Source organism: Lagenorhynchus albirostris, chromosome 18, assembly GCF_949774975.1.
Source record: "Lagenorhynchus albirostris chromosome 18, mLagAlb1.1, whole genome shotgun sequence".
Lineage (NCBI taxonomy): Eukaryota > Metazoa > Chordata > Mammalia > Artiodactyla > Delphinidae > Lagenorhynchus > Lagenorhynchus albirostris.
The window spans coordinates 241,208-462,869 of record NC_083112.1 but is presented as its reverse complement, the minus strand read 5'-3'; the positions used below and the strand labels follow the sequence as shown (position 1 = coordinate 462,869).

Below are 221,662 nucleotides of genomic sequence, written 5' to 3'. Positions count from 1 at the left end.
AATCACAGAAGAAATGTTATTTTCAAGTAACATTTTATTAAAATATCTAAAAGATACAAATGGAACATCATTTTGAATGCTGGTGTTATTTTGCATTTGTATGACGTCGCAGGAAAAGTTTTTTGTTTTTCTTTCTAATGAAAAATAATGGAAATTCAACATAGTATAAATACTGGGTGTCAAAGTAGACTTGGTGTCTACTCTTAAAATACAAGAAACTGTTAATAACAGGGAGGAGTACCTTTATTTTTTAATGTCATATTAAGATTTTATACTGTTTACATTTTTATTATAAGCATGCATTTCTTTTACAATAAGCTAAAAATTAAACATTAAATATTAAATGTAAAAATTTTCTTGACTATTAAAAATCAACTCATATACTAAGGAATATTTATTCAGGATATGCACAATTTTTCAAACAACAAAAAAATTATCAAAGAGGAAAAATAATTAGAACAGAACTTTCAAACAGTTCTGTTCCTCCAAATAGAAATCAGACTCTTACTTTTGCCAAGGTGTTATATTTTGCAACTTCAAAATCTTGAGGAAAATGAGGAATTCCAACATTCTCTGTATAAAACCTGAAATTTGTATAATAAAATTTTAACATTAAAATGAACTTTTAAACAGAATTTCCATAAAATTCTTCTTGTAGATCTCCTAATTCTATACAAAATACATTATAAGTCCCTAATGCCTCCTTAGATATTCGAAAGATGGTTAAAAGGTCTTGTGGAATGAACTGGATTTCTCCTTCACATAATTCTAGAGCTCTGATTCTATAGCGAGGCTGCAGTGGATGGCAGCGGTGATGTGAAGCAGAAGCAGAGGCCCCTCACAGAGGCGGGAGGCCTGTGTTCACTCTGGGCTCTGACCCTTAGAAGCCGGTCACTCCAGACAGACCCACACCTCTCTGGACTACAGTCAGCTCCGCTTTAAAATAAATAAACGGGGCTTCCCTGGTGGCGCAGTGGTTGAGAGTCCGCCTGCCAATGCGGGGGACACGGGTTCGTGCCCCAGTCCGGGAAGATCCCATATGCCACGGAGCGGCTGGGCCCGTGAGCCATGGCCGCTGAGACTGCGCGTCCGGAGCCTGTGCTCCGCAACGGGAGAGGCCACAGCAGTGAGAGGCCTGCATACCGCAAATAAATAAATAAACGAATTAACTAATTAATTATTTAATTAAAGGTGTCAGACTTATAATTTGTACTTTTAATTTTGATATTTGTTCTCTCCTTTAACACGAAAATTAACAAAGTAAGATCAAATGTGATGTCTAATTGATATTGCAGTTTGGGGTACGTATGCTTTAAGAAGCCATGTAGAACTTTAGACTCATATACTGCATTTCTTTCGCATTAATATTTATTAACTTCATAGGTATTGATTGTCTTTTACACTCAAATTGATTCAAAATTATCAGTGTGTAGATGGGAATGATGATAGATACTGTGAAAGATATTAGACTATGCTATGTAGGTTAATCTAACTTGCTCTCAATGCCCAACAGTTAAAAAAAAAAAAAAAAAACTCTGTAATGAATCTTTCACCGTTTTCAGAACAGTCTGTGTCATGTGCCCGGCCTGTGCTGGACATGGCAGGCTGAAGCCAGCATGGCTGCTCAGACCCACCTCTGGATCTAGATTTGTCCTGGGTGAGTTCTTAAGTCCTCTGAACTGGTCTTTTTTTTTTACTTCTTTATTGGAGTATAATTGCTTTACCGTGGTGTGTTAGCTTCTGCTTCATAACAAAGCGAATCAGCTATACATATACATATGTCCCCATATCTCCTCCCTCTTGCATCTCCCTCCCACCCTCCCTATCCCACCCCTCTAGGTGGTCACAAAGCACCGAGCCGATCTCCCTGTGCTATGCGGCTGCTTCCCACTAGCTATCTATTTTACATTTGGTAGTGTATATACGTCCATGCCACTCTCTCACTTCGTCCCAGCTTACCCTTCCCCCTCCCCGTGTCCTCAAGTCCATTCTCTACGTCTGCATCTTTTCTTTTTTAGATTCCATATATATGTGTTAGCATATGGTATTTGTTTTTCTCTTTCTGACTTACTTCACTCTGTATGACAGTCTCTAGGTCCATCCACCTCACTGCAAATAACTCAATTTCGTTTTTTTTATGGATGAGTAATATTCCATTGTATATATATGCCACATCTTCTTTATCCATTCACCTGTTGATGGACACTTAAGTTGCTTCCATGTCCTGGCTATTGTAGAGCTGCAATGAACATTGTGGTACATGACTCTTTGAATTGTGCTTTTCTCAGGGTATATGCCCAGTAGTGGGAGTGCTGGGTCATATGGTAGTTCTATTTTTAGTTTTTTAAGGAACCTCCATACTGTTCTCTATAGTGACTGTATCAATTTACATTCCCACCAACAGTGCAAGAGGGTTCCCTTTTCTCCACACCCTCTCCAGCATTTATTGTTTGTAGATTTTTTGATGATGGCCATTCTGACTGGTGTGAGGTCATACCTCATTGTAGTTTTGATTTGCATTTCTGTAATGATTAGTGATGTTGAGCATCCTTTTATGTGTTTGTTGGCAATCTGTATATCTTCTTTGGAGAAATGTATAATTAGGTCTTCTGCCCATTTTTGGATTGGGTTGTTTGTTTTTTTTATATTGAGCTGCATGAGCTGCTTGTAAATTTTGGAGATTAATCCTTTGCCATTTGCTTCATTTGCAAATATTTTCTCCCATTCTGAGGGTTGTCTTTTCGTCTTGTTTATGGTTTCCTCTGCTGTGCAAAGCTTTTAAGTTTCACTAGGTCCCATTTGTTTTTTTTTGGTTTTATTTCCATTTCTCTAGGAGGTGGGTCAAAAAGGATCTTGCTGTGATTTATGTCATAGAGTGTTCTGCCTATGTTTTCCTCTAAGAGGTTTATAGTGTCTGGCCTTATATCTAGATCTTTAATCCATTTTGAGTTTATTTTTGTGTATGGTGTTAGGGAGTGTTCTAATTTTATTCTTTTACATGTAGCTGTCCAGTTTTCCCAGCACCACTTATTGAAGTGGCTGTCTTTTCTCCATTGTATATTCTTGCCTCCTTTATCAAAGATAAGGTGACCATATATGCGTGGATTTATCTCTGGGCTTTCTATCCTGTTCCATTGATCTATATTCCTGTTTCTGTGCCAGTACCATACTGCCTTGATTACTGTAGCTTTGTAGTATAGTCTGAAGTCTGGGAGCCTGATTCCTCCAGCTCTGTTTTTCTTTCTCAAGATTGCTTTGGTTATTTGGGGACTTTTGTGTTTCCATACAAATTGTGCAATTATTTTGTTCTAGTTCTGTGAAAAATGCCATTGGTAGTTTGATAGGGATTGCATTGAATCTGTAGATTGCTTTGGGTAGTATAGTCATTTTCACAATGTTGATTCTTCCAATCCAAGAACATGGTATAGCTCTCCATCTGTTTCTTTCATCAGTGTCTTACAGTTTTCTGCATATAGAAATTTTGTCTCCTTAGGTAGGTTTATTCCTAGGTATTTTATTCTTTTTGTTGCAGTGGTAAATGGGAGTGTTTCCTTAATTTCTCTTTCAGATTTTTCATTATTAGTGTATAAGAATGGAAGAGATTTCTGTGCATTAATTTTGTATCCTGCTACTTTACCAAATTCGTTGATAAGCTCTAGTAGTTTTTTGGTAGCATGTTTAGGATTCTCTATGTATAGTATCATGTCATCTGCAAACAGTGACAGCTTTACTTCTTTTCCGATTTCGATTCTTTTTATTTCTTTTTCTTCTCTGATCGCTGTGGCTAAAACTTCCAAAACTATGTTGAATAATAGTGGTGAGAGTGGACAACCTTGTCTTGCTCCTGCTCAGTGGCTCCCAGAAGCAGGCTTAAATTAAGCCCCTTTAGAATACTGTATGGCAGGCCATTGCAGGTGTGTGCCCAGGCAGGAGCATCTATAATGCTAAAGAGCTAGCAGTGGCCAATCACATTAAAACTTTGGGCGCTATACTATTCATGAGTTTACCTCCAACAGGTCTGTCCATCCAACCGAAGTAGATGGGAATTCCATTGGAGAAGGGGCAATCAATTTGTTTAATTTTGTCCAGAGAAATACAGGAATCTAGCATATGTACTGGGAAGTGGAACCAAAACCCCACGTTCAGTTACAAATTAGACAACAAGTTCTAAGTTTCATCGGGTTCAAACAGCTGTGGGTAAAAAGGACTGACTAAAGATTCTAAGGAATATTCATCACCTCCATTCAGCAGAATGGTATTAGCTTCTTTTCCACAAGATTGTGGAATGGACATTGACACTGGGGGACTGTAATAGGAAAGAACCTTCTGTATTCTATTACAAGTGAATCACTAAAGGGATGTTGCCTGTAAGTTTAAGTTATACACAACGGCCCATCTCTGGGAACCCTGCCTGCCAGGTGATGAGCATTAAGCTAAAATACCTTTGTTTAGCTCACAAACCTCCTGACCAGGCTCACCTGTGAATGACTGACTCCAGGGAGGAAGAAATTAACCCATCCCCTCCAGAGGCTCATGGGAACCAGGAGATGTTTGACTTTACTGCCCTTTGAGTATAAAAGGAGCCTGAATTCTAACTCAGGCAAGATGGTTCTTTAGGGGCACAAGCTCACCATCTTCTCTGTCTGCTGGCTTTCCGAATACAGTCGTTAGTCCTTGTCCCAAGTACTGCTCTCTCGGATTATTGGCCTCTCCTGCAGCGCAAGCAATACAAGCTTGGACTTGGTAACAGTAGTTCGTTTCTTACACTGTACCGGTTGTTGGAAATAGCACTTCATTTGATTTCTTTAAATATTTATTTAAACAGACACAAAGCCTGGGTGTGTACACAATGGTAACTTGCAGTGTCTGCATCTGCAGTGGCAATTAAGAAAACGGTTTTCGAGTTTTGCACTTTAGTGTTCAAAACAGAACTAGGTTTATTTTAATAAAAAATAAACAAAATAAAATTAGGCTTTATTACCTAATGGGCAAAGAGCCAACTACGCATTAGGCAGAAAAGACGAGCGATAGCTACTTTAGGAGTGACTTCATCACAAGGTTACTTTTGACTCATCAGAGAGTGTGGCCGCCTGTCCTTTTTTCGTTTACTTGGTCACTCGTGGCAAAGAAGACAAAAACAAAAAACAAAAGACACGCGGAACTACACAGACGCCCCCGCCCCAAGCGCGAGGGCGCCAGCCGAAGTTTTGAAAGGCAGGGGAGGGGCTCGGTCTGTCCCGGAAGTTCTCTCCGGGAGCTGTTTCCCCCCGCCTCTCCGCCCGCCACCACCACCCCTTGCCCCCCGCTCCCGGGCGGAAGACGCCGGGCCGTGAGCGCCTAGTAACGTGGAACGCCGGGTCGCCGGGAGTGGTAGTTTGGGTGAGTCCGGCTGCGTGCTCTCGCAAGCGCAGAGGGGCAGGTAGGAACTACATTTCCCAGGAGCCCTCGGGCCCGGGCGGAGCCGGGCTGGCCGCGGAGGCTGTGGCGGGTGGTTTGTAAGGGTAGCGGCGGCGGCGACGACGACGGCTCGGGCGCTGGCGTGAGTGGACTGAGAGGCCGGGGCCGAGGAGCGGGACTTCGTGGCGGGGGTGGGGTGGGGGTGGGGAGGACCGGAGGAGCTGGTGTGTTCGTCGCCGTGCGTCCACGAGGGACGGCGGGGCGCGCGGGGAGCGGCGCCGGGCGGCGAGGGGAGCTCTGGGTCAGTGTCGGGCCTGCTAGCGCTGTTCCGCGGCGGCTTCTCGCGGGCTCCCGCCGCTTGTGGTCTCGGCTGCACTCTGAGCTGCTGCGCGAGGAGCGCGTCGGTGCGTCACCTTCCTGCTGGTCTGGGCCGGTCTCCCTGCCGGCAGGTGCGGTCTTGCAAAGCTTCGGGTTTGAAAGCTTTGCTGTGGGTTGGTGGCTTTCAAGGACGTGTACTTTGGGAGACCGGTAAGTCACCTTTCTAAGCGACCAGTTACTTCTCAAGGCCTGAGGGAGGCTTTGAATTGTTTGCGTCTACCTTTTCCTCCTCGCGAGGTAGAGAATTTATCCCCCCCGGCCCGCTGCTTTAAATAATGTTTACGTGGTAGTCTTTGGAGGTTTCAAGGCTGTCCGTTCGTTTCAAACAGATTTTGGTATCAGGAAGATCTGAGTCCACCTCCTAATAATCCATTCTGGGCATTTTGCTGTATATGCTCCCTTTACCAAGGCCTTAGCATCAATACTAAGTAACAGGTTAAGGTGGAATTGTATTTCTGTGCGTCATGCCGACAGTAAATATACCTCTAGGATCATAGTGATGAAGCTGAAATGAAGCAGGGGAGGTTTCTTTTTTACGTGGGCGAGATATGTGTTACCGAAAGCGAGTTCCGGATGCTCCTGCGCAAAAGCCAGTGAAGAGGCAAGGCTGGTGGAAAGGAAAGTTTGCTTTCTTTTGGGTGCCGGGAGCGGGGAGGGCGACTCCTGTCCAAAGGCCGACTCCCCTCCCCTGCCCTCCGCGGCCACAGTCGACAGTCGTGGGTCAAGAGCTGTTATAGGCGGCGGGAGGAGCCCACATGGAAGCAACGCAGGCAGCTCGGACAGGCATCTTGAAGCTGGTCATGCGGTGCTCTGGCCAGCGTCATCTTGACTGTTTTAAGTAGTTAACCTTAGGTTCCAAAGTCGGTTTGTTCCCATTTTCTTGAGGCCAGTTTTTAGAATCGCGGCAGCTTATGTCATGGCTACAGTTAATGTAGTTCACTTCTCCCACCTGATGGGGGTTTCATTATCTACAAGACAGCCCACCGGAGAGGGCTCCCGATATTAGCTACAGCCCTTGAGAAGGAGCTAAAGTGCCTTGCCTTTGCTTAATGACTAAACTGTTATTGTTTTGTCCTGTTTGACTGCTTTTCTTTGCTTCTGCATTTTCTCACTTCTCTGGTTAAACTTATTCTTTGGTTTTTCCACAGACAAAAAGGCAGGCTGAGGACATGGGGGGCAGGGACCATAGGGTCCTGCTCTGTTTTACATGCAGACGTCTGAGTGCTGCATCACATCGGTGCTTGCGCTTGCCAGTCTAGTAGGGAACTTTGCTAGTTTTTTTTGTTTTAATTAGAGTATAGTTAATTTACAATGTTGTGTTTCAAGTGTATAGCAAAGTGATTCAATTATACATACATACATATTCTTTTTCAGGTTGTTTTCCTTTATAGGTTATTACAAGATATTGAGTAGAGTTCCCTGTGCTGTACAGCAGATCCTTGTTGTTTACCTGTTTTATGTTTAGTAGCGTGTGTCTGTTAATCCTAAACTTCTGATTTATGCCTCCCACCCCCACCCCCTGCCAATCTACTTTGGTAACCGTAAGTGTTTTCTGTGTCTGTTTCTGTTTTGTAAATGAGTTCATTTGTATCTTTTTTTTTTTTTAGATTCCACATATAAGTTATATCATATGATACGTGTCTTTCTCTGTCTGACTTCACTTAATGTGGTCATCTCTAGGTCCATCCATGTTGCCGCAAATGGCAATTTTCCATTATTTTTTATGGCTCCTACTCCATTGTATATATGTACCACATCTTCCTTATTCATCTGTCAGTGGACATTTAGGTTGCGTCCATGTCTTGGCTACTGTAAATTGTGCTGCTATGAACATTGGGGTGCATGTATCTTCTAGAATTAGGGTTTTCTGTGGATATATGACCAGGAGTGGGATTGCTGGATCATATGGTAGTTCTGTTAGTTTTTTAAGGAGCTTCCTTACTGTTCTACATAGTGGCTGCACTAACTTACATTCCCACCAACAGTGTAGGAGTGTTCCCTTTTCACACCTTCTTCAGCATTCATTATTTGTAGACTTTTTAGTGATGCCATTCTGACTGGTGTGAGGTGATACCTCATTGTGGTTTTGATTTGCATTTCCCTGATGATTACTGATGTTAAGCATCTTTTCATTTGCCTGTTGCCCATCTGTATGTCTTCTTTGGAGAAACGTCTATTTAGGTCTTCTGCTCATGTGTTGATTGGGTTGTTTGTTTTCTTGATGTTGAGCTGTATGATCTGCTTTTATATTTTGGAAATTAATATCTTGTTGGTCGCTTCGTTTGTAAATATTTTCTCCCATTCTGCAGGTTGTCTTTTTGTTTTGCTTATGGTTTCCTTTGCTGTGCAAAAGCTTTTAAGTTTTATTAGGTCCCATTTTGTTTTTTTGTTTTGATTTTATTTTCATTACTCAGGAGACGGATTGAAAAAATATTGCTACAATTTGTGTCAAAGAGTGTTCTGCCTGTGTTTTACTCTAGGAGTTTTGTAGTATCTTGTCTTACATTTAGGTCTTTAATCCATTTTGAATTTATTTTTGTATATGGCCTTACAGAATGTTCTAATCTCATTCTTTTACATGTAGCTGTCCAGTTTTCCCAGCGCCACTTATTGAAGAGACTGTCTTCTCTCTATTGTGTATTCTTGCCTCCTTTGTCATAGATTAATTGACCATAAGTGTGTGGGTTTATTTCTGGGCTTTCTGTCCTGTTCCATTGATCTGTATGTCTGTTTTTGTGCCAGTGCCATACTGTCTTGATTACTGTAGCTTTGTAATATAGTCTGAAATCAGGGAGTGTGATTTCTCCAGTTCTGTTGTTTTTTTCTCAATATTCTTTTGGCTATTCGGGGTTTTTTGTGCTTCCATACAAATTAAAATTTTTTGCTCTAGTTCTGTGAAAAATGCCATTGGTAATTTGATAGGGATTGCATCGAATCTGTAGATTGCCTTGGGTAGTATGGTCATTTTAACAATATTGATTCTTTCAATCCAAGAACACAGTATAGCTTTGCATCTTTTTGTGTTGTCTTCATTTTCTTTCATCAGTGTTTTATAGTTTTTGGAGTACAGGTCTTTTGCCTCCTTAGGTAGGTTTATTCATAAGTATTTCATTTTTTTATGTGATGGCAAGTGGGGTTGTTTCCTTAATTTCTCCTTCTGACATTTCATTGTAAGTGTATAGAAATGCAACAGATTTCTGTGTATTAATTTTGTGTTCAGCAAATTTACTGAATTCATTGATGAGCTCTAGTAGTTTTCTGGTAGTATCTTTACGATTTTCTGTGTATAGCATCATGTCATTTGCAAACAGTGACAGTTTTACTTCTTTTCCTATTTGGATTCCTTTTCTTTTTCTTCTCTGATTGCTGTGGTTATGACTTCCAAAACCATGTTGAATAAAAGTGGTGACAGTGGGCATCCTTTTCTTGTTCCTGATCTTAGAAAAAATGCTTTTCACTATTGAGTATGATGTTAGCTATGGATTTGTTATATATGGCCTTTGTTATGTTGAGGGATGTTCCCTTTATGCCCATTTCCTAAGAGTTTTTATCATAAATGAATGTTGAATTTTATCAAAAGTTTTTTTCCGCATCTACTGAGATGATCATAATGTTTTTATTCTTCAATTTGTTAATGTGTTGTATCACATTAATTGATTTGCAGATATTGAAAAATCCTTGCATCTCTGGGATAAATCCCACTTGATCATGGTGTATGATCCTTTTAATGTATTGTTGGAGTTGGTTTGCTAGAATTTTGTTGAGGATTTTTGCATCTGTGTTCATCAGTGATACTGACCTGTGATTTTCTTTTTTTTGTGATGTCTTTGTCTGGTTTTGGTATCCGGGTGATGGTGGCACATTTAAATAGAATGAGTTCAGACGTGTTCCTCCCTCTGCAATTTTTTGGAATAGTTTGAGAACAGTAGGCGTTAACTCTTCTCTCAGTGTTTGGTAGAATTAACCCGTAAAGTCATCTGGTTCTGGACTCTAGCTTGTTGGGAGTTTTTTAGTTACTCATTCAGTTTCAGTACTGGTAATTGGTCTGTTCATATTTTCTTTTTCTTTCTTTTTTTTTTTTTTTACATCTTTATTGGAGTATAATTGCTTTACAATGGTGTGCTAGTTTCTGCTTTATAACAAAGTGAATCAGTTATACATATACATATGTTCCCATATCTCTTCCCTCTTGCATCTCCCTCCCTCCCACCCTCTCTATCCCACCCCTCTAGGTGGTCACAAAGCACCGAGCTGATCTCCCTGTGCTATGCGGCTGCTTTCCACTAGCTGTTTTACGTTTCGTAGTGTACATATGTCCATGCCACTCTCTCGCTATGTCACAGCTTACCCTTTCCCCTCCCCGTATTCTCAAGTCCATTCTCTAGTAGGTCTGTGTCTTTATTCCTGTCTTACCCCTAAGTTGTTCATGACATTTTTTTTTTCTTAAATTCCATATATATGTGTTTATATTTTCTACTTCTTCCCGGCTCAGTCTTGGGAGATTATTGTACCTTTCTAAGAATCTGTCCATTTCTTCTAGGTTGTCCATTTTATTGGCATATAGTTGCTCATAATAGTCTCATATGATCTTTTGTATTTCTGTAGTGTTGGTTGTAACTTCTCTTTCATTTTTTTTCTTTTTAAGGAACGTAATGCAATCTTTTGAAATTTTTTAAAAATAAATTTATTTATTTATTTATTTTTGGCTGCATTGCGTCTCCACTGCTGTACCTGGGCTTTCTCTAGTTGTGGCAAGTGGGGGCTACTCTTAATTGTGCACGGGCTTCTCATTGCACTGGCTTCTCTTGTTGCGGAGCACGGGCTCTAGGTGCACAGGTTTCGATAGTTGTGGCACATGGGCTCAGTAGTTGTGGCTCGCAGTCCCAGTAGTTGTGGCGCACTGGCCTAGTTGCTCCGTGGCATGTGGGATCCTCCCGGACCAGGGCCTGAACCCGTGTCCCCTGCACTGGCAGTCAGACTCTTTACCCACTGCGCCACCAGGGAAGTCCCTCATTTCTGATTTTATCGATTTGGGCCCTCTCCCTCTTTTTCTTGATGAGTCTGGCCAGTGGTTTATCAATTTTGTTTATCCTTTCAGGGAACCAGCTTTTAGTTTCATTGATCTTTTCTGTTGTTTTTAAAAACCTTTTCTGGTTTTTGATGTTACAGAATGACCTTGTAGCTTGTCTTTGTTCTAAATTTGGATTTCATAAGTTTCCTGACGAGGTTGTTTAAATTCAATCAGGGTTACTTGGTTGATTCTGATGAAGAGTTTTGCCTTTTTACATAGGTTTCCAACTCAGAAATAGTTAGAATTAGTTTGCTTACCACAGTTTAAAAAAATTATTCAGGAGTAAGAGATATCCAGTAAAGTGCCTTAATCTTTTTTTTTTTTTGGCCACACCATGTGGCTTGCCAGATCTTAGTTCCCCAACCAGGGATCGAACCCTGGGCCCTTGGCAGCGAGAGTGCGGAGTCCTAACCACTGGACTGCCAGGGAATTCTCAGAGTGCCTTAATCTTAAGTGTACAGCCCAAACATATATACCAGTGTAGTCACCTCCCAGATACAGAACATCCCTAGCATCCTGAAGGCAGAAACCCCTTCCCAGGCGATACCAGCTTCCTAGACAGCCATGCTTCTGACTTCTGGACCTGGGAGTTTATTCTGCCTCTTCTCAAACTTCATACTAAGTGGAATCACACAGTATTCGTGTCAGACTTTTTTTTTTTTTTTCGGTACGCGGGCCTCTCACTGTTGTGGCCTCTCCCGTTGCAGAGCACAGGCTCTGGATGTGCAGGCTCAGCGGCCATGGCTCATGGGCCCAGCCTTTCCAAGGCATGTGGGCTCCTCCCGGACCGGGGCATGAACCCGCGTCCCCTGCATCGGCAGGCGGACTCTCAACCACTGCGCCACCAGGGAAGCCCTCGTGTCAGACTTTGATTCAACTTTTCTCATCCATGTCGTTGCCTATAGCAACTGCCTATAGCAGTAGGTTTTTTTTTTTTTAAATGCCGTAGTAGCTGTGGTTGTCAACGTGTGATATCAGTGAGAAAACAAATCACGCTACCATTTTTTTTGTTTTGTTTTGTTTTGTTTTATCCCCAGTTTTCTCCATTTCAGTTAATGGCAACTCTGTTCTTCGAGTTGTTTAGCCAGAGAATTTTCAGGAATGAAGGGGAGGATCCCAGGACACTCTGTAGGTTGTGGTAGACAATAAAGGAATAGTAGGTTATATAGTCTGATAATACGAGGTTCAAAATTGGGGATTTTGATGGTAGAGGAAGGGAGAATAATCCAGGTCTAAAAAAGAACAATAAAGAAGGTACGTATTCCAAGGGTATGGGCTCCATAGGAGGAGGTTTTCTCAGGAAGGTGAGAGAAGAGGTTAAGAATAATAGATTTTGCTTGTGACGCACAGTGAGTGTTTGGCATTGGGATGCTTGGGACACGGAGACAGGATAAGCACATGCGTGGAGATTAGCGTGGCACGGATGAAGGGCGCTGACATAAATAGATTCCCAAACATAAAGACGTGAACCCTGGAGGAGTCAAGGTGGATAGTGGTGATGGGCTGTAGGAACTGGTGGTTTTCGGGAGGAATGGGGCATTGGTGGGGGCTTCCTGCAAATGGGAGTTATGAAGTCTGGGTGACTGGGTCTTATTCTGCCCCTCATAGCTGCACCACATGCACTTCTTCCACCGGGTCCTTAGCTTTTCCTCTAAGTGAGGCCTTTCTGTGCACCCCGTCTAAACTTGCAGTCTCCTACCCCCACATGGCTTTTGTGTGTATTTTCCCCACTAGACTCTGAGTTATTAACTGCTGTCTACCCAGTGCCTACAGCAGTACTGGGCACAGAGTAAGAACACAGTAAATGTTAGTTGCTTATCTGTTGCACTAGTCACAGAGTTACACTAGGAATTTGGTTGTTTTAGAGTATGATTCATACAGCATAGCTGTCCCGTGCTATGAACCAATGAAATTTTTATTGTTGAACATTGAATGAACACAAACAATACTTTATAAAACTGAATTGTTTTCAACAATATAACCTTAGTTCTGATTTAATTTTAACTTACTTTTAGCAAACATTTATCAAGTTTCTTCTATCTCCCAGGGACGGATGGTGCTAGACAGTGGTGAATATACAGATACCTTCAAGGAACTCACAGCTTGGTAGATTATGAACACAGAAGCGAAATACCACTAATAATGAGATGACGCCAAAGCAGTGATGTCAGAGACCTCTAGGGATGCAGATGAGAGACTGCCTGCTGGGCAAGGGGTTATAAGAGAGAAGAGGAGGAACGGACAGCAGCAGACAGTGCCAGGTGAAGCCATGGGGTGGTGGTGACTTCTGTTCTGGGACTAGGGAGAACAGGGTTCCCCGTATTGGGCAAAGAAGCAGTACTGGACTAGGGCCAGACGCATGCACGTGGTTAAAGTGGATATTGATAGTGGCCTATTTTTCCTTTGGTAATCAAATAACTTAGAAGATGCTTTAGCTCCCTTAGTTTTTGGTCAACTGATTGAGCACTTGTGTAAATTCATCAGTAACTGATTAAATCAGAAGGGAACTTTGAGTTTTGATCCCCTCAATTTGGGTATTTTAAAGACGTTTTAAAAATATGTAACTTACTGCCCAATTGCTTTGCTAGTTAAAGTGTTTCCTGTAAGAAATATTCAGTAGGTTTTTGTGCTGGGTTAGGTTTGGGTTGAATAACTTTAACTAATAATTTTTGTTGGCTGTCTTGTTTCTACAGGTGTTGGAAATTAACAGCTCTTCTAGCTTTTACATTATTTAAATACAGTAGTGTCATTGGACTAAAATGTTCCTGATGTCAGCCTCTTCAGAGTTAAACAGTGGGCAGAACTTCTTAACCCAGTGGATGACCAGTCCTTCTCGGGCTGGGGTCATATTAAATCGTGGATTTCCTATTTTGGAAGCAGAGGAAGAGAAGCGAGTAAATGTGAACATTTCTACCAGCTTTCCTATTAACCCCACAGATTTTTCAAATAGCTTCAGCTTTATACGTGAAGAAGATTCACTTCATGAAGAACAGAAGTTGGAGCCCAACAGCCCTTACAAGTTACAATCAGATAAATCTGAAACACAGAGAGTCTTTCCTTCGACTAAAGAGGGAACACAAATAGTGGCATGTCAGCATGCTCCTGGACACTGGGAAGATAACAAAAATAACTTTATTTCAGATCCTGTGAGTGAATTCAAAGAAGTGGCTTATAAAGACCCACTTTTTAAAAAGCTTGAACAGGTAAAACGGGATTTGACTTAATATGTATCTGTGTTATTGCACAGTTATTGCAGGTACGACGAAAGGTCACCTGTTCCAGGTCTTTTTGTTTCTTCCCCTGTACTGTGAAAGCCTCATAACACCATATTTTGCCTTTTGTTTGATATGAAACATTAAAGCATATTTAATATGTAAGATATAAATATAGCACTTACGGTAACATCTTTAGGTTTCTCCCTCATTTTGTAAAAACTAAATTGGAAATGGTTGACCAAATATTAGGGAAGAAAAGTTGATTATAAATGTACTGATACCTATCCTGTTTTAAGAGTCAAAGGATTCATGTGACTTGTTCTGTTTCTTAGTTGAGAGTTTAGTTTTGGTGGCAGATTTAGTTACTTAGAGATCCCTCTTTTTTTTTTTTAATTTTTAGAACTTTAAAATTTTTATTTATTTATTTGGCTCTGCCAGGTCTTAGTTGCAGCATGCAGGGTCTTTAGTTGCAGCATGTGGGATCTAGTTCCCTGACCAGGGATTGAACCCGGGCCCCCTGCATTGGGAACACGGGGTCTTAACCACTGGACCACAAGGGATGTCCCTAGAGAGCCCTCTTTGAAACTCTTTATTAGAGAAGATATGAGAAGGGAGATGGGAGGGATTAAGATAAATGTAAGGGGCAAAGGTCCATAAAGAAATATTAAGTTAGTTTAATCAAGTTAATTTTATGTTTAAAAAGCTGAAAGAAGTACAACAGAAGAAGCAGGAACAACTGAAGAGGCAACAGTTAGAGCAACTGCAAAGACTCATGGCGGAACAGGAGAAGCTGCTCACCATGGTGTCTGGGCAGCATACACTCCCAGGTAGTATGTGCTTACGTAAGACCTTTGCTTAGTACAGCGATGGACAGTTACCTACACTTCCTGTCTTTCATTGTTTGACAGGTCATTTCTACCATTTCTCTATCATGTGTTGCAAACTCCAATTTCTTAAGAAGCCAAGCAGACAACTATGGAATGGTGGTGGTGTAATATAATTGGGATGAGGGATCTGTGCCATTCTGGAGCATGTGTGCCCTGCTTAAAGGCATTCATATTTATTTATAAAATAAAATTTTAAAAAGACCCAGCAGAATGAAAGATCCAGAGCTGAATTTGGCCTAGGGCTACTGGTTTACAAGCCCTGCCTGATGAATGAAAAACTGCTCAGGGTCGCAAAGATGCGGATGTGTAGAAGCCATGCTGCTCAGCTAAAGAGCCGCACCAGAAACATCTTCTGTGGTAGTAGAGGACAGTTTTTCTGTTGTATGCCAGGTCAATTAATAGAAAGCATGATGTGCTTATCAGTGGGGGGAAAGCAGTGGAAATGAGATCCGGAGCAGTAGCTTTGAAAGTTTTTTGACCGTGCCGCATAGTAACAAAACCATCTTAAATGATGACTCATAATTTCAAAGAAATTTCATGAATCAGTTCTTATTGGTGTGCCTGGCAGGTAACAAGGATATTTTGTTTATTCCATTGTATGTCATTAAAAAAAAATGCCATTCATGATCTGTTGTGTCTGCTGATAAAATGGATTATGTCCCACAGTTTGAAAAACAGCGGTCTGGAGCAGTGTGTTTGCTTCTTGGGCTACCTTTTAAGAGACATGCTTTACTGATTCAGTAAAATGCTTGTTCTCTTCAGAGGTTGCGCTGGACATTGAGAATACAAAGAAGAAAAGATTGGCAAATGAATGTGCAGAGTGTGGCTGGATGGTACTCGGGGAGTGGTGGTAGTGCTGGTGATGAGAACTGTAGCAGATGAAGAGTGGTTTAGGGCATTTGGATGTTTATCTTAGAGAACATAGGGAACGTGTTATGTATCTTGAAATAATTGAGTGCCTTTATGGAATACATAAAAATAATAATCAGAATCACTTACAATAGCCTGTGATAGTTCTTAAGGTAGAAATAGCACTATGGTAGAGCAATAGGGAAGCAGATGTCAAACTTATTAATATAAGAACTACCTCCATGGAGTTATGAAACAATTGCTTTAGGGCCATTTTCACATTTTTTGGTTTCAGGACCCTGTAACACTCTTAAATTATTGAGGACCCCAAAAAGCTTGTGTAATATGGGCTATAGCTATTGATATTTACTGTGTTAGAAATTAAAACTTAGAAATATAGAAACTAATTCATTTAAAATAATAACCAATTACATGCTATAAATAACTTTTTTTTTTTTTTTTTTGGCTGCGTTGGGTCTTTGTTGCTGTGTGCAGGCTTTCTCTAGTTGTGGCGAGCAGGGGCTACTCTTTGTTGTGGTGCGCAGGCTTCTCATTGCGGTGGCTTCTCTTGTTGCAGAGCATGGGCTCTAGGCTGAGCGGGCGTCACTAGTTGTGGTGCACAGACTTAGTTGCCCCACGGCACGTGGGGATCTTCCCGGACGAGGGCTCGAACCTGTGTCCCCTGCATTGGCGGGCAGATTCTTAACCACTGCACAACCAGAGAATAACATTTTTTAATGAAAAAAAATTTTCTAAAAAATTAGTGAGAAGAATTGCATTGTTTAATGTTTTTGAAAATCTCTTTAACTTCTGACTTAAAGAACTCAGCTGATTCTCGTATCTACTTTTGCCTCCCATCTCTTCAGTTATGTTGATTTGGTTGATGTATGTGAAAAAAAACCCAGCCTCACACGGACATGTAATTGGAAAAAGGGGAGAGAAGTATTTTAATAGGCTTTTCAAATAATTTTGGTTATTTCTTTGATACTGCACCAAACTCAACAAGTGGTCGTTTCTTAGCGGTTATTCACAACATGGAATCTGAAATCATATTAGTGAATTTTCATGCTCTATTACATTAAAATATATTAGAATGTCTTGCCATTTTTTTCTTTAAAAATAAAGATTATTAAAAATAATTACTGCATTCATTAAAATAGATCTCAGTTTCTTTTTTTATTTGGCTGCGTCGGATCTTACTTGCGGCACACAGGATCTTCGTTGAGGCATGCGGGATCTTTTTCTCTTCGTTGCAGCACTCGGGCTTCTCTCTAGTTGTGGTGTGCAGGTTTTTTTCTCTCTCTAGTTGTGGCGTATAGGCTCCTGGGCGTGAGGGCTCTCATTGAGGTGTGCGAGCTCAGTTGTTGTGGTATGTGGGCTTAGTTGCCCTGTGGCATGCAGGATGTTAGTTTCCCGACTAGGGATCGAACCCGCGTCCCCTGTATTGGTAGGTGGATTCTTTACCACTGGACCACCAGGGAAGTCCCTAGATCTCAGTTTCTAAAGTATCATAAAATTTTAGGAAGTTTCTGAAAGTCAGAATCATTCAAGGTCAGAATGATTTATTCTTGAAAGTAATTTTGAGTATGCCTGTAGATGTTTGTATAAGCATAAAAAAGGGTGTGAAATCGTACATGAATATTAATAATAGTTACTCCAAGGGATTGATATATTGTTTTTTTTGCTGTACGCAGGCCTCTCACTGTTGTGGCCTCTGCCGTTGCGGAGCACAGGCTCCGAACGCGCAGGCTCAGCGGCCATGGCTTACGGGCCCAGCCGCTCCGCGGCTTGTGGGATCTTCCCAGACCGGGGCATGAACCCGTGTCCCCTGCATCGGCAGGCGGACTCTCAACCACTGCGCCACCAGGGAAGTCCAGGGATTGATTTTATAAGAAGATGTGGACTTATGCAGATTAACTTTATACTTCGAACAATTTGAGTTGCCAAAATAAGCAAGAATTACTTCCACAATTTAAAACATCAAATTAAGTGAAATGAATAAATAAATAACAGTAATTACAAACCATACCACTCAATGGGATGTTATATTATACCTTTATGCATTCTATGAGTGATTGGAATAAACTGAGTGTACATTTCCTTCATACTCTGGGATCATACAGTTCTAAGTAGAATGACAATAATCTCTCTTTTATTTGCTGTACCCTACCTGTATTTAATTTCCACACCTGGAGTGAGGTTTGTTGTCCAGAGTCTGGGTCTCTACTGATATCTTACTCTCTCAGGTGCACATGGCATAAGAGAAAGGTCACATTAAAAGATAAAGTCATAGGCAGATCATCTAATTTCTCAGATAACACCAAGAGCAGGGATTCCAGAAGGAAGTCACAGAAACTCAGGAGTTAATCATCAAACTGTATTTGGCAAAGCACTGTGCATTTATCCTTCCATAAGGCAAAAAGAAACGAAACTTTTTTTTTAACATCTTTACTGGAGTATAATTGCTTTACAATGTTGTTTCTTTCTTTTTTTTTTAAACATCTTTATTGGAGTATAATTGCTTTACACTGGTGTGTCAGTTGCAGCTGTATAACAAAGTGCATCAGCTATACATATAAATATATCCCCACATCTCCTCCCTCTTGTGTCTCCCTCCCACCCTCCCTATCCCACCCCTCTAGGTGGTCACAAAGCACCGAGCTGATCTCCCTGTGCTATGCGGCTGCTTCCCACTAGCTATCTGTTTTACATTTGGTAGTGTGTATATGTCCATGCCACTCTCTCACTTAGTCCCAGCTTCTCTTTCCCACTCCCCGTGTCCTCAAGCCCATTCTCTATACAAGTAAAACTTTTAAGTGATGTTTTCTGGGAACAACATTTAAGTTAACTGCCAGTGATCAATAATTTTTTTTAATATAAAAAATACCTGAACTTAACACATACATTTTGAAAACTTACTGTGCCTTTCAAAACATTTTATATAAACCTGGTAGTAAATTATTATGATTATTTATTCTTTCATTAATTATCTTGGCATTTTGAATGGATTTTTCATCACCTTTGGTTTGGTAAAACCAAACCATGCATTTGGAAAATAATAATTCCCTGAGTTATGTAGGTTTTTAAAATATTGACATATTTCATTATAAAAATTTATATCCATTAATACTACCACAGATCTCATCATAACTGTATTATAAAGTTGTCAAGCTCATGGCGATGGACATGTTTTCCAACATTCTCATTTTTACTTGGAAGTTCAAATTTTATCATTGGCAACGAATATTGTCAGCTTCTTTGAAGTAACTGGCTCACTTGTTTCATCTTTGAGAAAATGCCTGCCAAGTACTGAGGTTTAAATCATTCATCGTTTGTCATTCATTCTTTCAAGTAAAAATGATGTTCCTGGGCTTCCCTGGTGGTGCAGTGGTTGAGGGTCCGCCTGCCGATGCAGGGGACGCGGGTTTGTGCCCCGGTCCGGGAGGATCCCACGTGCTGTGGAGCTGCTGGGCCCGTGAGCCATGGCCGCTGAGCCTGTGCGTCCGGAGCCTGTGCTCTGCAAGGGGAGAGACCACGGCAGTGAGAGGCCCGCGTACCGAAAAAAAAAAAAAAAATGATGTTCCCTGAAAGAAGTGTCTAGTTGAGCTTAGCAGATTTTTTTTGTCTGCGCCACGAGGCATGTGAGATGTTAGTTCCCCGCCAAGGGCACTCTACCCCCCTGCGTTGGAATCTTGGAGTCTTAACCACTGGCCTGCCAAGGAAGTTCCTCTAGTTGAGCTTATAGCTCAAAAATTTCACAGTCCATGTCTTGGTTTACGGCAGAAGTGATTTATGCGTACTTCTCATTTTGTCCTATAGAATGTTCATGTACTCAGGCTTAAAATTTAATTTAAAAATTTAATAATTTTTGTTGCTTTATCTAGAACATTCTTAAGTAAAACTTTTTTTTAAGGTTTTTTTAAAAAAATTATTTATTTTTGGCTGCGTTGGGCCTTTGTTGCTGTGCGTGGGCTTTCTCTAGTTGTGGTTACTCTTCTTTGCAGTGCACGGGCTTCTCATTGCGGTGGCTTCTCTTGTTGCAGAGCATGGGCTGCAGGCGTGCGGGCTTCGGTAGTTGTGGCTCATGGGCTCTGGAGTGCAGACTCAGTAGTTGTGGCGCACGGGCTTAGTTGCTCCGCGGCATGTGGAATCTTCCTGGACCAGGGCTCGAACCCATGTCCCCTGCATTGGCAGGTGGATTCTTAACCACTGCACCACCAGGGAAGCGCAGAACTGTTCTGTTTTGGTTTTAAACTGAGAGTACATGGCGGTGACGAACACAGTGACTGCTAGCGCAGTGGGTGCTGCTCTACTGCTTTTGAATGGAGTCTCCAGGAGGTTTCCATTTTGCCTTTGCAGCATCAGTACATATGTCAACACAGTGAAAAAGGCAAGTACTGTCTTAATATTTCTGAAAATAGCTTAGAGCTTGGTGGATGGCCTGAAAGAGTCTTGGAGACTCCAGGGGTTTACAGATCATGCTATGAGAGCTGCTGCTTTGGGTTGTTGCTCTTCTGTCAAAGATGTTGTTAGGCTGAAGTGGGTTGACCATTCGTTAAAAATATTTAGTGGGAGAGTATTGTTTTTAAGGAAGGGAGGTTGACTCTGATACTCAATGAGGGCCTACCTGATTTCCAGTTTTATTTGTGGGCTGGGGATGAGGCAGATGGTATAGGACATAAGTGGCATGCCTTTTTTATGAAACACTTCCCATTATGTCTTTTAATTCTGTTTAATTGAAACAATCTGGGAGAACAGAGGAAAGTAGCAGGATTTCAAGGGACTGGTACAGCAGGCAGGATGGCTAGTATTGCCATCTATTCTCTATGAATTATACCTTAGAGGTATATAGAAAGGGAATCCTCTCTCTGTTTATTGGGTGATTTCAAAAGTAGAGACTTAAGAAACAACACAGGTAAAAAGTAATACAGGAAATTTAGGAACTACAGAAAAGTACAAAACAGAAGTCACCCATAATTCCACCACCTGAGGTTACCAACATGTTAATGGTAATATAAAGGGAAAATGCGTTTGTGTGTTGTGACACAGCAGTTACTGATCATCAAGGAGCAATTCAGATTATTTGTAACTATCTGCATTGGTGCTCTCCATTTAACTGTATTCGTCACAGGGCTGTAGAGTTGACAGCTCCCAGCAGTGCTCATGGATGGAGCGTGATTGGTGCCTTCCAGAGTTAGGCGGTGCTGCAGCTCTGCCACGTACAAACTGCACATGAATCGTGGTATAAATATATTCAAAAATCAAAGGTCACTTTGGAGTCTTACAATTTCATGATTTTGTTAAACATAGTTTCCTATTAATGAGGAAAATATACTTTTATCACTTGGGAGAAAACTTTGTATTCAATAATAGGGGTAACAGGTAGTACAGAAAATGTTATAGAAAGTCATCAGTTTTTTTCATTTTCTTAATCGTAAGGTTTAACTCTAGTGCCTGATGACCAGAGCCAGAAGTACAGATCTCCAGGAAATTCAGCCACTGTAGAGAAACCCACGCCCTTCTTACCATCATATATCTACCAGAATCAAACCCAAGAAAAAAAACACACTTCCAACATTTTATCCGATGAACAAAACAACTTCCGTAGAACTACTCATCCAGATTTTGTCTTAACTTCAAAAAGTGGTGCTTCTCCCAATTTGTTTTATGAGGCTCAACATCAAGAAGCACTTGTGAAAAAAAATGATTTGAAGGAAGAAAACCATAACCATCCTAAAGGTGAGTTACTTCTTTTTCTCTCTTCTGTAGTTAACTGACAGTGTCACCTGGTTGTTCTAAGACAAGAAAAGTCCTTTCTGCATTTTTTCCTTGTCCCCTGCATCTTTTTTTTTTTTTTTTTTTTTGCGGTTATGCGGGCCTCTCACTGTTGTGGCCTCTCCCGTTGCGGAGCACAGGCTCCGGACGCGCAGGCTCAGCGGCCATGGCTCACGGGCCCAGCCGCTCCGCGGCATGTGGGATCTTCCCGGACCGGTGGGGCATGAACCCGCGTCCCCTGCATCGGCAGGCGGACTCTCAACCACTGCGCCACCAGGGAAGCCCTCCCCTGCATCTTTAATTGTGAGATCCTACCTGCTACACAGCCACTGAGCCTGGATAGGACACAGAACCAGACATAGAATTTGTGACTTTCCAGGAACAAATTGCAGGACAACTCATGCCAATTTCAAACCTTGCGTGGCAGCGTGGGTCTTCAAAAAGGGAGGCAGCGAGTTCTGCATGCACCGTTTTCCTTGAGACCTTAGAAAAGTTTAAAATTGAGTTAAAATGTGTGTGCTAGTGGTGGGGCACAGGATAGAAGATGTGAAGTGTGAGCAGTAGGTTGGTGGTGGGAGTTATTACTCACAAAAGGAATCCCCCTAACCCAGACACTCGTCGCCGGCCCTCTGTGTCCCCGGGACCCGGCGCGTGCCTGCCGGAGAACTGGCACTCAGTGTCTGATGGTCCAAACTCATGGAGCTCTCGAGGCATTTCTAGTGTATTTTCTTCTTGTCCTTTTTTTAAAAATTTTTTTAAGTCCTGTTGCTGTGCTCACTCCCTGGCCTTTTTTTCCCCCTCCACATTTTGTAATCATAAAATATTGTATAATAAATTGTGTTCTTTTCCCACTCAACATGGAAAATGCTATGGTACGTTCTGTAGCCTTCATAACCGTAATTTTAATGGTTGTCATCTTTATGCAGATCATCAAATAATATATCAGTATTTAATGTTCTTTGTGGTAGGACTGAGTCATTTCCATTATTTTTAATTTAGTTTTCAATTTTAATGGTGTTTTTATGTATATGTTCCTTAGAGTAAGTTATAGAAAAACACAAATGATATGGCAAAAGGTGTCTATACTTACAGTTTAGGATTGGGCAGTTTTGGGATAAAAACTTATTCCTAATTTCGAGTAATTCCTGGGTGTAAAGAGGTCGTGTCTCTTCCTTATTTTTTAAACAGTACTCTCCCTTAACCTTTTCAATTTTTTTTTTTTTTTTGGCCGCACTGTGCAGCATGCGGAACTTCCCCTACCAGGGATCAAACCCGCGCCCCTTGCAGTGGAAGTGCAAAGTCTTAACTATTGGACCACCAGGGAAGTCCCCTTAACCTTTTATTTTGGAAAATTTCAAACATCCAGAAAAGTTGAAAGACCACTGCTGTAATTACCAGTATACCTACCACCTACATGCAACAGTTGATATTTTTCCATATTTACTTTGTCTATCTGTATTTGTGTGTGTGTGTATATACCTGTATCTATACTTAAATTTATATCTGTATTTACATCTGTATATAGTTTGCTGAGTCATTTCATTGCAAATAATATGCAGACATTATATCATTTCAAATATCAAGTAAAAATTAGGACATTCTTCTATATAACCACAATACTGTTATTATACCTAGGGACCTTATCTATGCAAACACAATTCAGAATTCTCCCTATGATCCCAAAATTGCCTTTTAAAGGTGTTTTTTTAAAAATAGGATCCAGTCAAGGTTTATGTATTACATTCAGTTGTTACAACTCTTTATTTTTTTTGTTTTGTTTTGTTTTGTTTTTCCGGCCGCACAACGAGGCGTGCGGGATCTCAGTTTCCCGACCAGAGATAGAACCCATGCCCCCTGCATTGGGAGCATGGAGTCTTAACCACTGGACCACCAGGGAAGTCCTTTAGTCTTTTTTAACTTAGGAAAGCCCACACCTTTTTCTCCATAACATTAAACTTTTGAAGACTTGTGTTTTTTTCTTTTTTTTTAAACATCTTTATTGAAGTATAATTGCTTTACAGTGTTGGGTTAGTTTCTGCTGTATAACAAAGTGAATCAGCTGTACATATACATATATCCCCATATCCCCTCCCTCTTGAGCCTGCCTCCCACCCTCCCTATCCCACCCCTCTAGGTGGTCACAAAGCACCGAGCCGATCTCCCTGTGCTATGCGGCTGCTTCCCACTAGCTATCTATTTTACATTTGGTAGTGTACATATGTCCATGCCACTCTCTCACTTCGTCCCAGCTTACCCTTCCCCCTCCCTGTGTCCTCAAGTCCATTCTCTACATCTGTGCCTTTATTCCTGTCCTGGCCCTAGGTTCTTCAGAACCACTTTTTTTTTTTTTTTTAGATTCCGTATATATGTGTTAGCGTATGGTATTTGTTTTTCTCTTTCTGACTTGCTTCACTCTGTATGACAGTCTCTAGGTCCATCCACCTCACTGCAAATAACTCAATTTCGTTTCTTTTTATGGCTGAGTAATATTCCATTGTATATATATGCCACATCTTCTTTATCCATTCATCTGTCGATGGGCACTTAGGTTGCTTTCATGTCCTGGCTATTGTAAATAGAGCTGCAATAAACATTGTGGTACATGGCTCTTTGAATTGTGCTTTTCTCAGGGTATATGCCCAGTAGTGGGATTGCTGGGTCGTATGCCAGTTCTATTTTTAGTTTTTTAAGGAACCTCCATACTGTTCTCCATGGTGGCTGTATCAATTTACATTCCCACCAACAGTGCAAGAGGGTTCCCTTTTCTCCACACCTTCTCCAGCATTTATTGTTTGTAGATTTTTTGATGATGGCCATTCTGACTGGTGTGAGGTCATTGTACTATACCTCATTGTAGTTTTGATTTGCATTTCTCTAATGATTAATGATGTTGAGTAGTCTTTCCTGTGTTTGTTGGCAGTCTGTATGTCTTCTTTGGAGAAATGTCTATTTAGGTCTTCTGCCCATTTTTGGATTGGGTTGTTTGTTTTTTTTAATATTGAGCTGCATGAGCTGCTTGTAAATTTTGGAGATTAATCCTTTCTCAGTTGCTTCATTTGCAAATATTTTCTCCCATTCTGAGGGTTGTCTTTTCGTCTTGTTTATGGTTTCCTCTGCTGTGCAAAGCTTTTAAGTTTCACTAGGTCCTATTTGTTTATTTTTGTTTTTATTTCCATTTCTCTAGAAGGTGGGTCAGAAAGGATCTTGTTGCGATTTATGTCATAGAGTGTTCTGCCTGTGTTTTCCTCTAAGAGTTTTATAGTGTCTGGCCTTAACATCTAGGTCTTTAATCCATTTTGAGTTTATTTTTGTGTATGGTGTTAGGGAGTGTTCTAATTTCATTCTTTCACATGTAGCTGTCCAGTTTTCTCAGCACCACTTATTGAAGAGGTGGTTTTTTCTCCATCGTATGTTTTTGCCTCCTTTATCAAAGATAAGGTGACCATATGTGCCTGGGTTTATCTCTGGGCTTTCTATCCTGTTCCATTGATCTGTATTTCTGTTTTTGTGCCAGTACCATACTGTCTTGATTACTGTAGCTTTGTAGTATAGTCTGAAGTCTGGGAGCCTGATTCCTCCAACTCCATTTTTCTTTCTCAAGATTGCTTTGGTTATTTGGGGTCTTCTGTGTTTCCATACCAATTGTGAAAGTTTTTGTTCTAGTTCTGTGAAAAATGTCATTGGTAGTTGACAAGATGGGGATTGCCTTGAATCTGTAGACTGCTTTGGGTAGTATAGTCATTTTCACAATGTTGATTCTTCCAACCCAAGAACATGGTATATCTCTCCATCTGTTGGTATCATCTTTATTTTCTTTCATCAGTGTCTTATAGTTTTTTGAGTACAGGTCTTTTGTCTCCTTAGGTAGGTTTATTCGTAGGTATTATATTCTTTTTGTTGCAGTGGTAAATGGGAGTGTTTCCTTAATTTCTCTTTCAGAATTTTCATCATTAGTGTATAGGAATGCAAGAGATTTCTGTGCTTTAATTTTGTGTCCTTCCACTTTACCAAATTCATTGATTAGCTCTAGTAGTTTTCTGGTAGCATCTTTAGGATTCTCTATGTATAGTATCATGTCATCTGCAAACAGTGACAGTAAATAAAACAGTGACAGTTTTCTTTTTTTTCCTATTTGGATTCCTTTTATTTCTTTTTCTTCTCTGATTGCTGTGGCTAAAACTTCCAAAACTATGCTGAATAACAGTGGTGAGTGTGGGCAACCTTGTCTTGTTCCTGATCTTAGTGGAAGTGATTTCAGTTTTTCACCGTTGAGAACGATGCTGGCTGTGCGTTTGTCATATATGGCCTTTATTATGTTGAGGAAAGTTCCCTCTATGCCTCCTTTCTGGAGGGTTTTTTATCAAAAATCGGTGTTGAATTTTGTCGAAAGCTTTTTCTTCATCTATTGAGAATATCATATGGTTTTTATCCTTCAGTTTGTTAATATGTTGTATCCCATTGATTGATTTGTGTATATTGACGAATCCTTGCATTTCTGGGATAAACCCCACTTGATCATGGTGTATGATCCCTTTAATGTGCTGTTGGATTCTCTTGGCTAGTATTTTATTGAGGAGTTTTGCATCTGTGTTCATCCATGATATGGGCCTGTAGTTTTGTTTTTTTGTGACATCTTTGTCTGGTTTTGGTATCAGGGTGATGGTGGCCTCGTAGAATGAGTTTGAGAGTGTTCCTCTCTGCTGTATTTTGGAAGAGTTTGAGAAGGATAGATGCTAGTTCTTCTCTAAATGTTTGATAGAATTCACCTGTGAAGCCATCTGGTCCTGCACTTGTGTTTGATGGAAGATTTTTAATCACAGTTTCAATTTCAGTGCTTGTGATTTGTCTGTTTATATTTTCGATTTCTTCCTGGTTCAGTCTCGGAAGGATGTGCTTTTCGAAGAATTTGTCCATTTCTTCCAGGTTGTCCATTTTATTGGCATAGAGTTCTTGTAGTAATCTCTCATGATCCTTTGTATTTCTGCACTGTAAGTTGTAACTTCTTCTTTTTCATTTCTAATTCTGTTGATTTGAGTCTTCTCCCTTTTTTTTCTTGATGAGTCTGGCTAGTAGTTTATCAATTCTGTTTATCTTCGCAAAGAACCAGCTTTTAGTTTTATTGATTTTTGCTCGTTTCCTTCATTTCTTTTTCATTGATTTCTGATCTGATCTTTATTTCTTTTCTTCTGCTAACTTTGGGTTTTTTGTTTTTCTTTCTCTAATTGCTTTAGGTGTAAGTTTAGGTTGTTTTTTTGAGGTGTTCCTTGTTTCTTGAGGTAGGATTGTATTGCTATAAACTTCCCTCTTAGAACTGCTTTTGCTGCATCCCATAGGTTTTGGGTCGTTATGTTTTCATGTCATTTGTTTTTAGGTATTTTTTGATTTCCTCAGTGATCTCTTGGTTATTTAGTAGTGTATTGCTTAGCCTCCATGTGTTCGTGTTTTTTGCAGATTTTTTCTGTAATTGATATCTAGTCTCATAGTGTTGTGGTCGGAAAAGATACTTGGCACGATTTCAATTTTCTTAAATTTACCAAGGCTTGATTTGTGACCCAAGATATGATCTATCCTGGAGAATGTTCCATGAGCACTTGAGAAGAAAGTGTATTCTGTTGTTTTTGGATGGAATGTCCTAGAAATATCAATTAAGCCCATCTTGTTTACTGTATCATTTAAAGCTTGTGTTTATTTATTTTCATTTTGGATGATCTGTCTGTTGGTGAAAGTGGGGTGTTAAAGTCCCCTACTATGGTTGTGTTACTGTCGATTTCCCCTTTTATGACTGTTAGCATTCGCCTTATATATTGAGGTGTTCCTATGTTGGGTGCATAAATATTTACAATTTTTATATCTTCTTCTTGAATTGATCCCTTGATCATTATGTAGTGTCCTTCTTTGTTTCTTGTAATAGTCTTTAAAGTCTGTTTTGTCTGATATGAGAATTGCTACTCCAGCTTTCTTTTGATTTCCATTTGCATGGAATATTTGTTTCCATCCCCTCACTTTCTGTCTGTATGTGTCCCTAGGTCTGAAGTGGGTCTCTTGTAGACAGCATATATATGGGTCTTGTTTTTGTATCCATTCAGCCAGTCTATGTCTTTTGGTTGGAGCATTAAACCATTTACATTTAAGGTGCTTATCGATATGTATGTTCCTATTACCATTTTCTTAATTGTTTTGGGTTTGTTATTGTAGGTCTTTTCCTTCTCTTGTGTTTCCTGCCTAGAGAAGTTCCTTTAGCATTTGTTGTAAAGCTGGTTTGGTGGTGCTGAGTTCTCATAGCTTTTGTCTGTAAAGGTTTTAATTTCTCCATTGAAACTGAATGAGATCCTTGCTGGGTAGAGTAATGTTGGTTGTAGGTTTTTCCCTTTCATCACTTTAAATATGTCCTGCCACTCTCTTCTGGCTTGCAGAGTTTCTACTGAAAGATCAGCTGTTAACCTTATGGGGATTCCCTTGTATGTTATTTGTTGCTTTTCCCTTGCTGCTTTTAATATTTTTTCTTTGTATTTAATTTTTGATAGGTTGATTAATACGTGTCTTCGTGTGTTTCTCCTGTATGGGACTCTCTGTGCTTCCTGGACTTGATTGACTGTTTCCTTCCCATATTAGGGCAGTTTTCAGCTATAATCTCTTCAGATATTTGCTCAGTCCCTTTTTCTTTTTCTTCTGGGAGGCCTCTCTTTCGAATGTTGATGCATTTAGTGTTGTCCCAGAGGTCTCTGAGACTGTCCTCAATTCTTTTCACTCTTTTCTTTGTTGCGCTCTGTGGTAGTTATTTCCACTATTTTATCTTCCCAGTCACTTATCCGTTCTTTTGCCTCAGTTATTCTGCTATTGATTCCTTCTACAGAATTTATAATTTCATTTATTGTGTTGTTCATCATTGTTTGTTTGCTCTTTAGTTCTTCTAGGTCCTTGTTAAATGTTTCTTGTATTGTCTCCATTCTATTTCCAAGATTTTGAATCATCTTTACTATCATTACTGTGAATTCTTTTTCAGGTAGGCTGCCTATTTCCTCTTCCATTTTTTTGGTCTGGTGGGTTTTTACTTTGTTCCTTTATCTGCTGTGTGTTTCTCTGTCTTCTCATTTTGCTTAACTTACTGTGTTTGCCGTCTCCTTTTTGCAGGCTGCAGGTTCGTAGTTCCTGTTACTTTTGGTGTCTCCCCCCAGTGGGTAAGGTTGGTTCAGTGGGTTGTGTAGGCTTCCTGGTGGAGGGGACTGGTGCCTGTGTTCTGGTGGATGAGGCTGGATCTTGTCCTTCTGGTGGGCAGGACTGCGTCTGGTGGTGTGTTTTGGGGTGTCTGTGAACTTTTTATGATTTTAGGCAGCCTCTCTGCTAACGGTTGGGGTTGTGTTCCTGTCTTGCTAGTTGTTTGGCATAGGGTGTCCAGCACTGTAGATTGCTGGTTGTTGAGTGGAGCTGGGTCTTAGCGTTGAGATGGAGATCTCTGGGAGAGCTTTTGCTGTTTGATATTATGTGGGGCCAGGAGGTCTCTGGTGGATCAATGTCCTGAACTTGTCTCTCCCACCTCAGAGGCTCAGGCCTGACACCCGGCCAGAGCACCAAGACCCTGTCAGCCACTTGGCTGAGAAGAAAAGGGAGGAAAAAAAAAAGAAAGAAAAAAATAAAGTTATGAAAATAAAAAATATTATTGAAAATTTTTTTTTAAAAGTAATAGAGAAAGAAAGACGAGAGCAACCAAACCAAAAAGCAAATCCAGCAATGATAACGAGCGCTAAAAACTATAGTAAAAAAACAACAACAACAAAAAACAGAACTGTAGGACAAATGGTAAAAGCAAAGCTATGCAGACAAAATCACACAAAGAAGCATACACATGCACACTCACAAAAAGAGAAAAGGAAAAAAAACATGGAAGAGAGCAACCAAATCAATAAACAAATCTACCAATGATAATAAGCTCTAAATACTAACCTAAAATGAGCCTAAAACTAGAAACAAATTGATGCAGAAAGCAAATCCCAAGTTGCTCCCAAAGTCCACTGCCTCAATTTGGGATGATTCCTTGTCTATTCAGGTGTTCCACAGTTGCAGGTGCATCAAGTTGATTGTGGAGATTTAATCCGCTGCTCCTGAGGCTGCTGGGAGAGATTTCCCTTTCTCTTCTTTGTTCTTCACTCAGACAAGACAGGGTTAAATGAGCAGCTGATTCGGGGGCTCTGGCTCACTCAGGCTGGGGGAGGGCGGGGTACGGAATGCAGGGTGAGCCTGCGGAGGCAGAGGCTTGCGTTATGTTGCAACCGCCTGAGGCGTGCTCTGTGTTTTCCCAGGGAACTTTTCCCTGGATCACAGGACCTGGCTTGGCGGGCTGCACAGGTCCCCGGGGTGCATGCATGTGTGTGTGTGTGGATAGTGAGCTGTGCTCGCACACAGGCCTCTTGGTGGCGGCAGCAGCAGCCTTAGCGTCTCATGCCCGTCTCTGGGGTCTGCGCTGATAGCCGCAGCTCGCGCCCATCTCTGGAGCTCGTTTAGGTGGTGCTCTGAACTCCCCCTCCTCGCGCATCCCGAAACTGGTTTCTTGCATCTTAGGCAGGTCCTGACTTTCCCGGGCTCCCTCTCGGCTAGCTGTGGCATACTCCCTCTCGGCTAGCTGTGGCATACTCGGCTAGCTGTGGCATACCCCTTCAGGCTGTGTTCACGCAGCCAACCCCAGTCCTCTCCCTGGGATCCGACCTCTGAAGCCCGAGCCTCAGCTCCCAGCCCCCCGCCTGCCTCGGCGGGTGAGCAGACAAGCCTCTCAGGCTGGTGAGTGCTGGTCGGCACCGATCCTCTGTGCAGGAATCTCTCCGCTTTGCCCTCCGCACCCCTGTTGCTGCGCTGTCCTCTGTGGCTCCGAAGCAATCCCCCCTGCCACCCCCTGTCTCCGCCAGTGAAGGGGCTTCCTAGTGTGTGGAAACTTTTCCTCCTTCACAGCTCCCTCCCAGAGGTGCAGGTCCCGTCCCTATTCTTTTGTCTCTGTTTTTCCTTTTTTCTTTTGCCCTACCCAGGTATGTGGGGAGTTTCTTGCCTTTTGGGAAGTCTGAGGTCTTCTGCCAGCATTCAGCAGGTGTTCTGTAGGAGGTGTTCCACATGTAGATGTATTTCTGATGTATTTGTGGGGAGGAAGGTGATCTCCACGTCTTCTCCGCCGTCTTGAAGGTCCCCAAGTAAAGTTTTATTTTGTAGAATTACCTCTAAAACAGTGCCCTATGCTTCAGAGTACTTCGTCATTACAGCTCTGTTAGTTTCCTGCTGCTGCCCTGTCGAGAAACTGTGACCACGTGGTGTATAAATTCTTTACCAAGGCAGCTCGACACCTTCTTTCTCTGGGGCTGAATCCCCGCTGCTCACGTGCTCTTTACACACACAGATCTTTCATTGACTGCAGTGGGAATTCTCAGTGTGTAAAAGGAGAGGTTTTCCTGTCTGCAGACTTTCACTTGTCAACTTCACAGGATGGCTTCCGGATTATTTTGGGGGTCTCAGTCCTCAGTAGCTTGCCAGCGAAGTTGATCTGAATTGAGAACTCAACACCAGATACTTTGAATAAAGTCCAGTCCTAGCAAAGGACTTGCTTCAAAATTTAATCAGGTAACAGTGTGACCGAACAGAGGGCTCACTGTCAGGTCACAGAAGCCAGTACTATGGCACGGGTTTTTGAGAGGTCAGCTGGAAAGGAGAGCAGAATGTTGTGTTTTCATTAGCATTTTGTAGTTTTTCTTTATCATATTAAAGAATTCCTTGAGAGTTTTAAAATCTTTGGTATACATTAAGTTTAAATATTTTTTTAGTACAGTAACTTGTAAAATTCTCAAGTTTTAAGACTTTAATATGCTTTTTTTTGAACTAAATTGTTGCTCATTTTTATCCTAGGAGAAGGTATTTTACCATGTTCGGAGAAAATGACGGAACAGATTCAGGAAGGGAACAATACGAACTTAAAAAAAATTGGTGATTCCTCAGAAGTGGTTAATATCGAAGAAAGGTATCATCCTTGTTGGAAGGAATTTAGTATAATAGTCATTATTATTGGTACTTTCTCTGAAAGATCCATAGTTTTCTTGTTTTTGCCTGGGTATGCTTTTAAGTAAAGGGTTGAAGATCCAACGTATTCCATGTTGTCAGCAACAGAAGCAGGTTGGGGAGATACATCAGGTTGACAATGTCCTGGAAAAATGGAGCAAAGTTTTTTCACCTAAGGGAAATACCTGGATAAAACTAAGCTTCTCTCAAATAAGTAAATCCTGTTTTGGAGAAGAGAAAAAAGTCATATATTGGAGTCTTACACATGGTGTCACTTACAAATAATAATTGAGTGAGTGTGGTTACAGAATTTAAAAATTTTATGTCAGAGATAAAATATCAACTGTGAGGTTGTTTATTATTTTCTTAAGTATTTTAATATACATTATGGAATGGCAAATGACTTTTGATTGTTTTGTTTATATTATTAAGGATCTTAAAGAATGTATTTAATGAACTATTTTTGAAATATTTTTATTTATGTAATGAATATGTTACTTCAAAAGTTAATCTAAGGTCAGTAGGTGGACTTCAGAGGGGTTTTTCAAATCATGTGTAGAGTGACGTGTATTTCTGTGCTTTGGAGGATGGAGTGGGATTGTAGCTTTTAATAGATTCTCGGAGGGGATCTGAGACTTTGAAAAAGGTTAGTTCTCAGTCAGGCACACTAAGTGTAAAGTATTCACCACATGATTTGAATGTTAAATAACTTTACTTTCATGATTAGGCCTATTAAAGCTGCTATTAGAGAAAGGAAACAAACCTTTGAAGACTACTTAGAAGAACAGATTCGGTTGGAAGAACAAGAACTGAAACAAAAACAGCTAAGGGTTAGCATTTCCACTATTTTGATTAAATTATCTTAAGGCTTTAGAGATTTGTTTATAATTTGCTTTAAAAATAACTTTGAGATTACTTGGATATACCAGAATTAATTCAAATATTCTTTTATTTTAGGAAGCAGAAGGATCCTTGCTAATCAAAGCAAAACCAAAACAACCATTCTTAAAACGAGGAGAAGGTTTAGCTAGATTTACTAATGCTAAATCTAAGTTTCAGAAGGGGAGAGAAAATAAACTAGTCACTACTCAGAGCATTTCAGAGGACAAACCTGTGTTTAAATTAGATAAACAACAATTCCAGCGGAAAACTGCTCATATAAATAAAGAACTGTGTACAGAGAACCTTCCTGTCAAAAAGAACAGTAAAGCCAGAACAAAGAGTGGTTGTGTCACACTCAGTCAGAAGCCGAAAGTGCTTAAGGGTAACAATAGGAAAAGTCTCTCTCCAGCAGGGTTGAAGATACTGGCAGGGAAGAAATGTGATGGGCAATTTAGAGGTCAGATCAATTTAGAAAAAACGGTAGAATCTAATAATAAAGAAAATGTACCCGAGTGTACAAAGCCTTGTGACGTTGGTTGCAAAATCTGGAATAATACACAAGGTAAAGACAGACTTTCCCTTTTGACAGGGCTGGCCAGCTGCGTGGCTTCTAAGAGCCCAATAAGTGAGACTTCGAAAGAGTCAGAATCTTCTCTTGACATTTCTCTTCAGAAAAAGTTAGAGAATTGGGAACGAGAAAAGGAAAAGGAAAATTTGGAATTAGATGAATTTTTGTTTTTAGAACAAGCTGCTGATGAAATATCATTTTCTAGTAATTCCTCATTTGTACTGAAGATCTTAGAGAGGGACCAACAGATCTGCAGAGGTCACCGGCTGTCTTCTACTCCTGTCAAAGCTGTGCAGCAAGAGAAGACAGCAACACCGGATCCCATCAGTGAGCGTAACCAAAATGAGGATCCAGACCGTACCAAGTGTGAAAGTAAGGGTGAGTGTGAGGTTGCACCCAAACAACCTGATTCAGTATCCTCACCTGATGGATCGCAGGAACAGTCCTGTAAAGTCAATAGGAAAGTGTTCCAAATGAGCACTTGTGAAAGTCCAACTAGGTGGAATGCAAGCGATGACGAGGGTGGTACAGACAGTGATGATAGCACTGATTCTGAGGAACACCTTGATGTCACCATAAAACCATCAACTGAGGATAAAGAAAGGGGTTTCAGCAGCAGAGAAGATAGTCCCCAAGTCTGTGATGGGAGGGGACCTTTAAGGGACACCAGGACTCAAGAAGAAGATAAGAGGAGAGATGTTGATTTAGATTTGTCTGATAAAGATTACAGTAGTGATGAGTCTATCATAATAGCAGGCTTGAAAAATAAAGCTTCTGATTCCTCAAGAAGATACCCATCTATGAGTAAAATTGACTTTGATGATGAAAGAACTTGGACTGACCTTGAAGATGATTCATTTAAACATGATGTTATTCTTGGGAATGAAGCCATTTATGGGACTCCCCAGACAACCTACCCCAATAAGAGTGAAAAATGTGTACTGGACAAAACAATAAAAAGGAAGGTTGCAGCAGTCAAGAAGGGAGAAGACTTGAATAAATCCAGTAGGAGCACAAGTCCTCCTCCTACCTCGGATCTGATGATGAAATTCTTCCCTTCTTTGAAACCAAAATCAAAATCAGAGTCACGCTTGGGAAATGAACCCAAGTTAAACATAAATCAAGACCAGCCGCCTGGTAAGTCAGAGCATTGTAAACTATGTAATGGAATGTTACAAGTTTAACATTTATTTTATCAGTATGTTGTCAGAATGCTTATTAAAATCCCAACCTTTCTAGTTGCTCAGTGGAAATCTAGTAGGTGATTTGTTAAAGTTTAGTAGGTAATTTGTTAAAATTGGATTTGTTTTGTGAATCTAATGTAATAGTCACTAGTATAAGAGTTTTGGAAGAATTGTGATTTCAGATTTTTCAAATTTTAGCCTGTATCTTATTGCTAAGGCTTTAAAATTAATTATTATAAAGTGAGATAACATTTAAGTTTCTTTTATAACCAGGGAATACCCAATTTGTGGTTTGTGCTACTGTGCTACCTCTGTGTGTGTGTATTTTTTTTAATTAGTGTTTTTTTTTTTTTTTTTAACTACCTCATGCATTTACTTGCCAAATATGATGAGGAAGAAACACAGTAAAATTCAAGTTTCTTTTCTTCCCCAGACCTGGGCTCTTAGAGACATCAACTTTCCCATTTCATTTGTGTATTCTACAAAGATTCCATGCATATGAAAGCATATGTGTGAATGTGTATATAATCCTCCTTTCTGCACAGATGAAAACATATTTTTTATATACTGTTCTGCACCTTGCTTATAATAAATTTTGAAGATTGTTCTAATACACACACATCTGTCTCATTCCATTTAGTGGCTATATAGTATTTAGTTTATGTGATGGATTTTATTAACTTATATTGAAAACAGTTTTCCATTATGTCATGTTATAAACTCTGAATGTCTAGCAAAGCATAGGTGCTTTAAAATAGAAATTATAACTTAAGGTAATTTTTAAAAATACTCTGATTTTAAAAATATATTTAAAATATATATATATTTAAAAATAATATTTTTTGCAGGAATTTTGGAAGTTAAAAAGTGTAGAAGCAAAAATGTTTATAACTACCCTATCCTAAAGTAATTGTGATATCATTTTGGGATATTTCTTTCCATTCATTTTTCCTGTGTATTTTTCATATGGTAGAGACATATATTATAACTCGCCTCATCCTTTTTGACCAGGTGTATAATATGCTTTGGCCATATCATTAAAACTCTTTGTATACTTTAAAAATGGTTGCAGAGCATTATATGAATGTAGCATAATTTTATTTAGTAATTTCTTTAATGTTGGATACGAATTATTTTTCACTATTAGAAATAACACTTCAATGCATATTTTTGTGCAGGACGATTTGTATGATTTTATAAGTTCGTTCTTTAACTAGATTTTTAGAAGTGGGTCTAAGGGTAGATAATGTGTATTTTAGCCTTGTGTTACAAATCAGGGTTATTTTCCAGAAGGGTAGTTGAAGGACGAAAGCATTGGCTATTTTCTTAAGTAGCAAATTTGATACTGAAAAAGATCTTAATTTGTATTTCTTTGATCAGTGGGGGGTAAACTTTGATTTTGGTGTTCATTAGAGCTTTAAGTCTCTTGCAAATACTTATTCATGTTCTTAAGCTATTTATGTATATTGGTTTAAAAATTTATTTGATTTTTTAAATACATAACGTTCATTTGTCATCAGATTGATACTCTTGAGGTAGAATGATTTGATTCTTAAATTTAGGCTGTTCCATCTGGAAAGTTCGACTATAATAATTTTTTTCTTTGCTTTTAGAAGCATTGTTTCTAATGCATTTTAATAGTACAGGTGTTTACCATATTTTTGGCTCCTAGTGTAATAGCTAGCTAGTGTTTTGCTGTTGAAAGCTTTTTGTGAAGTTCAGTATTTGTGGCTTATCTTATAGGTGACAATGTTCGATCTCAAGTTTTGAGAGAGAAAGTTATTGAATTGGAAACAGAAATAGAAAAATTTAAAGCTGAGAACACATCTTTAGCTAAACTTCGCATTGAACGAGAAAGTGCCTTGGAAAAACTCAGGTAAGTTTGCATCTGTAAGTGGGGGAAAATGTATAGTGATTCAGCTTTATTTTTAAGATTATATCTGAACTATTTGAAACAATTCTTATTAATCCAACAATAAAAGTGAGAGAAGGAAGTGAAATAAATATCACATAAGAATTTTTAAATAAAATGACCCACTGTGGTCAAAGATGTCTTAAAAGGAGAATTGTCGTCGTGATGAGGTCATAAATTGAAATTTGAAAAGCAGTGTGGAGCTCTGAATTCAAGGGCCACCTTGGCCAGTGTATTAGTTTCCTAGGGCTGCTGTAACAAAATATACACAAACTGGATGGCTTGAAACAACAGAAATTTATTTTCTCATGGTTCTGGGGGCTAGAAGCCTGAAGTCAAGGTGTCAGCAGAGCCATGCTTTCTCTTGTATCTTCTGTTGGTTTCTGGTGATCCTTAGCCTTCCTTGGCTCACAGCTGGACATGTGGGTTGTGTCTATGTTTGGGTTATTGTGAATAATGCTGAGGAACCACCATACTGTTCTGCACAGTGGCTACACCAGTTTACATCATGTTAGTTGATTTGTGTGTGTTGAACCAACTTTGCATCCTGGGGATGAATCCCACTTGGTCATGGTATTTAATGCTTTTACTGTGCTGTTGAATTTGGTTTGCTAGTATTTTTTTGAGGATTTATACACTGTATTCATCAGGGACATTAGCCTATAGTTTTCCTTTCTTGTATCTTTGTCTGCCATTGGTATCAGAGTGATAACTAACCTCACAGAATGAGTTTGGAAGTATTCCTTCTTTTCTTGGAAGAGTTTAAAAAAGAATGGTGTTAATTTTTTCTTTGACTGGTGGAATTTACCTGTGAAGCCATCTGGTCCTGGACTTGCGTTTTTTGGGAGGTTTTTGATTACTGATTCAGTCTCCTTATTTGTTATTGGTCAGTTCAGACTTTCTGTTTCTTCTGGATTCAATTTTGGTAGGTTGTATGTTTCTAGGAATTTAACCATTCTAAGTTATCCAGTAGTTTCGAATATAATTATTCATATATGGTCCTTTTTATTTCTGAGGCATCTGTTATAATGCCTTGCCTTTCATTTATGACTTTATTTATTTGAGTCTTCTCTCTTTTTTCTTAGTCTAGCTAAAGGTTTGTTGATTTTTTTCCTCTTGGACTCCCATAATGCGTATATAGTTCATTCATACAGTAGTGTCCCATAAATCCTGCAGGCTTTCTTCACTCCTTTTCATTCTTTTCCCTTTTTTCCCCCTCTGACTGAATAACTTTGAATCACCAGTCTTCACAGTCACAGATTCTCTCCTCTGCTTGAGTCTGCTGTTGACATTTTCTGTTGCATTTATCACTTCATTCCTTGTATTCTTCAGCTCTAGAATTTCTTTTTGGTTCTTTTTTTATGATTTCTGGCTCTTCGTTGAACTTATTGTTTTGTTTCACGTATCGTTTCCCTGGTTTAATTGAGCTGTTTTTCTGTGTTTTCTTGTAGCTTGCTGGGCTTCCTTAAAGCAGTTGTTTTGTGCTCTGTGTCAGGTCATCTGTAGACCTCGATTTCTTTGGGATTGGTTACTGGAGCTTCATTAGTCCTTTGGTGGTGTCACGTTTGCCTGATTCTTGGTGATCTATGTGGACTTGTGTTGCTGTCTTTGCATTTGAAAGAAGAAACGCCTGCTTCTGTCTTTACAGACTGTTTTTGGCAGGTAAAGACCTTCTTCTGCTGGATCCCTGGACCGGTGGGTCTACTTTCAGGATCACAGTCAAGTGGGGTTGTAGCTGGGTCCACAGTTGGTAGGCCTGTTACCAGGGTTGCAGTCAGCTGTGGTTCCTGCTGGATCCCCAGTAGGACAGGACTACTTCTTGGACCACGGTCAGGCAGGGCTGGAGCTAGGTCATGGGGCTGCCTCGTGGTCCACTTTTGAGTCTGTAGACAGGAGGTGTGTTTCCAGGCGTGAGGATGGGTGGGGCTCCTGCCAGGTTTCTGAGCAGCTTCCTACCAGGTCCCTGGGTGGGCAGGACTGACTCCGTACCACATAGAACAGGGCTGGAGCTAGGTCACAGGGCTGTGTCAGGATCTGTAGGCAGGAGCAAGCTCTGTGGGTCTCTTTCCAGGGGCATGAATGGGCATGGCTCCTCCTGGGTCCTTTGGCAGTGGGGCTGTTTTCAGTGCGTCAGGACCACATTTGGTAAGCCTGGCACTGGGGCATGGGCCTGCCTTCTCTAAGTGGCTGTCCTTGATCTTAGGCTTCACCAGCGTTTCTCATTTCCTGCCTGAATCCTAGAGCTTCCACAAACGCACTTCTGTCTGTGGATGGCGTTTGTGTGGAAGGATGTGAGCCAGGGGCCTCTTGTTCCACAGTCTTGTGTCGTCACTCTCCCTGTGCTCTTTACACAGCATCCAGAAGGAGCCCGGGTCCTGACAGTTCCTCTGACCCGCGTGCTCCTAAGCTAAATACCAGGGTCTTCACAGTGATCCACAGACCCTAGTTAATCGCCCCGCCTCCCGCGCCCCCCACCCTTTTTTGCTGACGTTTTCTCCTACCGTTCTGTCTCTTTAGCCACACTGGCCTCCTGCCTGTTCTTTGAACACATCAGGCATGTTCCTATCTCAGGGCTTTTGCATGTGGTGTTCCCTCTGCCTGAACTGTTTTGTCCAGATACCTCCATGGTGGTTCTCTCACGTCCCTCAGGTTTTACCTCAAATACTGCCTCAGCAAGATGACTCTGTCCATAATTTCAGGCTCCTAACCTCCATATTTCCTAACCTCATTCCTTGGTTTATTCTTCTTAACATTTCCAGTGTTCCATATATTTTACTTGTTAATCTTATTTATTGTCATCTGTCGCTCCCACTAGAATGTAAGAAGCTTTATAGGAGTAAGGATATTTATTTTTCTCACTGTGGTTTCTCCAGTAGTGTAGTAGTGTAGTGTAGTGTACACGTAGTGTAGTACTTGAATCATAGTAGGTATGCAGTGAATGCTTGTTGAGTAGTGCTTTACTGAGTTAATTGACTGTTACTTCACTACTGTGGGCTGAAGATGGATTCACCAAAACTAGCAGCTCCTCAATTCCAGGTTGTCACTGGTGTTCCATTTTGGTACCACATGTGGATTACTGTACTGAGGTGGTCTCCTTAGATTATAACGTGGTTTGGTTGTTTTAGGAAAGAAATTGCTGACTTTGAACAACAGAAAGCAAAAGAATTGGCTCGAATAGAGGAGTTTAAAAAGGAGGAAATGAGGAAATTACAAAAGGAACGCAAAGTTTTTGAAAAGTATTCTACAGTTGCAAGAACTTTTCCGGATAAAAAAGAACGTGAAGAAATACAAGTATGTCAGTTCCTTACATTATACTCATATCAGTTAGTAAAGATGACAGTCTGGTAAGAATCTTAGAATTATTTGATGTGTCAAAGGGAAATTGGGTATCAGTTTATTAATCATCCATTGACTCAGCAAATAATCTGAGACATCAGGAACATCTTTTGTAGTCTTGACTTTCTTTTTTTTTCAATTTTTTTTGGCCATGCCATGTGGCATGTAGGATCTTAGTTCCCCGACCAGGGATTGGACCCGTGCCCCCTGCATTGGAAGCACGGAGTCTTAACCACTGGACCGCCAGGGAAGTCCTGTAGTCTCGGCTTTTAAAGAGTAAAATACATCAGTTCTTTTCTTACTGAAGGCTTCCCCAGAAAATGCTCCGATAATGACATGTATGTATTAACAAGCCAGGAGTTGGAGATTCACCAGTGGAATGTGTTAATTTGTTTGACCCACCACACATTGTTCTGTTCATTTATAATAATTTAAGGCTTGTATACTAACTAGGTGTTTAACTCTAAAACTTGTAAACTGATAAGCCACTTCATCAGTCCTATTCATTTCGAAGTTAGAAATGGACATGATCAGAGGAAAGTAGTAGTTAAAAAGAACTAATGCATTTCTAGCTAAAACTATAAACCTTCTAGGAAAAAATGTCGGTGAATATATTTGCGACAGTGGCATCTGCAGAGGTTTCCAAGAGAAGACACAAAGAACTAAGTATAAAAGAAAAAGTGGATATATTGAATTTCATCAAAAGTAAAACTTCAATTTACCAAAATAAAAATTTTAAATGGCTTTCTATTATTTATAGCATAAAATACAAACTCATCTTCCACTTTCATATTTTACATACTAGTTTTTTTGAGTCCCGGCCTTTGCTTCCTTCCTTTCATATATAGTGCACCATCCTTGATTAGTCTTAGTACACACCTGTAGCTTCAGTTACCACATGCAGTGTCTATTAGGGTCTTTAATTCTATTTATTTCTGTAGGCGGAAACGTGCCATTATGTTTTTGTTCATGCTTGGTTTATTATATCTAGTATGTTAGACTTTAACAATCTATTAAAGTTTTTATTTCAAAAGGTAATATATTCCTATTCAAAAGGTACAAAAAGGGCTTCCCTGGTGGCGCAGTGGTTGAGAGTCCGCCTGCCAATGCAGGGGACGCGGGTTTGTGCCCCGGTCCGGGAGGATCCCACATGCCGCGGAGCAGCTGGGCCCGTGAGCCATGGCTGCTGGGCCTGCGCGTCCGGAGCCTGTGCTCCGCAATGGGAGAGGCCACAACAGTGAGAGGCCCGCGTACCGTAAAAAAAAAAAAAAAAAAAAAAAAAAAGTACAAAAAGATGTGCTGTGAAACCTCTCCGTCTCACCCTTGCCCTGGCACCTGATTTACGTCTCTTTTGAGGTATCCGGTGTTACCAATCTTTTGTATCTTTTCAGAGAAATTCTAAGCAAATACATATGTATATTCCCAATTAAAAAAAACCAAAAAGCAAATTAATGGTAGTATACTAAAATCATTTTACGTCTTAACGTAAAGAGCGTTCTCCTTTACCATTGAAAATAGATGCATTATAACAGCTGCATTGTATGGAAGTGCCGTAATCTACCTAACCAAGCATTTACGTTATTTCTGCTTTTTCTGTATATAAGAAGTGCTCTCCTGAACAACCCTGTACATACCTCCCCTCTCGCAGTCATTCTGCATAGTCATTTAACATGTGGTTATTGAGTACAGCCTGTATAGCAGGCATGCACTAGGAATGAGGTAGTGAACAAAATAAATTCATCCTTACCTGTTTGTAGCTAATGTACACAAGCATATCTGTGGGATAAAGTCCTGCAAATGAAATTTCTAGGCTAAAGGGTATGTACTTAGTAGATATTGCCAGATTATCCCTCCATAAATATCACGACAATTTTTTTTTTCTTTTTGGCTGCATTGGGTCTTCGTTGCTGCACGCGGGCTTTCTCTAGTTGTGGCGAGTGGGGGCTACTCTTCGTTGTGGTGCGCAGGCTTCTCGTTGTGGTGGCTTCTCTTGCTGCAGAGCACGGGCTCTAGGCGCGTGGGCTTCAGTAGTTGCAGCACGTGGGCTCAGTAGTTGTGGCTCACGGGCTTAGTTGCTCCATGGCATGTGGGATCTTCCTGGACCAGGGCTCGACCTGTGTCCCCGGCATTGGCAGACGGATTCTTAACCGCTGCGCCACCTGGGAAGTCCCTGTCATGCCAATTTAAAATTCTACTAGCAATTTTAAGAGTGTTTTTTGCTCTTTGCCTGAAAGGTAAAAGATAAAAATTCGTGTTAAATTTAATTGAATTTCTTTTCTCTTTCCCTCTCTCCCACTCTCCCTAACCCTCTCCGTTGGGTCTTAGTTGTGACATGCAGCATCTTTTGTTGTGGCTCACAGCATCTACATTGTGGTGCGCGGGCTTCTCTCTAGTTGTGGCGTGTGGGCTCTAGAGTGTGTGGTTTTAGTTGCCCCACAACATGTGGGATCTTAGTTCCCTGACCAGGGATAGAACCCACATCCCCTGCATTGGAAGGCATATTCTTTTTTTTTTTTTTAATTTTAAAAATTTAAAAAAAAATTATTTATTTATTTTTGGCTGCTTTGGGTCTTCTTTGCTGCATGTGGGCTTTCTCTAGTTGTGGCGAGCGGGGGCTACTCTTCATTGCGGTGCGCAGGCTTCTCATTGCGGTGGCTTCTCTTGTTGCAGAGCATGGGCTCTAGGCATGTGGGTTTCAGTAGTTATGACATGTGGGCTCAGTAGTTGAGGTGCACAGGTTTAGTTGCTCCGCGGCATGTGAGATCTCCCCGGACCAAGGCTTGAACCTGTGTCCCCTGCATTGCCAGGCAGATTCTTAACCACTGTAACACCAGGGAAGCCCTGGAAGGCAGATTCTTTTTTCTAATTTTAATATTTGAATTTTATTTATTTTTTTATACCACAGGTTCTTATTAGTCATCAGTGTTATACACATCAGTGTATACATGTCAATCCCAATCGCCCAATTCAGCACACCACCATCCCCACCCCACCCCGTGGCTTTCCCCCCTTGGTGTCCATACATTTGTTCTCTACATCTGTGTCTCACCTTCTGCCCTGCAAACCGGTTGATCTGTACCATTTTTCCAGGTTCCACATACATGCGTTAATATACAATATTTGTTTTTCTCTTTCTGACTTATTTTACTCTGTATGACAGTCTCTAGATCCATCCACGTCTCAACAAATGACTCAATTTCGTTCCTTTTTATGGCTGAGTAATATTCCATTGTATATATGTACCACAAATTCTTTATCCATTCGTCTGTTGATGGGCATTTAGGTTGCTTCCATGACCTGGCTATTGTAAATAGTGCTGCAGTGAACATTGGGGTGCATGTGTCTTTTTGAATTGTGGTTTTCTCTGGGTATATGCCTGGTAGTGGGATTGCTGGATCATATGGTAATTCTATTTTTAGTTTTTTAAGGAACCTCCATACTGTTCTCCATAGTGGCTGTATCAGTTTACATTCCCACCAGCAGTGCAAGAGGGTTCCCTTTTCTCCACACCCTCTCCAGCATTTGTTTGTAGATTTTCTGATGATGCCCATTCTAACTGGTGAGAGGTGATACCTCATTGAAGTTTTGATTTGCATTTCTCTAATAATTAGTGATGTTGAGCAGCTTTTCATGTGCCTCTTGGCCATCTGTATGTCCTCTTTGGAGAAATGTCTATTTAGGTCTTCTGCCCATTTTTGGATTGGGTTGTTTGTTTCTTTAATATTGAGCTTCATGAGCTGTTTATGTATTTTGGAGATTAATCCTTTGTCCATTGATTCGTCTGCAAATATTTTCTCCCATTCTGAGGGTTGTCTTTTCATCTTGTCTGTGGTTTCCTTTGCTGTGCAAAAGCTTTGAAGTTTCATTAGGTCCCATTTGTTTTACTTTTGTTTTTATTTCCGTTACTCTAGGAGGTGGATCAAAAAAGATCTTGCTGTGATTTATGTCAAAGAGTGTTCTTCCTATGTTTTCCTCTAAGAGTTTTATAGTGTCTGGCCTTACATTTAGGAATTTAATCCATTTTGAGTTTATTTTTGTGTATGGTGTTAGGGAGTGTTCTAATTTCATTCTTTTACATGTAGTTGTCCAGTTTGCCCAGCACCACTTATCGAAGAGGCTGTCTTTTCTCCATTGTATATCCTTGCCTTCTTTGTCATAGATTAGTTGACCATAGGTGTGTGGGTTTATCTCTGGGCTTTCTATCTTGTTGCATTGATCTATGTGTCTGTTTCTGTGCCAGTACCATACTGTCTTGATTACTGTAGCTTTGTAGTATAGTCTGAAGTCAGGGAGTCTGATTCCTCCAGCTCTGTTTCTCCCCCTCAAGACTGCTTTGGCTATTCGGGGTCTTTTGTGTCTCCATACAAATTTTAAGATGTTTTGTTCTAGTTCCGTAAGAAATGCCACTGGTAATTTGATAGGGATTGCGTTGAATCTGTAGATTGCTTTGGGTAGTATAGTCATTTTCACAGTATTGATTCTTCCAATCCAAGAACATGGTATATCTCTTCATCTGTTGGTATCATCTTTAATTTCTTTCATCAGTGTCTTATAGTTTTCTGCATACAGGTCTTTTGTCTCCCTAGGTAGGTTTATTCCTAGGTATTTTATTCTTTTTGTTGCAGTGGTAAATGGGAGTGTTTCCTTAATTTCTCTTTCAGATTTTTCATCATTAGTGTATAGGAATTGAAGACATTTCTGTGCATTAATTTTGTATCCTGCAACTTTGCCAAATTCATTGATTAGCTCTAGTAGTTTTCTGGTGGCATCTTCAGGATTCTCTATGTATAGTATCATGTCATCTAAAAACAGTGACAGTTTTACTTCTTCTTTTCCAATTTGTATTCCTTTTATTTCTTTTTCTTCTCTGATTGCTGAGGCTAGGACTTCCAAAACTATGTTGAATAATAGCCGTGAGAGTGGACATCCTTGTCTTGTTCCTGATCTTAGAGGAAATGCTTTCAGTTTGTCACCATTGAGAATGATGTTTGCTGTGGGTTTGTCCTATGTGGCCTTTATGTTCAGGTAGGTTCCCTCTGTGCCAGCTTTCTGGAGAGTTTTTATCATAAATGGGTGTTGAATTTTGTCAAAAGCTTTTTCGGCATCTATTGAGATGATCATATGGTTTTTATTCTTCAGTTTGTTAGTATGGTGTATCACATTGATTGATTTGCGTATATTGAAGAATCCTTGCATCCCTGGGGTAAATCCCACTTGATCATGGTTTATGATCCTTTTAATGCGTTGTTGGATTCTGTTTTCTAGTATTTTGTTGAGGATTTTTGCATCTATATTCATCAGTGATACAGGTCTGTAATTTTCTTTTTTTGTGGTATCTTTGTCTGGTTTTGGTATCAGCGTGATGGTGGCCTCATAGAATGAGTCTGGGAGTGTTCCTTCCTCTGCAAGTTTTTGGAAGAGTTTGAGAAGGATGGGTGTTAGCTCTTCTTCCTTCAGTTAGTCATGGATTCCTGTTTCTGTTTTCTTCACCAGATAACCCCATCCATCTCTCTCTGTTTCACTTGCTGTCTTAGCTTAGACCTTTATCGCTGTGCGCAGTGTAACGCGCTGGCTGCCAAGTGGTGTCTGCCTCCTCTGTCTCCTCAGTTCTGGATGGCATGAGGTGAGACTCTAGCCTGAACCCCACTCCTTTTCCTGCGAAACCCAGTGTCATTGACATTCCTTTTTCTGCTGTCTGTGATAGGCTGGCAATTCTGTTTTGTTGATGTGTCTTGTCTCTTCTCTTGCATTGTTTCAGTTCTAGTAATGCTTTTCCCCCCTCCCCCCCCCCCCCGAGAGGCTTTGAAGCAGCAGGTAGCAGATTTACAGGAAGATTTGAAAAGAAAGGAAGGAAAATGGTCCAGTACACATGGCCGTCTTAGAAGCCAGATAGAAATGTTGGTCAAAGAGAACACAGACCTCCGGGAGGAAATGAAAGTGATGGAAAGATTCCGACTAGATGCCTGGAAGAAAGCCGAAGCCACCGAGAGCAGCTCCAGGATGGGTCAGTGCGCGACGGCCTCGAGAAGAGACGGGTCCAGGGTAGGTTTTGTCACGTTGGGGAGATGCTAAATATTTGAGCAGTCAGATTCGTAGAAACGGAGTAGCAGGGTGGGTGCCAGGGCTGGGGGGAGGGGAGAATGAGAAGCCGTTGTTTAGTGAGGGCAGTTTTGCAAGGTGAAGAGTTCTAGAGGTGATGGTGGTGATGGCTGCGCGGTGGTGTGAATGTACTTAACGCCAGTAACGTGTACATCTTAACGTGGTTAAGATGGTGATTTTGTGTTCTGTGTATTTTACCACAATTAAATACTTCTTTTGTGCATCGCTATACAGATAGTTTTCAAATTCATTTTTATAATTCTTATAAAGGAATTATAACACAGTAGGCGGGTAATCTCAGTTAAAACAGGGTAAAATTTTTGCAGAGATTTTTTTTTTTTTGCATATGATCCTTTTAAATCAAGTATTTGGTTTTTTATTCGTCTGTATTCACAACTGTGATGTGCCGGTCATGGCTTTGAGGCACTGGAGACCAAGCAATGAATAAAACAGACAAACTTCCTTGTCCTCTTGGAGCTCGGATTCCAGCCATGGGAGAAAGCTGAGTGAAGCATATGGTGTGGGACGTAGTGGCGAGAACTCGGGAGGGAAAGCAAGGAGGGGGATCACCGCTGGGCGGAGTGTGTTGCGGTTTATACAGGATGGCTGGGGAGGCCCTCCTGAGAAAGCGACGTTGGAATAGTGGCCCGAAGAGGGCGCAGCGAGCCGGGCTGAGACGTGGGCCAGGAGCCCCGAGGCTGGGAGGACCAGGGTCCGTGAGGGGCAGAGCAGCAGGTGGTACCAGAGACGGGCTCGAGGGTGGTGGTGCCGCTTTCGTTAGGCCTTAGTAACTACCTGTGAGCGTCGCCTTTTCCCTCTGAGTCAGACGGGGAGCCCTGGCAGGGCTTGGACGGAAGGGGTGGCCTCCGCCTCTGTGTTGGTGAGCCCACCCTCCCTGCTGTAGACATGCGAGTGGCCTGAAGTGGGCGTCTGGGCGCCATCAGGACACCAGTTGGGGGGTTGCTGCAGGTGGATGGGGTTTATTGATGAACTGGGGATGGGGTGTGACAGCAGGAGAGGGGCGGGAACGGCTTCCAAGTTGAGTGTGGTTTTTTTGGCCCTTTACCGTGAGTCCCCGCAAGAAGAGAGCACGCTTTTCCTGCGGGTGTGGGTGTTGGTTAGGAGCTCAGGTTAGATCAGGTGAGCTCGAAATGCCTACTAGACATCAGGTGGACATCAGGCGGGGCTGTGCGTGTCCAGAGAAGCTCAGGTTGGAGCGAGAAGTTTGGGGCCCTCGGAACGTGTGGGAGAGATCGCTCGGCTGAAGGCGTGGACGGGGAAGGGTCCTGGGTCCTGGCCAGGTTGTAAGAAGATGGCGGGGAGGAGAATGAACCCGAGTCTGAAGTAAAGGAGGCCAGTGTGGTGTCCTGAGGGCCAAGTAAAGCAGCAGAGAGGCCCGTGCCCCAGAGGCCGCTGCCGAGTAAGCGGGGGACTGCAGATGGGTCCTCGGATATGCCGGGTAAAAGCCTGACCGGCTAAGAGAGCGAGCGGTTTCAGGCAGAGTATAAAGCGCTGTGGAGAGGTTTTGCAGTAACAGTAAGGAAATGGGGCAGTAGCTGTAGGGGAAGTAGTTTTTTTTTTTTTTTTTTTAAGATGGGAAAGTCAACATGTGCTTATGTATTGGTAGGATTGATTCAGTAGGAAAATACGGATGCAGGAGAGAGTGGGCGGGTTGCCGAAGCTGCGAGCACAAAGGAGAGGAGACTGGGTTTGGGGGAGTGGAGGCGCCCGCCCGGTCGGGAGCTCGATGTCCGTGTCTGGTGACGGGGCCTCAGCCGTGGACCTGGGGCTGGACGTGTGGGGTCCGTTGGTGGGACGTTCCCCCCTAACCCTCTGGTTTCCCTCGGGGAATGGAGGCTCGGGCATCTGCTGAGACTGAGGATGGAGGCCACTCTGGGAGGCTGGAGGGGTGGATCGGGGTCCACGAGAGTGGAGAGCAAAGGGCGAAGTGTGGTCTGACTCCTGGGCTGCGCTAGGGGCCCATGTAGGTTAGCGATTGTATGTTTCAAGTGGGAATTGTTTGCGTTATTTTTCCTTATTCAGCTCTTTGGGTGTAGGGTGGTGGAGAGTAATTGATATTTTAGCAGAGGTGTGGTCATCCAGGTGAATCATACAGAGTGAGAGGGGCTGGAAGTTGGCAGTATGTAAGTACAACAGGAGTGCCCGCAGTGCACCATGAATTCAGGCTGCTCAAGGAGGGCATGGGTTTTGGGGGACACAGAAAACATGTGGATCAGTGAATTGTGGGACCGTGTGGGCTGTAAGCATTGTTGGAGTGAGGGTCTCAGAGGGATGAGCTGGAAGGACAGGACACGGTAGTTAGAAGATGGAATTCTGCCCCCCATTTTATTATGAAAGCTGCCCCGAATAGAGCAAGTTGAAAGAATAGTTTGATGAACACCTGAGTACCCACCTAGATCCAGCCATTGTTCACATTTTGCCGTACTGCTGTATAGGTATTTTGCTGAACCATTTGAAGGTAATTGCAGAAATTGTGGCAACTCACCCCTAAATACTTCGGCACTTTATTAAATGGCACTGGCTTTTTGGATAATTTTTATTTATGTCCCACATTCTGGATTCGAATGCTTTGAAATTGATACTTTTGCAGTTCTTAATCGCAGATACTGATAATGACTAGTTCTAGACTTTGTCCATTGGAGCGCATGGCCACGGTGGGAGAGAGCAGGTGTAGAGATGGCGGCTAAGGTATTGGGGTGGCTTCTTCTGGCACGCGGGGTCCACGGACGTGAGACTTGCTGGGGCAGGGGTGGCTAGGGAGGAGAGAAGGAGGGTCTGGTTGGAGGTGGTGGTGGGGAGCAAGGGGGACCTCTACCTTGACCTCTAAATCTGGGGGCTGCGGAAGGGGCAGTGGTGAGCAGTCTTCTGCTGTCTGACCGTGAGTTCATGTCCTCTCCTCTGGCCGCTCTGGTAACAGTCACAAAAACCTGTTTTGTTTTACATGGTCTGTTATGCCTTCACTTGAGGATTGCATGTATTTCCAGAGGCGGCGTGTGCGTGTGTGTGTAGCTCATTCCTAGTAGCAGCTTGTTCGCTCTGGCCTGTAGCAGTAAACGAAAACAGCATAAATGAACAAACTTAAAACATTCCCATTGCAAGCTGAGTTCTGTTAGTTTCATTCCTTGTACTAACGTGTAAACTAATACTAATTTTATATTCAAAATTTTCTCATACTATAGAAGTCATCAGTTCGATTTCAAAAGAGTCAAGTTTCTTCAGGAACCCAGGCAGAAAAGTACAAAAAAACCTATTTGCCAACACAAGGTAAGATAGTTGCATGATCTTCTTTTAAAATATTTCAGGAATTTAAAGAGTGGAGAATTTACACCCAACTTAAGAAATAAAACATTGTAAATATAATTGAAGCCCCTGTGTATCCTACTCCCAGTTAATGTGCACCCTGACAGCATTCCCTTTCTTATTTTTCATTCTTTTACTACATTGTGTCCGTAAATCAATATAGTGTTGTTTCATAGTTCATCCCTCTGCAGTTTGCTGCTTTCTCAGTATTTTAAGACGTAGCCTCATTAATACATATAAACTCTAGCTGTACAGATTCCATGTGTATTTGCCACAGTATATTTTCTTGTTGGCGGGCATTCAGGTTTTCCCCCAGTTTGTCACAGAATGAACAAGTCTCGGTCATGTGAGTTTCTGTCTGACACATGTCAGGAGTAGGATATTGGGTCACATCAGGTTTGTGCCACTTTAGGAGGCTTTCCCTTTGCAAAGCGGTTACCAGTTTCTTTTTTTACTGTCAGCAGAACATGCTCTTTGTGCTTGTCAACACTTGCTCTGCTCAGACTTTACAATTTTGGCTAGTCAGATGGGTGTGAAATGGTGGGTCAGTGTAATATGCATTTCCCAGGTTACTGATGAGGTAATGTGAGCATCTTTTCATATTTAGTGGACATTTGGGTCTCCTCTTTTGTGAATTGCCTGTTCATTTCTTTTGCCCATTTAAAACTCTGTGTGTTTGTGTATGTGTATGTTTTTCTGTATTGAAGTTAGTCATTCTGCATACTAATCCTTTGTCATTTGTAAGCACTGCCAATATCTTCTGCCAATCTGTATGTAGCTTTTTGGTTTGTGGGTTTTTTTTTTTTTTTTTTTTTTTTTTTGCGGTACACGGGCCTCTCACTGCTGTGGCCTCTCCCGTTGCGGAGCACAGGCTCAGTGGCCATGGCTCACGAGCCCAGCCGCTCTGCGGCATGTGGGATCCTCCTGGACCGGGGCACGAACCCGTGTCCCCTGCATCGGCAGGCGGACTCTCAACCACTGCGCTACCAGGGAAGCCTGGTTTGTGGGTTTTTTAAAAAAATAAAATTATTTATTTTTGGCTCTGTGGGGTCTTCGTTGCTGTGCGCGGGCTTTCTCTAGTTGCGGTGAGCGGAGGCTACTCTTTGTTGCGGTGCGTGGGCTTCTCATTGCGGTGGCTTCTCTTGTTGCGGAGCACGGGCTCTAGGCGCGCGGGCTTCAGTAGTTGTGGTGCATGGGCTTCAGTAGTTGTGGCACACGGGCTTAGTTGCTCCGCGGCATGTGGGATCTTCCCAGACCAGGGCTCGAACCTGTATCCCGTGCATTGGCAGGTGGATTCTTAATCACTGTGCCACCAGGGAAGTCCCTGGTTTGTGTTTTTTATATACATGTTTTTCCTTTTAATATTGAAGTTAATCAATTTTTTTAAAAAATGGTTTTTGCTTTTTGTGACAGATACCCTTCTCAATCGTCAGGTCACAAATATGCTATTTTCTCCCATGAACTTTTGTTTTCACAACTGGGTCTTTAAGATCTACCTGGCATTTTTAGAAATTATTTCTGTGAATTAAATTTATAAAAGTGGATATAACATATGCAGTTTGGCAGTTATAAAGGAAATACTTGGGTAACCACTGCCTAGATAAAGAAATAGATTAGCAGCATCCCAGAATTGACCCCTCCATGATTATACTACATTGCTTTTCCCTTTCATAGGTACAGCCCTAAAAAAATGTTTTACTTGTTTTTCAGCTTTCTGAATAGAGTTGTACTGTATGTATCGCATTGTCTTCTTTCACTACCTAGTTTTTTTTTTTTAATGCATCTTTATTGCAGTATAATTGCTTCACAATGCTGTTAGTTTCTGTTGTACAACAAAGTGATTCAGCCATATGCATACACACGTCCCCATATCCCCTCCCTCTTGAGCCTCCCTCCCACCCTCCCTATCCCACCTCTCTAGGTCATCGCAAAGCACGGAGCTGATCTCCCTGTGCTATGCTGCTGCTTCCCAACAGCCAACTATTTTACATTCGGTAGTGTATATATGTCGATGCTACTCTCACTTCGCCCCAGCTTCACCCTCCCACCCCATGTCCTCAAGTCCATTCTCTATGTCTACCTCTTTATTCCTGCCCTACAACTAGGTTCATCGGTACCGTTTTTTTTTTTTTAAGATTCCCTATCTATGCATTAGCATACAGTATTTGTTTTTCTCCTTCTGATTTAATTCACTCTGTATGACAGTCTCCAGGTCCATCCACCTCACTACAAATAACTCAATTATGTTTCTTTTTATGGCTGAGTAATATTCCATTGTATATATGTGCCACATCTTCTTTATCCATTCATCTGTCGATGGACACTTAGGTTGCTTCCATGTCCTAGCTATTGTAAATAGAGCTGCAGTGAACATTGTGGTACATGACTCTTTTGGAATTACGGTTTTCTCAGGGTATATGACCAGCAGTGGGATTGCTGGGTCGTATGGTAGTTCTATTTTTAGTTTTTTAAGGAACCTCCATATTGTTCTCCATAGTGGCTGTATCAATTTACATTCCCACCAACAGTGCAAGAGGGTTCCCTTTTCTCCACACCCTCTCCAGCATTTATTCTTTGTAGATTTTTTCATGGTGGCCATTCTGACTGGTGTGAGGTGATACCTCATGGTAGTTTTGATTTGCATTTCTCTAATGATTAATGATATTGAGCATTCTTTCATGTGTTTGTTGGCAATCTGTATATGTTCTTTGGAGAAATGTCTATTTAGGTCTTCTGCCCGTTTTTGGATTGGGTTGTTTGTTTTTTTTAATATTGAGCTGCATGAGCTGCTTGTAAATTTTGGAGATTAATCCTTTCTCAGTTGCTTCATTTGCAAATATTTTCTCCCGTTCTGAGGGTTGTCTTTTTGTCTTGTTTATGGTTTCCTTTGCTGTGCAAAAGCATTTGAGTTTCATTAGGTCCCATTTGTATATTTTTATTTCCGTTTCTCTAGGAGGTGGGTGAAAAAGGATCCTGCTGTGATTTATGTCATAGAGTGTTCTGCCTATATTTTCCTCTAAGAGGTTTATAGTGTCTGGCCTTACATTTAGGTCTTTAATCCATTTTGAGTTTATTTTTGTGTATGGTGTTAGGGAGTGTTCTAATTTCATTCCACTTACTGAAGAGGCTGTCTTTTCTCCATTGTATATTCTTGCCTCCTTTATCAAAGATAAGGTGACCATATGTGTGTGGGTTTATCTCTGGGCTTTCTATCCTGTTCCATTGATGTGTATTTCTGTTTTTGTGCCAATACCCTAACTGTCTTGATTACTGTAGCTTTGTGGTATGGTCTGAAGTCTGGGAGCCTGATTCCTCCATCTCCGTTTTTCTTTCTCAAGATCACTTTGGCTATTCGGGGTCTTTTGTGTCCATACAAATTGTAAAATTTTTTGTTCTAATTCTGTGAAGAATGCCATTGGTAGTTTGATAAGGATTGCATTGAATCTGTAGGTTGCTTTGGGTAGTATAGTCATTTTCACAATATTGATTCTTCCAATCCAAGAACATGGTATATTTCTCCATCTGTTTATGTCATCTTTGATTTCTTTCATCAGTATTTTATAGTTTTCTGAGTACAGGTCTTTTTCTCCTTAGGTAGATTTATTCCTAGGTATTTTATTCTTTTTGTTGCGATGGTAAATGGGATTGTTTCCTTAATTTCTCTGATTTTTTGTTGTTAGTGTATAGGAATGCAAGAGATTTCTGTGCATTAATTTTGTATCCTGCAACCTTACCAAATTCATTGATTAGTTGTAGTAGTTTTTTGGTGGCATCTTTAGGATTTTCTATGTATAGTATCATGTCATCTGCGAACAGTGACAGTTTTACTACTTCTTTTCCAATTTATATTCCTTTTATTTCTTTTTCTTCTCTGATTGCCGTGGCTAGGACTTCCAGAACTATGTTGAATAATAGTGGTGAGAGTGGACATCCTTGTCTTGTTCCTGATCTTAGTGGAAATGCTTTCAGTGTTTCACCTTTGAGTATGATGTTGGCTGTGGGTTTGTCATATATGGCCTTTATTATGTTGAGGTAGGTGCCCTCTATGCTCATTTTCTGGAGCGTTTTTATCATAAATGGGTGTTGAATTTTGTCAAACGCTTTTTCTGCATCTATTGAGATGATCATATGGTTTTTATTCCTTAATTTGTGTATATGGTGTATCACATTGATTGATTTGCCTATACTGAAGAGTCCTTGCATCCCTGGGATAAATCCCACTTGATCATGGTGTATGATCCTTTTAATGTGTTGTTGCATTCTATTTGCCAGTTTTTGTTCAGGATTTTTGCGTCTATATTCATCAGTGATATTGGTCTGTAATTTCCTTTTTTTGTGATATCTTTTTCTGGTTTTGGTATCAGGGTGATGGTGGCTTTGCAGATCGAATTTGGGAGTGTTCTTCCCTCTGCAGTTTTTTGGAAGAGTTTGAGAAGGATGGGTCTCATCCTTCTGTAAATGTTTGATGGAATTCTGTAAATGTTTGATGGAATTCGCCTGTGAAGCCATCTGGTCCTGGGCTTTTGTTGGTTGGAAGATTTTAAATTACAGTTTCAATTTCATTGCTTGTGATAGGTCTGTTTATATTTTCTAATTCTTCCTGGTTCGGTCTTGGAAAATTGTATCTTTCCAAGAATTTGTCCATTTCTTCGTGGTTGTCCATTTTATTGGCATATAGCTGTTTGTGGTAGTCTCTTATAATCCTTTGTATTTCTGTGGTGTCAGTTGTGATTTCTCCTTTTTCATTTCTAATTTTATTGATTTGCATCCTCTCCCTTTTTGACTTGATGAGTCTGGCTAAGGGAGAGGAAAGAGGAATGATTTAGCCGCCATGATGCTGACTTCACCTTTAAAAGTTCCCAGATTTCTTTCTTTAATGTAGTTGAATTTCACCTTTTTCCTTTATGGGTGGTGCTTCTTGCCTTAAGTCTTTACCTATCCTGAGGTCATAAACATATACTCCTAAAGTATCTAGCTGTTCCAGCATTAGTTATTAATTTTGACATGTCATTTTATAAGGTGCTCACAGTGGTGGACACCCATCCCCCTCTGTTCCTCCCAGTGAGAATGTGCTCAGAGGCTTGTTCATGACGTTCACAAACAGCTGAGAGAATTAAGCTTGATGAGCTCCAATACTGGTTCTGACTTGACTTTTATTAGTTGACAACCTTGGCAAGTTATTTAGCCTCTCAGCTTTGATTTCCTCACCTATAAAATGAGGCTATTAGTCTTTTCTACGAGGCTGGTTGTAAGATTTAGAGATGATGTAACACGGAGCTCAGACTGCACTGTGGTTCTTTGTGCCTCTGAGGTGGAGGAAGGTGTTCATTTAGCCAAATCTGTGTGCACTCCTTGATCCCTTTTTTCTTGTATCCTAACCCCCCACTCCCATCAATCCCTAAACTAATCCTGATGTTGGTATTTTCTGAATTAAGTAGGTTGAACCATATGACATTGCTAGCACTCGGCTGTTTGGGACCCACGGGTCAGTGATTTGACACAGTACAAACACTGCCGTCTCCACAGTCGCCCACCAGCCTCCTGACTGGACTCTGCCTCTGTTCTTCTTCTCTAGTCTATTCTCCCTGGAGCATCCAACATCCATTTTAGTGTTTAACACTTAAGTCAGATCCTGGCACTTGAGCTTGAAACCCTTCAAATTTGGGAGTGTTTATAATACCCATTGGCATATAAGAAGAAAATATTAGAACTTCAGTGTATTTTTAATATCACTTTGTTGTTGGTGGTGTCTGTGTGTATGCACATACATGCTTATTTTATAATGTATGAACGTGTACAGTACATGATTTGTGTGTTGGTCATGATCTAAAAAGTTTAGACCACAGCCATTAGGTCTAGATTATAATTAAATACCCAGTTATTTGTTTTCAAGCCAAATTCTATGTGTATTCCTGGATGCTTCTATTATCTGTACCCCATTCCTACCCTCTAACTAAAGTCCTGGTGATTGTCTCCAAAATACCTTTGGGTCCATCTGTTAGGTTAGTTGAGCACCTTTCTCCAGATTGTACACTTTCAAAAAACAGATACTTTGCGTTTCTTGGTCATCAGACTTAAGTATTTGAATAAGTATTTGAATTTATACAGTGAAGAACTCCTAGGAATTAATAACGAAAAGTACTAAGACTTCCTTAAATAATGGGTAAAGGACGGCAGTTCACAAAAGAGTGAACTAAGGAGATGTTTGACCATAGTATTGAGTAAACTTAAAACTTTCAATTAAATAATAAAACTAACTCTGGTAATTATATTCTAACAGGCAATCCATCTCGAAGATCCAAGTCTGTGTCTCGTGATTTAGGCAATTCGGATAAAGGACAAGTAAATCTCTTTATGTTTTTATATATTAAACATATTATTCAGGCTTAAAGTTGACTGGTTAACTGGCTTAAGTTTCTAAACCATTTATAAAGGAAGCTTTTTACTTAACATTGTAAATGTTTTCTATACAACACCAAATACTAGTCATACTAGAATCCTGTAATAGTGGAATCTGGCTTTTGGACTAAGTGTAAGTTTTAGCTGCTTGAGATTTTTATTACATGTAATGTAGGACAGACGGAGAGCCTCTTGTCCTTACAGACAGCCTTACCCAGGGAGCCACCTGAACCAGTGAACTCTCCAGATCCTGAATGTAAAGACGACGATGAAAAAGAAGAAAAAGAAGAAATTCAGGGAGAAATCAGCCATCCTGATGGAAAGGTTAAACTTCTTTCTTTAAACCAATGAATACTATAAAAAATGAACATGGGTTAAAATAGAGTTGAGGGGCTTCCCTGGTGGCGCAGTGGTTGAGAGTCCGCCTGCCGATGCAGGGGACACGGGTTCGTGCCCCGGTACGGGAGGATCCCACATGCCGCGGAGCGGCTGGGCCCGTGAGCCATGGCCGCTGAGGCTGCGCGTCCGGAGCCTGTGCTCTGCAACGGGAGAGGCCACAACAGTGAGAGGCCTGCGTACCACAAAAAAAAAAAAAAAAAAAAAGAGTTGAAACAGATTCTGAAATAATTGATCTTCAAGACTTGATGGGGCTGAGGACCTTGGCACATGACTCGGTTTGAACCTTGGGACCCTATGAAAATACTAAATGGACAGCATGCATTTAGCTGCCATTTCTAATTTAGAGATGATGCAACAAAAGGAGGAATACAATCCAGTTGCTTAAACTCTTGTTCTTTCTCCAGACATAGCTAAGAAGCCTTGGTAATCCTTGGTACTTTTCAAAACCTCAGTTCTCGGCCCTACCCTTCCTGCAGGCTTCCTTAAATATTTCCTGGATCAGCTGCTCTCCACCCCCAGCCTGACAATTTTATTCTTGTGCTTAGGAAAGGTTTTGAGTGGGAAAACGGCCTGGCTGGGTGTTCCAGCTAAAAAGTGAAAATGACAAGAGGAGGAACATAAACAGGGTTACTGAGGAGGTGATGAGGGAATTTTTCCTCGGGTTTATAGAACATGTACTTTTCCAAGTACTCTAATCTGATCCACTTTAATAGAAATCAGAAGGCCAAAGTTCACTGCAAATCTTGAGGAATGAGTGAAGGACAAGACCAACAGTCAGAAGTAAGTTGTTAGGCTCTTCCTGTACAAACTCTACTTCAGGATAACAAATTGTTGACGAGGGAAGGTTTTCTTTTTTAGAAGAAGAATCGCAGCTAATGAATGGAAGAGGAATGAGAAAATTAGAGAATCCCCAGTTTACAATTTCTGATGACACGAGGGTCTAGGTAGTCATCAGTGGCTCCTAAAACCTTAGACGAAAGGTTGACGGATCTCGTGATGCCACCCACTCAGTGCTGAGGTCAGGAGGCAGCGCATACCTACTGGATTTCTGGACGTGCTGCCATACAAGGCCCACTGCTGCACCTAAAAAGTACTCTTGTCAGAGTAATTCAGCTGGAATTTAATCAAGCCTCGAGAGCTAACTACTGGGTTTTTTAAGGAAAAAGTGATGTGGGAACATGTTTAATGACACTATAATGGAAAAGCAATCAGCCAAATCCAGAGTGTGGGAAATGTTACATATTCAGTGACCCAGTTCCTTCAACAGTTGTCATTAAAAAAGGGGGAAAGGAAGGGACCATTAGAAATTGAGGGGAGAGACACATCAAGTGTGTGTGGATCTTGTTTTGATCCTGATTCAAGTAAACTGTAAAAGGCCTTCTTTGTGTGCATTTATGGAAAATATGGTTATGAAGGAATTAATTACAGCTTATTAGGGATGATAACGGTTTGGTTATGTTAAAAGTACTTCCATTAGAGATACCTGTTGAAATGTTTACAGGAGAAGTGATGTCTGCAGTTTGCTTGAAAAAAAAGTTTGTTTTGGGGGAACAGGTGACCTAAGAACAGTGATGTGTAGATAGGTGAAGCTGATTATTATGAACTTATCAACTTTTCTCTCCCTCTGAGAAATGTTTTAATTTTTATTATGAAAAATGTCAAAGTAGGCAATTAAAAGTATTAGGGATATTTTTGTCGTGTGGTCTCAGGAAGTTTTACATATTGATAGTCCTGGTTTTTCTTTTTTTTGTAGATAGAAAAAGTTTATAAGAATGGGTGCCGTGTTATATTGTTTCCAAATGGAACCCGAAAAGAAGCGAGTGCAGATGGAAAGACGGTCACTGTCACTTTCTTCAACGGTGATGTCAAGCAGGTCATGCCGGATGGGAGAGTGGTAGGTTTCCACGGGCGTGTTTTGTCCGTAGCGTAAACACCTCTGAAGAGGAGGCAGTGCTGACTCTGTGTCTTTGCAGATCTACTACTACGCAGCCACACACACCACCCACACCACGTACCCAGAAGGACTGGAAGTCTTACATTTCTCAAGCGGACAGATAGGTGAAAACCTGCTGTGCCCTCTCAGTTATTACATTCTTCCTTTCTTTAAAAATAAAATATTTATGGTAACCCCTTTTTCTACAGAAAAACATTTCCCAGATGGAAGAAAAGAAATCACGTTTCCTGATCAGACTGTCAAAAACTTGTTTGCTGATGGACAAGAAGAAAGCATTTTCCCAGATGGTACAATCGTCAGAGGGCAACGGTACGTTACCTGTTTTGTTTCTAGATTTTCTAGTTTTCAACTTTTATTACCAGTTGAATTTTAAAAATCTTAAAACATTTGTGTAAGTCATTCAACATTTCACTGAGTTCAGAATTTGAGAGCAGGTGAGACATGTTTTCAGCATTCTGGAGTTTAGGATGAGGTTGAGATAAATGCATTGTAACGTCTAGGATAATCTTTAGCCTACAGACCTCTAAAGGGTGTCTGAACAGCACTTCACGAAAGGCAAATGGCAAGTATTTGTTTAGAAATCAATCTGGTGAAATTTGAAAACAGTGAGTGAGACACAAGGAAGGAAAGCTGCCCTGTCAATTTTTAACAATAACCAGACTCTGTATTTTGATTATCTGGGTCTCCCTGTCCCAGCGTAAGCACTTTACTCTCTGGCCACCCTAAGCCAATTCCTTAAAATCAACAATTATCTTTCTTTCTCCTTCTGAGTGTTAAATGTCTTGAAGTTAGAGTCAACTTCTTCAATCCACAGTGAAGAGCATCTTATAAGCACCATTTTAATTGAAACCTTGGTGGAGTTTTGTCAAATCGAGAGTCCTGTTTTTAGTTTCACCCTCCTCTCCTGGAGTGTAACAGTTTAAGTACCCATTAACTTGAATTCTGTGATATAAACTTGGCAATAATGTAGGAACTTTTCATGGTCATGATTGTGTTTTTCCCTTAATGTGGTCTGAAACTTTATCTGGTGCTCAACTAAAGATTTTCCTCAAACTTTATTTCTTCTGTGTACAGTACACTTTGATTTTAGAAACTTTTCAAAAAAATTGACTCAATTGAAATTTTCTGTAGTAGAAAGAAAATAATATGAAAAGGTCCCCATATCCGTCTGTCCATCTTCAAGTATTAACTCATGGCAAGTCTTTTTTCATCTACACTAAAGCACATCCCGTGTATTAATTCATTCAGGATTATCATGTTTTAATTGAGATATAACTGACATAACATTAGTTTCAGGTGTACAACAAAGATTTGATATTGGTATATATTGCAAGATGATCACAGAATTCTAGTTAACTTCCATCATTACACATACTTACACATTTTTCTTGTGATGAAGACTTTTATTCTCTTAGCAGCTTTCAAATATGCAATTCATTCAGGATTACTTTGCCGTTTTTCACTTATAGCAGTGGTTCTCGAATCAGCTGGAGGGGACTGTTCAAGAGCAGGTTGCTGGGCCCCAGCCAAATAATTTGCGTTTCTAATGAGCCCTTGGGTGATGCTGACACCCTAGGGCCACACTTGATAGGGCACTGGCTAACACTTGTATGTGGCACAGAGCCATTGTGTTCATATAAAATTTGAGAAATAACCAAAACAGAAAAAACCATTCTGTGCTGAGGAGTCCCAATTATACCTATATAAGGACCAGGGATGTTCTAGGAGAAGGAATAACTGCCAGAGTTCTCCTGCTGTATATACTCCGTATTTTTAAAGAAATTAAATTCTACTTTAAATTTACAGAGATGGCAACAAAATCATAGAGTTTAGTAATGGCCAACGAGAACTACACACGGCCCAGTTCAAGAGACGGGAGTATCCAGATGGCACTGTTAAAACTGTGTATGCAAACGGTCTTCAAGAAACCAAATATTCATCTGGTCGCGTAAGAGTTAAAGACAAGGATGGTAATGTTCTAATGGACACAAAGTTGTCATGATCCTTGTGTGTGGCTAATCATGAAATAACATTAACTTGATTTTCTTCTTTAAAAAATGTACATTTTTCTTGTGGATTCTGTGGTTTAATTTATATGTACTGTGTGTATATATAAATGGAAAAGATTGTTTGGAATTTTTTCATAATGTTTGAAATGCACAGGGACAGCTTTCATTTTTAGTTCACCTACCTTGTCTTTCTATGGTTCTAACCAGTATAGACTTTTAACAAGTGGATGCTTTCATTGGTTGGAGATGGTTATGAGAGCCAAGAAGTACAAGAAGCACAGTATCACAGATTTTCCCACCCCCTGCCAGGCCTATGAAGGGCTTGCTTAGAAAGTTTACTGAAGGAGTAAGAGGATTTCTCCAGTCAAAATATTACTGTGCTCAATTAGTACTAAAAGTAAAGCATTATGAAAGTTTACTGAAGGAGTAAGAGGATTTCTCCAGTCAAAATATTACTGTGCTCAATTAGTACTAAAAGTAAAGCATTATCTACCACAGAGGTCACAGAATTGGAAGTTAAAACAGTGACTGAGTACAAATAAACAGTAAAACAAACAGGCAGAAGAGTTCATTCTATGAGTGCAGATAAATCTCATGGGAGGAAAAAGCAGTTGTCACGAGGGTGACAGCTGAGAAAGGCGGGGCGTGAAAACTAACCAGCCAGTGTTAACTGATTGATTGATAGACCACAGGTGCCTTGACCTTATTACCTGTAAGGCGGGGCTGACAGAAGCAAGATGTCCTTGAAGGGGTGGGGGGCAAGTCACCTACAAGTAGATTTACATAGTAAGTTTGGCCTAGTCACTTAGTGCAGTCTGACAGTAGTGCTGGCAGTAACTCAGTATTTTTAAAAAAGCCACATGTATTAATTCCAGGTGATTTAAAACTGAGTAACAAAAAACTTTTCAAAGAAAATAAATAATTATATATATTACCTCAGGAATAGAGAAAGATTTTTAAATTTTATTTATTTTTTTAATTATTATTATTTTTGGCTGTGCCACACCTCTTGGGGGATCTCAGTTCCCAGACCAGGGACTGAACCCAGGCCACAGCAGTGAAAGTGCCTAACCCTAACCCCTAGACCCAGGGAGCTCCTGAGACAAAGATTTTTAAATGAGACACAGCACAAACCTTAAAAGGTTGATGAGTCAAAAGTTTGTTTGTCCAAAGATAACACAAAAGAGAGTAAAGTCACAGCCTAGGAAAAGAAACACGTATCTGACAAAGGATTAGTAACCAGAATATATAAAGAATCCCTATTAGTTAAAATAGGTAATTACAAACAAAGGATATTAATAAGCAATAAACTAAAACCAGTAAATGCATATTTCAACAATGAGGTACCTTTTTACGTTCGTGTCATAAACTGGCAAACAATGGTCTGGCCACACCACATGCTGGCAAGGAACTTGGACTACTGATGGTAGAATTAGCTGGTAAAATCCCTTTTTTGGAAAGCAGTTGCCTCATGACCTAGTACTAAATTCCACTAAAGTATATTTACTAGAAAACCCCTCACAGGTGCATAAGGGGTTGTACAGTAGAGTATCTGTAATTGAGAAAAAACTGGTAACGACCTAAATATCTTAACAGGATAAATTATATGCACAGATGGATGTAACAGTGAAAGTGAATAAAATAGAGCTATGCATACCAATATGCGTTATATAGTGGAAATAAAGTAGGGGAAAAAGGTAATTGTGTGATACTGCACACACTTAAAAATATACAGAGCTCTTGTTTATGGATGTGTGCATATACAATAAAATTATAAAGCGCTATATAAGAATGATAAACACCAAATTCACAGTATTCACCTCCTCTGTAAGAAACAGAATGAATGGGGAAGGGTAGAACAGGGGCCTACAACCATGCTGATGATGTCTTATTTCTTCAGCTGAATGTACATTAGTTATAAAATGAACTAAATATGTTTTTTCTAACGTGCCTGAAATATTTCATTTAAAAATTACAGTAAAATAAAATAAGTAAATACTTGAAAGCAAATATTTATTAACTTTTTTTGAACAATTCCTAACAGTTCAGCATGTAAAGAACAGAAAAAAAAAGCCCAGCACTATTGCAGAACAAGTCAAGAAAAATAAGCCTGAAACGGTCTACATATAACAGAAAACTTTCTTCTGGGCTGCTATAGATGCTCTGTACTGTAAACCTGAAAAACAAAAGGTGTGTTATTTTAAACCTTTGCTTAAGGTTCAAATACAGTTACTGAATCACATTACATTTATGTGAATGGATAAAGAGTGAGCTGTTTACCGAAGGACTTTAATAACCTTGTTATCAGGGCACTGATTGTCCAGTAGTGCTGCACGTGTAGCATAGAGTTCTGTGCTTAAATTATTCATAGTGCCTGCTTTCTGCTGCTCTCCTCCTTGCCCCCATAACCATCTGGCACCATGAATGGTCAGGACAGCCGTCCCAAGTGTCTTTATAGCTATGGAACCTCTCTGTTGCTGGTACTCAATAGGTAAGAAGGGCCTATGAAGGAGAGATCTACAAGAGAGACTCTGGTCGAGCTTTGTTGTCATTCCTTTGACAAGTCAAGGAAAGGCCAAAGGTGCTTTTCAGGGCAATTCAGTATGAATCTCTGCTACATCAGTCACTTGCCGTATGCTGACTATAAGGGTGAACAAGAAGTCGTGGTACTTACATCACTCATCTTGGTCTGCAAGCCCCATTTCTACTAATGACATATGAACTGGATACCGTTCATCTTCATATAATGTCACTATTTGTTCTGGTACCTGAGCCTAAAATTAAAAAGATACATGTCAAGAAAACACCATCATGTCTTTGCTGCCTGTTCCTCCTACAACTGGCAGGAGGGACAAGGCATTCTCTAAGTTTATTTATAATTTATACGCTGTTACTTTCAAAAGGTATCTTGATGGTTTCTTGCTAAGTCTCATTCTTTCCATCTTTTACTTTATTTAAAATGTAACTCTCCCCAAAGTTTTCCTAGATTGAGCCAGTGGGCTTTAATACTACCATCTCTGTTAAAATTCATTTACATTCTACACATAAAGCATACCTTTATGCATACAGTCAGCAAATTTTGAGTGTTACTCATAGAGGTGAATACACATGTATTTATAAGAACATCTGTTATTTTCACTGGCTTCTTGAGAGAAACCCTGCATAAGCTATTTACACCACTGCACACACGGGAACGTGGTATGTACAGAGGTTTTGAAAAAGCACTTTCTAGTAATAGCACTGCTCCATTAAGAGCTCATTCTTGTCACAGCCAGTATATCAGAAATCCCCCAGATCTCGGGTCCCCAAACCAGGGCGAGCTGGACTGAAACAGCAGTGGTGAGGACTAGGGTGAACCGAAGAGCATGCTCCCACCTAGAGGGACTGCTGTTGCCCCGCTGGTGCTAGCTGTCATTCCAGAAGATTTTGTAGTACTTAGAAATAAGACTTTTTGTATAATTTTCCAATTTTATAACAGCTGTGCACTAAATCAAACATGGTTACAAGCCAGATATGGCCTTTGCGCCACCCCTTTGTGACTAAGCCTCAAGTAGAAAGCATATTTATACCAAGCATGATCTGAATTTTCTTTTCTGGACCTTCTACTGCATTAAACAATTCAAAGTCAGTACAGTTATGAGCACCATTTGAACCTTTCTCTGACTCTGACCAGAATCCCCTTTCTGGTCTTTTCTACTTTTAGGATGCAGCTCAAATGTCACTTTCTCCCGGTCGTACTTAACTGAATAAGCACTCGAGTGCCTCCTAAGCAGGGGCTCAAACACCCTACCCTGATCTCTCCAGACAGAATTCATCGCTCCTGCTTCTCTCCCCACACCCACACCCCAAAGATACCTATACCTTTTTTATAGCATTTATTTCATTCTACCTTGTATTAGTAGTTTACATGTTTTCCTCATTATCAGTTCTTTGATTACAGGATACTAATCTTGATCATTTTTCATCTTAGTCATTACATCACTGATATTTTATATCATTGCAGGGCTAATCAAAAGGTTGTAAAATATAAACTAAGACATTTGAACAAGCCTTAAGATTAATCCTATAGTATTTACAACATCAAATGCTTTAAAGCGTTTTTGCATCTAGAGCTGCAGAGATAAAAAGCACTTTAGAAAGTTAACAGGGATCCTTGAAATAGCTTTGAAAGTATTTTGGCTAATTAAGACAGATATTTACCATGGAAGAAGCATAAAGTTGTTTTCCTTGAAGACAGTCTATCATAGCCCACAACGCTTCCATGCTCCACTTGGGACAGTACGGTATTCTTGCCTTTCCTACATCTCTTAAGGGAGGTTTAAACCCTGCCAAGAGAACCTTTATGGCTCGGGCTGGATACTGCATAAGATGAAGAGGAATTTGACGAAGTCTGTCACAAAAGAAATCCTTAAATTAAAATGTTAGGAATGTCACAATTAGAGGAAAAGTTAATGGTGTTGGATTTGGCAGTGATTCTTGGATATGACACCAAAAGCACAGGCAACAGAAGAAAAAATTTTGATAATATCAAAATTTAAAACTGTGCAAAGGGCACAATCAACAGAGTGAAAAGGCAACGTACAGAATGAGAGAAAATACACATTAAAAAAGACATTTCTCCAAGGAAGAGAGATATAAATGGCCAACAAGCAAATGAAAAGGTGCTCAACATCACTAATCATCAGGGAAATGCAAATTAAAGCCACAATGTGATTTCACCTCATACCCATTAGGATGGCTACTATTAAGCAAACAAACAAAAACGGAAGATAAGTGTTGGTGAGGATACAGAGAAAAACTGGAACCCTTGGACATTTGGTGGGAATGTAAAGTGCTACTGTGGGGAAGTTTGGTGGTTCCTCTAAATACTAAGAATAAGCATATTATCCAGCAACTCCACTTCTGAGTATATTTAAAGCAGGGTCATGAAGAGATTTTTGTACACCCATGTTCATAGCATCATTCACAATAGCCAAGTATCCACTGATGGGTGCATGGATAAATAAAATGTGTTATATACATATGATGGAATATTATTCAGCCTTAAAAATGAAGAAAATTCTAACATATGCTATGACATAGTTGAACCTTGACATCATGCTAAGTGAAATAAGCCAGTTACAAAAAGACGTATGAGATACCTACAATCAAAATTCATAGAGATGGGAAAGCGGAACAGTGGTTGACAGGCTGGATGAAGAGGGAATGAGGGATCGTTTAATAGGCAAAGGGTTAGTTTCAGTTTTCCAAAATGAAGAGAGTTCTGGAGATTGGTTGCACTAACAATGTAAAGAAAGTTAACACTACTTAACTGTACTTCTAAAAATGGTTAAGATGTTAGATTTTATGATATGTGTATTTTACTACTATTAAAAAAGTATCACAAACAATAATAAAAAAAGTTGGAAAATAACAGTGTCCGCAAGGATGTGGACAAAATGGAACTCCTGTGCGTTGCTGGTGGAAATATAAATAGTATAGCTACTACGGAAAAGTCTGGCATTTCCTGAAAAAGTTAAACACAGAATTATCATATGGTCCCGCAATTCCATTTTGAGGTGTATAATACCCCAAACAGCTAAAAGCAGGAACTCAAAACGGCTCTTTGTATGTCAGTGTTCATAGCATTATTCACAGACCAAGTGTCCATCAACAGATGAACAGATAAACAAAATGTGGTATATACGTAAAAACGGAATATTATTTAGTCATAAAAGTAATGAAATTCTGACACATGCTTCAATTGGATGAACTCTGAAAACATCATTCTAAGTAAAATAAATCAGACATAAAAGGACAAATACTTATGATTACACTTGATGAAGAACCTAAAATAAGCAAATTCATACAGGGAGTAGAAGAGGGGTTACCGAGAGCTGAAGGAAACGAAATGGAATGTTATTGAGGGGTACAGTTTCTATTTGGGGTTATGAAAAAGTCCTGAAAATGGACAGTAGCAATGGTCACACAACACTGAATACTTAATGCCAGTTAATTGTATACTTAAAAATGGCTAAAGTAAATTTTTTTCTCTAAGAATTTTTTAAAATTTATTTTTTAACATGGTAAATTTTATGTTATGTATATTTTATCACAATAAAAAATAACTTTTAGGTAGAAAATACTCCCAATATATAAGCAGCTTTAAAATAGATTTTTTCTTTTAAAAAAAGAGGCAAAATCTTTTCAATTATTAAAAAAAAAAAGAATAGAAAACTAAGAATCCTAATTCAACTAAGTTTACATTTTTGTTTTTTTAACCTGTTTATTGTCAGCTTTTCAGTTGATCCATAATCAACAAATTGTACCAGGACAGCCAGAGGATTAAATTCTTTAATGGAAACAATCTTTGCTCTGTACCATACGCCATCATCATATTCTGCAAGGCAAGGCATTTCTGAAAAGACAAAAAGGGGAAAATCACAGTGCCTTTTTTTTTTTTTGGTGGTACACGGGCCTCTCACTGTTGTGGCCTCTCCCGTTGCGGAGCACAGGCTCCGGACGCACAGCCTCAGCGGCCATGGCTCACAGGCCTAGCCACTCCGCGGCATGTGGGATCTTCCCGGACCGGGGCACGAACCCGTGTCCCCTGCATCGGCAGGCAGACTCTCAACCACTGCGCCACCAGGGAAGCCCCACATTGCCTTTTATTTTCTTAAAAACGTTTTTTAAAAAAAATACAGCAAAGTACAAAGAAAATATAATCACCAATTACCCATTCAGAATTAAACACTCAACAGCCACATGTTGGCTTATGCTCTTTTTTCTGTTTATACTTTATAAACCTTGTTTTTCTTAATTCCTAAGTTAGGAAAAGGCTGGAAGGAAGACACCTCTCCGTTCTCAGAGTCCTAGTTCTTCCACCACCCAAGGCTTAAACCATCCTTCCATTGTTCCCACTTCTTATATGCCCCCGATTTTTTTTCCTTTGGGCAGCTGTCTTCTGCAAATGATAGTAAAATGGTTTCTGTTATTCCTACTTTTAATTTCCTTCTCCTCCAATCCAATTCCATTGCTCTGTAGTTTAATTCAATGGCATCTTAACTGTCTGCAGTACCAAGTCCTTAGACTGCAATTTACAGGGTTCTTCACAATATACTCCCAACCCACTTCAACCACATATCCTCAATGTGTTACCTAAATAGATTCCTTATTCAACTCCTTCAATATAGATTCCGTACATATTTAATAAGCACTTGTCTATGAATCAATTTGTACATATGCATACTTAATTGAAGAACCACCATAGAAAAAATGCACACATGGGCTTCCCTGGTGGCGCAGTGGTTGAGAGTCCGCCTGCCAATGCAGGGGACACGAGTTCGTTCCCCGGTCCGGGAAGATCCCACGTGCCGCGGAGCGGCTGGGCCCGTGAGCCATGGCCGCTGAGCCTGCGTGGCCGGAGCCTGTGCTCCGCAATGGGAGAGGCCACAACGGTGAGAGGCCCACACACCGAAAAAAAAAAAAAAAAAAAAAACACATGTATGTATAGCTCCGTGAATTATCACATTACTCATGGACTGTTGGTGCAGCCTCCCTTGAGAGAAGAGCACAGTGAGGAAGGAATTGTTTCTTCCAGATTATAAATTAATTTACAAAAGAAAAGTGACAGTGAGTTTATTTTTTCACTCATTGAGCAAATACTTAAGAGCACCTATTTGTGCCAGGTGCCCTCCTTAAGTGCTGTGGCACAGAGTCCCTGCTGTGGTGCTGCCTTAAAGGCCGGGAGGGGGGGAGGAGGGGAGGAGGGGGTGGGGTGGGATGCATCAGGGAAGAGCTGCCATTCGGGGATAGCTGAGCAGAGACCCTGCTACACATCCCAGAACTTTCCAGGCAGAGGGAACAGCAAGTGGTGTTCATCAGCCAAACATGGGTCACAAGTGATTAAAATCTCATTAAGTAAAATCAGACAGGACGTCAGACCGATGTTTTCCTTTGCTAAATTATCCTCTGATAGGAACAAAATACCAAGGATGAATACATCCCTATACATCACATACTGATAAAATGTGTAGACACCACTCCTTGTATTCAGGCACCGTCATCACCAGTAACTAGATGCATTTTCCTCATAGGAGAATGCCATGTATTTAATAAAGATAGGGAAATAGAAAGGGAAAAAAGCAGGGTTTCACCCATGCTGGCAGGACTCAACACGATCTGAGTTCTGCTTACCCACACCACAATTAGCAGCTTAGGTGGCTTGTAATTAAAATAAGTGCCGTTCAGGTCCAAGTAACAACTCACAATCTGAGCTACTGGCGAAACTGCAAGCTCAGAAAAGCCATCTTCATGCAGTCAATGTTACAGTTCGACCTGAGCTTTGAAAAACAAAAGCGCCCCAAGGCAAGAGACCATGCATATCAAGTGAGGGTGATAAAAATACCAGTTAACCTTAGAAACAACCCAGTCTCGTCAGCACTGAAACAAAACAGGGGCTTCATTAGGAATCCCATTTTACTCTGAAAGTTTAGTACCTGTTCTGAAGTCCGTCAGAGGAGGGAATGTCTCCACATCCACATTGAACCTCCCTAGCGCTTCCTCAAGGCTCTCAGGCTCAGGTTCCCAGCTGACTCCACTGTCAACTGTGTCATCATGCTGCTTAACCAGATTACAGTTTTCTACAGAGTCAAGGCAAATATACACCTAAGTGGGGAGAAGGGAAGGGAAAAAGTTCAAATTCTGTAATTTTTAGTATTCATGATGTGGACAGAACGACTGCGCAGCCAGTCCCCAGCAACGGCCTCACAGTCCTCACAGAGTCAAGTCCCCACAGCAAACCAGACTTGCTCTTTGTGACTGTAAAGCACGACAGCGGCGGCGGTATGTGACCACCGAGCCCAGGTTGTCAAAGGCGTGGTCTCTGCCTTGGTGGCGCTCAGCCCACCAGGGGAGCGTGCAGACCCGCGCCAGCAGGCCCAGGAGAGGCCCGCGGGGCCGGGCCCAGCACTCAGGCTCTGGAAGTGGATCCTGCACACCCCCCAACACACACCCCGACTGCAACCCGAGATCCTGGATTCCCGACTTTCACGTGTGTTGTTTTATGCTGCTCAATTTGGGGTAATTTATGTGGCGACTAATAACTAATTAAAAATCATAAAAACCAACAATAGTTTGCACTACTATGTTCTCTGATGAAATTATGGAGCAAATTCTTCTTGTCTGTGAAAAGAATGGTTTACTGTGTAAAAATGGCTGAGGGACTGCCTGGCCACTTAATTTGTCATTTCTTTCTCTCTTGTTAGCCAAGCATATATAATTGAATTTTCTTTAGTGTACTTACTCATTCAGTCAATATTTACTGAGTGCCTGCTATATCAGGCAGTATTCTAGGTTCTAGGGATACACCTCTGACCAAAACAGACAAAAATCCCTGCCTTCATGGAATTACATTCTAGTGGGAAGAAGCAGACAAAGAAAATAAGGAAGTGGCACAGTGTGTTGTTACAAGGTGATAAGTGGTATGGAAAAACAGTGAATAAAGAGCACCTAAGTTCAATGTAGGAAGAGGACAGGGGAATGAGATGTTTAATAAGATTTCACAGGTGGAAATAAGTTCCAACTTAACAATCTAAATATTTTTTTTTTTGTTTTTTTTTTGTTTTTTTTTTTATGCGGTACGCGAGCCTCTCACTGCTGTGGCCTCTCCCGCCGCGGAGCACAGGCTCTGGACGCGCAGACCCAGCAGCCACGGCTCATGGGCCCAGCTGCTTCGCAGCATGTGGGATCTTCCCAGACCGGGGCACGAACCCATGTCCCCTGCATCGGCAGGCGGACTCTCAACCACTGCGCCACCAGGGAAGTCCCAATCTAAATATGTGATTGAAAAAGCTACACAATACTTGGAAAACCCAACAGTGATTAAGGAACACTTGCCTCATTAAGTACAAACAAGTGTCTGAAGAGGACATTATAGGGCAGGCAACCTAGCGGCCACCAGCTGTCAGCTATGAAAATCAGGAAGATGGAAATGTGGAGAATCAACCCTAGAGTTAAAGACCGAGACTGCCTGTCATGTTTTTAACCACCAGCATTACTGGAATCACATACTTCGCTGGGTGAGACAACGTGCTTAACTTGAACAGCGTAGAGCTCTCCAGGGGGAGGAAGAGGTGAAGACAAATATGGCGGTAAAACAGGAGTCTCTGTTTCAGGCAAGAGCAATTCCTAAAACACCAAAAATAAATTCCAATTTCAGAGTGACTATTACAGAAACCCATCACGTTATTAAAGCTTATTACAGTGTCAATTTACTTTCATTTAGCAAAAATCTAGCTGAGACACTGAAAATCACAAAATAATTTTGTTGTAGTGGGACCAAAATGTGATAAATAATCAAAAGATCTTTAGCAATCTTTTGTCCCCTGCCCCAAAAAAAGATTTTGTGTAAAAAAAAACCCCACAGGAATATTTACTTATATATAATATTTACATATAACACATAAAACTCTAGAAGAATGATTAACAAATTGCGGCTCCTTAGTGGGATGGACTGGGGTGTTCAAGATGTAGAATTGGGGCAACTTCTTTCTTTTCACATTTCTGTGATATTTCATTTATTTTTAGAGTATTTTATAATAAAAACTAATATATGAAATGACAAAGGAAGATTTAAGTTAAAAATCATGAAAAAAGTGTGCTCTCTCTTAAGCTCTATAAAAGCATGAGGAGTAATTAAAAGTTATATGATTCCAAAGAGGATCAAGGCAGTTAGCAGTTGTTAAAAGAAATATACATATAAAAATATAGGGGATTTTTCTTTTAGTAAGTTAAAAAAAACTTGAATATGGTGATTAATATGGTGATTAATACTAAAACAATCATATTCAAATTTGTAGACTCACTTATTACTATTTAACATTTCCAAACTGGTGGCAAAACAAAACATTTGAACCACTTAGATTTCAGCAAGAAGTGACTACCTACTGTTGAATTTTACTGATTTGTTACAAAACACTTTACAACAAGCATGTCATTTTTATAATTATAGGAATTAAATTCTACTTAAAATTTTAAATGATAAAATTTTACTTATGAAAACACTTCTTTCACCAAAAAGCAAAAGTGACAAAAGAAAAAATAAGATAAAAAGGATAAACTAGACTCCATCAAAATTTAAAACTCTGGTGTTTCAAAGGATACCATCAAGAAAGTGAAAAGACAACCCACAGCATGGGAGAAAATATTTGCAAATCATATCTGATAAGGGACTTGTATCTTCACACCTATCCTAAGGTGGCTAGGAAAAAAGATAAGTCTTGGTGAGGATATGGAAAAAGTGGAACCCTTGTACAATCCTAGTACCAAAGTAAAATGATGCCGCTGGTTTGGAAAACAGTTTCACAGTTCCTTAAAATGGTAAACATAGTCACCATATGACTTAGTAATGCCACTCCTAGGTCCATACTCAAGAGAACTGAAAACAGACATCCACTTAAAAATTTGTACACAAACGTTCATAGTTGCTTTAATTCACTATCTGTAAAGGTAAAAACAACGCAAGTATCCATCAACAGATGAATGGATAAACAAAATGTGGTGTATCTGTATAATGGAATATTATTCAGCAATAAAAAGGACACATACTACAACATGATTCAACCCTGCAAACATTATGCTGAATGAAAGAAGCCAGTAACAAAGGGCTGTGATTCCCTTTATATGAAAGGTCCAGAATAGACAAACCCACAGAAAGTTTCCAGGAAACTGGGGGAGGGGAAATGGAAAGTGACCGCTGCTGGTATGGAGCTTCTTTCTGAGACGGAATGTTGTGGAATCAGATCGTTGTGATGATTGCACAACTCTATGAATATATTAAAAACCACTGACCTGTACACTTTAAACAGTTGAACTTTATGGTATGTAAATTAATAAAGCTGTTATGCTTACCTACCTGATCTTGTATCAGATTATTTGTACTGATGAAGTGTCCAAATTTTCAAAATATTTGGATTGAAACTTACCTCAAACCTTATTTCCCATCTCTCTTCCTCACACTTTGTATTGTAATCTGTTGGTTTCTGAAATAATATAGTATTATTAATGAATAAAACTATCTTTAACTATGTAATATTGTTTTAAGGCACTTTCATATTTCATCCCACAAAAACTGCGTGCATGACCTTGTTGGCATTCATTTCAGCTTAACTATGGGAAAATTTAGTGTTCTGAGTGATCTTAATATTGCAACAAGAATCCTCAAAATTATGCTAAAAGCATGTCAACTGTCATTAGTTTATAATAAGAGTGGGAGCTCTTACCTTTCCTTTTAAATGTTCACACTGAAGAGTACACCTGGCAGAGAGACTAAGTAATCTTTATAAAACCTGTTTAACAGATGAAACACCCTTTACACAAACACGTGGGGGCACGCATGCGCGCGTGCGCGCGCACACACACACACACACACACACACACACCCTCTATGCTCAAAAGAAACAACTGGCTGTGAGCATTGCATGTACAAAGTTATGTCATAGTTTCCTATTTGAGAGAAGAAAGTAGTTTCCTATATTGAACTGAACATCCACTGTTTGGTTGTGTACTATCACTAAAATGAATTTCAGAAACCTAACAAGTGAACTGCAAGTCTAAAAATATCTTGCTATATAAAATGTTCACATTCTTATTTATGAGTACCCTGTTTCTATAAAGTATTTGTGGCAGCCTGCAATGTGAAATCGTATCTGTAACAGACTAATTATGTTTTTTAAAATATTAAAAACAGAAGCACCAGGCAACTGGGAACGGGCTATTTACTGAAGCTAAGCTTAAAATCTGGCTCTGAGTTCCCTGTAAGAAAGCAAACTGGGGGAAATGTTATAATACTGAATATAAGGCAAAACCATTTTATCTTGGGAGAGAGTCATTTCTGGCAGTGAATTCCATTATGATTTTATAATTTACATCTATATTCAAACAACGTTAGAGAACATATGAGCTTCTCATTAGGTTTGAAGATATAGAAAACTAAGTGACTCTTAATGCAACTGAAGTCTTTTTTAGGACTTTATAAAGCATGATATAGGGTATTGCTTTCTCAAAGAATTTACAAATCCTCTAGACCCTCTTAACATATCAGGCATGTAGAACTATATGGAAGGCTTGAGGCAAAAGACAAAATATGACATTTTAACCAGTTTCTTTTTCTATAGTTTAGAATTTTATAGAAAAATAGTTCACTTACTTCCTTCAGTATTTCCTCAGAATGTTCAAAAGTACAACACTTATGGTGTGCCATAAAATAAGAAAGTGACATTCCATCAAAATAGAGATGAATAGATAATTTCTCCCATGGATTTTCTGGTAATTCCTATTTAAGTTCAATAAAGGAGATTATTACTATAAAAATAAAGTCTGCTTGAAGATTAAAATTTTACAGTCAGCAAAAATGAAATTAGATTTCTGACAATCACAGTATTACTAGTTTGACTAGTGACTCGTTTTGTAAAATTTTCTTCCTGGTATTTTGGCAGATAACAAGGCAATAATGCTACTACTACTCTGGTTTTTATAAAATATATTTACATGTCCATAAGGTAGAGTTTTCTAGTTATGTAAAGAAAACAATTTGCTATACATCATCTTTAGATAATACTAATAATTTATACTAAGTAGAAGGAGAAAGAAAAAGTTATGCTCAGGGGTAAAGAAATGAAGTTTAGTTAAAAATCCAAAAATGGCAGGAATCAGAAGAAATTAACAACAGTCTAGGAGTCATATAGTGGCTTTCAAACCCGTGGGTCCATTTTCAAACATTAGGTACCAAAATGCACATGACTGATAAGCTGATCGTTCCTCACTGTTTCCACTCGGTACCACCTTAGTCCTAACTCAGAGTTAAGTGTAATCGCCTTCCAGCTGATCTCCTGCTTCTACCTTTTTCTACCGTCCAGTTTTCACCAGTGCAAAGTGAAAACAGTAGATTGTGAGGTCAGATCACATCCACCTCCGCGCAGCGACAACTGCACCTCTCACAGGTGGCCTCCCACCTCCGTCCGTCCGTCTGCTCCTTGGGCACTCCAGGCGTCTCCTGCCCTGCGGCTCTCTGCACTGATCTGGTAACGGCGTGGTGTGTCCTCTCACACTCGGAAGTCTCAATCAAATTTTATTTTTTAAGGGATGTCTTCTCTGACCACTGTATTTAAAATGTTATCTCCTCCCCCACCCACCTCTCCTTATCAGCCTTTCCGAATTCATTTTTCTAGCCAGCACTACTATTTAACATATCATATATATATATATATTTTTTTCATTTTACTTCCCATCACTAAAATGGAAGCTCAACGGAGGCAGGAGCTTCTATTCGGCTCTTGCTGCGCCTGCAGGCCCAGGACAGAGCCCAGCAGGTAAGAGGCACCGGGTCCGTGCCATGAGCACGTAAGGTAGGAGGAACACTTCTGGGGAAGGTCCGCTACGGCAGCAGGGCTGCAAGGGCAGGCACAGGCATGGTTTCTGAGAAATCCAGTACCTTGGTATACACCACACTGTTTTCCTAGGCTAATAAGCTAAGCAGTAAAGAAAGCCACCTGGATAACCTGAACAGTTCCCATCTCTGCAGGACTTCCGTGACTGTCCACAGAGGCTGTGAATAACCAGAGGCGGAGAGGCTTCTCCACTTTCTTATTTAAGTGCGTCTGTGGCTCTTTTTAGGTCTTTATTAGCCTGCCATCACACCTTTCATACAGAAACACTTCCTTAAAGTTTTTCTATCTTTCTGCCTGAACCCTCCAACACAGCTCCAGGAGAATCTTCTCACTGCCTCACTGCTCAAGAACCCCCAGCGGGGCCTCCTGCCTGACGTCTACTTCTCTTAAACCCTATTCGCACTGCTGCTCCTCCCAAAACTTCTACTGTTCTAGCAGATGCATTTCCCATTTCTGTCTCCGCACCTACCTGGTCAGGAGCACTTCATCAACTCCCATTTCTACATTCCTATTACACTCACTCTTTTTACCAGCTGCCTGGCTCTCAGCAAGTTGTGGTGTAAAGTCTTTAGGGTTTTGTCTTGTGTCTCACTGTTTCACTAACTAGACAGGGCCCTTGAGGACGGGAATTACCTGCACCTAACACAGTGCTACACACACAGCACCATCCTGAAAACTACCATGTGTTTATAAACATCTCTACTTCCTTAGTACTCTCCTTGTGTCAAAATAAGTTGTTAATAAGGAATCTTCCAAGTTACTTGCTTATGGAAGTTCTCAGGAACTTGCTCAAAATTAGGTTTATTTAAAATGAGCCTAGGAACCAAAGTGGTAACTTCTTTTATGTTAACGAGTAACTGATAATCACACAGGAACATAGTTCTTCATAAAAAAATCCCTCAAATTATATTACCTGTAACACTTTATGGCTAATTAACTAAATCAATGATATATGCTTTATTTTTAATTTTTTTTTCAAGTTGGTTGTTTTAAGATTTTTTGATGTGAACCATTTTTAAAGTCTTTATTGAATTTGTTACAATATTGCTTCTGTTTTTTGGTCCCTTGGCCGAGAGGCATGTGGGATCCTAGCTCCCCGACCAGGGATCAAACCCACAGCCCCTGCATCGGAAGGCAAAGTCTTAACGACTGGACTCCCAGGGAAGTCCCAATGATATATGCTTTAAATACAAATTACCATAATGTGAACTTCCACCTCTCTCTTTGAAAGCAGTTCCTGAAGGAGTTCTACTGCATCTGGTTGCCAGACATTCCCGACCTATTTGGGATTAATAAACTCAGATTCTTTCACAAAATAAAAGCAGGAAGTAAATGAAGATACACAAAAGTAGCCATAAACAGATAACACTAGAGAGAAGGACAAAATATATAGGCAATTTTCAGAGAATATCATGGGTATATGATAAAAATGATCTTAAGAAACTAATAATTTGTCTCAGCTTCTCCCCATGTTACTCTCTTAAAGCATTTTATGCTTTAAAAAGGTAAACCTGCACTAAAAACAAAGCATCATAAAACTTTTAAAAGAGGCCAATATGCCAAAGCAGTGCTTGTATACTGACTACAATGTGTATTTATTAAGGAGCAGTGACTATTACGTCTTATGTGTTAAGAGGTTCACTTGGCCAGGAAATTGGAGCCTCCTGCCAAAAGCCCACGAGGAGGCCCAGCTTCCTGCCAGCGCCCTGTACGTGAGCATATGGAAGCAGGTTCTTCAGCCCAGTCAGTCCTTTGGGTTATTGCATTTCTGGTGCACATCTTGGCTGCAGAGTCATCAGGGACCCTGAGCCAAAACACCCAGCTAAGCTGTTCCCAATGCCTGAGCCACAGAAACTGTATGAAATTTTTAAAAAGCTTATTGTCGATTTAGACCACTAAATTTTAAGCTTAATTTGTTATATAGCAAGAGATAATTAATATACCATTCCCTTCTCTGATCCAGCTTCAAATTTCTTGAAATTTTATTTGAACCGTAACTAAAAATTAACAATTCCAAACAAAATTCCCATCTATGAAGACATTATCTCTCTTAATTTATTCAGATATTTTTATATCCTTCAGTATAATTCTGTCATTTTCTTCCTAAAGGCCCTTTAGCTATCTTTGTAAGCTTATTTCTAAATATTATTTTTGTTGCACTGAAAGGGATTTCATCTTACATTCTAATTTCTAGAAAACTATTGTTAATAAAGACAGTATTTTAAAATTAATCATCCTATAAATCCCTGTTTACTCACAGGTATGGTATTATAGAGCTGACAAGGAATACAAAGTTGGGGTGTATCAGGATATAGCAAAATAGGGTAAAGATGACACTGTGGAATCTTCTCAGTGAATCCGTGATCTAAATATTGTACCTGAAACAGGACAAAGTTCATAATTAAAACATACTACTAAAAACTAGGGGACAGAAAGGACTCCCTGGTATTAAAGAGAATAAAAAAGAAAAGACATTCTAGAAGGAGATATAAATCTGGATTTAAAAAATCTCTAGAAAAAAAGTAACACTGTATTTCCTCATCCCATAGTGTATCAAACCTCACTGTCAAAAGGTTTTCTTACAAATGAACAAAAGCTTTTTCTTTTCTTGAGAATAATCAATTTTTTGGAGGAGGTTTAAAATTTTTCTTTTGTTTTTCCAAGTATTTTAGAAGTCCTGATTTCCATTTAATAAAAGAACATTTCTCAGTATTCCTCAGTTTCACAGTTTGGGAAACACTGCATGTAATGTTTCCTTCCTGGAGAATCACACTGCATAATAAAGGTTCTGAGAAGTCCTATGAGAAAGAAACTTGTTTTTAAGTCATCCAATGTTCCTCAAATTTTGTAAAATAACTTTCTAAAGACTTCATTTTTTAAAGAACTTTGGGTTCACAGCAAAATTTAGAGAAAGGTACAGAGATTTCCCTCACACCCCAGCCTCCCTCACTGTAACATCCTGCACCACAGTGGTAATTTGTTATAATCATGAACCTACATGGATACGTCAAAATCAAGGTCCATACAGATTACGTTAGGGTTCACTTGGTGATGTACACCCTGTGGGACTGACAAATGTATAAAGATGCTCTGTGAAAACAAAGGGTGTTTTCATTGCCCTAAAAATCCTCTGTCCTCCCTCCCCGCAACCCCTGGCAAACATCTTTTTACTATCTCCATATTTTGCATTTTCTAGAAGGTCATATAGTTGGAGTCATACAGTATATGTAGCCTTTTCAGACTTGCTTTCACTTAGTGATATACATTTAAGGTTCGTCCATGGCTTTTCATGGCTTGATAGCTCATTTCTTTTTAGCACTGAATAATATTGCATTGTATGAATGCACTACAAGCTTATTTATCCGTTCACCTACTGAGGGACATCTTGGGTGCCTCCAAGTTTGGCAATTATGAATAAAGCTCTTATAAACAGGTTTTTGTGTGGACATGTTTTCAACTCCTTTGGGTAAATACTGTAAAAATTTAATAAACAGAAACCTCACTTAAACAGAGTTGGGAGATCAGAAAGGGGGAGCTCCATGTCCTTTGATGATAGCAGAGCCCAACAGGAGGAATACAGACTCTTCTTCTTTCTTGGGAAGGACTCAGCCAATGAAAAGCCACAGACTCTTTGTTTACTAGAGCCATACCCACTTCCTTTTTTTCTCTATAAACGTGTTCTCCTTTCCTTGCTTTGCAGGAACTTGCACGTTCCTGCAGACCCTGAATTGTAATTCTCTGCTGATCCTGAATAAACCCAACTTTGCTGGAGAAGTATCTGGCAGTCTGTTTATTTCAGGTCAACAATACCAAGGAGTGCGACTGCTGGATCATATGTTAAGAGTAGATTTAGTTGTTGAGAAACCATCAAACTGTCTGCCAAAGTGGATGTACCACTGTGCACTCCCACCAGCAGTGGAGGGTTTCAGTTGCTCCATATCCTCACCAGCATTTGGTGTCGTCAGTGTTCCAAATTTTGGCCATTCTAGTATATGTGTAGTGCTATCTTGTATTAACTTGCATTTCCCTGGTGACATATGATGTGGAACTTCTTTTCATATCCTTATTTGCCATCTGTATGTCTCCTTTGGTGAGGTATCTGTTAAGGTCTGTGGTCCATTTTTTAAATTGGCTTGTTTTCTTACTGTTAAATTTTAAGAGTTCTTTGTATATTTTGGATAACAGTCCTTTATCAGATGTGTATTTTGCAAGTATTTTCTCCCAGTGTTTAGCTTGTTTTCTCATTATCCTGACATTGTCTTTTGCAGAGGAGAAGTTTTTAATTTTAATGAAGTCCAGCTTGTACCTTATTTCTTTCATGGGTCATGTCTTTGGTGCTGTATCTAAAAAGTCATTGCCATATTAAAGGTCATCTATGTTTCTATGTTGTCTTTCTAGGAGTCTTACAGTTTTATGTTTTACATTTAGGTCTGTAGTCCATTTCGAGATGATTTTTATGGAAGGTGTAAAATCTGTGTCTAGATTTTTTTGCATGTGGATGTTCCATTGTTCCAGCACCATTTGCTGAGGAGACTATCTTTGCTCAGTTGCATTGCCACTGCTCCTTTGTCAAAGATCATTGACCATATTTATGTGGGTTTATTTCTGTGTTCTCTAGTCTATTCCATTGATCTATTTGTATTTTGCTTTGCCAATACCACACTGTCTCGGTTAACTTTATACTAAGTCTTGAAGCCTAGCGTTGTCAGTCCTTTAACTTTGTTCTTCTCCTTCAATATTGTGTTGTCTATTCTGACTCTTTTGTCTCTCCATATAAACTTAAGAATAAAGTTTGCTGATATCCACAAAATAACTTGCTGGAATTTTGACTAGGATTGCACTGAATCCATAAATACAGTTGAAAAGACCTGACATCTTGACATCGAGTCTTCCTATCCAAGAACAGAGTGTTGCTCCATTAACTTTGTTCTTTGATTTTGTTCATCAGAGTTCTGCAGTTTTCCTCTTATATATCTTTGTATATATTTTGTTAGATTTACACCTAAGTATTTTGTTTTGGAGGTGCTAACGTAAAATGGTATTGTTTTTTATTCCCAATTCCATCTGTTCACTGCTAGTATATGAGAAAGAAATTGAGTTATGTATATTAACCTTATATTCTGCAATCTTCCTGTAATTGCTTACTAGTTCCAAGAGCTTTTTGATGAGTCTCTTGCTTTTTTTTTTTTTGCGGTACGTGGTCTAGTCCATCTAGGTTATCCAATGTGTGGGTATACTTGTTCACAGTATTCCTTTATCTTTCAGTGTTCATTAAATCTGTATTGATATCCCTTTTATTTCTGATATTAGTAATTTGTGTCGTTTTTCTTTTTTTTTTCTTGGCTAGCCAGGCCAGAGGGTTATCGATTTTATCAAACTTTTCAACGAACCAACTTTAAATCTCATTAATTTTTTTCCCTTAAATTCCTGTTTTCAGGGATTCACAGATTTCAGCTCTACCTGGTCAGGAGCTCTTACTATTTCTCTTCTTCTGCTTACTTTGGCTTTTTTTTTCTTTTTCTAATTTTCTAAGGTAGAAACATAGATAACTGATTTTAGACTTTCCTTCTTTTATTATATATGTGTGTGTGTGTGTGTGCGCGCGCGCGCGTGTGTGCATTCAATGCAATGAATTTCCCCCTCAGAACTGCTTTAGCTGCATCTCATAAATTTTGTAAGTTATTTTCATTTAGTTCAAAATATTTTAATATTTCTCTTGAGATTTCTTCTTTGACCCATGAGTTATTTAGAAGTTTGCTGTTAAATCTCCATGCATTTTGGGATTTTCCAGTTGTCTTTCTCTTACTGATTTCTAGTTTAACTCTATTGTGGTCTGACAGCAAACACTGATTCCTATTCTTTTAAATTTAAGGTGTGTTTTACAGCCCAGAATGTGGTCTATCTTGGTGAATATTCCATGTGAGCTTAACAATGTGTATCTTGCTGTTGTTGGAGGAATAATTCTATAGATGCTAATTATATGCAGTTGATGATGTTGTTGCTGAATTCAGTTATGTCCTTACTGATTTTCTGCCAGTTGGATCTGTCCATTTCTGATTTGGGGGGGGGGGTTGGAAGTCTCCAACTATGATAGTGGATACACCTATTTCTCCTTGCAGTTCTACTGGTTTTTGCCTCACGTAGTTTGACTCTCTGTTCTTAGGGCCATGTTAAGAATTTATTAAGACATTCAGAATTTTATGTCTTCTTGGAAAACTGACCCTTTTTCATTATGTAATGCCCTTTTTCCTTGATAACCTTCCTTGCTTTGAATCTGTTCTGAAATCATTATAGCTACTCTTTTTTTTTTTTGTCGTACACGGGCCTCTCACTGTTGTGGCCTCTCCCGTTGCGGAGCACAGGCTCTGGACGCGCAGGCTCAGCGGCCATGGCTCACGGACCCAGCCGCTCCGCAGCATGTGGGATCCTCCCGGACCGGGGCACGAACCCGTGTCCCCTGCATCGGCAGGTGGACTCTCAACCACTGCGCCACCAGGGAAGCCCTATAATCTATTTTGAGTTAATTTGTGTGTACTGTTTAAGACAGTGGTCTAGTTTCATTCTTTTGCATGTGGCTGTCCAGTTTTCCCAACACCATTTATTGAAGAGACTGTCCTATCCCCATTGTATATTCTTGGCTTTGTCATAAATTAATTGTTCACATGTGCATAGGTTTATTTCTAGGCTGTCTATTCTATTCCACTGATCTATGCATCTTTTTTTTATGCCAATATCATACTGTTTTGTAGTTTTTTCTTGATAGCCAGATATGTACTGTGTAAAAGGAACTGCTATAAATGGGCCTTCAGTAATGTGGTAGGAAGGTGTGGCGGGAGGGGAAATGTTCTATAGTCTTATGATTACGTCTCAGTCTTTCACTGAGACTATGCTTTCAGACTGTGAACTTCACAAGTGTTTCTCAGTTTTTTGCTCTACTCCCTAAAGTGGGAAAGGATTATATAGTGAGCTGGAGTTGGGTCTTTTTCCCATGTGGAAAGCTAGAGTTAACTGGAATTGGGTAATTTCCTTTCCCCCAGGTTGATTAGGCTCTGGTAATACCCCAGATGCTTAGGCCCTGCTTAACTACTGTCTCCTGAGTGCAGGCCTTATGAAGAAAAACAGAATGCTCTAGCATATTTCAAAATGGTTCCTTTTCTCCTTCCTCTGCTGGAAGCATCTCTGATATTTATGTGAGAACCTGGTCAAGCTCTTGGAGATAAATCTCACAGAACCGTGTGGAACCTTCTGATGACTGGGTTCCCTGGAGTTTTTGCCTCTCAGAGTTGTCCACACTAAATTCCAGCAATTCTTGGGAATTCCCTGGCAGTCCAATGGTTAAGACTCTAGGCTCTCACTGCCGAGGGCCCGGGTTCAACCCCAGTTGGGGAACTAAGATCCCATAAGCCATGTGGTGCAGCAAAAAAAAAAAAAAAAAAAAAAAAAAAAAATTCCAGCAATTCTTCCATTAGAGTTCTGGTCGTCAGTCTCTGCTCCCATAAGCTGTGACTCCCTATATTCACCTGACTCTCTAACTGTTGGGGCAGTGGTTTGCCCTTTGTACTCCCTCTCTTACAGATACAAGAAGAGTTACAGATTTTTCAGTTTGTTCAGCTTTTTATTTGCTGTTAGGATGGTGTGGCAACTTCAAAGCTTCTTAAATGTGGAACCAGAAACTAGAAGTCCTCAACAGTCCATTTTTAAAAATGCTTTATTTAATTTTGATTATTCAGTTTCTAAATTGTTTCAAGAATAAGGAATGTCAATAAGTTACTTCTGTTACCCCAACTTAATGAAATGAACATATCACTGTTTAATTGGGCTGTCTTGGCAGTCAGCATTAAAAAAATGAAATAGAATTGAATAAAAATTATCTGAGTACTTCACAGGTAGTTAGGGTACGTACAGTTACATGTAATGTCTATTTCTTAATGTGGATCACAGGATAACCTTGAAAGATATCAGGTTAAGGAATGAAAAATTTATTGTGTATACTTGAAATGCATAGGAAAATAATTAAAAATGATGATTAAAATATCAAAATACTCTCAAATTTAAAAAAGAGATATTAGAAAGTATGAAAAAAATATAGTTCACCACTATCTTATTTGGATCCTATATATGTAAAGATTATGAATTTAATAACTTAATGAGAATTGAATTTCAATTTACTTTTAGATTAAAAAAGTTATCTGAACAATTCAAATGTATGTGAAAATAGACTCATTTGCATATAAACACATGAATCTGTTGAGTATCCATATACCTAAATAGTAACCCAAAATTTGAAACCATCGTACTTCTATTAAAAACCTATGAAGGGGCTTCCCTGGTGGCGCAGTGGTTGAGAGTCCGCCTGCCGATGTCGGGGACACAGGTTCGTGCCCCAGTCCGGGAAGATCCCACATGCCATGGAGCGGCTGGGCCCATGAGCCATGGCCGCTGAGCTTGTGCGTCCGGAGCCTGTGCTCCGCAACAGGAGAGACCACGACGGTGAGAGGCCCGCGTACCGCAAAAAAAAAAAAATCTATGAAGGGCTTCCATGGTGGCGCAGTGGTTGAGAATCCACCTGCCGATGCAGGGGACATGGGTTCAGTCCCTGGTCTGGGAAGATCCCACATGCTGCAGAGCAACTAAGCCCCGTGCGCTACAACTACTGAGCCTGTGCTCTAGAGACCACGAGCCACAACTACTGAGCCTGCGTGCTGCAATTACCGAAGCCCACGCGCCTAGAGCCTGTGTTCTGCAACAAGAGAAGCCACCACAGTAAGAAGCCCGCACACCTCAACAAAGAGTAGTCCCCACTCGCGGCCAACTAGAGAAACCCCATGTGCAGCAACAAAGACCCGACACAGCCAAAAATAAATAAATTGAATAAATAAATTTTTTTTAAAAAACCTATGAAAATAAATAAATGTATATGTATAACTAAATCACTTTGCTGTATACCTGAAGCTAACACAACATTGTAAATCAACTATACTGCAATAAAAATTTTAAAAAATAAAAATAAAAGATACCTTCCAGGAAAAAAACCCACAAAACCCTGTAAAGTCTGTATTCCAGCACAAAAAGCACAAGGCTTAGATCAGAAATTTTGGAATCAGATGCTTAGATATGAATTCTAGTACCACCACCCACTGACATGTTGACCTCAGACACATCACTGAACATAAATTTCAATTTTCTTACTGGTAAAATGGGAATAGTAATCTACATCTATGATAGTTGGAAACGAATAAGAAAATACAAACATGCATATGTGAAAAAAGCTTAGAAACCTGAAGTGCTACGTTATTGTCAGGTATCATCATCAAATAGATAATAATCTCCTGTTCAAGTATTAACAAAAGACTTTTCTTCTTAATTTTCCCTCCCCTCCTAAAACCAAAATCTTCACAGGCTGAATGTCTCTTGATTTCATTGCTATACTTAAAGTACAATGTAAATGGAGGCATTTTCCATCTATATTTTTATATACACATATTTTCAAAGTACAGTTGACCCTTGAACAACACGGGTTTAAACTATGAGGGTCCACTTCCACATGGATTTTTTTCAGTAAAAACCTACTACAGCACTACATGATCGACAGCTGACTGAATCCGCGACACAGAACCGTGGACTTGGAAGAATGATATAAATTATACTCAGGTCAGCTACAGAGAGTGTCGTCTCCCCAGCCCTAGTGCTGTTCAAGGGTCAACTGTATGCAGCTCTTTCTGAAGATTTTAGATGAAACTCAAGTACTATTCTTAGTATTCCGGAAAGAGTAAATTAACCCTAATGTGAAAGGGTAAATTAGGGGGTCCCGTAAACAAATTTACTAAGGAGATATAGAATATACTGGAAAATAAGTTGTTTTATTTAGCACCATGCACACAAATAAGGCTGCCAATCACAAATAAGTGGTACCATTAAAGTTTCAGTGGTAAAAATCCGTATCTGGAAATATTCTTTTGTTATTCAGGTTAATAAATATACTTGAAAATAAAAAGAGGAATTCTTATTACAAATAAATATATAATGCATCTAAGTGATTCTCCTACATGAATGAACTCATTAAAGGATGTTTTAATCAAAATTTCATGTATCTGAACTTGAAAGACCTCTTAATGTTATAGCACTTAGCCTTAAAATAGTCACAAAAGAATTTCAGACTCACCCTGATAGTGCCGCCAATGACTTCCATTACTTTGCCTCGATACCACAAAGTATCTGACCCCCTTACTGCACAAGCTTCTCCCTTTCTCCAGAAATAAGGCTCCAAAAGACCAAGGCATTTTAAATTACTCTGAATTTCATTCATCATTTTTATTAGTTCAAATTCTGAAGAAATTATTAAAAATAGAAAACATTTAGGAAAAATTCCCTACCATTTTCCAATGAAGTCATCATCAAACTTTAGTAACTTCATCACTTAGATAACATTAAAAGGAATTAAAAATCACTCCCCACATAATAGAGCTTTAATAAAAATCTAATTTAGTCAATAGCTTCCATATGTTTCGAAACATACTACTGACTAACAACATGTAAATTATTATTCTGATCTATGGTTACAAACACAAGCATTATCTTGGAAGTGCAAGAATCATTAAAAGCTCTTTGTTATTTGATGCTTAGATACAGCATAGTGCTGCGGGTATAATATTAAAATTCTAATATTGCTACTTCCTGCTAACTGGCTCATTATTTCCACAGTAAATTTATATGCCCATAACTGATGCCAGAGAGGGCAAGCTCTGGTGTCAGTTCCTATAACAGTTCTACTACTTTAGTTGCAAGCTCCTGGGCATAAGCCTCAGTCTGTTCTTCTGTAAACTGGGTGTAATAGTGCTAGCCCACATTATCAGTATTGCAGGAGATTGGAAGTAAGGCATCTGGCAACCAGTTCTAGCTATGATTATTTACACACGTCAAGCAAAGTTTCTGGATTAAGTACTGTTGCTACAAGTCTGAAACACTACTCACTTCTAGAATAGCCAATTACGCAGATTTAGTCTGGTTTTCAAATTAAAAAACAGTATTTAGCAGATCAACACATGAGACAAAAATTTCAACAAATTCGTAGCCCCCATACCCCTATCCGTAGGTGGACTTACTATGAAGCTAATGGAGCTTAAGTCCCGTGAAAGCTAGAGCTGCTGTGAGTCATCAAGTGTCCTGGACACACTCAGGTTGTAGAAAGGAAGCGTTAGTACATAAGCTAAAGAGATCTCAGGAAGGACCTGAATCTCAAATGGCCCTGACTCTCCAGTCATTTGTTGTGACTTCTTTTCTCACTTTTAAATGAATATAAACATTTGTATTCTTTTTTCTTAGAGAGCCTCCAAACTTGTATAACTGGATAACCATGCTTATCTTAGGCCCAATGTTTATCCATTCCCAATGTCTCAATAAATGATTTTCATGTGCTAGGCATTGTGCAAAGCACTTTTCATGCATTACAAACCTCACAACAACTCAGTGAAAAAGAGGTTCAGAAAGGTTAAATATCTGCCCAAGGAATTTCAATCCATGTGTATTTTACTAGAGATATTCCCTTCCAATTAAAATTCTCTAGTAGTAAAAGCGACCACTTGTACAGAATACTGCATAATGTGAAAGATCTTACCTGATAATTTAGGTACCACAAATATAGTTCCATCATCACCAATGCAGCTGACTACTGCCTCAAATACTTTCTGGTTAGGAATAGCTGGTGGTTTATAGCATCCAGTGGTTCTTGGTTCTAGAATTTTCTCCTTAAATTCAGACACCTCGTGTTCACTGAGAATATCAGCAGCTTTTTTGTCAGGGTCAGAGTTAATTTTAATACACTTAGTAACCACTGACTCTCCTTGTACCAGTGGGATTTCCAGAGACTTCTGGGATAATGAATGGTTGTTATGTAATTTATTAGTTCTGTAACATGCAAAAAAGAATATATCTAACCATGAGCAAATAAAAAAATTCTGGGAAAACAATATAAAAAGAATCCTTCAAATATACTTGAAGGATCAGTCTAGTCTAATTAATCTAGGATATCCTAGTCTAATTTGTTACATAAAAATGAGCATACTTTAAGTTATAACGAAAATTATTTTAAATTATGCATGAGCTTGATGATAATAAAGCAATATAATTTCATTTAAATGCATTAAATTACTATCCCATATTTACACGCTATTCTCTCTTAAAATCTATTAAGTATATCCCAAGTATCATACAATTAACTAGGTGTTATTGGGAAATACAACAGCTTCAAGCTGATTCTAGTTTAGCCCAAAGACAGATCATACATGTGGCAAGTTATCAACATTCATAAAATAATACAAAGATAATGAGTCCCTTAAAAAATACAGTTTTTCCATACTATTCAGATATTAAGTGTTAGTGGTAACACATGCTATATTCATTCATAATTGCTTTACTTCCTGTTATTCCCTTCCAATTAAAAAAAATGCCTATAAAAAACCCTAGAAGGAAATATTAACATTTTTATCTTAGAAAAATGATGGCAGATTTTTGTTTCTTCCACTTTCCTGTATTTTCTTTCTTTCAAAAGGAAATGAGCACTGATAAGATAATAGCTGCATAATTCCTCAACTAACACCTGCTCCCTCATCACTCCCAGCCTTGAGGTAGTAGTTTTAGTGCCAGAAAAGTAGAAAAGAACATTAAATTAGTGGCAGATATTGTTAGTTAATATAAACTTGCCCAGCATTTTTCACTTTAACATTTCTTTCAGCGAGGAACTGTGTTAGCCTGAAGTCAGTGAATGCAGGACTAGATGCAGAGCCTGGCTAACTGCCAAGGCCCAGGCAGTGAAGTCAGCATCTACCACACCTGGCCAACTACCTCGGGTTCCGTATTATTTCTGATCTCTCATTCTCCTTCCATTTCATCAAGATTGGGGTCCTGATCCAAATAAGGTAAGGTATAATAATCTAAGATAAAAAAAAGAGATCTGGCCACGTATGGTAGAAGGTGACCACTTGGAACATGTATCTGCAATTCTAATATACCTCTACCTCTAGAAGGAAAAAGATAAAGAGGAAACTAGAGTTACAGTGATATCCTGATCCTTCTCCCCTTGGATCAAAGGTATTTAAACCCCAAATTTAGTATCTGAAAGGATCTTTACATGTAAATATTGTTCAATTACTTTTTTGGCTACCCATTTCTACTCATTTGCTACCTATATCACACAAATATATTTTGGTATATACCTACCAGAATTTCCAACATAAAGCTTAAACATTTCTGCTTAAGCAAATGAGGCCAAAGGGTTCAGATCTGGTACCCACTGTGTAATTCTCTTTTCCTTTAGTTTAAAATGTACTGATAAGTGCCAGAGCAAAGGGGGAAGTATAAAAGCAAAAATGTCTAGGGATTTAAACATTTAGCAATTCTGAATGAATTTACTTCTAAGCTGGCTCCTCAGGATTAGGTTATAAATCATTTTTAAGAGCAAACAAGAGGCAATTCATGTCTGAGCACACACAGATACGAACATTTACACAGACACATAAGAAGCCTCCATCACAAAATGCTGTTTTAAAAAAATAGTCTATACCTCGTTTCTCTCAAAGCCAAACCCCTTTTAATCAAATATTTGGAGACATCAACAAACCCTCCTTCTTTATCTCTGCAGAAAATTTTCACAGGTAATGGCCATGTTGTGTTGTTTTCCTGCAGTGATTTAAGAGCAGAGTAAATATGAGACACAAAAACGCAACTTCGTATAAACATTACACTTTTCACAGGTATTCCCTCCACATTTCTCCATGCCAGAAAGAAAAATTCCCAAACAAGTAATTTTGATATCGGAACATATCAGAGAGAAAACAGCATGGAAGACAGTCATCAGAGAAAGACAGTTGTTTTGTGAAGTCTATCAGGAAGACTTCACTGTCCAGGGGAAAAATACCAAGCGGAGGAGAAAAAAGGACGACTGAAAACTGTGTTTTCCATCCCAGATTGGGGAGGGAGGAAAACATCCTCAATTACAAGTTCTCTATTCTCCTGAATTCTTTGTAATTATAGAACTAAAATATATTTTCACAGGTGTGCCTTTCTTCTGCTGTGAAAAGCCAAAGAAAGAACTACAAAACATATATTCTGTTTTATATGTTATTATAAAAATGGGGGAAGTACACAAAGAAAAAATTAACATGGAAAGACTTACAAGAAAATTCTAATCATTAATGCAATAAAATGTATCAAATTAGAAAAAAGTTAAGGAGACAAGAAATATTTCTTAGTGTTCTGAAAGGACATGTCCTATATATGTATCCTCTTCTCAAATCGGCACTCATACAAACACCTTTTATGATGTACAGTTAATATGATTTCACTAGAAGCCTAACTACCAATTCGTAAAGAATATCAAAGGCTTCAGAACTGCACTCTAGCATACATACCTTCTGGTTTTTAATATGCAAATTATCAACTCAAGAATATTAGTTTAGAAATGTTTTGATTCACTCATATAATCATTTACAGTACGTATCTATTATGAAACAGGCTTTACAGTGTTTTTTATTGGCCAGGTCGTGTGGCTTGCAGGATCTTAGTTCCCCAACCAAGAACAGAACCTGGGCCCTTGGCAGTGAAAGCATGGAGTGCTAACCACTGGACTGCCAGCGAATTCCCAAACAGGCGTGATAACTTGAAGACCAAAAAAAATGATGCAAAAAAATATCCAAATAGGGAATTCCTTGACAGTTCAGTGGTTAGGACTCCACGCTTCCACTACAGGGGGCACAGGTTCGATCCCTGGTTGGGGAACTAAGATCCCACATGCCATGCAGCCAAAAAAAAAAATCCAAATAGCTTACTATTATTTTCTCAACAAAATAAATGCTTTTGTAGAAAATGTCAATGAAATAACCAGTACACATCTACTGTACCTGTTCACACACTTGTATGACGATGGTTGCTACGGCTCCAGTGAGGTAAAACGAGAGACAGTCACAGGCTGTTGCTGTCCATTTGTCACTCCCACCAGCTGGTCTAAAACAAAAAATGACAACTTGTTTTATAACAAATAGCATAGGATATAGAAACATAAAAGAACCATCATATAAAAATATATTTCAACCAACTACATATGTAGTGAGAAGTCAATTTAAACATGGCTTTGTATTATTCTCACAATTTTCTTCCCCATTTTCATAGCCTTTTATTCATCCCTCTATTCTAGCTACGGCCCAAATTACATGCTAAGTTATTTATGTACATCTGTTCTGAAGCTACACTGAGAACTCTTAAAAAAGTAGATGTGTTTTAAGTTTTTTAAAGCTAGTATATACATTTCATATATGCTAACTACACTATAAACTCAGAGAGCAGGGATGGTGTATTTTGTGTTATGTGTACACACATTTGATTCTTGAACGATGTGGGGGTTAGGGGTGCTGACCCCCCGTGCAGTCAGAAACCTGTGTGTAACTTCACAATTGGCCCTGCATATCTGTAGTTCTGCATCCAGATACAACCAACCACGGACATGTAGTGCCATAGTATGTATTTACCATTTATGTATAAGAGGACCCGTGCAGTTCAAACCTGAGTTAAGGGTCATCTGTATATTATGTGTTGTATGTGTTATGTCCATCATATCTCCAATGCCTAGCATAGTGCCCAGCTCACAGAAGGCACGCCAAAAATATTTAATGGAAATACAAACAGTCCCTTTGTAATGATGATTTCTCTGCCCAAATATTTTTGGAAGATTTTTTCTGGAATTTAAAGCTAATTTGTATTACTACCCATGAATATTAGCCTCAATTATTTTTAGAAAATTTATTTTTAATAATCATGGTAAAAAGTGTTCAATAAATATTTGACAAATCAATGAAGAGCAGAGTATCAACTTCATCATCTATTTTCGTTTGCAAAGTCGAAACTGAGTGACTTTAGATGTTTCTAACCATCAAATCCACCCCCAAAGAATAAAGAACTAGTACCACTAAAGAGATTACAAGTAAATACTGCAGGCTCTGAAGGCTCTCTAGAAAAGGCTTCTAGATGTGGAGTTTCATTAGCGCTGCCCCATCCTCTGAGTAAATAAGCAATGTGGCCAATCTTTTCACACTGAATGGTTTATGTGAGTGAACTAAAGAAATCAACTGTGGGGCTTCCCTGGTGGCACAGTGGTTGAGAGTCCGCCTGCTGATGCAGGGGACACAGGTTCGTGCCCCGGTCCGGGAGGATCCTACATGCCGTGGAGTGGCTAGGCCCATGAGCCATGGCTGCTGAGCCTGCGCTCCGCAACAGGAGAGGCCACAACAGTGAGAGGCCCGCGTACCGCCAAAAAAAAAAAAAAAAAAAAAAGAAATCAACTGTGTATGTAGTTTGACCAAATAGGATTTAGTAAAACTATTTATTAAGAAGCCCAAACAGTGTTTCTATGAGCTAAGAAGCTTATATTATCAGTGACGCCTTGAATTAGTTATCGTTTTTTATTTATAATAAATAAATAATAATTATTATTATTAGCATACAAGCATCATTAAGGTTTTCCTATGATTTATTAAGAATACACACTTTAAAATATTACCTTTTGAACATCTGAAAGTAAAGTATTCACAACATTTCAAAAAATCTATGGCATGTATCCATAAAACTTTGTGTTTCAGTTGAGAAAGATAAAAAAGTTCTGGAGATGGACAGTGGTAAAGGTTCCATTACTTAAAGCCATGGAACTGTACACTTAAAAATGATAAATTTTATGTTAATGTATATTTTACCACAATAAAAAGAAATCTATAAAAAAGATTTCTCAGAAGGGTAGTAAACCATAGTGGTTAGAACTCTGGTTCCAGAATCAGAACTTTAATAATCCTAGTTCAACAGTTTGATGTATTACTCTGGATTATAAAATATTTAACCTCTTGAAGACTCAATTTCCTTATCTTTAAATAATACTTTTTATCTATAGCTTAAAGGTCTGCTGTGATAATTAAGTAAAATAATGCCTGTTAAGGCAATTAATACAGGGTCTAGACATGCTTAAGGTTAGCTATTATTAGACTCCTGAAACAGTGGTATTCCATTACAGTCCATAAGACATAATTCAAGGTGTCAATAGGAATGCATTCTCTACAAGAGGGGTCCCCAGCCCCCAGGGTGTGGACTGGTCCACGGTCTGTTAGGAACCGGGCTGCACAGCAGGAGGTGAGTGGCGGGCGAGCAAGCAAAGTGTCATCTGCCGCTGCCCATCGCTCTCGTGTTACCACCTGAACCATCGCTCGCATTACCACCTGAAATATACCCCCCACTACACACCCCATCCATGGAAAAATTGTCTTCCATGAAACTGGTCCCTGGTGCCAAAAAGTTTGGGGACTGCTGCTCTACAATACTGGGTACAATTAAGGGACTGACAGAATTCTGTTCTATCAATGAACAGAGCCTCCACAACAAAGGGAAAAGGACAGCATCAAGATAGGGAGGAGAGACAGAGACACATTCTCGCCAAGGAAAGACCCACGCCCCAGCTGCAGCGATCCAGAATCAGGAGGGACCACAAAGGAGGGAGAGAGCTGAGCTCTACATGAGGCATGCCAACTGATACTGAGCAGGGCCCTGTAGGGCTCCTGGGCACAAAAACTTTGTGTCTCCCATTTTTTTGAGTATAGGAAATACCCTTCACTTGGCATCACGACCTCTAGATCCTGTACAGGACAGAGTCCCCGGAACACCTGGCTTTGAAAACCAATAGGAAATATGACCAGGAAAACTACAGAACTGCAGAGAACATGATGCTGAAAGCTCAGCTTCTCTGTACACTGGTGCTGAACTGAATCTTGGAGACAGAGTTTTGGGTGAAGTAGAAAAGGATAGCTTTATTACTTTGCCAAGCAAAGGGGGAAACAGAGGGCTACTGCCTCGAAAAACTATGTGTTCCAACTTGGAGAGGACAGTGAGAAGTTTTATAGTAATGGTTCGGGGCTTTCCTGATGGTGCAGTGGTTAAGAATCCACCTGCCAATGCATGGGACACAGGTTCGAGCCCTGGTCCAGGAAGATCCCACATGCAGTGGAACAACTAAGCCCGTGTGCCACAACTACTAAGCCTGCGTTCTAGAGCCTGTGAGCCACAACTACTGAGCTCGTGTGCCACAACTACTGAAGCCCACACACCTAGAGCCCGTGCTCCACAACAAGAGAAGCCACAATGAGAAGTCTGTGCACTGCAACGAAGAGTAGCCCCTGCCCGCCACAACTAGAGAAAAGCCGACATGCAGCAATGAAGACCTGATGCAGCCCAAAAAAAAAAAAAAAAAATCGTTCAAAGAAGGCATGATCACATGGACATTCTTCTGATGGGTTGGTAGAGACATATGTCAGCGTCAGCATCATCAACCTTCACTGGTTCCAACTGGTCTGGGGTCTACATGCTTGTGGGCAGCATACTATCATTAATCGTTAACTTCTCCCACCTGGAGGGGGTTTCAGTATCTCCAAAACAGCTCAAAGATATTGTTGTTTATCCACTGATGGGGAACCAGGACCCTCCCCAAGGCTGCACTACTGTTTCTCTTGACTGTTTTTCCCTGGTCTCACATCCCCTCCCTTCCCTAATTAACAACAGTTTGAATCTGCCCATTGGAACTCAGGTCATGGAGGCTGAATGAAAGCTATTTCCTGTAATCAAAGAAATGGGGGACACAGAAAGTCTTTGTGCCAGGGAGTCCCAGAGGGCCCTGCTTGGTAGTAAACAGAAAAACCTGCCCTTAAAGGGCCTGTGCCCAAACTCACTCAACCTAAAAACAAGTGCAAAAACACCAGATTGAAAAGGGCATGGGCCACACACGAAGAGGACCCACTTACTAAATCTTAAAGCGTTTGCTGGAGAGGGAGAAACCAGCTGGGATGCCCCCTAGGGACTGAGACACTAGCAGGAGCCTTTTTTTGTGATCTCAGGCTACCTTGCTATCACTAGCACTGAAATTCTCCCTCTAACCTATCAGCACTAACAGGTCTGCCCTGCTGAGAGTCCTGCCCACCCGAGCCTCAGCTGGGCCTCACAGCCATGCAAGCAACAGCCCTGCCCACCAGCACCCCACAGCAGCCACTGCCCTGCCACAAGAGGAGGGCACACAGAGCCCACAGAGGGGACACCCCTTGAGTGCCAGGCTGTGGCCACCAGGCAGGATTGTACCCCTGAGTCCCACTGAGCATCTCCTAAGTAAGGCCACTCTTTCAAGACTGGAAGAGAGAGCTGATTTATCTAATACATATGAACAAACAGAGAATTAGGCAAAAAGAGGAGACAGAGGAATATGTTCCAACCAAAAAAACAGATTAAAACCTCAGAAAAAGAACTAAACAAAACAGAGATAAGCAACGGACCTGGTAAAGACTGAAAAGTCATCATCATAAAGATGCTCACCAAACGCAGGAGAAGAATGGATGAACACCATGAGAACTTCAACAAAGAGACAGAAAATATAAGAAAGAACCAAACAGAAGTTGTAACTGAATGAAAAATGCCCTAGAGGGCTTCAACCGCACACAGGATGAAGACAAAGAGCAAATCAGCAGGCAGAAGACAAAGCAGTGGAACTCACCCAGACAGAGCAGCAAAATGGGAAAAAAAAAAAAAGTGAAGATAAGAAACTTTGGAGACAACAAGTGGAATAAACATTTGCATTATAGGAGACCCAGAAGATGAAGACAACAAAGAAAGAAAGAAAGGACCAGAAAAATTATTTGAAGAAATAGTGGCTAAAACTTCCCTAATCTGAGGAAGGAAACAGACACCCAGGTCCAGGAAGCCCAAGAGAGTTCTAATAAGATGAACCCAAAGGATCACATCAAGACACACTATAATTAAAATGGTAAAAGTTAAGGATAAAGAGAAAATCCTAAAAGCAGCAAGAGAAAAACAACTTGTTATGTACACGGGAATCCCCATGAGGCAATGAGCAAATTTTTCAGCAGCAACTTTAAAGGCCAGATGGGAGCGGCATGACTATTCAAAGTGTTGAAAGAAAAAAACTTCCAACTAAGAATTCTCTACCCAGCAATGTTTTCATTCAGAATTGAAGGAGAGATTAAGAGTTTCCCAGATAAGCAAAAGTTAAAGGAGTTTGTCATCACTAAACCAGCCCTACAAGAAATGTTAAAGGGATTTCTTTAAGCTGAAAAGAAATGGCACTAATTAATAATAAGAAAACATACAAAAGTAAAAATCTCACTGAAGATGGTATAACAAAAGTAGTGGATCAATCACTTATAAAGCTAGCATGAAGGTTAAAAGATAAAAGTAGTAAAATTAATCAGAAGAAAGTACACACACAGACTGAGAGTGAAGTTATAAAAAAAGAATTCCATGCAAATGGAAATAAAAAGAAAGCTGGAGTACCTATACTCATATCAGGCAAAAGAGACTTTAAAACAAAGATTGTAATAAAAGACAAAGAAGAGCATTACATAATGATAAAGGAGTCAATCCAGCAAGAAGATGTAACATTTATAAGTGTATATGCACCCAACACAGGAGCACCAAAAATATAAAGCAAACATTGACGGACTTAAAGGGAGAAATTGAAAGCAATACTATAAAGGTAAGGGACATTAACACCCCACTTGCACCAATGGATAGATCATCCAGACCAAAAACAGTAAGGAAACAGCAGATTTAAATAACACGTTAGATCACGTGGACTTAACAGATATATGCAGAACATTCCATCCAAAAGCAGCAGAATACACATTCTTCTCAAGTGCACATGTAACATACTCCAGGGTAGATGACATGTTAGTTTACAAAACACATCTGAATAAATTCAGAAAAATGAAATCGTATCAAGCATCTTCTCCAACCACAATGGTATGAAACTATAAATCAATCACAAGGGAAAAAAATGGGGAAAACCACAAAAACGTGGAGATTAAACAACATGCTACTGCACACCCAATAGGTCACTGGAGAAATCAAATAGCTAGTGACAAATGAAAACAGAAATACAACATACCAAAAATCTACAAGACACAGCAAAAGCAGCTCCAAGAGGGAAGTTCACGGCAATTAGGCCTACCTCAAGAAACAAGAAAAATCTCAAACAAACCAACTTTACACCTAAAGGAACTAGAAAAAGAAGAATAAACAAAACCCAAAATTAGTAGCAGGGAGGAAATAATAAAGATCAGAGCAGAAATAAATGAAATAGAGACCCCCCCTGCAAAAAAAACCCCAATAGAAATGGCCAACAAAACTAAGAACTGCCTCTTTGAAAAGATAAGCAAAATCAACAAAACTTTAGCTAGACTCACCAAGGAAAAAAAAGAGAGAAGACTCAAATAAATAAAATCAGAAATAAAAGAGGGGATGTTAACAACTGATACCACAGAAATACAAAGGATCATAAGAGACTATTAACAATTATATGCCAACAAAATGGACAACCTAGGAGAAATGGATAAATTTCTGGAACCACACAATCTTAGCAACTGAATCCTGAAGAAATAGTGAATAGACTCATTACTAGCAAGGGAATTGAAACAGTAATAAAAAAATCTCCCAACTAACAAAAGCCCAGGAGTAGACAACTTCACTGGTGAATTCTACCAAACATTCAAAGAAAAATGTTTTGAAGAATTCTCAAACTCTTCCAAAAAACTGAAGAGGAGAGAAACCTTCTGAACACATTTTATGAAGCCAGTATTTCCCTGACACCAAAACCATACAAGGACACCACAAGAAAAGAAAATTGCAGGTCAGTATTTCTGATGAACATAGCTGTAAAGATCGTCAACAAAATATTAGCAAACAATACATTAAAAGGGTCACATATCACGATCAAGTGGATTTATTCCAGCAGTGTAAGGATGGCTCAGCACCCACAAATTAATCAATGTGGTACATACAGTAATAGGATGAAGGATAAAACCATATAATCCATCTCAATAGATGCAGAAAAAGCATTTGACAAAATTTAACACCGATTTATGATAAAAACTCTCAACAAAGTGGGTACAGGGAGAGTGTATTTCAACATAATAAAGGTCATATATGACAAACCCATAACTAACATCACACTCAATGGTGAGAAGCTGAAAGCTTTTCCTCTAAGATTAGGAACAAGACAAGGATGCCCACTCTCATCACTTTCATTCAACATAGTCTTAGAAGTCCTAGAACAAGTAATTCTAAAATTTGTATGGAACCACAAAAGATCCCGAATGTCCAAAAAACAATCTAGAGAAAGAAGAACAAAGTTGGAGGTATCACGCTCTCTGATTTCCAACTATACTACAAAGCTACAGTAATCAAAACAGTATGGTACTGGCACACGAGCAGACACATAAATCAATGAACATAATAGAGAGTTCAGTAATAAACCCACACATATATGGAAAATTATTTTATAACAAGGGAGCAAAGAACATACAATGGAGAAAGGATAGTCTCTTCAATAAATGGTGCTGGGAAAACTGAACAGCCACATGAAAAAGACCACTAGACCACTATCTTAAGCACAAAAATTAACCCCAAAAGAATTAAAGACTTGAATGTAAGAACTGAACTATAAAATTCCTAGAAGAATACATAGGCAGTATCCTCACTAACCTCAGGCTTAGCAATTTCTGTGGATCTGACGCCAAAGGCAAGGGAAACTAAATCAACAAATGGGACTGCATCAAACTAAAAAGCTTCTGCACAGCAAAGGAAACCACCATCAAAATGAAAAGGCAACTTACTGAATGAGAGAAGATATTCTGCAAATCACGTATCCAGTAAGGTGTTAATATCCAAAATTATAATGAACGTATACAACTCAACAACAAAAATCCCCAAACAGCCTCATTAAAAAATGGGCAGAGGATTTGAATAGACATTTTTCCAAAGAAGACATACAGATGGCCAACAAATATATGAAAAGATGTTCAACATCAGTAATTATTAAGAAAATGCAAATCAAAACCACAAGAAGGTATCACGTCACATCTGTTAGAATGCCTGTTATCAAAAAGACAACCAATAAAAAGTGTGGGCAAACATGTGGAGAAAAGGGAACCTTCCTGCACTGTTGGTGGGAATGTAAATTGGTATAGCACTACTGGAAAACAGTATGGAGGTTCCTCAAAAAAATAACTACTATATAACCCAGCTATTCCACTTTTGGGTATTCACCAGAAGAACCTGAAAACACTAATTCAAAAAGATATCTGTGGGCTTCCCTGGTGGCGCAGTGGTTGAGAGTCCGCCTGCTGATGCAGGGGATGCGGGTTCGTGCCCTGGTCCGGGAAGATCCCACATGCCGCGGAGCAGCTGGGCCCGTGAGCCATGGCCGCTGAGCCTGCGCTTCTGGAGCCTGTTGCTCCGCAACGGGAGAGGCCGCAACAGTGAAAGGCCCGCGTACCGCAAAAAAAAAAAAAAAAAAAAAGCTATCTGCACCCCTATGTGAACTGCAGCACTATTTACAACAGCCAAGATATGGAAGCAACCTAATGATCCATAAAATGGAATAATGGATAAAGGACATGTGATATACACACAATTGAATACTACTCAGCCATAAAAAAAAACGCAATCTTGACATTTCTAACAACATGGATGAACCCTGAAGATATTATGCTAAATGAAATAAGCCAGACTGGGAAAGCCAAATACCACATGATTTCATTCATATGTGGAATCTAAAAAACCAACAAACAAAAGAGAAACAAACTCATACATACAGAAATCATATTAGTGGTTACCAGAGGGGAAGGGAGTTGGGAGATGGGTGCAAAGGGTGAAGGGTGTCAATTATAACGGTGATGGATGGTAACTAGGCTTGTGGTGTGATCACTTTGCAGTGAATACAAATGTCAAATTATAATGCTGTACAGCTGAAACTTATATAATAAAAAATATCTGGTGAATTTACCTTTAAAAATTTTCAATTTGTTTTTCAATTATAGTTTTCAAACATATTCAAAAGCAAAGAGAATATAATAAATCTCACCTATCATTCAGCTTTGACAATTGTCAATACATGACCAATTCTATTTCATCATATTCCCATGTATTCACTCCCATCCCTGATTATTTTTTTAATATTTATGTGTGTGTGTATGTATGTATGTATGTATGTATGTATGTATGTATGTCTGAGCTGGGTCTTCGTTGCTGCACGAGGGCTTCTCTAGTTGCAGCGAGTGGGGGCTCTTTGTTGTGGTGCACGGGCTTCTCATTGCGATGGCTTCTCTTGTTGCAGAGCACGGGTAGTTGTTGCACGTGGGCTCAGTAGTTGTGGCTCACAGGCTCTAGAGCACAGGCTCAGTAGTTGTGGTACACGGGCTTAGCTGCTCCGCAGCATGTGGGATCTTCCCGGACCAGGAATCGAACCCGTGTCTCTTGCATTGGCAGACAGATTCTTAACCACTGTGCCACCAGGGAAGCCCCTAATTATTTTTAAGTCCCAGATTTAACATTATTTCATTTGAAAATATTTTAGCTTGCATTTCCAAAACTAAATCTTTTTTTTTTTTTGCGGTACGCGGGCCTCTCACTGTTGTGGCCTCTCCCGTTGTGGAGCACAGGCTCCGGACGCGCAGGCTCAGTGGCCATGGCTCACGGGCCCAGCTGCTCTGCGGCATGTGGGATCTTCCCGGACCGGGGCATGAACCCGCGTCCCCTGCATCGGCAGGCGGACTCTCAACCACTGCGCCACCAGCGAAGCCCCAAAACTAAATCTTTTTAAATAAACATAACCACAGTACTGTTGTCACATTAAAAATTAATAATTTCTTAAGATCAACTATTCTTAAGATCAACTATTCAGATGGTGTTTTTTTCCTGATGTTTCAAAACAGTCTGAATTGGTAAACAAAATCCATACATCATGAATGGGCAATATGTATCATTAGTGCCCCTTCCATTTCTTTCCCTTGTAATTTTCTGTTGAATAAACAGAGTTGGTTTGCAGTTTCAATGGTCTGAATTTAGCTGACTGCATTCTCATGGTGTTTAACATGTTCATCCATCTCTTGTATTTCCTTTAAATTCATAGTTAGGTCTAGAGTCTCGATCAGATTCAGGTTCGCCTATTTCTTTTTTCAGCAGTACTATTCAGAGATGGTGCTGTGTACTTCCCTCAGGAGGTACATAATGTCTGATTCTCTTTTGTGATGTTAGCAGCCACCAACAATCATGTCTAGATCCCTTAGTATATAAGAGTTGTAAAATGGTGGTATTCCAATGATATCATTCTTCCTTTGTTAGAAGGAATGCTTATAAAGAACAACTTTCCCTTATCACCTAATTGATATCTCGAGACACAGATTGTACAGGAAAAACAAGTGCTCATTTCCCTTATTTACCAATTTTCAGAATAATGAACTAGTTCCCTAGAATCCTCTAAAAGTGATTTTTTTTAAAAAATCACTTTATGAATTTAGAGACTTAAACATATCAAATGCTTTGATACAACATAATAATCATCCTACTGCTGTTCAAACTGTCCCATCTTTGGTCAGTGGAAGTTTATTCAGGTTGGCTACTGAGTCCTGTTGTCATAATCTATCTATCCATCCATCTATTTATTTATAGCTTTCTTGCTTTTTGCTAGGTCAAGATATTCTAGGCTCACACTGTGTATTTCCTTCCCAAGACCTGGAATCAGACATTTTCCCAAAGAGCACTAAATTCTTTTAGTGGGAAATGGTATTTGGAGACCACAATTTGTGCACCAGCATGGCTCATTGCTACTGGGTCCTTCATGTTACAAGGCTAAATAACATGTTTTTTTATAATTAAAATACCTTATCAGTTTCTACTGATACTATGAATTCAAAATCAGGAGTACAAGGTAAATCAACCTTAATCTTACATTTTTACCATCTAACAACTGTTCTTTATGATATGTAACATAATTACTATTTTGAATTATCCCACAAAACACACACAACAGTTTCAGTAACACTACAACCAACTTTGGGATTAATAAAAACAGCTGACTTGGGGGGGGCAGTTATTTCTTGTCCTTACGATATATTTTGGTAAGCATGTACAGTCAACTTATTGTGTTTTAAAGTCACTTGAAAAAGTTCCTCTCTGCGAGGCTATACCACCACCACATACAGTTAATTTCATTTTACTATTTTTACTGATTTGTCTGCATAAAATATTAATGTTGTTCTAATGTTAAACTGATATTGTTAGTAACCTCTTTTCCCCAACTTATTTGAAGTACTTACTCTTAGTTAATACCCATGTGACAACAGGAGGTTGATTCAGCTTCTCACATATACTCTCCTTTCTCCCTCCATTCTTTGAAATTGTGGCTGATCTACTTTGCATTCTATAGTGTTTTCCTAATAACTATCATTTAATCTTGGTTCTTTTGGTAAAATAAATGTAATGTTCACCACAATTCTTATGTCAAAATCTCTCTCGTTGGTTACCTAAAACTTGTTCTCTTACAGGGACTGTTCCTGGAAACAATATCCCCTGAGTGATGAAATCAGTATTTTGTGGTCTTTTTACCAATACCTGAAAGTCAGTTGGCTGGATATAAAACCCACAGCTTGCCATTTTCTTTTGAGTATTTTTAGAATGTTACTCTCTTACCTTCTGGCATAAAGTGTTGATGATGACAATGTTATTTTATATCTCTCGTGAATCAATGATTTTACTAGATAATCTCTCAGTGTTGGCATTCCTGAACCGATTTTCCAAGATAGGCAGTGCGCCTTTTCAATGTATTTTTTAAAGCAGTATTTTAGGGACACTTTTTTGAATTGGGTTTTTAGTATTTGTTTTGATCTATTTCTTTTAGTCTTGTTCTTTGACATTCCTATTACATGTATATTAGGTCTCCGTCTAGGTATCTTTTGTTTTCTTTTAAATCCTTTGGATTTTTAAATTAAAAACATCTGCCCTTCTTTTGATCTTGTATTTCTTTTTTTAAACATTTATTTAAATTTATTTGTTTACTTATTTATTTATTTTTGGCTGCGTTGGCTCTTTGTTGCTGCACTCAGGCTTTCTCTAGTTGCAGTCAGCAGGGGCTACTCTGTTGCGGTGTGCAGGCTTCTCACTGTGGTGGCTTCTCTTGTTGCGGAGCACGGGCTCTAGGCATGCAGGCTTCAGTAGTTGTGGCACGCGGACTCAGTAGTCGTGGCTTGTGGGCTCTAGAATGCAGGCTCGGTAGTTGTGGCGCACAGGCTTAGTTGCTCTGCAGCATGTAGGATCTTCCCGGACCAGGGATCGAACCCGTGTCCCCAGCATTGGCAGCTGGATTCTTAACCACTGTGCCACCAGGGAAGTCCCTTGTATTTCTCTTTAAGACATTTTCTATTACTTATTTGCTTTGTGTTTTTTCCAGTTTAGTCTACATTCTGATATGATTTTCTTTTCCTTCCTGAGTGCTATCATCTCTTTTCAAATCTTCCTTTTTCTGTAATCAATCTTATTTGAGTTTTTCTAATTCTATTTTGTTGTTCTTCACAGTGTCTATCATTTTCTAAATTTTTTAGTTTACTTTGAAATACTACTGCTTTGTAAGCCTGTCTTTTTCGTGGATTCCATTGCCTCTAGGGATATTATTTGGCTCCTAATTCTCTTTTCTCATAATAATTTGTAAGGAGTTCGACTGTAATCCTTCTTTTCACTAATGTTTTAAGTGAAGTAAAATTTCCTGTACTTCAGGAGAATGGGGGGATCACAACTGCTTTCCGAGCTTCATGGCTCTGGAACTCTGACTTGTGTCGTTCTCCCAAAGTGACAGACAACATGGCTTCATACCTTGCTCTCTACTTTTATCTGCATCTTTTCTTTCCTTTGCCCCACAGTCTGCCTTGCTCAAATCAGGCTCTCTTCTCAGCAGATTCTCCTCTGTCTGGGGGTCCTGGAAGAGAGCTTGTATGGCTAAGAAGGCTTCAGTACCATGAAACACCGGCCTGTCACAGAGCTCTCGCATTGAACTACAAAGAGCACCCTGCGTCTCAGTTTTGGTTGCTGTTCTCAAGTTGGCCCATGTGCTCTAGTGAAATGCTGTTGCCAATTCCTATTTTCAGACCTGTGAGGACCCCAGGCAGCTTTCCCTCTCCATCCTCCCCCACAAGTGTGACACCACAGGGTCTGGTTTGTGGAGCACCCCACCTGCTTGTGTTGCCTACTTTCGTTGTAGATGTTGTCCATGCAGTCTGCAGATTTGCATCCATGTTTATGTGTTTATGGTAGGATTCTAGCAGACTCTACAATTATACCTTGCCATTTCCCAGAATCCTAATTCACTCTTTCTGGTAATTTACACATTTTTAGCTATCCATGCAATTTTAAGCTTATGAAATACATTTTTATTTCTATCTGCTTGTGTGCCTCAAGGGTTTTTTTTTTAACAGTTTGAATTCTTTCTAGATACCACCAAAGTTTATTATGTACTTCACATTTTTATCTTTCCTGTTTTTGTTTTTTAATTTTTTGGCCACACCATGCGGCATGTGGGATCTTAGTTCCTTGACCAGGTATTGAACCCACGCCCCCTGCAGTGGAGGTGCAGAGTCTAAACCACTGGAGTGCCAGGGAAGTTCTTCTTTCCTGCTTAAAACCTTAAAATTAACTAGACAGATCAACTAGATCTTATGAAAATTTCAGAATATGTCAGAAAAATCAAAACTGATAAGAATCCATCCAAAAAGAAACATGTTTAAAATCATATTCAATAATGAGAAAATTTACTCAGCTAAAAACTACCTTATATCAACAAGAGAGCATTCCAAAGATAATCTTCCCATGGTCTTTAGGTTTTCTTGAAGTTCTCTTAAACAGTTAATATTCACTACTAGTTCAACACCCACGTCATACAGCAAGACCTATGAAAACAATAACTTATTAAGTCTATGGAAAGACAGTGCTTAAAAATTTTTTTTTTGCAAACTGAAAAGCATGATAAAAATTGGATGAAAATACAAAATGCATTCACTTTCATGATTATATTCTTAATGCTGCATTTACCTCCACCAATGTGTCTGTAACCATTCTGATGATCTGGCCCCTTTGCCACTGATTTTCATCTGGGATCTTAACAGCACAGTGCATATTGCTCTTCCATTTAACAGGTTCCCATTTTGAGTTTTCATAAGCAGAGACCATCTTTTCTCCTAAACTATGTAAAGAAAAAAAATGTTAACTCTCGAAACCTTTTCTTGTGACGTACAATTCCCTGACTCCCTGTCTTCTACTGTCCTCCCTCCCTCATTCTATTCTTCCTTGGACACCCAAGCACATTTCCACTGCAGGGTCTGGAACTAGTTCTTCCCTCTGCCTGACGTGAGCTTCTCCCAGGCATCTTCATGGCTCCCTCCCTCCCTGCCTTCAGGGTCCATTTCAAGTGTCACTGACTCTGTGAGGTCTTCCTCCCCCACTGCTTGATCTTTCTCGTCTTCATCATCATCTGCTGCACTGAATACTTTGTTCACTGGCACTCCCTCTACTAGAATTTAAGCTCCATGACAGCATAAGCTTGTCCATGTTTTTAGCACTGTGTCCCCAACACCTATAATACTGGCTGTCAAATAATAGGCACTCAGTAAGCATTTGTGGAATTTATAAACCCTAACACAGTGAAAATAACCAGTAAAAATATTATTTGTATATTTTTAACTGGTTTTTTAGTGAATATTTAGATGAAATAATTTTGTACTTTTAAAATTCTGCATTTATGACTTCTAGATCTTTGAAACGAAATACAGAAAGAAGAATAAAGCTACACGCACAATGTTTTCTTTGAATGTTATACCTATGAAGTAAGTCTTCTGTTAATAACCACTGAACATAAATCTTCTCAGGAGACACTACATTGCAGATGTACACAGGCAGTTCCTTATAATAAAGTGACTGCAGATCCTCATTAGGTAGAGATTTTGCAAATACAGGATTTAAGTTGTTTACTTCATTTGAAATAATTTCTTCTGGAGAAGGATCCCATACTTCAGTATGCTTTTTGGAATTATCTTTGAGGGTGTATCTGAAAAATAACAAAACCCATTAGCAAAAAGAGTAGCTTGCAAAATATTTATGTTTGTATTTGCTTAGATCTAGAGATGAATAATATGATTTTAGATACGATTCACTGCTTTGCAGTTTTGATACTAACAGAAATTTTAGTCTTTTGCAGAGCACAGGCTCTGGACGCGCAGGCCCAGCGGCCATGGCTCACGGGCCCACGGCATGTGGGATCTTCCCGGACCAGGGCACGAACCCGTGTCCCCTGCATCAGCAGGTGGACTCTCAACCACTGTGCCACCAGGGAAGCCCTAGTCTTTTTTTTAAAAAGAGTTCTTAATGATTAACAAAGGACAAAGAGGAAAAGTAAAAGCCAAACTTTCTATTTTAAAAACAGTTTAAAATACCAAGCGTGCTCATAATTACACAATTTCCCACTGATATTTTGTACTCACAAAGGAATAGAACTATTCAGTGTCTTTTTTTTTGGTGACTTGAATATTTCTCCTTGACTAAAAAGTATCCATCTGTCTGAGAATATAAGTGGAAAACAACTGCTATTTTAAAATATCTTAATAAGCAAAATTATAGAAGTGTTTAGAATGTTTAATGAATCAGATTAGCTCAGATTCTAATCACAAATAATTAATGTCAAAATTTCTTTAAAGGAAAAAACTTAAGTTCTTTCACAATAAGCTTGAGATTTTGCTAACCAAAGAGACTAACAATTTTTCCTTCTAAATCTAATGGACAGTTTTCAGTCCTTACTCAACATCTACTCCGAGCCTAAACTAGCTACTCTTTCCTTCTTGAAATGTTCTCTTTCTTTGGTTCCTGGTTTTTCTTTAGTTTTAGGTTCCCGATTTTTTTTTTTTTTTAACTTCTCTCTCTTGTAAGTGATAATGCTCAGACTTGCATCTTCACCTAGGAAGACTGGGATGATTGATGAAAGTGATGGACTCATTTATTATGTGTATGTTAACTTGCCATCTGAATCACCTAACCAGGTCTCTCTTCCATGCTCCAGACTCAGGTACTCATTTCTTTCATTTAACTAATATTTCCTGGGTACATACTGTGAGCCAAGAATGCTAGATCCCAGAGATATGGCAGTGGACAAAATAAGCAGAGTTCCTGTCCTCCTGGAGTTTATGCTATTGTGATACTGAGAGATCACATATTTACACAAAAAATAAATTATACAGAACAAGGGCATAGGCCAACGAAATCTAACCCAGTCTGTGAGTTGGAGAAGGTTTCTCTTGATTAAATGACATTTCAATTGAGATTTTAAAAGGACAAGCAGAAGTTAGTGAGGCATTCCAGAAACCAAAAGAAAACATGTAGCTTTGACATAGTAAAGCAGTAGGACATGACATGAACCTTAAGGTAGACAGGCACCAGAATATTTGGGAAACATTATGTTTTATTTTATAAAGGATGGTGTGCGTATATGATATAGTTGAGCCCGACAGACTAGACTGTGGAACTTCACATTTCTTTTCTTCTTACACCTCAGGTGCTCAGGGCACGCACTGATCAAGGGAAGCTCATGTTCTACTTTGAGGACAGGCAATAGATACTATGAAAACAGTGGGACTGGTTGCAGTCCTCAGGAATCGGCAATCCGGGTGTGGAAGGGCAAGGAGACTGGCTGGGCTGCCAGAGCAGCAGAGGTGGTTTATGAAAACTGGTACCTTGGGAGGGGCAAAGCAATGTGCTTTTATAAAATTTTCAAAAGTAAATACTGTAAGTGCAATTAGTTAAGATCACGGGCTCTTTCCACTCTCACTTTTCCTGTCCTTTTTTTTCTCATCTTGGATGTTGGCCAAAGCATTCTGGGGTGGCTAAGGGGAAGCTGAGTTGGAGACACATTTAGTTTGTATTTAGTGGGATACAGTTTTGTGGCTCACGACACATCCCGTGGAGTTACGCTATTGCTAGCCATCTTGGTGCAGCAGTGGGTTCCAGAAATGCTCCCACAACCTTAGTGTCACATATGAAAACATAAGGTTCAATACAAAGCTAATGCACCACTATGTGTAATAAGTAATTGAGCCACTGTACACCTGTTTTTCTGGCATAACAGTGCTTCTCTTTCATTCTTTAACATGTCCCAGTTTGGACGAGAAATAGGGTTACCCTGTTAATAAACAAATTAAATCATAAATCAATACATTAATAAATGTCAAATCAAACTGTATTAAAGATTCATTATAATAAAACTTGAAGTGTCTTGAATATTATGTATATACATAATATATGTATAATACATGAAAGAAATAATAGAGTCTCCTAAAATTAATTTTAGAAATTTACATGACATTACCAATAATTGAGCTATGGCTCTAAAAAACTTTAAAAAAATTACCAATAAACAAATTTCGATCAGCCACACTAAAGACTGGATTACTTTTCTATTCTCTCCATAGGGATATCACAAAATCTGATATTTCATGTGGTAATCAGTATACAGCTAAAAAAGAAAGTATTTTACAGATGAGTCTGAATTTTTTAACATTTGTGGTATTTGTTAACTTTTGAAAATCTGTAATTTGTTGATTTCTTTTGCCAGCCTATATAAATATTACTTTTGTTTTTTAAATTCTATAGTTATAATTTTGCATTCTTTTTCTCAAAATGGGGTCTCCCAAATGGTACAAACTTCAGGCTGACCCAGGAGACCTGGAGTTGCCCTTGCCGGGCACAAGCCTGAGCACCAAGGGTGAGCAGACATGGCTGCCTCTCCCCTCACCCCCCTTCCTTAGCCGCTGCAGCACCCACTCCTCACTCTCACCACGCGACTCCTGCGGTCCCACGGCTGAGGGCATGGCCCACAGCTCCCGACCGCTGCACAATGCTTTTGCTGCCTGGAGATTCTCCCTCTGCTTTCTTAGCCACAGGACCTCACGCCAATACACCCAGAGCGGGTGCCGCCTTCACTCTCCCCACAAACCTGTGCTCTGTTCTCAGGGAACAGTGTCACCAGTCACTGGTGGTCAGGTCAGTGATCCTGAGTCAACCTCAACTCCCTCCTCTTTCTCACCTACAATGAGCAGCAGGGTCTTGTGATGCTCACCCCCTTTATGTTTCACGATCTAGCCATTTTCCATCTCCAGGTGTTCTTTGAAAACTTGCCATCAGACACAGCTTTCTAAAATGCAAATCTCTCAGTCCTCTGTTTAAAATCCTTCAGTAGCTCCCCTTTCTTCAAGGGATAAACTGCAAACACATTCAAGTGTTTGAAAAGTACTGTAATTTACTTCTCAGTGACTGAGGTTCCTCAATTATCTAGTCTCTGCGTTTCTCCTGCCATACCAGCCACTAGTACCTTTTTTTTCTGTCCGTTAGCTGTGTGACTATACTAACAATACATAAACACACATATTTTTCCTGAATGCAGGCCTTCACTCCTGGTTGTATTAAAGAATTCAGCTTAAGTGAGAGCTCCACTGGTGAGCCCTCCAGGATTCCCCCACAGCACCGTAATTACCCTTTGCACAGCTCTTATCGCACTGAAAGGTCAGACTGACCATCTCCTTTCCTACTACAAACCAACCTTACTCACCACTGAGTATAGCATAACAAGTCAGCCTGTAAATATTTCTCGCTTATGTAACTGAACAATAAGGACTATTAGCTAATGGGCTATTTAAAAAAAAAAAGTTTATTGAAGTTTATCTTAGATGTCAAAAAGTTCACCCATTTCAAGTGTATGACAGTAACTTTACCAAATGGTATAACCACCAGCATCGATCAGTTTTAGAACATTTTCACACATACACCCCCGTAAGATCCCCCACGTCCATTTACCCTTAATCCTTGTGCCCACTTCTAGCCCCAGGCAACCCCTAATCTACTTTCTGCATCTACTGGTTTGCCTTTTCTGGACATATCATACAATTAGTAATCTCCTGTTTCTGGCTTCTTTTACCTAGATTAAAATTTCTGAGGTTTAGGGACTTCCCTGGTGGTCCAATGGTTAAGATTCTGTGCTCCCAGTTCCGGGGGGCTGGGTTTGATCCCTAGTCAGGGAACTAGATGCCACATGCCGCAAAGAAGATCCCACGTGCTGCAACTAAGACCCGGCACAGCCAAATAAATAAAGAAATATTTTTTAAAAATTTCTGAGGTTTATCCATGAAGTAGATGTGTCAGTTTGCTTCTTTTTATGGCTGAACAATATGCCACTGTAGGAATATACTGTGTTCTGTCTATTCACCAGTCACTGGATATTTACATTGTTTCCAATTTTTGGCTAGAATATGAATAGTGCTGCTATGAACAACTGCTTGCAAGTTTGTGTATGGACATATGTTTTCATTTCTCCTGGGTAGATACCTAGGAGAGGAACTGCTAGGTTTTATGGTACTTTTATGTTTAAATTTTGAGACATCCACAAGCCATTTTCCAAAGAGCTACACGCTGTTCTGCGTCCCCCAGTAATGAGGGTTACTCCACGTCCTCACCAGCATCTGTAATTGTCTGTCTTATGTATAACAGCTGTTCTAGTGGGGGAGAAATGGTACCTCATTATGGCTTTAATCTGCATTTCCCTGATGATTAATGACATTGAGCATCTTTCAAGTACCGATTAGCCAATTGTATATCTTCTCTGGTAAATGTCTGTTCATATATTTTATCCATTTTCTTTGGTTGGACTGTCTTCTTATTGAGTTTTAAGAGTTCTAGGAATTCCAAAAACAAGTCCTTTATAGGATACGTTCTGCAAGTATTTTCTCCCGTTCTGTTGTTTGTCTTTCACTTACTTAATAGTGTCTTTTGAAATGTACATGTTTTAAATACGATGAGGACAAACTTATCATTTCTTTTCTTTTATGGACTATGCTTTTGGTGTCTTATCTTAGATATCTTTGCTCAATCCACTGTACTGAAGATTTCCTTTTTTCTTCTGGAAATTTACTTTTAGCTCTTAATTTTAAGAGTATAATCCATTTGAGCTAGCCTTTGTGTACAGTGTGAGGTAAGAATTATGCAAATGCAAATTAAACCAAATATGAGACACCACTACACATCTACTAGAGCCACCAGAATCTAGAACACCGACAGCACCGAATGCTGGCGAGGATGTGGAGCAGCAGGAACCCTCACTCACTGCTGGTGGGAACGCACACTGAAGTTACTGTGGAAGACAGTTTGGCGGTTTCTTATAAAACTAAACATACTCTTATCATAGGATCCAGCAATTGTGCTACTTGGTATTTACCCAAAGGAGTTGAAAACTTATGTCCACACAAAAACCTGCACGCAATCTCTACAGCAGCTTTATTCATAATTGCCAAAACTTAGAAGCAACCAAGATGTCCTTCAGTAGGTGAATGGGTAAATAAACTGTGGTGCAACTAGACAATGGAATATTATTCAGTGCTAAAAAGCAATGAGCTGTCAAGCCAGAAAAAGACACAGAGGAACCTTAAGTGCTTATTACTAAGTGAAAGATGCCGATCTGAGAAGGCTACAGACTGTATGATTCCAATGTGGAAAAGACAAAACTACGGAGACAGTAAAAAGATCAGTGCTTGCCAGAAACTAGAGGGGAGGGAAGGATGAACAGGCTCTCACAGAGTTTTAGGACAGTGAAAATACTCTGTATGATACTATAATGGTGGATTCAAGTCATTATATATGTTAAACCCCACAGAATACACACTAATATAAACCATGGACTTTGATGATTATGACACGTCCATACAGTCTCACTGATACCAGCGAACACAACACGTTAGGGGGTGATGATGGTGGGGAGGCTGTGCCTGCGTGGGGTAGGAAGTGTACGGGAACTCTGTGCCTTCCGCTCCACGTTCTGAACCCAACACTGCTACAGAAAACAAAGCCTATCTAACAAAATAAAAAGGGTGACAGACCTGAATATGAAACATAAAACTATAGAATACACAGGAGAAAACCTTTATGACCTGGGGTTAGGCAAAGATTTCTTACCTAAACACAAGCACCTGAATTATAAAAGAAAAAACATTGTCAAACTGAACTTCAAAACCAGAACCTTCTGCTTTTCTTTTTTTAAATAAATAAATTTATTTATTTATTTTTGGCTGCGTTGGGTCTCCATTGCTGCGTGTGGGCTTTCTCTAGTTGCGGCGAGCGGGGGCTATTCTTCATGGTGGTGCGCAGGCTTCTCACTGCGGTGGCTTCTCTTGTTGCAGAGCACAGGCTCTAGGCACGCGGGCTCAGTAGTTGTGGCGCAAGGGTTCTAAGAGCGCAGGCTCAGTAGTTGTGGCGCACGGCATTTGTTGCTCCGCGGCATGGGGGATCTTCCCAGACTAGGGATCGAACCCATGTCCCCTGCACTGGCAGGCGGATTCTTAACCACTCACTGCGCCACCAAGGAAGTCCCCCTTCTGCTCTTTGCAAGACACTTTAGGAAGTCAGATTGGAAGAAAATATTTGCAAAGCACATGCCTAATGAAAGGCTTGTATCTAGAATGTATAAACAACTTTCATATTTCAATAACAATAAGCAACAATGTTTTAAAAGCCAGACACAAAAAGGCAAAATGTTATATGACTCCATTTATATGAAGTTGTGGAATAGTCAGAATTATGGAGACAGAAATTCGATCAGGAGCTGCCAAGGACCGGGTGTGGCGGAAGGAGACTGACTACATGAAGGCACCAGAGGGAACTCTGAGGGGTGATGGAAACAGTCTGCATCTTGACTGTGATGATGGTTGCATGACTATATGTATTTATCAAAACTCATAACTGTACCTAAAAAGGGTGAATTTCTTATTGTATATGTTATATATCTCAATAACCCTACTTAAAAAAAAAAAGAAAACTCAGTCCAATACATTTGAATGTTTCCTCTCCTTTCCTTCCCTCCCTCGCTTAGGACCTATAGTGAAAAGGGGCAGGCCCTCTCTTCTGCTACTAGTTCCGTTCCTCCCTTGTTAGGGGCGAGGTGGGGGGAGAGCCAGACCACACGCTGAGCACGTCACTGCAGGCCTCTGCTGGGTGTCTCCTCACTGCTCCTCTGGCTTCCCCTGGCAGGCATCACGTGTGGGTGTTATCAAATATTGGCTTTCTTAATGGCTGTGCGAGGGAGTTCTTCAGAAGACCCCTCAGGGGCCAACCCCAATGCACAAATCACTATTGTGGAAGAACTGCTGTGTCTTGACTTCACACCCTCCCACCCTCCCTAGCACCGCTCTGCTCTTCTGATTCCGGGGTCACCTCAACCACTGGCCTGGCCTGGGTCTCAGCACAATAGCTCAAGCCTGGGTCTCTCTGAAAGTATCTACCTGAGCGCAGGAAAGATCCACATGTCTCCAGGTGAGAACATGGGCTTCTCTGCCACGATGCTCACGCTCGACCCTGCCGTTTCTCTTCCTGATCCTCTTCACAAAGGTTCAGGAGGCACCTAAGCAGACACCCCACCTAGAATAAGACGCCAGTCTCCTTTTCTTAGAAGCACCCTCCATCTCCAGGAGCCATTCTTGTTGTTGTAGAATCCCTTACAGATGAAGGAAAAAGCCACTCTATTCCCACTAGACTAAAGACTCCAATTATTTTTCCTTCTCTTTTTACTGACCCATTAACAGGGAAAAGCTCCCAAGTCTATAGCCTAAGCAGATAATCAATGGGGAATGATATGCCAGTTTCCCTTCTTGTGAAGTGTTACATATGAAGTAAAAATAAAAGTTTACAGGTCCACTTACCCTACTTCATAAGATGCTAGGCCCTCTTTAACTAGCTGGTCATTAATACTGGTAGGAGTCATTCCAGGAGCACCATGAAAATCGAAAAGCTCAACTAAGAGCACATTGTCTTCCAGAATTTCTGTAAAACCATTAAGACTAGTTTGGGGAAAGAAACAAATATGTCCCAAAATATACTAAAGAGCAATTTTTAAAAACCTGAGAACTTAATTTCCTTCATTTTGCATAATGTCAGTCTCTCTCTAGGGGTAAAAGTAGCATTTTTCACACATAAAAGAACTGCCAATGTTAATAAAATTTTCATTTTAGGTTATTGTGTACTGTTCCATAATGAACCGAAAGCAGCTTAAAGCTTTTAGATCCAGAAAAAACATAGTGACATATACTTATTGAAGCAGCATTCTGTTGTGTTTTTAAACTGTTTTATTGGATTCTGCCAAATTCCAGAGGACAAAAGAAATGAATGAAAGTTAATTCAGGCCAGTGCTTATTTGCAAAGTTTTACAGCTTTTATAAGAATGGCACCAAACAACAACAACAAAAAAAAGCAGCACAAAGTTTAAAACAACAAAAACTCAACCCAGAGCATTAAGTGGAATTTTTCCCCGTCCTTCTGTTTTTAGGACAAACCATTAGGTCTATTTCTTAATCTAAACTGGGAGTTAGCTGAGGGTAAAGTTACACCTCGTGTGCCTATTTACTTATTTATAGTACATAGCATAGAGAACCTGCTCAATATGCATTTGAATAAACGACAGAGGAATTTCTTTAGGAAACACACAGTTCTATGCACTGAGATCGGTTTATGCCTATACTTCTATACAATAGTAGCTGGCAGGTGCTAAGAGAATGATGATTCCAAATAAAAAGATAACTCATTACCAGCAGTAACATCCTATATTACCTAGTTGTAAGAATACATGTTAGAAAGCTATTTTTCAAGAGCTTAAAAATCATTCTTCACTACTTTTTTAACAGATAAATTATCTAGAAACAAAAAGCTAGATAAATTATCTAGAAACAAAAAGCTAAGCAACTCTGAGCCTCAGTAAACTCTAATCTCACTTTCCATCTTTTGTGTTCCCTTTAGTGCTTTGATTTCATACTGCCCATGCACAAGTTCTTTATTCCACAGGGCCAGCTTCCCATGGTGCTGTACCTTCACCATCTTCCCTGCTCTGCTCCTAATTAAAATTTAAATGTCTCTTGCTTTGTAAGGTAACAATGTATACTAATCTCATCACTGTGCAGGTTAATGGGGAAAGATGTTTTAGGTCTGGTGGGGCCTTCTGGCATTCCTTAAATCAAATTATCTAGGTTAAGATACACTACAACTTGTGTTTAGATATTATTGGTATAACAAGTAATTGAGAATGAAAAAGGGGGAGTCAAGAGAGAAACCCAGGAGGTCTTGTCTTCATGGGTTAACCTCGGGAGGAGACGTTAAAGGGAGAGCTAAAAACCAACAGAATAAAATACCAAAAGGAAAGCTGAGAAGCAGAATTAAAGCACATTAAAGTCAGCTCAAAATCAGTGGAGATTACTCAAGACTAAGAGGCCCTTAACTTACTGTTTATATCAGAGAATCCAGACATAAAAATTCTATAGACTAAGGGTACAATTTCTACCATCATATTCCTCTTCAACAGAGCTACTACGTCAGAACAATGTCTTATGTTAAAGTGAATAAATTAACACAAATATGCAATCATTTCTAGGTTATGTGGCCTTGAGCAATTGATCTTTAAGCTTCAATTCCCTTGTAAAACAGGCTAATAATCTCATGGTATTTTGGGTTTACTAGATGGGAGTATGATGAAAATAAAAAAAATGGATACAGTAAAAAGTACCTTTTGAAGTCCCTTAAGTCAACCCTAAGTAAACATGCTCATGTGTATCCTGCACTAGTACTTGTTAAGACCAACACAGCCACGTTGGTCACAGCTTTGGAAAAGATCAAAATCCCAGATAATAACAGCTTTCAAATCCCCCATCCAAATCCCTTGGGGCCAGACATGTTTCAGAATTCTTCAAATTGAGAAAAGCTATATAGAACATATATTGCTTATTTTGTAATACCCACAGCAATTCTGAGGCAGCAGCTCAGAAGCGAACATGACTATCCTGAAGTGGAATATATCTCACTGTAAAGAAGATCAATACAACATATAGCATTGTATCTTCATGTAAATTCAGATCAGATTTTGCCATTAAACTTGCTGGGTTACCAAACTGTGGGCTAGCGCTCAGCCTGTGTATCTCAGACCCAAACTGTTCCAAAAAAGAAGCAACTTTTTTTCAAAATATGCCGAGAGCCTATACTTAAACTTCCTCAAGTAGAATGAAACAAAAACAAAAAAACCTATTTACCAGTTATGTCCCATCTCCCCTCACTTTCTTGCAAATTATACCTTAGCATCCATCACTCCAAGATGAGGGACAGAGACCCAGGACAAAAGCAAAGAGAAACAAGAGAAGCTAACTCCTTGCTTTACGGCTTTCAAAGGGCCATGCTGAGGGTGACTTGATCTTTAATGGAAATTTTTGCCTCATGTACTGATTTTAGGCTCTAGAGCCTGCAGAAGATATTATTCCATTGTCCCCAGTTCTCAATAAATGTTCTCTCTCACTACTCATACTGATGACACATTGAATTTATATGATCTGACAAATGTTATATCATAATGTTAGTCTTATTTAAAATTATCATACAGCAACAAATAAAAATGGAAATAGCTTACTAATGACTGAACATGTCATAAACTTATCTTGAGTCTTTTCTTGAAATTTTTCTGTAGCTTTTTTTGACCACTGCAGTGTCCCTTTACATGGTTCAATATAGGCCAGCTTACATTTAATTGCCTGTGTCAAACAAAATTGCACCATTAAGAAAGTAAACTTAACTTACAGTTATTTTAGAATTAAAATAAAGTGTTAAATGTGTACAAAACTAAACTTTGCATTTGAATTTAATACATATTTAGAAAACAAATAAATGTCCAAAGATGTCTCTAACAGTGCTTTTATAAATGCAAACAGTTAATCAACAGAGTATGGGATTAAGAGGTACAAACTATTATGTATAAAATAAGCTACAAGGATATATTATACAGCACAGGGAATATAGTCAATATTTTACAATAACTATAAATGGAGTATAACTTTAAAAAATCATGAATCACTATATTGTACACTTGCAACATACATAATGTACATCAATTAAAAAATAAAATTCGTAATAACCTATTAAAAAAAATCCAAACCAAAAATGAAACAAACAACAAAAAAACAGAGTATTTTGTTGAATGAATTATTGTATACTCAGACAGTGGAAAAATAAGCATCCACTGAAAGAATTATGATACACTGTTAAATGAAAAATCAAGTTATAGGACTATATATAGTCTAATCCCATAATTTTTTTTTTTTTTTTGCCATACGCGGGCCTCTCACTGCTGTGGCCTCTCCCGTTGCAGAGCACAGGCTCTGGACGCGCAGGCTCAGCGGCCATGGCTCATGGGCCCAGCCGCTCCGCGGCATGTGGGATCTTCCCAGACCAGGGCATGAACCTGTGTCCCCTGCATCGGCAGGCGGACTCTCAACCACTGCGCCACCAGGGAAGCCCTAATCCCATAATTCTTAAAAACACAGAAGATGTATCTTACAAGTATATATATCAAAAATATTGAATAATTCTGAGTGATTCCCCCCTCATTTTACTCATCCGTATTTTCAAATTTTTCCTGTATCATTTTATCCATTTTTAAATGAAAAATACTGCTTAATAACAATTCAAATACTAGGAGTATATGAATTAGGAAATAAACCTCCTTAAACTTATCTCTGGGGACTAGGATTCCAAGATAAGGATAAGTTTTTTATTGATACTTATTCTTCCAGACTTCTCTCTTTCTCTGGCACACATTATATATACTTAAACATAAATGGGATCACAGTAAAATCATTTCTGTAATCAGTTTTTTTCACATAATATATCATATTCTTACTACCTTATACAGATATTTCAAAATAACACTAAAAGCTGCACACCAGTAAGTACTTATAAAGACACAAATATATACACATTTAGAATTAATGTTTATTTGTTAAGATACATATTATTTTTTAAACAGTAACTATAGAGACTCTTTTCTATAGCCCATGAATCAGAAATTATTTACAGAAAAAGTGAAGTTAAAAGAACATTTCTACAGTGAAAATAACTTCTAAAAATACTTGCATATTTGTGCTAATATTCTAACCCTATGATTTATAATGAGTAGATTACCTTCTCTGCAGGATTCAGAAACTCATCCTTTATTTTACGCATTTCTTTAAGTGTTATTTTTGCTGTATTGCCAAAATCCACATATTTAACTTCAACTTCACGATGTCCAGGCAATCCTTCAAAAATTATGAAATTGGAAATCACAAACTTGGGAAAAAAAAGAATTATCTAGCAAGATTAAGACTGATCTACAATCAACTAGATTCGAACACTTTTATGTTCAACATACAAACTTAATATTATTTTAATGTAGAAAACATTTCTAATATGTGAACTTCACAAAATCAACCATAATGCACAGCTGTTCAGACTCGGTGAATGAGAAACTAACAATTTAAAGATATCTAGGGCTACCCTGGTGGCGCAGTAGTTGAGAGTCCGCCTGCCAATGCAGGGGACACGGGTTCATGCTCCGGTCCGGGAAGATCCCACAGGCCGCGGAGCGGCTGGGCCCGTGAGCCATGGCCGCTGAGCCTGCGCGTCCGGAGCCTGTGCTCCGCAATGGGAGAGGCCACAACAGTGAGAGGCCCGCGTACCGCAAAAATAAAAAAAATAAAAAAGATATCTAAAGGACAAACAAAATCAGGATAACAAAACAGCCATCAAATGCTAGGTGTTATGTCCTAAAAGTTAAGAATTAGGTTTGGAGTTAGACACTTAAATGACATGTGACTCTGAGAACGCTAATTAATATCTCTAAGATACTACCCTGAGCAAGTTACTTTTTCTCTGTAGGCCTCATTATTTCACCTGTAAAGTGGGTGTACCAATAGAATCAAATCTTATTAAGACTCTTTTTGAGGACTCACCTATTTAAAATACTCTGCAAAGAACCAAGCATAAAAGAAGCACTTAATGTTTGTTAGTCAACATAGGTAATCAAACAAGGCAAAACACTTAATGATCAAGACACAGGTTCATTTGTATAATATCTAATTGTGAAATTTAAAAAAATTATCTGGGGATATTGTGAAAAATGAGCAGAAACAGACCTCTATGTGAAACTAGTTTTCATATTTTAAAAGATACCAAAGAAACCTCTGGAAGGTTTGAACACATCAAAGTTTGAATAAAGATCTATCATAAACTGACCTTTTTGTAAATACTCAGAATATGAAATATGACTGACTTTAGTTCCCTAAGCACACGTATGTACAATGCTACAAAACTTGTTGCCATTACTTTCAAATTTAAAAACTAATACAGTACATGTAATTTCAAAATGGAAAAAGTTTGGGCATTCTCTGCCCCTTGGTAGAAGTGAAAGCAGATGTAACAATACTGGCACTGCTCGAGATGGCACTCAAGCAGCTCAGGTACCTGAGAAGTCGTGTGTACCCTAAGAGTAAGGTAAAGAGGTGAGGGGACCTTGCCCTGTTTCCACTGGAATCCTCATGCAAGAAAGATAATCTCAAGTGTAACGACACCATTAGATTCTTACCATTCCTCAAGTCTCTGAATGCAGATGCGGTTTTAAACAAAAACAAACAAATGGATATGGGATGGGACTTAAAAGAACAGTTTTCCCCAAATTATCAATCATGTGTGAGTAGAATCGGGAGACATGGAAGGTCTCAAAATTTCCCTTCCATTTATTCTCTCTGAGGAAAATGCTCCACCAAAACATGGGAGTAAACCGAAAAGGTAAATGAGATCCAGAAAACAAGCAATCCAATTTAGGAAAACAAGTGAAATAAACTCCCAAAATAACAAGCCTAGGGGACAAGCAGTCTAATTGGAGCAAATAACAGGATGTTTTCACTGTTACGAAAAAAAAAAAAAATCAAACCAGCATTATCTGAAAAGTCTAATCATGTGGAAAATTGTTTTAAACTATTAGGAAAATGTAGCCATAGGTTACTGGCCAAAAAGTTCTTTCGGTTTTTAAAGTAAAAATAAAAGACACATTTTTCATTTTCACCAAGCACTTCATTGAACAACATATTCACCCTTTTTGTTCCACTACCTTCTGCCATTTTTCAGGCAACTTCATAATTTGATCTTCCCAAAACTTATCTTTTTGAACAAAGAACTGTTCCAGGTGCCTTTTACAGTCTTCCAGGAGATGGAAATTTTTTCCATTAAGAGAATTTTGTGAAGACCGAAATAAATGGAAATCTCAAGGTGTAATGTCTGGTGAATACAGCGGATGAATCAGAACTTCCCAGCCAAGCTGTAACAGTTTTTGCCTGGTCATCAAAGAAACATGCAGTCTTGTGTTACCCTGATGGAAGAGTATGTGTTTTCTTTCTTTCTTTCTTTTTTTTTTTTTCTTGGCAGTACGCGGGCCTCTCACTGTTGTGGCCTCTCCTGTTGCGGAGCACAGGCTCCGGACACGCAGGCTCAGCGGCCATGGCTCAAGGGCCCAGCCGCTCCGTGGCATGTGGGATCTTCCCGGACCGGAGCACGAACCCGTGTCCCCTGCGTTGGCAGGCGGACTCTCAACCACCGCGCCACCAGGGAAGCCCAGAGTATGTGTTTTCCGTTGACTAATTCTGGACGCTTTTCGTCGAGTGCTGCTTTCAGTTGGTCTAATTGGGAGCAGTACTTGTTGGAATTAATCGTTTGGTTTTCCGGAAGGAGCTCATGATAAGAGGATTCCCTTCCAATCCCACTATATACGCGACATCACCTTCTTTGGATGAAGACTGGCCTTTGGTGTGGTTGGTGGTGGTTCATTTTGCTTGCCCCACGATCTCTTCCGTTCCACATTATTGTACAGTAACCACTTTTCATCCTCCGTCACAATTTGTTTTAAAAATGGAATGTTTTTGTTACGTTTCAGTGGAGAATCGCATGAGGAAATACAGTCAAGAAGGTTTTTTTCGCTTAACTAACGTGGAACCCAAACATCAAAGCGATGAACGTAACCAAGCTGGTGCAAATGATTTTCAACCCTTGATTTGGATGTTTTGAGTATGTCAGCTACTCAAAAGCATCTCCAGCATGGTATGACATTGACTGTTCTCAATTAATGTCTCTATTTGATCGATATCAACTTCAACTGGTCTACCTGACAGTGGAGCATCGTCCAGAAAGAAATCTCCAGCATGAAACTTCGCAAACCACTTTTGACACGTTCTATCAGTCACTGCACCTTCTCCATACACTGCACAAATCTTTTTTTGCGTTTCAGTCGCGTTTTTACCTTTCTTGAAATAATAAAGCATAATATGCTAAAAATGTTGTTTTTCTCTTCCATCTTCAAAATTAAAATGGCTACACAAATTTCACCAATTTTGATGTTTCTTTTTAAATGCACGCTGATACGACAGCTGTCACAATACAACAAACAATACAATTGTTTCAAATGAAGTTAAAGACAACTAAGTGCTATGAGAGCCATCTTACGGGAGAAATGAACCTTTTGGCCAACCCAATGAAAGAAAATGGAGTGAAAAACTGATGCAATTATTAACTCAGAATTAAACTATACTTTATGGAGTAGCACTGAAAATACCTGCATAGAATAAGAATATAACTAAAAATTTTGATATATCAATAACTATGTGGGGGGAGAGAGGGGACAAAAGAGCTACAAGAGATCTAAAATTCATATAACATAATTAATACCTAAGACTGAAGTACCTACAAAGTATTATATTATTTAGAAGAAACAACACAGATAAATAACAAAAAGTATTTGTCTTTTTGGAGAAGAGTGAAGTATGTGTCATTTACCACTATTTAACTTTCTCAATAAGGCAATGTTAGAAAACAACAAAAAAAATGGTGAAGTCCTAGTCAAATCGAATGAAATCTAAGGAGCCAGAGGTTCATCTATCAACACTATTGCTAGCTTTCTAAAGAGCAAAACTGTAAGATCAGATAATATCACTTCCATGATTTAATTTGTACTGACTCAAATGGTATCAATTTTTAAGCATAACACTTCCCTGAGGAAATAGTGTGCAATTTCCTACCAATAACTTTTGCTCGGTACCAAACTCCATCTTCAAATTTAGCTACACAGGCTTGATCTTGAACTGGACAGAGGATTTCAAGATTTTCTGCATCTTCATTTTTATAGAATTCCTCAATTGCCTTTAATACAAATAAAAAATCCAGGCTCTTTATCTAAGAAACAGAGTTAAAGCAGGGATTAAAGCACTGTAGTTTCATAGAAACTTAAAATTTAAGTGTTGCATGTTTATAGGCACTGCTCATAAAATTATGAAATATTAGAACTGAATTAGATATAAGCTGTCATGTAATTTATATCTGAAATATTTTGTTACAGAAGTAGTATATAAAATTAGCATATATAAACATAACAAAATTTTTAAAAATCACATTTTTCCAGATATCTAAAACGTATATGCTTCTAGGTATTTTTCTTTTTTTTTGGCTGCGCTGTGCAGCTTGCAGGATCTTAGTTCCCTGATCAGGGACTGAACCCAGGCCCAGAGCAGTGAAAGTGCTGAGTCCTAATCACTGGACCACCAGGGAACTCCCGCTCCTAGATCTTTTTCTAAGCACACTTTCCATACTTTTGTATGTACCAAAAATGAGACCATACCATACGTATAATTCGATAATCTGCATTTTTCTATCAATTCTCACTTTTTCTGCCTCAGTAAGTGTTCCTACTAGTACTTCTAGACCATATTAGATTTCCCTAACTGACCAAACCCAGTATCCAATCTAAGACTACATGTTATATTTGGTTACCTCAATAAGTCTTATAATTTAGTGTAGTGTTCTTTTTAAAATGACCCTGTCTTATTAAAGACAGTGTGCTATTTTTCTGCAGAATGCCCCATCTTCTGGATTTATGTGGTTATGTTTTCATCCTGTTATTTATCTTGTTCCGCCACCGAGCAGGGCCTATCCCTGGAATTTCTCCCAAACTGAGAGTTGTATCTACAAGTTTGATGGATTCAAGCCAAATCTTTTGGCTAGAATACGTCAAGTTGCAACAAATCAAGACACAATATTACTGACTCACTAAGGATATGCTAAGATTCACCTACAGAAAGGGCTTGTGATTCTCATCCCTTCATTATACAGTTATGTTTTTCCCTTGTGGTCACCAAGTAATTCATGTAGTACTACTCTGGCATTGTATGAACGTCCAATTTCCCATCAGCCATCCATCTAATGGTTTTAATGTGAATTGATAAATCTTCTTTAATAAATCAATCATTTCAGTAGAGTTTGTGAAATGACTGCATAATTGAATAGAGCTTTATCTTATTAAATGGGACTATTTGGTTACTTTAAAACCTGATGTTCTTATACTACTTAAAACACAGCTCCTAAAACAAAACCAAGGATGAAATGTTTATTTTTCCAAATACCAATTCTTAAGATGAAAAATATTTTAAAATCCATCTCAAATGGTCAAAAAATGAAGTTTTTCTCTTTTGTGGGTATAATAATGCAAGTGGAAATTTTCTGAATCTTTTGTTATTTCATATAAATTATTTTCACAACACTTTAAACCTTTTTTTTTTTTCCACAGTACATTGTTGTAATTGTTCTATTTTATTGTTGGTTATTGTTGTTAATCTCTTGCTGTGCCTAATTTATAAATTAAACTGTATCTTAGGTATACATGTATAGGAAAAAACATCATATATACAGGGTTCAGTACTGTCCACAGTTTCAGGCGTCCACTGGGAGTCTTGTATCCCCTGCAGACAAGGGGGGACCACTATATGTGATGGAGGAAATGGACGGAGGTCTGGATGCACAGACTGTAAACCTTTATTTCTAAGTAGGTATTATTCATATTCTTCCATTAACAGATTACCCAAATGGAACACTGGAAAATTCAACAGAGAAATGACATCAGCAAAACAGCAGACTCTGAAGCTCCAAGCTCTTGTGTCCCCACAGAAACACTGAAAAAATGAGAAACCATCTGAACCAACTTTGTTAGAGCTCTGGGAAACAAAGGCTTACAGCACCCAAGCAAACACCCAATCAAGCTTTCAACATTCAAGGAAATCAACATAAACATTTGCTGAACACGAGCTAAAAGAACAGAGAGACTTCAGTGATCACATACTAGGAATAGTATTTGTAAGAATAGTTTGAAAAAGTCTCAAAATAAACCAACTACTAGTCTTCAACAATTTTAAAAAATCCAGGATGTGTGTGGCGGGTGATCTTTCAGAGTTCTGTAATAGTCAATGCCCAATTTTCAACAAGAAATCAGAAGGCATACAAAGAAACAGGAAAACATGGCTCATTCCAAGGAACAAAATAAACAGACAGAAATCAGCCCTTAGGAAGCCCAGATAATGGATTTACTAGACAAAGACTTTAGAACAACTGTCTTAAATATGCTCAAACAGCTAAAGGAAAACATGGACAAAGAACTAGAGAAAACCAGGAAAACAATAAAGGATTAAAATGAAAGTATCAACAAAGAGACAGTAATTATAAAAAGGAATCAAATTCTGGAGCTGAAAAGTACAATAACTGAAACAAAAAATATTCTGGAGGGGTTCAATAGCAGATTTGATCAGGCAGAAGAGTCAGTGAACTTGAATATAGGACAACTGAAATAGTGAGGAACAGAAAGAAGAAAGAATTAAGTGAACAGAGCCCAAAGTATTTGTCAGATATTAATCACACCAATATATGCATTATGGGAGTCCCAGAAAGAGAAGAGAGAAAGAAAGGAGCAGAGAGAGTATCTGAAGAAATAATGACCAAAAACTTCCCAAATTTGATGAAATACACAAATCTACAAATCCAAGCAATATTATGGGTTGATTTGTGTCTCCTCCAAAAAGATATGTTGGAGTTGTAATCCCCAGAACCTCAAAACATGACCTTATTTGGAGATACGGTATTTATCAAGTTAAAATGAGGTCGTTAAAGTAGGCCTTAATCCAATGTGATTGGTGTCCTTATTAAAAGGGGTAAATTTGGGCACAAAGACACATACACAGGAGAATGCATGTAAAGATGAAGGCAGAAACTGGAGTGAGGCAGAAGCCACTGAACACCAAATTTTCCAGCTAACCACCAGAAGCTAGGGAAAAAGGCATGGAATAGATTCTCACTCACAACCTTCAGAAGGAACCAACACTACTAACAACTTGATCTCACACTTCTAGATTCCAGAATTGTGAGACAATAAATTTATGTTGTTTAAGCCACTTAACTTGTGGAACTTTCTTATGGCACCCCTAAGAAATGAATACAGATTTTGGAATAGGAAAGTAGTGTGCTGTTGTAATAAATACCTAACATATGAGAGAAGCTTTGAAATTGGGTAATGAATAGAAAGAAAAGGAAGAATTATGCGGTACTTGAATGAAAATAACCAGATTGCTTTGGAAAGATTACTGGCAGAAATATGGATGTTAAAGGTGCTTCTGGTGAGATTTCAGACAGAAATGAGGAATACGATACTGAAAACTGGAGGAAAGGCAATCCTTGTTACACAGTGGTAGAGAACTTGGTTGAATTATGTTCTACTGGGTGAAAAGTTGAACTTGGATATTTAGCTGAGGACACTGCTAAGCAAAGTGTCAAAGTGCCAGCCAGGTTTCTCCTTGCTGCTTATAATAAAATGTGAGAGGACAGACATAAATTGAAGAATAAATTGTTAAACATAAAGGAAGCAGAATCTGAAGATTTAGAAAATTCTCAGCCTATATGTATTTCAAAAAATGAGAAAGCAAGCTCTGGAGTGAACACCAAGGGCATGGCTGGACAGTGTCTGCTCAAGAGATTATGGGTAGGGCTTCCCCGGTGGCACAGTGGTTGGGAGTCCGCCTGCCGATGCGGGGGATGCGGGTTCATGCCCCAGTCTGGGAGGATCCCACATGCCGCTGGGCGGCTGGGCCCGTGGGCCATGGCCGCTGAGCCTGCGCGTCCAGAGCCTGTGCTACACAATGGGAGAGGCCGCAGTGGTGGGAGGCCCGCGTACAGCAAAAAAAAAAAAAAAAAAAAAGAGATTATGGGTATACGACTTGTGGATCTAATCATTCGTCTCAGCAGAAACAATGCCAGCGTGAACTGAAGGGGACAGAGGTGAGAGGAAATGAAGGGGGGCCGGTGGGCTTGTGGGATTCTATAGGCAGGAAGTGAGCTGATAGAGCTATTCAGTTATGAACTTATGTTTCAAGAAAAGGGAAGACTGATCCTGAAGGAGATTCAGAGGCTAGTGTGTCTGCAACTGCTACTCAGGCCCAGAGGGCACAGACCTGAGAGGCAGGGCTGGTTCCTCCTCTGTTCCAGGGATGGGGCCTCCTCCTGGGTTCCAGAGGGTTAGGATAAATCCTCAATTCCAATGGGTGAGGTTGCTGCCATGACTGAAGGGGTAGGGCCACCACCCTAGTGGGACTGGAGGACAGAGCATCCAGCCAATGAGGATTATTCTCAAGCCATAAGAATCTAATGGAATTTTCCCTGCTAGGTTTTAGACTTACTGTCTAGTCTCACAGATTCAGAGACAGAGAGGAGTTCTGCCTCAGCTTGAGTTAAACAATTCTTACCTATACCTGATTCAGATAATCAGGGATTTAGTGATTTTATATGAGATTCTGGATTTAGATTTGATGCTAGAATGATTAAGATTTTTTGGAATGTTGGGATGGGGTTATTGCATGTGGGGAGGAAATTTTTGATACAGCAGAAAGTGGACTGTTTATGGGTTGAATTGTGTCCTCCCCCCCAAATATGTTGAAGTTCTAACCCCCCCAGTACCTCAGCATGTGTCCTTATTTGGAGATAGGGTTTTACCTTGATAGGTATTATCAAGTTAAAGTCTTAGGCGGGACCTAATTCAACATGACTGTTGTCTGTATTAAAAAACTGAGACAGACAAGTACACAGAGAGAGTGCCATGTGAAGGAAGCAGAGACTGGGATGACGCAGCAGAAGCCAATGAGTGCTAAAGACTGCCGGCAAACCACCAAATCTAGGGGAGAGACATGGAACAGATCACAGACCTCACCCTCCCAGACCAAAGAAGGAACCAACTCTGCCAACACCTTGACCTTAAACTTGCAGACTCCAGAACTGTGAGAAAATAAATTTCTGCTTTTTTAAACTACCTACTATATGGCACTTTTTGCACGAGGGGGGTGGGAGTGGGCATGCCACACAGCTTGTGGGATCTTAGTTCCCTGACCACAGATTGAACCTGGCTCCTGGCAGTGAAAGCGCAGAGTTCTAACCACTGTACTGCCAGGCAATTCCCTGTGGCACTTCGTTATAGCTGCCCTAGAAAGTTACTATACTCAAAAAACGCAAAGTAGGATAAATTCAAAGAGAGACACTAGATGCATGATAAACAAACTGTCAACAGCCAAAGACAAAGTGAGAGTTGTGAAAGCAGCAAGAGAGAAGTGACTTGTCATATATAAGGGATCATCAATAAGATTATCATCTGACTTCTCATCAGAAATCCTGGAGGTCAGAAGATAATATTAAACTGCTGAAAGAAAAAAAGCATCAACTGAGAATTACAGATCCAGCAAAACTATCCTTCAAAAGACAGGAAGAAATAAGCTATTCACAGATAAACAAGAGGTGAGGAAGTTCACTAACACCAGACCTGTCTTATAAACAATGCTAAAGGGAGTCATTCAGGAGGAAATGAAAGGTGCTAGAGTGTAACTCAGAGCCACATTAAAATGTAAAGATCTGTGGTTAACATAAATACGTGGACAAATATGAAAGCCAATATTATTAACTTTAGTTTGTAATTCCACTTTTATTTTCTACAGGATTTAAAAGATAAATGCATAAAAATAATTATAAATCTACATTATTGAGCACACAATGTACAAAGATTCATTTCTGAGATCAATAATATAAAAGGAGAATGGAGTTATACACAAGTAGGGTTTTGTTCAATTAAAGTTGGTAACAATTTGTATTAACTTCTGTCACTTTAGGATGTTATATGTAATCCCCATGGTAACAATAGATAAATATATAGATACACAAAAGGAAATAAGAAGGGAACCAAAACATGATGCTACAGTATTTCCACACCCATGTTCATTGCAGCATCATTCACAATAGTCAAGAGGTAGAAGCAAACCAAATGTCCATCAATGGATGAATGAATTAATAAAATGTGGTATATACATACAATGGAATATTAGTCAGCCTTAAAGAAGTTAAGTCCTGTCACATGCTACAACATAGGGCATTATGCTAAGTGAAAAAAGCCAGTGCCAAAAGGACAAATACAGGTACCCCTGCTATCTGAAAGTGGAGTGTTCCTATGAAATCTTTTGTAAGCCAAAATGCAGTAGGGCTTCCCTGGTGGCGCAGTGGTTGAGAGTCCGCCTGCCGATGCAGGGGACACGGGTTCGTGCCCCGGTCCGGGAAGATCCCACATGCCGCGGAGCGGCTGCGCCCGTGAGCCATGGCCGCTGAGCCTGTGCGTCCGGAGCCTGTTGCTCCGCAATGGGAGAGGCCACAACAGTGAGAGGCCCGCGTACCGCCAAAAAAAAAAAAAAAAAAAAAAAAAAGTAGTAGTAACCAAAAATTCTCTTCAGATTTCTTCAGTTAGTAAAAACAGATACTAACACAGGTCTTTCAGAAAAGCGAAGCTGGTGTAAAGCGAACTTTCGAAAAGCAGGGTAAAGCTGTACTGTATGATTCCACTTACATAAAGTATCTAAATAGCCAAATTCATAGAAAAAGAAAGTAGAATTGTAGTTGTCAGTGGTTGAGGGTAGAATGAAATACGGAGTTACTGTTCAAGGGGCACTGAGTTTCAGTTTTGCAAGATGAACAGATTCTAGAGATCTGTTGTACAACAACATGAATATAGTGAACACTACTGAATATACATCTTAAAGTGGTTAAGAGGGCAAATTTTGTATGTGAAGGACTGACAGATTTTCTTCTAAGAACAGTAACAGGACAGGATGCATGCTTTTGCCACTGCTATTTAATATATTATTTTAAGTTCTAGCCAGAGGAATTAGGCAAAAAAAGATAGAAAAGCCAAACAAATTGACAAAGAGTAGGAAAATGATCTCTTTTTGCAGATGACATGACCTTACAGGTAGAAAACCCTAAGATGCCACAAAAATACTAGTAGGTCTAATAAATGAATTCGGCAAAGATGTAGGATACAAAATGAACCGACAAAAAAATCAGATGCATTTCTACAAAATAACAATGAACAGTCTGAAAAGGAAATCAAGAAAACAATTCATTTTACAATAGAATAAAAAGAATATACTCAGGAATAAACATAATCGAGGATGCTACAGACGTGTACACTTGTTGTACACTACACAACACTGCTGAAATGAATGAAGACAAAATAAAGATGCAAAGATCTCCCATGTTCATGAACTGAAAGATTTAATATTAAGATGTCAGCACCCAAAGCAATCTACAATTCAAAGCCATCCCTATCAAAATCCCAACGATGTTTCATGTAGAATAGAAAAACGCATCTGAAAAGTCACATGGAATCTCAAGGGACCCCAAACTTCCAAAACAAACTTGAAAAAGAACAAAGTTGGAGAGCTCACACATCCTGATTTCAAAACTTGCTACAAAGCCACAGTAATTAAAACAGTGTGCCACTCAGCATTCAGACAAGGAATAAAAGGTATCCAAATTGGAAGGGAAGAGGTAAAATTGTCACTATATGCAGATGACATGATACTATACATAGAAAACCCTAAGGATGCCACACAAAACCTACAAGATCTGGGACTTCCCTGATGGTCCAGTGGGTAAGACTCCACACTCCCAATGCAGGGGGCCTGGGTTCAATCCCTGGTCGGGAAACTAGATCCCACATGCGTGCTTCAACTAAGAGTCTGCATGCCACAACTAAGAATCTGCATGCTGCAACTGAGACCTGGTACAGCCTAAATAACTAACTAAATATTAAAAAAAAAAAAAAAGCTCTACTAGATCTAATAAAGGAATTCAGCAAAGTAGCAGGATACAAGATTAACATTCAGAAATCAGTTGCATTTCTTTACACTAACAATAAAATAATATCAGAAAGGGAATGTAAAAAAAAAAAACCTTTTAAAATTGCACCAAAAAAACCCCACCTTGGAATAAACCTGACCAAGGAGCTAAAAGACTTATATGCTGAGAACTATAAAACATTAATAAAGGAAATTACAGAGAAATCAAAGGAATGGAAAGATATCCCACGCTCTCGGATTGGAAGAATTAATACTGTTAAAATGGCAATACTACCCAAAGCAATCTACAGATTTAATGAGATCCCTATCAAATTACCCATGACAGTTTTCAGAGAACTAGAACAATAATCCAAAAACTTACATGGAAACATAAAATACCCAGAACTGCCAAAGCAATCCTGAGGAAAATAACAAAGCAGGAGGCATAATTCTCCCAGATTTCAGACAATACTACAAAGCTACAGGAATCAAAGCAGTGTGGTATTGGTACAAAAACAGACATATGGATCAATGGAACAGAACAGAGAGTCCAGAAATAAACCCACACATCTACGATCAATTAATCTTCAAAAAGGAGGCAAGAGGGCTTCCCTAGTGGTGCAGTGGTTGAGAGTCTGCCTGCCGATGCAGGGAACACGGGTTCGTGCCTCGGTCTGGGAGGGTCCCACATGCTGCAGAATGGCTGGGCCCGTGAGCCATGGCCGCTGAGCCTGCGCGTCCGGAGCCTGTGCTCCACAACGGGAGAGGCCACAACAGTGAGAGGCCCGCGTACCGCAAAAAAAAAAAAAAAAAGGAGGCAAGAATATAAAATGGGAAAAAGTCTCTTTAGCAGTGGTGCTGGGAAAGTCGGACAGCTGAATGTAAATCAGTGAAGTTAGAACACACCCTCACACCATGCACAAAAAATAAACTCAAATGAGATGGCTTGAAGACTTTTATAAGACATAAAACCATAAAACTCCTAGAAGAGAGCATAGGCAAAACATTCTCTGACATAAACTGTACCAATGTTTTCTTAGGTCAGGCTCCCAAGGCAATAGAAATTAAAACAAAAACAAACAAACAGGACCTGATGAAACTCACAAGCTTTTGCACAGCAAAGAAAACCATAAACAAAACGAAAAGACAACCTACAGTATGGGAGAAAATATTTGCAAATGATACAACCGACAAGGGCTTAATCTCCAAAATATATAAACAGCTCATACAACTCAACAACAACAACAACAACAAAAAACCCAACTGAAAAATGAGCAGGAGACCTTAATAGACACTTCTCCAAAGAAGACATACAGATGGTCAGTAGGCACATGAAAAGATGCTCCACATGACTGACTATTAGAGAAATGCATATCAAAACTACAATGAGGTACCACCTCACACTGGTCAGAATGGCCACCATTAAAAAAGTCTATAGGGGGATTTCCCTGGTGGTGCAGTGGTTAAGAATCCACCTGTCAATGCAGGGGTCACGGGTTCGAGCCCTGGTCCAGGAAGATCCCACATGCCACGGAGCAACTAAGCCCACGCGCCACAACTACTGAGCCCGTGTGCCACAACTACTGAAGCTCGCGTGCCTAGAGCTCATGCTCTGAAACAAGAGAAGCCACTGCAATGAGAAGGCTGCACACCACAACGAAGAGTAGCCCCCACTCGACACAACTAGAGAATGCCTGCGTGCAGCAACTAAGACCCAACACAGCCATTAAAAAAAAAAAAAGAAAAAGTCTATAGGGACTTCCCTGATGGTCCAGTGATTAAGACTCCGTGCTTCCACTGCAGGGGGCACAGGTTCGATCCCTGGCTGGGGAACTAAGATCCTGCATGCCACGTGGCATGACCAAAAAAGTAAATAAAAGCAAAAAAATTAAAAATATTAAAAGTCTACAAATAACAAACGCTGGAGAGGCTGTGGAGAAAAGGGAACCCTCCTACACTGTTAGTGGGAATGTAAATTGGTGTAGCCACTATGGAGAACAGTATGGAGGTTTTAGAAAACTAAAAATAGAGATATACCATATGATCCAGCAATTCCACTCCTGGGCATATATCCAGAGAAAACTATAATTCAAAAAGATACATGCACCCCTATGTTCACAGCAACACCATTCACAATAGCCATGACATGGAAGCAACCTAAATGTCCATCGAAAGATGAAAGGATGAAGAAGATGTGGTATATATATACAATGGAATACTATTCAGCCATAGAAAAGAACAAAATAATGCCATTTGCAGCAACATGGATGCAACAAGAGATTATCATACTAAGTGAAGTAATTCAGAAGGAGAAAGACAAATACCATATGATATCACTTACATGTAGAATCTAAAATATGGCAAAAATGAACCTATCTATAAAACAGAAATAGACTCACAGACATAGAAAACACTTGTGGTTGCCAAGGGGGAGGGTGAGAGGCAGAGGGATGGACTGTGAGTCTGGGGTTGGTAGATGCAAACTATTACATTTACAGTGGATAAACAACAAGGTCCTACTGTACAGCACAGGGAACAATATTCAATCTCCTGGGATAAACCATAATGGAAAAGAATATTAAAAAAGAATGTAGGGCTTCCCTGGTGGCGCAGTGGTTGAGAGTCCACCTGCCGATGCAGGGGACACGGGTTCGTGCCCCGGTACGGGAAGATCCCACATGCCGCGGAGCGGCTGCGCCCGTGAGCCATGGCCGCTGAGCCTGCGCGTCCAGAGCCTGTGCTCCGCAACGCGAGAGGCCACAGTGGTGACACCCGCATACCGCAAAAAAAAAAAAAAAAGGATGTATATATGTATATAACTGAGTCACTCTGCAGTGCAGCAGAGATTGGCACACTGTAAATCAACTATACTTCAATTAAAAAAAAAAAAAACCAAAAAAACCAGTGTGCTACTGCCATAAGGACAGATGGATGGACCAATGGAATAGAAAAGAGAGCCCAGAAATAAACATTCACGTATATGGTCAACTGAGTTTTGACAAGAGTGCCCAGACCATACAATGGAGAAAAGACCATCTTTTCAACAAACAGTGCTGGGTAAACTGGATATCCAAATGGGAAAGAATGAACCTTTCCCTTACACCATATATAAAAATTAGCTCAAAATAACTCAAAGACCTAAATGTAAGAGCTAAAACTATAAAACTCACAGAAGAAAACACAGGGGGGAAAAGCTTCACGATGTTAGATTGGCAATGATTTCTTGGATATGACATCAAAATACCGGCAACAAAAGAAAAAGTAGATAAACTGGACTTTATCAATTAAAAACTTTTTGAAAGAATGCTATCAAGAGAGTGATAAGGTAAGCCACAGAATAAGAGATAACATCTGAAAATGATATATCTGATAAAGGATTAATGTATAATCCTTTATACATTATACATTATACATACATCCTTTATACATTATACATATAATGTATAATGTATAATCCATAATGTATAAAGATCTCCTGTAACCCAACAACAGCAAAATAAATAATCCAATTCAAAAATGGGCAATGGACTGGAATTAACTCATTCTAAGGGCCATACTGCTTTGTGTGACACATAAAGCATGGACACAAAGAGATCAATGAAGATAAACTTTAATGCTGGTAGCTATCTAAAACAGACCCATCAGTCATATACCCAAAATTTTCTATGAATGCCTTTAACCTGAATCTATTTTGGTATTGTAATTCAGAAAATTACCTAGGAATAAGAAGTAAATTCTCATACATTATCAGAAGCAGGTGTTATCATTTTATTTTGATTTGCCAGCTCTATGTGCTCTCCTGGTTTCTAGATTTCAGAAGGTAGCAAGAAACATTTACACATTAGGGATCCTTCATTTTCCTTCCCCTCCATACTTCACTAACTTGCCTGATAAATTTAGATTTCCTTCAATTTACTATGAATCATGTGAATTTCTTGTTTAAAAACAAGAAACTACTAAGCTACTAAGAAACTTAAATTTGCAGAAGGTTGATAGTGGTTTGCTCTCAATTCATACTGGGCACTCACTTCCATTATAAATTTCTACTTAAAATTTGAAAAAATACTTTGTCTCAAAGGACCACTATATACTTACCAACTGAAGATAGAAATCAGTAGGACTATTTATATGACAAACCATAACTGAAACATCTGTCATTTCCTTAGGCAAAACAGGTGGATGATAGTGTAAAGTCGTATTTTTTTCAGAGTGACTTCTTGATAACTGAGACCTAAACCTAATTAAAAGCATAAGCAAGAGCCATTAAGTCTCTCTTCTCTCAGTGGATTAATTGATCTGAAGAAAGGACTTACACACATACTGATTTATCTACCAAGAGTATTTTTCCAATTTCTCTCTTCTAACTTACAACATTTCTTAGTATTGTCTCCAATTATCAAACCAGGATAAATAAGAGGTCAAGTCTCAAAACTCAATAATTAACCTTCAAGTTTGTGCTGGAACATTTGTGAGTTGGGCCTGTATGTTCTACTCAAAGTTTCTACTCTTTTGGTTGACAATACCCAGCATCTATGGTAGCAATCAGAAAGGCCAGCTGAGGGGTTTCTGTGACCCCTTTCAGCTCCAATACTCTACTTAAGTTTTATTTTTCCAGAATGGAATCTACTTGGGTCACTTCCAGAGTCGTGTAATTGCTCAGGACAGAAAGTAGTATCTTCCATTATCTCTGTGGTTACTTAGTCATCTTACTTTGCTCATCAGACATGAGAAAGGAAAGAAATTTAAGTATCTACTCTAGATTCATACATTAAATATAGAGTGGTGATCATGATCTTATTCCAAAGGTTAGAAAATGTAAGAACTCTTAAACTATAATTCTTAAAACCCTAGTGGAGCTACTTGTAAAAGTTAGCAAGAGTCTAAAAAAATGTTCCTATCTACCAATAGTTTCTATTTTGAGCTACCTTAATTTTTCTATTTCCTTAAATCAAATGACCTGAATGCAATTTTCACAGACAACCATACTTAGAAAACTCTGACAGCAATATTTTTAACCTCTTCGAGTATGTTAGGATGTCCCTGGTGGTCTAGTGGTTAGGATTTGGTGCGCCCTCTTAGTGTATGTTACAGTTCACTTTAGAGCCCATCTTTTTTTTTTTGCGGTACGCGGGCCTCTCACTGTTGTGGCCTCTCCCGTTAAGGAGCACAGGCTCCGGACGCGCCTGCTCAGCAGCCATGGCTCACAAACCTAGCCGCTCCGCTGCACGCGGGATCCTCCTGGACCGGGCCATGAACCCGCGTCCCCCGCGTCGGCAGGCGGACTCCCAACCACTGCGCCACCAGGGAGGCCCCAGAGCCCATATTTTTTAAAGGTAAAATCTGCTGTTCCAATTTATAGCTATAACCTTGAAAATATTTACATTTTAATAAGTTACCTACCTTGCTAGTTCCATAAAAACTAATGCATCTCTAAGAGACACAGGCATATCACTGCTTATTTTATTTGTTGGTGGCTTCTGCAGATCTACAATTAGCACACCATCTTCTTCTTTAAAAACTTTCATTAAAACAGCCTTCTTATTTACCATTTTCAAAAATTCTATTTTAGCTTCTTCTCCCCAGCCTTCAGTCTGTGGAAAAAGTAAAATTCCAATGTATTCAGTAATTATAATTGGCTCTAATGGTACAATGTTGTAGATTTAGCTTTCTAACAGCCAAAGTCTGCAAATTCGAACAAAGGCACTTAACCAACCATACATATTTAGAAGCGGCTGGGCCCACAAACCCAAAGACAGTCTTTATGTATGCACAATGTACGGATCACACTTAGATTTTATAAACATGGTCTCAAGGTGACCATAAGCTGTTGTACTTCAGGACTTAGTTTTACTTCTGAATATTAATATCAAGATAATAAATAAAAGTTTAAAAACAAAACAAGTATTATGTACGAATTTTCCACTTAAACGATGAAATCCAAAAGGTAATTTTGAAAGCATGATGGAAGCCATGTAATACATTAAAGATATTTACAATCATTAGCAGGTAACTTAGTTTCCCATTACTAGCAATATGTGAGGTAAATGCTACTTAAACAATAAGGAAAAATACTCACCCATTGAAAAAAAAATTTCTCACTGAACTTTGAAACTATAATTACTCATACCTAAAGTAAATTTCACAGGCCAAAACTACACATTCCTTAAAAATAAAACATCTTCTAAAGATTTTGTAAGTATAAAAGTAAAGCCCATTCAGAATAAAAAGGCAAAAAAAAAAAAAAAGATAAAATTAAAGCCAAAATAATTTTCCCATTTTGAGGAAAATACCAGGGCTAATATGTTTATGTGTTTCCTTTTACTTTTTTATTCATTTGTTCATTCTTTCAAATATTTGCTGAACGCCTACTACGTGCTCAGTGATTTGCTAAGTGTTGGAATACAAAGATGAGCAAAGGTGCAGACTCCTGCTTTCACAGACTTTATAATAATATAGCTGCTTAACAAGTATTTTTACACACAATTTCTGTCTCATAGGAGTTTTAAATCTTTCTGGGAAATAAATATTCATTAATAATATAAACAGAATGCAATATAGGCTATAAGCAGTGAGCAAAGGGCCATGGAAATAGTGAAGAAATGAATGGAAACACATACCACATAACATTTAAAATTTATTTTTCTCTCCATATTTATTTGACTCCAAAATTTTATGGTTTACTTGGCTATTTCACCTATCATTATGTTCATATATGCATATTCAACTCAATTTCCCGTTAAGAATGATTCTAATTGTAGAAACTGAAGTTCATTTCCTTTTTTATTGGCACCAATAGTTTATTATACAAAATGTATTTAACAAGAGAACTGAACCTACATTCAGTAATCTGATCAGCAATGCATAGCTAAAACTGGACTATCTGGCCCCTGAATAAGAAATAATTTAAGTCTCACTTACTGAATTCTGTGGAACAATGTCTTTCAATGAGCATGGCTGTGCTAATGGCTGGATGTCTTTCAGCAGCCCTTCAATATATGGCTCAGACTTCCTCAGAGCCAGACACAAGTCATTTAGTGTGACATGCTGCTTAGCAATGTGTTCTGATCTCACATAAGTATCACCAACTCTGGGAAGAATTCAAGCAATATTTACTGAAGATAATGCTTCAAGCCCAAACTTGCCTTACCCCACAAAAGGTATGCATTTCTAAGGATACTCTCTTTAAGTTAAATCTTCTAGGAAGTTATACTCTTTTAAAAATTTATTTATTCATTTATTTTTACATCTTTATTGGATTATAATTGCTTTACAATGATGTGTTAGTTGCTGCTGTATAACGAAGTAAATCAGCTATACATATACATACATCCCCATATCTCCTCCCTCTTGTGTCTCCCTCCCACCCTCCCTATCCCTCCCCTCTAGGTGGTCACAAAGCACCTAGCTGATCTCCCTGTGCTATGCAGCTGCTTCCCACTAGCTATCTATTTTACACATGGTAGTGTATATATGTCGATGCTACTCTCTCACTTCGTCCCAGCTTACCCTTCCCCCACTGTGTCCTCATGTCCATTCTCTACATCTACATCTCTATTCCTGCTGACACTAGGTTCATCAGTACCATTTTTCTAGATTCTATATAAATGTGTTAATATACGGTATTTTTCTCTTAGAAAGTTATATTCTGATTCATACTATCTCACTATATAGATTTAATCTAGCTTTTATAAACACAGACACTGTTTCTACCTATAGAAATAAATCTCAACTGCCTTCATCTGGATTGTCTTTCATATACCTATTTGGTTTAAATTTAAAAGGCATAATGACACCCCCAAACAAAAATCTATTTATAAAGCTATGACCATTTAATAAAGTGACCATGCAAGAGTTAATACTGGTCCTTACTAGAAGAACATTTTCAGTTTGTTTTATTTTCCTAGAAGACTGAGGGAAACAGTTTTGAACACCTAGAGTTAGACACTATGCCACTTTAACATACAATAATGGAATTATGGAAATATGATTAAAAATTTTACTCAATCATCTGGCAACTAACCGTAACATTTTATTTAAAAGAACCATTTTTGGGGCCTCCCTGGTGGCGCAGTGGTTGAGAGTCCGCCTGCCGATGCAGGGGACACGGGTTCGCGCCCCGGTCCGGGAAGATCCCACATGCCGCGGAGCAGCTGGGTCCGTGAGCCATGGCCGCTGAGCCTGCGCATCCAAAGCCTGTGCTCCACAACAGGAGAGCCCACAACAGTGAGAGACCCGCGTACCGCAAAAAAAAAAAAAACAAAAAAAAAACCCCACCATTTTTGTGCTTCATTTCCTGCTTTGAGGCTATATAGAAGAGCACTGAAGTTTGAAACATCAGAAAGTTCTTTTTCCAAGCTCCCCATCTAGTAACACTGATAGCTAATACTTTACTAATTCAGTAATTAGTACAGAGCAAAATAAAAGGTATATGCCTTGGAAGTGAAGAAGGATAACTTATTCCTCTCTACCTCTTCCTACTTTTCTTTCTTCTTTAGTATCTCCCCTCCTCCCCCATCACAAGTGTTTCTAAGCAGACCAGGAACACATAGTAATTATAAAATAACATACCCTGCAACAATTAGGACTTCAGAATTTCCAAAATCTACCATGAATATTTGTATTAGTGCAACTTTGTGGACTGAGAATTTGGTTGGAATACAAGGTTTTCTAATACTTTCACTTCCTATTGGAATTAATTCAGTAATAGTTCCTCGACACCACATTCCATTTTCAATACTGTTGACAAATATTCTTGCACCTAAATAATGGAGACAAATCATTATCAATGTTTACGAAGAAGAATATCTAATTAGCTCTAATTTACAAACATGTACATTAGTTCCACCACTAAGAAGTCTTAATTCATTTATTAACTGATGATACAGTACTGTGTCAAGTGCTATGAGAGGGATTAAAAGGTAGTGTATTTTGGCAGTCTGTTATACAGAAACTTATGTCCTAGACGGGGAGGTAAAAACAAAGAAAACAAAGCCAGCAGTCCTTTACTGAGGACCTGTGTTTTATAAACTGTAACAAAGATGAGTAAGACCGTCCTGCTATCAAGAAGCTCAAGAAAGGAAAGGAGACAGGCAAGTGACTATAATACACTGTACTTATAACAATAAAGACCTATCCTTGTGCATGTACACACATGCCAGTATAGATATATATATACCGAAATCTATAAAATACTTTAGTAGCATAAAGGAAGCAGCAATGACATTCTCTTGGTAAAAGGGGAGTGAAAGTAAAGAAACCAAGAAAGGGAGAGTGTGAAAGGCCAAAATTAAGAAATTGATACACAGTGGAGTTCAGAGAAGGGGAAGATGAACCAAGGACCAAGCAGCAGAGGAAGACCTTATGGTCTTTCCTTATGGAGGGATCAGATAAATTACAAATTAATAACCAGAAAAAAATATCAAGTTAGAAAGAATTTTTATTTTTACTATAGGCTCAGCAATGTTCTCAGTATTTTATGTTTGAATTCACCTCCTCCCCACAACAACCCCATGGAGATGATGCTTCCATCCCATAGGTGAGGAAACTAGGCAAAAAGAGGCTGAAAACCCAGCCGAAGCGACATGGCTACTTAGAAGAGGTAGGAAGAGAACCCAGGTAGTCTTAGAGCCCAACCTCTTAAAAACTCATCTAGCATCAGAGATATACTTGTTAAGACTTGATCACTGATTATATACAGAGAGATGCTGCATAATCCCCTCTATACATGCTAATAAAAACAGGATAGTTGAGAGGCACATCAGGGCAACCTTTTAAGTTCTACCAAAACATCTGTTTTGGCCTTGAGATTGTCATAAACCCTTCTCTTATGCTGATATACCATATAACCAATATTCTTAGTTTTAAACTATACGCTATTAAACTATTCTTTCTTGCAACAGATGAGATAAAAGTCTATTGAAGTAATCTGTTGTTCTTTATAATGAAGAACACAGGTAGGAAAAGGGAACAAGAGGAAACTCTGCTAAAGCGTTATATTACATTTCTTCCCTTACCATTAATTTCTTGAAAGATAAATAAGGGCTTCCCTGGTGGCACAGTGGTTAAGAATCCAGGGTAATGCAGGGGAGACGGGTTCGAACCCTGGTCTGGGAAGATCCCACATGCCACGGAGCAACTAAGCCCGTGTGCCACAACTGCTGAGCCTGTGAGCCACAACTACTGAAGCCCGTGCGCCTAGAGCCCGTGCTCTGCAACAAGAGAAGCCACCACAATGAGAAGCCTGTGCACCGCAATGAAGAGTAGCTCTTGCTTGCCACAACTAGAGAAAGCCCACATGCAGCAACAAAGATCCAACGCAGCCAAAAATAAAAAAATGGAAAGAAAAACGATAAATGAGTATTTAAATCATATATATCTACCTTGAAATAATAATTATCCTTGACAACTTAAAGGATGACTTTTTGGCTTTCATAGAACATTTTCTAAATCTAAACTGAGCTCTTTTGTGCATGTATTAAATTTAGAGAATTATTTGCAGCCGTAAAATTAAGTTTAACACTACACTCTTCCCTCCTTAGATATTCAGAATTTAAACACGATTTTTAAAATTAATTTATTCTATTTATTTATTTTTGGCTGTGCTGGGTCTTCATGGCTGCACACGGGCTTTTCTCTAGTTGCTGTGAGCGGGGGCTACTCTTCGTTGAGGTGCACGGGCTTCTCATTGTGGTGGCATCTCTTGCTGCAGAGCAGGGCTCTAGGTGCGCGGGCTGCAGTATTTGTGGCATGCAGGCTCAGTAGTTGTGGCACACAGGCTGTTGCTCCTTGGCATGTGGGATCTTCCCAGACCAGGGATCGAACCCATGTCCCCTGCATTGGCAGGTGGATTCTTAACCACTGCGCCACCAGGGAAGTCCCGTGGTGGCTTCTCTTGTTGCAGAGCACGGGCTCGAGGCACACAGGCTTCAGCAGTTGTGGCTCGCAGGCTCTAGAGCACACAGGCTTCAGCACTTGTGGCTCGCAGGCTCTAGAGCACAGGCTCAGTAGTTGTGACGCACAGGCTTAGCTGCTCTGTGACATGTGGGATCTTCCTGGACCAAGGCTCGAACCCGTGTCCCCTGCACTGGCAGGAGGATTCTTAACTACTGTGCCACCAGAGAAGGCCCTAAACACTGTTTTTTAACTTTAAAAATTATTATTCATTTTTATCAGAAGTATGTGATGATTCTAGTCTTCTGATATTCTGATAAGCTACAAAGATGAGCTGAGAGTTAGTTAACACTTTTAAAGAACTACTATGGGGATTTCCCCAGTAGTCCAGTGGTAAAGAATCCCCCTTCCAATGCAAGGGATGTGGGTTCAATCCCTGGTCGGGGAACTAGGATAACACATGCCGCAGGGCAACTAAGCCCACGTGCCTCAAACTAGAGAGCCCGAGTGCCACAAACAACGGAGCCCACATGCCCTGGAACCCACGCGTCACAACTAGAGAGAGAAAACCCACATGCTACAACTACAGAGAAGCCCATGCACTGCAACTAGAGAAGCCCACGCACTGCAATGAAAGGTCCCACGTGCCGCAAGCAAGACCCGATGCAGCCAAAAAATTAAAAAATTAAAAAAAAACCCATACTATATAAAGCTGAACAGACAATATAGTACTTTTTGGTATTAGTTATATGTAGGCATTGATATTAATAGAAGGAGAAAAATGCTCTATTAATAAATCAAACAAATCATAGCTTCATCTTATTACAGAGTATAATCAAATTTAATCAAGTGTTACAAGGAAAACGTTTGTAATGAAAGCCTGAATTACAGCAAATTACACACAGCCTTAGAATTAAGATGGACTGATTAAATTTACCAACTACCCTCTGTGTGACCCTAGGAAATGGATGCCACTGCCCTGCATCTATCTCACTCGGGCGTTCAACGACATCTTCAACATTCACATGTAGACAGCAAGGGATGGTAGTCGTACTACAAGGAACACTCAGAGGAATACTTTTCTCTGGAGATGAGGGGACAAATTATATAACCCATCATGGGTTTTGTAATTTTAAAAATATCTCACCTTACTCCATAATGGAGTTTTTGTGTATATCTCACTCAACAGTCAATTTTATGTCCAGTGACAGATGAATGGATAAAGAAGATGTGGTACATATATACAATGGAATACTACTCAGCCATAAAAAAGATCAAAATAATGCCATCTGCAACAACATGGATGGACTAGAGATTATCATACTAAGTGAAGTCAAAAAGAGAAAGACAAATACCATATTTGGTATTTGATGAAGTGGGAGTTTGTGGTTGGTAGATGCAAACTATTATAAATAGAATGGATAAACAACAAGGTCTTACTGGATAGCACAGGGAACTATATTCAATATTCAGTGATAAACCATAATGGAAAAGAACATTAAAAAAAGCAAGCTCCAAATTAGTATGACTCCAGTTAAACTTGGCAAATGATACTAAAAATATTTAAAAATCATTTTTAAATGACATTAAAAATACTGGAGTTATGTATACTGTATACTGTAATAATATTACTACTAGGTAACTCTGAGCAGAAAAAAAAAACAGTTGATTTTAATACTTAGCTAAGTTACCTAAATAAAATTGAACTTATGTTAAATAATTCCAAAACCTTTATGCTTGCACAAATCTGTATTACAAGAAGTCTACATGGGTTGGCCAATATTATAATATTTAAATAAGCTTCATATTTTAACTTAGAGTAATATTTCATTACCTAGCTCCAAAATGTCTGAAGGATCAAGGTATACACTCTTACTGCAAAACTCATTCACCTTCTTTTCCAATACTGTTGCATCTTTTATTTGTGAATACTTCCGAATGTAGAAGTGGCAAGGATGTATTACATGGCTTACAAAAACTAGCTCTGGAGAACCTGGATGAGAATATTTAAACCACATTAATAAGCCAAAAGTCAGGAAAGAATTCACAGAAACTGAATGCAGTATCCTTTGAAAGAATGTGTCTTGTAGCACTGCAAACTCTAGAATACCTGGGCCCACAAAAGGTAACCCAAACCCCAAACAGTAACTAGACTGATAAAACAAACACATCCCACTTCCACAATGATTTCTTTAGCAACCTGAACTGCAAACCTTTTATTTTATTTGCAAAATATGTTAAATAAGTGGAACTGAAGTTCAAGTAGTTAGTTGGGTTCTAAAGTCAGGGTATATGCTGTAACTCTACTGTATTACAACAAAATTTCAGAATTTATTTATAAACATAATTGGAACTCAGAACCCCATTGATAACGATGTTTCTAATATAGAAACAAAATCCTGTTTAAACTATACTAAACTGAAAGAACTAATAATTAGCTCATAGCCACTTTGAATCTTAAATCAGGCTGGAGAAGTATGAAAAAAAGTCTGGGAAAGACAACATACTGAGCAGCATTTAGGGGGAGATATGTGTGTTTTGGTGGAAGTAAGGGTGGGGCAGAATAAAGGACAGTGAGAAACTTTTTGTATACAGCAGTAATTAAGCCAAGTGTTTCTACTGATATGAAAAGATCTCCAGAATATAATGTTAAGGAAGGAATTAAGGGGCTTCCCTGGCCGTCCAGTGGTTAAGACTCCACACTTCCACTGCAGGGGGCACAGGTTCGATCCCAGATTGGGGAATTAAGATCCCGCATGCCATGTGATGTGGCCAAAAAAAAGACAAAAACAAAACAAAAACAAAAACAAGGAAAAAAGAAAAGAATTAAAAAAACACTGCAGTGTATATGGTATGCTATGTTTTGTGTACAAAAACAACCAAAAATGAGAATTAGAAAAATAATATATGTGTATTTGTTCAAATATGAATAAAGAAACTGGAAGGGAGGAAGAGACAAATGGAATGGGAATAGGTTAGGGGAAAAGGTTCACAGGGTATTTTAATACATATATATTTAATTTTTGAACAATGTAGGTGTCCTAGTATATCTAGTAAAAATGTTTAAAGAACAAAGACTAGGAGGAACTGAAGTATAGATAGATGATAAAAACTGAACAAATAGATCATTTTACCTATCCAATACAGATCACACAGAATAATACCCATACTGAGGATGAGGTAAAGAGATAAGTATGTGTAGCTGGGGAGACAGCTGAGAGAAGTGTTATAAATTTCAGAAATATTTTTGCCAGTAACAGCCAGAACTTATAACAGTAAAAAGGAAGAAGTTTTAGGAATTCCCTGGAGGGCCAGTGGTTAGGACTCGCGCTTCCACTGCTGTGGACCTGGGTTTGATCCCTGGTCGGGGAACTAAGATCTCACAAGCCGTGTGGCGTGGCAAAAATAAATAAATAACTAAGTTTTAGTTATTAGTAAAATTCATTTTACTCACTGCCTCCCTCTCCATAAGAGTTACTATGTATTAACTCTGCTTCAACAAGTTCAGAGTTGTTAACGTACCTGCTTTTGATCCAAAAGGAACAGATGATTTTTTCTGAAGAGGCTCTTTTGGATATCTAGGTGTCTCCACAAGATAATCTGTGAAGCATGCTTCGTCAAGAGAGAAAATAAAGGCAATTGTTTTTAGTTTTATTATGCTGACAATGGCATACTTAACATACTGTTTAAAAAGCTGTACTTGAATGGGCAAAAGACTGGAAGGGCAAGACCCCCTTGTATCAGCAGGCCAAGTCCTGATAGTTCTCTTAACTCACTGAGATAATGTGAGATAATAATAATATTGTGGAAATGAGAGAAAACAGCATGTCCTTTTTTTTGTATTGGGGTGAACACCAACATTGGAAATCTAATCAAACAATTATGATACATTTAAATGTTAACGAACATTATTAACAGATGCTACTACATTCATGCTTGTTCATTTTATAAAGGACTGTATCTCAGAACAAAGATTTAAGATATGCTGTTCTTAAATTTAAGAACAAAGTCATCAGACTGCTTCTAATATGGTTGTCATTTATTTATAGTATTTTCATCTTTTATAGAGGTTTGTATGTGGAACACTAAAAAGTCAAACACCCTAATTAAACCAAATATTAGAGTTTAGCTATATTATTGCATTAAAAATTATCCTAACTTTGGAAAATGTGAAAGTAGGGGCATGGAATCAACAGATTAACTCAGAATGAGGTGTAAGATAACAGCAATATGTTTGTTAAGTACAGGGACAAAAAGGTACTAACTTCGTTTCTAATTCCAGACACAATATATTGTTTCCTTGCTTTTCTATTTTCACTCACTTTCCAGGTCTTCTTCGATGACTTCTTCGATGATCACGTCAGGGCTCGGTCCCGCCTGAGGCAGAGCAGCAAGGGTTTCACAGGGGGTCACTGCAACAACCTTGCTCTGTGGCGGGAAGAGGTTTGCTTCTAAATGCGTGTCACTGCTTTCCCGTTGCCAAGGAGTTGGTGGGGGGGCTTCACTAGTTTGGATAGAAACGTCAACCTTTTTCTTTTCTAGTGATGGGTATGTATCACTACAAGAAAATTCCTTTTTATGATTATATTTCTTTTGAACATTCTGTCCCATTTCACTTTCTTGAGGATCAAATCTGTTTAAAAATACAGAGGCTACTTTAAATCATTTCATAATTTTTTTATAACCACCTTAAAACCATTCCCTTTCCACATGACAGTATTGTGACACATACAAAGAGTTAAAGTTGTATAGGTGTCCCACAGGTATTTTTTTAAACAGCTGTATTGTTATAATTTACACACTATAAAATCCAATTAATTTTTATTAAATTTAGAGTTGGTAACCATAACCACAATCTAATTTTAGAACATTTCCATTATCCCGAAACTTCTGCCCATTCCCAAGCAAGCCCAAGGGTTTTAAAAGGTCAACAAGAGGTAAAATCAATGAGAACCTGAAGAAAGAACTTGATATACAGTCATATCACAGTGATCTGATCCTAAAAGGACAGTGGATATAGGTTTTCAGTTTCAATTATCCAAATTTTAATTTGGCCTAAGTGTTTGATTTTAAACTATGCTAAAATTATTTCTTCTTTTAATTCACTAGCTTAAAAATAAAGTGTAGGAAACAGTGAGAGGTACAATCCTGAAAAATTACTAGAAACCTCCATCTAGGCCAAAAATCACCATCAGTCTGAATCCTTTGGATATGATTATTCAATAGCCATTATTCTACAAATTTTTCTATCTTCTTCATAAATCCACACAGATACGGGCTATCAAATCTAAAAGTATAGATATTCTATCAAAAAAATGAGATTCTCAAAAGCTTTAATTTTCGTTAACCCATGACACATTTAGGTTCTTCACAGATCACCATTTAAGAAGCCAAATGAGGACGTCCCTGGTGGCGTAGTGGTTACGAATCTGCCTGCCAATGCAGGGGAGACAGGTTCGAGCCCTGGTCCGGGAAGATCCCACAGCCAAGGAGCAACTAAGCCCACGAGCCACCACTACTGAAGTCTGCATGCATAGAGCCCGTGCTCCACAAGAGAAGCCACCGCAACGAGAAGCCCGCACACTGCAACGAAGAGTAGCCCCCGCTCGCCGCAACTAGAGAAAGCCCACGTGCAGCAAGGAAGACCCAACGCAACCAAACATAAATAATAAATTTGGGAAAAAAAAAAAAGCCAAATGAAATCAGAAATAAGAACCTAAAAAGCCAACTGGATTCAGCAGACCTAACTTACCCGTCTCTTAATACACACTGACTAAAAGTCCAAACACCTTCTGAGGATTCATATAGGTTGACAACTCTGTAATCTAAAACATTTCTTTTTACAGTAACTCTTGTCTGGCTTTACTGAGACATTTAATGCCGCCAATCAACCTGTCTCACAGACTTCTCCTCTTAGTTGTAGACCACCACTCTCTCCTACCCCTTCTTGGTTTTGTTTTGTTTTTTTGCAGATTACCCTTTCCCTGTCTTAAAATTTAATATTTTTTCCAGGGCACTGTCCTTGACGCACTTCAATACTTGCTCTCACTGGGCAAACCCATTCTTTAATTACCACCCATCATCAGTAGAGGCAGGCTACAGCGATACTTTCCCTAAAAACTAGGAAGAAATTTAAAAGCCTTCTGAGTTAAATTTAAAACCAAGGCAAGATCAATACAGACTCTTAAAGAGACAATATACCCTTTGGTATTAAAAATATTTGATAGTAACCATATTCAAGTTATGAAAATATCTAGAAGAACGTACTGCCTGGAAAGGATGATCATCCACGAAAGTGCAAAAAGTCAAGTCACAGAGGCAAATAGAGGCCAGGGCTCCACATGTGGGGAAGATGAGCTGAGCCAAAGGACTGTACTTGAGGCCTCTGGCAAGGTCTTCCCTGGGGGGAAAGGAATGTAACGGGCTGTCCAGGACCAACACTGTTCAGCTATTCGATAAACCTTATTCCCTTTATTCGGAAAACACCTCAACAAAGCAACTTCTGATGATTTGGCTTCTTGTGTCTGTCTGGATATTGGAAAAGAATGCCAACATAAGTATTCTAGTCCCTGTGTCAATTATATTTGCCCCTTAAGTTAATAAACTGGCATTCTGACTATATGTCAGTGTTCTGAACTTGGCTTACATGAGTTTACCCGGCTTAGAGTAAGATCTGCTCATGTCTGTTTCTGAGCTTGTAAGGCTGTGGGCTGGACCCTCATTATTTCCTCAGAATAATGAACGTGATGCTTGTTGGGGGACGATTTCCTTAGGAGTCATACCACCTACAACTGAATAAACTTATTTTCTTTTGGGGGTTTCTAAACCATTTACATTCTGACTATTCCTAAACCAAGAATGAAATTCAGAACCTCCTGTTAAGTTTCAGCACATACAGCTCACTTCCCTCGACATTTCTCCCGAGATACCTAGTAAACAACAGTAAGTCAACATATCCCACTATCTTCCCCCTCCCAACTTCTTTTCTTCCTGTATTTCCAAACTTGGTGAATAATACCACAATTCATCACCAAATATAGACCTATAAATCACTGAGGATGCTTCCCTTTTCCTCATTCCCCACACCCGAACAGTTACTAAGTTACACCACTTTTCCCTATTCAGCATTTGTCATTATCTGTTCCTCTCTAGTGCTACTACCTACGTTTGGTTTCTCATCATTTGCTGAGACTATTTATATAACAGCCTAACCCATCTTTCAGCCTCCAGCCTCATATTCTTCCCAAGAACCCTCTATGGTCACTAGAGTTATCTTCTACAAGTGTAACCTAATTATTTTTACTTTCATGCTAAAAATCTTTTAGTGGCTTTCTATTATTTACAGCTGTGCTGTCCAACAGAACCTTCTGCAATAATGAAACTGTGCTGCACTATCTGACAGCCACTAACCAAATATGGCTACTGAGCACCTGAAATGTGGCTACTGCAACCAAAGAACTGAATTTTTCATTTTATTTAGTTTTAATTAATTTACGCTTAAATTTAAATGAACACACGTGGTTAGCAGCCACCATATTGGATAGCACAGGTCTAAGAAATGAAGTCCAAATACCACTACACAACAAAGTCTTTAGGATTCAGCCTCTATGTATCCTCTGCTGTATGGAATTATACATGCAGGTCCCTGAATGTAGTATGTGATCTCACTACCCATACAGTTCTTTCTGCAAAGATGCCTGCCTCCCTTTTGTCTTCCTTTCCAACTGCTACTCATTTTTCATGGATGAGGGAAAATAAAATCTCCTCTTTGCAAGACCCGTTACATCTCAAAGAACTGATCATTCCTTCCTTTGCATCTCCATTGAATTCTGCACAAACTACTATCATAGCAATTATGTACTTTATTATTTATGTGTATCATTGTCTACTTAGTTTAACTTCTCTGCATAAATCTCAGTATCTAGGGTGTTAGTGCCTAGCACAACATCAGTGTTCAATGCTAGCTGAATGAATGAATCTCAAAGATGACTCGGAGGACTTCCTTGGTGGCGCAGTGGTTAAGAATCCGCCTGCCAATGCGGATTCGACAGATTAACTCAGAATGAGGTGTAAGATAACAGCAATATGTTTGTTAAGTACAGGGACAAAAAGGTACTAACTTTGACCCCTGGTCCGGGAAGATCCCACATGCCGCAGAGCAACTAAGCCTCTGCACCACAACTACTGAGCCTGCACTCTAGAGACCGTGAGCCACAACTACTGAGCCCACATGCTGCAACTACTGAACCCGTGCGCCTAGAGCCTGTGCTCCGTGACAAGAGAAGTGACTGCAGTGAGAAGCCCGCGCACCGCAACAAAGAGTAGCCCCCGCTCGCCGCAACTAGAGAAAGAGCGCACACAGCAACGAAGACCCAACGCAGCCAAAAATAAATAAATAAATGAATAAATTTATTTTTAAAAAAGATGACTCTGATATATATCATTGAATACTGACCCCTTCTACGTCTTTTAATTCTTAAATATTTTATGTGGAATTTAACTGATAGTAACCATTTTGCCCTTTATATTATTTTTCAGGTTTTGAATCATAAATATTACACTGAACATCAATTTTTCTGTCTCAAATAATATTTCTGTCCCTTACACCATGTCAGACACTAATAGCATATTGCCATTCTCATACTTACTTTGTTGAATCCTCAAATTCAATCTTTCCCATATTGTTGAACATACAGATGATCTCACTGCAATTCATATTCAACCTAAAATTAAATACTTAGCATTAAAAAATGTTCTAATACAAGTTTATTACTTTCCCTAATAAAAATTAGTTGCTAACATTAAAAACTCTGAAAGACAGAACATTTAAATAACTTTCTAATTTATCACAAATTACACTTATTTTAATTTGGTTGCTAATTTGGGAAACATTTTTTGACCCAAATTTTCAATTTATAACTGCTTGTTATTTTAATAAATCTAGCCTAATACATTTTTATATTTAATTACCACGCTCTCCTGAATTATAACTTACTTACTTGGGAGAGTTCCTTAGTTTTAGAGAGCTGACTTGTGACAATTCGCTCTCAAATGTTAATTTCAAAGTCCAGATAATCTAAAATCAAAAGAGAAGTATCACTCATGTGCATTTTGCTTTGTTATAAATACCGTTGAAACAGAGTAAGATTTTAGGAAAAAAACTATACCCTTTAGGTATTTTCACTAATTAATGTGCTCAGGGTTTGATTTTAGGCAAGCAAAGGGAGGGATGCAAATAAGAGTTTATGAATTTTTCCCCAAAAGAAATTTAAAATCTTTTGAAGATATGTATTAACAGATAACAAAAGACACTAGTTAATACATGGGATACAGCTACGTGATCAGGGAAAATTCTGATCAGATTCATTCTGCACCTGCACTGCTGTCCTCAAACGTTTCTCTTTTTTTTTTTTTCCCCATCTTCCTAATGCAGCTAACTAGGGTAAAGACCAAATTTTACTTTTTTTCACCTCCTAATGCCTCACATGTAATACACAGGAACTATTACTATTCTTAGAACTACAGCTGGAGGGAGGCCTGGTCAAGTAAGATGGTGGCAAACTCTTCTCCTTCAAAGTTCAAGACTCTGGAGGCAGGTAAACCAATGGCTTCTATTTTATATTTCAGTTCAATCCAAATATCTGATCATCTATGGGTAATGATGCCCTGAAGATTCAAAGACAACAGAGTAGGATCTACACCCCAAGGGAGCAAGACAGAAATCAGCAAAGAGGATCAATGGTTAACCCCATCCTGCCAAACGATCTCATAAGAAACATGTTTCTACTGCTGCCTAATTCTAGGCACATGATTAGATGACAGGGCAGAGTTGAATCACCTTGTCTCCTGAGGTGCACAGCTGGGGGGGCTGGGAGAAAAACCTAAATGGCATCTTGATAAGTTTCTAAGTCAAGAGTTGACAGTCATACCTAACTGTTTATAAAAAGAAAATAGTCCTATTTACTTTGCTACTCTTACTTGTCCTCATTTTTTACTCAACTGTCCTAGAAACAACTTTCGACTCAATGTCATCCTACATGTTCTCAGACTGTGTGTTATAAAGACTTTACTGCACCATTTCCCTAAGTGGTAAATAATAATAAAAGGCCAAACAAGTTTATTAATGTTTATCTTAGAATTCAAACACCTAAGAATTCTAAATTGATGCCAATGCAAATTAGGATAATCTGAAAAATAAATTCTTCTTAAGTCTTAAATATTATATTCCAAAGTAGGTAATATAAGCCACCACAGAAAAAATTCACATTATGAATTGTTAAAACTACCTGATTCAGGTCACAGTATATTCTTAGAGAAGGTGTGGATTTTAATTCTCTTGCTATCTTCATAGCTGCATCCAAATCATTTTTTTTCACTTCAATATATCTTTTAGCCGTTATTATATTTGATAAGTAATCATCCGTATTTCTTACTACCTCTTCACACAGGTTCTTTTTCCTTCATTTAAGATAAAAGTTATTTTTCAGTATTTCATAAACATTTTTATGAAAGTAAATTTAAAGTAACTCAACAGTATTGAAAAGGTAAATTCACTACTTTATGAACTTAAATAACATGGTTAATGAGGCATTCAACTGAACTGAAATCTATTACAGTTTTAAATTAATTAATTAATTAATTTTTGGCTGCGTTGGGTCTTCGTTGCTGTGCGCGGGCTTTCTCTAGTTGTGGTGAGCGGGGGCTACTCTTCGTTGCAGTGCACAGGCTTCTCATTGTGGTGGCTTCTCTTGTTGCGGAGCACAGGCTCTAGGCACACGGGCTCAGTAGCTGTGGCTCGCGGGCTCTAGAGTGCAGGCTCAGTAGTTGTGGCACACGGGCTTAGTTGCTCTGCGGCATGTGGGATCTTCCCGGACCAGGGCTCGAAGCCGTGTCCCCTGCATTGGCAGGAGGATTTTTAACCACTGTGTCACCAGGGAAGCCCAGAAATCTATTATAGTTGAAAGCTACATACGTATAACTAGAAAAAAGGTAAATTTTGTAGAAGGATACGGTTATCACGTCACAGATACAGCTGTCACAGAACTGCAGAGGTATGACAGACACTAGACGATTCTATCACTTTGAAAAGTAAGAGAGAAATCCTGGCTATCTTGCAGTCACTTGTGCCATTACAAAGACATATCTGTACTCATTTCTCACAAGGACCTACCTAGACATTTTAGAATTTCATAAGCAGATACATATTACATGAATTTAAAATGAGACTTCAGGACTTCCCTGGTGGCACAGTGGTTAAGAATCCGCCTACTGGGCTTCCCTGGTGGCGCAGTGGTTCAGAGTCCGCCTGCCGATGCACGGGACATGGGTTCATGCCCTGGTCTGGGAAGATCCTGCATGCCACGGAGCGGCTAGGCCCGTGAGCCATGGCTGCTGAGCCTGCGCGTCCAGAGCCTGTGCTCCACAATGGGAGAGGCCACAACAGTGAGAAGCCCGCGTACCGCAAAAAAAAAAAAAAAAAAGAGAATCCGCCTGCCAACGCAGGGGACATGGCTTCGATCCCTGTTCTGGGAAGATCCCACATGCCACAGAGCAACTAAGCCCGTGTGCCACAACTACTGAGCATCTGCACCTAGAGCCCATGCTCCACAACAAGAGAAGCCACCGCAATGAGAAGCCCGCACACCACAATGAAGAGTAGCCCCCGCTCGCCACAACTGGAGAACGCCCGCGCGGAACAATGAAGACCCAACACAGCCAAAAATTAAAAATAAATAAATTTATATAAAAAATAATGAGACTTTAAAATAGACTTCACCAAACCAAAACTTAGGTAGCGATTAACTATAATCTTCAAAGTAATCACTTACGAAGCTCACAGAGTTATTTCTACATTATTTGTGCCTCACTTCTCAAAAATTTTTCTGTCTACAGTGGAATTAATTATTATGGAAATTAAGATATTTTGACCAAAAATTATAGTGTCTAACTTGCTTATTCATCAAATAAAACGATTTCCTTAAAATCAAATCTGGCCTCAAAAAAGGAGAGTTTGCCACACTGAAGAGTAATAAGAATGTGACAAGGCTCTGAAGGTGAAGAAGTATTCCAAAAAACTTTTAGTAATTATATATATACTTTATGAAAATCATTTTTTTAGGGGTAAGTGGTCATTTTGATAAGTTCCAGATGATTCCTAAAAAAATCATGCCCAGGGAGTGATGTCAGCAAAATGGCAGACTAGGAAACTCTAAGCCCTCGTTCCCCAATGGAGATTTCAAATGAGAGCCAAAGACTGGTTAAAACAATCTTATAGGACTCTGGGAAGTGGACAAAGGTATACAGCAATGAAGCAAATGTGCAACTGAGAGAAACCCACAGTCAAATCAGTAGGAAATTTCATTTCTTGACCCCGCCCAGACCCCTGCTCAGCGTGGTGCAGTCCTGGTCTGGAGAGAGCAGCGCAGTTCCCAACACTTTCCCTCCGAAGGGGCCGCAGCAAACCTTATTCGCAACGTCCTCATTTGTCTGGAGGCTGCCTGGAGAGCTGTTTTACCTAATGTGGAACTCAGGCAGCAAGAGAAAGTGGGCTGGGAAGGCTGCAGAGAGACTAACAGCTACAGGTGCTCTGGCAGCAGAGACCACAGATACAGACACACAACAGCCCGCCTGAGGCTCAAAGGAGAAGCTGGGGTGAGATGCTTTAGGAAATTAAGACATTGTAAAGAGCTAAGAATACAAAGGAGTCAAACAAGCCACACTCAAGCAAGATACATGTTCAGAGAAGACCTCAAAGTACCTTAAGCCTTCACCCAGGCTGATCCAAAAACTCAGCTGCACAGGCAAACAGTCTGCAAAGACTGGGAGAGGTGGCTGTTTTTGCAAATGCCCAATTCTCTTTTTCAAAACAATTTTAACTTAAAAAATTTTATTTTAAAAAACTGAGGTATGTTGACATATGACATTGTGCTAATTTCAGCGTACAGCATTATGAACTGATAATTGCATATACTGCAAAATGTCCAGCTGCCATCCACCACCACAGTTACAGAGTTCTCTCGTGACAAGGACGTTCAAGACCTGCTCTCTTAGTGGCTCTCAAATACGTGACACCATGCTAGTAACTGCGGCCGCACGCTCTGCGCCGCACCCTCACGACACACTTATTTTGTAACTGGGAGGCGGCACCTCCTGCCTCCTTTCACCCACCTCGTCCACCCCCGTCTCCACCTCTAGCAGCCACCAATCTGTTCTCCACATCTAGGGCCTGACAGGATTCCCTTCTTTTTAATGGCTGTGTGATATTCCATTGCATACAAAGACATCTATGTATGTGTGTGTGTGTGTGTGTGTGTACACACACCCACACACCCCACATCTTCTTTAAACATTCATCCATTGATGGACTCTTAGGTTGTTTCCTTATCTTGGCTATTGTAAATAATGCTGCATTGATCACAGGGGTGCATATATCTTTTCAAATTAGTGTGTTTATTTTCTTCGAATAAATACCCAGAATTAGAATTAGTGGATTCTTAATTTTTTGAAGAACCTCCATATGTTTTCCATAGTGGCTGCAGCAATTTACATACTCAACAATACACAAGGGTTTGCATTTCTCCACATCTTTGCTACCATTTGTTATCTCCTGTATTTTCAAGAATAGCCATACTAACAGGTATGAGATGATATCTCATTGTGGTTTTCATTTGCATTTTCCTGATGATTAGTGACGTTGAGCACCTTTTCAGGTACCCATTGGCCAGGTGTATGTCTTCGTTGGAAAAATGTCTATTCAGTCCCTCTGTTCATTTTTAAATCAGATCGTTTGGGGTTTTTTGCAAAAGGGACTCCTTCAGGTTAAAATGAAAGAGATCAACATCTCTGGAAAAGGTAAATACATGGGCAAATACAAAATGTATTATTATTGTAATTTTGGTTTATGACTCCTCTATATTTTCCACAGCATTTACAGAATACATAAAATGATTATAAAGCTATGTCAATGGATACACAACGTATAAAGATGCAACTGTGACAACAAAACATAAAGAAGGGGTGGAAATGTAAAGTAGAGGTTTTGTATGCAATTCAGTTGTGCTGGCTTCAATTCAAAATAGATGTGAGGATGTTATTTGTAATGCCCATGATAACCACACAAAAAACTAACTATAGAATATGCAAAAAAGAAATGAGAAGGGAATCAAAATGTGTCACCACCAAAAAAAAAATCAAATAAACAGAAAAGAAGGTAGTAATAGAGGAAATGAATGTCAAAAAAAGCTATTAGACATATATAGGAGCCTGCACACCACAAAGAAGAATAAGCCCCGCTCACCGCAACTAGAGAAAGCCCACGTGCAGCAACGAAGCCCTAACGCAGCCAAAAATAAAAATAAAAATTTTTTTAAAAGGCAGAGAGTGGAAGAAAAGTGAGTTGTTTTTTTTAATTTATTTTCGTCTGCGTTGGTTCTTCGTTGCTGTACGTGGACTCTCTCTAGTTGTGGTGAGTGGGGGCTACTCTTCGTTGTGGTGCACGGGCTTCTCATAACCGTGGCTTCTCTTGTTGCAGAGCACGGGCTGCAGGGGCCCGGCCTTCAGTATCTGCAGCACGCAGGCTCAGCAGTTGTGGCTCGTGGGCTCTAGAGCACAGGCTCAGTAGTTGTGGTATATGGGCTTAGCTGCTCCACGCCATGTGGGATCCTCCCGGACCAGGGCTCGAACCAGTGTCTCCTGCATTGGCAGGTGGATTCTTAACCACTGCACCACCAGAGAAGCCTGGGTTTTTTTTAATGACAGCATATAGTTAGGCCTATAAGAGACTCATTTTAGATCTAAAGACAAAGATAGGTTGAAAGTGAATGGATGGAAAGAGATATTCTATGCAAATAGTAACCGAAAGAGAGCTAGGGTGGCTATGCTAATTTCAGGCAAAATAGACACTAAGTCAAAAACCGTTACAAGACAAACAAGGACATTATAGACTGATAAAAGGGTCAATTCACCAATAAAACAATTATAAATACATATGTACCAAACATCAGAGGCCCAAAATATATGATGCAAACGTTGATGTAATAAAGGAGAAAGAGAGAGCTCTGTAAGTATAGGTGGAGACTTCAATATCCTACACTTCCAACTGTGGACAGAAAAACCATACAGAATATCAGTAAGGAAACAGACTACTTAAACAACATTGTAGACCAACTGGACCTAACATACAAACACTCCACCCAGGGCTTCCCTGGTGGCGCAGTGGTTGAGAGTCCACCTGCCGATGCAGGGGACTTGGGTTCGTGCCCTGGTCCAGGAAAATCCCACATGCCGCGGAGCGGCTGGGCCCGTGAGCCATGGCCGCTGAGCCTGCGCGTCCGGAGCTTGTGCTGCGCAACAGGAGAGGCCACAACAGTGAGAGGCCCGCGTACTGCAAAAAACAAAAAAAACCAAAAAAAACCCACTTCACCCAATGACAGACAATACACATCTTCCTCAAGCATACATGGAGCACTCTCCATGTTAGACCACATATTAGGGCAAAAAGAACTCTTAATACATTTTAAAAGACTGAAAGTATACAAAGTATCTTTTCTGATCACAATGGAATAAAACTAGAAATCAATAATAGAAGGAAACTGGAAAATTCACAAATATGTGGAAATTAAATAACATACTACTAAACACAAATGGATCAAAGAAAAAAAATAGAAGGAGAATATCTTGAGACAAACGAAAATGGAAAAACAAAGTATCAAAATTTATGGGATGCAGTGAAAGCAGAGCTAAAAGAGAAATATACAACTGTAAACACATTAAAAAAGGCATGGCAAACCAACAACCTAACTTTACACCTTAGGAACCGGAAAAGAACAAACTAAACCCAAAGCTAGCAGAAGGAAGGAGTAGTAAGATTAGAGTGGAAATAAGTATATAAATAGGATAAAATAGAGAAAAATCAAAGAAACCAAAAGGTGGTTCTTTGAGAAGATCAAAATTGACCACTTTCAGCTACACTATCTAGGAAAACAAGAGAAGAGCCAACTTACTAAAATCAAAAATAAAGTAGGCATAGGATGATCAATTTTACAGACAAAAAATATTTGAAAACAGTGCTGTGAATAACTGTATGCCAAGAAATTGGATAAGCTAGACGAAATGGACGAATTCCTAGAAACACACCACCTACCAACACTGAATCATGAAGAAACAGAAAATCTGAGCAGACCAAAAAAAAGTAAGAAGATTGAATCAGTAATCAAAAGCTTCCCCAAAAAGAAAAGCCGTGGACTAGATGGCTTCACCAAAAATTTTATGAAGAATTAACACCAATCCTCCTCAAACTCTTCCAAAAAACTGAAGAGCCAGAGAAGACATTTCCTAACTTATTCTATGAGACCAGCATTGCCCTCATACCAAAGCCATATGAAAACACTATAAGAAAACTATAGATTAATGTCTCTTACAAGTATTAATGCAAAATCCTCAATAAAATACTACTAAATTGAATCAGCAGTATAGTGAAAGAATACCACATCATGTCAAGTGGGATTTATTCCCTGGAATGAAGGAAGCTTCAACATATGAATATCAATTAATGTTATACACCACATTAACAGAAACAAGTAAAATCCCCCCACAGGGTCCTTTCAAATGATAGAGAAAAAGGATGTGACGTTCTCAACACCTTTCAGGATAAAAACACTCAAATTAGGAATTGAGGGAAACTACATCAACATAATAAAGGCTATATAAGAAAAACTCACAGCTAACATTACATTCGATGATAGACTGACAGCTTTTCTTCTAAGAACGGTAGCAAGAAAAGGATGTGAGATTTTGCCATTGCTATTTAATATATCATTGTCAGTTCTAGCCAGAGTAAATAGGCAAAAAAAAAGAAAGATATAAAAGCCATCCAAATTTACAAGAAGTTGGAAAATGATCTCTTTTTGCAGATGACATGATCTTATAGGTAAAGATGCCACAAAAATACTAGTAGGTCTATAAACGAATTCAGCAGAGATGTAGGATGCAAAATGAACACAACAAAAAATCAGATGCATTTCTACACACTAACAATGAACAGTCCGAAAAGGAAATTAACAATTCATTTTACAACAGAATATAAAGAAGAATATACTCAGGAATAAACATAACCGAGGACGCAACAGACTTGTACACTTGTACACTACACAACACTGCTGAAATTAAGGAAAACAAAATAAATGGAAAGATCTCCCATGTTCATGAACCAGAAGATTTAATACTGTTAAGATGTCAATACCCAAAACAATCTACAATTCAAAGCCATCCCTATCAAAATCCCAATGATGTTTCATGTAGAATAGAAAAGCCCATCCTATAAGTCACATGAGATCTCAAGGGACCCTAAACTTCCAAAACAACCTTGAAAAAGAACAAAGTTGGAGAGCTCACACATCCTGATTTCAAAACTTGCTACAAAGCCACATTAAAACAGTGTGCTACTGCCACAAGGACAGACAGATTGACCAATGGAACAGAACAGAGAGCTCATAAATAAATCTTCACATATACGGTTCAGCTGAGATTTGACAAGAGTGCCAAGACCATTCAATGGAGAAAAGACCGTCTTTTCAACAAATGGTGCTGGGAAAACTGGATATCCACATGGGAAAGAATAAGTTGGACCCTTTCCTTACACTATACACAAAAATTAGCTTAAAATGACTCAAAGACCTAAATGTAAGAGCTAAAACTATAAAACTCTTAGAAGAAAACACAGGGGGGAAAAGCTTCATGATGTTAGATTTGGCAATGATTTCTTGCATATGACATCAAAACACAGGCAACAAAAGAAAAAACAGATAAGCTGGACTTCATCAATTAAAAACTTTTTTGGATCAAAGAATGCTATCAAGACAGTGAAAAGACAAGCCACAGAAGCAGTGTTTTCTTAGGTCAGTCTTCCAAGGCAAAAGAAATAAAAGCAAAAATAAACAAATAGGACCTAATCAAACTTACAAGCTTTTGCACAGCAAAAGAAGCCATAAACAAGACAACAAAAGACAACCTACGGACTGGGAGAAAATATTTGCAAACGATGTGATCAACAGAGGCTTAATGTCCAAAATATACAAGCAGCTCATACAGCTCAATATCTAAAAAAAAAAAACCAATCAAAAAATGGACAGAAGACCTAAATGGACATTTCTCCAAAGAGGACGGTCATACAGATGGTCAACAGGCATATGAAGAGATACTCAACATCACTGATTATTAGAAAAATGCAAATCAAAACTACAATGAGGTATCACTTCACATGGGTCAGCATGGCCATCATCAAAAAGTCTACAAATAATAAATGCTGGAGAGGCTGTGGACAAAAGGGAACCCTCCTACACCGTTGGTGGGGATGGAAATTGATACAGCCACTATAAAGAACAGTATGGAGGTTCCTTAAAAAACTAAAAATAGGGGCTTCCCTGGTGGCGCAGTGGTTGAGAGTGGTTGCCTTCCGATGCACGGGACGCGGGTTCGTGCCCCAGTCTGGGAAGATCCCACATGCCGTGGAGCGGCTGGGCCCGTGAGCCATGACCGCTGAGCCTGCGCGTCCGGAGCCTGTGCTCCGCAACAGGAGAGGCCACAACAGTGAGAGGCCCGCGTACCGCACAAAAAAAAAAAAAAAAAAAAAAAAACCTACAAGTAGAGTTACCATATGATCCAGCAATCCCACTCCTGGGAACATATCTGGAAAAGACGAAAACTCTAATTCAAAAAGACACATGCACCTCAATGTTCACAGAAGCACTATTTACAATAGTCAAGACACGGAAGCAACCTAAGTGTCCAACAGATGAATGGATAAAGAAGATGTGATATATATATATGATGGAATACGACTCAGCCATAAAGAAGCATGAAATAATGCCATTTGCAGCAACATGGATGGACCTAGAGAATATTATACTTAGTGAAGTCAGAGAAAGACAAATATCATATATCACTTTTATGTGGAATCTAAAAAATAATATAAATGAACTTACTTACAAAACAGAAACAGACTCATAGACATAGAAAACAATCTTATGGTACCAAAGGGTAAAAGGAGGGAGGGATAAATTAGGAGGTTGGGATTATCAGATACACATTACCCTATATAAAGCAGATAAACAACAAGGACCTACTGTAGAGCACAGGGAACCCTATTCAGTATCTTGTAATAACCTATAATGGAAAAGTATCTGAAAAAGAATACATGTATGTGTAAATGAATCACTCTGCTGTACACCTGAAACTAACTCAATATTGTAAATCAACTATACTCCAACAAAAAACTTTTTTAAAAAACACAAACAAAAGGTAAGACACAGAAAGAGAGAGAATATCTGAAAATGATGTATCTGATAAAGGACTAACATCCACAATGTATAAAGAACTCCTACTCCAACCACAACAAAATAAATAATCCAAATCAAAATTGGGCAAAGGACTGGAATACATACCTATCCAGAGAAAATAAACAAATGGTCAATTAATAAGCACATGAAAAGATGTGCTCCACAACACCAGCCATTACGGAAATGTAAGTCAAATCCAAAAATGAGACATCACTTCACATTCTGAAAATGGCTCATCTTTTAAAAAAAAACAAATGTTGGTGAGGATGTGGAGAAATTGGAACCTTTGTGCACTGCTGGTGGGAATGTATCATGTGTGGCCACCATAGAATGCAGTTTGGCAGTCTTCAAAGAGTTAAACATAAAATTACCATATGCCACTAAACTGTACTTTTTAATTTTAATTTTATTGGTGTATAGTTGATACTCAGTGTTGTGTTAGTTTCAGGTATACAGCAAAGTGATTCAGTTATACATATACATATATTCATTCTTTTTTAGATTCTTTTCTCAAAAAGGTTATCATAGAATATTTAGTACAGTTCCCTGTGCTATACAGTAGGTTCTTGTCGGTTATCTATCTTATACAGTGTGTGTATGTTCATCTCAAGCTCCCGATTTACCCCTCCCCCCACCACTAAACTGTATTTTTAAATGCTTAAAAAGGTAAACTTCATTATGTATATTTACTACTTTTAAGAAGTATTTTTTAAATGCATGCACATGACCTATCACTTAAGTGTTATAATTAAATACCAAATGTGACATACCATCAGCATTGAGGAATAAAGAATATCAACTGATACATTCATAGTGTTGAGCATATGTTCTAGTCATCCTAATCAGACAAAAAAAAGAACTAAGAGCCAAATAGGCAAGTACCATTTCTAAATATATTTATCACAACTTTTATGAGCCTGTCTCTTGAAATGCAAAGTGTGATCAAAGATTATTTGAGATCATATATATCAACTTTTTAAAAAGATTGGATATGTAACAGTATGGTATTTGTTTAGAAAAATCACTAGAGTATTATTTGCTCTGATGCAAATACCTAAAAAAAAGTGATGGAACTATCCACATGAAAATGTATGTTTGCATTTTCCCAAGTACGCTGAATTCTACAACAGGATTCAGAATTAGAAAGTATTTTTTTGTGCTAACTGCTTTAAGAAAGAAATTGTTTATTTTAATAGCTTTGGGACCAGAAGACAAATAGCCTAAATGAATAAATAAATAGTTCTTCATTTTGAGGCTGTAAACATCAGCCTGTAGGGACCACCCATTACCTTCCAAACTTGTTTAAAATTTACTAATTTCTTCAGTCTATACAAAGAAATAAAATGACAAGTTAATGTTAAAAGCTTCAGTTGCACTAAGTCTATATTTTTAACTTATTACCTGGAATCAAGAGAAGTGAAAAGCTGATCAAACTGTTTCTCCAGAACCTCTATAAGACTGACTGTCTCCTCTTTTGTTTGATTGTATATGTGTTCGAGCACCTGGGAAGAACATAATACAAAGACCTCATTTGGTATTTTTATTTTGTAGGAACTGTACTATTCAACATAATTTTTAAAGTAAAAGGTACTTTTTGGACTTTTCAAAATAACAACACAAGAGATCAGATAATAAAAGTAAGTCACAAGGTTAAACTTTAAATCCTGGTACTTGTCAACAAGATCACATCTTTGTTAGCACTCTGTACTGATAAATTAGCAAAAAGGCCTAGAAAATCCACCAAGTTTTCTAAAATTCGTATCACTTTTAATCAGTACAGGAAATGGATCATTTTGGATAGCTGAGTTTCTCTCTGGCAGGATTCCTTAAATTCATAAAAACTTAAAATATAATATTAGGGAATTCCCTGGCAGTCCACTGGTTAAGACTCTGCGGTCCCTGTACCAGGGCATGTGTTCAATCCCTGGTCAGGGAATTAAGATCCTGCATGCCGCGGCCAAAAAAAAAAAATTTATACCTATATAAAATATTTTTTAAATACTTGAATTAAAATGTTGACTATTCTACATACTTCTTTATATATATATATATATATATTTTTTTTTTTGCGGTATGTGGGCCTCTCACTGTTGTGGCCTCTCCCGTTGCCGGAGCACAGGCTCCGGACGCGCAGGCCCAGCCACTCCGCAGCATGTGGGATCCTCCCGGACCAGGGCACGAACCTGCGTCCCTAGCATCGGCAAGCGGACTACCAACCACTGAGCCACCAGGGAAGCCCTTCTTTATATTTTTAAACAAAGAATCATTGCTTGAGATCTTTCTTTTTTTCCTTTTAATTCTTCCTTTTTTGGAATGGGAACGTCTATCCTTTGCTTGCCCAACCAACGTATTTTAGAAGGAGATAATTTATTAGTTTCACACATTCAGATTGGAGAGGAATTTTGCCCCAGCATGAGTCATACCCTAAGTCTCACCCATACCTGATTTAGAAGATACTTAGATGAGATTTTGGACTTAGAGTTGATGCTGAAATAGGTTAAGAATTTTGGGGGTGTGAGATGTGCTGAATGTATTTTGCATGTGAGAAGGACATGAACCTGTTATGGGTTGAATTTTTACCCCCCTCCCAAATTCATCTGTTGAAGTCTTAAATTTCATTATCAGCTATAACTTTTTGAATGCCCTGGTTGTAAATTTGCCATTGCTAGGTTCAAGGAGCTTGCTGTTTGTCAATAAATGAGGGAGTCTCTCTCTTGGGTGATGAGGTAAGAAAGAAAAGAACATAAGACTCAGTGTAACAGTATACAGCCAAATAATGAGCAATGTTAGAAGGGTGATCTGCAATGCTTCCAAGACAAAATTCAGCTCGCAGCAAGCAGAAATGAGAGTTCCTTAATAGAGCTCCAATTTCAGTAGGCTGCTAGCACAACAATGCTAGGAGACTAATCCTAGCAGGCCATGAGAGTTTTCTATTCTTTTGTACGTTTCTCTCTCATTAGGTTATCATACTTAATAACTCAGTGCTAAGCTCTACCTTCAGTGATGTTACATCTAAATACACACATTTAAAGAGAACATGCCTTAATTTATGATATAATTTGATCATTCAGAATGCTTACTTTTATAGCAGTACTTAATTGTTCAAAATTTTTCCCTGCCACCTTCAATGCTTCATCAATTTCTTCCACAGTTTCAGTCTCCTAAGAAGGGGGAGGGGGACCACATACAAATACAAAATATAAAAACAGATGCTTAGATATACTGTATTAGTTGCAGAAACATCAAGCTACCGTTTTGGTTACAAAAGCAACATAGACAAATTACAGAAATCTGAAAACAAGCAACAAAGAACATTTTAGAGTTTTGGTGATAGCATTCCGGATTTCTTTTTTTAGCTATCTTTTTGAATAAATGGGATTATGTCCTATAAACATCTTGCAACTTAAAACTACCTGAAAATTTTATCGCGGCCATAAATAAATACATGTAAAAAGTAATAGTTTTTAAGAAAACAAGATTATGATTAGGCTACATTAAGATTTAAACACTGAAGATAGTGCTCTCTCCTCTCCCAGCCCACTAATGATCTCCTTAACAAAAAAACTTAATACTCCATTCAACTGCATTTTGGAATTTATTCTGTTTCTAACCTTCAATTAAAAGAATACATTATTTAAAGTCATCAAAAGTAGTAACTGGTACAATTCAAATCTTCCAACAACAATTACATCATCATCAACGAGTGCCATTAGGCCTTTTAGTTGTCATTAAAACAACTGGAAAATCACACTTAGAATTTAGAAACTTGTGGGACTTCCCTGGCAGTCCAGTGGTTAAGACTTCGCCTTCCACTGCAGGGGGTGTGGTTTTGATCCCTGGTCGGGGAGCTAAGATCTCACATGCCTCGCAGCCAGAAAACCAAAACATAAAGCAGAAGCAATATTGTAACAAATTCAATAAAGACTTTAAAAATGGTCCACATCAAAAAAAATCTTAAAAAAGAAAAGAATTTAGAAACTTGTACTTTACACAAGTTTCACAGAATCTGAGTTCAGTAACTAGGTTCAAAGGGAAGCAGCTACATACAGGTAAATATCAAGAGCACTAACAGAGTTGGTCAAAGGTAGAATGGGCTGCCTTGGGAAGAAAAGAGAATTGTTGAGACATAGTTTAGAATAAAACAAGAGATTCATGCAAGGAGTGTAGGTTTACCTCTGTTACCTTTAAGCTTCCAAAACAATCTATAATTATAGGACCCTTGAGAGGAGAGGAAAGTTAAGCTACCAGAGAAAAGTAAAAATGTTTGGCCTCATCTCACTTCATGAATTACATTTTTCATACCTCTATTACAGTTGATGGGTACAAAACAGTCCCGTGTGTGGAGGTTGAATGTTCTAAACCAACAGTTAGTAGATCAGCAGTCTTTTTAAAGTCCTGAGAACAATTCTTCATCCTGGAAAAATGTCAAGTACATTATTTTAAGTATCAACATTTATATAATGATTTACATCTTCTATTCTGATTTTTACCCTCTATCAAAAATAATTCTGGGCTTCCCTGTTGGTGCAGTGGTTGAGAGTCTGCCTGCCAATGCAGGGGACATGGGTTCGTGCCCCGGTCTGGGAAGATCCCACATGCCGCGGAGCGGCTAGGCCTGTGGGCCATGGCTGCTGAGCCTGCGCGTCTGGAGCCTGTGCTCCGCAACAGGAGAGGCCACAACAGTGAGAGGCCCACGTACCACAAAAAAAAAAAAATAATTCTTATGATGACTTATAAGAACACTTACAGTGGGTTCTCAATTATCTATGATATGCAAAGAGAGGAAAACCATGACTAAATACGCTTTCACATAAAACAATTTTAATCAAGAATTCAACTTCTCAACAAATTCCTAAAAATAACAGTTTACAGTATAAATTGTGCTTTAATTTCCTAATCATCTCTCCTTCCCGGATATTTTTTGGTAGAGATGTTGGTAATCATTGAACTGTCCTAAGCTCAATTAAAGTATTTATACACACAAATGCCAGCTATTAAAAAATGTACTTATAGGTCTGCCTTATGTACATAAAGGTAATGAATTTACTAGGCAAGTTAATTTCAACGGAAGAGTAGGCTGCATTTTTTGTCTACAGAGGCTAGAGTTTCGGCCTATTTTTATCTTTATATCCCTATGTTGGCTGGCACACAGTAAGCACTCAGTGTTTGCTGAATAAGTTAATCATAAGCCTATAATAGTTTATTATGATTAAATGTTCCTCTCATAGAATAATACACTAGGTAATTTTTAAACATTCAATTACTTTAAAAAGTGGATATTCATGTTCTTGAAAACATATGTGAATGCATTAGCCATGAGGAGTCCATCATTCAATTCCTGTTTCAAAATATTAAAGACAAATCAGGAAGGAAATACATCATGTATCAAGGAATACTTCTATTTTAAAATATATGACTATTTGAACCAAACTCTACTGGAATTAGGAAATAGGAGTTTCTAACGTAAGTACACTTGACATGGAGAACTAATTAAAAAATGGCAATTTGGAAAAAAAATGGGGTACCTAAAACAGGTTCATCTACTTCTGAAAGTAAAACTTTACTTTGCAACTGTATTTGACATTACACATACCTAGACAAAAGTACAATCAGACTTGACTTGCATGATGGTTAAAAAGTAAGGAAGTTTCACATATAAGTCCAGATTTCTATTTTGTCTTGGAAAAGAAAAGGATAATCTGGGACCACTGGGATGGTCTCAACACACAGCTCCAGTGACTGGCTGGAGCTGAGCAGGGGCTCCCTCCTCTGGAGCGGGTGCACAATCTTTACTGCCCTTTTAAAGTCGGTCTCCCTCACACAGTAAGTCATCTGCTAGATATGTAGGTGTTCCTATATGTTATGACTCACACAGAGCCACAAAGATTCCTAAAGATTTATTCTAATCACTCCACTCAGAGCTTATGGAGGAAGTGACTGATGGAATACAAATAGAGGAGCTGGGAGCAGTACCTGCATTCAATGAGCCTGAGTGCTACCGCTGGTTCTATCAATACCCAGTTGCCAGACTTTAGCTAACTGCTTTTAGTACCCAAAGAAATAACTCTTCTGTTGGTTTCTAAGCACCCATTTAAATCTGGACAGAGAAACTGCAGCAGTAATGTGAAAAGTCATGACTGCTAGCCTAAAGGATTTTGGATTTTATTTGGACAGGCAATGAAGAACCACAGAACAGGAAAGAGTCTGGAAGAGCTAAAGGTAGGCAAAAGAGACTAAAACAATTAAACAGAGTGTAAAAATGGTAATCTTGCATTCTTTCTTTTGCCTCACTTTAAATAAGGACAAACTAATGCTGCTTCTTTAGGAGCTGGATTCCCATTTCATTAACAGCTCAAATTATAAACTTAAAGAGCTCTCTGTAAACAATGGGTTAGAAACACTAATCTAAGAATGACCTTTAATCAATAATTCTAAAATAACTCTTTCAGAAACATACTGAACTTTAAATACTAAAATAAGTGCACATGGAACATACTTTTTAGGCTGAAGTTTTTCCATAAAAGAATCTTCTTTAATACATCCATCTATTGGGCAGTATTCTTGTTCTGTATTTATAGTTGAAACAACCTTAGGACAAAAGATTAAAAACAAAAAAACAGAAAGTCATTCAATAAATTCTGTTTATCCAGAATTCAAAAAACTAGTGAGCCATTCATAGATAAATGAAAAGATCCTTAAATCCTCTTTAAATCAAAGAAAAATTGTACTTCTGTGATATTTTTATCCTATTTTAATTTTTGAGGAAATCAGTAATTTGACAGCTATTAATTAAACAGAACATTAAAATACCACACTTATAAAGGAAATACTTGGAACATTACTTTAAAAATTTACTGTAAACATTTTACAATGCTATCTTAAGGTATGTTCAAAACTCTAAAATACTTGGGGATAACTTTAATAAGAAAAATATAAGCCCTAAGAAAAGAAAACCAAAAAAACTTATTGGGTATCATAAAACAAAAACTGAATAAATGGCAAATTATGTTATGTTCCTGAAAACAAAGATTTAATACCCTAAAATACATCTAATATAAAATTAATATAATCCTAAAGTTCATATGGAAAATATAATGTGTAAGAATTACAAAAATTTTAATATACCAGGTATAAATGGACCTACACAGTTCAAACCTGAGTTGTCTAAGGGTCAACTGTAAATGAACAGAACAAAGCCCTGAAACAGATCCTCATATACAGGGAACTTCATACAGCCTATAAATGGCATTTCCATTAAACAGACGAAGCATTATTCAATAAATCATGTGGGAAAGCCAGCGAATCATTCTGAAGAAGAAAGTTACATACCCACCTTACATCATATAAAACAGAAAGAGATTTAATATGCACCTTTTTAAAATACTTATACTTCAATACTTATATAAGTATTGAAAAAAATAAATATGTATAACTCTGAGATGAAAAGTCTGCCTAATCAAAGAAAACTTAGAAGCCATGAAGGAGGGGGGAAAAAACAACTGAAAAAGGAAACATTTCTGAATGGTTAAATGTAATAAAACTAAAAGTGAAAAACTGGGAGAAAATATCAATAGTTAAAATACACAGAACGAAGTGTTAATATTTCTATCACATGAAGTATCCTTACAAGTTAGGAAAAAGACAATTCAAAAGGAAAATATGGAAAGGACCTGGAAGGATCTGTTAAAGATCCTCCCAGAAGAGCTGAGAAATCAACATATGAAAAATTGCTCAATTTCGCTAGCAATCAGGGATTTGCAATTTAAAACAAGCAGATACCCAATTTTTTGCCCATTAAATTGCCAAACATGTTTTTTAAAATGTGACAAACACCGATTTTTTTTTTTTAAGACACAGAAATTAACAGAACCTGCTGATGGGATTTTTTTTTGGTGGGAGTGGGTTTGAGGAATTATGCAAAAATATAGTGAAAGAATTTGAAAACCACCTAAGTGTTTTTGATAAAGAGATTATATTACAGCACTTATGTACCAGGGTTTATTATGCAGCCATTAAAAGTAACGTAGGAGGGCTTCCCCGGTGGCACAGTGGTTGAGAGTCCGCCTGCCAATGCAGGGGACGCAGGTTCGTGCCCCGGTCCGGGAAGATCCAACATGCCGTGGAGCGGCTAGGCCCATGAGCCATGGCCGCTGAGCCTGCGCGTCCGGAGCCTGTGCTCTGCAATGGGAGAGGCCACAACAGTGAGAGGCCCACATACCGCAAAAAAAAAAAAACGTAGGAGACGCTCATGAGGATAGGTTAATGCTGAGAGAAATAAAGCAGACTACTAAATGTTATAGTCTCCCATGTAAATACATATGTGTCTTTGGTGGGAAGAGGATGTCCTAGCAAGGTTTCAAGTATAACGTACCAAAGACAGTTATCTATTATTAGATAATTAGGAGAAAAGCATTACTTTAAAAACATCACATTGGATCAAATGTTATTTTTAAGCACACACCCCAAAATTGGGGGCTATAACCTTAATAATTTCTATCCACCTACTCATTTATGCCCCTTTGCCTGGTCATTTCATAGTAAGAAGTTAATGTTACCACCAGTAGATTTGATGCAGGACATTTCTCCCAGGAAATTTAAGAAAATATTAAATACAACTGATTTAAAAGATTTCAGTTAAAATTGTGTAAAGAGTCTTAACTTCTAATATATATAATAAAAATTTTCTCCCTGTTCCCCTAGCACAGCTTGTCACTTAAGTTTTATTTATGGTGGTGTTTTCGCTTGGTTGTTTTTTTCTACTTGTAAATGAAAAAATGCGGTCAAATTTAAACGGCATTTCTTCTATGGTTTCTGACTTCAGTGATATATTTAACAAGGCTTCGCCATCCAATATTACACAATTATCTATAGTCTCTTCTATTTTACATTTTCAATTTGCATGTTATTAACATTTCCAATCCACATGGGATTTTAATATATATTAATTACCTATTGATTGGATAAATTATCATTTCCTCATGGCCCAATACATTTTTGGACTCAGGTCTAAATTATCAATAAAATGCCAGTATTTTTGGAATGGTACCTAAGTATGATCCTATCCTTGAACAAAACCTGCCATATTGCTGTATGTAATTATAGAATGGTTATTATTAACCATTAATATCAATCAAAAGCAGAGAAGGGATGCTATAAAAAAAACCATACAAGTATAAAAGATAAAGACTGGGAGATAAATTCATATTCACCCAAACTCAAAAATAAGAACACAAGTATACCCATTAACCCTGAATGGAATCATTTTAGGCTTAAGCTTGAAATAATCAGCACTACCTAGGCCTTCAACATTAAAGATAAATTATAAATATGTCTAATGTGAATATAGGTACCTAAATCTTACTTTTTAGAGCAATGTACATTATTTAAAAATAATAAACTTCAATCCTGAAATAGTCTATAAATTCAGACTTTTCACTGATTTAGACTTGATTCTTCCATTATCTCTTATTCTAAATATAAGATATCAGGAAAAATATAAACTTTAAAAACTAATAAAAGAGTGGTAACAATTTCAGGATGGTTTCTTGAAGGACTCAGCACAGGGGAAAAGGAGGGAAGGATGGGACAGATCACATATTCCCCAAAGTGAGAGTCGGAACTAGTCAAATGATACAAAATAGATTTGATACAACCCTAAAATCAAAAACCAATATTTGTAAATACACTATAAACACTTCATTAGATGTTACCCAAAACACTAAAAATAATACAAGTATAGTGATTTAAGAGACCATTAAACACAAAGTCATTTGCCACAAAAGGCAAGAGGTTACCATTCTAATAAACTAGCTGTTTTTTGAATATCAGAACAGGATGGATATGAGCAGAGACAGTCCTGCCTCTTCCTTTTCCCTTCACACTCTTTACCCACCATAAAATTCAATGTGTCAGGGATACTCCATTTCAACCACAGGAGCTAAGTTCACCTTTGCCTTAACTATGTAGCTAGCCACATCTGAGGAACCGACTGTCAAAAAAAAAAAAGGGAAAGGGGACAGGAATTTCCCACAATAAAGGCCATGATTTGTGAAGTATGTAATTCCAAAACAGATGTTTTCTTATATGTAAATGTTTATGCTATAATTGAAACTTTCACAAATTATACATTTATGTTTATATACATATTATTATATATATTTTTATCACGTTTAACCTGCAAACTAGTTAATCCACACCTAAATAATCAAAGGTCGACTATAACACTTATTTTAAAGCTTGTAGAGAACTTTCACATAATTCAGATTTGACTCTTACAATCCTATGAGATAAAAAAAGCAGGTATTATTTCCATCTCACAAATAAGGACACTCAGCCTTAGGGTGACAGAACTAGGACTGCATTCCAGGTCTTCTTCCTCTATGTTAATTGTTTGCCACAGAAAACAATGGATACAAATCCCCAAACTCTGATCTCTCAAGTGGAACATTATGAATTTAGAGATTAAGACAACTTTCCAGGAACATACTATATAAACTGAGCAACATTTATATTTGTAGTAAACGCAAAGAATGGTCAGTAAATTTTATTTTAAATCCTTAATTTGTTCTCATTATTACCGGCGCACAGATTTTAGTGCAACTGTACTATTTTTAGCACTTCTGACGTTAACATTAGGCCATTGTTTGCCTTCTGTTTCGTTTTTGTTTTTTTACACATCTCCACAAATGTAAATTTGATGACATGCAAAGGTTGAGGGTCAGGGGAAAATTCAAAATTTGCTTGCATGGTACTGGTGTGGAAAAGGGGAGTAGAGATTTGGGGACTTCCCTGGCCGTCCAGTGGTTAAGACTGCACTTCCACTGCAGGGGTCGCAGGTTTGATCCCTGGTCAGGGAACTAAGATCCCACTCGCTGCGCGGCCCAAAAAAAGGGCAGGGGGTGTAGAGATTTGAAAGGAATATACTTCATTAAAATAAAAATAAATTAAACAATGAAATATTCCACAGAAATCTCCAGAGTCAAAAAATGTAGGCTAATAAGTTTATGACCTTAACCTTGCATTCTTCTTGATCTCTTTGAACAATTATAAAATGGATGTGAAAAGCTTTACCTTTTGCTAGATTTCTTTACTTAAAAGACTCAGCAGCAAAAATGCAAGTTTCTAGTTCCTAACTAGAAATATGTTTTATTTCTTTAACATTTTTACCTTTAGCATTAGGCTGTAATGCATTCAGTGTGAAAGACAATAAAACTTACCTCACAATCAGGGCATGTAATTGTGCTGTATTCTTCAGTTATTAACAAGCACAGTTCACAAAAAGCATGTCCACATTGAAGTTCATGGTGGTGACCTATTGATGAAATTCTATTGTGAATTAAACTTCTCAGTTTGTCAACATTGAATATTCAGTATAATCAGGGGAGAAAATTAAAGGGAATTCTCTTGTATAGGAAAAGATATCTAGTTTAGTTAGAAATGGATGATTAAACAAAATTCAGGAGAAACAATACAACTCAGAAGGAGGGAGAAAAATCAGAAGAAAAAACAGGCAGAGCTATGTAGTATTGTTCGCCTTTCTTTATACAGTTATTTGGTACCTATAATACTTTGAATCTGCCATCTCTTATAATCATATAAAGTGCTCTGAGGTACTTCATTTTGACATTGTAAATTCCCAGCTAAGTAGGCTGGGAATATTTATTCAACCTAGAGATGGATAAACATTTTGGTGATCTGGGGTAAATGGTATAATCCAGACTCCAACCTAGTTCTGTTTCCAAGTCTAATGTTCTTTCTACCTGATCATACTTCCCTCTGCTAATTTATATTTCCCATCCTGTGAAGGGGACAGTGAGGGCCGACATGAGAAACTGGCAAAACCCCTCTCTTGAACAAAATAATGCCATTTGCAGCAACATGGATTGACCTAGAGATTGTCATACTGAGTGAAGTTAAGTCAGACACAGAAAGACAAATATCATATGATATTGCTTACATGTGCAATCTAAGAAAAAGGGTATAGGGACTTCTCTGGTAGCACACTGGTTAAGAATCCACCTGCCAATGCAGGAGACACGGGTTTGAGCCCTGGTCCGGGAAGATCCCACATGCCGCGGAGCAACTAAGCCCATGAGCCACAACTACTGAGCCTGCGCTCTAGAGTTCGCGAGCCACATTACTGAAACACGCGCGCCTAGAGCCTGTGCTCCGCAACGAGAAGCCACTGCAATGATTAGACCGCACACCGCAACGAAGAGTAGCCCCTGCTCACTGCAACTAGAGAAAGCCCGTGCGCAGCAACGAAGACCCAACGCAGCCAAAAATAAATAAATAAACAGATTTATAAAAATAAATAAATAATAAAAATAAATTTAAAAAAAGGGTACATATGAACTTATTTGCAAAACAGAAGTAGAGTCATGGATGTAGAAAACAAACTTATGGTTACCAGGGGATGGGTGGGAGGGATAAATTGGAAGATTGTGATTGACATATGCACACTACTATATATAAAATAGATTAACTAATAAGAACCTGCTGTATAGCACAGGGAACTCTACTCAATACTCTGTAATGGCCTATACGGGAAAAGGATCTAAAAAAAATGAGCGGATGTGTGTATATGTTTAACTGATTCACTTTGCCGTACAACTGAAACTAACACAATATTGTAAATCAAATATACTCCGAAAAAAAAAAGACCCCCCCCCCGCCTTAATGATTAAGACATTGGCAAAGACAGAAGCCAGGGCAGAAGTCAAATGCCACCACTGTCACACACACGACCCATATAAAGATCATTTTCACAAACTTAGCATGTATGAAGGGAAATATCATAATCTTGACTGAAAATCTAATACCAAGATTTTGATACTCTAAGCAGAACTTTATCATAATAAACATTATAGCTATGTCACTTCAAAAGGTTGTCATTTTAAAAGACTTCTCAAGAAAAAGGGAAAAGTAGCTAAATAAAGTTAGTCATCATTTACTATAAAATTATAGTGTTCCTGCTGATTTATATTATAATAATTGCATTCTTCTGATAAAAAAGAGCTTTAGTTTTTAAGCCAAGGAAACATCTTAAACTTTCTTACAACCAAGCTAAATTTTAAAGCTCTATTTAAATTCCAGAGATAATGTTACTAAAGAAATCAAAAGGCTTTTATAAGACTTCTGATACTGTACAAGTCGAGATAACGTGTGCTGCACTACAGCTTACAAAGCACTTTGACAATTCTACTTGCAGAGGCACCATCTTTCCAACTGAGTACTTCTCAGCACGACAATACAAATGTATGAAAGAACCAGTGATTTTAAAAACGTACGTTCTAAAACTCTATTCTGCAGTACTACATCATTCAAATAATGGAGATGTTCTACGTAACAGCAGCGATCGAATTCCAGGCAGGAGAAACTTGCCTCTTCCCCCGGAAAACACACCAACTTTCTCTACACGCTCAGGTCTCCCAAGCGGAGTCCGTCCCGGAGAGACTGAGAAAACTGACTTTCGCTCTGCAAGTACAAAGATGTGACAGTCACACAGGGTGACGGTAAGGCTTTCTGGCAGCTCCAGGCGCTGACAGTCAACAACTCGCCCCGGCAGAAGCACAGCACTCTAAGGCCTGTTAGGTGCCGTTCAAGTAACCTGAACCTGTTTTCAGCGGAGGAGAGTCTCGGTGGGCGGGTCAAGAGCGCACGGTGCCCCCGACGGCCCAGGACGGAAGAACGCGACGCACAAAAGTGACGCGCTACTTTCCAAACAACGCCTGAAGCAAACGGAGCAACACGCCCCCCGCCCCCGCCCGTTAATTTCAGGAACATTTCATTACCACAACAAGAGCCACACAAGAAAATCACGTGTCGTTGCTGCTTTACCACAGGATGTCGGCCAAATTCCCACATCCCCCATTTCCCGAACCTGCGAACCGGTCGGTGAGGGAGGGGGCGGCGCAAGGTGTGGCGGTGGGGGGAGGAGGGGGCTGGAGTGGAGGGGGCGGGGGGTGAGGGGGCAGGGGGTGAGGCGGGGGCAGGGGTGGGGGGTGAGGGTTGAGTGGAGGGGACAGGGGGCGGGTGAAGGGGGTTGGGGGAGTGGAAGGGGGTGGAGGGTAGGGGGTGGGGCGGGGGAGTGGAAGGGGGGTGGAGGGTAGGGGGTGGGGCGGGGGAGTGGAAGGGGGTGGAGGGTAGGGGGTGGGGCGGGGGAGTGGAAGGGGTGGAGGGTAGGGGGTGGGGCGGGGGCGTGAGGGGGTTGAGTGGAGGGGGGCAGGGGGTGAAGGGGAGGGGGTGGAGGGAGAGGGTGACGGGGGTGGAGGGGCGGGGGGTGAGGGGGAGGGGGAGGGGAGGGTGGGGCGGGGGTGAAGGGGTGGAGGGGCTGAAGGGGGGGTGGGGCGGGGGTGTGAGGGGCGGGGGGGAGGGGGTGGAAGGGGGTGTGAGGGAGGGGTGAGGGCCTCACTCCAGGCCTCTGCGTCCCGACCTCGCAGGCGGCCTACGGACTCGGGCTCGGGGCCTGGGCTCCCCCGCTCTCTCTCGCCGCCGCGGCCACTGCCCACCAGCCTGTCTCTCGGCTCCCCCGCCACCCGGCGGGCCGCGGGCTGACCCCCAGCCCCTCACCCGGAGCTCCGGACAACCTTCTTCCACACCGCCTGCACAGGGCCTCGGCGGCTCCCCAGGCCTGGCCCTTGCTCTCCACCTGCCCAAAACAGGACGCCGAGGCCTCCATCGTCGCCGCCTCGAATGTGAGGCCAGCGCCGCGTGCCGTCCCGGCGTCCCTCGCGGCAGTGGCCAATCACCGGAGGCGGCGGCTCCAGGGAGCCAATCGGCGGCGAGGAAGCTCCAGCCCTCCCTCCAGTCAGCCTGGGGCAGCCGGCTGCGGGAAGCGGTTTTTTTGTTTTACCCCCTGGAGCGTGAGAGACAAGGCCGCGTGGCCCTCGGGAAGCTTTTCATGACCCAACCACGCATTACTCACTATATTGCATTAGGCGTCGCGAGTAGCGAACGATCCTTTGTGTTGAAGTTGTCTTCCTTCCCTAGTGGGTCGTAGCGGCCTTAGTGGAGAAGCCAATCTAGCTACCCATAGGTGGGGAGATTTGGTTAACAATTTCAAACCAAAGGGGTGGTCATTATTACTAACAGTTGTCGACGCTAATGGTATATATACAAGGCCTTGTGCTGAGAAAGTTTGGGGCTGCTAAGAATTTATAAACTAACAGGTTCCTGCTTGAGAGGTATGTAGCCCTCTACCTAAAAGGGTAACTTCTACTAAGGCAGCTTGTATTAAATGCCAGAGGAAAGTTAGAGAAAATAATTGTCTGCGTTGTATGAAAAGCCTTCCTAGCGAATATGGGGTTTGCACTAGACCTTAAAACCTGGGTAGAACTTACAGAGGTAAACAGAAGAAATGAGGCATTCCAGGGAGAAAGAACCGTGTAAGCAAGGGAAAGTAGGTGGGAAATGCTGTGGCCTATTCGGAATTTATAGACCATTTGGCCAGAGTTTTAATTTCCTTAAAGTGAACTTTTTTGGAGAAGTATATTGGGGTCGAATTTTAAAGAGTCTTGAATGTTGGGCTAAGGAGTTTGGACTTACCCTTTAAGCAGTAGTGTCCTGGGGAAATCGAGTGAGCAAGGGATGAAGTAATCTGGTAGCAATTTGGCAAGTATACTGTGGATGAAGCACCTGGGGATGGCAGGGTGGCTTCAGCTGCTAAGAATAAACACCAGCACATAGGCTTCATTTTCTCTTTTTCCCTCTACATATTTTTGGAAATAGAAACAGAAGTATTCTGTTCAAAAGCTCACTCCTGGTTAATATTCCGAAATATGCAAACAGCTCATACATCTCAATATCATAAAACAAACAACGGAATTTAAAAAAATGGGCAGAAGACCTAAATAGACATTTCCAAAGCAGACATACAGATGGCTCACAAACACATGAAAAGATGCCCAACATTGCTAATTATTAGAGAAATGCAAATAAAAACCACAATGAGGAATTGTCTCGCGCCAGTCAGAATGGCCACCATCGAAAAGTCTAAACGCTGGAGAGGGTGTGGAGAAAAGGGAGCCCTCCTGCACTGTGGGTGGGAATGTAAATTGGTGCAGCCACTATGGAAAGCAGCATGGAGATTCCTTAAAAAACTAAAAAAAGAACTACCATATGGTCCACCTATTCCACTGCTGGGTATATATCTGGAAAAAATGAAAACTCTAGTTCAAGAAGTTACGTGCACCCCAATGTTCATAGCAGCACTATTTACAATAGCCAAGACATGGCAGCAGCCCCTATGCTCATCAACAGACGATTGGCTTAAGATGATGTTGTCTATATATACAATGGACTATTACTCAGCCATAAAAAAGAATGAAATATTGTCATTTCCAGTAACGTGGATGGACCTAGAGAATATTATGCTTAGTGAAATAAGTCAAAGAAAGACAAATATCATGATATCACTTATATGTGGAATCTAAAAATTAATACAAATGAATCTATGTATAAAACAGAAACAGACTCACAGACATAGAAAACAAACTTAGAGTTATCAAATGGGACGGGGTGGGAGGGACAAATTAGGACTATGAGATTAACAGACACAAATTACTATACATAAAGTAGATAATCAACAAAGATATACTGCATAGTACAGGGAATTACACCCCATATCTTGGAATAACCTACAATGGAATATAATTTGCAAAAAAACCCTACAAAGAACAAAAGCTGAATCACCATGCTGTACACTTGAGACTACCACAACATTGTATATCAACTATATTTCAATTTTAATAAAAGCTCACCCGTACTCAAAAATCCTTATACTTTGTTGCCTTCAGGAAAAAGTACTGATTCCTTAACCTATCTCCACGCTACCCAACCAATAGTTTCTATTACTAATCCAAAATGGAATTTAGATTACCAATCAAGCCAGTATTCCCACGGAGCCTGCTAATTTTTCTACAGTTTTGTGAGTGGTATTACCTGTTCCCCTCATCTGGAATGCCCACTCTTTCCTCTTCATCAATTCATATTCTCCTCATCCTTCATGCGTCAGCTTTAGAGCCACCTACCCCTCCTCCAAACCTTCAGATTTCTCCCTGCACTCAACATGGTAGCAATTAGCCACATCTCCTTTTCCATTGTAATTTGAATAATGACAATCTCATTGCATAGGGGTTTTTCTTGCGCCCTAAAGTGAATTGAATGTGGTGCAGTACAAAGGAATTAACTGATCATCACCAGGCCAAATGGAGGGAATTATGCCTTGGTAATCCCAGCTGAATAAATTCTGGGTAAATCGGGGTCAGTGAGAAATACAATGACATGTTTAGGCCTCATCTAATAGGTCTTAGTACCTCCCGGACCTTTCGAATGGAGCAGCCAGAATTATCTTAATATTTAATTTAGATTGTTTAAATCCTTTGTTTGGAATCCTTTAATGGTTTCCCACTGACTGGGACAAATCCTTGAAACGGCCTTCCTAGGTTTTATGATTTGGCCTCTGCTTCCCTCTCTAGCTTCATTTTCCCCACTACTCCTCACTATGCTCCAGATACGCTGGCCTTTTTCACTTCTGTAAGTAGGTCAAGCTCTTTCTAACCTTAGGGCCTCTGCCTGGAATTCCCTCCCCTGCACTATTAAAAAAATTTATTATAAAATATTTTAGCCCCACAATAAGGAATAAAGAATAAAATTATGGGGAGCTCCCTGGTGGTCTAGTGCTTAGGATTTGGTGCTTTCACTGCCATGGTCCAGGTTCGATCCCTTGTGGGAGAACTGAGATCTTGCAAGCTGAGTGGCACGGCCAAAAAAAAAAAAAAGAATAAAATTATGAATGCTCATCTATGCTCCAACTAGCTTAAGAAATAACCTAATTTTATTCAGGTAATCTAGTTTTATAATGTCTGGCCATTTACTCACACACTGGCCAATTCTTAATTCCTCCTTGTGTCTCATACCTCCCTTCTAGGATAATTTTTCTCCTTCAAGGACACCTGAAGAAGTGTCTTTAGTGAAAGTATCTTAATGGTGAATGCTCTCAGCTTTTATTCGAATGAAAATACTCTCATTTCATCTTCATTCTTGAATGATCATTTAGTAACATAACATTCTAAATTGACAGTTTTTTTTTCTCAGACTTTGGAGATAGCATCATACTGATTTCTGACCTTTATTTTTGCTATTGAGAAGTTTACTGTGAATCCAATTGTCATTCTTTATAGGTAAGTTGTTTTTCTTTGGTCTTCTATATATTCGTTATAATATCGAGGTGTGGATATTTATTTGCCCTCCCTGAGATTGATTGCAATTCTTCAATCTGAGGAATTCATTCCTATCATACTCGTCTGGAAAATTCTCAGTCATTTGTCTTTTTTTTTTTTTTAGAAGGTTTTTCAAGTGACAGCTGTTGTTGTTTTTAATTAATTAATATATTTGTTTATTTTTGGCTGCATTGGGTCTATTTTCCTGCGCGCGGGCTTCCTCTACTTGCAGTGAGCGGGGGCTGCTCTTTGCTGCAGTGCGCGGGCTTCTCATTGCAGCGGCTTCTCTTGTTGTGGACCACAGGCTCTAGGCACACAGGCTTCAGTCGTTGTGCCTCGCGGTCTCTAGAGCACATCCTCAGTAGCTGTGGCACACGGGCTTAGCTGCTCCGCGGCATGTGGGATCTTCCTGGACCAGGGCTCGAACCCGTGTCCCCTGCATTGGCAGGTGGATTCTTAACCACTGCGCCACCAGGGAAGCCCCATTTGTCTTTTTGAATACTACCTCTTCCTTGTTGTTTTCTTCTGGAACTCCTTTTAGACAGTAACAGGACCATCTCTTTCTATCCTTTATTGCTCTTAACCTCTCTTTCATATTTTCCACTCTTTATCTCTGTGCTGCATTCTGCATAATTTTTTTCAGATGCATCCCCCAGTTAATCAGTTCTCTCTTCACCTGGATTTAATCTGCATTTAACCTGACCACTGAGTTAAATTTTCAATGACTAATCTAATTCTAGACGTTCTTTTTTTCTTTTTTTTTAATTTCCAAATTTGCCTGATCTTTTTGGATAGTATTGTGTACCTTTCTCATGTTTTTGATTCTATCTTTTATTAATTTAATATTTTAAACACTTATTTCATTATGTACCTCCAAATTTCTTTCTCTGACATTCTTGAGGGGTCCAATTCTGCAATTTATTATTTCTACTGATTTTCATTCATGGTGATTTGTTTCCTCATGTGTTTGGTAATTTGGGATTTTAAACTCACGTTTGGGAGTGTTTATCTGTGGGAATCCTTTCTTTTTTGGCCACACCATGCAGCTTGTGGGATTTTAGGTCCCTGACCAGGAATTGTACCCAGGCCCTTGGCAGTGAGAGTGTGGAGCCCTAACCACTGGACTGCCAGGGAATTCCCAGGGAATCCTTTGAAGCCAGCATTAAGGATATATTTCTCCAGATTATGTTTTTGCTTCTTGTAGAACATAGTTCCCAAAGAACTATGAATCTAGGACCACTTTAATTTCTTGGCCTGTGTTTTCCTAGGCTACTCCAATAGCATATTTTGAATCCCAAGCCCTCCTGAAGGCAGGTGTGTATTCTAGATTACCTGGGGAGGTATTTTCCCCGCCCAAAAGTATACAAGATAGACAAACTTCTTTGCCTTGTAGCCAACTTGTTCACGCCCACCAGCAGTGTATGAACCTTCTAGCAAATGCTTGGATTAGCATCGGTTTTATTTTTTGCTAATTCATGGCTGTACTTTCATATCTCCTTGTGGCTTTAATTTGCATTTCTCTAAAGACTGATAAGGCTGGCATCATGTCATATTTATTGGTCATTCAGGCTTTCGTATTTGTTTGGTGGGGGGACATGTTTGTCTATTTCTTATTGATTTGTAGCAATTCCTTATTTATCCTGGATTCCATTGCAAATATACTTTTCAGGCTGTGACTTGTTTTTTCACTTTGATATCTCTTGTTGTCCCAAGGTGTTTTATTTCACTATGGTATTTTCATTAAGCCTTGCAATATTTGCATATTGTTTAAGAAGTCTTTCCCCGAGCTAAACATTCATGTGATTCATTATCTTCCATGAGCTGTATTACCTTCCCTTCTACTTTAAAATTCAGTTTTGTTGTTGGTGGTATATGCATAGGAGTGGGAGGAAGTGGGGTGCGATGGAACCCAGTAATTTGGATAGACAGCGTCATGAACCTTGATTTACCCTTTTCCTGTACACTGTTGGTGTAGTGCCACCTCAGAACATAGAGACAGATATTCCACAACGGCATTTTATTATGATTTTAAAAAAAGGATCAAGTATATTTTAACTTCAGTTCTGCTTTTGTTTCGATAAAACCTTGGGTTTACCATTTTCCTTCTAGACTCACTAAAAGTATCAGGTTGTCATGAAAATAACTGATTATACAACATTCACAGAGGCTGGTACACGGTACGCGCCCAGTAGAAATGTAGTTGTGAGCGCTCACTTGGTGTCAGAACCCCGCAATAGGGAGGACACTCCAGCCAGCGTGACACGGTCTCCAAGGGCACCAGATGGCGCCAGGCCCATGACAAACAGCATTTGCAGTTTGGTGCCTTTCTTACCTTTGGAGGTGGTTTTCAGGTCCTCTGCTACTTTGCCTCTGACCTTTCTGTTCTGAGTCACTGCTAGCAGAGGTGTGCAGTGAGAAGGTATAAGCTGTCTTCCATGCGTATTCTGGAGGGGGCAGAATACCCCTCTTTCGGGAAGTGACTCTGGCTTTGTCCCTAGAAATTTCAGGGCAATGGGGCAGGAAGGACCTTTAGCGATCACTGAATCGCACATCCTCATTCAGGATGGGGAAGCCAAGGCTCTGACCTTCGTGGGTAGAGCTCGAGTCCCAGTGTTTTGATTTCTGGACCATGCTCCTGGACTTTACTACACCAATTCCCATGTCCACCTTCAGAAAACTCTACTTTGGGAATTATAACAGAGATGTACTGCACAGACATGAAATTTTAGATTAATGGACAGATGACCAGTGCAGCTCCAGGCCAGATTTGGGGGCCTTTGTAGGGATGAGCAAGTCTCAACCTTGCTGCTATGAAGAGTTAGGGGACAGGATGGGGTCTGCAGTGTCCTTTCTTGAAAAATAGTCCCAAGGAGAGCTCTTGGGCCCTAAAAGTTGAGGAAATGTACCCCCATGAGCCTCCCTATAGGGCAGCAGGGTGTTAGCATCCCCCAGTGCGCCTCCCCTGCTGTCTTCAGGACTGTTAATTGGGAGCGGTCTCCACCTGCATATTCGTCACCGTCAGGGCAGGTGGCTGCCTTCCTGGGTGAGTTGGGTGTGGGCCCTCAGTTGCAGAGCTCAAGACACTTCTGGCCTGACCTTAACCAGCAGAGGTTGACTTGTGGTTCCCAGACTTTGGTGCGCTTAGGAATTCCTTGAGAGGTTATGAGAATGCAGAGGCCTAGGACCTAGAGGTTCTGACTCAGAAGGTCAGGGTGAAGCCCAGGCCTGTGCTATCTAATAGCCGTCCTGCGGCTGGCTGCAACTGGACCAAGTCCCACACTGAGAGACAGATTGCTGTCGATGGGAAAAAAAAATGCACAACCTAAAAGTTGAGAGTTATGTTCTATTTGGTGGACAAAGCTGAGGGCTTCACAGTTCACAATGCCAGATAAATTAATTCCCTAAAGAACTATATCAAGGGTTAGCAAAAGAAACTAAATTACCCAACTCTAATGAGACTGGAGTACAAAACCATTCAGACCAATGCAGGGCAGTTGCTGAAGATAAGAAGGTATTTTTTTCATTTTTTTAAAACAAAGCTCCCAGATATGCAAAAACCTTATCAACAGACCTCAACAGTTGGTCACAACCCTGGCGCCTGAGGGCCAGGGGCTGTATTCAAATCCCCCCTTCCCCGTGCAACCTGGAGGAAGATTTCTACATCTTTGAGCGTCAGCTTCCTTCACTGCTAAATGGGGCTGATATCGGTACTGTGAGGATTAAACAAGATAATAGATGAACGGACTTGTAAACTATAAAGTACAAGACAAGCCTTATGAGTTCTTCTAAAATGTATAATAGATTAGATTATTAATTCAAAAATACAAAAAACAAACCTGAGGGCTTCAGCCTGGGCGGAGGCAGGTGTCAGGCGGCCCTGAAGGGGTCAGGGAGTTTTTGCCACAAAGACTAGGTAGTTGGAACATCAAACGATTACTATGAGTTAAAGAAAACCCGACACCTCAAGGTAATGAATTTGGTGCTTTTCTATGTGTGGGAAGATGCAGAAGTCTGGGCTCCCTGAATCATTCCTCAGCTACCTGGGGCAGTACCCTGGGTTTTCCCATCTGGAGACGCCTCATGGTTTGCTGTGTGGGAGGGCTGCAGTGGTCCATCCTGGTTCCCTCAGGGCTCCCTGCTGGGCCGCTGTACTGTGACGGCCTGAGGGCTGCAGCACGCTGGGTTTCCTGACATGGCAGCGACATTTTCTCACTCGCATCACCTTACACTCTCGAGGTCGCTCCTGACTCCTCTGTGGCCCATGTGCATTTCTCTAGTGACTCCCATTCCAAGACATACATCCAGTGCTATCAGATTTTCTTCTTTTGGAAACGTAAAGCTGTAGACACCAAGGAAGAAACAGCACTCATATTTTCAGAGATTTAGTTCGCTTGCGTTGAGGCAGGGAATTATGATTAGGAAATCCCCAGGGGGTAGAGTCAGCGACAAGCCCAGGCTCTGCGATCCCTCAGTGGTGAGGCAGGCCAAGGGGCGTGCGCTGGGGCCGACAGCCCCTTGTTTCAGACTCTAACAGTCCCTGAGGGCGCTGCTGTGCTGTTAGCTGTAAGGCACCTGGCCAGAGGGGTGCCCTCGACCTTTCCGAACTCTGACTTGCCCTTTTCTCACGGGCAGAGGCTCTCCATCCCTCCTCTCTGATGTCATAAAAGAATAAAAACACTTCACGCAAAGCTCGAGAAGCAGAGTCACCTCTTCGGGCAGATGTTGTCCCGCCATGGTATTTTCTAGCTGCCGCTTTAAGGAGGCAAGTAAGGGTGTAAATGCACCCTTACTCCCCACACTCTAGTCAGATATGCCATTAAATGCGGGTCACAAACTCTGGTTATGATTCTAACAGGATGGCCTCCATTGGATGATGGCTTCTGGGAGAAGATGAACAAATGATGGAGGCGTGTTTAATTAAGCTCGCTGTGGTGAAGGGGAATTTGAGAGCTATGAGGAATGGAGGCTCACCAGGGAAATTTAATTCTCAGCCTGTCTCAGACACTCTCCTCTTACCTTCTCCCACCTCCTCACCTTTTATCTGAATGGCAAATACAACTCACATCTGAATTGACAGGAATTTTCTGGAAACCAATATACTCATTCCTATATTCACCGGCCCATCTCATTTTAGTGAAAACAGTATAATAAATGCCATATTTCACCATGGTTTTTATACATAAAGCTGCTTCCTTTTGTACACAAACCTTCCCCACCAGGGCTGAACCCGGGTGGTGGATTCCCAGCAGCACCAAACACTCTTTTCAAATCTCTTTTTCTGCACCATCCATTTTAGCGTCCAATTACTCTCTTTTTTCTTGGTCTTTGTTTCACATGATTAGCCTTGCTTTTTGAGGCAAACTGCATTTTCCTAAAGATAGCCAGCATATATGTTATCCCCTGCAATGCAATGCTGACACCCTTCCTGTTGTCACCCCCAGTCTGGGCTCAGTGTACTTTCTGATTTTTTCACTTTTTTTTTGATGACTATTGAGAGCCTATTATTTGTCTAAAAGTAGGCTGAGCTCCATGAGGATGGTAAAAGAACTAAACTCCCTATTCCTTTTTGTTTTCTTTTGGCCGCACCTCTTGGGGGATCTCAGTTCCCCCACCAGGAATTGAACCCGGGCCTCCAGCAGTGACAGTGCCAAATCCTAACCACTAGACCACGTATTGTGTTCACGGTTAATTCCCTCAACTGCCCCATGAGGTTTTGTTTTTCACGGTTAATTCCCTCAACTGCCCCATGAGGCAGGTATTATTATCCCTCTCCTGGAGCTGACAAAACTACGCGACAAAGAGTGTTCAAACCAGCTCTATCTGGCGCCAGTGCCCAGGACACTTTACTCTGAAAAATTGCTCACAAATTCTAGGATCAGTCCGCAAATTCTGGGATCAGTCCGCCCCCTCTTTCCTTTGCCTTCTGAGTGTAGGTCTTTCCAGGTTTCTGTTTCTCGGCCTCTTTTCATGCCTCATTCCCTCTCTTTTTCTTTTCTGGCTGCACCGTGCGGCATGCAGGACCCAGTTCCCTGACCAGGGATCGAACCCCGGGCCCCCTCGGCTGGAAGCGCAGAGCCTTACCCACTGGCCTACCAGGGAAGTCCCTTGCCTCTTTCTCTTGTTGACGGTCTGTTCCTTGCTCTCCCAGACATTCATTCACCAAACATTTACCAAGCTTGTACTGTGTGCCAGGCAGGTCCTCTTCTGAGCAGTCCCTACCCTCCTGGAGCTTAGACTCCAGGCTAAAAGCAGATCAGCAGTAAAACGTGAGGACAGATGCTGGGATCTGCTATGGAGAAAAGGGAAGAGAGGAAGGTGAGGGGAAGGTCGGGGAGAAGGGGTGCTGGTCAGGAGACTCGGGAGGAGTGGGAGGGGAAGCAGCCAGGGGTTGGGGGGCGTCTGGGAGAAGGCGTCTCAGTGGAGCAAGCAGCCAGCTCAAGGCCCCCGAGCTGGGTGACCAGGGCCTGTGTGGACAGGTCAGGAGGGGTCAGAGGCTCACCACAGGGCTGGAGGCCACTGAGGACAGCCACTTTCTGACGGACAGGCTTTGCCATCAGCCTCCCGATTTATGGGGACGCTCTACCATCCCTGCTCCGGCTCTGGGTGCGTGGGTTAGGGTGTTAACCCCACAGGGAAGCTCATTTCTGCCTCTCAGGGGTTTGGGTCACAGATACTGCAGCCCCCCAGGGACGACAGGGGGCAGTAATGGGCCCAGGCTCACGGGGGCTCTGAGGGTGGAGCTGTCTCCACCCTACCGTCACTTCCCCCGGGCCGGCTTCCAGGGCCACATCGTGACCACAGCGCCACCCCCCCCCACCCCCGCGTGTGTGTGCATCTCTGGTCCCTGCCGCTTCCCTCGCCGGTGCCTGTGAGGCTCTCCCTCATCTCTGCCACTGAAATCCCACCTCGTAAAACTTGAGCTGGGCCCCTGAGGGTGGCCCCTGAACTCCACAACCCTCCGTGCCTCTGCTGTGGCCTCCAGTCGTGCCCTGGACGACAGTTTATTTACAGTCTGTCTTTCCCGTCTCACCGTTCCTGCTCCGAGGCGGCACCACGTTGCTCATCCTCAGCTCACACCCTGTAGCCTCGTGCCCTGTCCAGCAGGTGCTTCATTTGTCAAGAAATGAAAGCAAGAGGAAGAAATCCCATGTTGCAAATACAAAATGTAGGCAAAAACACCAACTAATAAATTCTAGTACTTTCAGGCTTACAAAATACTTTTCTCCACAGTATCTCAGTTTATCTTCACAAGTCCGTAGAAGGGAGTTTCTATCCCTTTAAAATGAATCAGGCTTTTGCCTTAAATTTCCATTACACTTTATCTTAGAACCTCTGGACCAAAAAGATAAAATCCCCTGAGTTGGGTTCTGGTATGTTGCGGGGAGGGCCGGGACCCAGGAATGGGGACAGAGGAGAGGGAACCCGCCCAGAGATCTGGTCTGAAGCGGAACAAGCAGCATCAGTGAAGCGGAAGTGCAGGACAGAGCCGGCCCTGGAGCCCGCGCGCGGGTGCCGGCTGGGGGAGCCCTGATCCTGCATGGCAGCTGAGCGGGCAGGTGTCTGTGTCAAGGCCCAGCGCCCCTGAAAGGAGTAAATACTGGTTTTCTGCCTCTCTTTTCAGTGTGAAAGGATAATTTTCAAAGAAAGGGTAAAATCGTGGCTCCCATCCAGATATAAAATGAACAAGTGTTAAATTTATTCCGCTCTTAGTTGCATGTGGGAACTAGGCAGTTGCTAGAACTGGTTCAAGGGAGCAGAGAGGCACCCGTTCATCTGGAGATGCCAGAGGATTGTGCAAGTGCAGCGAAACTGGCTTTTCCAGAGGAAGGAGGGCTGTCCCTGTGTTTGCATATCACGGACACGGACTATTCTGAACTGCTATCAGTTCTCCATAACCTCGGGTCTGCAAAGCGTGCCTGAAGGGTGTGCTTTGTGCAGTGTGCAGTCTTCTGTCCAAGCACAGACTCTCCTGACATGACCGCACAGATTCTAAAGTTGAGCCGCTTCACTGGAGGGGAACTGACAGTGCTGGGCAGTCGTGCAAGGTCGGCACTACTAACTGATGGGGTTGTTGTGAGCATTAAGGAGACCGTGCTTTTAGGTTATCACAGCACCCGGGGCATAATAGGTTTCTGATAACTACCAGCTGCTGACACTGTCCTGTAGGAGACATCTCACACACACACACACACACACACACACACACACACACACACACACACACACACGGGCCCAGGGCTTCACGTGTGGGCCTCACACCTGTCACCACCTGCGCAGTTTAATCATTGTTTCCCTTGCTCCTAACTCACCTGCTCGTGTCCATTCTTGCCTGGATGTGCTCCCACCCTCCTCACAGAAGCCAAAGTGACCTGAACATGTGAACTGGAGCAAGTCTCTGCCTTTGTTAATAATCGTCAATAGCCTGGTGTCGTGTTTGCAATGAAACCCTGGGAGACCCTGTGCTCTAAGATTCCTGCCTGCTTCTCCAGCTGCCTGGTGAACCAGTCTTCCTGTTGCATCCCTGTTCCTGCCACACCTCCTGGAATTCTCCTCTGTGCTCATTCACCACCCCTTTAAAGGGGGCTCACCCAATGCCCCATCCTATAACTGTCTAAGCCTCTTTCCACCTATTAAAACCCTGATCGCAATTTATGATACTTTTTCTGCCCCTCTCCTGGAGCACCAGTTCCATGAGTCTGTCTTGTCCCTGCTGTTTTCTCAGACTGCACGGCAGACACTGAATGAATAAAAATCTCTTATAGTTGACAGATCTTTCATATCCTATTGACAGGCAAGATATTCACTTTATTACTGCTGGCAGGAATATAAATTGCTACAGCTTATCTGAGAATAAATTTGGCACTATTTATCAAGAGCCTTAAAAATACTCTTAACCCCTTAATTCCATTTTGAGGAATCTATTATAAAATAATAAGAGATGTGGTATAGGGCTTCCCTGGTGGCGCAGTGGTTAAGACTCCGCCTGCCAATGCAGGGGACATGGGTTCGAGCCCTGGTCCGGGAAGATCCCACATGCCGCGGAGCAACTAAGCCCGTGCGCCACAACTACTGAGCCCGTGCTCTACAGCCTGTGAGCCACAACTACTGAGCCCACGCGCCACATCTACTGAAGCCCGTGTGCTCTAGAGCCCATGCTCCGCGACAAGAGAAGCCACCACGATGAGAAGCCCACACCCAGCAAATGAAGAGCAGCCCCCGCTTGCCACAACTAGAGGAGCCTGTGCGCAGCAACGAAGACACAACACAGCCAAAAATCATAAACAAAAATAAATAAATTTATGGAAAAAAAAGAGATATGTGGTATAAGATTTAGTGACAAGATGCAACCTTAAAAATAAAAACAAACAGATGACCAGTAGGAAATAGATGCGCCATCCTACAGTGGGGATATGGAAAAGCACTCTCAACATGGAATAATGTGTAGTCAGTAGAACCATATCCTCCATGTTAAATAAAAAGGCAGAATGGAAAACTTTATATTTCAATTCTGCCTAAAAATAAATATATGCATAGAAAAACCCTAAAGAAATAACCACTCTTGTTTAGGTATATAACTAGGTAGTGAGATTCTCGGTGGTTTTAATTTTCTTTTTACTCTTGGATATTCCAAATTTTCTAAGATGAGTTACATTTTTATAATCAGAATAAAACAGATTGTTTTAAAAAATGCTCTATAAATCCAGCCTCATCTCTATATCTCTGAGTTACTCTGCCACACCAATTAGATTTAAATTAACTGTTATTTTTTCTAAAAAGTGTCTAGGCCTTAGTGGGTCAATGAAGCAGTCTCTCTAAAACAACACAAAACAAAAACCCTCTGATATGAGATTTTATTGCCTCTTTTCTGTCTAAAACTTAATCAAGCTACTTGATATAACTTGATATCATTTCTGTGATTCCTTAAATTTGTTACTTATTCATTTTACAAACATTTGAGTGTCAGCTTTTTGCGAGGGTAGGTACGTACAATATGAAAGTTATTCCAGACAGGGTTCCTCTACTTCAAATTTAACTCCTTTCAAGTGTAATCCAACCCACCATAAACCCCTTACAGCTTTGTGCTCTATTTACAGCCTTCTCCCACTGGCTCTGGCAGGACCATAAGCTGCCAGTCATCACAGCTAGGGGCACTTGGACAGCCTGGCAGGGAAAAGAGTGAGGACAGATTATTCTTAGTTGAAGTTTAGGAAGCATTACTGCCCTGCCAGGACTGGAATGAGAAGGCCGTCATGACGCTGCCTGGAAAGGGTTCCGGTTCACTGAATTACTAACGTCAGATTAGTCCAGTGATAATTGCAGCTGAAGACAGAGATGAAAAGCCTCGAGATTAAATACATTATGTTAACTTCAATATACACAGTGACACAGTACACTATGATCTATTTACATGAAGTTACAACGATGGCCCTGAGAACACGGCAGAGAACCATGGCTCCAAGACTCCCTTTTCCTGCTCCAGAGACACAACCTAGCGCCGACAGCAGCAGAATGTCCTTGCCTGCGCGAATGATGGAGAAGAGGTGGAGAAGCAGCCACTGAATGGGAAAAGCTCACCAATGTCATCCTGTCAAATCAGTTTGTGCTGGGCGTGCAGCTGATGACGGAAAGGCTGTGAAAACAGCTTTCTCTCGCACGCTGCTGCTGATGGACAGACCCTTCCACAGAAATTCTGCCTTAAAAGTGAGCGCACATCAGAGAGGGGACAAAGCAGCGATGTTGGTGAGGGAAGAGTTCAGACCTTCCATGGAAAAGTAAAATGACCAGAAGAAGTAAAAAAAAAAAAAACTGAAATCACATCTGTCCTATGCTGTGCATTTTAGACAAACTCAAATTAATTAGAACACCACCCTCAGGCCTGGTTTTATAAAACATCTTTTACTTAAAAACGAGGCCTCTCTGGGGTGTCAATATGGGTGTGAGCACATATGTTACACATGAATAAACCTAAGTTAAAGCATGAAACATAAAATTAGCGCTGCGGAGTGCTTTGCGACTGTCTTACAAGAAATAAATATTACGTGTTAAGTCACAGTGGTCCTCCACTGAGGATGAATCCTGGTAAATGAAAACCCTTTGGGGCCAGGGGAGAACCTGGGGCTAGCCTATGCCAACGCCCCGGGGCTCCCTTTTGGAGCTGGTGGTCAGGGTGGTCAGCTCGGGAGGAGGGAGGGCATCACAGGACCATGCCTCAGAGTCAAACTGAGGTCGTCCCAGTTGCTGTGATGTAAATGTGCCATCGCTTCATCCCTTGCAAACCTCTAGCTGAATTAGCCTTTTCTGAGCAAGGTGACTGTGAAGAAATAAATTCCCTGGGAATTCACAGGAATCTTAGGGAGGTCACTGGACTTTTAACAGAGTGTGGAATGGAGGTTTGAGCAGTCCTGTCTAGAATTAAGGGACAGCGAGACCCCAGCAGATGTCTGGATTACCCGAGATTATTTAACACGAGTGACCTTTATATACATATAAACACGCCATGCTTCCCTACACCGTTCCCTTGAAATTCACATATTTTAAAATAACAAGATAGATATATAAATTAAAATCATGTATGAACAGTTAAATCTCTGCTTTAAATTACAAAACATCAGTGAGCATCTTTCCTACAGTTCTGTCATTTCTTAAACGCGTTCTGACGATGTCCCCACGGCTGCAATCGCCCAGCTGGCGGCCGGAAGATGAAGAACATTCTGACGTGCAGCTGGGGGCTCGGGAAGTAAGGTGGTCTTAATAGTACATGTTCTTATCCCACCAGCCTATAGAGGTAGAAAACAGTAAGCTAGAAACTGAGGGGAGTCTGTTGCACTAGACAGAGACCCCCAAATCATACTACTACTTACTTCCAGGGTAGAGTCTGATGGCCAGTTTCCGCACCTCATCATACACCCAGATCAGAACAGCGTGTGGTACAGCCACGAACCAGTACTGAGGCCTGGGAGGGGGCGGAGGGAGGGAGGTGAGACCCACGCACCCAGAGGGGGGCCCGCCCCACAAGTGGAGGAGCTTCTCGGTCACTTCCCAGCCTCACTGGAGAGAACGACGCCACTGCGTCACACAGCGTAAAACCACACTGGACCGTGACCACTAGAAACAACGCCTGCCTGGGAAGTGGTCTGCCGGACGAGGGTACAGATGGGATGGTGAGGGATGGAAAACCCACCTCGTCTTCTGAAAAAAACTAGCGGGTCAAAGGCTCAGACTGATATAAAACCGGTGCCATTTTACCTCCTTTGAAAGACTTGAGGGGAAAGAGTCTCTGGAACCCTAGTGATTATTTAGGCCGTGACAGCAGATGGGGGCTCACTCCTCCCTCCCCACTGTTGAAGGGAACCTCACCGGAGCATCGTGAAGTTCAGGGCCACGATACTCCCGAGGCCGTAGGAGAGGATTAGCGCGATGATAACCTGCGAGGCAATCCCCACCCAGATGACTTTATTTCTGTAAGACACAAAAGCAAACAGATTCTGAACTCCCAGGCTCAGCCCCACACACCCAGCACAGTCAACGCCTCGTCATCCCTGCAGCAAAGGCCCAGGCTGAACCATGAGGGTGGATGCCGGCCGTACCTGAAGAGACCCTGCTGGAAGATGGAATTCCTCCGGGTTTTCCTGATGATCAGATCTGCTATTTGCTGGACCATGATGCCAACAAAGAATGCTGTGTAGCCCGTCCATTCTAGGTACTTCCTCTGGTAGCTTGTCTGTCAACGGCCAGAGAAAGAGAAGTCCATGAGGGCCAGGATGGAAACTTCAGGGAGGCACCAGCACACTTCTGTAAGCCTCTACTCTCTCCCCCTTACCAAGACTGAGCGAGGATCACCTCCTTGTGGTTGGAAAGAAACCTTTCTTTCCTTTAACCAGCTGAGTAGGAAAAGATGCTAACTTAATGGATTTGGCCCAACTGTGGCAATGTTGGCTGGTTACTCTTACACACCTATCGCAAAGCTAATGTGAAAAGGTGAGCTCTAGGCACCTAACTCGAGAGGTGAGCTGAGCCCCGAAAGAGGCAAACCGCTGTGACCAAGGGGCCCACAAGCCCCGTTAACCGAGAAAGCTGTCACCTGCTTTGTCCCCTCACGGTCTTCCCAGGAGGACACTGCTGGAGGGCCCGCCCTTACCCATTCTTGTCCATAGCTGTCTTCCAAGTCGTTCACATAGCCCTTTTCCCACTCCACCCGGAGGTTAAGGAGAGTGCTGGGTCGAAAGCCCTCCTGTGCGTACACGGTGAAATATACAACAAAAGCTCCCAGGGCCTGCATGAGGCCTGAAAGAACAGAAGAGGTTCTGTAATGACTTCAGAATTGCCCCGACCTCATTCTCCTCTGGGTTCCTCCTCACGTCCCAACCCTGCCCCACAAGGCGAAAAGAATTCTCTGGGAGGCCCCTCCTCGCACCAATGTGCAGGTAGGAGTACACGGCAAGTGGCTTGTTCACCAGTCTGTCCTTCTTCTTGTCGCGAGGCTTCCTGTTCATAATGTCACTTTCAGCTTTCTCATAAGCCAGGGCGATGGAGGGAATCTAGAGGGAGAGAGACCCCGTGAGGCCCGGCCCTGAAACACTATGACACAAGGGGACAGCGGCTGCATAACCAGGGACTATGGGGTTAGGGAACTGGTCTCTCCAGGGTACAGGCCTCGGGGTGCGTCATCTGTAGAGAATTTAAGAGTCAGTCGGCTTCTGATCATTGCCTTGTGCTTCCAGTTCTAAACAATGCTAGTTATAAAGCACTTTTCTCTCCTTCTGTCCTCTCCCACTTCGCCCCGCCACTGACCAGTGGTCCTCTCACAGGTCCTCCCCCGCTGGAGGGCAGAGAATCTGCATTTCTAACCAGGTCCCCGGTGATGCCTGGAAGAACCACTAGAGTGGAGAAAATGAGCAAACTTCAAGGGCCTGGAAAGTGATCTGACTGCAGGCTCTGGGGCCTCAGCTCCCCACTAAGGTAAAGATACCCCCAGCCCCCTGCAGCGTGGAGGGTGCCCTGCAGCTGTCCTATGAGATGAGGGAGGAGGCGGCAACTTGCAGGGCTATGAGTTCTGCTGCTGCCTGTCACCTGTGTAAGCCAGAGCCACGGGAATAACTGCCACGAAGCTTTCTTAAAGGGATTCGTCCGAGAAGGGGAGAGGGTTTAGGTGACGTTACTGTAGGTCAGCGTGCAGCTTTACAGAGTGTTAATCGTGGCTACTTCTTACTGTGTTTGGTGAGGGGCTTCGGGGTCACAGATCCTTTTACTTAACGAGGAGCGGCTGTGGGTTATCACTTCAGCCACTGGGCCCCCAGCAGTACAGGGACTACTTTGATGACAGCTGCATCTTCTCAAAAGAAAAGGGAGGCATGTGAGCTGAAACTGACTGATGGCATGCTTTTTCGGAATGGTGAAGAACTTATGTCTTGAAAAGTTCTTATATGGAGGGCAGTGGTTTTAATTTTCAAACATATGACAGATCTCTCTAGTCCTTTGCTCTGAAGTGTGGTTCGTGGACCAGCAAACTCGGCATCACTTAAGAGCTTGTCAGAAATGCAGAACTTCAGGCCCCATCACGTCGAGGTTTGAGAAGCATTGATTTAGTGCATCTCTTGCTCTTGAAGGTAATGACTCTGAAGTTTCCATCACCTGGGGAACTTATCAGACGCTGTTCCCTTTAGGGCTACTTACTATGTCCGTGCCCAAGTCGATGAACAAGATAGTAATGGTGCCAATGGGCAGGGGAAGCCCAGCGATGATGTAGATCAGAAAGGGGCAGAGCTCAGCGATGTTCTTGGTCAGGGTGTACGCGATAGTCTTCTTTAGGTTGTCAAAGATCAGGCGACCTAGGCAAAGACGTTACGTTTCTCCTTACAGGACTCGCTTCTGATTTTGCAGGCGGCCCCAGCCCTCGCTAAGACCCCTTGAGACCCCACTCACCTTCCTCCACCCCTGTGACGATGGACGCGAAGTTGTCATCCAGCAAGACCATGTCGGCTGCACTTCTGGCTGCATCAGAGCCCGTTATCCCCATGGCGATCCCGATGTCTGCCTTCTTTAGAGCCGGGGAGTCGTTAACTCCGTCCCCTGTCACAGCGACGATAGCATCCTGTGGGGACACCAAGAGGAGGTGAGTGAGCAGCCTGGGCAGGGGCCACCCACTCCCTTTGTCTTGAGGCCGCGAGGTCAGCCAGAGGCAAAATGAAGGCCCGCTTTGGGTTTGGGGGGAAAGATTAAGACAGCAAATCCCAGAAGCAAGAGCAACAAGCCCCAAACAAGATGTGTGCGAATAATTAAAACCAATGTGAATCCAAACTGGAAAGGAAGAAGTGAAACTGTCACTGTTTGCAGATGACCTGAGACTAAGCAAAGAAAATCCTAGACTCCACCAGAAAACTGTTAGAACTAATAAATACAAAATTAGTAAATAGAAATCTGTTGCATTTCTATACACTAACAACGCACTCTCAGGAGAAATGAAGAAAACAATCCCACTCACAATTGCATCAAAAAGAATAAAATACCTAGGAATAAATTTAACTGAGGAGGCAGAAGACCTGTACTCGGAAAACTATAAGACACTGAAGACGACACAGACAGATAAAAAGATACACTGTGTTCCTAGATTGGAATAATATTGTTAAAATGACCATACTACCGAAGGCAATCTACAGACTCAATGCCGTCTCTGTCAAAATATCAATGACATTTTTCACAGAAGTAGAATAAGTAATTATAAAATTTGTATGAAACCATAAAAGACCCCAAATAGGTGAAACAATCTTGAGAAAAAACACCGAAGCTGGAGGTATCACACTTCCTGATTTCAACTATACCACAAAGCTACAGTAATCAAAACAGTATGGTACTGGCACAGAAAACAGACACATGGATCAATGGAACAGAACAGAGAGCCCAGAAACAAACCCACAATAATGTGGGCAATTAATCTACAACAAATGAGGCAAGAATATACAATGGAGGAAAGACAGCCTCTTTACTATATGATGTTGGGAAAACTGGACAGCTACATGCAGAAGAATGAAACTGGACCACTTTCTCACACCATATACAAAAATAGACTCAAAATGGATTAAAGACTTAAATGTGAATATAAGATATGAAACCGTAAAACTCCTAGAAGGATACATAGGCAGTACACCTTTGACATCAGTCTTAGCAATATTTTTCTGGATCTCTCTTCTCAGGCAGGGGAAACAGGAGCAAAAGTGAACAAGTGGGACTATATCAAACCAGAAAGCTTTTGCACAGCAAAGGCAATTATTGGCAAAACAAAAAGGCAACCTACTGAATGGGAGAAGATATTTGCAAATGACATATCCAATAAGGGGTTAATATCCAAACTATACAAAGAGCTCATACAACCTGACATTAAAAAAATAAACAATCCAATTAAAAACTGGACCTGAATAGACATTTCTCCAAAGAAGATATACAGGTGGCCAACAGGCACATGAAAAGATGCTCCATACCACTAATCATAAGGAAAATGCAAATCAAAGCCGCGATGATGTACCATCTCACACCTGTGAGAATGGCTATTATCAAAATGACAACCAGGGACTTCCCTGGCGGTCCAGTGGTTAAGACTTCTCCTTCCAGTGCATGGGGTGTGGGCTCAATCCCTGGTTGGGGAAGTAAGATCCCAAGTGTCTTGTGGCCAAAAAATCAAAACATAAAACAGAAGCAATATTGTAATAAATTTAATAAAGACAAAAAAAATACAACCAATAGCAAGTGTTGGCAAGGATATGGAAGAAAGGGAACACTTGTGCACTGTTGATGGGACTGTAAATTGGTGCAGACACTATGGAAACCAGTATGGAGGTTCCTCAGAAATTTAAAGATAGAACTACCAGTGGATCCAGCAATTCCACTTCTGGGTATTTTTCTGAAGAAAACAAAAGCACCAATTAGATAAGATACATGCACCCCAGTGATCATTGCAGTATTATTTACAATAGTCAAGATACGGAAGGAACCCAAATGCCCATGAATAGGTGAATGGATAAAGAGGATGTGGTGTGTAAATTTGTTACTCAGCCGTAAGAAAAAGGAATGAAATCTTGTCAGTTGCAACAATGTGAATGGACCTAGAGGGTGTTATGCTCCACATGACATAAGTCAGAGAAAGACAGATAGCATATGATTTTACTTATATGTGGAATCTACAAAACAAAACAAATGAACAAACATGACAAAACAGAAACAGTCATAGATACAGAGAACAGGTGGTTGCCAGAGGGGAGGGTGGGGGTGTTGAGTGAAACAAGCATGGGGGATGAAGACACACTTTCAGTTACAAAATAAATGAGTGGCAGGGGTGAAATGTACGGCATGGGAGACACAGTCAATATGTAATATCTTTGTAAGGTGACAGGTGGTAATTGAATTAATTGTTGTGATCATTTTGAATTGTAAAGAAATATCAAATCATTATGTTGCACACCAGGAACTAACAGTGTTGTAGCTCAATTATACGTAAAAACAAACAAACAAACAAACACATAAAAAAAGAGATCAGATTTGTGGTTACCAGAGGTGGGGGGTGAGGGGAGGTGGAATTGGAGGAAGGGGGTCAAAGGTACCAACTCCCAGTTACAAGGAGTGCTGGGGATGTAACACACAACATTACAGGAAAGCTGTTGAGAATTCATCCTGAGTCCCCATCACAGGAAAAAATTCTTTTTTCTTTTTCTTTAATTTTGTATCTATATGAGACAGCTGTTCATTAAACTTACTGTGATAATCATTTCATGACATATGCAAGTCAGATTGCTATGCCGCACACCTTAAACTTATACAGTGCTGTGCGTCAATTATATCTCCACAAAACTGGAGGGAAAAAACCCAGTGTGTGTGCAGGCGACAGTGGGTACGCTGTCTTATGGCTTTGCGCTTTCTGTTCTGCGTCCACTCACATCCCCCATAGCGCCAAACTTCCCTGTCGCAAGGCCCCAAGGTGAGCAGAGGGTCAGCCCCGACGGGTGGAGATGTGGGGTGGTGAGGATGGGGGCCCAGCGCTCAGCGCTGCATGTCCCCGTGGGATGGTGACACACCTGGAAGGTTCCCCCAGTGCTGCGTCCACCCACCTGCCTCTGACAGCCCTCCACAATGATCAGCTTCTGCTGGGGGGACGTCCGGGCAAAGACGATCTCCGAGTGGTTGGCCAAGAGCTCGTCCAGCTGCGCCGGGCTCATGTCCTTTAGCTCCATGCCGGTCACCACAGCGGCCTTAGCGTCCCTAGAAGGGCAGCAGGAACTGGCTGAGGCTCAAGGCTGAAACACTGTTCTGGGCGGGAGGTGGGCTGAACCTCTTTGATTTTACCTGGAACCCACAGTCCTGACACCTAGTCCTCTGGTGGGATAACCGGGTGTGTGAGTACTCGGGATACTTTGGTCTCATTTCAAGACAGTGAACCAAGGCTGACAAATAAGGCATTTCCTTGCGTCACTCAACAGTAGGAAAAAGCCAATTAGCCATTTCCTTCCAGGAATGTGTGAGAGGTGGTACTTCCCGGGGCAATGCTTTACTCAACAAGTAAAAGGAGGGTAAAAAAACCTGCCTGTTTGTACGTTTTGGGTCCTAGAATCCAGCGTATGCCTAAACACATGGGTAACAATTCTTTACTGTCATTTCCTATTTATAGTGTCTGCTATGCCATGAGCTATGCAGGGAGAGAAGTTTATTGAGGTCTTCTTTGAGGAAAGCTTTTAACTGCTGACTATAAAAGTGAGGTTCTAGAAACTATGTGCAGATCTGACTGTGCTGTCCCCTGTGAACGCTCTCCCGAGGCTTCCGCTGTGCTTTGAGCAGACCCCGGAATCCCTACTCGGTCTGCAGGGCTGGGTGCAGCCCATGCCATCTGTCCCTTCTGACTCTTGCCAGCAGCCCACTAGGCTTCTCAGTTCTGAGCCCCCGGACTCTCCGTGCAAAGGCCTCACACGTCCTGCTACGTCGACTTCCCTTCCCTTGGTGAACACTCCAGCCTTCTAATCTCAGCTTAAACATCCTTTAGTACAAAACACTGCATGCTTTTTTCATTCTAAAAGTTCTGAGCTTTTTTTTTAGGTCTGTTCTTTCCTATCGGTGCTAAATATTGGAATTCTAGCACTTGACTCAAACTACAGGTCTTCCTATATTCTGGTAAGAAAATGTATATATATGGGGCTTCCCTGGTGGCACAGTGGTTAAGAATCCACCTGCCAGTGCAGGGGACACGGGTTCGAGCCCTGGTCCGGGAAGATCCCACATGCCGCGGAGCAACTAAGCCTGTGCGCCACAACTACTGAGCCTGCGCGCCACAACTACTGAAGCCCGCACCCCTAGAGCCTGTGCTCTGCAACAAGAGAAGCCACCGCAATGAGAAGCCCACGCACCACAACAAAGAGTAGCCCCTGCTCGCCACAACTAGAGAAAGCCCGCACTCAGTAACGAAGACCCAATGCAGCCAAAAATAAATAAATAAAAAAGTAAATAAAAAAATTTATTAACAAAAGTATATATAAATAAAAGTAAGTTAAGAAAGAAAGGGTGTTTCCTTTCTCCCCAGAGCTGCAAAAAATGTTATTCTGTGATCATGAAGCTGGAGTTGATACAGTGGACAATTGAAAATGTTCACAAAGCATCCACCCCTCTCTCCTGTGTGGTAACTTGTAGGAAAAAGTATAATCTTACTATTTAAAAAATCAAAACAGATAAACAAAAGCTCCAAACCTGTCTTCATAGATGAATGCTATTGACACAAAAGAGCGGTGGAAGACCCTTAGACTTCAGATACTGCTGCTGTGCCCAGAGGCCGTTCAACTGTTTGGTTGTCTTAACTGGTAATTCATTGCCCTGGTAGTAATTCACTACCTGACAGCTCTGTGTTCCTAAAAGGCATAAATGCTTGGGTAAACTAGAAGAGGTTCTTTGGTTTTTCCCTTTTTTCCCCACATGCATGAAAGTATAATAAAGCCAATGACACTGATTTTCAAACTAAGACTTTGGAGCCCTTGACTCATATAAATGATCAGCAGTCCAGGCTCCCACTGCCAGCTCCTTTGTCCCTGTGTGTCCTTCACTGAACTTACCACATCACAATTAATTTACTTTTCTTCCCCTCTGGCTCAATGGAAAGCTCCCCAAATGTGGGGAGAGTGTCTGGTCTGTTTCTGCTATAGCTCCAGTGTCTGGCGCAGTGCCTGGTAGACACTAGGCACTCAACAATTATTTGTTGAAAGAATACAGAACAAATGGACAGATGACTGGACTAAAGGATGAACATGATTCAAAGAATTAGGAGACACAAGAAAACCAGTCTTTCCTTACGAAGCTTCCATTCTATTTACTACCAAGTAAAAAGTAAAGAGAAGTATGTTTCCATAGCTACACATTATGAAGCCAATGGAATAAATACGCAAGATGCAGACTGGGAGGGCACATGGAATGCAAAGTGTTCTCAATATTCTTGATTACACAACTGCATCAATGGCTGGTAATTTCCTGTAAAGTCTTTGCTTCAGTTTCTTCACGCTAAGTTAGGTACTTAAGTTTTCAGATCTGCTTCATTGGGTTGAAATTTCATACAAGACATGCACACAGGTAACCCTCATGGCACCAGTACCATGCCTGGCACATGTCCGGTGCTCAATCCAATTTTGAGGAAGGAATGGATACATACATTATAGAGTAAAGCAGCCTCGCATAACCCTGAGAGGATGTCTGGCAGGAAGGGGGTTTGCACCCACAGCATGGCTCTTTACAGGCAACAGGGCCCCGTGGCTAAGAACCTGAGTTCTGCTGGGTGGGTTCCGAGCTCACCGCTTGTTAACCTGTGCCACAGCAACGTTGAGGCGTTTTGCAATGTCTTCCACTGTCTCACTGTTGGCGGAAATGATACCTACACTCTTGGCAATAGCTTTGGCTGTGATTGGATGATCGCCAGTAACCATGATGATCTAGAACACAAACAATGAGAAGGGCATGTAGACGGTGAGGGGCTCAGGTACCTGAGCAGGGACAACTCGGCATCGCCTGCTCCACCATGGCCCCGTACAGCACGGCTAGGGATGACTATGCTTTGCCCTAATGAGTCGTCCTTGATCTTTAGGTCAAAGAAGCAGCTGTCTTTGAAGGGCACACTGATCCCACGAGATCTACCCTTGCTCCTAAGCTTCTTACATTTCCTCCTCTGACATCCAGCCTTTCCTTCGGACATAACTTTATCTGTGAAAGGGCTGACAGGATGTCTCCTTGGGCAGCTTCGTGATGCTCCACAGCCTTGCAATTTACACGGTAATGGAATTCATATTTTGGCTTTTATATCATGAGGGAAATGGAGTATGGAAGCTGGACCTCGAGATTAAGTAATAAAACCTCGAGATTAAGTAATAAAACTATTACTGTCTATCACAGTCTAGGGCAAGATGTGACCACCTCATGGCACAGGGACACAGCTTTCTGCTCGCTGCAGTTACTCTTGTGGTTTATTCCACACAGACACAATCACTTTGCTTTTATGGGACAGTTACTGAAATCTTAGTACAGTGAAAGTGGAGACTAAAAAAAGGGGAATTATGACATTTAGTTGAAGAGACCTAAATACTGACTCTCCCATGACAAATGTTCCTAGAAAGGGATCCAACATCAATGGAGGACTTGTTAATTCAGGAATGTGTAAGTCCCACCTTGATCCCTGCACTCCGGCACTTGGTGACCGCATCAGGGACCGTGGACCGAGGCGGGTCGATCATCGATAAGAGGCCCACAAAACAGAAGTTGGAAGTAGGAAAGTTCATTGTGTCTACATCAAATGAATAGGTTGCTGGAAACTCGTCTGCTGGCAGGTAGAGATGACAGAAACCTGAAATGGGTATAAATTTGGGAGTCAATGAAACTAGGATAAGAAATGACACAAGAAAGAAGGAACAACAACAAAGAAAAAAGAATGAAAGAAAGAAGGAACATTTTCATACACTCTCAGTCCTTTAGAGTTTAACCAGAACTGTTTAATTCCTTCAGTTCCATAACACATGTTGTTTTTAGGAAAGACATGTTTCATCCCAAAATAATTTACTCTGTGCCCATTAGGTTCTCTGTTATGTTCTGGAAACAGAAAGCCCAGAAGTAGACAGCCTTTACTTCCCAAGAGGTTGAAGTTTAGTGGGGGACAGACACAAAGAGATGAAGAGCCCGGAGCGTGGTGAGTACCACAGAGCAGGGCTACGCTCAGCCACCTGAGAACAGGAAAGACTTCACCGAGGAGGTCATGTGAGCTCACTCTTGAGCAAGGAGTCGGATGTTTCCTGGGGAAAGAAGGGAGGACAGGCGGTGGGAAGGCCCTTTTCAGCAGAGAAAACAAAATGTGCTCCTGCGCAAACCGGGGAAGGAACTGGGGCGTCAGGGGAAGGGCATGATGTTCAGCCTTTAATCACATGTGAGGGAAAGGTCAAACGTGAGGGTCCTAGAGCAACTCAGACGGGCAGCAATCCTGCCTTGAAAGACTACTTGGTGCTGTGGGGCTCGCCTCAAGCATTATCAACTCACTTACGTATTTTATTTGCTTTACAGACGCAAATGTCCTTTAGAAACACACATTCCACAGATTCCATCTCTACTGGCAAGAGCTTTCACGATGTTTAATGAGCCTTATCGTCAGTATGAACTTCTGCTACCTTGAACCCATCCATCACCCTGTCGTTCAGAGCTGCTGTTTCGACGGCCCCCGATTCTCCCAGCAGAACATGTCCTGTGATACCCCTTACGTTGCCACTGACAGGCTTCTGCCACGGTGGCTGTGCTTCTAAGGTTCCTTCCACCTCTAACGCCCCCTTCTCTCAGTTACTGGCAGTACGTTTTCCCTAACTGCTCAGTGGGAAGCTTCAACATTTTTTTTTTCTTTTTTTTTTTTGCGGTACGCAGGCCTCTCACTGCTGTGGCCTCTCCCGTTGCAGAGCACAGGCTCCGGATGCGCAGGCTCAGCGGCCATGGCTCACGGGCCCAGCCGCTCCGTGGCATGTGGGATCTTCCCAGACCGGGGCACGAACCCATGTCCCCTGCATCGGCAGGCGGACTCTCAACCACTGCGCCACCAGGAAGGCCCCTCAACATTTTTTTAAACTTACTTTTCCCCTCTAATTAGCTGCTAAGTCTTACCAATTGTGCCTCCACAGTCTCTGTATGTGACCTTCACGTTCCCGTTGCCTGGGATCAAATCCCTTTTCGCCTGAGTGAGGGCAGCACCTCCTGCTGAGACCTACTCTGCTCCTGTCCTCGCCAAGAAGGGCGCTGCAAGCCGACCTCCACACGACCCTCCTAGCCCTGTGTCCCAGGACCGTGATACCTCGTCCACCTGCAGCCTCGACAAGGCGCGTGCCACTCCATCCGTTCCCACCGCTGTGCTCTGGCCCACGAGGTTCCCTCTGCGTGAGTGCGCTCCCTACCTCCCTTCAAGTTCCCTCACTCCAAGTCCAGAATGAAATGCAACCCGTCCCACGGTAACTTCCCAGATTTCCCTGATCTGGAAGGGACCGCCCCGCACACTATCCATCACACAGTGTCTCTTGTACGTTGACCATTTCTCCTTTATGACTCAAGTGGACGCCAGAGCTACTCCGCTACATCGCAGGCCTGTCTCCTCGTGTGCCGGAGGCCGGCAGAGAGCCGCGGGCCTCACGGGCGGGATCAGGGCTCTGCTCACCCAGCACGCGCTCCCCCAGGCCGCCCAGCTCCATGTACGCCGTGTGGAAGGCCTTGGCCGTGCTCCTGTCCAGAGGCTGCTCCTGGCCGTTGACCATGATGGTGCTGCACTTCTCCAGGACCCGCTCGGGGGCCCCTTTCATCACCACGAGGAAACGCTTGTCACTGGGGTCGTCTGTCTCGTGTATGGAGAGCTGCGGGGGAAAGGGGTGGAGCATGTTCAGTGTGGCATCGGGCAATGACACCGTCTTTACTACTAAGGGCCTGAACTGGACACATCTTTAAATGAGCAACACGACAAGATTAAAAACACCCCTTTCTCTGTTGGCTACTGGTCCTTGATTTATAAAGAAGGAGTGTCCTCCACAGGCACATTCTGTCCTTTCCACCCAAGCAATATGCAGAGAGCTACACTCTGTCCCAGCCCAGGGGGACACCTTGAATTTGAATCAGGGTGTCTCGCAGGGGGAAACTCAGCCTGTCTCTCAAACAGAAACTGGCTGCTTTAGGGAGGCCCGATGCGCTGTCGTCCTGTGAAACCTGCTGCCTTGAACACGATCTCCTGGGGCGACCGTGGGGTCAGAGGGCTGGGAGCTGCCTTGTCTCACCTCCTGCCTTGACTGCCCTCCCTGCAGACCCGAAACGTCCTGCACTCAGTCAGGCACGTGGGCAGCGTCATTACCTGGATGTGACAGAGGACGTGAGGGCTGTGAGGACAGCCTCTCACGCTCAGGCCTCTGGGGGGACAGCTAAGTAACAAGAATCACAACTTTACCATCATTACCCTTTGACCTCACAATTCTACTTCTAGATGTACCCTAATAAGATAATCGGGAAAACTGTGGAAAAATTTATAGACAATAATAAAGTGGCTAAGTCTAGACCTTATTTTATACCAGGTACCCTTCTAAGCCCTGGAAAGAATTTTAGGAAGCTGGAGTGTTTGGGAGAGAATGAGTAAGTTACAAAGAAAAATTCTATCATTTTGGGTCTACCAGTTGATTCTAAACCAGTAGTTTATAGACTTTTGGATATCAGAGATGAGTACAAAAAAAAAAAAAAAAAAAACCATGGAGGGCAAACGCAAGGTTGCAGCTTTTTTCACATTGCCAAGTAGCGACATTAAAAAAACCAACTAACCGAACCAAAAACCTCCACCTACTGTCACTATCATTTTCTGAAAGGTAGGGCATTTTAACACTTAAAGTAGAAATAATAAATACTTTTATTGTGTATACTGTTCTGAGTGCCCAGAAATTAAATGGACTCATTTAATTCTCAAAACTATGGCCATGGGTACCATTATTACTGCCTTTTACAAGGGAGGAATCTGAGGTGCAGAGAGTTCAGTGACCGCTAGCAGGGGGCTGAGGTGGGACCTGAATTCTGGCCAGCAGGCCCCAGAGTCCCTGCCCTAACCATGCAGGACATAAAGGATAATCTTCTAAATTCAATTCTTTCATCTCTATATAAAATTTTATAAAATATTGTCCTAATTTTTCAATTTGCCATAAACTATGGAAAATATTTTAATGGACCAGTCTCAGTTTGGGGAACTGCTATTCTAAGACTGTCCACTTTGTTTCCTTGGGTTGAACGAGGCCCCAGAGACCCTCCAAGGTCATGACACCCAACCACCTTGCTTAGTGCTGAGTGTTGCTCGTGTGTGGATATAAAATGGCACTAATAGCATCCCAGAGGCTCTTTGGCCTCTTCTGAAGGACCCTCTCCTTTCTAGACCAACCCTCAACATTCCGTACACGAGGCCTCACAGAACCCGCTTTTCCTCACATCTCACACGACGAGGAAGCCTTCCCTGGAGGAGACAGAGCCCCGGGGGGACTCTGAGTCTCGTTCATGGTTGGAAGGCCATCCTGCCTAGTCCTAAGAGCATGGTCCCCTGGGTCTGCCTGAGTCCTGGCTCTGTCCCTGGCTGGCTATGTCCTGTTTCCTCCTTCTCTACTGTCTAACAGAATTGTTGTGAGAAGTGTGGAAATTAGCACATGATAACTATTGTTACAATCATTATTTTAGAATTGCTACTCATTCTATTTTCACTACATTTTTGAACAGAAATCTGATTTCCTCTACATTTTACATCATACATTGTTAGTTGTCTGTTTTGCTAACCATGATTTTTTACTGTTCAATCATCCACAAAGATGTTTGCGCCACAGTTATTTCCCAGTCCTAAATTCCTTCCAAAGAAAATGTGTGGGTGGGTGGGACTTCCCGGTGGTGCAGTGGTTAACAATCCACCTGCCAATGCAGGGGACACGGGTTCAAGCCCTGGTCGGGGAAGACCTCACACGCTGAAGAGCAACTAAGCCCATGCACCACAACTACTGAGCCTGCGCTCCAGAGCCCGTGAGCCACAACTACTGAAGCCTGCGTGCCTAGAGCCTGAGCTCCACAACAAGAGAAGCCACTGCAATGAGAAGCCCACGCACCCCAATGAAGAGTAGCCCCCGCTCGCCGCAACTGGAGAAAGCCTGTGCACGGCAACGAAGACCCAACGCAGCCAAAAATAAATAAATTAATTTAAAAAAATAAAAGAAAATGTGTGGGTTATCACCAGAAACTTGTACACAAACATGGTTATCCTATTTACATAATTTACTGTTATGCAAAGACCAAGTCACGATGCCCCACTCTCAGCTTTGGAGTCTACAGGGAATCCCACCTGTACCAGCACCTTGGGCTAGAAACCGTCCTTTGTCCTAACATGACTGCTGGGCGCCCCTGGCATGAGGGGTGACAACTAGCAAGGATCACCATTCTCTTCCTGAGCCACGGGGGAGAGGAGATCCCTACGTACTGCCTGGGGGGCAGAACGGGAGAGCAGTGTGGCTGGCGCTCACTGGTCTTCACGGAGGGCAAGGCTTACCAACGTGGCCTGAACGGAACTGCCCAGACTCTGTGCTGTGGTAGAAAAAGCACAGACCCAGGAGTCAGAGGCGTGAAAAGTGCTTGTGCCACTTAGATGCTTGTGTGACTCTGTCACCTCAGCGCTTTCTAAGGCCTGTTTCCTCACCCTTCAGTTGGGGTTACTTGGTCCTACGTCACAGGCCTATAATGAGGATTAAATGAGACAAAGCACGTAAAGTGCCTGACGCAGACGAGGGGCAGCGCTGCTTCTCCCCATGCCCCACCCTTCTCTCGTCCTTTGGGATGCGGCCGCTGCCCCTCCTTGGCCAGAGTTACCCAGTGCGGGTGCTGTTGCGTCTGTGTGCGTGTGAGTGTGTACGTCACACAGATAGATCACGCGTGGGAACGGCAGGACCTTCACCGTTCTTTTTCTATACTTATTTCAGGGAAACCTCTTACGGGTTTACCAGACGTCCAGGCCCTGCATCTCTGAGGACTATTTTTGAAGTCAAGTGTCATTGACAATACATATTAACCAAAGGATACTTACACAGGTGGTAATGCTGTTCTAGTGATGATAAAGATTTAGTTGTGACGAAAAACTCACCTGAAATTTGTTGGTTGAGTTAAAAGGTATTTCAGCTACTTTGCGGTTTCTTTTTCTAATTTCCATCACGTTACCCAAAATGACCTCTGAGAATTTCAAAAGAGCAGTTTCTGAGGCATCTCCAACCACAGCTTTCTGCGAATCAAGAGATAAATAGTTGCAGCACATAATCTGGTTCTTCTCTGATCAATTGCAACGAACCAACACGTAACCTAAGCTTACTATCTCCTGGAGAGAGAAAACAATTACCGCACAATTGGTGACTGACTTAGGACTGTTAACTGCAGGGCGCCACCTGCTGGCATTAGGGGAGTTCAGAAAAGTGAGAGCTCTGAGAGCAGGAAGTTTTCATGAAAAAAGCAGTTATGAACTAGATCTTGAAAGACAGGTGGGGAGAGTTCCCTGGCGGTCCAGTGGTTAGGACTCCGCGCTTTCACTGCCAGGGCCCGGGTTCAATCCCTGGTCGGGGAACTAAGATCCTGCAAGCCGCAAAAAAAAAAAAAAAAAAAAAAAAAGAGAGAGAAAGAAAGACAGATGGGTTACCTACAGAGAGAGGAGCAGAAGAAAGCCTTCTAGAAACCAGAAAGCCGTGAAGGAAGGCATGTGGTGGGGAAACTCTATCGTGAGTGCTGAAGCACAGGTGGACACGGAGAATGTGGCAGATGTAAAGAACCCCAAAAGGCAAGCACGGAGGCCTACACTCGAGAAGCAGAAAATAGAGAAGCATGGAAAGTTTTTGAGCAAAGTTAGATGAAGTAGTCCATCTAACTAATGAGGTATTTAAGGAAAATTAGTGGCATGCAAGAAAGACAGGGGAGGGATAAACCAGAATAATGGAGGCCAGTTAAGAGGTTGGTACAATTGTTCTGATGCAAGGTATTAGTGATAACAGAAATGTAAAGTTGGATGTTCTGAAACAAGAGTAATAGGCCTTGTTGACTCACTAGATATTTGGGAAGGAGTAAGTTAAAGATGACTTCCAAAAGGATGACAAGTAAAATGGTTGCAGCATAGAAAAATAGAAAATTTGGGATAAGATATTAACTTGGAGCAAGTGTGGGTACAGGTGGAAGGTGACAAGTATAGTATGTTGAGTGTCTAGCCTGCAAAACCTCCAAGTGGAAACACACACAGTGAGCTGGAGATGCATGGAATTTGGGTGAGAAATTAGAACTGGAGATAAGGACTTGAAAGATACAGAGAAGTGATTGGCCAAAAAGAGAATTAATGAGCTGGCTGATAAAGAGAAGCAAACAAAAAATATAAGTAAGAGTCAATGAAGGAAACAGATGGCAAACAGGAAAGCCAGGACACAGATTCAGTGACTCCTGAGAGGGAGAGGGAGGAAAGGAGGGGAGGAGAGAGAGGAGTTTCATATATTGCAATTATACAAGAGCTCCAGGCAGCCCAGAGGAATACGCTCTAAGACCCCTCCTTCTATTTCCAGCCGATTACATGTTAAACATCAGTGAATGGCATTTATGTAATAAGTAACCTTTGATTATATCTTCTTAGCTGATAAAGAAGTTAGGAAAGTAACTTAAAGGCACATTCATTTTCTGGAAAGAGACAGAATTTTCAAAAGGCCCAAGTGAATATTCTGAGAACTTTTAGATTTCTCGAAGCTAGTTACAGCGAAAAAAGTTTTCTACAGGTCTTGTGATTAGACTTGCTCTTACAGCATAAACCTACTCAGCTGGAGAGATTAAGTCAAGCACCAAATCAGAACAAGAAAGTGACGTGGCTCTGCCTGTAACTGAGACCGTGTGCAGGGCCTTCACCTTCATGATGGGGACGCTCTCCTGTCCTGGTCTGAACTCAGCGCGGTTACACAGCGTTATGATCTTTGACAGGGAGGCCCAGGTTGCAGAGCTTTGATCAAAGACTTGATCTGGAAAGAAGAACAGGGGATGCCAAGGGTGCTGGGCTCGCACCCACGAACAGCACTATTCACCCCAAGGGCTGAGTCCGCAGTGCAGGGCCAGGCTGGACGCGCCGAAGACTCACTCGAATGGTCTTCGCTAGTGTCCGCCACGAAGACCTGGTTGTCGAACCACAGATGGGCCACGGTCATCCTGTTCTGGGTTAGGGTCCCCGTCTTGTCTGAGCAGATGATGGAGGTGGAACCAAGGGTCTCCACTGCCTCCAGGCCCTTCACCAGGCAGTTCTTCTTGGCCATGCGTTTTGCTGTCAGTGACAGAGCCACCTAGACGGAGGAGAGAGGGAGAAGCTTGGAGAAAAGCCACCCTTTTGAACTCGGGTTCAATAATGCAGAAACAGGTAGAGCTGGACTAGTGTCAGGTATGGTTATAGATGCAGTAAAGCCGCATCGGCCCCAGTGACCGAGAAAGCCCGTAAAGCCCGTAAAGCCCTATACGTGGACGTGCCACAGCCCTTCCTTCTATTGAATGTGGAACACTCTTTTGTCCCTTTGCTCCTTCAGGAAAATGATCCTAAGGCGCCCACAGGTCGCAGAGCCAGGCAAGTCATGTGTAATTACAAAGGGGGCCTTGGCTGTCATTCACAAGCAAGAACGCGTAAGACGGACTTCCACCGCTGTTTGCCAAAGGGCTTGTCCCAAAGGGCTACCTTGCTGCTTTGGGGAATCAAGAAGCATTTGTTTCACTTTAAGAGCTCCATATTTAAACATTCTTCGCTCTCTCTGAACCCTGCAGATCTCAAAGGGTTCTGTTTGCCTCCAATTCTGTCAAATTACTCTCTGCTGGAGTCAGAGGAGACCTGGAATCAAAAACTTCTGTCTTTGCTCAGGATGGCGCCAGGCCACCTTTACACAGGACTGAAGATACGAGGCCCTCTTCCCTGCCTGTGGGGCCCGCACCACAGAGAAGGGCCTTGTTCAAGGGTGAGCTAAGCAGGGAGAACCAAAGCTGAACCTGGACGTAAGCACAGGAAGGGGCTGAACTGCTCTGCAGGAACACACAGAAGCATGTGTGTGTGTCCGTGGGAGTCTGAGAGGGAAGAGAAGCGAGGTAAAAAGTGTGCTCAAGTCCCTCAGCTGTAGAAACTGCCAAAGGAGTTTGTTGGTTTGTTTTCCTTTTGAGAACAGTGGAAATGTGGGGGGAGGTATCCGGCTTCTAGAAAATCCATAAATGGTGGTTCAAGGCTGTCTTATCTAGATCTTAAGGGATTTGCAGACAGATCTCCTGAAAATGAAAATATAAGTTTTCAAGGACATTGCATTCAAATATTAACAAATCACAATTCTTTTTGTCCCTCTAAGAAACAGTCTGTTCAGAATGTACCACGGTTGCCCCGGACGGAGCAGACTCAGCCGTGGTGGGCGCTCACCCAGCACAGCAGAATGGCATGTTAGCAGGGTCAGCGTACGACCACTAGTAGTGCAGACTCACAGTGACAGTGGCCAGGAGACCCTCAGGCACGTTGGCCACAATGATGCCAATGAGGAAGATGATGGAGTCCAGGACATAATACTTCATGGACACTGCGATGATGAAGAAAAGGACGCCGATGGAGACTGCCACTCCTGCCACAATGTGAACAAAGTGCTCGATCTCGATGCCAATGGGCGTCTTCGAGTTCTGGACTCCCGAAGCCAGCGAGGCGATCTGCCCAATGACGGTGCGGTCACCCGTGTTGATGACCATGCCAGTCGCTGTGCCTGCAGGTGGAGCAGACATTTTATTCTAGGGGTCCTCAGCTAGGAGGGACCACAGCCTCACGGACCTCTCTTTGGTGGCTTACGTGGCCAGTCAGCACATGACATTACTAAGGCCAAACACCAGCTCTCTAGGTTCTTCAATTCCACGTTTTCTCTTGGAGAAGCTTTGCAGCAAGTGATGGTAAAGAGAGGAAAACAAAGCCTGAAGACGGAGAAGCGCTATGAGCGGAACATGCGGTCCTGCAAGCAGCTGGACTTACCTTCCAGACAGGTTGTGGAGAAGAAGCTGATATTCTTTGTCTCCAGGGGGTTGTCATGGGTAAACTCAGAGGAGCGGGGCTGGGGCTCAGACTCCCCAGTGAGAGATGAGTTGTCTACCTAGAAGTTTTGAAACCAGTTCAGGGTCAGGCACCTTGTCCCTTCCCCAGCTACGCCGAGACCTGGAAAGACCACAGCAAGCCAGCTGGTCATGAGCACGATCCTTGGGGCGCCTGTGACGCTCACCTTACACCCCTGAGCAGACAGCAGCCTGATGTCCGCGGGGATCTGGTCTCCTCCTTTAATCTCCACTATATCCCCCACCACCAGCTGGTCTGCAGGAACTGTCTTCTTCTCTGAATCTCGAACGACAAGAGCTTGCTGCGAAAGAAAATCATGACCCAGGACTCAGATTCCCTCCTGGAATGACGATGGCAGTCCTGCACCCTCTCCAGACCTCAGGAAGGGAGGCACTAGGACCCACAGCTGTCAGAATAGCAGAAAATGAAACAAAGACTTTTACTTGGGGCCTGAAGACCCTAAGAACTATTGTTTCTTGAGAAGGAGCTCATGGAGATATTCTTTGACCCAGAAAATTCTGCCATGGGAGGGTACAGCAAAGCGACAGCCCTGAGCCTGGCGGGAAGGGAGACCATTAAGGATGAATGATCCTGCTGGGAGGTCCAGGAAGACTCCTGAACGTTGAGCCAAAGGGTTTAACAATCTTGCTCAGGTCGGGAAAGCTTTAATGGCGCGAGAGAAGGGTCTCCACTTCCTAGCACAGAAGATCCCACCCAGAGTCCCCTCTGCCCAGCAGCTCTGCAGACCAGCGAGGGTGCGGTTTTCCTGCCACGCTGACAGCAGTGCACGGTCTCCCTAGAGGACCCCTCCTGGGTTCCTGTGGGCGGAGGGATGGGGGGGCCTCCCATACTGAGAGCACATGTGGGGAGGCTGACAAATGGGAGCAAAGAGGGTGACACTTAAAGAATCCCAGGTCGGCCTCCTTGGTTCCCGCTCGGAACCCCCTGGACTGCTTTTGTCTAAACAGCTCACCAGCGCTGAGGAGAAACCACAGGAGATGCTGTGCAACGCCTCATGTCCCTGTCCCACTTCGCTCTCGACTAAGCGCTTTTCTCCATTTTATCTTGCTGATCATCTCAAAACCCGGGGAGGAAACAGGGGCTCCACAGAGATTAGGTCACTTTGCAGGCAGCAGGGAGGGAGCCCAGGCCTCCAAGCTCTTCCACTCCCCCAGCCTGATGCTCGCTCATCTCAAGTCTCGCAGACACCACAGTGGGTGCCTCACCCACCTGTGGAATCATCTGGCGGAAGCTGGCCATGATGTTGGTGCTTTTCGCCTCTTGGTAATAGGCAAACACCCCGGTTAAAATAACCACCAGGGCAAGCACGGAGCCCAGGTACACCTGGGAGAGGGGGACAGGCATCGATCAGAAAAACAAGCATCAGGAACGAGCCAGAGCCTAGGGCCAGGGTGCTCCATGGCCAGCGAGAGACATGGCAGTAGTGTCCTGGTGTAAATTGCAGGCACACAATTTACACACTTGAAGTATATAACGAAGTGATCGTTAATAAGGTACACAGTGTGCAACAGTCACCACAATCCGTCATCCCAGTAAGTCCCCTTGAGCCCACTGGCCATCACTCCCCACTCCAGCCCAGCCCTGGCAGCCCGACGGGTCTGCTTTCTGAACCCAGGGCGGGTCTGCTCTGAACATTTCACATCAGTGGAATCGTGCAGTATGCGGCCTCTCTCATCTGGCTTCCTTCTCTCAGCATCGTGCCGGCCAGTACAGCTTTGTGTTTCAGTCCTCCGCTATCAGCAGGCACAGAAGCCCTCCACAGCAAAGGGAGAGAATAGCTTTGAGGAGAGAAAGCCCAAAAGCACTTCACGTGGATAGGGATCCTTTTTCTCCACGTAGGAAGGAAATTTTGTGTTTCTCTCTCTCTCTTAAAAATTCATGCTCATACTGCCTCTGAGACACCAGAATGTCAGATGTAATTTCTGTTTTACACTTTGGAAAATGACTGATTTTCTCAAACTCACGTGGTGACTGATCAGTGGTGGACCCCTGACCCCAGCCCAGTGCTCTGCCCTTGCCTTACGGTGCTGACTCCTCACCGCCCCCCGCCCCGTTACCACCAAACCCAGGAGGAGCCCCAGGGCCTCACGCTGTCCAGGGAGGAGGACTTATCGTTGGAGTACTGAATCCCATATGCGATCCAGCACAGGACGGCTCCTATCCACAGGAGGATGGAGAACCCCCCCACCATCTGCTTGAGGAACTTGATAATCTTCGGGGTTTCCTTGGGGGGGGTGAGGGTGTTGGGCCCATCCCGAGCCAGGAGCTCAGCAGCCCGGGTGCTGGAGAGACCCTGAGAAAGCAGAGCCAAAAGAAACAGAAATCAGACGTTTCTCCCCCGTTGGGTTGGATGTCACGTTTCTGCAGAGGGTGGGTAGCGGTTACTACGTCCCAACTCAATCACTGCACCACCCAGGGAGCCTCGCCTGTCAGACTCCGCCATTCCCTCAGCATGCCCTTCGGCCTCTCACATGCCGTCTCGGGGAGCAGCGTGGCTGCTGAGCGCTTTCCTACACGTCTGCCTCCCCCGCCCACTGCGAACTCCTGAAACCCAGGCATCGCCTGCTCCTCACACTGCAGGTACTCTTGTTGACTTGAACAGGTGCACCCAAATCTCCTGACGTTAAGACACCAAAACTTTTGAGGTTTGAGATTTGAATTCACAGAAGGAAGCCCTACTTCTGTGGTGGGAGATTTTATGAGGCACATGGTGTGCCCTGCAGCCTTGTCCCTTTCCGGAGGAGGCCTTGATAAGACCCTAATACGTCCTGGGCACAGGGTTTAAAAGCAACCCCTGATCATGACAACGAGGAAGCATCCAAACCTTCCTGGGGTCACCACAGCTTTGCTGCGGTCACAGTCAAAGAACTGCCTGTGACCAAGCACACAGCTCAACAGAGGGCTTGGCCAGGGCTGTGGTTCAGACGGGCCAGCTCCCGAGGGGAACCAGCCCTGTCTCGCATGGTGGGCATGTGGGTGGCTGGCATTCTCAGAGTCGCAGCTTTAGGTCACTCATTCTTTTCCACAAACCCTGAGCACAGTCCTGGGATTCTCTCCCCATCACTGGTTCTCTGACGACTTACCGTAATGATGTTTGTACCGTATTTTGTTTCCAATTCCTCAGTGCTGAGTTTGTGATCATCCTGAAGGCCATGAAAAGAAAAACAGAGTGAATTAGATAATTCCAAGACTCAAACCCTAAGCCTTGACAAGTGCACGAAAGCTGGGAGTAGCGCTGAGGAAGGCAGAGGGGTCAGGGAGTGTGGGATGAAAAGAAGGAACCTTTGTCCCAGGGGCTACTGCAGCGAGAGAAGAGAACCTCGCTGCAGGACAGGTCACTGGCCAGGGGATTTTCTGGCCACCCCTGAACAGTTCAGACTTAACTTGCCATTTACCACAAAGCAGCTGTCCTTAGTTTTTCTGAGCAAAGCAATGCGTTTCACCTCAGTCTGGTCTCCAGCACATGCAAATCCTAGCACACCTGTTGTCCAGGCACCAGTGATCTGGACACTTAACTCAGACCTGAACTGTGGGATCCGTGGAGGGCTGTGAGTAGTGCCAAACCATTTCATGTCCTGACTGTTACCCATGCAGCCCTCACTGGGCAGGCGGTCTGGTACAGAGAAGCATGCCTTTCCTTATTCCAGTACTTGAGACTCAGTTCACTGTCAGAGAAGAAGCCCCCAGATTAAAAACCTGCCAAATAAATACCGGCCGGGGGGGGCACACTTGCTAATTTTGCCACAGAATCATTAGGCTAAAGCAGAGTCTCTCAACCTTGGCATTATTGACATTCGGGGCCAATAACTCTGTTGTGGAGGCTTCTAGCCACCAGCGCCCTCCCTTAAGAAGTGATAACCATAAATGCCTCCAGACATTGCTGAATCTTCCCTGGGGAGCAAGGTCCCCCTCTCCTCTCCCTTTGAGAACCTCTGGGCTAAAGGACTAGAAGCCTCTTTCTGTGGCAGGAAACCCAGGGCGAAGTTTTCCTCACCCCACCTAGAAAACCCAGCATTCAGGATTCTAGAACTCTGATTGTCTGAAACAAAAATTTATACCGTGACTGGTACCAGAACCATCTCTTTTCTCAAGTATATGCAAAAAAGTTTCATGTTACAAAAGAGGTTTTTTTTTTTTTTTTGCGGTACGCGGGCCTCTCACTGTTGTGGCCTCTCCCGTTGCGGAGCACAGGCTCCGGACGCGCAGGCTCAGTGGCCACGGCTCACGGGCCCAGCCGCTCCGCGGCCCAGACTGGGGCGTGAACCCGTGTCCCCTGCATCGGCAGGCGGACTCTCAACCACTGCGCCACCAGGGAAGCCCACAAAAGAGGCTTGATCTGCCTTGCTCATTTGTTCATTGTACCAATATCAACTGAATGTGGTATTGCTGAGGAGTCAAAGGATTAAGACACAGTTCTGTGCACAGTACACCAAGTCCTGGGCAGAGAAAAGTTAAAGGATGATTAGAGCCATCGGTTTCATGGATGCACCTCAGACTTTGAGGGGCTGTACTGCACTGTCGTCTCCTGCTAGCCCGGCTCTGGGGATGAGAGCAGGGCAGGGTGCGGGAGTGAGCTCTGCTGGAACAGCACAGGGCAGCACCAGGTGGCTCAGGCTTGAGTCACTGTCTGCCTGCGTCTTCAGAAGCCAGGGATGCTCTAGTTCTCATCAGGGTTCTAACTTGCTGGAGGGGTCGGGTTGCAAGGGCATCCAAGTACGCAGTCACAAATTATAGGATTCTTGTGAGAAGGTTGTGAAAAAGGAGGGAAAGAAAGATGTATCTCAGCAAGGAAGCAAGGGAACACTTTGGCCAATACTATGGAAATTATTTTTCTGTATTATACATCTTCACAAAATGCTCCAATCTCAAGGGAGGTTCTCATTGTAATTTACAGGCATATGATACAATGGATATATATTCATGTTATAATTAGCAATTTCAAGTAAGACTAGTTATGTCTTCGCCCCTAACTGCTAGAGATACGTAGGAAATAAGAATGACTATCTCAGTCTTTCTCCTGCTTTCTCTGTAACCCTCTTAACAACTCTAAGAGGTAGGTACCATTTTTAATTCCAATTTTTCACAACAGGGAACTGAATTTCAGTCAAACTGGGATTTCAGTTCAGGTCAGTCCAGTTCCAGGGCTGTGGTCTTAAGTGTCCTCAGAAGATACATGGACAAATGCCTAGTGGTGTGTGCCGTTTAATGCGCTCTCCAGGAAAAATAAATAAAGAGCTCCGATTTGTAGCATTTACTGATTTCTCACCCCAGTCACACTTCACGCTACTAATCCAGTACCAGTCAGCTTGCCAAATTCCTGAGTGTTTAACAATTGGCCCTGTAGCACACATGAGCACACACTACTACCAGCTGCTCAAAGAATCCCAGCTTTAAGGTCTGCAGTGAAGTGCAGGGACAATCTAGCATAATCTCAAACTCACGTAGAAGTTTCCCCTTTGGCATTCCTGAGATGCAGTGTCACATTTCAGTCCCAGGGCAGCTCTTTTCCAGGGCAGCCAGCTTTACCAGAAACAGGGTTGCACGTCCACAAAACACTTCCATTAAGGACACTCTCATTCTTATCTCACTTTTCTCCTGACAGACCCACAAAAATTGTTTATTTCCCATTTTACCTAAAGAAAACGGAGCTTCAGCAAAGCTAAGTAGTTTGCTCCCAGTCACAGATCAGCCACGGAGAACTGGACCTCAGCTGAGCCTAAGGTTGTCTGAAGCCAAGCCCAACTCTCTTACAGCTGAAATTCTTTCTCGTGGGGCAAATATACCCAGAAACCTAGCAAGTGTAGTGCTTTTGGTTTTCCTCCGGGGTGGTTCTGCCTCAAATAGTTCAATCTTATCAGCTAAAATGTGGCAGCTGGCTGCTTGTATCATCTCGGCGAAGCCACCAGGAAGGAGAGCGGTCTGGGCCGTCCATGCCTGTGGGGACCGGAGTCAGAGACTCCCTCTGAGTGAGTCTCACCTGGGTGCGCCTACAGCCTGAATGCAGGGAGCTTTCAGAGGCCTGACCCCTGGGCAGATATTATCACACCATTTTTTTTTTTTAAAAACAAGGAAACAAGTCTCAGGGCTTTTCAAATTCTTGAGACTGAATTTTCTTCTGTGGGAGGTGGGTTATAGGGGCGAGCTCTCGGCGGGGAGGGCAGTGCTCAGGGGCACCCGGTTGGCTCAACTGACCAGATCGAGTTCTTTCTTAAGCTCCTCTTTCGGCTGATGCGTTTTGCGTTCCAAGCAGTTCTTTTTCAGGCCCCTGTACTTCTCGTCATGCCCCTTGTCCGTTTTCTCAATGTCTCCGGTTCCGCTGAGCTCCACAGAGTAAATTTCTGTTTTCTGAAAGAGAAGCAGAGGTGCGGTGCTGGCCCGAGGTGGGTTTTCCGAAGCGGAGCTGAGGCCTCCCCGGCGGGACCTGCAGGGAAGACGCGCCTCCCTCCCTCCGGCCCCTCCTCCCGGGTTCTGCTCCCTCCCCGCCCGGCGAACAGCGTCCCCCGCGCCCTCTCCTCCTCTGCTCCGGGGTGGAGGGCTGGTTGGGCGCGCGCAGGGCTGGGCAAGTTATTTCCCCGGCTCGAGACAAGATCCCCCAGGAGGGCAGGGTCTCCCTCGTGCCTGGTCCCCAAGGCACACGCCAGCGCGCCGTTCCTCGGCGGGGGCGCCCACTGAACTCCCGGGCCCCAGAGGCCGGGGCGGCTTCAGGACCACAGCGCACCGGTGGAGTCCCCAGCCCCGCGCCGCCTGCGAATCAGGACCCCCGCGGCCCCTGCCCCGCGTCTGGCTTCGCGTCTTCACGCCGGCAGCCCTGGGTCTCCGCGCAGCGGAGGGAGACGCGCGGAGCCCGCCCGCCCTCTCCTGCCGCCCCGCGCGTTCGCGCCCGGCTGCACGCACCGGCCTCATGGCGCGGGCGGGGGCCCCGGGGGGCGGGCGGGGGCCGAGGCCGGTGGCGCGCTCCTTGCTCCTGCGGCAGCCGAGCGCCTGCCTGTCCGGCTCGGGCGGCGGTGCGGCCTTAAATGTGCGGCCCGCCCCTCCCCGCCCCTCCAGCGGGCTGCGCGCCCGGCGCGCTTGGGCCGGGTGGGCAGTGCGGTCCCGCGCCCCGACCTGCCGTGCGCCCCGCCCAGAGGAGAGCCCCCGCCCACCCTTCTCTTCGAGACCTAATTGCTCGTCGGTGGGGATTGCAGCTCCCGGTGTCCCGGCAGTAAGAAGCCCCGGATGATCGGAGAATCGGCTTCAGGGGACGGTGATGGGGTCAGAGCGAACCGGGGGATAACCTGGAGACCCTCCGAGGGGCAGCTCCGTTCCTCTGCAGGGTCCAGACGGGGATGGAGGCGCTGTGAGGCCCGAGGACGAGGCGCCCCGTGGGGATGGAGCCTCCCCTCCTCCGCAAGGGCTGCCCCACAGTCGCCATCACCCCCCTTACCTTCTTCCCGAAAGGGCAGCGTTTGAACTCAAATCCCACCCCCAACCCCCCACTGCCCCCCGCCCCCGCGCAGCAGGGCAACAGCAGTGAGTCACTGAGTCCTAAGGGACGGGAAGACTCCGGCGACATCTGGTTACAGATACACATCACAGGTTCTCCAGCGTCGCAGCTCAAGCACCAGTGTACTCCTGGGGAGGTCTGTGTAGGGAGATACAAACTTGGTATGAAATGTATTCCCCCTTTGCTGGGAATCCGGGAGAACGGGTCTTGCAGGCACAGAGTGGCTGCCCCTGCTCTATGTTTTTGGACACGTGGAGTAGAGGACACCTAGAGAGAGGCCCCTGGACTCGAGCTTCCAGAGCAAACCCGGTTCACACTGACTTGGTTAGGGGGCCAGGAGAGAGGGAGGTGGGGAGAGGAGATGGCGCAGGTTTAAAAATGAGTAGGTTGGGGACTTCCCCGGTGGTCCAGTGGTTAAGACTCCGCACTCCCAGTGCAGGCGGGCCGGGTTCCATCACTGGTCAGGGAACTAGATCCCACATGCACGGCGCAACGTAAAAGATCCCGCATGCTGCGATGAAGATCTCGCTCGCGGCAACGAAGACCCCGCGTGCGGCAATGAAGACCCCGCGTGCGGAAACGAAGGCCCAGCGCAGCCAAATAAGCAAGCAGGCAAGCAAGGAAATACATAATGAGTGGAAGCAGCCCCCTCGGAGAAGACCGCTGTTAATCTTGTTGGTGTCAAGTTTGGAAAAGGTCTCAGTTCCTACCAACTGCACGGCAGAGAACACTGTCCTGCCCGGGATGGTCCCGCAGAGGTCCCGGCTTCCACCAGGTGTCTGTCTCAGCCACTGCTGCTGTGGCCCCTGTGGCAGCCTCTGATGCCGTCAGGTGTCCTGGGTGTGACCTTTGCCCCTGCCCCACACCCACCCTAACTCCAGAGGCACTGCTTCGCCGTTGCCAGACACCTTGCCCCAGAGTCCCGCGAGGAAAGGGCCTCCGGGTGTGTGTGATGCGGGCACCTGGAGTAGTCCTCACCTGAGAGAGACACAGACTCACCTCTCTCAGGCCCCAGGGCCTATCGACCCTGACCTCCACCCAGTCCTGGTGACCTCTCCTGGGCTGGCCGGAAAGGCCAAGGTACAGACTGGGACACCTCCTCAGCCCGAGCCTGCAGTAGCAGCTTCTGCTGAAGCTGGGTTCTCCTGTCTTTGAAAAGAAGCATATCCACGCTGGGTCTCTTCTAGGACTTTTCTGAGTGACAGGTATTACATATTGGGACAGGTTGTCATATGAAACTATTCCTAGCTCATTTTGATCAATTAATGCACTTAACGTATTTGAAATTGCACTAGACATAGGGGGTGGTTGGGAGAAATGGTCCTAAAATTGTGTTATTCTCTGCCCTGGAGGAAGTTACACTTGAGTTGAAGACCCAAACTCAACAAATAAACGATTGTAAGTGATCCCAGGAAGAACAGAATTTAGCACTAAATGGTATAGGTTTTAAGTGCTTTAGGAGTTTAAAGATGGGACGATCTCATTACTTAGAATTAGTTATCCAGATTTTTTCTCTCCCTTAGCAGCCTCCACGAGAGGTGGGAGAGAGGCAGGTGGGCCTGTGTGTGTCAGTTACCCCTGGTCCCTCAGAGGCCCCTCCTGCTGCAGTTCTGGGGGACAGATGTCGCCCTCTGGCTCCCAAGGTGGAGGAAGAGGATCCAGGTGACAATGGGACGAGGAAGATTCCCTTCCGGCCTCACACCCACCACCCTCGTCTCCCAGGCACACGGCAGCCCCACACACCTGTGTCCACGCGTCCTGCCAGGTTATGACTGGACAGCATTTCTCCACCCATGAGGGCCTCCTGGAGTTGCAGTCAGAATGAAAAAACAAAAACAAACAAACCTTCCGTCAAGCAGGCTTCTGCACTGTTTCCTCATTTCTTCATTTATATGGGCGTATGAACATCCTGCAGAAAGGAAACTGGCTTCCAGAAATCAGCACCTGGTCTGTGGTTATAGCCCTGCCTGCAAAGCCCAGGGCCAGGTGGGCAAGATGCTCCAGGATGGGTTGGAGCCTGCGGGGGCTCAGGCAGGTTGGGGGCAGCCACACTCACCTTTCTCCTCGTGGATATGCTCCCCCAAATGTTAGGGCACTATGGCATTCGTTCTCTGTGACTAATTTTGGGTAATAAGAGCCTTTTTCAGAAAATTACCATTTTCCTTTTAATAAGTGGTTGAAAAATACTGATTGCATTCTGGTCTTTGATTTGTGTTTTTTAATCTTAGGGGGAACACAGATTTTCCCCACTTGAATCATCTTCATCTTTGTCATGGAAGTTATAACGTATATACATATGTAACATATAAATCGCATAATATGTATGATATGAAGGATATCATTCATACAAATATGTTGGGCTAACTTTTCAGGAATTTGCCTCTTCTGATGAGTGAGGTGATGCTCTCTTGGCCACCAGCCCCCACATTCTTCAGAGTTAGGGAGCCAAACGCAGACACTCGATATTTATTTATTCCTGGAATATTTCTTGGAGGTTTGTGATATGCATGTCGCATCACACCAGGTCCTTCCTGGGAAAGAGCTTTCTACCTGGTTGACGAGGCAGGCTACATCAGCCCAGACAGGATATTCACACATGACGGTCAAAGGCCTGACGAGGTGCAGCGCTGAGTCGGTGGGCAGAAGCCGGACTCCAGAACAGCCGAGGACGGAGCGAACTGTGCAGTGGAATGATGGGCACTTCCCGAAGTGGGTTGAGTACCAGTGCATTTTGAAGGCTGGGTCACCTGACTCAAGGGGGGCAGGTGAGGGTACTGGCTCCTGCACAGACATGACTGAGAGCGTTTCAGGGAGTAGCAGGAGGTCCGGCTCTCAGGGTGGGCTCCGTCCGTATGCCTTGGGGAATACTTGACGATGAGATGGCATAAAGGAAACGACGTTTTAGGAAGATGAGAGGTTCTGCAGCAAAAGCGGAGGGCCGGGCTTGCAGCTGCCCCAACGACATGAGACCTGAGCCCAGCTGCCCCCATCATAGGCTCCTGTCAGCCAGCGGAGCGTCAGCGAGGTTTGAATGTTGGCACCCTGATGCCCTGAGCATGTTTAGGCCCTAAGCAACCGTTATTTCAGATATAATTTATTTGTTCTGTCAAGAGTCTTTGAAATGAAACAAGGAAAGGAAGGGCAAACAATGGTCACCCAATCTAAGTTAGAGGAGTTTCTAGACTCTCCCCTCTGGGTACCCCCCATAAATGTACATTTATCCTGTGTTTCCAGGGTGAACTGAGCTGTTCTAAGGTCTGTGGGGGAGGGGAGCTATGGGATTAAAGAATATCATAAGAGACATGCTCCATCTCACCCACAAAGATCAGCTTCAATCTCATAATAGTGATGAGGGGCTGTCATCCTTTACAAAGATCTAAGTTAATTAAAAAAGAGTGTGGGGCTTCCCTGGTGGCACAGTGGTTGAGAGTCCGCCTGTCAATGCAGGGGACACGGGTTCGTGCCCCGGTCCGGGAAGATCCCATATGCCGCGGGGCGGCTGGGCCCGTGAGCCATGGCCGCTGAGCCTGCGCGTCCGGAGCCTGTGCTCCGCAACGGGAGAGGCCACAGCAGTGAGAGGCCCGCGTACCGCCAAAAAAAAAAGAGTGTGACCTTTCCCCAGCGATGTTAGTAGAACTGTCTTCATCTCCCCCAGTTTTCATGCCTGGTCTGTCCCTGTGAGATGCCACGTTCGGTTTTGGGGTGAGAAGAACGACGTGATCCTTATGGGGTCAGTGTTCCATGTAAGCCAGGCACAGAGAACGTAGCTTCATCATCTTGGTTATCTCTCGTCCTCTCTGATATACTTTAAATAACTGTCTGTGATAACCCAGCATCTTAAGTCAGCATGAAGTAAGCTGGCCTGGCTCTATGAACGCATGTCTCCTGGGATCAGCGCTTCAAAATTCCAAAAGTTTACTCTAGAAGCAAATGGGAATAAGAGAGAAGGAAGACAGCCCAAATGCCTGGCTTCATTCACACCAGGGCCCAACTTAGTCCTTGCTGATCCAGAAAGGTGCACAGGAATGGGCCGTCCACAATGTGGTGCAGACTCCACAGCGTGGCTAGGCTCGGCATTTCCTACACAAGCCTGAGGAAAGGAAAGCAAGTGAAGGAACTGAGAAACTGCTTTCCAGGGACAAGCGGGAGGAAACGGGCAGCTGCTTGGCTGCATGTTCTACTGGGAAGTTCCCCGAAGAGGCGAGTGGGCAACTGAGGTTCTGAAGTCGTGTCTGCCGTCACGCGGGAAGGGGTCAGACCTGCCGGGTAACGAGCCGCTGGGCCCCGGGGAGAGGTGGAAAGCCAGGAGGAACACGAACACGTTTAAGGAGGTCCTACTGCGGCTGCCAAAGTGTCCCCTGAAGAAAGGAGGCCACCGGCTGCCGAAGCACAGCTTGTGTGAGTGAACCTGCGACCAGCATGCCAGCGGGGGAGCTTCGGGTCTGATGGCTCAGCCTTCACCAGCTTCCAGCCTTCTTAGACTCTGGACTGACCTTTCTCCTCACGTTAGTCTCTCTTTCCTCCCTCTTAGGGTTGCCAGATAAAACAGTGGCACGGGATATGGGAACACGTGTACATGTATAGCTGATTCACTCTGTTATAAAGCGGAAACTAGCACACCATTGTAAAGCAGTTAGACTCCAATAAAGATGTGAAAAAGAAAAACAAAAAAACCCCACAGGCACCTGTTAGTGTTGCCTTTCAGATAAACAGTGAATACTTTTTTAGTAGGTCTCAAATATCACATACGACATACTTACACTAAAACGATTCATTGTTGAGCTAAAGTGCAAATTTAACCAGATGTTGTTTGCTAACGTTGGCAGCTGGCTTCCTCTGGATGCCGTGGGGCCCCTTACATCAACAGGCACAATGGGGACCCTGGCCCAAGCTCTCCTGTCTTCCGTTTCTCCACCAGATAGGAAAATAAAAATATTCAGACTTTCTCTTTTTGCCATGCCAGTCCCGGATTTGTCTTAAGACGGTCAACTTGAATGAGTGTGGAAGTAAGTTTTTTTTTTTTTTAATCCCCTATCTCTTTAGCCAGAAAGTTCTTGCCACCGTGCAGAGGTCACATTCTTGGAACTGAGGGAATTCGGTGCCGCCTCAAGACCAACCGTGAATTCTAGAAGCGACCAGCAGAGGGCGCACATCCCACCACCGCACCTGGACTCAGCATCCCTGGTGAGCTCATCACGTACCACCAGGCCACCTGCAGTCGCTCAGGCACCAAGAATTTACAGAACACCCGCAGGCGTGGCCACTTCGTGCCAAATACTTCATTTCTGATGGAGCGAAGGACAACTTGGTAAAAGACAAGTCCCAAACAAACAAACCATTAAAAAAAGAACACCAGTAAAAGAAAAGAAGCAACAATAAAACTCCAGTGATAATTACCACAAAGAAACAGTGAACTACGACGTTACCAGAAAAAGCAAACTGTCATGGTTTCCCTACTCCTACGGCTGGATGGGATTTGGAAACACCACATTCAACCTTCCAAGTCTTGCTTCTTCCCTGAGGCATTCTCTGAGGAGTAGCCCACCTCACCCGCTACCTTCTCCAAGGGGCTAATGCTTTCCTAGTGAAGGGGAGCAGAATTTGCCTCCCCAAGTATGTCTCTTGGGCGTATTACTTCTTTTAAGCTGCTTATTTTCCAAGAAACAGCAGGCATGGGGAAAACTCTGAAAACCAAGTAGGAGCTGCCCTCTCGTGAGAAACATTTGCATCTGTAAGGGAGATCTCCGTTTGTAAGGGTGTCTCCCAAACCTCCAGAGCCATCAGTGGAGCAGCAAGGACTTCCATCTGTGTGACGGCCCCGCCCTTGTCTACTGTGCTTTGCCTGGTCGCTGCCCCTAACTGCTTCCCCATCTTCAACATCCTCTTTGGTCTTTGGCTGAGGACGGTACGTGAGGTGAGGACTTCGTCCGTTTTGGCGAGTTACTCCGTTTTCCTGGGTCTCTTCCATGTGTACGCGTTATTAAACTTGTTTGATCTTCCCCCTGTTCATCTGTCTCATGCCAATTCAGTTCTAAACCAGCCAGACGAACCTAGAAGGGAGAGGAGAATTTCTTCCTCCCCAGCAGGAGTCTTGGCCCTACAGAGCCCTGATGCTTCATTTCATTTGTTTGTCTCCCCATCAAGGAGATATGCCCTTCGATGCCACGTCACAGACTTTCTCGGTCTTTCAAGACACGGCCACGGCCACTGGCATGTAGTAGGTGCCTCCAAGGCTCAATTCTCTTGGAGAAATGAAAAACTTTAAAAAATGTCATTTTATTTACTTATTTAACAAATTTATTTATTTGTTGTTTATTTTTGGCTGCTTTGGGTCTTTGTTGCTGCACGCGGGCTTTCTCTAGTTACATCGAGTGAGGGCTACTCTTTGTTGCAGTGTGCGGGCTACTCATTGCGGTGGCTTCTCTTCTTGCGGAGCACGGGCTGTAGGCGCACGGGCTTCAGTAGCTGTGGCTCGCAGGCTCAGTAGTTGTGGCTCGCGGGCTTAGTTGCTCCGCCTCATATGGGATCTTCACAGACCAGGGGTTGAACCTGTATCCCCTGCATTGGCGGGTGGATTTTTAAGCACTGGGCCACCAGGGAAGTCCCACTGTCCCATTTTTATAAACACTGTTTTAGAGCCAGATTCCTTGTGGTTTGTTCTGAAGCCATTTTTCTAACCTTGGGGTGTCTGGGTAGCAGTGG

The 221,662-nt window shown here is 41.3% G+C and overlaps 3 protein-coding genes across 6 annotated transcripts; 1 reads left to right on the top strand and 2 right to left on the bottom strand.

Moving 5' to 3' along the window:
- The first annotated feature begins 5,784 nt into the window (after positions 1–5,784).
- On the top strand, positions 5,785–62,433 carry CENPJ (centromere protein J). 4 transcript variants are annotated; one of them, XM_060128937.1, is made up of 19 exons: positions 5,785–5,925; positions 12,894–13,107; positions 13,988–14,049; positions 14,765–14,888; positions 21,237–21,536; positions 31,452–31,563; positions 32,329–32,431; positions 32,559–34,188; positions 35,979–36,111; positions 39,273–39,438; positions 45,283–45,525; positions 48,783–48,867; positions 55,184–55,245; positions 55,507–55,626; positions 57,455–57,595; positions 57,675–57,759; positions 57,844–57,964; positions 59,462–59,625; positions 61,709–62,433. In XM_060128937.1, exons 2-19 carry the CDS (start codon positions 13,011–13,013, stop codon positions 61,792–61,794), a joined length of 3,834 nt encoding a protein of 1,277 aa, XP_059984920.1. In that variant the 5' UTR covers positions 5,785–5,925; positions 12,894–13,010; the 3' UTR covers positions 61,795–62,433. The 4 variants fall into 4 exon arrangements, with proteins under 4 accessions (XP_059984920.1, XP_059984917.1, XP_059984916.1 ...); XM_060128934.1 differs by lacking the exon at positions 5,785–5,925 and having other exon boundaries at positions 12,983–13,107; positions 13,540–14,049; positions 57,455–57,574; XM_060128933.1 differs by lacking the exon at positions 5,785–5,925 and having other exon boundaries at positions 12,983–13,107; positions 13,540–14,049.
- On the bottom strand, positions 61,701–164,680 carry RNF17 (ring finger protein 17). Its single transcript, XM_060128932.1, has 34 exons — positions 164,594–164,680; positions 162,400–162,511; positions 161,178–161,258; positions 159,499–159,599; positions 149,050–149,221; positions 147,763–147,839; positions 147,412–147,486; positions 143,086–143,396; positions 140,598–140,756; positions 136,442–136,631; positions 134,792–134,960; positions 133,274–133,464; positions 131,969–132,110; positions 119,933–120,086; positions 116,010–116,125; positions 114,463–114,583; positions 111,722–111,842; positions 103,816–104,043; positions 103,032–103,182; positions 102,771–102,889; positions 88,985–89,087; positions 87,649–87,764; positions 85,705–85,994; positions 84,253–84,416; positions 76,349–76,468; positions 75,289–75,369; positions 72,851–72,976; positions 71,628–71,684; positions 69,715–69,831; positions 68,142–68,310; positions 65,926–66,061; positions 63,865–64,054; positions 62,339–62,438; positions 61,701–61,840 (listed from the first exon to the last, which is right to left on the bottom strand). The coding sequence occupies exons 1-33, from the start codon at positions 164,614–164,616 to the stop codon at positions 62,340–62,342; spliced, it is 4,581 nt and encodes a 1,526-aa protein (XP_059984915.1). The 5' UTR covers positions 164,617–164,680; the 3' UTR covers positions 61,701–61,840; position 62,339.
- A 23,386-nt stretch (positions 164,681–188,066) lies between these two features.
- Positions 188,067–214,888, bottom strand: ATP12A (ATPase H+/K+ transporting non-gastric alpha2 subunit). The gene is made up of 24 exons (XM_060129522.1): positions 214,752–214,888; positions 214,112–214,708; positions 213,670–213,898; positions 210,561–210,620; positions 209,567–209,770; positions 208,687–208,800; positions 207,623–207,757; positions 207,379–207,496; positions 206,850–207,118; positions 205,486–205,684; positions 205,260–205,369; positions 203,479–203,613; positions 200,005–200,197; positions 197,993–198,168; positions 197,127–197,263; positions 194,414–194,564; positions 191,241–191,409; positions 190,992–191,146; positions 189,733–189,856; positions 189,457–189,602; positions 188,906–189,039; positions 188,676–188,777; positions 188,180–188,271; positions 188,067–188,095 (listed from the first exon to the last, which is right to left on the bottom strand). The coding sequence occupies exons 1-24, from the start codon at positions 214,886–214,888 to the stop codon at positions 188,067–188,069; spliced, it is 3,915 nt and encodes a 1,304-aa protein (XP_059985505.1).
- Between the last annotated feature and the right edge of the window lie 6,774 nt (positions 214,889–221,662).

Bases quoted from the DNA above. Each gene is read 5' to 3' on its own strand.
- CENPJ (XM_060128933.1), top strand. From the start codon at position 13,606: ATGTTCCTGATGTCAGCCTCTTCAGAGTTAAACAGTGGGCAGAACTTC. The intron at 14,050-14,764 runs GTAAAACGGGAT...ATGTTTAAAAAG, and splicing joins TTTTTAAAAAGCTTGAACAG to CTGAAAGAAGTACAACAGAA. The intron at 55,627-57,454 runs GTTAAACTTCTT...TTTTTTTTGTAG, and splicing joins TCAGCCATCCTGATGGAAAG to ATAGAAAAAGTTTATAAGAA.
- RNF17 (XM_060128932.1), bottom strand. From the start codon at position 164,616: ATGGAAAAACTTCAGCCTAAAAA. The intron at 134,961-136,441 runs GTATGTTATTTT...AATTCTTCCCAG, and splicing joins GAAGTCCTAATTGTTGCAGG to AGTTGGTGATACTTATGTGA. The intron at 69,832-71,627 runs GTAAGTTTCAAT...TTGGTGTTTTAG, and splicing joins GATGGGAAATAAGGTTTGAG to GAATTGCTCTTGCCTGAAAC.
- ATP12A (XM_060129522.1), bottom strand. From the start codon at position 214,888: ATGGCGACTGTGGGGCAGCCCTTGCGGAGGAGGGGAGGCTCCATCCCC. The intron at 208,801-209,566 runs GTGAGGCCCTGG...CCCCTCTCCCAG, and splicing joins AGTCCTCCTCCCTGGACAGC to GTGTACCTGGGCTCCGTGCT. The intron at 191,147-191,240 runs GTGAGTGGGGTC...GTCTTTGCCTAG, and splicing joins CGTCACAGGGGTGGAGGAAG to GTCGCCTGATCTTTGACAAC.